The sequence below is a fragment of the Diadema setosum genome, chromosome 4 (genome assembly GCF_964275005.1).
Source record: "Diadema setosum chromosome 4, eeDiaSeto1, whole genome shotgun sequence".
In the NCBI taxonomy this organism is placed as follows: Eukaryota; Metazoa; Echinodermata; class Echinoidea; order Diadematoida; family Diadematidae; genus Diadema; species Diadema setosum.
This window is the reverse complement of record NC_092688.1, coordinates 7,338,535-7,626,892: the sequence shown is the minus strand read 5'-3', so window position 1 is coordinate 7,626,892 and position 288,358 is coordinate 7,338,535. Positions and strand designations below refer to the sequence as shown.

General features: G+C 39.1%; 9 protein-coding genes and 1 pseudogene across 12 annotated transcripts in view; 7 read left to right on the top strand and 3 right to left on the bottom strand.

The window, feature by feature from the left end:
- LOC140227456 (DNA repair and recombination protein RAD54B-like) overlaps positions 1 to 63,907 on the bottom strand; it is a 294,723-nt gene extending 230,816 nt beyond the window's left edge. The window contains exons 1-5 of the mRNA XM_072307860.1: positions 63,867 to 63,907; positions 48,695 to 49,321; positions 47,670 to 47,713; positions 46,391 to 46,445; positions 40,503 to 40,590 (exon numbers count right to left, since the gene is read on the bottom strand). Of these exons, the coding sequence (XP_072163961.1) occupies positions 40,503 to 40,590; positions 46,391 to 46,445; positions 47,670 to 47,713; positions 48,695 to 49,302 (795 nt within the window). The 5' untranslated portion in view covers positions 49,303 to 49,321; positions 63,867 to 63,907. The remainder of the gene's footprint in view (positions 1 to 40,502; positions 40,591 to 46,390; positions 46,446 to 47,669; positions 47,714 to 48,694; positions 49,322 to 63,866) is intronic.
- On the top strand, positions 37,569 to 38,697 carry LOC140226999 (melatonin receptor type 1A-like). The gene has a single exon (XM_072307432.1). It carries the CDS (start codon positions 37,569 to 37,571, stop codon positions 38,658 to 38,660), a length of 1,092 nt encoding a protein of 363 aa, XP_072163533.1. The 3' UTR covers positions 38,661 to 38,697.
- A 6,302-nt stretch (positions 63,908 to 70,209) lies between the features above and the next one.
- LOC140227455 (probable ATP-dependent DNA helicase HFM1) lies at positions 70,210 to 96,335 on the top strand. The gene is made up of 29 exons (XM_072307859.1): positions 70,210 to 70,384; positions 72,347 to 72,403; positions 73,257 to 73,324; positions 74,508 to 74,640; positions 75,196 to 75,347; positions 76,003 to 76,083; positions 76,511 to 76,690; positions 76,953 to 76,999; positions 77,401 to 77,554; positions 78,676 to 78,808; positions 79,442 to 79,543; positions 80,242 to 80,435; positions 81,057 to 81,103; positions 82,312 to 82,493; positions 83,099 to 83,182; positions 83,884 to 83,975; positions 84,306 to 84,460; positions 85,035 to 85,132; positions 86,125 to 86,339; positions 86,670 to 86,753; positions 87,810 to 87,967; positions 88,642 to 88,745; positions 89,740 to 89,919; positions 90,994 to 91,286; positions 92,294 to 92,549; positions 92,899 to 93,577; positions 94,482 to 94,611; positions 95,232 to 95,302; positions 96,124 to 96,335. The coding sequence occupies exons 1-29, from the start codon at positions 70,210 to 70,212 to the stop codon at positions 96,179 to 96,181; spliced, it is 4,362 nt and encodes a 1,453-aa protein (XP_072163960.1). The 3' UTR covers positions 96,182 to 96,335.
- Positions 96,336 to 97,953: 1,618 nt separating this feature from the next.
- LOC140227537 (cell division control protein 45 homolog) lies at positions 97,954 to 121,729 on the bottom strand. Its single transcript, XM_072307942.1, has 18 exons — positions 121,601 to 121,729; positions 119,271 to 119,423; positions 118,124 to 118,261; positions 117,432 to 117,503; positions 116,737 to 116,805; positions 115,412 to 115,519; positions 114,849 to 114,910; positions 112,788 to 112,838; positions 112,285 to 112,404; positions 110,256 to 110,327; positions 108,482 to 108,640; positions 106,502 to 106,556; positions 106,045 to 106,095; positions 105,484 to 105,539; positions 104,105 to 104,327; positions 103,374 to 103,495; positions 101,890 to 101,966; positions 97,954 to 100,748 (listed from the first exon to the last, which is right to left on the bottom strand). The coding sequence occupies exons 1-18, from the start codon at positions 121,649 to 121,651 to the stop codon at positions 100,684 to 100,686; spliced, it is 1,704 nt and encodes a 567-aa protein (XP_072164043.1). The 5' UTR covers positions 121,652 to 121,729; the 3' UTR covers positions 97,954 to 100,683.
- A 2,767-nt stretch (positions 121,730 to 124,496) lies between these two features.
- On the top strand, positions 124,497 to 136,876 carry LOC140227536 (translation initiation factor eIF2B subunit alpha-like). Its single transcript, XM_072307941.1, has 9 exons — positions 124,497 to 124,585; positions 126,937 to 127,038; positions 127,843 to 127,982; positions 128,558 to 128,674; positions 129,794 to 129,906; positions 130,920 to 130,988; positions 131,391 to 131,466; positions 132,927 to 133,055; positions 134,493 to 136,876. Exons 1-9 carry the CDS (start codon positions 124,573 to 124,575, stop codon positions 134,646 to 134,648), a joined length of 915 nt encoding a protein of 304 aa, XP_072164042.1. The 5' UTR covers positions 124,497 to 124,572; the 3' UTR covers positions 134,649 to 136,876.
- A 1,462-nt stretch (positions 136,877 to 138,338) lies between these two features.
- LOC140226820 (large ribosomal subunit protein mL50-like) lies at positions 138,339 to 141,696 on the bottom strand. Of its 4 annotated transcripts, none has more exons than XM_072307248.1 (4): positions 141,578 to 141,696; positions 140,581 to 140,774; positions 139,465 to 139,606; positions 138,339 to 138,821 (listed from the first exon to the last, which is right to left on the bottom strand). In XM_072307248.1, exons 1-4 carry the CDS (start codon positions 141,671 to 141,673, stop codon positions 138,546 to 138,548), a joined length of 708 nt encoding a protein of 235 aa, XP_072163349.1. In that variant the 5' UTR covers positions 141,674 to 141,696; the 3' UTR covers positions 138,339 to 138,545. The 4 variants fall into 4 exon arrangements, with proteins under 4 accessions (XP_072163349.1, XP_072163345.1, XP_072163346.1 ...); XM_072307244.1 differs by having other exon boundaries at positions 140,581 to 140,777; positions 141,569 to 141,693; XM_072307245.1 differs by having other exon boundaries at positions 141,569 to 141,693.
- A 181-nt stretch (positions 141,697 to 141,877) lies between these two features.
- Positions 141,878 to 146,043, top strand: LOC140226819 (uncharacterized). Its single transcript, XM_072307243.1, has 4 exons — positions 141,878 to 142,005; positions 142,764 to 142,899; positions 143,372 to 143,499; positions 144,191 to 146,043. The coding sequence occupies exons 1-4, from the start codon at positions 141,889 to 141,891 to the stop codon at positions 145,331 to 145,333; spliced, it is 1,524 nt and encodes a 507-aa protein (XP_072163344.1). The 5' UTR covers positions 141,878 to 141,888; the 3' UTR covers positions 145,334 to 146,043.
- A 4,989-nt stretch (positions 146,044 to 151,032) lies between these two features.
- Positions 151,033 to 156,427, top strand: LOC140227454 (somatostatin receptor type 5-like; annotated as a pseudogene).
- Positions 156,428 to 165,829: 9,402 nt separating this feature from the next.
- Positions 165,830 to 230,485, top strand: LOC140226817 (dynein axonemal heavy chain 10-like). The gene is made up of 72 exons (XM_072307242.1): positions 165,830 to 166,163; positions 167,985 to 168,122; positions 169,456 to 169,625; positions 170,124 to 170,348; positions 170,700 to 171,538; positions 172,008 to 172,206; positions 172,494 to 172,610; positions 172,959 to 173,207; positions 173,708 to 173,884; positions 174,226 to 174,430; positions 174,877 to 175,004; positions 175,578 to 175,664; positions 176,317 to 176,430; positions 176,877 to 177,020; positions 177,716 to 177,904; positions 178,534 to 178,694; positions 179,615 to 179,809; positions 180,357 to 180,483; positions 180,769 to 180,933; positions 181,537 to 181,812; positions 182,388 to 182,490; positions 182,965 to 183,143; positions 183,556 to 183,767; positions 184,187 to 184,343; positions 184,735 to 184,968; positions 185,523 to 185,645; positions 186,245 to 186,478; positions 187,014 to 187,237; positions 187,696 to 187,864; positions 188,277 to 188,377; positions 189,017 to 189,200; positions 190,058 to 190,192; positions 190,828 to 190,980; positions 191,456 to 191,644; positions 192,158 to 192,304; positions 192,720 to 192,911; positions 193,364 to 193,482; positions 193,735 to 194,029; positions 194,477 to 194,734; positions 196,241 to 196,507; positions 197,201 to 197,416; positions 200,662 to 200,949; positions 201,393 to 201,584; positions 202,152 to 202,358; positions 202,876 to 203,040; positions 203,784 to 203,913; positions 205,114 to 205,305; positions 206,062 to 206,150; positions 206,608 to 206,850; positions 207,931 to 208,128; positions 208,623 to 208,856; positions 209,571 to 209,668; positions 210,335 to 210,500; positions 211,258 to 211,410; positions 212,029 to 212,246; positions 212,801 to 213,022; positions 213,865 to 214,012; positions 214,801 to 214,936; positions 215,276 to 215,430; positions 216,812 to 217,030; positions 217,578 to 217,851; positions 218,280 to 218,536; positions 219,084 to 219,422; positions 220,094 to 220,294; positions 221,964 to 222,269; positions 222,565 to 222,736; positions 224,355 to 224,486; positions 225,089 to 225,300; positions 225,879 to 226,046; positions 226,658 to 226,838; positions 227,447 to 227,592; positions 228,789 to 230,485. The coding sequence occupies exons 1-72, from the start codon at positions 165,947 to 165,949 to the stop codon at positions 228,933 to 228,935; spliced, it is 14,001 nt and encodes a 4,666-aa protein (XP_072163343.1). The 5' UTR covers positions 165,830 to 165,946; the 3' UTR covers positions 228,936 to 230,485.
- A 26,609-nt stretch (positions 230,486 to 257,094) lies between these two features.
- LOC140227453 (allatostatin-A receptor-like) lies at positions 257,095 to 264,295 on the top strand. The gene is made up of 3 exons (XM_072307858.1): positions 257,095 to 257,697; positions 261,218 to 261,344; positions 263,856 to 264,295. Exons 1-3 carry the CDS (start codon positions 257,095 to 257,097, stop codon positions 264,293 to 264,295), a joined length of 1,170 nt encoding a protein of 389 aa, XP_072163959.1.
- Positions 264,296 to 288,358: the final 24,063 nt, after the last annotated feature.

The window sequence follows — 288,358 nt, the reverse complement described above, 5'->3', positions numbered from 1 at the left end:
CAGCATATTGTACAGATCTCAATGGAAACAAAATTTCTATGTCCTATCATAGACCAAAAAAAAAAAAAAAAAAAAGAAGAAGAAATGAATCTGATCTGATACGATCCTAAGAGGAATTACAAGTTTATGCAATAAAAATCGGTTTTGAAATGGCTGGGATATTAAAAAAAAAAAAGGAAAACAAAATGGTCTTGATAAAAAGTGGGACCCACATTTTATCAAGACCTCTTTGTATTGGATATTTCAGCCATTTCCTCACCTTTCAATCATTTCCTATCTCCCTTGTACCCCTCCCCCCTTGACTCAACAGAATGGGGTCATTACCTTAACATACAAATGTTATGTCCTGGTTTATAAACCATCAGTCAGACATTTAAATTGCTTTCACTTTCAGCCATACACCTATCCATCTCACCAGAGATAGTTACTTTCACATAGGAAATTTTAGATGCTGACCTGCAAATAACAGGTCAGTAACCATGGATATAGAGAAGGGGATCACAGGATCAGGGCAAAATGCCAAGTCATCTTTTCATAAATAAGGTGGGATTATTGATGCATTATCAGTTTCTAGTAAAACAACTGCTCTCTTACTGATTTGCATTTAAATGAGGTATAGGAGGATGATGGGATAGTGGTTCTGACCTTTTCTCTCTACTCTTCCATTCGGGGTCTCTGTAATCAAAGTTGGTCTAAAAAGAAAAAAAAAAATGCATTGCAATGCAGATTACAACAGTTTAAAGGAATTATAGTTTTGGTTGACATGGGGATTCACGTTGTAACTTTTTGCAAGATAATGAGAAATCATTTATACGAAATATTAACGAGCATAATTATATTTGAAGAAGAGGAATTAAAAGTATAATTGATGAAAATCAATTTTGAAATGGCTGACATTTTCAAGTGTTCCTAATAAAAGGTGGATCCCATCTTTTGTTAATAGGAACTCTTTGTTTTTTGATATCTCAGCTATTTCAAATCCAAGAATTTATCAAATAAACTTTTAATTCCTCTTAGAATTGACTGCTCGTCAATATTTTATGAGTATTTTCTAACTATCGCAGAAAACGTTAAAACCTGAATCCCCGTCTCAACCAAAACTATACCATCCCTTTAACACAACATTCTAAGTTTTAACGTTCGCAAAACTTTACCTTACCATTTCCTCTGCTACATGAAGTTACAATTAGTTAGCCTGGCAAGCTAGCTGCTGTATGTGGCAGTGGGAAGTGATTCCAATGTTCAGGGGACATCATGGTACCAGGTAAAATTGGTAATTTTTAAAAAAAAAAATGTGAGTTGTCTGTGGTAAGAACAAAATGGAGGAAAACACAGGAGGCTACCATCATAACCAAGCTTGACTAGTAAGGCGGCCTTAAAATAAATCAAACCATGTCAAGAAAATCATATACTTGAAAAGAACAAATGGAGAGTGTGCATGTGATAGTCTCTACGACTGCGTGCCATGTAATGCTGTGTGTGGTATTTGTGTCAGTAGTGTGTCGGTAGTGCATGTATTTCTGGTATTGTTTGAATGGAAGTGAAAAAAAAAAATTAAAAAAAAAAGTATGTCTGGTTTTCACTACAGTCATGACAGTCAACCTAAACTAATCACATCACTAAGTATGTACCCTTCCTAGTGGTGTTTTGGAAGGGTCTTGGCAGTTGATTAGCCACTTCCAATTTATAGGTGTTGAGAGTTTTCCTGCTAATATAAATTGCCCTGTTATGGGTGTACAAACATACCAAAATGTATCAGACAACTGAATATAACAAATGCAATTCTCTTTTTACAGAAGCAACCCTCATCTTCATTTTTCAATGTTTTAAAATAAAATTCAGTTGTAAGTACAAGTTTGAATAGAGGCTTTCACTACATACCATTAGAAATGCACAGAAAGTTGAAGTCTAGCACAAGCTTTCTAGTACATTATCAAAGAGTGCATAGTATAAACATTTTGTGAAAATCGCAAGGTGTTACAAAATAAGGCTTTCACAGCATACACCTATGCCAAAAGCCGAATGGAACCTAGTGCAGTAAGTATACTGAAAGTCTTTGGGGGTTCTAATGCCTCCGAGAGAATGAGTCTATCTAGTCAATATGTGTATGAGAAAGGATATGTGTTTACTGAGATCTACATACATTCTTGGTAACAAAAATTCATAGAAAAAGAAGCTGGCGACATTGTCAAGGTACAAGTGTAGTAAAATGTGACACTCATGTACAATAGAATAATGCCTCCGGCGACACTTTGTGGCGGAGGCATAAAAAGTGCCAACATGGCTTTGAATCTGTTTTCAATTTTTTTTTTTTTTTTTTTTTTTTAACAGAAATGGAATAATGATGAGCTCAGTCAAAACTGGGTAGCGTTCTCATCCATTTTTACTTGCAAAGATGTCCCACATACAACTCTATGTCTTCTTCAGTATGAAGAAGGTGGAATTCTGCAACCAGCTTTTTTTTTTTCTCTCCCATTTTCAAGAACTTGAGTTAGTTGAATTTAAAGTGACAAACTGGTAGGATAACCATTTTGATCAAAATAACAGAGATTTTTTTTTTTTTTTTTTTTGCGTCTGCTCAGATGGACAGAAATATCCCGCTGATTTGCTGATCACGATAATTTGTCAAGCAACCAAACTGGGCATGCCCAAAATCTACTGAAATTTCTGGGATTTGCAATGCTGATTATGCTACTTAGTGGAATTTTCATGTCCACACAGGCAAAAATTTTGAGATTGCGATGCAAATCTCAAGATTTGTATCCCACTAATTTGCATTGGTCTGAATCCCACTTTTGTGCCATGTAGTCGACAGCATTGGACATTGGGAATGCTAGGACGAGAATGGCAAAGTTGAACAAACAGCAAAATATGCTACCGTACAAGACAACATGATGACCAATACCAGCACAAGTGTTTTGCAATATGATCCGGCATGTACATCATAAACAAGGTGTCCTTCTAATTAAGGGTTCGAGTTGTCTTTAAAGGTGAGGCATTACATCACATTTCTTTCTGGTTTCATGCAGTCTGACCTCAGTTAAATCGTGGAATTAAATTGCAGAGTCCTTGCCATTAGAATCATATCATGCCCTATGATGAACATCCACGGGATATGCATATTGTGCTGCAAGGTACACACATGACATTCCCTGCAGAAATTCTAGAATGAAAATAAAGACATGGGGGCGGGGTTTTTTCCTGGAGTCAGTGGTGGTAGATGTGTTTCAGAGGAGCCCTGCAGAATTTTCACATTCTTTTAATATCAATTTCAACTAGGGATGTAGATCAGCAGAATTATAATGGGAACATCTTCCTGCCTAGCAAGCTGTGTGTTTAGTCTTTTGCCATGGTTAGAAATCAAAAGGTGCTAGCGGAAGTCACATGACCAACATCTTTGTTTCCTTTAAGATAGGTGTTCTCATTGCATGTCATCCCAGTAAACTGCACATGATACTCCCATTTGTGATATTAATGCAATGTTTTGCGTGGCTTTCAATCGGCACAGTGGCCTCACAACTTTCACCATATATGTTGATTTTTTTTTTTCACTGCTGGTGTGAAAGGCCTGTATCTACACGAGGTTCACTAATTTAAGTCCAGAAAAAAAAAAAAAAAAAAAGATGACTATCACAGTTAAAAAGTAGTACATCATACACGATTACAGGTTCTTGTCTGAATAATATGCGTTTTCTCAATTAAGCCTCCTCTTAGACAATCTGTAAATGGGTGGATATTTTTTTTACTCCACCTTACGATCTAACTGTCTCCACAATTTCTATTATTCTACATCACATTACAAAAAAAAAAAAGGTAAATGGGTGGACAGAGTTCAAGTTTTCTTAGAGATTGAAACATATGTCCAAATAGATTAATAAGAATACAGTGTCTTTTTAATAAATACAAGATGAATGAAGGAGATGAAAGTACTCTCACCTCACTTTCCCTGCATCTTTCCCTCAAACAGTCCCAGCAAGCTACTAGACCTTACATCACCATTCACTACCACAAAATACATGATGTAGTGATTTCCTTAAAGGTAGGGTATACCTTATACAGAACTCCCAAAATGCAGCAAAACATTAAATATGAACCTCAGGGGACTTGTTTAGGCCACTGCTTAGAAATTTGGAAGTCAACAGTTATCTACAATTTGAATAATACACAAAACTCAACTACTCAGTAGTTCTGTGTGTCAGCCACACTTAAGCCTTTTTGTTGCAGTCTTCTGTATTTTTTATCTATAAACACAAATCTAAAAGTATAAGAGCTGATGTAATAACATATAGAGTGTGTGGCAAGAATGTATATAGAAATGTTTGTAAGTTTTGATGAACTTTATTCACAAAATATACATGATGGACAGACATGCAATGCATGGGTCTGCAAAGGTACTAGTAATGTACTGGAATTTACGGTGAGCCCCGAAAAAAATTCAATTCAAAATGTAACGGTCAATAAAAATGTACTAAATGTTACCTTCCACTTTCAATACTTTATGGGAGTTTCTAAAATGATACTCTCTTCAACATACCACTGTGTTTACACAACTCTTCATTTAAGGCATGCAAATGGGATTCCCTACCTTTAACTAGTAAAATCATATAATGAGAAAACTACTTATAAATATGTCAAAATGAGGTTCTACAGATTCTACACACAATGGCAGAACGGCATAGTCTGACCTCTCTTATCCAGACATGTCGGACTGCCAATCATCAGATAAAGGAGACTAAACTAGACTCAACATTTAATACACGTGCAGCTGCATGGCCCGTGGTAGCTACATAATGTAATTGTACACATGTACATGTATCACTTTTTGCATGATCATGTCACATCCTCGTCAGCTGGTTTTCATTCAAAATTCTCTGATGATTTGCTCAGTGAACGATCACCTGTACCATGCCCTGATTTAATAAAGAGTTTTCTCTCCATGTTTTTGTGATGATTTGGGGGTAATGTTTATGGGGAATGTCTGAATGCATGTTAAATTAGATAAAAAATCTGATACGAATGTATATTAATCATGTTCAGAATGATAAGTAATTCATGTGAGTTTGTGTAGGAATTTTGTTTGAGTTTGAAATCCTTACTTTTCCCATTATAAGATTGAAAAAAAAAAAAAAATCCCACCGAGATCACATCCAGAGAATAGAGAGATCCAGATAAAGGGAGGCCAGTTAAAAGAAGTCGGACTGTATTTATAAACCTCTTTATTACCCCTTTCATAAACTCAATAATGCGGATAATATCCGCAACATTTGGTCGTAAAATCGGAGAGGGGAAAGAATAATGCGCATTATTTCGACCCTTCTATTATCCGCATAATAGCAGCGTCGGGACGAGATTTTGAGTTTATGAACGCAAACCCAAATAATGCGGATAATTGCCGGGGTGCGGTCAAACGTCACCTGTCTTTCCCGCAGAAGGGGGGTGTGCAGTCACCATGACGATTATCCGCCTTTTTCAGGACGGGCGCTCGTAAAAATAATGCGGATTATTTTCAGAGTTTGTGAACGCATTTTTTATTGAATTGTCCGCATTATTCTTATGCGGATAATAGGAGGATGAGTTTATGAAAGGGGTATATGACACTGACATTCACAGGTTCTATTGAATTGCTTATGTTGGCACGGGACTGTGGGAAACTTTCAGTGCAAGATATATGATACTAGTGATACATAAAAAATTTTGGCAGGATGATCAAACTTCAAGTTTATGTAAAATTAGTAATGTTTGCGTGCATTTTGATTGCATGAGAGCCAAGATTCATAAAAATCAAGATGCATTTGAAAGTTCTTCTAAACTATTGAATGCCAGTGGTAATTCACAAAATTGCATGCCATGAAAAGCCCATCAGCTCCAATTTGTAAAAAGTTCATGTCACAAAATATCTTGCTTAACAGTAATCCACAAGGGGAGACCCACAAACCCTGTCTATCTACAAGGGATGGAAGTTGCTGTTTTGAGTATGGAAGACCATCAACTGCCCACAGGAAATGTTTTCAGTTAGATCATCTGGCATTTGAGTCTTCAAAATTGAAATGAACAAAGAAGACAAGAGAAAAATAGTTCTTGGGCAATAAGCATGCAAACTTGTGCTTGAATTCATGCTGTCCATAGCATGCAACATGCAGCTTTTACGGCTACAAAGCAGAGATTCCCAAGTGAGTCTGACACAGAGGTGATCTCATTCCCCTTCTCCCCCCCCCCCTCTCTCTCTCTCTCTCCCTCTTCCCCTCTTGTTCTCTTCCTTAAAAAAAACGAGAAGAACAAGACATGAGGAAATGAAGAACATGTCTCTGATTTTGTCAATGTTACATTACACGCTCTACTGCAAGCAATAGTAAAGTTTAAATACATAGTGTATGGGTATACACCGTGTTCGTTGCTCTACTGTTATTGTGTAAGTGACATAGTGTACGGGTATTACATCTCGTTATTTTACTAAACCAGGGCCATCTTAGCCTGCTGGCCCTCGGTCATTACCTCCATGGTGTGCACCCAAAAAATCTAAGTCTTAGACAGAGTGCAGTTCACAATTTTGTGATTTACACTCCAGATGGCCTCCCATTTTAATGCATGTCAGGTATAGTGTGATATGCAAAATATATATGCATGGTTATGCTCACGTGATAATTTGAAGGTGCTTTAAACATTGTAATGTAATGAAAACCTTAACTGTCATTTGAAGGATAAGAATCTTAAAAGTAATGCAATATTATGATTCCCAATTTGCATACACTGACAATGACATTGAGAAAAAACAAACTAAACAAAGTGGAAGCACCAGGCACAGAGAACGGGCACATATCTTGTTGACATGTATTTCAATTTAAAGCATTTCTTTTTTTAAACAAGGAAAGGCAAGGCTACATCTGAACAAAGGGCCAAGCTAACTCCCACTCCAGCATCCTCTGAAGCCATTGTGATTGAATCCAGTTCTGTGTCATCCCATCCTCCGCTCAGGCATCACCAGCACAAGATGATGGGACGGGATATGACTTATGACTTGGAGGCAGGCCCACCGGCTCCCGGCGGCCATCCCGCACTGGAGAGCAGCTGGGAGGAAGGGACCCAGATGCCGCAAAGCTCACCTCCCACACTGGAGGGGACAGAAATAGCACTGGACGAGTAGGCACGGAGAAGGAAGGCAGCAGGCCAAGAGAGGGCTGAGAAAGGTGAATGAAAGGACAGGGCACAGAGAGGTTCATCCAGACACAGAGAGGAAGACAGCGGTAGATACTCATCATCCAACAGACGTCCCTATACCTCAGGCCTCCTTGAGTACACTCTAGTGGGGCTATACAGGACCTTTAAGTCTTCCTGAACAGCCAGCTCCTGTTTGACTTTGGTGGACTGCAGCAATGTTTGCAGTTCATCACTAACTTTAAGGAGTCATATCATTGGTTGTATAATGAATAATTTCAGCACCCACAGCACTTAAAAGTAGTCACAAACAGAAATATATACTGTAAATCGACGAATGTTCTCATGCATTTTAATTTTCGTGAATTTCGCAAGCGCAAAGATTCAAAAAATTACAATGCACGCGAAAGTTCTTGTCTACACTATAAGCATTGAATGCCACTGGCAGTTCGCGAAAATTTCATGCCGCAAAAAAGGCCGTCGGCTCCAATTCGCGAAAACTTCATGCTACAAAATATCTTGCTTTACAGTAATCCACAAGGGGAGACCCACAAACTCTATCTACAAGGGATGAAAGTTGCTGTTTTGAGTATGAAAGACCATCAACTGCCCAAGGAAAATGTTTTCAGTTAGATCTTCTGGCATTTGAGACTTCAAAATTGAAATGAACAAAGAAGAAAAGAGCAAAAAAGAAAAATTCATGCCGCGAATATCGTGTTTTACAGCACATATAAAGGGGGACCTAATGATAACAAGAACCTAAGAGCCATTACAATCACCTTTATATATCAGGTTAGTTACTCTACCATGGTACAAAAACAAAGAAATATATAAAATTAGGGATTGCAATATCAACATGTTACATCATAAAGGTTTTGTTATCAAACCTCTTTTAAAAAGGCTCTATTGCACTGCACATCATCCTCTTCAAAGTAAAAGTTTCCACTTCTTTAAAACATACTGTTGCAAAATATATGACAAATCCACTTTGTAGGGATCAAATTCAAATGAAAATTCAAATATTTTATGCTAGATCTTTAAAAACCTTACAGAAAATGCTTAATATTCACAGTGTAAGTTTCTGCCAAACACTGAGATGGTACATTTATGTCTTGTTTGTCTCTCTTTTTTTTTTTTTTTTTTCAATTTCTTTCAAAAGGTTCAATGTGCTGGGAAAGTCCAGGATGCAGACATTCAAGAAGTGTTTTCAAACTCTTGGCACCTGAAATTCCGCACTATGGCTGCAAACTGACAGAAACAAAAATATTAGAGGTGTCAGGTGAACTTTAAAGACTGATATCGGTCAATCAGCACACTTTTGCGAGAGTGAGAAACAGGAAATGATGAAGGGAGCTGACATGCTAATCAAGAAAAACCACAATGATTGGCTTGGGATAGATTGAGAGGGAGAGGGAGAGAGAGAGAGAGAGGCAGACTGGCAGTGCCTGGATTAATCAGTGTTTTTCACTCCTGATACCCCTTTCAGGTAATCGTGGATGCGGATAATAGGAGGACAAGTCGTAAAATTTCGATTACATGAACGGGAGAGGACTAGAAAAGTGCGCATTATTTTTATGCTGCTATTATGCGCATAATTGCAGCATGAGGATCAGATCGAGAATACATGAACGCGTTTTACGACTTATCCGCACTAACATTCCACAGTTCGGTCAAAGGTCACTCGATTTCCCGCACAACCGCTGATTGCTGAGCTTGAGCGCGCGAGAGGTGTGCATACACGTGAGGATATTCACCGGAAACATTACGTCATTATAGAGGCGTGCGCAGTAACCATGACAAATAACTCGCACAAATAACTCGCACCATTATATGAACGGGTGCTCGTAAAAGTAGTGCGCACTTCATGGGATATATGAACGCGATTTTGACTACTTCATCCGCATTATTTGGATGCGGATAATTGAACCGCGATTACCTGAAAGGGGTATTAGTTGGTGGTGTGCACATAACCAGCAACTGAGTCACTGTTATTGAAATATACCATGTACAGTAGATTTCACCCGATGGCTGAGTGTCATAGTCTTAAAAAAAAATGATTACTGTAAAAGTGGATACTTTCGCCCGACTAATTTTTCGCGCCTAGCCGGGTAAGAAGAGTTTCACATGTTTTTAATGCCATGGAATCAAGACATCACACACAGGCACATATAGCAAGTAAAAATATTCGCGTGCTTTTATTTTCGCGCTAGTTTCTGGTTGCGCGAAATGTGCGAAAATTTCAACACTACGAAAATTTCCACTTTTACAGTAATGGATGCAGATGTAGTAGGAGTACATGGAGTAGTAGCAGTGGTAGTTGTAGTAGTACAGTAGTAGAAATATTGATAACACCAATAATAACAAAAATAGCAAAAAATACTATCTCTATCATGATAACCATCAATACTACTACCATTATCTATCATTATCTATTATTATTATTATTATCATCATCATCATCATAATCATCATCATCATTATTATTATCATTATTATCATCATCATCATCATCATCATCACCATCACCATCATCATTTCATATTTCATTTGTACTTATTTCTGCAATTTCTTGACAAATGTAATAGACAAGTACATTTTTCTTTTGTACAAATCATAAGATTATTATTACTATTTAGTACTAGTTGTAGTATAGTAGTAGTAGTAGTAGTAGTAGTAGTAGTAGTAGTAATATTCTATTATTGGTCTTAGTATAAATATCAGCATTAGTATTCAATAGTATTGGATCATCATCATCATCATCATCATCATCATCATCATTATGCTGAAGAAGTCTGAATACCTGTTTGCCCAGTCAGGTAAGTGAAACTTGTTAAGTGCATCTGTAACACTATCTGACGATAAACAAAACATTAATTGTTCTCTGTCACAAGGGTTAATGGGATTTATGTCTAAAGCTTGTTCAAAGGAAACCCAAACCCAAAGAGAAATGTGCATGGAGTGAAAGCAGCAACATTACTGTAAAAGTGGAAATTTTCGCGGTGTTGAAATTTTCGCGCATTTCGCGCAACCAGAAACTAGCGCGAAAATAAAAACACGCGAATATTTTTGCTTGCCATACGTTCCTGTGCGTGATGTCTTGATTCCGCGGAATTAAAAACACGCGAAACTCTTCTGATCCCGCCTAGCGCGAAAAATTAGTCGCGCGAAAATATCCACTTTTACAGTAGTAGAACACATCAGTGAAAGCTTGAGGAAAATTGGACAATCGATGCAAAAGTTATGAATTTTTACAGTTTTGGTGTTAGAACCGCTGGATGAGGAGACTACTATACAATGTGGGTTATGACATGTATGAGTGAACAACAATTTAAAGAAAATGTAAAGAAAATTCCAGAAAAGAATTCACTTTTCTACCCTAATGAAAAAGCACTTGACTAACCACTTTCAGAAAGCAGAGGGAATAATTGCTACCCTTAACATATGTCAGTATCAAGTTGATGGAATTTGTAATTTTCAGGAAAAATGAATTTTTGAGGACTTCCCTAGATGTTTTCTTTATATTGTTGTCCACACATGATGCCATGTGCTAGTAGCCTCCTCATCCAGCGGTTCCAACACCAAAACTTTAAAAATTCATAACTTTTGCATTGATTGTCTGATTTTCCTCAAGCTTTCACTGATGTGTTCTACTAATGTTGCTTCTTTCACTCAATCCACATTTCTCTTTGGGTTTGGGTTTCCTTTCAGTCATAGCTACACTCTGTACCTAATTTGCAGTATTTTACATAGTAAGCACACTAAAATCTATTTCTAACAGAGATACAGGGAAGAGATGGCCCTGCTTCACAAGCTAGGAATTTCCATTTGTTATTTACAATAGTTGCAATCATCATGGTTACAATACTGAAATACTCACAACTGGTTTAAAGTTATTACCCAGTGGCTGAAAAGGAAACTGCAATTATTGGGAGTTGCAATTGTTATCAAGTATCTTATGAAACTGGACCCTGATGTCATCCGCTATTTCCTGCCATTTATCTTTAATCATCCCTGACAGGAGAATGACAGCAAAATCAGCATTTTTGTAAAACAACCTGGAAAGTAATAAAAAAACAAGCAAACACTTGATTAATTATCAATCATGTATCCCACTGGAATTCAAAATGACATCTCAGCAAGGTAATGATCAAAGGCTACTCACGACAGACACGCAAAATATGTTTACTAGTACTTATATATTTCCTCTGGAAGAAAAACCCCCCAACTGATTAATTACATCCAGCTTCGAAATTTACAGACACAAGCACAGAAGGTGTGCAACACAAGGCACAGAAGGTGTGCAACCGATGAAGTACAAATGATGTACCGTATGTCATGAATCATCACTATGGCAACGACTAGTGATGTGATGAATATTCTTCACACACTGTCACATTGCATTACATCAAAGTCTCTGATCAGTGACTCATAGCAAACTAAGCCACTCTCTCAACCCTATGCTGTTTTCTCTGTGATTTAAAGGAAATTATGATCTCGACCAGCAATGCAATTAACTGCAGGAGGCAGAATCCCACCTTCACACTGATTCCTTGGTGAATATGGCATGGAAAGCAGCAGGAAAAGCAGAGCAGGTTAATATCCACACTGATCTTGCAATCATTCTCCTGAAGTCACATGAGGATGACCCACAGGTCCTGACCACTTAAAGGGGATGGCTAGTAACTGACCAGTGGGAATCAGTGGGAATGCTGGGGGACGATTGTTCCAATCCTTCTGGGATTCATTTAAGAGTACATTATACATCTATTGTTGTGTGAAAATTATTTGCTTCAGAATGGTCTCATATTCAAGTAATGAGCAATTTGATGTTTCCAGGCCGTTAACGAACGCCATGTCACTGTACAGGCATGCTAATCTGGAAACATTAAACTGCACATCACTTGAATATGACACCATTCTGAAGCAAACAATTTTCACACAACAATAGATATTTAATGTACTCTTAAATGACTCCCACAAGACTTGGAACAATCATCCCCCAGCATTTCCACTGATTCCCACTGATCAGTTACTAGCCATCCCCTTTAAACAGGACACCGGATGCTTTGATGGACACTTATGAGCACAAGCATCTCAGCCTATCAAGTATCTCACCTTTTACGTAGTTAATCATATCAGCTGCTCCTATAAATGACATCTACAGTTGAACCTCTATTATCTGGCCTCCCTTTATCCGGATCTCTCTATTATCCGGACGCAATCTCGCCGTGACTTTTTTTAATAATTACGGGAAGAAAGGGGGACTCCCAACTCCTTGAGAACTCCTACCCAAACACACATGAATTACATATTACTTCCAATATGATTAAAATACATTGCATCAAATTTCCTTCCAAATTGCTTACCTTCAGACATTTCAACATCCCGAAACATACCCAAATGTAACAATGAAAAGGTTGCAGTATACACATTACTACATGTGATACTACAATGGGCTACATCAGTACATGTGTATGTATATGTACATGTATAAAGCATTGAGTCTCCCGTATCCGGCCAAATCCCTTATCCGGACGAGCCCCGGTCCCGACTTGTCCGGATACGAGAGGTTCAACTGTATAAGATATTTGCCAACTGAGTGCAACATTTGGCAATATCCTTCTTATTGCAACAGTAATGATTTAAATTATGATCATCATGGTTATCTAAATTGCATCATGTAAAACAGGTGATATCATCTGGTCAATAGAGAAATGAGCTAGTCTTTTGGCCCAGGAGCTGCAAAATTTCAACATGAGAATATTGAGAAGAACTAGTAAAAGAACGTCTGCACTTATTCTGAGGGCTACCAATTATATGCATCACACAAGTTAAGCAACTTGCAATGCTTGTCATTATGTAATTAACACTTTATAAGCGTTTTATTACAACAGTAATGATTTAAATAAAATTATTTTATTGCAACAGTAATGATTTAAATTATGATCATCATGGTTATCTAAATTGCATCATGTAAAACAGGTGATATCATCTGGTCAATAGAGAAATAAGCTAGTCTTTTGGCCCAGGAGCTGCAAAATTTCAACATGAGAATATTGAGAAGAACTAGTAAAAGAACGTCTGCACTTATTCTGAGGGCTACCAATTATATGCGTCACACAAGTTAAGCAACTTGCAATGCTTGTCATTATGTAATTAACACTTTATAAGCGTTTTCACATCAGCCCGATAAAAATCAAAGCTCGAAATATTTTCGCGATTGCGAACTAGCATGCTATTTCATTTCTTACTCACATCAGCCCGAAGAGACTTAGACCGAATTTTTTTCAAGCTAATTCGACAGCTGAGCATGTGCAAACAGCATAAGTAATGTGTGTGCCCTCTCAAAAATTCCTCATGATTTGTGTGCAGTTTGCCTCAATCGATCGGGTCACACACGCTAGGCATATAATGGGATGCATCGCGCTAATTTCTCGAGTCGTTTTCACATTATCAAATAGCGCGCTACTATCCCGCTATTTCAGAAATTTCCTGAGTTGGACTCAAGAAATTTTCTCAATCAGAGCGATACAATTAGCACGTTAATTTGTGTTCACATTATCAAATAGCGCGCTATTTCGCTATCGGGGAAATTTCCCAAGTCAGAAAATAGCGCGCTATTTCGAAACATCGGGCTGATGTGAAAACGCCTAATGTGGAAGGTGACCATAATTTACATCAGGAATGCAAGACAATGCCTTTACTAAAGATTATAATTACTAAATCCCCCAAACCATTCCTCATAGAGCATAGAGCAGAACCAGACAAAACCACTAGCAGACAGCAAAATGTGTCATATCACCTACTGTGGATACTATTACACAATACTGAAGATTCTTTTAATATGTTTGATGACTATTAAATGTGCTTTGATTGTGTTTTCCTGAGTGACTACATACAGAGTGTACCACAATTCAGTATTATGCTAACATATATTTTGATACCATTGCACTATGATTGTCAGGCACACTGTAAAGATAATCATTGTTGTTGGGTTTTCTTGTTGATCTTGTGCAGTGCTACAAAAATCGCCTTGCATTTAGAGCACTTTGTAAGAATTTACTAATGACAACTAATGCATAATTAAGACTGTTCTTGACTGAATGCTGAGTACATATGTGCAAATGCACCAAGTGCACCATAAAAAAGTATTTTTCTATGTAAATACCCTGTAGTGCATTATTGAATTTGTGTTAAAAGATGGGTCCAAGTCATGGAAGATTTCCTTTACACTGTGGTCACTTACAATGTTGGTCACATGACATTTAAAAAAAAAAAATGGTTGGTCACATGACATTTAAAAAAAAAAATGTATGTGCATGCTCCTGGTATAATGACAGCAAATTTTCACACAGTTCTGAAATGTGGGTATAACATGCATGTTTCTGTGATCAAATTTGAACGCAAGTATTATGGGTTTAAGGGTATCACATGACAATACACCAAGTGCAGTAGAAGAAATTAATGCACAGTCACATGACCAGCTAAATATGTATTTGACTTTGCTTCATTCTGAACCTGTCTCTACAGTGTCATTATTTCATATTGCATTGCTCAGTTATTGATGGTGGTAGTACAATGGTATTTTACATATTTATAGAGTTTCTAGATTTTCTTGTTTTTCAAGTAGGTGACACTTGAGTTCAAGCAATGATACCCACTTGTTGTCAGAGGTGGTGAATCATTTCTCATCAGCGTAGAACACGTCCTATACTTGCAAAACTCATATCCCCAATTTTTTAACAGCAATATATTGAACACACTATTACCAGCAAATTCATATATGATTGTGTTTTTATTTGTGTGATGGACATCAAAATGTGCAAGTAAGCAGAACTATGCACTTATACAGGGTTCTCTTGAACATTTTTTTTTGCAACCAATTACCATACCAAAGATGTTGCAGTGGAAACTGATCAGATGCTATCTTATAAGGCAGTTTTTCCTCACATTCTCACTTGCCAGCCCCTATCTTCTTATTGGACAGTTTTCCTGATATCAGCCTGTCACTCCACAAAGTGCAACATTTGACACTGGAAGAAGCCAGTAAATAACCTTCCATGACTAATCATTATACCATTTATTTGACTATGTCATCTGGATACCTCAAATGATTCTTAGGTTACAACCTCCACAAAATCTATTCCGACCAGACAGAAGGACAGACAGACTGAAGGACGAACAACCCCAAAACATGACTCCCTGACATTTTGTGGAGGAGGCATTTAGAGATAAGACAAGTAACATGACAGTCTTTCATTCACTCTCTTACTTTCTCTTACATGGATTCAATTCTCTGTGACTTCATAGCCCTTTCATACTAGGAAGATACATTTGCTGGGTTTCTTCTGTCTGAATTCTGACCCCAATTAACTTGAAAACACTAATGATAAAACTTTCAGAAGAGACTACCCTTCTCAGTAACTGGCAACTTATAGTTCTTGTAACGGTGATTCAATGTAAAACTCACACTTGAAAAACGGCATGCACTCTGGTGAGGCTTTGTGCACACAAAGCTGCCAGGCCTGATGTTCAAGATCTGCACTATGATGTCTTTTCTTTCTAAGCTTGGTTGCCAATTTTGGGCTCTATAGGAGAGCAATGAAATTCATCACTGAGGGAGAGTAGAGTTCTTCCCCATTGCATCACCCTGTGTTCACTATAGGTGAGCGCGTAAGCTTACCACTGAAAAGTCCTGGCACATATTTTCTGTTATGAACAACTGGTGTATTCTGAACTATCCCACAATCCTTTGCAAACAAAAAGGTTCACCACCCTGTACAAGGTGCCAGATATCAAATCACAATGAAGGCCATGTACTTTACCACAGGAAAAGACTGATTTAAGTGGAACAGATGCATGTCATATGTATACTGGATAATTTCTTTAAATGTGAAATCAGTTTCTTAAACATTCAGGGAATATATTGTCCGCTCTGAAGTTCTTTCCTGAAATTGTTGCTACGGTCACTCGTAATTGACAGCACAGTGGAATCACGTCAAAAGAACAAGCTGCCATTTGTTAAATCTTTATAAATAACATGAGGAGCAAATGTACACATGTAGAGTTAAAAAAGCTGAACATTATGACACAGCAACTCAGTAATTTCTATCACTGAGCTACATACCACCATATCATTTGGGAAGGGAAATATAATAGAAAACTTTCAGATTCTCATCAAGGCAGTGGTGAAATAGGGTTCCTCATTATGAGTGACTTTTTAGGAGTTTCAAACCTCGGCAGGTTTCAATATCAAGTCGTAGTTGCTTCAGAAATCTCAACATACTGTTACTGCTGCCATAATTACTGTGCATATAATACCATGTGTGACCGTGCATCACAAAACCAACAAAAAGTCGCCAGACATGGATTTTTAGTTAAGAGCAGATTCTGAAAGAGCAGACTCTAAGCTTTAAAATGATTCATAACTCAATTCAAATGGACTTCCCTAACCTATCTAAATACTAGAAAGAAAGCACACACTCTGGAAAAGTGTGAACTGAGAAAAGAGGCTCTGAAGTACAGGGTCTATTCACCAAGCCGTGCTAGCTGTGTGATGAGAGAGACAAAACACAGGATGTAAACAACTGGAGTAACAACAATGAAAAGATTATCAGATTAAGCTTAAATTAAGCATGTTCTATTAACACATTTTGTCCATAATTATTGCCAACTTTCAAAGCAGTAGCATTATCCTTTTAAAAGTTATTAGACTTGAAAGTGTAGAGTATACAGTGTACAAAGGATTTCAAGAAATGAAAGGGGGCCTCGTAGACATACTGTACGAGCTGAAATTTTCGCGGTGGTTTTATTTTCGCGAATTTCGCGAATTGCCTTTGAACCGCGAAAATAACAACACGCGAAAATAACAACGTGCCAACAGATAAGCACAGTTAGACCTCGCAACCGCGAAATTAACAACACATGAAAATGTTCTCCTAGTAGCAATTCGCGAAAATATCTGTACGCGAAAATTTTAGCTCGTACAGTAACTGATCATTCCACTCCCCCCCCCCAAAAAAAAGGGGTTGTACAAAAACTGCTCAAAACACACTTTCCCATTCATGTTATCCCAAACTTACGAATAACGTAGAAGGATAGCTCTTTCAGAAAATATGAAAAACTCAAGATTGACTCGGTTGACCCATTCCACCTTTTTTGAGTCCTCATGTAAAATCAAGGGGTGCGACTTTTTGTTCGTTTTGTGATGCACGGTCACATATGACTATTGAGCATTCAGACTTGTACTTACTGAGTCAACAGTATTGACTCTTGCAAACTGGTAGATCTATAATTTTATGTGATCACTTGATATTTCTTTCATTGTTAACAATATTTTCCAGAAATAAAGTACTGTAGATGTTTCAAAGCAATGTGAAGTTGACTACCTGGTTCACTTATAAATGGGGGAAAATGTTGGGAAAATAAGTAGAGTTTATTCCTATTAAAACATTGATAGTGAATCATAGCAAATGTATTCTGACATGTTGAAGAATACATCATGTTTACTTAACCCGTTGAGGACGGGCTGATTTTGCTACAACACGCATTTCCCATAGACACTTGCCCGAGTATACTCGGGACCCGTCCTTGGCTTAAAAAAGAAATCCAGTTAAAAACAAACAAACAAACAAACAAACCATCTAGTTTCTCCAAAAAAAAATCTATGTCCTTCGATCTGTCCATGAGTTTCTTAGTATCCAAACTTTTGTTACTTGTTTTAACTCACCAGATCTTGACACGTGCTTACACTGAAAACGCATGGTCAATACACACATGCTGGTGCATGTGTTTGTGCATGTGTTTGTGCATGTTGGGAAAAGAAGTAGAGTTTATTCCTATTAAAACATTGATAGTGAATCATAGCAAATGTATTCTGACATGCTGAAGAATACATCATGTTTACTTAACCCGTTGAGGACGGGCTGATTTTGCTACAACACGCATTTCCCATAGACACTTGCCCGAGTATACTCGGGACCCGTCCTTGGCTTAAAAAAGAATTCCAGTTAAAAACAAACAAACAAACAAACAAACCATCTAGTTTCTCCAAAAAAAAATCTATGTCCTTCGATCTGTCCATGAGTTTCTTAGTATCCAAACTTTTGTTACTTGTTTTAACTCACCAGATCTTGACACGTGCTTACACTGAAAACGCATGGTCAATACACACATGCTGGTGCATGTGTTTGTGCATGTGTTTGTGCATGTTGGGAAAAGAAGTAGAGTTTATTCCTATTAAAACATTGATAGTGAATCATAGCAAATGTATTCTGACATGCTGAAGAATACATCATGTTTACTTAACCCGTTGAGGACGGGCTGATTTTGCTACAACACGCATTTCCCATAGACACTTGCCCGAGTATACTCGGGACCCGTCCTTGGCTTAAAAAAGAATTCCAGTTAAAAAAAAAACAGACAAAAAAACCATCTAGTTTCTCAAAAAAAATCTGTGTCCTTCAATCTGTCCATGAGTTTCTTAGTATCCAAACTTTTGTTACTTGTTTTAACTCACCAGATCTTGACACGTGCTTACACTGAAAACGCATGGTCAATACACACATGCTGGTGCATGTGCTTGTGCATGTGTTTGTGCATGTTGGGAAAAGAAGTAGAGTTTATTCCTATTAAAACATTGATAGTGAATCATAGCAAATGTATTCTGACATGCTGAAGAATACATCATGTTTACTTAACCCGTTGAGGACGGGCTGATTTTGCTACAACACGCATTTCCCATAGACACTTGCCCGAGTATACTCGGGACCCGTCCTTGGCTTAAAAAAGAATTCCAGTTTAAAAAAAACAGACAAACAAACCATCTAGTTTCTCAAAAAAAATCTGTGTCCTTCAATCTGTCCATGAGTTTCTTAGTATCCAAACTTTTGTTACTTGTTTTAACTCACCAGATCTTGACACGTGCTTACACTGAAAACGCATGGTCAATACACACATGCTGGTGCATGTGTTTGTGCATGCACGTGTTTGTCTGCTTGTTCATGTGTAGGCCTATATGATAATAATACAGTGTTGGTACCATTTGTATGTAAATGAGTGTGTGTCCACACACATGCTTATAATGCCCTCACATAATAATATGGGCCTTGGTAAGGTAATATTTTTGATAACCATAATGAATTACAAAGGACATATCCACAGTTACTGAGCATAAATCGAGAGGATAAAAATAGCCAATCATGTGTGTGTGTGTGTGTGTGTGTGTGTGTGTGTGTGTTCACTATCATCATACTCTCCTTATATTCAACATTATATAAAACATGAGACAAACTTTTGATGCTTAAATGGGCACACTGAATGAATAAAGACAGAACAGCCATGTATTACCACTGTTATAGAAACACACAGTTAAGCCATAATCATTTTATACATTACATCTCATTTTCCAGGAGATTGATACTTTGCAAGTCTAATACTGATGGCATACATTCAGGTTTTAAGTATGTTTGGAATTTCCAACTTTAATGGTAAAATATCAAGCTACACATACACTAGTACTTCATAACCTCTTTCTAGCTCACTACACTTTGACCTGATGCTCTTGACACACTTCTCCAAAAAGTCTAAAAGACTCCATTCTCAGATTTACTATTGACAGTGAACAGAGTTAGATAAAACAGAAATAATAGCAATTTCACTGAGTTCAGATATCAGACACAAAAGATGGGATTCTATGGCTTCAAGTGCTTTTCACAAATCAAAGATATCAGTCTAAAATTGGCTTTATGTAATGCAGATGAAGTGATGATGTCATTACCCCCCCCCAAAAAAAAAAAAAAACAAAACAAAACAAAACAAGCAAACAAACAAACAAACTCTGATAGACTGTATCTTCACTTAATTTCTGGTTTTGTTTTGTTTTTTTCCAAAACTGAAATTAAAATGACTACATATAAATTACAGCCATCACATCATACGGTTGTAATGATGAATTAAACAAATGATGACTTTCATTTCATCTTTGTACAATGTGCATGTACCTCCTGGGACAATGACATTACTTCCTCATTTAATGTGCATACATGCTTGATATTGCTACTTTGTGAAAACAAGTCACATTTTGAAATTCTGTAACATTCTTATCTTATATCTAATTCTCATTAAAATCACTGTTCAGTATTTTTGTATTTATACAATTTTAACATCAAACTGAGCACATAGTAGTCTTTCACACACCCATTTAATAGTAGGCCTATAACAGCCATTTGCCCAAATGTGATGGTGCTATGCCTTGGGCCGGAAGTCGAGGGACATAGCACTGTTGAGAAATCAGAGGGCAAATAGTATTAACCATGACACCCCCCCCCCCCTCGAAAAAAAAATTAAAAAAAATTAAAAATCATTGGATATTTGTTTTACCTATATGCCACATCCAACTTATTTTTAAGGTACTTATGCTAAATTAACGCATTGCACTGAAGTTGTCACGCTACCGGTCAGAGAAAGCAGAATTACATGTTTTATCTTCTCACAAAGAGCAAGAATGCAATGCACAAATACTTTAATACGTGCCAGATACATACAATGCATGCAAGATACATACAATGCATGCAAGATACATGTACGTTTAAATGCAGGTAGCCTGGCTTATGCCCATCTTTAAAAACTACTGTATGACTGCTGGGCAGTACAGCAAAAGCTATTTATTGCACTTTGAACCAATCAGAATCAAGGTTTCGTCAAATAAGGTATATGATAGAGGTCAATTCTATCCCCCTTGCCTCCTGGGAAACTACATTTGTATAGAGATTGAGAACTGCCCTTAGCTCCATCTTAATAGCATCAGATAATTCATACTTAACAACTAGATCCTACAGACAGAGAAAAATATGGGATCCACAGTGTGGCCTAAGGTAATAAAATTTCACTGCAGCTGACACTTCAGACATAAGCCAACTAAAAAAATATTTGTGTATCCAAGTGATTGATTTACACAAAACCTTTAGTTTTCACTATTCATTAATATCTATGGCTTCCAAAGGAATTTTATCACCACTTCCAATCATGATGTGAACCTCAGACATATGCCAGCTGGAATTCCAGTACATTTCAATTGCTTGTCTGAACAAGTTATCATGGCAAGAGCACTGCTGATTGAAGAACCTTGTATAACCTCTCAAGCATTAAATCACATGGTATGATTTTTATGCAGGTACAAGTGGACAGCAAACTTTTTGAAGTGGACACTAGATGAGGATGCACACTTTCATTGAATGTTGCTCTGCACCATACAAAGTTTAATACTTAGTGACTGTTCTTGAACATATCACCCATGCCATATCCAACATGAAAAAAAAATGCAAGTTTTTAAAGAGAAAGGGCATTTTTCATATTTCTCAACTAAAGAAACTTGAATAACAAATCCAATACAGTTGAATAATCTCACTGTACATACACACAAATTTATGAAAATGATGAAAGACAACTATAATGGTGGGGTACCAGAGGGAATAAGAAATAACTTTCGATAGAGCCTCAAATATATAAAAAAAAGCGTGTTTGATTATAGCTCCCAGTCATTGGTGTTTTGAATTATCAATATTTGATAGACAAATAATTTGTTTTAATATCTTTATTCAAAGTCTATTTACTGTCATCATCATTTTCACAATGAAATATGAACTTTCACCTTGATTAACATGATTAGATTGAAAAACTTTTGCTTAATTATAAAAGATAAATGACCAAAACACACATACACACACACACACACAAACACACACACACACGCACACACACATAAATACATATACTTTATATAAATGGCAACTGTAATAGTCGCCACTGATAGCCTACATATTTTGTCAGCACGTACAATGTATCACGTGACTGATCACAGTTCTTTACCCATCGTATTCTTTGAATTGATACTGCACACGAAGGCACATTGTACATGTATGTACCAATTCCTTTAACAATTGCTGCAAATATGTTTGACTGATTACAGTATATGTATCATTGTAACACACACCACTACAGCATTTTGTTGTTGTTGTTGTTGTTTTTTTTTTTTTTTGCACCAAACTGGGTATCAAAGCACAAAGTGGATTACACTTATCCTCTAGGGCATCACACATTTCGATAAAGCTTCAAGGCATGCTGTAGCTGATAGCTACCTGCTTTTGGGCAAGTTGTTCATAATCTTACAATAATGTAAGCAAATAATGTTTTGGTCATTGGTTTGTTTCAATTGCATTATTTGTCATAATTATGTTAAATGCATAGTACAATGTCATTGGCTGAAAGGTTGAAATGATGTAGCAGCACTCTATGGACATGGGGGGGGGGGGGAGGGAGGTTGGATCATCATTGAAAATCCTAAGCAGTAACACTCTGTGAAAATTTCTCATCCATTAGGTCACATTTCAGTTGAGCATGCAACGACATTTTTTTTTTTCAACTGACGCTGGTGATAATGATGTCCAAAGATAAACAGTATAGTTTTGTTTCCGTTTTCTTTTTCTTTTTTTCTTTTCCTGGGGTAGCCTCTTTTCCTGGGGAAGCCTCATCAGAGTCAGGACTGGTCTTCCCGAGGGCGATGGCATTATACTTGTATCCAGGGAGGGGAGACACCTCCCTGCTTGTATCCCAGTATTTCCTGACAACAATTGTACACCTGGGCTATGAGGGATGAGAGAAAAAGTACATTAAAAACCTTGTCCAAGGATGTATACACAAAGAGGAGAAACAAACCTCAGGACCTCCTTCTACTTGATATCAACCTTTAAGCCTAGATTATTCTCTGCTACACTACACAGATCCCACATGTTGTAAAGATGGCGCCATTATTGTGTTTATAATATAGCTGTCATGAAGGTGCATGCTTGTTAATCACTCTGGGCTCTTTACCATTTTGTACACATATTGTCTAAAAAGCATGTCGATCAGAGTACACAACGAAAATTCTTAACACATGACATATTCTGATACTATTTTCTAAAACAGAAATTGTGTTCTGTACCCCATGCAAATGCAGGAAGCTATACATTAGGTGAAACACAGAGATCACTAGAAACCAGACAACAAGAACACAAAACATGCTACAGACATTCGAGGTGGGAAAATTCAGCCATCGTGAAACAAGCTCAACAATCAGAACATACAGTGTAGCATCAACTAGGAAAGCAGCAAACTCATCACATCCATCAAAAACTGGCACACAGGACACATCAGAGAAGCCATAGAAATTTGGACACACAACACTGTTGCGCAAGATACTGAAATCCGCATTAACAACATCTGGCTTCCTCTCATCAACAAACCATCTAACCACAACTACAAACACTTTCTCCAATAAACACTTGTCCTCATTATCCGCTTCTCATACCCCTACCCCCATTTCCCAACAACAGCAACCTGCACATCAACCACACCACCCACTCTCTACTGCACCCATTGGATCTAGAAGGCACCCTCACTGACGCAAGTCATCAACAACACCCACTTCTACCCATCTAATCCTAGTTCCACTCTAGCTCATGACCTACCAACAACCAAGTTAACTCACAGATGTACTCAACAATCAACACACTCCAACAACAATAGAACATCTGGATCTCCTCAACAATTGCAATAAATGCAACATCTAGCATGCCACCAGTTAATGCCCTGCCCCCTTGGGCCGGCATCTCCACCTAAGTCCGCATCCCACATAATGTAGCTCACCTTCTCTCAGATTACGCACGGCCTAACTTCTGACAATGGACTGTCAATCTGATATTTATGTGCCGATCACATGCATGGATTGCAATTAACACTGATCTCTACTTAGTTAAGATCAGATGCACAATCTAGAACAACGGGTGGCGCTAGCCGGTAGGCGTGGTACAGTCCCATCTGTGGACACACCCCTTTTGTGGAAACTAACCCAGGTAAGATTTTCAGTGTGTGTCATTTCATCAGCCATTTCAAAACCGATTTTCATCAAATTAACTTTTGATACGCCTTAGAATTGCATGCTCTTTGACATCTCATAGAGTGGTTTCTGAATATCTCGCAAAACGTTAAAAGCTAAATCCTCACCTCGACCAGAACTGTACACACCCTTTAAAACAGTACCCCTTGTTCTCTCCTGCATGTTTTGTGCTGTCACTTGACCTATTTAACTCAATTCATAGTGCCAAGGTAAACAGAATAATAATAACAGATATAATTGAGTTACTTCTGATATAGTAGTGAAACTGAAATGTAGCCTTGATGTACTCTGGTACTAAACTCTGGGAAAATCCCAAATTTGTGGATACAAGATACAACATTGTAAATTCTACATTGAGCTGATAAAGAAAAAGAGGAAGATATATTAACAATTTATATAATTATTCTTGCAACCTTTATGTCAGCCATTAAAACCCCAACAGACAACAAATATGGCCTGTTAAGCACTACTGTAAAACGAGGAATGTTCGCGTGCATTTTAATTTCGCGAATTTCGCGAGCGCCAAGATTCGCGAAATTAAAATGCACGCGAAATTTTTTATCTACACTATATGCATTGAACGCAAGGGGCAATTCACGAAAATTTCTTGCCACGAAAAAGGCTGTCGGCTCCAATTCGCGAAAATTTCGTGCCGCGAATATATCATGTTTTACAGTATACCGTATGTCCCAAAAAAATTACAATGGGACCCTCCGCAATGATATCTTTAAAAATAGTGAATCAATCCAAATACAAATTCAGGGTATGAAACTATAACTCATTCCCCACATCTTACAGAAAACCCCATTCAATTTGCTTCAGTGGTCAAAGAGAAATGAGGAATTTTGTAGAGGATGTCAAGAATCTTTTCCCTCCAAGTTCTGTCTATTGCATTCACACACAAAAGCATCGAAGTGCTACACTTGGAAGAATCAGACTGATGACGTGGTTTCCAACATTCCACATTTCTCTGTGGCCGCTTAACCAAATTGAATAGGGTTTTCTGCAAAATAGAGCTAAGATGTTATATTTTAAGACCCTGAAGTAGCATTTGGACAGTTTAATCATTTTGGGTGTTATCAATGCGAAAATTTGATTGTAATGTTTTTTTGGGACATACTGTAGAGCCTCTACTGATGAATTAACAGACTTACAGTGGTTATCAACCATGAAAATAACAGTAAAAATTGCGATAATGCAATCACCCTTTAAAAGTATACCTTTGGCAAGGTGTCTGTGTGGTTGGAATGAGAAAATAGCAAAGCAGTATGCACAAGTGAAAAAAAGTTGAACAATGTATGTACTGCACTAAAAGAGTGATACAATTCCAGCTATACATTCTTTCTCCTTGATCAACTCTTTACCAAGGCTAATCAGCCTCATCTTCTCACATGTGGATATCACAAAAATGGTTGTTGTTGTTGTTGTTGTTGTTGTTGCAATATTTCATTTTTGGTTCAAATTATAAGTATGCTGCACACAGATATCACTCATAAGCAATAAGCAATAGCATGTGTCATCTGTCTTGCAGCCCTTGCAAAGTTACCTTAGATTTTTTTTTTTTTTTGTGTGTGTTTTTTTTTGTGTATGTGTTTCTTTTTTACAGAAGATAATTACTCTGACATTTAATTTGATGGTACCTGGCGTGAGAATGTCAATGATGACCCCAGGTTATGGCTATCAGTTGTTAATGTGTCTTCAAGTGACCTTCACATAAAATGTTCGATTTCCTGTTTATGCTCAATACAATTATGACTGAAGTTACATGTACTAAAATGTGTCTACAATTTTAAAGGTACGCATTTAGCTGAGGCAAATAAATTCATTCATCGCAACCACCAGCTTTTACCTTCAAACTGTTGTCACGTATAGCCTTTTCTTCTTTTTATCTTATTTTTTTTTTCATCCTGCTGTTCCAAAGAATCAACTCAGATAAGAATAAGAAAATACAGTCAACTCTGTGCAAGTCAATGGCGCATATGTTGAATATTCAGCTAAGTCAACCTCGCAAAGCAGAAAAATGGAAAACATTCTGATGATCTAACCTAAGGTAACAGACATGATGTAAATCAACCTTTTGGCCTAAATTGTGCAGTGTCCAGAATATCTATGCAAATTACTTTATCATCGAGATTAGAACTTCTTGTTTTATATCTACCTCTGCCAAGGATGTTATACATAATTGTGCACCCATTTGTTTGTTTGTCTGTTTGCAAAATAACTTAAAAAGTTATGAAGGGATTTAAGTTGACAATGACACAAGGAACAGATAGTGAAATTTTGCTAGTGATCTGGTTAAACGCGTGGATCAAGGATACTTTTCAAGATTTATTTCTAAAGGATTATATTGACAAATAGGACCAACAAACAAGCTGCGCATATTTGAGGTGTGCATACACATATACTGAGTGTGCCTTCATCAAGGTGCAGCGTGCAGCAAGCTGCTGAGTGCTTTTCTAGTTATGTAAGCTTTCGGGTCAATATTTTGACATGAAAAGTAAATGCAAGAACAAAAAGAAGGAAAAAAAAACAAGAGATGATACATAGCATACGATAGGTGTAGGTTTCCTTTTCATTAGTTGGTCTCAATTTTGCTTTTCAATTGCTTTTTATTCATTAAAACAATCTCATTGTATAGATTACAGTGATATCACAGCTTATAATACTGTGGTGAGCATCATGATCATGGATAGTTTCACAATACTGTAATTCTTCAGTGTAAATCTATGGGATGATCAGAATTAGCGCTTGGCCATGAACGTTTTACGTGAACACTGCTTCCCATGGCTACAAAATAAAAAAAGGAGTTTCAGAAGAAAACCAGGAAATGCGTTGTGAAGTATTATATAATCCCCAGGATGAGCTCGTTGCTAGCAAAGTCTCACAAGCAAGGGTGAGGGATATGGCCACTTTACATGGTACACAGTACATGATTATAAATACTTTCAAAAATGATGGGGATAATCAGTGATTTCTTGTGGATGATATTTCCATTTCCTCTTAGCTTAGCTTAAAGAATGGTAGAAGTCTCCACAAACTGAGAACAATGCAGAGTCACAACTGAAAGACACAGGAATAGAAGCTGTGTGTATAGACTGCTATTGAAACATCAATACACTAAAAAAAAATAAAAGAAGAAAAAAATCTGCATAACACCCTTGATACCTATCATAGCATCTATTCCTCCACCCCCCCCCCCCCATCTTATTTCACATAATTCTGTGCTTGTTATATTGGAGTACCTTATACACTTTACAATTCAGTCCTACTTGTTGAAAAGAAGTCCTATCTTGAACAAATCACATGTTGTCAACCGGTACGTGCATAACCTTCACTAATGACAATTGTTCTCATCCTCTTCAGTGCACCGACAGTAACTTGGCAAGATAAAAACAAAGGGAGTACAAAGGACAACCTGCCTGAGCCTATCACAGAGCTGATTACGTGTGCAGACTGTAAAAAATACGTAATCACTCACAATCTGAGTGCCACACTTTCCTTACTGGGTTTTCAAACAGTAAGAACAACAGCAACTTGATCCACACCCTCTGCTTTGTATTCTTTGCCACATGATAATTCCAACTACTTTGGTCAATCAGGACTCTGGAACTGCAAACTGTGTACAAGCATAAGCTGAATGTTTCAAGTACTGTATGCGACATGAGCATGTTTTCCTGTGACAAGTTATGTTGGAGAAGCAGTCACTTTCAGCACTGATAGCCCATGGAACTGTTTTAAGCAGCTCACGGTGAGAGTGCTCTCATAGGAGTATGTCGTAACATGACATCTGACAGGATAACATCACAGACGGGACCAGTTACTGGCTGAGACTCTTACAGGAAACAACAGCCTCCTCTTCTCCCTCTATTTATCTCTTGGTGCATCACATGTTCGATGTTGCAACAATCCTGGCATAAACCACTGTAACCACTACACAATGCACAGGATTTTCATCTTGGAAAGGAGTTACAACCATGTACAAGCAGTTTGTTGGTAAGTTTTATCAGAAGTTACTTTTACTCTTCAAAATTATTCCGATATTGGCATTGGAAGTGTCTTAGGGTACATCGTGTTGTACGCATCTACTTTTGAATCATAGACTGACGACTTATTTTGTGAGGCCTCAACCTCTTGAAATGGCAACTTTATCAAATTATAAAGTCTTGCTTTTTTTCACAATGCAGTTCTTGAGAAGTCAATATGATATATATGCAAATTATGAGTGAGCTGATGTCATCGCCTCACAACTTGCCATAAAATAGTTTGCACATAAAATCTTAAAATTTCTAGTTTTCTGTTTGAACATAATTACATTCCAGTCTCAAATCCTGATATACACAGTTTGTTTTTGACTCATTATTTTGAAGTTATTCAGCCACACACACACACACACACACACACACACACACACACACACACACAATGTTTTATACTCATAGAAGAGAAAATTAAATTTTCATCAGTTTTTTTTTATCAACAAAAAAATTGTGAGGTGATGAAATCATGAGCTCACTCATTTGCATATTCATATCACTTGTTTGAGAACTGTTTTGGAAATATAGGCAAAGCTTAAAAATTTCCGAACTTCCCGATTCTTATCTGATTTTGATCAAATTTTTACTCTTGTGCTTATGAAATGTTACTGAACTCTTTATTTTCAGACTAACCAGTGGTGCCCTTTGATAAGTGGGATGAAGATTAGAGCAGTCTAGTTATCAGGTAGTTTCACATTAAGAGCTTTGATTAGTGGCTGGCATTAAACATTTACCACATGAGATGTGGTTTCACACTGTTGTGTGGTTTAATACAAACCGGTGTCACTTCTCTCACTGACTCAGTAACCAGAGCGGCTCCAGCTTTCATGTATACACTATAAGGTAAATCATAAGCCAAACTTTGCTGTCACTAGTGCCAGGAATTGCTTGGAAAGAGGCTTGTGCCAAGTCCTACATATATCATCCCACTTTGATATTCATACAGCCACAAGTCCAATGGAGGAAGTTGCAGCTACAACAACAAGAACATGCATGTCCACATCCTGAAAAACAGCCGCAAACAAAGGCCTTATATTACACACATTCATGCCAACTGAATTTAGTCAGACTGCTCCTGTATTGCTAGATGATTCCTGGTTTTGTTTTATTTGTTTCCTCCTGAACTAAGACCCAATATTATTTTGTGGCATCTTTTTTGTTTCCCTTCCTTTTGAACTAGTCTCAATTTCCAGTGAAAACAATTTAAAATACAAAAGATTTGCAACATACAGAGTACATTGTAGGTAATTGGTTCATAAGGGATAAAAATACCCCATAATCAAAACTCTTATAATCAACAGGACTGGTGCACATCTCACCTCTGCTGGACTTGGTCAGTGTTTAGCCACACACCAAAGCTATTTATTATGCATGTGTATATCACATGCACTTTCAAATTGTAATTTGCATTGTGCCTGGCCCTAGATATAGGCTAACAATACACTAGATATTTGGGGGATACAAGGAACAGAAAAGAATAACACTTGGTACTCACATTTCTATACTTTCTTGTGTTTTGAAGAGCATTTTATGTGATGAGTTTAGTAGACTCAAAACAGAACCCTAAAAGAGGGATGGTAGAATTTATAGTAAATTCCTGGATTTAAGAAAGAGTTGGAAAGACAGAATCATAGTGCACTGTAAAAGTTGATTAACGTTATATGATACACATGCATTTTAAAGAAATAGGTGAAGTAGATGACAGCCATTATAGTCACTGATAATGAGGGCACACAGAATTTGTACAATAATGTTTTCACTGCGGCTACTAAAATCAGTAAACCATAATGTACTGCTGCTTCCCTCTGAACTCTGTTCATAATCAAAACTTTGATCTGCAGGTAAACTTCTTATATCAAGCTTCCTGTAAATTGATACCATTAGGGTTTTCATCAAAGACTTTAATACCTAAGGATCAGTCTGTAATCATTAAATTCTTGAACTGCATAATCTGCCTGATTCATATGGTCTTACATTAACAATGTACCTAGGCTAAATATATCATGTGAACATAAAACTGTTGACACTACCGGATATTAAGTTGACTTCATTTTAAAGTCATGCAAAGAAACACCTGTCTCTCTCACAGGAACATGTCCCTGGTTAGGAATTTCCCTCCCCTTCCTGTTCTCCACCATTACCCAATCCCTTTCTATGTGATATCACATTATTTTTTATCTACCTGAATTTCAAAATACTTTGCGATGACTTAATTCTTCTCCAATAATTTTCCCATTATGCATTGCTTAAATGAATTTGCTTGGTATTTTTTTATACTATTTACCATTTTTCAAAATACCAGTGAAAATGTCAAAAGTTGTGTGTCACATCCCCGTCCACATCCTTTTGAGTGGCTACATTTATAATCCCGAGTTACATCTTCATTTTACTAGTTACACATGTGAGTGTGTGTGTGTGTTGTTTGTATGTGTTAGTTTGTGCATCAGTAAATTAAACTTTACATTAATCATTCTTGCGTCGAGTTATTTTGATTGCAGCTGATTGACAAATTGCCCTTCATCCAATTGACTCTTTTGATATTACTACATTTGGACAGCAAAAAACAAAATAAAATAAAATAAATAAATAAAATATAAAAAATTAACCTACATGTACCAATTACGATGTCATGCATGCTTTGCATTAACATTTCTGAGAGTACATAGCATGGATACGCTAGTGTACAAGATAAGAATGATCTACAAACTAGCAACTGTCAGTAACAGTGCACAACTGTGTGCTTGAACGGGGCACTCTGCTGAGAACATCAGCACGTACTCAGTTCATCATGAATAGTGGACAAGTTGTCTCCGCACGCTCATGTACATTGAATGCATATTATGAGCCTAGCCGGCTGCCTGGGTTGGTTTCAAAGGATATAATATTGATGCCTACTGTACACAGTAGCGCAGACATTGGTTTGAAATGTATAATGTACAATGCAGCATTGTATTTAAAAGTCATTCTGAAATGAGTAAAAGAGTTACAAGTAACAGCAATTGTTCAACTGTTACCTGATATTGGAGACTCAGATGCAAGTATTTATAGGTTGTGAATGTTTAAGGTTTTTGCATGACTGAAATTCATTATATACTTGTTCAAGGCAGTGCAAAAATAAGCCAGCACCTTGTGCTAGATACTTACAATGGCACATGTGTGCAACAGCTTCAAATCAGAATAAGATATCAAATAGTCTTGGATCTCCCGCATCACTTCTCTCTAAAGATCCAGATGAGAAATTACCTTCATTTTTTTACTTGACCTATTACATTTGTGAAAAAAGTTGGAATGTTCCTTGTCAATATCAAAGGTGTACAAGTTTTCAAAGTATAATATGATAGGATAGAGCGAAAAGTGAAACCATTGATAAGTTACTGGTACAAGACTTCAGCCCACGGTTTCAAATATCTCAAATGCCTAGGGGTTGAACTACAATCGTTTAACTGTCTTGACAGCTATACACCAGGAAGGGTTCAGCACAAAATCAAGTTGTTGCAAGATGGCATTACATCATATCATATTCAACATACTGGTAGCATCCAAAGGGCAGCTAATTGCTATCCCTTGTGCTACTTCACGAGGGCCATAAACACTATACCGGTTAATGGTGCTTAAGTACTTGAGCACCAACTCAAACACAAGAATGAAACTGAACCAAATCTAAAGACGTCATAATAACATGACAGCAGAAAAAACAACGACAACAAACAAAAACTTTCTTGAAATGAACACTATTGCAATGAGCAGAAACACACTCAAAAATACATTGAAGACAGTAAGAAAAACAAGATGAAATACACGAAATCAGGCACTTTTTCTTTCTACATGCAATCTACAGGCAGCATTTTGACATGAGAAACTGATCCAAAGTTCTCTGCATGATAGAGAAAGTCTTTTGATTACATATCTTCAAACGATTTTCTGATTATGGTTATCATCTCACTGCAGACAAAGGATGTGACCATACACACTTGTTACTTTAATGGTTAACTGCCAGGAGTGAAGTGAATGACCATAAAATGCACTCATCTATGGGCAGACATGAAAACCTTTGATGAAATATCACATTGATGAATGTTATGCAACCATACTACCATGATTTATACAGTACTACCACACTAAATATTATGTGACATCATTTAAACTTTATGAACCTACGGTACATTTAATTTCATACTGGAAAATTGAAGGATGCAATCTTTTAACTCTTAATGTGCCATCATGTAAACCCCCTGTGTGCCACATTTTTCTGAGACAGCAAAACAGACCTGCTTTTGGAAAACATTCTGTTTTTCAAATCCATGTAACTTCTCTATAGATTTTTGTTACCTTGGACATGTTATTTAATAAGCAAAGTTGTCAAGAAAATGCCAAGCTTTGCTTTTGATGTAAGACAAGTTTGATTGTTTTCCTTTCAAATGACCAGGAGGTACATTATTGTAAAGGCATGACTTTTGCACACAAAACAGTGACAGAAACTTGAATTATTATTATCATTTTTTTTTTTTTGAACTTAGAATCTAGTAGGGAACACTGCCCGATGGTCAATCACCACATAAAAGGCAAGCCACATGTGACAGGAATGGAATCGCGAGAAACGCTTTCATTGTACTGCAGCATTTGGCGATTTGTCAATCAGATTGGGCAGGTGTGAATGTATGAGCAGAATATGCGAACTTATGGCACGCCATCAACTGAGTAGGCGTGCAAATGTGGAATTAAAGACTTAAAAGGTAGGAGATAGCTTTAGAAGTCAAGAAAGTTTCAGCTAAAAAGAATTTTTACAATGATCTGAATTCCTCACTGTCAACTAAGAAGGCAGGGGAGTTGTAACATAAATTCAGCAATACCAAACTGATTCCTCAGTATCTACATGAAAGTTTGGGAATACTGCCGGAAAAAGGGAAAAATAAGAGACTTTTTTACACAAATGATCAAATAGAAATGATATGTGATCTGTGTGTTCAGATAACCCCTATCAAAAGATACTAGCTTTATAGACAGACAGGATATTAAATGAAAAATTCTCCCCTACCATTAGCACAAAATTCATCTTACCATGATCATTTTGAAATTAATGGCTAACCACTTTTCTAATTTGCATAATGGAGAGTAGAAACTTCCCCATTCAGGATAATGTATGGATTATTTAATCTAAAAGCGTAACTAAGTTTAACATTGTCTACTGGCGTTTCTGTTTTAGTTTCTGCAGCGACATGTTCATGATCTTGTCAAATGATTTCCCTTCCCTCAATGATCTGTTCTATAAGTTGAGTCAGCAAATAAAATGTGACCTCTCTCTTCTAACACTTGATGTCCTAGGGATCACTTCTGTTCATCAATAGCCTATTACAGCTCCGCATCATCATTGATATTTCATATGCCTTTCCTCTTCTGCAGTTCACACCCACCTACATTTTGACCTAATCCTTAAGAGACTAAATATAATGTTATTAACATCCAGGGTCCTTTCTAAGAACTATCCCTAAATGATTTAGTGGTTGGGCATCTTTGATAGCTTGCTTATTGATGTGATTGGCCATCTGACACTTTCATCGACAGAGAAAAACAAAAAGACCAAGTGCATTTAAGATAAGTCACCCGTAGGCACAAAGTACTTCACATGATTTTCTTATCAATTGTATGTGAAGTGTTTATACTGACGAGGCTATTTTACCTCTGTAAATATGAGTAACTTTTAATGAGCCTATCAACATCTTTGTTATTGTTGAGGAAGAGAGGTTTGAGTTAACACCATGTGTGTGCAGTCTTTTCAGGGACCATTGTTTAGTGGAAGAAAAGCCCAAAAAGAGGACAGTGGAGTGAAGCGACATAGGGAGAGTGCATGCAGGGAAGTGGGAAGAGACCTCCCTGGTGAGTGCAAGGAAGGCAAATAGTGACAGTCGAGGGGCAGCGGTGAGTTGAAAGTTGATGTTGCAGTACTTGGAGGAAATGGAGAATAGGAGACAGGGAGCGTAATGTTAGGAAGATTAGAGTGAAAAATTAGGTAAAGGGTTTGGAAATTGTTGGGAGGAGAAAGATGAAACAGAAGGGAAGGAGGAGAATGGGAAATTGAAGGTTTGAAAACCATGGAGATAAGAGAGAAAAGTGAATGTATTTGGAGATAAACAAAGTCAGTGAGCAATGCTGACTATAAAAGAAACACAGAAACAAAACTAAAAAGTAGGACCTTATAAATGGGATTGAAAGAGGTAAGTCTTAGAGAAATTAGACTAAAGTATATATGAAAAAAGTATGAATAAAAAACTGAGAAGGGGGATTAAGTGGATCCTAGGAAGTACTGCTGTTGGAAAAACCGGCAGGAGAGAAAGAGTTGTAATCAATTTGACTGAAAAGCTGAGTACTGAAAAGTACTCCTGTTGAAGACTGTTGAAGAAGGAAAGTGGGGGAGAGAATAAAGTGTTGTAGTCTTCTCATCTAACAATGGTGGCATGTAAAATTGAAAAATTCATAAATTTTCAACCGATGGTCTGATTATCCTCAAACTTTGTTTGTGCATTCTACTGATAATGCTGTGCACATTAACTCAATCCGTGTGTATTTTTTTTTCTTCTTTTTTTTTTTTTTTGGGGGGGGGGGTTCATTTCCACTCATGGGCTCTACTTGCCAACTAGATCAAGGTAAACTGCAATCATATTCCTCTCAATTTCTATTCTCTGAACTTGGTGTTTGAATATAGATGTCATTTTTTTTTTTTTTTTTTTTTTTTGGGAGGGGGGGTTGGTTACTTGAGTGGGTTTGATTGTTGATTTGTTATAATAAGGGAAAAGTTTGGAGAATTACCTAGAGCTGAATTTCAGTACAGTCATGCAAATTAAAGACAAGTACCTGGGGGATATGAAGGGTTAATTTGTTAACCCTACAGTATTCCCACCGAGGGGGGGGGGGGCATTTTGGCCGCAACGCGTGATGCTCTCACTGCGACATTTTATGACTTTTTTCGCGCAAGTATCGCGCAACTTTTGAGACCAAATTTGTCACTCCCGGGCATACTGTTATGAAGCCAAGCCCCTTTGAAAAAAATTCGCTGACCCAAAAATTCCTCAAAAACATGATTTTGTGCACAAATCCAATGTACATTGTGTTTTTGCAATTAATTCATATAAAAATAAATATTTTTACTTTCAATGGCTGACAATGATTTATTTTAGCATGATTATGCTTTAAAAAATTTTCTGTGACAAATTTTGAAAAAAAAAAGTAAAAAACAAGAAAATATATAAGAAATTCAATAAACAATAAAATACATAAGAAATAATTATGAAGCCAAATTTTTACTTCAATACTATTGTTGAGGATATTGAAAAATTGAAAAGAATATGTTCACCAAAAATTAAAAGTCTTGGAGCTTTATATTTTTATTTATAGGCAAAAAAGTATTTTTGCATAAATTAGCATAGATTAATTAATTAATATAAAAATACATAAATTAAAATTTGACAAATCAAAATATACAGTCTTGTAGATCACATTGGCCTCTACCTTAGAGCAAATTTTCGCCAGGATCACGCTATCCAAGACCGAGATCTGAAAGGGGGGCCGTGGTTAGGGTTAAAGCTATTTTCAACTCGTGAGAGCTACACTGTACATGTATCTTTCCTCCTCAAGAAAATGACTGCTTTGATGACTGCCCTGATGTAGAAGAGTGATCATTTTAGCTACAAGAACCTTTTTTCTTAAAACTCTACATGAATCATTGTTCCCACTATAGAGATTTCTTGCAACATTTGCCAATGATGCAGCTGCTACTTTCCAAATTAAACCATCCAAACTCAAATGATTTTTTACCTCATAGGTTGATGGATGTTTAAATTTAATAGATTAATCAACATCTAGCTGCAATCACTAAATTTCTACACAATGTTATGTGCAGATCAGGGTCAATTCACTAAAACCCACTGCAGAGTAAAAGCTTGAAGAGCTTCCCAATTACAGTTACCCAACAACTGCAATAATGCTCTAATGCTGATAAGCTCTAGTTATCAGTAATTTGCTGGTACAGATGTTGTGGCACCTGGCTTGATCAAAGGCAAACCCAAGCAGCACACGTGTGTCAACGCATGTGGAAGTAATGCTCGTGTCCAACCAGGAATATGAACAGATGCTCTTCCACGACCTGCTTATTGACCCAGTCCCTGGGACAGCACATTCACACTTTAAATTCCTGAATGTTGAATTGGACTCTGAATTTGATACAGAATTATGTAAATACACACTATCACAGTTTTCTTGTTGGTATCATGATTAAATTCAACCCACTGAAGGACTGAAGCAACAACTGCAAGGTTACAAGGATCTTAATTGAAAGCTAGAAGAAGTGCATCTTCTAGATGACACCATATCATAATTTTTTCATCATTAAAGGCCAAAAAAAGTATCTAGAGTCAATGTCTATGTTCAGTGCTGACTAGGCATGCGCACATCAAGTACTAAGTTGAGTTCATATCACATAGTTTCATTCCACTCTGAGACATGATTTTTTAAAGAGCTGACATCATGCCGATTGAGAACACTCCAATCAAGGCAGTAAGATCACACATGCCCCACAATAACAAAACCCGATATGAACATGATTAATAAATGGCATCAGACCTGCTGGTACCATCCAAAGCACTGTGAAACCACTAGCATGCTGACTCCTCCTACTGAAATTTGGTCTGCGCATACCCACTTCTTTCACTGTTTTGTCAGCACCGCATCCTCGCAGGCGCCTGAGCTTGCTCCCTCCTGAAACACCAACAGTCCAGTCATCACATTGCGTGGCATGAGGAGAGAGGCAATTTTAATCACTACACTGGCATTCAGTCTCAAGTACTGTTGATAGCCATGAGGGAAGACCATGCAGTATTGGTGCTGTGGTTTGTTCTTCATGCTTTAGCAGTTGGAGCCAGGGATGATACACAGTTAATCTAGTTTTTGAATGTGATATTTACCACCTAACACCTCTATCATCTGCCATTATGAGTTCTAACGGTAAGTTCACAAGGTGTAATTCATAACTTTATTCTTCCGTTTGATCTGACATAGTCACTGGAGTACAAGGGTTGTGTAGAAAAAAAAAGAGAAAATAATTGAAATGTTTATTGAAGCATAAGAAACTCCTTGGATGAATTATATTTTAACGAAATTTCCAAGATGTATCAATCTTTTTGATGTCAGACTGACAAGTTTTTGTTTGAGAAATACAACAGTCTGGCATAATCTTGACAAATGTTCAATCATTCTTCTCCTCTCTATCTCACAGACTGCTGAAAAACATCATCCACTCCTTCACAAAGCTGGAGGCTTAGTTTAATGACAGGATAGTTTTCAAAAATCAGTTCAGGAACCTGTAATGTATGTGTGTAACTGTAGTCTGTACTAATTGAAGAAAGTCACCTGGTTTTCCTTTTTGTTTTTGTCTTCCAGATATGAATCTTACCAATATGAACAACTTCAGCAACGACAGCCACTCAGATTTGGTTCCCTACACAGAACGAACTGTTGTGGCCTTCCTGTACATTCTTGTGGGAACATTTGGGACCTTTGGGAACTTGCTTGTCATATTAGCCATCTGTCTGTCGTACAAGCTACAAACACCCACCAACGTCTTCGTCTTGAGTCTTGGTGTCGCAGACCTGCTGGTGTCCACTATGCAACCCCTTCAAGTGGTAGGTCTTCTGGCAAAAGATGGCTGGCCACTGCCCGAGAGAGTGTGTGAATTTGCTGGATCCGTCATAGTGGTTTCAGTGACGAGCAGTGTCCTGACACTGGCGATGATTGCTGTGAACAGGCACTGCCTCATAACAAAGTCTCGGCGGTTCTACATGTGGGTCTACCGCGGGAGGAACATGTTCGGAATGGTCTTCTTCTCCTGGGTTCTACCCATCAGTGTCCTGATATTACCACAGGCAGTTGGATTCGGAAAATTGGGCTACGACGAATTCACACATCTCTGTGCCTGGGATTTCTCTCATCCACTGGCCAAATTCTACCAGAGCATCGCTGCTGCAGTTGGGGTAGCTGCATACTCTATTGTGCTGATCTGCTACTCTCTGATCTACCTGCACCTCAGAAACCACTCCAAAGCTCTGCACCAGCACTTCAAACATCTCCCACAGAATCGCATTGACAAAAAAGTCCAGGTAAATGTCAAGATAACCATGAATCTCTTCTACGTTGTGTGCGTCTACATGGTGTGCGTCGTGCCTTACAGTCTGTGTCTTTTGGCCATCAGTCAATCAAATGCGTCAGCGCGGCATGCCTCACTGTATCTTGCCCTTATCCTGGTGGTGAACAGCTGTGCCAATGTGGTCATTTATGGACTGAAGCATCCCCATTTTCGGGCAGTCTTCAAATGCATCATCACTTGCCGTTTTGCAGAAATTCCTCAACCATCCAAGTTCCTTCAGTTGCTGCTGCAAAAGAGTACTGACAACTCCACCAGTGCAATACCTTCAGACAAACCGGTGAATCTGACCAGCGATGCTTGGCCATCACATAATTTCAGCTCCATAAAGAAAAATACACCTTTCTAGCAGATGAACTAGAAAATCCTTCATAGATGATGATTGGTTACACACCAAACTACTTCCCATTTTCTATAAGATTCCCTAAATTTTTTTCCAACGTGTATAATTGTGATTCTGCACTCAGTCTTTTTTTTTTCAGTAAAATAATAGTAATATAAATGACTTAAATCATGCCATATCGACTCTGTACGGTGCTCAAGGTGTATACATGCTCTCAGTCATTTCACATCACATATTGAATATCATTATGATTATAATGGCAAACAAAAGACTCAATGCTGAAGAGCAAGAACATGTAACAAAAATCTATTTCTATATAGAGATAAAGGTATCAAACAACAAGAAGAACAGAACTAGTTACATTTATTATGTTTTACTGTACGAGCCAAAATTTTTGCGTACAGATATTTTCGCGAATTGGTCCTTCGAGGACATTTTCGCGTGTTGTTAATTTCGCGGTTGCGAGGGTCTAATTGAACTTAGTTATTTGCGCGTTGTTATTTTCGCGATTCAAAGGCGATTCACGAAATTCGCGAAAATAAAACCACCGCGAAAATTTCAGCTCATACAGTAACTGTCAAGATTTGTATTTTCCAATTCATACATTATAGTAGCATATTTGACTGGAAAAGAACAGATGTACAATGTACATGTACTCCACTGCACTGCACAATGTAAATGAAAGGTGGTATTTGAGAGAGAAAGAAAATGAAGAAACATAGCTATGGCAGAAAAGAAAAGATTTTATATACCACATTACTTTAAAATTTTAAGTTAACGATGACCAAAAATATACATCAAATGTGGATGCTTAGGTTTTGTTTCTAAACCAGGAAATAGTTGGGGCTGTATGTCATTCTGTCTGTTTGCTTGTTTGTTTGTTCGTTCCATATTAGTAGCACCTAATTACATATCTACTTTAGATTCATTACAGTATTCAGTTGATATTCTGTTGCAAATTCCTGTGTTTAAATAATATGTTTTGTGATTTCATTGCTTATGTCTCTTCTTTTCTTTCTATTGGTGACCCACAATTTCCTCGATGGAGTAAGTCACACAAGTGATTTATGGTTGCTGACAAAATCCCCCCCCCCCAAAAAAAAAAGAAAGAAATGAAATGAGTGTTAAACATAACATGAAACCAGTTTTTGCCAATTTGATTCTTTTCTGCTTTGTACAGTTGTCGGTGTTGTTCTTCAAAGCCTCCTCTGTACTACAGACCAATGGCGTTTCTACAACCATCACTTGTAGAGTAACTCAGCAGGGGAAACTATTTTCTTTAAATAATGCAACTACCCACTGTATCACTTATGATGCACATGTACAGCCTCCTTGCATATCTACTAAGAACGCTGGATTCCTTAATACTCTGATCCTCTTTCTACTTTCCTCTATGAATCAACCAAAGACAGCATATATCACATATATCTAAGGTCATATAAGTGAAGTTTAGCTGTATATACAAATAGCCAGCAGGAGTGGTACATACTGTAAGATTGTTGTACAATTAATGTCGTATCATATGTCATGTACTCATATTTTTTCAAAATGTGTCACTCATTTGTTTGTACCATCTAGAATTTGTACAGTTCACTTATGTTGAATATTCAAAGACAAAGGCCGTTGCAGCTCTAAATCATAACATTAGTGTTAAGTCATTGACAGAAGTGGTCTTACTCTTCAAAATGCATCTATACATGAACAATTAAGTGTATCTTCCAACAAAATGTATAAGCCTACATTGCGAATTCACAAAAGTTGGAAATGATGTATTGTGTGCTCAAAAGGTAGAAGAAATGATATCTTAGAAGCACGATGGAAGTTGTTAAAAGGTGAACATTTTCTTACCTCTATTTCTTTTCCTCCAATACACAGAGTGTGCCCTTCCACCATGCTTTCCAATTCAGAGGGTCTGTATCCACTTCCTTTTCCAATTCTAAAGCACAAAGAAAAAAACAAGGAGAAAATTATAAACACAAAGGTAAAAAAAAAAAATCAATAATTGTAAACAAATCAAGGGTGTAGCAATAATTTCTTTTTGATTATTTTGTATAATGCTCCTCATGGTTTGTCCTATTTTGATCTTGCTCAGTGTTAGCCTTGTATCCGTTTTGTTTTTCCTTTTGGTAGTACTTTCTTTTTTGTGTGTGTGTGACTTTAGTTATGTCACTTGCTTTATTACTGTGTGCAGGTTGTATGTATTTTTGTTCTTTCTACGTTGTTCATGTATTTGCAGAAGAACAGCTTTACTTATGCAAATGCTGTGATATACTGAACTGAACTGAGCTGAACTGAATATATTTAGTACATCTTCAGCCTTGAGAAGATGTGCCATTAAAGGAAATAATTTTCTTCTGGTTCAATAAGTTGATAGACTGCTGGTCTTTTGCAAATTTCATTGCACAGAAACTTTGTATTAAGTGTGGTAAGAATGTGAATTATTATTATCATTATGTCATTGTCATCTACACCGGATGAAGCATGAACTACCAATGTATATATACGCAATGTAAGACAATTGTGTCAAAAATGTATTTCAAGTTTTACTTAAATATAAATTATTACATCAGTACATTATCCAGTATACATTTCTCAGCTTTTGGTAAAGCCAGTTGCAGTATGTGAATAGATGATGAACGAATATGTCTCATTTTTAATACAAATTTGTATTTTGACTTTTTGCGGATACAAAATCCACAAAATGAAGGAAGGTCATCTGCCTCATTAAAAGGTTCACTTCACCTCAATTTTGATGGTTCTGATTATCCTGTCAAAAATGCATTTTCTGAGGAATAAATGGAATGGTGAATGAATGTCTTCATCTTGAAACAATGGAAATTTACTCCTTAACTTTTAACATTTCCTTTGTAATCATTAAATCATTATGGTGGCATTCACATCAAGTCAGTGGCGTAGTCACCCCCCTACCCTCATTGAAAGCATATCAACCAGTACAAGTCTGGTATTGTTCTATCACTTGTAATATCTACAACCACACCCATGTCATCAAACTGATGTGAGAAATGAGTACGAATCAGTGTGAAAGTAGCCTTTTGTGACAACCCCTCCCATCTACACAAAAATATAATGATGGCATAAGAAAACATTTCATACACCTACAATGGACAATTTCATTTCATCATAATGCACATTCTCAACCTAAAGACCACAGTCATATCACCTGTATACCCAAGGTTTACCTTACAAAGATCAACACATCCTGTTTTCCGATTTACCAGTGAGATTACAATATGTCAAACTTAGTTTTTGTTCTATTCCTGTCCTGTTTTTCTGATCACATTTTTAACTCTCAACAGTCTCGGGCCAATTAAATGTCATTCTCTTGCTAAATATACATGTGCACCATAACAACTCAAGCATGTTTTGATTTTGACTGATAATTCTATTGATAACATGGTGCTCGCAATGAACATTAATTTTTATCGATAGTGTCATATGCTATCACTTCATTTATCATTAAAAACAAAAGAAATCATCACTGCATGCAGTCATTAGAATTTTTCATCCCTCACCCCTCCAATCCTGGGCAGTATGCATGAGAAACAGAATGAGAGTTGGCTCAGTGTCCAAAATAAACCATACCAAAATTGTAACATGCTGTTCTTAAATTCCCTCTTCTTTTTTTTCCTCTCTCTCTCTCACCCCCTCTCTCTCTTTCTCTTCTTTCTATTTCTCTTTCTTCTTCTATGAATCCCTCTTACCCAAATACCTAACAAATCTTCTACTTTTAATAGAGGCGTTACACTACATTTTTATTTTTACTTATTTCGGGAGGACTACCAGTGTGCAGCTAGTTTAAGATCTACAAGTTTAGGTACAGCTAAATAAGAGAAATTGATGGCTGCCAATATCTGTAGATCAAACAGAAAAAAAAAAATGCATAGTAAAACATAACTTTGAAAACAAAATCCTGTAAAAATTGAAAAATTGCTCATTCTTAGCATGGTAAATCCAATTTCACAGAGGGGGAAAATCTTGCCACGAAACATGATTTACAGACTGAACCACATGCAGTCAGCAGCTGTTTATTAAGCAATGTCACAAATCTGTGCAATATTGTTTTGTCCTCCTTCTGTGTTTATTTGTGTATTTCCAAAAAGAAAAGATGATCAGTCATTTGATACATGTATTCAATGCTTACATATCAATGAAAAATATCATAAAACATATGAGTGTGGAATTCCAACTAATGTAAATTCATCAAAATCCATTCTAATTTCAAATCTTATTATATATATACTGAAATGTCTCTAATACAAGGTCTTTCATGCATATATATATATATATATATATATATATACATATATATATATATATATATATATATATATATATATATATATATATATCCATATATATATATATATATATATGCTTTTCCACCTCTTATTAGGCATAGATTTTAACCACTTCTTTTCTTTAATCAAAAGCAATACCATAACAAGAAATTGGTGAAAGCATAACATCTGATTACATCTTACCCCTGTCACAAAAAAAAAGTAACTATAAATATACTGCACATTTTTATTAAGAACACCGACATCACAATGCATAACTATGTAGAACGCAGCTAAAACTCCTATGAAAAAGAACTGAACCAGGGATTGTGGGGTATAAACACAAAGGGCATTTTGCACAAGCACCTATAGGTCTTCATATTGTACACACCAAATTAGACCTTATAGCTTAAATGCTTTTGTTTGATTAAAAAATGTGTGGTTACCATGGAAATGCTTTTTTTTTCTGATACTAACACAATGGTATCTTGAATATCCACACCTATAGATCATACATACTAAATTTGACCTTAGTTGTTTAAATGCTATGGAAGTAATACAATTCACACGGTTTTGGTAAAATTGTGGTTACCATGGCAATACTTTGTCTGGCAAACACAATAATCAGGTCTTCTACATCTATACCTCAATGGCATAGTGTTCATCAAATTTGATTTCAACTGCTTCAAAATTGTGGAAGTAATCCACTCTACAAGATTTTCAAGAAAATATGCAGTTACCATGGAAATGCATTGCTGGGTATAAACACAAAGTGTCTTGCATATCAAATTCAAAATAAATTGCTGAAATACTATGGAAGTAGTTTGCTCCACAAGGTTTTGGCAAAAGTGAGGTTACCATGGCAATGCTTTCTCCAACAAACACAAAAACATGTCTTGCACATCTACACCTAAATGTCATCTTGTACCCTAAGTTTCATCTTAACTGCTTCAAAACTGTAGGAGTTCACGACGCAAGATTTGCAATGGACTGCCTGACCATCCGCCCGACTGCCCGACAGCCGAACTACACGCTGATTCCTATATAACGCCTTATATACTTCGTGTACGTAGGGGTATAAAAATGTAGGGATGTAAAATTGTCCCATCATGAAATGTTCCAGGTTTGAAAAATATCATTCAATTGTTGTCTTTATGAAATGTGAGCGTAACAAACATTAAAAAAGGAATACTATATTTCTTTTTAATTAAAAAAAACAAAAACAAAAACAAAAAACCTAGGGGTACATCCGTGCATAACAATCCTCTTCAATCTGCCCAGCACTATCACTTCATCAAACACACTGTGTTACATGTGACATTGATCAATCACAAGGCATAACATAAAATTGGTTATTAAACGGTGGACAAACAATTTGTCCTCGCAGCACAGTAAACACACTTGAATAAATATTGACTTTCCATAATAAATTCTGGTCACAGTCCCCTTGGCATATCCAGATCAGACAGTAGCTTCACTACAGTTTGACATCTTTCAATAGTACCAGCTTTAAATACAGAGCAGTAAAGAGCTGATCACTTTAATGTTAGGTTACATTGTGTACCTGCAACTGTTGTTAAACACATTTTGCTTCACGGAACATGCACATTCATCAGGATGAGATTGTCGACAGCTGTCATCTCTATACAAAACTTCAGCTAGACTACTTCGGCTCATTATATCTTATTCTAACTGCAGGAGCAGCTAGACTTGTAAAGAAGTCTTTATACTTTTTATTTTGTTGCAGTTTGATATTAAAATGGTCTTTCATTTAAACATTCGCATGATCTGCAGTCAAAAGACACATAAAGCATAAATAAATTGCATCAATAAATACATTGATAAATAAATTGCTGCAAACTCAAATGATGATGATGAAGGGAATAATGTGCACAGACAAACAAATATTGAACAAAACGTAATACCTGCAATTAATTTTTGAATAAAAAAGCAGTGCTCTTCCTCTCTTTTTATCTCTGACTAAATTGTGTAGCCAACAAACTTTGTTCACAGTATATTAATTTCTACATCTCACAGTTCAAATGCAACACTGAAGTATGCTATAGACATGTCAAGATACAGATGATTTAATGATGTACACTTGCACTGGCATTTAACATCCAGAAGGATGCACAAACCACAAGGTGTAACTGAATTGAACACTGAACACTGGCAGCTTGTAGACAACATGTACCTGTCTCATACATGTATATCACAAATCTCTTAAAGGAACATGAAAGCACAGATGTGTACTTCAAAAATCAGAGTTAACAACAAGAATGACCTGACAAGGCCTTCTTACATCATTGACCTGAAGATATCCTGTGAAAAGATCTTGAATCTTGATCCCCATTTCATTCTACACTTTGAATTACAGCTAGTCCTTCCTACTTTTTTTCCATTTGATGTGATGCTAGAGTTGCACTAGTATTAGAAATATTCAGGAGAAGAAATCAAACACAAAAATAAAATTCTTTTGAAAAAGGAAAATATAATACACTGCTCAAAATGCATCTAGCATTAATATTGCAATGTAGCATGTACTGTGCATGGCAAATTTATTGAAAAAGTGATGGCATTACACATGGCACTAGACAGCTATACTGCCCTCTATTGTTTATGATAAGCTAATCTAATGATCCACAATATGTTTTAAAAGCAAATACTACTAGCTTGGCACACCATCAAAATGCGGAATTAAAAATTTGTTGTATAGGACAAGAGGACATAATAATGTTCATGGTCTGATGAAAAACTAAACCAAATAGTGAGATGAAATATAGAACTGCACTGAAAGCAATAATCATTCCACATGGGTTTAATTCATAACTTATAATTTAGTTACCTATTTCTTCCGATATTCTACAACCAAGTTGACACAATTTTTTTTTTTTTCTTTAATCTAGATCTCTTTCTTTGAATACAAGTAGATCCTTACAAGTCATGCTCTATTTGATTTTCCATCTGGTCAGAGTGTTTCTAATTCTCGTTGACATATTCAGCTAGCAGAGGCTGAATATTGCAAAAGTCACAACTAATTTCACGTGACAGCAACCCAACTTGCCATTGTAACCTTCCCTTTGAAAAAAAAAAATATGCAAGCAAACAAGCACACACTCTCAAGGGCAAAGTTAAGGTCAAAATGGCGGCAATGAAGTGGGTTTGTTGCATTTCTTCCGGTTTATTTACATGTACGGTAATTCATTTTGTTATTACCCAATAGCCCATCACACACAAGGTCATTGCAAACACAGTCACATTTACTGACACACTGCTAAGATTTCCATTGCCTTGCCCTAGCAGTAAAGTGAATTTGAGACTCGCTACTCTTATTGAGTAACAGTGAAACTTAAAAGCTAAAACCCCTGGCTGCAATTTCTAGATAAAATAAAAAGATAAAAGGTTCTTAGAGCATTCATTATGACATGCAATACTTACTCTTTTCCTTCAGTATCTAGCAGTGTCACTGTTCGTCCCTTGGTAACCAAAATGGCTGGAAGGTAATGACAAAGTATTTCACACTACAGTCATGTCAATACTACACAAATGTATCATAGAAAGACGCACACTTTTCTACATGGCATCATCATCATTGCTCTACAAAATTATTGCCTGAATAGGTTCAATGAACCCTGCTCTGGTATGTTTGTTTGTTGTTTGTTGTTTGTTGTTTGTTGTTTGTTGTTTGTTGTTTGTTGTTTGTTGTTTGTTGTTTGTTGTTTGTTGTTTGTTGTTTGTTGTTTGTTGTTTGTTGTTTGTTGTTTGTTGTTGTTGTTGTTGTTGTTGTTGTTGTTTTGTTGTTTTGTTTTTTGTAAAGGTGGTAGCTCCTCTACATAATTACAATTCCAACAATCAGCATATTAATATGAAATGACACAAAAAAAAAGAATATGTATTACTGCTTTCCATTATTTAGGAATGGGGTTCTAACTGTATGCAGGGGTAGGTATAAAATACATTATCAACAACTTACATGGCCTTCAGGTCACAATAGTGTTATGAATATAATTATCCCCTTTATGGCTTTCTTGTCATAGAAATCTTTAACTTTACAGCTGCTTTAAAAAGAAAGAAATCCACACCAAAACTAGATAAACTTCAAAAGAAAGAGAAAATATTCCTCACAAAATGACACAAAAATGACAAAAATTGGATGAGAAATAAGGAAGATATGACATTTTGACATTTCAATTTTTTCAGAAAACAATTTCTTGAATAGTCCTTATGAATATTCAAATGAGTGAGTTGAAGGTGTCATACCCTCACAATTTTTCATGCATGTTACATATGAAATTCAGAAAGAATTGTTATTTTCAGCTAATACAATAGTATGTTCCCATACCAAGATATATCAGTTAACATCTTTTCTCTTTTATTTTGGGTGGTTTTAAGATGAGTTTTATATTCACACAGCTGAAATATGAGATATTTCTCATTTCTGTACATGAAGAGAATAAGAAATTGTGAGAGCATGACATCATCAACTTGCTATTTGAATATTCATAAGGACTGGTCAAGAAATGTTTTCTGAAAAAATGTGAAATTTCACAATATCATATCTTCCTTATTTCTTATCCAATTTTTGTCATTTTTTAATCATTCTGTAGGGAATATTTTTCTCTTTCTTTTGAAGTTTACTTATTTTGGGGTGGATTTCCTCTTTAAGGACCATTCATGGTAAGAAAGGCATTACAAAAATGGCATAAATTGTACTCACCATCTCCTTCCCATTTCTTGTGTTTCTTCTTAGACATTTTACACCTACACATGTTAGGAATGGGAATGAAAGAAATGTTCAAAGATAGATAAAGAATTGAGGAATGACATTTTATAGTCCCTCCCCTCATATCTGCTGTCTAGCCAATGATGAACTCAACAACATTGTGGAAAGACCATATAGGCCTTTCCCAGAAGATTAATCAGTAATACAACCAACAAAAACAACTCTTTTCAACGGAAATAATTTGATTTCATCTATTTTGTGCTTATCTTTTTTTTTTCTTCTTTTTTCTTTTTTGAGGGAGGACTGAGGGTGATTCCTTGAAATAAAATAATTCAATGTCACTGAAAAAAAGCATTATTTGACTTTTACTCAGATATAAATAAATTCTACATGAACAGCACCCATCAGAACCTAAACTTTTGATTATTCATGTCAATTACATAAAGTCAAGGGCATTAGTCATAATCTCTCCTGACACATATTACATTACACTTGTATGATCTCATATTAAGCCTTAGCAATGGAAAATTGCTTGGCTAAAATTTTGACTCATCACAATTTGGAAAAACTTTTTGCTTGTCAGTAAAGCCTATATAAATGTGCTGCTGTGATCTGCATATTTTTAGTTTACATTAGAAAACACATTTTATCAGATAGAAAAAAAAAAATCTTTGTCATTCCCAAATGCCTTGTACTAGTATGTAAGTGGGTGAAATTAAAGCATTAGTTATCAAAGATAATGCATACAGCCAATTATTGCTTGACTTAAGAAAGTCCTTTTCAGGGCCAATAAGACACTTTGCATCCTCAAGAGTTTAGTACATGGTAAAGTGCATATCATCAGAGTCAGATCATCTTTCCACAGAAACACTAAGAGAATGATGGTGAAGATGATGATGATCATCATCATCAATTTCAATCTACAATGGTGATAATATACTCAAAGTGATATTAATTGTGATTACGAATTATTTTATGTAATGAGTTCCACAAAAGATATGCACAAGTGAATGCCTTACCACATGACACTGTAGAAATGCCTCTTCGGTTCAACATCTCTGTCGCCATCAGCAGCCTGTGCTGGTTTTGCTGCTTGCAGACATACAGCTTGTTTCACCTTGAATGGCCTCTTGTGGAGTCTATTTGATGCCAATTGATTCAGGCCAGAATTAGCATTACTTTGGCAGCCACCATCTACAGTTTCTCCAGACGGGACTTCACACTGAGAATTTGGACCCAATACATCTCCATTCTTCTGACTCTCCGCTTCTTCTACATCAATGGTATGGTTAGGATGGGGGTATGAGGTGACTTCTGTGTGAGTTCTTCTATTGTTGCTTGCTGGTGTAGACTGGCACTCTTCTAACTTGTCACAGAGTTCAGCTTTCTCTTCCACTGATGAATTACAGTCAATGTCTCCTACACCTGTCATCTTCTTTTTGAGGATCTTTGTGCTGGAATCACAAACGTCTGAAATGTTCTGGACCTCGCCATGTGCACAGTGTTTTGAAAAAGAATTGAAAGGGTGATTTGCTACACCACTGGCTGAATTTGCCCGAAATGGGGGATTGAACCGTGGCCTCTTGCAGGCAAGGCCCTGCTGGGAAGGTGCAGCTGACCGTCTCATTTTCCCCTCCGGCTCAGCTCTTTTGAAAAGAGAAAAAAAAAAATAGAAATACATCAATCATAATCACAAATCATGCAACCATAGCATTCATAGGACACTTGGCCATGCATTGTCACCATACTTACCAGGTAGTTTGTCACGACTGCAAGTTTAATCCCCATTAACTCTTTGTGTGCCACTTTCGCAGGCCTGACTCAGTCGATGGCGTCTGTTGCAAAGTCTTGGAACATATTATTTTTCGCCACAATATGAGCCATCTGGAGGATAATGTTACATACCCTACATTAACTGTATCTAATCTGCATACATCACAGATAACAACATCCTCAGTAACACACAACATGGATTCAGATCCAGATGGTCGTGTGAGTCCCAACTGATTACAACAATTCATCATATTTTCACCTCTGTCGAAACCACTAAACAAGTTGACGCTGTTGTGTTAGACTTTGCGAAAGCATTTGATACTGTACTGCATCAAAGGCTCCTTCATCGTCTCAAGTACCTTGGAATCCAGGGCTCACTGCTTTTATGGATTTCACACTTTTTCACAGAAAGGGAACAAACAGTTGTAGTCCAAGGATCATCCTCTAGACCTGTTCATGTTTCTTCAGGACTGCTCCTAGGCACGGTTCTGGGCCCATTGCTTTTCTTAACATTTATCAATAATCTCCCTAATAAGCTTTTATCCAATGTCTGCCTATTCGCAGATGACTGTGTAGTTTACCGTCCCATTAACCCGTTGAGGACGGACTGATTTTGCTACAACACGCATTTCCCATAGACACCTGCCCGAGTATACTCGGGACTCGTCCTCAACGGGTTAAGACACACAAAGATTGTGTCATACTTCAACAAGATCTACGCACCCTAGAAAGAGGAAAAGAGATGGCAAATGAAATACAAGCCTGACAAATGCAATGTTATGTGCTTCACAAGGAAGTCTTGACCCATCCATCACACGTACATCTTCTCCGGTCATCAATTAGAGTCAGTGTCCAGTCATATATACAGTATTGTACCTAGGAGTTGTTTTATCAGACAACTTGAAATGGAATAGACATATATTGATACAACCACAGCCAGAGCCGAGCCAGCAGTATGATTGGCTTCTTCCGTCGTAATCTACATAATGCACCAAGAAATGTTAAACTCCAAGCATACAAGAGCCTAGTGCATCCTAACTATACACAGTCCAGTCGCTGTATGTACGTAGCGCGACAGGGCTGTACCAGTGGACCTCCAAACACGAAGAGAGTTCAACGATTGCATGCGATCGCTTTGAATTTTGATTTAGATCATTTTTTGTCACCTCAAACTCATCTGACAAACAAAATAATAATGAGACTTCATATCTACGCTATCAATATTGAAATTTGAATTTAACAACTTACCTAAAATGATGGTCATATGCAGCATGTGTGAACGGCTCGCCAACAGTATCACAGTACATCGTATTTCATGCCAGGCCATTTCGATGCACATGATCTGCTGAATGCAGGTCGCGCTGTCGACCGTGCTGCTACCATAGTATATATCTCTATGGCTGCTACATACACTCAAGCAGCGCACGCACGCAAGTACATATAGGTTCTGTAATACGTTCTCAAGCGCATATGCACATAATTTGCAGAAGCCAGGGCACCGTTTTGAATTCTGCAACGATGAACCACGACGGTCACCGAATCCGCCAGAAAGTGTCATGTTTTTGTTCCACGGACTTATCACGAGGGCTCTCAATGGACTTATGAATCTTCTGTAATACAAACTTGCACTTAATGTTTAAGGTGAGTAACGTTTGGTAACATGTACATTTTTTTATAAAATAACATTTTCATAAGTTTTGTAGTTGTGCTGTGGTTCCTCACTTTGAAGGTGCCTGCTGGCTGGTCAGACGCTATATTCGCACAGCGTATGAACAGCGTCTGGTTGGGCTAAGTGCGTCCCCACTTTGGAGTATTGCTGTACAGGGACCCTTTCACTCAACGTAACATCAAGAAGATTCAAGCAGTACAAAATAGAGCAGCCAGATTCATCTGTAATGACTACAAATGGCAGTCTTCCGCCTCCAGAACAGAAAGGATCTTAAACTTCATCCACTCCCAGAACGACGTAAGCTTTTAAGACTAGATCTATCAACATTTCATGAAATAAAGCATGGTAATATTGACTTGTGAAGCTAGAGCCAGTAGAGGATTATATCACTCAGGGCTCAGCCCTACTCGAGCACCGAGAGGTATGGCAACCCATGCCATGATTGAAAGCCCAAAGTTATCACCCTGATCATTATTCCATTTCACACGGTTCTTCAACTGCTCTCGCCAACTCCTTCTTCCATAGTCAAGAACTGCGAAGGATTGGAATAACCTGCCGAGCAATATTAAACAGATTCTAAAAGAAGCGCTCCAGCGTCACCTCCATTGTGATTAGCTGCACATCACACCACAGTGCTGAGTGATAGGCCTACTCTATTCAGAGTTTTTCTGCGTCTTTATCCAGATCCAGAACAGAATTGGGGTGGCAAGCTCTCCGTTTTGGTTCATGGCATGCATAGATTTTTTAGAAACATACGACCGCGAATAGCACTAGCACGTAGCAGGGCACGAGTTAGCCTGACCAGACCGCTGTGCACAGCACAGCAGTCTGACATGTACTAGTGTTTAAACGTACGTAAACGACTGTCGCTTTTGACGGCAAGACCACAAAAATGTCTTTTATTTTGTTTGATTTTAACAGTAATACCACCCACCTATATCGTATATTGCTGATGGTTGAGTTGAATTTGGTGTTTTGTTGGTATCCAAACCTTATTGTTGAATTTTTCGGAGTAGATTGTGCGATGATTCACAAAATAAACGAACAGCCACGAACGCTCAACCCTAGGTACGGTGTTAGCATTTTACGTACGCCCGTGCGTTTCGTGTGTTACGTATATAAAGCTTGTCGTCTTCTACCATGTATTTCCGCGCGTGCTGCTCTCATGATATGACGTCACTCCGACTACCTCCGACTACCTACGTTGTAGCATAGGAGAGTGATTGCCATTCAATAACACGCAGAAGATGAGGAGTGAAGCAATACGGACGCTCACAGACCTGATTTTAAGGACTGTTGTGCGGCGCGCTGCCACCAAAACGCTGCTGTGATGCGCCGTATAAATTATTTGGTCGCGACGCCTCGCACAACATGGTAACTTAGATAAATGTACTTACCTTGCTTGGTAATCCAGGACCACCGGAGAGACAGGTAGGCGCGGATGCCAGGTAGTAGTCCCTGGCTGGCATACGCTGGTATACGCTGTCGCTGGTCGCTGGTCGCTGTGTCGCTAGATCGCTGGTTCCTTGGTTTCTTGTTCCGTTCCTTTACTTGTTCCTTGTCTCTCTCGTCTTCAGACCTTGGTCTCCCTTATATAGGGAGGCACAGGTTGAAGTAGCCCGCGCCGACAGCCGCCCTCAACGGGGGACAGGCCGCCCGCGCCGGGCCCGTGCGGGGACCGGCACGCGCCGCACGCCCCAGGTGTGTGTGTGGGCGCGCGCACGCGGCGTGCGTGCCACGCACCGGCGCACCGGTCATCTCGGCGCCCCGATTATCGCCCTGCATATAGCACAATTGCCGGTTTTAAGCCAGGCACTCTGCGCTGCACGGGCGAACATAACATAAACCTGTATATCCCTATGTTGCCTTATGCAACACTCCCCCCGGCCCTATAGATTGGCGACTATACTTGAATTATTATTTCAGGCCAGTTGCCAATCTCAAAACAAAACAAAATAAAACAAAATGTGCTTACTACCCGGACTTTCGGGAAAACAACAAACTTACTCAACTACCTCACCTTACAGTGAGTGACACATCTGGCACATTTCTTCTGTCAGGCCGGGGAGACAGATCACGATAAGATCGAAAAGTGGATGGCCCGTCTTATTCCCTTCTCTTGCAGAAGGGGCAAAAGTATTTATCTATGCTCACTGCCTCACCCGGAGTAATGCCTACACAGCGACCGTGGAACCACTGGTCGCAGCTATCGCATTGAATCATGAGTGTACCATCATCGGGTTCTCTACAGAAACAATACAGAACTTCATTGTGGCTCCTTGGGTGAGTCTGGGAGACTGGGCTGTCATCCTTGCATTTCTTTAGTCTATCGTGATTCACTACAAACAGGGAGTTCCGGTATGATATCCGATAGAGATATGGGGATAGTCTCTTTACAATGACCGCAGGCCCCTTCCAGGGAGGACACAATTTCTTGGTCTTCCCCTTTGGTGTGGCCGTGTCAAGTAAATAGACTCGATCCCCCTCCTGGAACTCTCGGCGATGAATTCTGACATCGTAGTCTCTTTTCATGCGCTCTTGTGTTGCACGGAGCTTAGTCCTCGCAGTTTCATGGGCCTGAAGGAGAGTCTGTGTGAGGCTTGCTACATACTCATCCTTTGAGCCTGATTTTGCAGAGGACGGAAGAGGGAAGATCAGGTCGGCTGGCTGATTGGTTTCACGGCCAAGCATCAGCATGTTTGGAGTGAAACCTGTGCTCCTATTTACGGTGGATCGAATTGCCCCTGCTATTTGAAATAAGAACTTATCCCAATGGCTCTGTGACTTACCTAAATAACACCTAACAGCCTCCATAAGGGTTCGGTTAAACCGTTCGACTTGTCCATTGGCAGATGGCCGATATGGCGTAGTCTTAGTCTTATGGATCTGAAAAGCGTCACATAGGCTAGTAAAAAGCCGGCTTTCAAAGTTCCTACCTTGATCTGTGAAGATCTGCAGTGGGTACCCAAAACGACAAAAGAACTCCCGTACTGCTGCCTGGGCAGTAACTTCTGCCGTCTGGGATGGCAAAGGGACACATTCGACCCATTTAGTAAATTGGTCTACCATTACGAGGATGTGCTCATTACCTTGTGAAGTTTTGGGCAGTGGCCCGATGAAATCGAGATGAACGCGTTCCATTGGGGCCCCGGCATGATAGTTTTTCATAGGATGTTTCCCATACCTCACGGGTTTCTTGTTTTTGTTACAAACTGCACATGCCGTAATGTAGTTCTGAATGTCACGGGACATACCATACCAGAAATACCTGGACCGAATTTTAGTGTAAGTCCGGTTTATCCCAGCATGACCCGCAGATGGAGGATCATGGTTGAGTCTGATCACCTCATTTCGCAGAGAATTCGGTACCACTAGCAGCTCCTTGTCTTCATCCTTCCGCCAGACAAGGCCATCTTTCATTTGAAAGAGATCCCGGTTCACCCAGAGGAACTTGCCACCCGGATCCAATAACATGATGGTACCATCACCTGGCTCCTCCTCCGATACAAGCCACTTGCGCAAGTATTTAAGCTGATCGTCAGCTTCTTGCTCTTGCTTGACATACTCGTTGGATGTTATATCCTTTTCCGTGGCTGTATGTGCTGAAGAGGCAGGTGTGTCATTTCCAGGGTCGGCAAGAGTTACCCCATTTATGGATATAATGGGTTCTTCCGAAGTGGGAAGGATATCCATGTGGGTAACATTGTAACTCTCTTGGTTACTTACGGTGATTTCGGAGATCTGCTTTGGTTTGACTGCTAGAGGGAGCACGTCATCAACCGTCTCTGTGAAATGTGACCAGTTTCGATGGGCTTTCTGACAGTAGGAGCATCCTCCACATGGCAGGGATTCAGGATATGCACCGAGATAGTAATTTTCGCAAAGAAACTCACCTTCGGGCACCCGTGAGAGAGCATCGGCATTCTGATGCTTCCTGCCTGGTCTGTGCTCCACTTTCATGTCATACTGGCCCAGTTCCTCGAGCCACCGTGCTAGTTGGCCCTGAGGTTCTCTGAAGTTCATCAACCAGGTTAAACTTCCATGGTCGGTCCTTACCGTAAACGGTTTCCCAAGAAGGTAGTGCCTGTACTGACGTGTGAACCTAACCACCGCGAGCAGCTCCCGACGAGTAACGCAATATCTCCGCTGTTCTGGAGCTAGAGATAGACTACCATATGCTATTACCCGTTCCTGTCCGTTTTGGACTTGGAGGAGCTCAGCTCCAATGGCTGTGCCCGATGCGTCAGTATCCAGGATGAAATGGTCAACCGAATTAGGCAGAGCAAGAACTGGAGCAGATGTCATCAGTTGCCGAATGTTATCAAAGGCTTCCTGATGTTCTGCTTCTCAATGAAAAGACTTCTTACCAGTAAGACTGTAGAGAGGACTTACGGTTTTGGCAAAGTCCTTCAGGAAGATTCTGTGGTAATTGACTAACCCCAGAAATCGCTCAACATCTTTTGAGCTGGTCGGTACAGGCCAATTTACCACTGCCTGGACATGTTCATCTTTTAAGCAAAGTCCATGCCTATCCACTTCTCTGCCCAAGAATTCGACACGTTTTTGGAAGAAGGAGCACTTCCTGGGTTTAAGCTTCAGCTTGTAATCCCGGAAACGCTCCAAAACCTGCCTGAGGTTTTTTACATGGTCGTCAAAAGAGGTACCAAGCACCACCACGTCATCTAGGAAAGCCAGGGCAATGTCCCAGTTTAAACCTCTGAGGACTAAGTTCATTACCCTGGAGAAGGTAGCCGGGGCATTGCAGAGACCGAAGCCCATGCGTACGAATTCAAACAGGCCGTGTTTGGTAATGAAGGCCGTTTTCTCCCGGTCCTCTTTCCTAAGTCTTATCTGCCAGTATGCAGAGTTTGCGTCTAACTTAGAAAACCATGTGTTTCCTGAAAGAGTATCCAAACATTCCTCAATGCAGGGGAGAGGATAAACATCCTTCTTGGTAACATTGTTCAACCGACGGTAATCAACACACCATCTCACTCCTCCGTCTCTTTTCCGGATTAGAACAGGAGGGGATGCCCATGGTGATACCGAAGGTTGAATAACCCCAGCAGTGAGCATTTTGTTGAGGTGGGCTCGTTCCTCTTGCACAAAGTTCATGGGGACGCGCCTCATTCTTTGTTTGATTGGCGCAGCATCCCCCGTGTTGATTTCATGGTCTATTTCTGTGAAGTTCCCAAGATCAAACTCATCCCGGCCAAAAACTCCCTCAAATTCTAAAAGTAACCCCTTTAGAATTTCTTGTTGATCCGGATCTAAATGTTTCCTGGATTCTTCCCACAGGTCTTGTAGGTGTGCTGGGATTTCTGTGGATGTAGCGACACCCACCCCCCGCACCCCTTTACTCGGTAGGGAGTCTGAGGCCGGTTCTATGGTGGTAGCTTCGAGAGCTGCCCCAATGACCAGGCCTCGTTTCCAACTGAGATTTTGACCGGTTGGATTTAACACAAATATTTCAATGGCTGCTCCCGCCTCATGATGTGAGCGAGGGATCAGTCCTGGGAGGTCTAAACGGGGTTCAATTATGAATTGATCCATGGACTGATCTAGCATACAGGTGACCCTTTTCACGGACAAAGGGGGAATGGCCACACTGTTTTGCACGAGAACTTGAGCCGTTGAAATATGGTGGTTTCCTTCACAGGTCATGGGAATGTCTTGGCCCTGAAACGATAAATTTGCCCTCGGAATATCAATTGTGGCCTGGTACTTACGAAGGAGGTCTACTCCGAGTAACATGTCATCGGCAATTGGGGCGATATACATTACCTCTTGGAGTGTCATATTCCCTAATGTAATATCCACTGGGCCAACAATTAACCCTGTCATCTTCATGTCCCGGCCCGCCGTATTTAAAACAACCTGTTTGATAACTGGTGGTCTGGGATGAAGAGACTGGTAAATCCGATCTGACAAAATAGTGACTTCAGCGGCTGTATCAACAACTGCTTTTATTGGCTTACCTCTTATCTGGATTTGAATGCCAAGCATTGAAGAAGTTTTCAGCTGACAAACAATGACATCATCAGGGTAGTTGTCCCCAACGGACGCTTCTCTGGCATCCCCATGGGAACTAGTCCTTATGGAGTCTGTGGAAGGCGGAGGCCATGGAGGGAGCAGCCATGGATGCGTGACAATGGCAGGCTGCTCACCTGTACCTACCTGGGACTGTGGGCTAGGGGACTGTGAAGAGTCAGCGCCACCAACACTCCTTGACTCTGCATTTTCCTTTGACAAGGAGGCAAGGAGAGATGGAGTGAAAGTGGACCGAGAATCTAAAACAGTCTCACTGGCCCCTGCTCCCGGTTTTGATACTGTATCAGCATTGCCCTCCATGTTATTGCAAGATGTCCCCACCGTCAGGGTTTGAGGGCTCTTATCCCCGACTGGAGGGGAGACAACAATTTTGCCCGGAGCTAGGTGGATCGGGGTCGGGCTAGCTCCTCCGATCCCTGCCCGTTTTCCTGGTCATCGCCACATACGAAGGAGACGGTTTTTCCCTGTCCACCTTCGGGGCAGTCCCGCCTAAAGTGGCCGGGCTTGCCACACTTAAAGCAGTGGTTATCCTGGCCTGGTGACCGGAAACCGGCTCTGGCCGGAGATAACCTACCTGGGGATGACCTAGGCATTGGAGCATCTCGTCTGAATTGAAGGGTCGCAACCAGTCCCTGTACTGTTGCGTTAAGGGTACGTACTTGCGCCTCCAGCGAGTCTAATCTGTCATTAACGGAAAACTGAAAGGAATCAAACCTTTTTTCAAGTTTGGTTATTCGCGTTTCCGGTTCGTCCTCTGAATGGTTGGAAGGGACTGTATGTGGAATAGGCAGGTTTACCTTTCTCACATCTCTTTCCAGGAAACTATCTGCGACAACCAACTGCTTTATTTCCTTCCGCGGTTTTCCGTAGATGGCTTGCCTGGCATGTTGAAACATGCGTGTCACACGTAGGGCATCATCAAGGTTTGGTGGTTGATGATTTAGTGTGTGTTGCCCTGCTTCGCGATCAGTAGATCCCTGGCAGAAACGCAACACCAGCTGTTTCTGCACAAAGTCATCAGGCAAATTGGGGAAAGCCTGAGAAGCTAGAGTTTGAAGCCGCTCCGCCCATTCAATGCAAGACTCATCTGGGCCTTGTCTCGCACAGTTGAACTGGCCTTGAGCAACTTCAGGTAGCTCCTGAGGGGCAAACCGTTTCTCCAACTTGGGAATGATATTGAAATAATCTATGGCTGGCTCCCGTTGGATCAGTGAGGCATAGTATTCGCTTGCCTTCCCATCCAACGACCAGCACAATTGATTCTGCCGTTGTTGGGGACTCCATTTACTCTCATTGGCAAATGAGGTGAACTTGGCAAAAAATGCATGCCAGCTCCCTGTACCATTGAAAGTAATCGTTCTCGGTAAATGTGTCCTGGGAGCGGGCTGAGGAGGTATCACTGGAGTATCGGAAGGAGAGAAACGAGAGCTAGGCTTGGGCCTACTTGACCTAGTACCCGGCTCGGATAGGTTAGAACTAGCGGCCGGTGATGTCTGACCTGGCCGAGGCACGTTAAACCTAGGGGCCGGCCTAGGAGCCGGCTTAGGAGCTACAGGCTGTGGCGGGGTCAGCCGTCGCACGAGTGGTGGGGAGGCCCGCAGAGGCTGCTCACCTCTCCTCCTTTCCCCATAACTCGGCTGAAATACATCCTCGCGTAAACGATAGGAAGGAGATCGATAATACTCATGATCGCTGTCCCGATAGCCAATGAAGCGATCAGGATGTCGATCACAAGTGTCAGTATGTCGATCATAACATTCATATTGATCATGCGCACATTGAATTCGATTGTGGTCATCCTGATACCGATCATGATCATGCTGCCATCGATCCTGCTGGAATCGCTCATGATCATATCGGTATTGATCAATGTAATAATCGACGCTATCGTAACGGTGTCGATCGCTACCCTGTCGAAAACGATCATGATCTCGGTAGCAATCGTTACCCCGATACCTTTCATAATCGCAATATCGATCACGGTTGTCAAAATGTAGGGGTGGACCCGTTGGCCTATATGGAGACGGGTTACGTCGAGGCTCGCGAAATGTCTCGTAACGAGGTTCATAATTTCCCTCGTACCGAGAACCATAAGTGACCTCGTGATGTTTGTCATAATATGGGCGCCTGTCCCCTAACTGACCATACGTCGGGTCCCCTTCATTAATTGTCTCTACTCGGGATTGTACAGCGGTATAGCTTGTACCACCCTGAGGTTCGTCATGATCGTGATCAGGACCCTGATCACGTTCACGGAGCTCCCCTCCCGGTGGCCGCTGTGCGCACTGAGGCTCGCCAGTGTGACTAACACTAGCAGGAGCAGTATCGCGCCTGTCATTCGGCTCCGGTTGGGCTTGCTCTAATTCCCCCTCCCCTTGCTGGGTCTCAGAAACACTCTGTGCGTTTTTAGCGGTTTGGTCGGTAAGGTTAGCAGCACCATTTTACTGTTGCCCGCGGCATCGCTATGGGCCTAGTTACTTGCCACCTACCGACGTCAGGAGGTAGGGATTGTCTCCCTTTTTCGTAAGGCACAGTAGAGTTTTCTGATCCCCTTGGCGGAAGGGATGCAGCCCTCGGATACCCTGGTGCCGGGAAACGATCATACGGATACGGAGCAATCGGCGGAGAGCCAGATCTGCCCAGCGCACGAGGCCTAGGGGATGGGACTGGAGCTGGCGTAAAATCCAACATTTGAATTATATCCGCTAAATTTCGAATATGCGGAATCGAACAAATAGAATCGGGAGTTATATTTCCCGTTGCCTCGCGTAAGGCGAGGATCCGTGCTGCTGTTGCATCGCCAATGCCTGGTACTTGTAACAGGTCACTTTTGTTGCAACAATTAATACGGATTCGCTCCATCGTCAATAACGCACACAGAGATAACTTATACTATATACAAAATACTAATTCTATCAAATTAATAATTCCGGATCTCTTTCGTGCAAACGCAACCATATACTTCCGGGTCGCTAATGCTAAAGCTATCCGGGCTCATATAACGTAACGTATACACAAAATATTGCCGATAGTGAAATATATAATTCTGGTACGATACGAATAACGTAGCGTACGGCTACCCAATATAAATACCGCAATCTCTTCTATAACATGAATAATCACGGATTGTTTACGTACAAACGCAACGACAACGTTACACTTCCCGGTTCGCTAATGCTAAAGCTATCCAGGCTTATATAGCGTAGCGCATACTCAATAAAACCGATACTGACATCATGTAAGTATGCTATGAAGCGAATAAACGTAGCGTAAGGCTGCAAAATACAAATATATCACAATCTCTTTCCGCTATTCTATACGCTTCTCTGCTTACCGGTATATAACTCGGCGTAAATTAAGAACTACGTATCGCCGGTAACGCACACTCGGTATATGTATCGGTATAAAATACGAATTCACGAAACAATACAGTATACAAATTCACTCATTCACCTTTTCTAACTTACCTGGAGGCGTTCACTTCGTAAAGACCGAAAGAAACTCCGGAAACAAACACTTCACGAAATACAAACACAACTCTTTCGGAAAATAACACAGCAACAAAGTTTCTTAAGGAATTCGAGCGATTTTTCACTCGTCTCTCCCAATAACTTCTGCTTATTAATTTCCAAATCACAAAAATAAGCAATTTATTGCTTCTTCTCTGGCTTAAGCCAAGATTGAAGCAAATTATCGCTCTTTTCTCTTCTTTAAGCAGAGACTGAAATAATTATTTTCGCCTTTTCCCTTGCTAAATATACAACGGGTTAAAGCAATCCTTCGCTCTTTTCCCTTGCTAAATATACAAAGGGTTAAAGCAATCCTTCGCTCTTTTCCCTTGCGTATATTTGCAAAAGTCTAAAGACTCCCGGCAATATAAGAAAACATGTATTTACAAATCCAATCCAAGTAATATAAACATCCAAATTGTATCATTGCGTCAATACTTGCACAACATACAAGACATACACTGATGCACACAAATCGACATGAATATACTTTTCACATCAATATTCACTGTTCAACATCAGTATTCACTATTAACATCAAACTTCACTGCAATGTATATGTAGCGTAAATATAATCACAAAATACATCATCACAAAATACATAATCACAAAAACAGCAATCTTACACCACATTTTATATAATCAATAAATGCAGCAAATATATAAATGTGCGGCCAATAAATGCATCAAGCAGCGCGGCGTAGCCGAGACAAATTTATTCAAACACGCCGGCTGAAAATTCTCCGCAAGCGAGGGAAGAAAATGCAAACACGGACAAAAGAAAAGAACGTCCAATGTGCACCAGGAGTAGCTTCCCGGAGACCACTCAATGATGCACCAATTTCCGCGGCAAAAGACGAAAAAAGCTATAGAATTTGAAGCGCGCCAATTACTGCGTACTAGCTAAAGTTGCAGTGGTTCATTAATAATAAGCAACACCTGCGATGAACACTTCACGAGAAGCGGAAAAAAAATGTCTAAAACACGTTGCACAAACTTATTCGCAAAATAAACGGCAATTGCTCAACACTCGCTTGTACAGAAAATCTTCAAACGAAGGTTGCTATACCTGCGAGGGAAAAAATACATAAGGTGCATAAACGCAGGTCCGTTCAACGAATGAATTCGGACCGCGGTCAAAAACATGAACTATATACCGACTGCCTCACACATAATCTAAGGAAACTATATACGGGCAGTCTAATATGGCACAGTAATTCCCGATATACGGAATACATCGAGTTGCAATACCAAAATACAACTAACGAGCACGATAACGAACAACTTCCAAAAAGACAATTTACAGAAGTACTGGCGTCATCGAATATGTACGAGAAGACCTTGGCCGGAGTTTCTCGACTCATACAAAAGCTTAATATAACGGATACGTTAACATGCACGTTTCATAATGCAATAACCTACGCAAACATAATTCAACTTGACGAAACGTCCACTAAATTGTAGACCAAAATCAAACTCATGTTCTGTAAGGACACGAGTTTCAACAACGCTAACAATTTTATTACAAACGCAAAAAAATATTACGAATACCGCAAATAATAGGCCAAACTAAAGCTAAGCTGTGTGTAACATCCGGGTTATGTCCCAAGGACGTTACACATGCTTACCTAAAGTGATATGGAAAAACCTAGAAAATAGAAATTGGGCAAGCGACTAAAAAATAGCTCGCCCGTATACAAATATAACTACTTTCCAAAATTACAGTTTGGCCACTACAAAAGTTAATTGAAATTGTGAAATGGGCACCGCTTTGCTATGCCGTTTCACGGAAAAACGGCGCGAAATTTAATAATAGGATTCACGCCACGGCATTGTTGGAATCTTTTGGAACGCCACACCCAACCAAATAGCGTCTGCTACGGTAAACTCCGCTCACCTCTAAAGGTGAAACAATACCAAATATACGTTAAAACAAAGCAAATAAACACATATTAACGAAAATTAAGTGACGTAAATCAATACTTACTTATACCTTTGCCGTTTCCGAGCAGAATAATTGTTCAAAAACGGAGACCCTGCTCGCAGCGCCATTTGTTGTGCGGCGCGCTGCCACCAAAACGCTGCTGTGATGCGCCGTATAAATTATTTGGTCGCGACGCCTCGCACAACATGGTAACTTAGATAAATGTACTTACCTTGCTTGGTAATCCAGGACCACCGGAGAGACAGGTAGGCGTGGATGCCAGGTAGTAGTCCCTGGCTGGCATACGCTGGTATACGCTGTCGCTGGTCGCTGGTCGCTGTGTCGCTAGATCGCTGGTTCCTTGGTTTCTTGTTCCGTTCCTTTACTTGTTCCTTGTCTCTCTCGTCTTCAGACCTTGGTCTCCCTTATATAGGGAGGCACAGGTTGAAGTAGCCCGCGCCGACAGCCGCCCTCAACGGGGGACAGGCCGCCCGCGCCGGGCCCGTGCGGGGACCGGCACGCGCCGCACGCCCCAGGTGTGTGTGTGGGCGCGCGCACGCGGCGTGCGTGCCACGCACCGGCGCACCGGTCATCTCGGCGCCCCGATTATCGCCCTGCATATAGCACAATTGCCGGTTTTAAGCCAGGCACTCTGCGCTGCACGGGCGAACATAACATAAACCTGTATATCCCTATGTTGCCTTATGCAACAGGACTTATTTCGGTAGGTTTTTGACGTAATTAAAAAAAAATACGCATACCGATTATTGGATGATTATCATAGATTACGGGGATTCCTTATATTTTAGTTTTCCACGATTAAAAAAGATATTCATGAAGGAGTCGCACAACCACCACTGAAAAATGACAACGTCTGCGAAGGAGTAGCCGTGCAGCCCTGTCGCTTCGCGACAGCGGCTGCGTGTAGCTAGGCACGAGTCAATGCAGCCAACACAAATGGTGATTAGTATAACTTAAATTCATTCAACTGTGTATCGAGTAGTGTACTGTGTAGATCTACTAACTCGAGCTCGTTGTAGCGCTGTAAAGTTAAAGCGTTCTAACGTTAAATTACATAGACCTAGAATAATAGATCTACAAAATAAGTTTACGTACGGGCACGCACGGTTAAGAGCATAACTAACATCAATATGAATACATGGGAATGTACAGAATTCCGTGCCAGTGTAGATGAGATTCGACCTGCTAGGGTAATAATACCGTCGGCTCACATCTTGTTGGCACAAAATGTTAATGTGACCTACCTGTTAATAGTCTTGATATGCAAGACAATTCCACATAAGATTTATTCTTCGCACGATTTACACGTTTTGTAGCTCACGTTTTGACTTGAGTTTCCCACAAAAAGTCGATGGTGAAGTACGTGCCTGTATATCGAGTCGTTCGATTCTGAAGTAGGGGTGTCATTATGATTGTTTGCTACAAACAACAAATTTCTAAAATCAATAATGGGTGAATTATTCTTCTTGTAAGTTATTTCATAGCGTTACACTAATCTGTTGCATTTTTTCTTCTAACTCCACTCATTAATCGGTAATTATAATCATAAAGTGTACCATATTGTGTCACCCTCATTATAATAGTGTCTTAATAAAAATGTACTCTTCCCGAACTTTGAACGAATCGTCTGCATGCTGCGTACTTAGCTGAGTGCGATCGATTATGTAAAATGATCGATCAGCTCATATCACACCACGATTGAAGTCATGTATGGGCTTTGTGATCCCGTACCGTAGTAGGATAGGCGCGGCGTTTCCTCAGCTCCCAACAAATCCCCCGTGTTTCCCCGGACTTTCGAGTTTCGACTTTCGGCCAGGGTGGAGAGTCAAGGCCGATAAACGACGAAGGTTAGGTTTTATTAACGTTTCATTTAACTGTTAGTGTTCTATGTTCAAGAATGAAGGCAATTAGCAGCACTGAAATGACAAATGAGTCGGGTGTGTGCTTTATTTTCGTATTAATATCGACAGCCATGCTAGAAATAAAACGAAAAAGTTCAACAGTCACTTAAACGACTGTTACAGTACAGACACAGTGAGTGTGTTATCCTATGGCTATGGCACTTTACCAAAAAGGCATAGATCTAGAGTCTATTAAACGGTTAGAGGTCTAGGAGATGTCATAATGCATGGACACACTTCAGCAGTGCGCACTCAATCAGTTGTTACAAACACATCACATGCTCTCAATCACTTATTTCTGTTATCAACTTCGAAGTTCTAGCATGTTATTGTTAGACTAGTCTGCTCTCTCTACTCTAACAAAGAATCTCTTAATAGTCTAACACGTTGTCGTTAGATCTAACTTAGTTCATACCTAACTAACGTTAGATCTATAGACCGATTCGGGTTCGTTGAGGGCAGCAGACAATTTGTGGCACTGGGCGCAGCCATAAGCTCGTTTTGAGGTGCCTTAGCCGACCCCCCTCCTCTCCCCCACCCCACGGGCGACATGTTTATCGCGCACTTGCAACAAAGGTTCGCGCACTAAGCAAGCATTCGCGCACTCAGTACGAGACGCCCATTGGCTAAAACAACCATGCATCAGTTTTTCATTCCGTGCGCGTGAGAGGGGTGGGGAGGGGGGGGGGGGGTAGGCTGAGACACCGCAGTAATGGCGCTGCCCATGCCAAAAATACACATAGCACGTCACAGAATCGGTCTATACACAGCCCTGTCGCTGTACACTAGCGCACGGCGTCTGGTCGGGCTAGTTCGTACCTTGTGCATGTGTGTAGTTAGACAGAAAGATCTGTCTGTCCGGAGAAGTCTTATATTTTTAGACATTATCGATCCATGAAGCCAGACGCAGTCTCGGCGGAACATATCCCGATGACCAGATACAGACCGATCTTTCGGTCAAGTGTGTAGTAGACTTCTAACGTTAGTGTTTGTTAAGTGTTTGAACAAACATCTTCAGAGTCAGACATCTTGACTTTTGTAGTTTTTATTAAGTTCTGTAACATGTTATACTTAATTACATGTAATGTCATACCAGTGATGTAGCTGAATGGTATTCACCATTATACAACACCTATTTAGAATGTAGCTATCCGATTTGTCGATTGCCCATTACGTGACATTTAGTGAAAGGTTCTATTACACACTCTGGCTGTCTCAGCGTGCAATTTTGGTTCGATCAAAATGTTCTGTTGCACGCGCTCTGATGTCACAATAAAAAAACATGTGCCGCGTGCACTCAACAACTACAAGCGCGCTTACAATCGCGTACTTTTGTCACTATTTTTTGTAAACAACTTCGTTTCGCATACGTACGTACACGTTAACATGTGTACATACACGGTGACTGCGACTGTCAGGCTACTCATTCGTCTTTCACGGAAAATGGTTGCCATTTCTGTGCTAAATTCAAGAATCTGTGAGTACCAAATTCGTTGACGTTCGAGGTATTGTATAAAACAAATAGACCGTCTAGTGTATGGTCTTTACTCATGCAATGGTACGAGATTTCGCACGAGGTGAAAGATGAGGCGCACTATTCAACTCGGCTTCGCCTCGTTGAATAGAGTGCCTCTATCTTTCACCTCGTGCGAAATCTCGTACCATTGCACTCGTGACCATTCACTATTTGTATAATAACCAAGGACTAATAATAGATCTATATAAGGTACCAGTATAGAACACCTATACAGACGTGGTATTACCCGACACCATGGTAATTCCGAATGCATAGGGCCTATATCTCTATACCTCTGCATTATAATGACATGGGACTTCAAAGAATTGTCTCACTGACATTGTATCAGTTTAAATTAGCGAAATGCTGCACAAGAATGTAGAAATTCTATAAAAAGTAATTCACATTTTACCTTGGATTAAGAAGAGTTACATTCATCACAAGATTTTACCACATAAATTTTTCAAAATTTCCATGTTTGCCCTTTTCCTGTAGGCCTAGAATATGAAATTTGAGCCTCAGTTGTTTTCCTCTTTGTCGTCTGCTTGGTATGAATGTGTACAGTGTAGGCCCTTCAGTGAATTGTGGATATTCTGATGCATGAAAAAGATGTGACGGACGTCAGTTATTCGATTCCCAGAAATCATGTTTGGAACTATAGATTCTAATGCAATTATGCCCTGCACGAAAAGATAACTTTTTGGGGAAGGGTTAATTTGACATAAAAAATTTTTCAAAAATCAGGAGATATTTAACATAATTTTGCAAAATTTGTGATTTTCAGGTCTTTGTGTATAACTAGTGCTATGTTTGCTCAAAGTATATTTGTTAATACATTAAGCTCTCTTACAAATGTACATTAAAAAAAAAATGTTTTTCATTTCTTTATCCATTCTATAAACCAAACAGGTTTAAAGTTGTGACATTAGTGGCTATGCAGCTCACTCTCATGTTGTGCATGTTTTACCATTGTAAATATCCTTGAGTGTGCTGCATCTCCACTAACACACTCTCACCTGTGCATTATTTGTATACTAATAAGCTGTCATTGTGTCAGGAGGAACCTACCCCACAGTCAGGCAATGTCATCAGCACAGTGTAGGTCTCCACTTGCCTGCCTAGGCCAGCAACACCCTGCACCCTGGGCCCTGGTCTAGTGTCACATTCCACTCACACTCGTACTTGTCACATATTCACGCAGTCTGTGCTGGGTCCAGGCTGATACAATGTGGTAAGAGCACTATGTTTTCTAAAAGATTTTGCCAACATAGAATGCTTGTTGTAGGTCAAATGTACCTGTAGAACCAGGGATTGTCTAGTTTGTTTCGTCCTCGTTACCCTGGGGTTCTATTTTGTTTTGTTTTTAATAATGTTGCACTGTCATGGCACCACCACAACAACAAAAACAACAACAAAAAAGTCTATTGATTTGTGGTGTTCGGACTACATTCTAGATCTTCTATTCTTTACCATAAAAGGCCCCAAGCTGTATAATTATTGGTGTTTAATTCTATTATTCACGTAATCTTCAGTTCAGTTCAGTTCAGTTCAGTTTTTATTTCTGCATTTCAAAATCAATACAAATCAACAAGTCAACAAAATACTTATATGGTCATTTACACAGCTAATATTCATAACGTTTGGATCTTACATACATTTTCTTTTTTTTTTCAAGAACGAATATCATATATGAAAGGAAGCAATAGGAAATGATAAAAATGAAATGCAGGGGACCATCATCATAAGCTAAGCTTGACGAGGAAGATGGCCCCAGGTAAAGAGATACATCTTCATGTTTTGAATTCATGAAATGCACTTACATTTTTTTTTCCAGCAATCATACTGGGGTAGGGGTCCACTAGAAATTAATCATTTGCATCTAGATCATCTCAGTGTTTGTGTTGGATGTTTCAACCATAATGAGTCATGGACCTCATGTTCAAAGTCATGAGGAAGGGGCCTTGAACAAATACAGTAAATCTGTATAGATTAGTTGGTAGCACAAATGATTTCTTAGTGGTTAAATACACTTGTATGTCATAATGGTTTTACAAATGAACATTGTGGTTTTGATGAGAAAGTTCCTCAGATATTTAGAAGCATGTTATAGCTGGTAAAAAAAAAACAACAAAAACATAGACTGTCTAGTCTAGAATAGTTTTAAAGTATTAAAAAATCAGAGATGGCCTGATTTACTCTGACTGGTCTCATGTTTCATTGAGCATTGCTAAAAGGAGGAATAGTGACTACAAGCAGTATAACATTATAGTGATTAATGAATGTTCATTTCAAATCTTTAATACCTTTGACAAAAATTTAGCCGGTACAATTTTTTCCTTAACCCGTTGAGGACAGGCTGATTTTGCTAAAACATGCATTTCCCATAGACACTTGCTCGAGTATACTCGGGACTCATCCTAAACGGGTTAACTTTGGAACAGTGAAAGATGTGTGCTTTATTTTCAGGAAGCATTTTTCAGACTTGGCGGATATCCCAGCCCCTCCTTTACTTGAGGACATCCTCCTCTCCCAGGATGACTTGGACTCATTTTCTGCCTCACAGGTCCTCAGGAATTCACCAAGCAAAAGTAATTTTGAGATAACACATTAACTGGCTTTACTGTGCCCCAATGGCTCAATATGCTTTGATGCATCATTCTAGGAAATATTCTTTGTTTTTACTTCAAGCAGTCTCTATGGTTACCCCTCTTTCTCTTTTTCCCATGTTCCGATATCCCTTTCTTTAAAGCTGTAGTGATTCCAGATATAAATCAATGATGATGATAACAATTAAAGAATAACATTTATGAGTTTGCATAGGTCGTCACTATAATTTCCTTTGATATACTTCGGTACTGTACATGACATACATTTTGCAGAATTTTTTTTTTAGCAAACCAAACACATGACAATATCAATTCTGATCCCCAACGTGAATGCAATGTACATATTGTGTACATACTGTACATTTCTCTGTTCAATGCTGTAGGCCTACTCCATGGGTGCAGATTTAACCACTCAGAAAAAATTTTGGCAAGTCCTGTTTTGCCTCCCCCCCCCCAAAAAAAAAAAACAAACAAACAAACAAACAAACAAACAATGATAATAAAAATAATAAATTAGACTAGCTTAATGTATGGCTCATGCAGTATTCAAATGTCTGTACTAGTCTGTGATGATATTATGTACAAATATTCCTGTTGAACAGGGGCCTATATCGTGAAAATTGTTTCCAGAGTAAATTTGCAGTAATAGTTGTCACAGTGGTAACAACTGAAAGAATGAAAGCAGATAGATGTGTTTTGTTTTTGTTTTGTTTTATTTTGGGTTTTTTTTTTTTTTTTTTTTTTTTTTTTTGGGGGGGGGGGGAGGGGTGGTTGCTGTCCCAGAAATTGCCAATGTAGAAACTTTCTCAATAATTTTGACTTGCATCATCCCCTACACGTAATTTCCAGAACGTTTATCTTGATCATTACCCATTATCGGCAATTTCAATTGATCCTGATATCATGCTGTAATTCTGCCTTTAAGGAGATATTCATTACCATCTCAATTGATATTCATTTATTCACAGACCATGGTATTCTTAGGGGAAGATCAAACAGCTCTCAGCCAAGGTAAAAGCACAAGCATCAGTTGGAAACTCATTCAGTTGTCTATTGAGTCATGAGGGATTTTCAGGTTATCTCCTGCAGAAGGTTCAGAAAACACTTTGGAAGGAAATGCTAAAAGGATTCCTTTCTTTGGATTCACAAACTGAGTCCTCTTTCATATGCTATATTAATTTGTTACCTGCATAGTACACCCTTATACAATATGCAAATGATTTGATAATGTCTTAAAACCTTATTTCTGCCATAGGCCCCAAGAACAATTATGGATACAGTATCATTCATGCTGCCATCACACAAAAATTTCTCTTGTATCAGAATAAGTGATAACTTTGGATAACAAACCAAGCACATCTACTTCAGATATTCCTCTTTTTTTTTGTTGTTCTTATCTGCAATGTCATCCAAAGTTTACCTTGTTCCAAATGACATGCAAAATGTGTGTGTGTGTGTGTGTGTGTGTGTGTGTTTTTCATCTGATACTAGCAGATGCTGATGAATCACCAGCTTTGATGAACTTGTGTTTTTTGGCAGGCAAAGGGTACGCTTTGTGCCTCCGATGCAACACATACCCTCAAGCCAGAGCTTGAACTTTGACAAAAATCAAGAGGAGATCCCCCAGCCTGATGGTTTTCCTGGAAGCCAGTCTGCAGCTCAATCTGCCTCTCAGAGACAGATGCATCTTGACCATCAACGCTTTGATATCCCAATCCAGCCTCCTAGTCATCTTCAAAGTATGACAAAACAAGAATTTGATGTAGATATATATATATATATATATATATAAATATATATATATATATATATATATATATATATATATATATATATATATATATATATACATATATATATATATATATATATATATATATATATATATATATATATATATATATATATATATATATATATAAACCCTTCAAAAAAGTTTGGAAATCGGAGTTTGATCAATCATTTCTCATATTTATGTTTACTTTGTCTTTATATTGTCAATGAACATGATCGGGGCTCAGCATCTGGTGGACGAGCCAAGTGCTTGCACCACCGCCTGGCACCGTGTCCTCATGCTGTTGATTGGCGTCAACCAGTATCTGACGGAGTCCTGCCTATATGTTGTTGCATTTGTGACCCTCTTCCCCACAGCTTGACCAAGTTGATCCCAAAAATGTTCTATGGGGTTGAGGTCGGGGCTGCATGAAGGCCAGTCCATTTCTAATAATGCCCTCTCTCTCTCGAGAAAGTTGCGCACAGGTCTCGCTCTATTTGGTTTTGCGTTGTCATCTTTTTGAAGCATCTCAGCTTAAATTTGCCCTATGGCGCGGGGTTTTTGAACATTGCTTACAAGTGGCATGATGTACAACCATAAAACTTTATGAGCTATCAAAATTGCCTGGCATGCCACCACTGAAAACTTGAATGTGAAGTTAAGATGTCCATTGAAATTTGCCTTCATGGCTGACCAGTTGAGAACAAAAGATAACACAAAAGAACATTTTCTTTATGTACTCTTCACGACCATTCTCATTCATAAGGACAGTTCTTGTTCGTTTTGCAACTTTTCAATGCAGACCTTATCAGACACTTTTGAGTATAGTTCTTTACTTGACAGTATAATCATAATGAGTAGGATATCATTTTAAAGAAAATTTAATACTCTTTTCATTGATATCAAGCATGTATTGAATAGTGCTTACAAACTGGAGAAATTTACAACTGAAGTCAGATTTCCAAACTTTTTTTGAAGGGTTTATATATATATATTTTTTGTTGTTGTTGTTGTGATAGATTCTGAGTGTGTTGGCATGTGTAGTGTCCAACAATAAAACAATATTACTTATGAGACTCTTGGTAAATTTTATCTAAATTATTTCTATTGCAGATTATTTGAATGTAGGAGAGAACTAAATGTTGTCATGTTTCTTTGTTATAGCAATTCCTTGTGTATCATTAAGTTGTCTTTAAGAATGACTGAGAAGTAAAGAAGGATATTTTAAGGATTTTATGTGAGTTGGGGGTTATCAATCAATACATTCGGCTGGAATTCACAAAGGTAGTTTAGATTTAGTGCATGGATTGAGCAAATTTTGACTGCATCATGAATGCACGTTGTCATATGTGCACAAGCTGGGTAAGCCTTTCAGAGCTTGTTTTATACCCCTTTCATAAACTCATCCTCCTATTATCCGCATAAGAATAATGCGGACAATTCAATAAAAAATGCGTTCACAAACTCTGAAAATAATCCGCATTATTTTTACGAGCGCCCGTCCTGAAAAAGGCGGATAATCGTCATGGTGACTGCACACGTCCCTCCTGCGGGAAAGACAGGTGACGTTTGACCGCACCCCGGCAATTATCCGCATTATTTGGGTTTGCGTTCATAAACTCAAAATCTGGTCCCGACGCTGCTATTATGCGGATAATAGAAGGGTCGAAATAATGCGCATTATTCTATCCCCGCTCCGATTTTACGACCAAATGTTGCGGATATTATCCGCATTATTGAGTTTATGAAAGGGGTATTGGTCTGTTAACTGAACCTAAGCCATGGATTTGATTTGAACTACCTGTGAATATGAGTATCTAAATTTCTTTTAATTATTTCTTTCATAATGCATATCATCAAATTCAGTGCTTATCTAGAGGTCGTAAAGTACCAACTGCAGTAATTCTGTGAATATCTCATCATGTAGGTGTTCCAGTAACTAGAAGCAGGGGAGTGAAATGCCTTCGTTCAGTTGAAGAGATCCGTATCCTTTGAGCTGAAAAGTTTATTAATTTAAACTGGATCATAACAGTTTCAGATATCTGTAGAATATTTTAGCTGATATACCCATATGCATTTGTTAAACACTGCTAATGACTGCAAAACATTGGTTGTGATGAATGTGTATGTCAGTGAAGAGGATCCAACAAAGCATATCCCTGCATAGACAGAGCTTCACAGAGGCAATTGTGAGGTAAGTTATTATCAGTTGTCATGCTCAGGATTGACCTGATTGCTATCATCTTTACATAAGACATTGAACTCAACACTTCCAGGGGAACCATAACACCTTCACATAATATGAAAGAATTATCATGTTAATTGACATAAAAGCCCTTGTCTTGGAAGATGTATTAAGTAAGAATACAGTTTAGGTTTGTTTTGATCAATTTGATCAAGTTTGTGTATTCGTAAGTCACAGCCATTTTTGACATGATACCACATTTGGATAGTCTATCAAGAGTGCGCAAATTGCAGTGATTTGATGCTGAAATAAAATTCTGATCACCATGAAATTTGCTGATAAGGAGAGTGCATAAATACATGGTTTATGATTGATAGTGTATTGTGCTTGTACAAAAGCATTTGTTGCAACTCTAGCAAGCTGATTTGCTGAAGTCTACTGAGTTGGATTTTCATACTGTAATCCTGTTTAAATGTCATTGACTTTCCAGGGTCGTGCTTACATGGAATATTACGTTTGTCATAAGTATGCAAAGTTCATGCAGTAAAATAATTACCACTTCTTTTCCCTTGTGTGTTTGTCACTGCTAATGAATGCATTATGATGCGTATTTTTTTCAGCAGTCACTTTTCCTTGACTCCACAATCATCAGCTGAGAAATACAGGGGAATATTTCCCTTCCCATACTTCAATTTTGTCCAGTCACAGTTCCTCGATGACGTAAGTGGGAGTTGGAGCGTTAACCCTTGTGCCAGAAAATCGCATTTCACTGTTTGCATGAATCACTCTGAGAGCTCTCCTATCCATGTCTGATTTGATCAAGCTTCACCATCTGCAAAGCAATGTCATTATTTCGTGATTCATTAAATTTCAGATGCTCAGTTTACTCGTGTACATGCTGGGTGAAAGTGTCAAGCATTTTCCCTATAGACACAAAGTACTGAGTAATTTCACTCACATTTGCATTCATTTGCAGATCACATCTCAAAAGTAAGCTCTTATGTTGACATACTATGCTCCATCAACATTATGGACAAGGTAACAAGAGGCTTTGAATATATGAATGCAAATATATATGTGTGTGCGTCTCTGCCTCTGTGTCTGTCTGTCTCTCTGTCTGTCTGTCTTTCTATGTCTCTGTTCGTCCACCATATCTTGACATCTTGGTAATTCAGGATCAATAAGAAAGAGCTTGACATATCATACCGACAATTTTCACATGAGATCACTTTTTTTTCTGTTAGTGCCAGGGGCATTAGGTAATATGCCAGAGGTCATGGTGTTGAGGTCAAGGCCAGCATCAACAATTCATGTAACAATGTAAAGAAATATTGAGTTAAATCCAGGTCCAACTTTTGGCATATGAATTTTATATGTAGATAATTATGAGCTTGCTATCTCTGACATCGGGGTCAAAAGTCAACATCAGCATGTCTACCTCTAGCTCTTCCCCTATCAGTCCATCTATTTACGGTCTATCTATCTATCTACCTACCTATCTATCTATCTATCTCTTTATCTATCTATCTATCTATCTATCTATCTATCTATCTATCTACCTATCTATCTATCTATCTATCTATCTATCTACCTACCTACCTATCTATCTATCTATCTACCTACCTATCTATCTATCTATCTATCTATCTATCTATCTATCTACCTACCTATCTATCTATCTATCTATCTATCTATCTATCTATCTATCTACCTACCTACCTACCTACCTACCTATCTATCTATCTATCTATCTATCTATCTATCTACGGTAACTATCTATCTATCTATATATATATATATATATATATATATATATATATATATATATATATATATATATATATATATATTCCCACTCTCTTTTATTCTCTTCTTGTGACATCATTTGTCTGATGTTTTCTAGATTCTCTATACTGACAAGCCCCTAGTGATCAGTGCCCCAACTGGGTCTGGTAAGACAGTACTGTTTGAGCTGGCCATTCTTAGACTCTTGGTTTCTCAGGGAGGCTATGACAACAGGACCAAAGTGGTGTACAGTAAGTCTGTATCATCTTGGTCTTTATATTTGTAATCTGTGCACAATTGAATGGCTTTGAAAGATGTCTAATGCACGTAATTGTCTGATGATGTAAGAATCATGTTTTATTGTGACATATCAGTATTGTTTGTGATTACTGATTGTCAGGATTGTTTGTAACTGAGAAATCACAAGTATGAGTAACAAAGGTCTGATGCATAATTATACAGTCATAACTAGAGATTGTACAGAAACATCGGTCAACTGAAATTCAGTATGTGCTTGTGAGGAATGCATTTTCCTAACTTGCTTCAAATGCACCGACGTCTTGATCTCGTCTCAATTTATTTCCCAAAGTATCTTTTCTGGTTTTTGACCAAAGAGGAAATATTAAATTCATAGTTGATAGCTTCTTCTTCTTCGTCTTCTTTTGACAAAGATTACATGTATTTAACCCTTTCTGTGCGAGGGACTTTGGAGTGTGTGTATAATGCTATGTGTATAGGGTTTTCTGCGTCAGTTGGTACTCAAAACACATAACTTAGCATTATAATGACTGGATGCCTTTGTACAGTGGCGCCTATTAAGGTTCTGTGCAGTCAGCGATGTATAGAGTGGAAAGAGAAGTTTGAACCACTGGGTTTGATATGCCAGGAACTTACTGGAGATTCAGACATTGATGACTTCTACCAACTCCAAGCTGTCAACATCATCTTTACCACCCCTGTAAGTGACTATTGTTCAGCAAATCTCAAAACACGCATACAAACATTTCCAATAGGCATACATTGTAATTTGATTTGTTGCTGTGATTCAGCTCTGGTCATTTCCATATGTCATGATTTGTCATCATATTGTCATGTATCCTTTAACATGTGAGCATTAGTGCATCCCCACCGTTACCAAAATAGCTTGTACTCTTCACTACAGCAGACTATATTGGGCTTATGAATACTAAAAACAGTATTGCTCTTTGTTGGGAGAAGTTTTTGGAGATTTTGGGTGGTGTGTCCTACCTCCAAGGGTGAGAGATTTTTTTTTTTTTTTTCTGGGGGAGGGGGACAATATCTGAAAATAAAGCTGTAATTGTATTTTAAGTACCTTGTAAAATTATGCATTCCAAACTGTGTTCCCAACTTCCCAAGCAAACTGTAGGGGGAGAGGTATGAAACACACATCACAGTTACAGGCCTGATTTGATAATGCACTTAGATAAACATTTGAGATGGGAATGAGGTTTGAAACTAATACGACAGTGAAAATCAAACCCAGTTAATGATCACATGGTAAAGAAATTTTTCGGAGAAGAAAAAGTGTCTTTGAATGAAATAAAGAAAAATGCAAAAAGATAAAAGAAAACTGTGTTTTCTGCCAATTGCAGGAAAAGTGGGACAGCATGACAAGAAGATGGCGAGATAACCAGTCTCTGGTACAGCTGGTCAAGCTTTTCCTTGTAGATGAGGTGGGAAATGTTCACTACTGATATTCAGCAGCATATTCTCTCTTGAAAAAAAAAAAAAAAAACCTGTCAGGATGATTACTACCCACGTAATTCATGTGTGGATAATACTTATTTAATTGATGTACAGGTTTTATGTGCAGTGTGCTTTAACTATCTTCCAAGTAGCTTCCTGCACATAGGACCCTATGGTCATAGAGTGTAATTCTGATGACAGTTGGTAAAGCAAGAAGTATATGTAATGGCATGAGTAGTAGCAGATACAAAAATGTTTGTCGGTCTCAGGCCAGATATTTCCTAAACTATTAATCCCTTGATTATGAAAATTTGTGTCATCATCTATTGTTAATGTACACATTAGAAGTACTGTCAATTCATAAATGGTGATCATGATACTGACTTCTGTTTCTAACACTCTTCTTCCTAATAGGTCCACTCACTGAATGAAGAGACACGTGGTGCCACTGTAGAGGCTGTTATCAGCAGAATGAAGACGGTGCGGGCGGCCCAGCCCGAGCATGAAACAAATTCCAGTCATGCTACGGAAGAAAACAGAGCTGCTCGCCTCCGCTTTGTGGCAGTATCGGCAACCATACCCAACATCAAAGATGTATGTCTCAGTCCTTGACGTGATACCCATTTCCTACCACAACATTCAACGCCAGCACCAGGAAATCTACATATTATCTTTCATTGCTCACCAAGTTATTATCTCTCATTAGTACATGTATATCATGTGCCAATTTCTGCAGTGCACAATACTTGTAGTATGACTTTCTACAGGAATGTTGTAACTTCATGAAGATTGTAGTTTTATGGTCAGATGCTGCTGTGATGATTGATGTTTTCATTTTTCTGTTTATAACATGTAGATAGCAGAGTGGCTAGGGTCAGCTGGACAAGCTGCAATATTCCATAGGTAGGTTGACCTCCATGAATGCCTATTCAAACAAACAAACAAAAAACAAATGTCACTACTTAATTCAAACATACAATTCTAGAGTTATGAAGAATTTGAAACTTTATAGTTAAGTCATCTTATGCTATCTATGAAATAGATTATTTCTAAATCTCCTGATAAAAGACAATAGTGATGATTAAAACAGTACAGATCATTCCATAATACATTATTCTGACATACGTGCAGCAAGCACCATTACAGGCTAGAATCTTCACAGGCACATTGTCATTGCATGTCTTGTGGGTCAGATATATTGGTCTGCTTTAATTTCAAATAAACCTCACTATACCAACAACCAGTGATTAATTGACAGTAAGTCATTCTTTATACTGTGGGTTCATTTTCCTGGATTTTTCCAGATTTGACGACAGTCACAGACCAGTGAAACTACGCAAGGTGGTTCTTGGCTATCCCTGCTCAGAAAACTTCTCTGATTTCAAGTTTGATCTGTCACTGAACTACAAGCTGAGTGGAGTCATCCAGACCTACTCTGAGAACAAGCCTACTCTTGTGGTAGGGGAATGATATCTGTTTAATCTCTGCATGCCACATTAAATTCTTGTTCATAGCCATGTGGGTGAGTTTTATGAAAATTTTACTCATTGGCACAAAAAGTGTTAATAAGCATAATGCAGAGCACACCTTAAAACAATATCTACACTGTTGGATAAGTGTTTGTTTTTTTTGTGCTGTTGAAGTGTATTGAACTTGTACAATTTGTAATCAATGTTAAATATGGTGAGACATCCATGTAATGTTTGGATATCTGTTACTCCGCATTATGTTTTTTAACGATAAACTTCATTCCCAATAGACTAGTTATCAACCTATTATACATTTAAGAATCTAGAGGCTTTCTTAAATATCTTCTTTTTTTTTTGACTTGCCAGCAGAAGTGTGGTTTTATTTATAATATGTATCATTACTATTTCTGCTACAAAATCCTGCTGCATCATAAACCCTGAAGGAGGTACAAAGAGGTGCTATCTACAGTTTGACCTCAATTATCCGGCCTCCTTTTATCCGGAAATCTCTATTATCCGGACGCGTTCACGCAGTGAAGGACTTTTTTTTTTTTCATTCAAAAATTGAGAAAAAACAGTGACTTTCATGGATCTATTTTGCTAATTTCATAAGATGTGCATGATAAATCATAGGTTTCTCAATATCTAATGAGGTAAAACATGTATGATTTTCACATGAAGATATACTTTATTTTTGTGAAGAAGGGACTACAATTTTGCGCAGGCTAGCGTAGATTACACCACCGTTGCGGGGTACGCTACCTGCCGAGCTGCCAGTGCACTGGGACGGCAGCTTGGACGGCAGCTATATACACTGTACATTAATATTGTGTCTCCCATATCCGGCCAATTCGCTTATCCAGATGAGCGCTGGTCCCAACATGACCAGATAATCGAGGTCGAACTGTACTTGATTGATTTTGCTGCTAGATGGTACATATCTATATTTCCCTTTAATCTCTGATCCATCAAAGTGCCTACAATCCTTCTTAATTTCCTGAACAGTTATTTAAACTGAGCATGTATATCATCTATTTCCAGATGCAAACATTAGCTTCAAAGAGATTTAGTGTCTCCCTGTATTTTCTCCTTGTAATGTCCCTATGTTAGTTCTGTGCCACAAGGAAGGCAGTAGAGCAAGCTGCTGCAATACTCGTCAAGGAGGCAAGATTCATCATGAACTCCATTTACCGTCAGAGACTTCAGATATACAACAATCGCATCAGAGACTCCAAGCTGAGAGGTATTATTGCAAAGGCACATGAGCAAGTTGTGATACTTTGATGGTGATGATGAACATAGGTTTAAGTGATAAATGCTACAATTCACACACTAAAATTTGACTTGATGAAATAAATTTTTCCTTGTGCTGACATTGGCATATGGCCTAACCCTATTCATTTTTCATACTGCCTAAAGGAGGCCGAATGGCAAATCTTAATGGTCAAACATTTGAATTGTGAACATACATGTAGAATGAATTCAAATTGTGTAAGTGTATAATAACTTATGTATATAACAGATATGTGTATTCTCTTTAACCCGTTGAGGACGAGTCGCGAGTATACTCGGGCAGGTGTCTATGGGAAATGCGTGTTGTAGCAAAATCAAACCGTCCTCAACGGGTTAAAGGACTCGGGTTACCAATGAAAAAAAAAAAAACAAAACAAAACAAACAATTCATGCTGAAGAGGACAAGGGTCGGATCCAAACCTTGATCTCGTTACAGACCGCAATGAACAGAATTGGATAACAAAGATTAGGAGAGGAAGCAGGAAGGCAAAGGTGAAGCTTAAACAGATACATTAGCCAATCACATGCAGAAACAACAACTAACATCACATTTCTGTCACTATACTTTGTGCCAAATCTGCAGACCTTGTGATGAATGGTGTTGGCTTCCACCACGCTGGCCTGGATCTCCAGGATAGGAAGGCAGTGGAAGAGATGTTCCTGCAGGGGGATCTACCAGTCCTCAGTAAGAACAGAGCAAGAGATTTCTCAAACAACCTAGCATGTTTTCCCCCTCTAGACATCAAAACTGAAAGTGCAACCACTCAATGCAGTAATAGACAAGAAAAAGAATCAGACTAAGATGCAGATTTCTTGGTATTGCTTGTCACTTGTAATGTTTATACAAACTTGGGTCAGGTTACCAGCTACTTGGCACTGTAGAAAATATCTTTCACATCAATGTGAAGTGACTGTAACTGTCCTCCTTTCATTTTTTCTGTGAATAAAATCAATTTTTTGCTGCATACCACCTTTTCTTCATATCAGCACTGCCACAAATTAATGTAATGTACCATGTTTATAGCGGTGACATCAGATTATACCATAAAGTATGTGCTGTATGATATCTGTTCATGTCAAAGTTACCATGTGCCAGTTGAGTTCTATATCATTTGGTGGTGATCCTGATAAACTCTTTGGAGCTTAGGCCTCTTGACAATAAGGTAGGCTTACCGTTCATGTTTGGTACATAAGATACTCCTACTACACTGTAGATTATAATGAAAGTGTTCGCATTGTGATGTACTGTATATCATCTAGACCCAGGACAGGTGATTGATAACCTTGTAGAAGTGCTAAGTAAACCCTGTATAATGACACATGGCAAATTCATTCATCTTCATCATTCAAACCTCCCTCCCCTTTCCTACGTCTCTGCATCAGTGTCAACCAGTACCCTAGCGATGGGGGTCAACTTGCCGGCACACCTTGTGGTGGTAAAGTCCACACAGCACTACGTTGCTGGGATGTACCGCGAGTACAGCGAGACCCAGATCCTGCAGATGATTGGCAGGGCAGGCAGGCCACAGTTTGACACCACGGCAACAGCTGTCATCATGACCAAGCAAAAGACAAAGGTTTGGATTTTCCAGTCAATTTGCAGCAGTATGGATTTCAGTAATAATGCATTAATGGAAGTGAGAGTCACATTAAAGCCTGTAGTACATGGTTCAAATGAAAGAGTACAGTAAAAGTGGAAATTTTCGCGGTGTTGAAAGTTTCGCACATTTCGCGCAACCAGAAACCAGCGCAAAAATAAAAGCATGCAAATATTTATACTTGCCGTATGTTCTTGTACTTGGTGTTTTGATTCCATGGAATGAAAAACATGTGAAACTCTTCTTACCTGGCCAAGCACGAAAAATTAGTTGCATGAAAATATCCACTTTCACAGTTTACAGGAGGTGGATGTTTACAGCATGTCTAAAGTATCATAAAGTCTCATTTATGTATAATACGAACCTGTCATGATTAAAAGAATGTTTTGTAGAAAGGGTAAATTTATACTAGCTCATTGTGTTTGTTCACGGTTGTCTATTGAATTTTGAAATTTAATCATGTGTTGCTTCATGATGAGCAGTGTTCACAAATTTTTAAGTCTGCACACATTGTGTCAGAGTCCTATAAAAAAAGTATTATTGAAAAAGGAGTAGCACATGCACTTTCCAAAGGAGTAAATCTCTCTTTCATCTGTACAGTTCAAGTATGAAAATCTCCTAAATGGGACAGAAGAGATCGAAAGCAGGTATGCTGTTCAAGATAAGTCTTCTAGTATGATATCTGTTATTAACACTAATCAAACCTACATTGTGAACCAATTTGACTGACAAAAATATTTCAAAAATCAGGTAATAGGATACAGATATGGTTTTGATTTCTGCATGTGTGTGCAGTTTTTGTGTGAATAGAATTAGCTGATCATTCCATGAAGAGTGGTTGTACCAGTTTATATAGTCATGAGATATCTAAGAGAGTTTGATTGTGAATAAAGCTTGGCTTTATGACAAGAGAAAATACTGTAACATGTTCATTGTATATTTGTCTATTTGCAGTAACTAATTTGATAATGAAAAAACTAAAACAATTATGAATAATTACATCCAAGCACTAATATCAGTGACTTTGGGCACCCATGACTTTTGGTCTGTCAAAGTTGATTCCACCAACAGAGCAAATAAATGCTTGTAAGAAGCCAAACAGTAAAAATCAGGAAGTTTTTTTTTTTTGTTTTTTTTTTTTGAGTTGACATTTCATTCTTCATGTACATATATTCATCTGTCTGTTGATTGGTGTAACAAGAAGCTGCTTAAAGGACAAGTTCACCTTCATTAACATAAGGATTGAGAGAATGTAGCAATATTAGTAGAACACATCATTGAAAGTTTGAGGAAAATTGGACAATCTGTTCAAAAGTTATGAATTTTTGAAGTTTTTGTGCAGTCACCACTGGATGAGAAGACTACTGCAGTGTATGATGTCTCATGCGTACAACAATATAAGGAAAATATAAAGAGAATTTCACAGAATTTTATCTTTTGAAAAAAGTACACTATTCCCTCGACTCGTTACTGACATATGTTACGGGTAATATTGTTCCCATTGCCTTTAGAAAGAGGCAAGTCAAGTGCTCTTTTATTATGCAAAAAAAAAGTGAACATATGTTGAATTTTCTTTACATTTTCTTTATACTGTTGTACTCATATGACATCACAAGCCTTAGTAGTCTCCTAATCCAGCGGTTCCAGCACAAAAATTTTAAAAATTCATAACTTTTGCCTCGATTGTCCAATTTTCCTCAAAATTTCACTAATGTGTTCTACTAATATTGCTGCATTCTCTCAATCCTTATGTTTATGAAGGTGAACTTGTCCTTTAAAGATCATCATGTAGCAGTAGACCTGGAAATCATTCAAAATATGATGCATCCTACATTATTCCACCCATGTGCGGCAGTCTTCACAACCACTTGGTGGAACACCTGAATGCTGAGATAGTCCTCCATACCATAGACAAGATGAAGATAGCCCTGGAGTGGCTCAAATCTACCTTCCTCTACATCCGCCTCCAGAAGAACCCCACCCACTATGGGCTGCCTGTGGGACTCACTCAGACACAGCTTGAGCAGAAATTACAAGGTTTCTCATGTACCTCCTCTCAATTCAAACTGGTCTTCAAGATATCAATATGTCTGAATGATACTAATTCAGTAGATTCCTGTGAAGGCCCAAGCAGAAATATCCCATAAAACTTGATTTCTAAATGTACTGTTGTACAAACCAGTCTGTGTGGCTGATGTAACATGTGTGATGCGTTTTGGCATGTGCCTTTTGGGTTGAAATGTATGTGTCAACTTTATTCATACTGAGTCAAGTATACAAATAAATGATATGTTTAGCATTAGTATTTGAAACTCAGAATCAATGTATCAAGACAAATGCTTACATTCAGTATACGTGCTGAGATTGTTATTGTTTTTGTTTATTTTTTTAGTGTTATTCATTACGACAGCGTTTATTGCTGTGTTGTTCGACATATGAGCCTATATTCTTCATGGGGAAAAAAAATAGTGTTTTGTATGCTCATAATAGTTTTTCTACACATGAAATATGAGATATCATATACTGTTTCTATCACACCCAAATGAGTCTTCAAATTTGAAAGTCTTTTTTTCAAATTTGATGCATTTAAGATATTTGGGGATTATTTTCACCTATTCTTTCATGTTTTATTTATTTAACAGAAATGTGTACCAAAGATCTGAAATCCTTGGCCAGCATTAACCTTATCAGCATGGACATGGGGAGTGGCGTTCTCAAACCTCTTGGTAAGTTTGATTTAATGTGCACTGACTTTCCTCAGATACATTCCACTTCTTCAGCATGGAGTATGTTCATAGAGAATTTGAGACGGTGAGAAGTCATATCAGTTGATTTAAAAAAACAAAGCAAGTATTCTTTGTTGGAACTTCCATCTGTGCCTCTGAAGGAAATGTTTTATGGTTATCCATATCGCTTTGTTTCAATGTCATTCACCATCAGAGAGAGAGAGGGAGAGAATTACCAGCCACATTTTACACTACACACTTTCATGCAAGTACTCCAAGGAGGTAGTTCTCTAGAGCCTACAATTGAAAAATGAATTTTTATCTAACGGATGACTGTTAAAGAGAGAATGGGGGGAAAGCTCAGAAAATGTAAGATAAGGTCGATATACAATCTTGATTGGACTGGGAAAATGCATGGCTTTAATTGATATTTGAACTTCTGCATAAATAGAAAAATACACACATATGCCTTTGAAAATAGATTGAGATCTTTCTTTTTTTCATTGGCCTAGCTGAATATCTGACATATGCGGTGTAGGCTTACGTAGAGTTGCCTGTATCTAGCATTCAAAACATGGCTGTCTTTTATCTGTCCATGCTTGAAAAGGAAAGGATTCCAATCTGCCAAACGTGTTAGGCAATCAATTGTACTGTTTAGGCATTAAAGGTCATCTCTCTCTCTCTTCAAATGTCATACACAGAGACGGGGAGGCTCATGGCAAGGTATTGCGTGGCCTTTGAGACGATGAAGCAGTTCACAAAGATTGCTGGCACGGAGAACCTCTCTGACATGGTAAATGGCTTCTGAATATCGATACTTCTCAAAATGTTTATCATTTTGTTGATGTTTTCTGATAAATATTACACTTCTGTCATGTAACTGATTTCTGATTCAGATCAATGTTTCTGTCATCACAGTAAGAAAATTAGGCTGTTGGTAAACGTATAGACTACTATGTAATGCTTTGATGACAAGATAATACTAGGTATTACGCTAGATCCTAAATGGTGAGATGGTTTGATGCTCTAGAGCTCCAGAGTAAGTCCAGTCTGAGTAAATTCAGATATTGCCATGTAATGTCATTACTTCCACTATATATCATTTGATGTCACACCCACAAAGATTGTACTGCTGTCCCAGTGCAAGGAGTTTGCTGACATCCAGCTCAGGGTGAATGAGAGGAAGGTCCTGAACAAGATGAACAAGGACAAGAACCACATCACCATTCGCTTCCCCATGAACGGCAAGATAAAGACTACCGACATGAAAGTCAACTGGTGAGCATCATAGGGCTGGTAATCACATTCTTTAAAAAATACCCTAATTTTTCACCTGGAAATTACCAACTGTGTATTGGTTTCCCAATTATTTTCTTAATAGTGCACCAACTATGTGGTGTTTATTCAAATTCATGAAATTATTCTGTTGGGACTTATTTACGTCAATGTAGGGCAGTTTGTCAATCAGTTGCTATGTGGTGTTTAGTTTTAATCTTGTGGATTACCACAAATATTCCAATCATTGCAGACAATCATGTGTTTGCTAGTTACTGAAAAGAAAATCTCATCCAAAGTGTCATATTCTTTAATCAGTGTTAATCACCTTGCTATATCACTTTATCATTTCTTGCAGAAGTACACAAAACTGACCCAAGGATGTGCTGTACTTCCAAGTTTGACCTGCATAAATTTGTTGTAAACCATCTTTGGTTTTGAATTCAGCTACAGAGACTTCTTCAAAGGAGATGTTCAATAAAAATATCAAATTGACATCCACCAGATCTAAAACACAAAATTGATACAATCCTACAGTTTGTCAGCTCACTTTTCTACATGTGATTTGCCCCTCAAGTCTACTGCAGGCCACACTGGGCTCTATCCCCATTCAGGAGTTTGCTCTGAATCAGGACTGCTTCAAGATCTTTAGGGCATGCCAGAGACTCACTCGATGTAAGTATAGCGTAGGGTGCTTGGGAAATGTGTTTGTTACAGGGAGGGGCAGTGTAACTTTTCATAAATAGCAATGTATCACAGACCTGTGTGAATGTAATTTCCTAAAATCATTCCCTAGAGTAAAGAGGATCTTAATACAATGAGATGAGCTGTAACAAGACTCTTCATAATTACAAGATGGTAGTTGTGGTCAGAAATATTCATCCACAGGCTTCTATAGATGAATCACTCATATAATGAGTGAAAATTTTGAAAGATATAAATGTAATGTAGTGCATTATGTAGGACCCATTCCTTACAGAGAAACATTCCTTGAGCCTGAAATATCACAAACCTTCCTCATTATCAACGTTGCTGCTTTCCTGTATGCAGTATCATCAATTTGGTTTGAAAAAATCAGTGACTTTTATTATACCACATGGGAGATTGGTATATTTAATATATATATATCATGTATTTGTGTACAGTGCTAAAAAAAAAAAATAAAAAAAATATGGGTGTGTGAGTGCTGTAAAGTGAGTATGGATTGTGGCATTACACAGGGTGAGAGAACATGAATGTTTGAAGAGCTTGTTTGAAAAAACCGATAAGTCCATTTTTGAAGATTTTGAAGTACAGTCTCTGTCATAAAGTACAAAATAATACCTTTTAAATGATATATTGGTCACTACATATAAAGATATATTTTTGAAGTTATGGTCAAAAGAAGCAAAACTTTTCTTATTATTCTCTCTATTTTTCTTGACCTTTAATCGCTAATACCTCAATTTGGCAAATATGGACTTATCGTTTTTTGCGAACAAACTCTTCAAATACTAAAATGGGGTTTTATACAATCAGCATTGTGACAACTACATAGTTTTGGATCAGTTACAACCCAGATGTGTCATGTTAACAATGCCTAGGTCTAGCTATTTGCAGTATTATTGGCAGTGTTGATATTAGTTTGTGCGCTCCCCTTTGCCTTTGCTGATATATTTGATAACCAGGCTTGACAGAATACCTGATGACCAGAACAGAGTTTCATTCCCTACTGAGTGCAGTCATTGCAGCCAAGTGCACCCAGGCCAGGCTGTGGGAGAACTCAAAGCATGTGGCCCGCCAGCTGGACAAGATTGGCCCCGCCATGTCCAGTGCCTTGGTCAATGCAGGACTGGTCAGCTTCCAGGCATTAGAGAAGAAGAACCCACGAGAGATTGAACTGGTGAGTCTTTTGTACAATTTAGCCTGGCTTTAAGACCTAGAAGGGGCATATTCCCCAGGAACAAAGTATCTATTTTAACAAGTAAAAAGCTAATTTTGTCATACATTCGTTGCTTTATTTCTACCAGTCAATAGTTTTGTTCATACACAGCATACATGCAGCATTTCAGAGCAAGAAAGGTTGAAATATGTTTAAAAATGAGGGGTGAATATCCTCTTAATTCTGTTGTATACTAACCTAAATTTTATCCTCATGATTTGCATTTATTCATGATGTCAGCCCATGGTTATTTAAGCTTAGGGTGTTGTATTTCTTTTTGTTGTAAATTAGATTTTGAACAGACATCCTCCTTTTGGCAACCAGATCATCGAAGCCATTCAGCATCTCCCAAAGTATGATGTTTCAATTGAGCAGGTAACAACATAGCAACAGCACAAAGAAATATCTCATGCATTTCCACATGAATAATATTTCCTAGGATATTCATAATGCGGACTGCTCATAGCAAAATTCTTTTTTTTTTAAGGGTAAAAATAGCCTGTTGAGCAGGTAACAACATAGAAATATCTTGAGTCTACATCCCCTGGTATGATTTGTTATTCATCCATCTTTGACATTAAAGAAAAAATCAACCTAAAATATCAAAATAGTCAGATATAACATGTGCTTACAGTGGGTGCTTGCATCCACAGCAATTCGGCCATCTAAGGAAGATGTAAACACATTTTCCAGATGTTGCAGTCGGCTATTATCCAGGACCCCAAAACTTTATTTTATTGGCAGAGAGGTCTCCAATTTCTTTTATTTGGTCAATAATATAACAATATCTCTAATTCCAGTCAGACACACACATACACATACACAGACAGTTGTAGATGATTTGATAGTAGTAGGTAGTTGTACATGTAGGTAGAATGATAAATAGATAGATAGATAGATGGATGGATGAATACCTTAATGGATAGAGAGACCAAGGCTAGATATAAATACATATATATGAAAAGAAATGGATAAACAGAGATGCAGATAAATAAATAAAAGATAGAAAAGAGATATGTTGGTAGATGTAGGTGTACTGTGGGATGTTTCATAAAGCTGTTCTTAAAGTTACGAGCGACTTAAGAACGGCTGGTGATCAATTCTTGTGCTGAATTATTGAAATTCTGATAAGTATAGCACATCAGGGGGCCCGTTTCATAAAACTTGTTATCAGTGACAACTGCCACATTTTTATGACAAATTTGCTCTCAGCCAATCAGATGCAAGGATTTCAGTAGCTTGTCACAACTATGACAACTTGTCACTTATAACAAGTTTTATGAAACGGGGCCCAGATCTGATCACCAGTCTTTCATAGGTCGTTCGTTACTTCAAGAACAGCTTTATGAAACACCCCCTGGTCGAAAAATGAAATAAACTTGGAAATTAAATTGAAACTGAAATTATATCAATCTGTGGCTGTCATTCCAGACTCCGAGGTACAGCCCCATGAGAGCAGAACTGAGCATCACTGTAAGTCTCCTCAATTGGGAGCAGCTGTCTGAGAAGCAGACTACCAAACGGAACCATTCCTGCCTCCTCCTCTTGGGTGATGCAGATAACAAGGTGGTCTACAAGCAGAGAATCATGTAAGCTGTCTGCAACAATACTAACACTTTAAAAAATGTAGAAAGTCTGTGTGATGTAAAGTGCTTAAGAATAGGAAGAATACCAGTTAAATTGACAGGTGAGTAAATTGATGAGGTTGATATGAAACAAGCAATATACAGCCATGTTTGTTCTGTATCAGATGAGTTCTTTGTACTAAGAGTCAGGAAAGATTACAACAATTTAAGTGTACAGTCAAACTTTCTAAAGTCCACCTCGCATAAATCAAATAATCACGTAAGTCTAAGGTCTTTTCAAGTCCTCTTCTCTCAATATTCTATTCATTTAAATCTCTCATAAGTCGAATTTTCTGTAAAGTTGAAGCTATTTCTTCAGTCCAAATAGATTCGACCTAGGCAAGGTTAACTGTATTAGTTTTGTATGGGTGGAAATAAGCATCTGTTGTTAGAACTTTTGGGACATATGCTGTTTTTCTATTCACTGAATATTATTGTCAACAATTACAGTCATCTTTCTATCAGGGCAAGGGCAATGTAGTTATGGGTGGCACATTATCAGTACATTGATTTCACTATAAGGTAGTTTGTTAACATATCCAGGTAAAGTGAGAGCTTACAATTAGTTCATAGTGGGAAAGTAAAGTACCCATGGATTTGCTAACAAGAAAAACTTCCTTACCCACAACTTGACACAGGGATAACCAGCTGCTCCAGTCTGGTGTCTGGACACGCCGAGTGGAGGTGAAGAGAGCACTCGAGGGAGAGGACATAAGCATTAATCTCATCAGCCAGGACTACGGTATGCCATAAAACAGATATATGATGCTCATCATCCGATTAAAACTAGAAAGATGTTGACTTTGTACACTCTGCACAGCAATAATGCCTTGTCAGTTTTCTACCAACACCTCTATTTAATATATTATTAGTTCCACACTCACATCTACGGATTTGGATTTGAGTCTAACATGTTGTTGCTGCACTGTAAATATACTTTGTTCCATTAAGCCTTCAGCATTTGAACCACCCACAGCTTCTCGTTTCGAAAATCACTGAACTGCCCTCTGCCACCTTCATGTATGTCATGTCTGTTTGTTTGTGTGTATGTGTGTCTGTCTGTATGTGTTTCTGTGTGTATGTGCGTGTGCGTGTCTGTGTTTGGGGTGTAAAAATGTGCAGGTGTCTCTGCCACATTCATATACCATCCTTGTACCTCTGTGATTCAACCTGCAATAATGCTGTGAAATATATCGCATCTTTCCGTGGGTAGGGGCTGACACTGCAAGAAAGGCCTTGATGCTTGAGGGTCACTGCCCATCAACACTTTCGTCTATCAGCTCAGGTTACATGGCAGTGTTGAGTGATATATATTACTGTTCTCGTGCATAGTGTTGATAAAACTTTATCACTTTTGCCTAGTATGCAATTACATATTGAAGCAGCTTGTTATCCCTAAACAAAGTGCAGTTCTCCACATTTTTGTAGACCTGCAAAAAGTTCCACTGCCTTTGCTTCTCAGAAATATCAGGAATAATTTGTGTGACCTGCAGATGTCACATACACACTTAAGAAAAAGGCAGAAACACTTCTGCCCTAACAACCTGTATCTGTTATTGTCATTACTGAACATACAACTTTAATTACACTCTCTCACAGGAAGAGCTTCCTGTTTTGTAATTCACATGGCACAGAGAGAAGTTCAATGTGTGTGTGTGTGTGTGTGTGTGTGTGTGTGTGTGTGTGTGTGTGTGTGTGTGTATCATTTGTAATTTTTCTATTATACTGCTTTGCAGTTGGTTTGGACGTGCAGAATGTGTACACCCCATTCTACTCTGGGCCGAAACACCTCAGGGCTGTTACCGAGGCGTCTGTTCCGAACTCTGAAACAAAGCCGGCCCTTGTTAAGCTGGTCCCAAGCTCATCCTCCAGAAGAATTTGCAGCAAGCCCCAAATGCCTGCATTGTCAGAAGAGAGTATGTGAATGTAATTCTCAAGCATTGATGCTGATTTGAATACCATCAGTATGTGAGATCAGTTTTTGTATCAGTGTTCAGAACACTCATATCATCAGTGTTATGGTATTCAGCTTCTTCTGTTAGAGCAACTTGAACTTTTACTTTGCTGCCTCATAACAGGAATATGGTTTAGAGACCTGCAAGTATTTCAAGTCAAAACAGTTTAAAGGACAAGTTCACCTTCATTAACATAAGGATTGAGAGAATGTAGCAATATTAGTAGAACACAGCATTGAAAGTTTGAGGAAAATCGGACAATCCGTTCAAAAGTTATGAATTTTTGAAGATTTTGTGCAGTCACCGCTGAATGAGAAGACTACTGCAGTGTATGATGTCACATGCGTACAACAATCTAAGGAACATATAAAGAGAATTTCACAGAATTTCATCTTTTGAAAGAGGTTCACATTCCCTGGACTCGTTACTGACATATGTTATGGGTAATATTATTCCTATTGCCTTTAGAAAGAGGCAAGTCAAGTGCTCCTTTATTATGTGAAAAAAAGTGAAAATATGTTGAATTTTCTTTACATTTTCTTTATACTGTTGTACTCATATGACATCACGAGCCTTAGTAGTCTCCTCATCCAGCGGTTCCAACACAAAAATTTTAGAAATTCATAACTTTTGCATCGATTGTCCAATTTTCCTCAAACTTTCACTGATGTGTTCTACTAATATTGCTGCATTCTCTCAATCCTTATGTTTATGAAGGTGAACTTGTCCTTTAAGGGTAATCAAAATCTTGTACACACTAATCTACTTTGCCTTTTAAACTTTTATAAGGAAATATGTTTTACTGGAGCATCATCTGGAAAGAAAAAATTTGAGTCATAATTCTCACTCTGCACAGCCGATATTCTGATCGTGTGAATTAAATAGATATTATGTGTTGTGTCATTTAACAAATATATTGATCAGTTGAAAGGTATAGATAAACCATTTAGTATGTGCTACCACCCTTGTCAAGTATTCTTTCATAGAATCATTAGTTTGTTTAAAGTTTTCAATCATCAATTGAATTTGGTTAAGGCACAGATCCTGGATGTTATGGGGACTGGAAACCATGCTGCCACCGCTGTCTGGACAAGGACACATGTGGTCACAGCTGCTGCAAGTTTGGAATCCCTGTCAAGCCGGCACCCAAGTCTAGGGCGTCGGCCACCAAGAGGCCCCCTCCAGGGGAATGCACCAGTCACAGTGAAGCCCCCGTCCCCGCCACACCCCAGAGGCCCAAAGTTCAGCGTGGACTTGACGGCTTCCTATCTCAGCTGCACCACAGGGCTCAGGCTATGAATGTCACACCTGATGTCAAACGGCTCAAGGTACAGATATGATGGGTAAACATTTCTTGAAGATCGTACAAGAAACCCACTTTGTATTAAAGATCATAGTTCCAGAATAGAGAGAGAAGACTTCAGAGGGAAAATATGTCTGGAAGCATAAGGAAAGATACAAAGTGGAGTTCTAACAAGAGATCAATAATATGTTCATCAACAGCTGATAGTGAAGTTGATTTCTTGAGTATGAGGATCAACTACTAAAGAGCTAACACAGCAAAAATAACATCTTATACATGGGCTGGATGTTTTTGGACTGTTAGCAATTGTCATGCTTAGATCTAAAAGGACATGCAACCACAACTAGATCATGAGCTGCCATTTCTCCACAAGAATGGGAATTTTTAGCATCAGAGCAGGTAGAAGTATTACTAGAAAATAGTTTGTGCAAGTCATAGTTATCATCAAGCATACTGAAATTTGATTTAAGACAACAAAACCACTTCACAGTACACTTTTGGTAATACACACAGAAATCACAATGTACTGTTGTAATATTCTTCATTAAACTGGGAACGCTATACTGTATTTTAGCCAACCTCATTCAGAGTAAAGAAGAACAGAGAGGTAGAAGTTTTATCAAAATCAGACTTATAATTAGGAAGTGATGAGAAAGTTATGGAAATTTCACATGTTGTGACCTAATTGGTCACCATCTGACATTGAAAAACAATAGAGGTGATGATGTCATCACCTCACAACTGTCCATTTGGTTTGTACATAAAAAAGATGTAATGAAAATAATGTTTTTGATTACTAATTTAATGTCCAAGTAACTTTACTTTTGGTGAGCAGATGCTCCTTTCATTTTTCCAGCTTGGAGGAATGCCAAGAAGAGAGTGACAAATAGATCCTGCAAGCTTTGAAAGCAAAGCTGCAATGATTTCTCTCATGGAATCATTTTGGACCTCCAAAGCATTTCATTCATCTCAAAGAATACTTTTTGGACCTCTAAACATGTCACTCATCTCTTGGGCTTCAAACAACCACAGTTCAGTGATTCAACGCTGATGGCCCCTCTGCCAGGCCTGGACAGGTTTGCGTTCAAGCCAAGCCAGAACGTCCTGCCACCGCCGAAAACAGGGAACACGCCCGCAACACCCTGTCCCACCAGAACTCCGGACCTTACACCATTCCAGAAGACCCCTGTGGGTTCTGGCTGGGAGCACCTGGACTTTTACTGTGATCAGAGGGGGAGGAGGACACCTGACAAAAAGCCTGAGTGGAATGATGGAGATGAAAGTGAAGGTGACTTATATTTTAACACCCTCCTGTGACTTGTTATCAAGCCTTTGATGACCTGGATCCCATTTCATAAAACTTGTTATCAGTGACAACTGCCACATTTCTTTGACAAATTTGCTCTTAGCCAATCAGATGCAAGGATTTCAGTAGCTTATAACAACTATGACAACTTGTCACTGATAACAAGTTTTGTGAAATGGGGCCCCAATATCACTATGTCACATAAAGCATGATCTTTACAGGCATTCATTTCTAGATTCAATTGCATTCTACAAATCCAGTTTTGCAAGGCCTACAATACATTAATCATTGCTCTATCACATCTGTTTTGTTAATCTCTTCATGTGAGCAGAGCTTCCTGATGTGTCTCTCAGCTTTGATGCAACTGGTGAGGACCTGCCATGCTTTGACCTTGGTGCAGAGGATGATATCATCTGCCTTGAAGATCAGGATGAATACCTTCACCCACCTACTCCATCTGGCTATCTCTGGAAAGACATGGCTACTACAGCTGACCACCCCCTTTCTCAACCTAGCTCCCAACAGAACCGTTCCAGTTCATACTTCCAAATGAACCATTGTGATCAAGCTAACCATTCATCAGGTGGCAGGCTGCCATCGAAGATTTCCTACCATCAGTCTATGAAGAGGCGCAAGAATCCTTCCAGCGATCAGTTTGTTCCTCCTCTTGATTGTTTGTCTCAAGATAAAACATCTGAAGCAATCAGTACTGGACCATGTCCATTGTCATCCATCAAGCATACCTTTGCATCATCACTTGAAGAGTCCAGTCAGGGACGAGCCATTCAGGAAGACCAGTATGTGCCCCTGCCTTCAATTCCGAGGAGATTTGCCCAGAATGTCACATCAGTTGCAACAGGTAGGGCAAAGCATTCACCCTTGCAAAATGCAGGATTCTACAGGCAGGAGACCTCCACTAATCGACTGCATCTTGAGAGGCCTCCACTGGGCAGTATGTGGACCAAACCACTTGCACAACTCTCCCTAAACAAGCCAAATCCTGGAAATAGGTAAACCATACAGTTGTATATTGCATCTGTTAAATTCTTCAGTGCTCTCTTTACTCTTTTGATAGATTGCAAATACAGTACATTTTTTTTTTTTTCAGTATCATGGAATTTCTAAATATGTGGTGCACACTGACAATGTGAAAATCAGATAGTGAAAGCTGCAAAGACACAATTTAAAGATGGCAATTTTAATCTTCTTTTCATATTTGGTTTTTCATGTTAAAGATCTATTTAACAAATCTATCTTTTTCATGGTCTCTGTTGTATCGTAATATTTTGTTTCCACAGTGCCATGACTATCTTTTTAGATATAGGATGAGTGTTTTATGGGAGTATCTCTATTAATTCAAATTCTGTTTGATATGAAAAACTTATTTACAATGACACAAATGAATTTGGAATGAAACAGTTACACAACTAGAATAAGTATTAGTTTCTTTGTCTTGTTGAGAAATTGAAAGACACCAGATGTGAATATCGAATGTGACATATTTTAAAGCTGCCTTTGCTGCACATGTTTGTAGCCTACACAAGTAGGAATTCCTGCCCCCTGCATGACCTCAGGAAACCTCTCATTCTGATTGTTATGTTCACATTGTCAAGGGCTAACATGTTGGCAGACACATATGTGAATAAAGTTTATGGATACCTGATAACTAAAATATGAGTCATGATTTCCATTCAGTATACTTTTTTAAAAAGGGAATACCCTTGTCAGTGAAATACGTATATGACCTGTAAAGCTTTGCAACATCCGAGCGAAATGTTGTGACTCCAGTTCTAAATAGAAAATTAGAAAATTGTACAACAGATTAACATAAATCCTTTTCTATCATCTCTCATATTGCCACTCGGCCTGAGCACTTCTCTTTCACACATATGCACACATTCTTACACTTTCCAGGTGCCAAGGCTCCCATCCAGTTGCTTCAACATCATTTCCTAAGTCTGGAGAGCAAGTCAATGAAAGCAGCCCTGATGACAAGACACTCATAACCTGCCTGGAGTCTGCAGAGAGAGACTACATGGCACAGGTAATTCCAAGATTATTGGAACACATTTTTTTACACACATTGATTTAGTACTGCACTTTGCTTTGTATTGGAAAAGTGGATATACCAACTTCTTGGCAAGCATTCTCTTGCTTTTGACATAAATCTGCTTAGGAATAATACAATGAAGAAGTTAGAGAGCAGCACTCTGTACAATCTTGATTCATTATCAAAGTACATGTACTTGTAAATGGCTGGATAAGTAAAATCCATTGGCAATTGAGAAACAGGAGTATGAAAGGCTCTGAGTATACTATGGTAGACTTGATACCCATCTACATGGATAAAATACTCAGTGGTAATCTATAGACCAGAAGACCCACTGATGAAAAGTTTAACTACTGCCGTAGTGCCAGGAGTTAGTTTAAACTTTCTTCACACAAGTACACAGGGTGGATTCATGTAATTTACATCTATTCTGTTGCTTCAAAATTCTCTCCTTTGAAGAGTGTGTGCCAATGTTTCAGAATGTATGTTGCAATATGGGTTTTATTCAGGCAATCTGTGTTAACTTCGATCTGCACTACCGACAGAGTGAAACATTATGCATATATGGATGATCAATGAAACTTGTAATCTCACTCTGGTATCTTTCTCAGCAGAAGCAACAAAGTAACAGCCGGGCAATGCAGAGAGCTGCAATAGGCAATTTCTTTGTTGACAAATCTCCATCGTAAGTACCATCAAAAGTATTCAATTAAAGGCACAAGTGTTTGTCACTACCATACTATTTTTATCACTCACTATGTCTCTGAACCTCTCAGTTGTCAAAGTACAGTGTTACAGTGCTTTGATGTGACATGACCTTGGCATAGAATGATTCATAACCAAAAGAGAAATATTCCCATTAAATCGTTTTTACGAGATCAAAAGTTGAATATAAGGTCAAGAGTAAATATGATTTGTCAGAAATATTGACGTTCCAATCTCTGGAAATGGACTAAGTGTTGTAGTTATATTTCATACTGTTCTACTTGTATTTCTGCGATTGTTTCATGCGTTATTTTTAGCTGGGAGAAAACTTATTCTGGAAAATTTGTATAGTTTTTGTTGATTGAGGACTGCAATCATTTAATTTCCTCCACACTTCCATGTAAACAATCATTTAGCATTTGAAATGTATCCTCATTATTGCTGTCGGACATGATCTGGACAAATTTGTTGTCAAATAATTCCCAAGACTTGAGAGGATCGGGAAGGGAAAATGTGAAATCCTACATGAATGGTAAATATGGCATCTGTACATGCCAACCATGCATATACCAGGTAGTCCCAATTATCCTACTCGTGATAAGCGTGGCTGAACTGTTGAATTGTGTCCTTCAAAAGCAATTGTATGTCTTTTTCGCCATTTCACCTTAATTTAGATGACCTCAGCCATAAAAATCCTGTGTTCAATATCAAGCTGATTTATATTATGCTGCTTTCATCTGTGATATAGTATCTGTGTTAACATTTGATTTTGTGTTTGTGGCTACTTTTGCATCATTGCAGGGCAAACAGCAGTGAAAACAAGGACTCATTTGACAGCATTTTCAAGGACATCTTCTAGCTGATGCATAAAGTCCTCAGTGGGAAAACTCTGCATGAAGAGGCTGAAGTTTTGTCATCAGATTTGTGCACAATGTCCTTGAGTGATGTGAGAAGTGAAATTCTGTTGCACTATGTACAGATTGTAGATTGTACAGTATGTGAGCTTACTCAAGTTCCACCTTAACCCTAAAAAGACTGGGGGGGGGCCTAAAAGGCCCCCCCCTCGACATTTCGCGCGATTACTCAGCAACACACAATGCTCTCGCCGCGATGCTCTATGACTTTTTTCTTTCGAGTTTCCCGCACATTTTGACACCAAATTTGTGACGCCCGGGGGTACGGTTCTGAAGTTACATAACTTTTTGTACATGCACGCGAGACCGAAAATGGCTCAAAAATGTGATTTTGTGTACAAAGTCAATACAAATTGAGTTTTATCACATGGTTCATATAAATATGCTTATTTTTACTCTCAATGGCTAAAATCAATTTGTTTTAGTAGTGTTATGCTTCAAATAGGGTCTGCCACAAATTTTGCTAAAAAAACAAAAAAAACAAAAGGTCGAAAAAACAAAGAAATACATAAGAAATTCATAAAACAATAAAATAAATAAGAAATTAATTTTGATACCGAATTTTTTTTCAAGTACATTTGCTAAGAATGCTACAAAGAATATCTAGACCAAAAATGAGCACTTTTGGAGCTTTATTTACTGATTTAGATAAAAAAGGTCTGATTTCTCGCATAAATTAGCATAATTAATCAAAATAAAATAAAAGAAGACTATTTTGGAAAATTTAAATATACGATCTTGTAGATTACATCTCACACTACCATTGTGCAAATTTCCGCGGCGATCGCGCGATCCATGGCCGAGATCTTAAGGGGGGGCCCTTTAGGCCCCCCCCCAGTCTTTCGAGCTACCAAAATAGCCCAGTCTTTTTAGGGTTAACATTATCTTCTGGCATATACAGCCTCATGAGTAAGTGCAGGAGACCTCTGTTTTTGCTGATCAATGTTTAAATGCCTATTTGTATGTAATGTATGAACAATATCAACACTTCCACTACATGGTCAATCAACCATAGGAGTGGAGACTTTGTGTTTCAGTTAGAAATGAACATTGTTTTTCTCTACTGAAAGCCAAATGGTCTAAGTGTATGTACAACCTTATATTTTGTATACATGTTGCAAGAACTGCAGTAATCACAAATCATATATAGTGAGTTTATCTCACTTTGCCAGTTGACGGATGCATATTCATCTTTTGTCTGTTTTGACATATTGCACAACATATTCACCGACTGATAACCATTAATACGGCTTATGAAATGACTGGTCAATACCCGTTTTACATAAATCTTCTAAGTTTTAGATTGTGGATTATGAAACTGACCATGTGAAGCAATGAGCATAACACCAATCTAGAACAGTGAAAGCGTGCATCAAAGCCAGAGGTTCTCATTTATTTGCAAGTAAGTGACAATTCTCAGTATGTTTTTGCACCCCCCCCCCCATACCACCATGCAGCAGCCATGTGTGTCAAGCAAACCCAAGTACACAAATAGGGTTATAACAAATGCCAAATGCCTAAATCACGGTTTTCAAATGTGCTGAGGAAAAGTGATGACAGAAAAAGTTCTGCTGTAAAAACTAATCGCAAAATATTGTTTTTTTCATTGTACTGTAGGTAAGTAGGTTATAACGTCAAAGGGCTCCATTTGTAGTCACATGTGTAAATGTTCATTCAAGGAAGCCACTTAACATTGTAAGCTGGAGACTATGTAAGGTATATTTATAGACACATTTTAATATGAAAATATATACACATGTACAGAGTAGTCTGAAATACATGACAAGTACCGGTATAAAAATTACAAAGATATAGCATTTAAAGCCTCACTTCTTGAGCAAGTTTCCAGTCCAATATCAGAGAATAGTGTTGGCGCAATTGCCATCTGAAAGTACCATGAAGATCTGTTTCTTCACCTATATGTTCACTGCAACAGAATGCAAATTGTGTTTAAATGAGCGTAAACAAGACTTTTTGTGTTCAGAATTTGCCAATAAAATTGTCACCAATTTTTTTAGAAATTATATATTGAATACACATAACTAAGACTTTATTATTCACTGGCTTAAACTTCATTATCTACCATAGCAGTGATCAAGAACATTTCTTCAAAAGATAAGGCAATGAAAATGACACAGATCATTAGAATAACCAAATGGCTCAATACATTGAAAAACCTGGAAGAGAAGTACAACGAAAAAAGACACCAATTCTGATTATCAGAGGTGCAGGGAATGGGCAAAATGATAAAAGGCTCATGTACTCTTGAAAGTCCACACAGCTGCTTCCTTTTAAACAGAGCACAAACACAATAATTATCAATCTGTGTGCAGGGTACCACTAACAATTTTTTTTTTTCTCTCTCTCTCTCCTGGCTTGTTTGGTCCACTTGAGAATTGTGAATTTTGGTGGCCTGACAAAACTGTAGTGACAAAAACAAGGAAGCACTGAAATGCATTTTGTTTCTTTATTTTGACTGTAGGCCTATAGTACAAGTATAGTTTTTATAAACAGTGTGATCTAAATGTTTTCTGTCTTCATACAATGTGTATTATATCTAGAGTCATCATAAAAAAGTGCCATATTGCACTCCCCTCGTTTAAATTTTCATTAATTTTGGGATTCAAAGAACAAATACACTGATTGCTGATACATTTGTTGATTTTAAGGACCCTTAAATGATTATTATTTGTAGTTATGTTCACTAGAATCTTAGTTTTCCCATCAAGCCATCAAGAGTTAGATGATTTCGGCAGTTTGGGGGCCCAACATCAATTTCTAGTGGCCTTGGCCACCAAAATGTCTAGCCCTGCTACATGTACACTAAATCCGAAAAGACAATGATCGTTTGCAAAGGTTACTCTGTGTAGCACATCACATCCACAGTGACAGTGAATACTGATTCAAAGGTACTGGTGACTGGTAGTCTATCTGATTGCCATCTCGGATTACAATATTCCAGGAGAAATATTGATATACATCTTCAAGATAAGCTATCACGGATGTGCATAATATGCAATGCTTGCTGAACAGTACCCTGATGCCTGTTTTTGATAATGACAGTCTTGTATATATCTATGTATAGAGATACATTTGGAATGTTATAGAAGATATTTATGAAGATATATATTTCAAGAATTATATTCTTATTTATCTCCTCTTTATGTTGAAAAAAATAAAGCTTACCAAGAAAAAGGATTCTCAGTTGCTTTTATCATTATTTTCTAATTCGTTTTATTGAACAATGATTAGTTTTAGTATTTTTCAAGTGAGCTGAGAAAATACTTGCAGGAGATGACTGGTGCTTCAGAATTGTAACACTACCCTCAAATTGTTTACTTAGGATATATATATAGTTGATAAATACCTTCAAACACTATGATCAACAACATATAAATTTTTCTTGTATTTTTGCAGGTAAGAACCTGCATATTCATAAATACAATGGCTAATCTTTTTGTGGTAGGTATGGACAGCAAATATAAGCACACAACTTGTTCTCGCAAATTTGCTGACAGACTATAAGAGAAAAAAGCCGGGGCATATTCAAAATGGGTGATGGCCAAAGCAGATTCCAACAATACAAAGGCTTATTGTAGCTTTTTACAAGACTGCAAATGCAACACATCACAGGAGGTATACTAATATCATAGATTCACATAGACTCTGATTATTATTGTTTCATATGATGTAAGTGTCATATTCGAGGGATTATATGCAAGGACTATTCAGATATTAAATAAACCAGTGAACACATATATCACTATAAAGGTTGCAAAACATTTCTAGCTTGACCAATTTCTATTTACATTAAATAGATATGTACAATATACGAAATTTTACAAAAGAGTTTACACAAAACTTCATAAATTTCATAACAAATTCTGTTGACCTGTTCTAGTCATTGGTTGTGAAAATTACTCACGACAATAATTCAATACACATAACAGGTATTAGTTCATCACATAAGCCAATTTTATGACATATGCCCAGCAAATGAAATCTTTACCCTGCTTCCCATGAAGCTTGTCGCTTGGTATATGATTTGATATTTTTTTTTTTACCATTTTCAGTTGAGTCTGTATCTCCAGTACTATAAGCCAAACCTTGGGGGAAAGCAACTTCAGCAAACTCATTCTCTCAGAAATGCATGCAGTCACATATACCCGAGACTCTATAATACTGAAAACGGAAAAAGATAAATTTGATGTGTTGTTAGATTTATCACAATATTCACTCGTATGCATAGGAAGGTCTATTCTATGCTATTTTGCACTTTGAAGTTTTTGTCAAACTCCTTTCGCATCGGCGGCATATGGTCAGTTTATGATAATGTTGTACAAGATGAATGTCTTTAACTCCAGAACAGGTTAAGCTGCAATTTGCAGAAAGTTGTGTGCAATATCCACTACACGAAAGGTAACTGAAGCTAGCAACTCAGCATCACTCATGACAGCAGCGAGATGAGGGCATCAAAGAACTTGCTTCTGTCTTCCGTCTTCAGTTCCATGACTGTACCAAATGAAACAAACCAAAATGCACTTGATTTTAGTGAGATTGTGCAATATTACTTATCATAGACACATGCAACAAAATGGTGAATTTATATATCTGTACCACACTATTGCTTGTCGTTATATTTTTCACAAGTTGAATATAAGAATGCTTTCTCCAACATGCAGAAAGGGAATTTAGAGGAACCTGCACAATAGTGTTCTCTACCACCATTTCACCAAACACACAATTTGTGAGAGGTTAGAAGTCAAATGATGAACTTAAAGAAATAATAGTTTGGCACAATACTACTGAATGTGTTCAATAACTTATTGCAATCGTTAACGATCGCCCGACACTGTAAAGGCATGCTAACCTGGAAACATTGAACTGCACATTACTTGAATATAAGACCATTCTGAAGCAAATAATTTTCACACAATAGATATATAATGTACTCTTAATGAATCCCACAAGGATTGGAACAATCATCCCCAGCATTCCCACTGATTCCCACTGATTACTTACTAGCCATCCCCTTTCAGAACTATCTTATTACACATCGGCTTAGAAAAGGGAAAATTAATTTGTAAATTAAAAGCAAATTTAGTGTTTCCTTGCCATTTCATGTTCAGGGCATAAGAGCAGTACCGCAAAAAAAGTCATATTCACTGAACCACAACTATTTTGTTTGTTTGTTTGTTTGTTTTTTGACATGACATAGCATCAGACACCATTCTGGCATCGAGTAGTTTAAAATTGTTTAAAAAAACTCATTCACATTTCTCAAATAAATCCAAATACAGTCATTATTCTGAGCTCCATATTTGGTAGTAGTTGGGCAATAACTTATCATTTGCAAGAATGCAAACTACTGCTGTGGTAACTGCAGTTACTGCAATTAAAAATTACAATGTGCTTTGTGAAAATTAGTCCTATCTCCCTTAATATGAAAACTCCTTTCCAAAGAGCAATTTGTATCAAAATCTCTATTAAAAAAAAAAAAAAAAAAAAAAACACCTGCAAGAGTTCACAGATATTTTGAAATACAACTACTCATTTAAGAACACAATTTACTTTATTCTCAGTTCAAAGTTACTACTAGTTTGCATGGCTAACATCTCAAGGGTGTAGTTTCTGTGACAGCAGCAAGACTTACTCGAGGGGTCAAAGTGATTGTGGAGTGTCCTCGATCCAGTCTTGTCTCCGGCTTGCTCAAAGGCTCTCCCAAAGAAACTGAAGAATGAAAAAAGTTACAGCCCAAGACTCATTCTTGCAAGAAATTTCTATAAATGAAGTCTTATGGAACAGAAAGCAGTCGATCTCAGCCCATTTAAATCCCCATGTCTGACAAAAATGGGTTTTGTCTGGAACAGTTAGCAAACTTGTGAGAAAATTAAAGTCGATTCCAGGCGGGATTCTTATCAATTGAGCCTGGATTTCTCCAGTACAGTGGACTCCCGTTATAACGAAGTCCACAGGACCGGCAGTTTTCTTTTCTTATATCAAAATTTTGTTATAAACGAACAAACAAACAATAAAAAGACATTAGAGAGGATATCGTTGCGGCCGTAATTTTTATTTCTTTATAAGCGGAGTTTTGTCATAACCGTGTTCATTATAACGGGAGTGCACTGTATTTGAGGATCTAAACGCAGATGTCTGAGACCAGGTGGGCTGATAAATTTCCCCTTAATACTAACCCAATACCTGCAATGGCATTTACACTCACGGATGAAGTGACCACTCTGTCCCTGGACGCTAATTGGCTCAAGGCAATTACTTTGATTCAATCCCTACATTTCTTAAAACTATGGACAATACCACACAAGGCAAGCAACACAAGAGAATTCAACTATGCAACAGATGCAATTGTCCTCTTCATTGTCACAGAATGTGATCAACATTGTTGTTACTGCAGACTTATCATAAATAGCGCCACCTTGCGGTCTGATTTAGAAACACATAGAGCACCGGTATACGTATGCGGTACAAGGTTCGTACGTATGAAAGACGAGAGGACATGGCTGAAAGAAATGGAGAAGGGATGCTGTGACTCAGAGGAGGTGCACAATTTTTCAACCGACTACATCTACTCTACTACTATTATGTTCTACTTCTACTCCTGAGTACCTTTAATTACAACCATTTAAAACTTGAACATCAGTTGTGATGAGGTGAAAAAGTCCCACAGTGTAATTTGGTGATGGAAATGATTCAGCACTTGTGGAAGTGTTACACAGTCTTTGCAACGTTGAGTCAATAAAGAAAGGTCATCAATCCAAATGGATGGTAGTGATTCACTGCAAGTTTGTGAGTACCAGAGCAGAGTATGTGTGAATGGAAGTGGAAAACCATGATTGGAAAATAGCCCAAAAAGCCCAGGTATCAAAGCAGCATACAGTACCCACTAACCAGCAGCTACAATTGTTGTGCCTTTCAATATTGTATGAAATTCTTTCCATAGAAATTCCCAGCATAAAGCAGTTGTCTGAAAAGTAATTACTGTCAGACAAACAATTACTATCTGACAAATGATAACATATCAAGGACATCATCAAATTATTCATAAAATTTTTTGATAATCCCTCAGTGGGGTAGACATACAAAGCTGTAGTCACTTCTAATCCAAGTCAGACTTACTTCCTTGCCGACTGCTCCAGCTCCGGCAGTGGAGGCACGCCTACTACCAGTGACGTACCAGTCTCGGTGTCAAGGGGCGCGGTCATCACCAAGGGGAGGTTCTTTGCTCTCTTGCTCTTTGACTGCAATCAGACGAGAGAAAGAAATCACCAGTCATGCATGAACTGCTCCATGTATTGCTTTCTGTGTCTATATTTGTTCCTCTTTTCTTTACTTTGCTTTTTCGCCATGACACAAAATTTGGTCCTTCCTTGGAATGGTGAAAACAAGATGCTTAATAAGTCCTAAATGAATTTAAGACAATGTCAGTACAACAGTCTGGGAGTTTACTAAAAACATATACTATTGTTATGTTTTCTTTGGAATATCAAGTTGTTATTCAATGGTAATGAAGTGAGTCATACCTGATAAGAAACAAAATATGGATTACAGGGCAGAAAGAATAAGTGGGTCTTAACTCTCATTATGCCATTGACACATAGTGAAATGATAAGGGTGATCACAGAAACTAAGCAATCTATTCTCTGTCTTAAGCAACTCCTCATAAACCTTGGAATACCATTAAGGCAAACTCGTAGTAATTGAAGTCAGCAACAGATACACAGTCACTTAAACAGACAAATTTAGCACAACAAATAAAAATCTAGAGCACATTTCAGGAACATCTTACATTATAATGTAATCACAGTTCCATTTTGACATATTTGAAGAAAGGTTGGAAATGTACTCACCATTTTGACATATGCTTCCAGAGTGAATCGAGCCAGCATTGATAGGCAGTTGGGGTGGGCAAAGAACTTCGTCTCTGGTGTGCCCTCAGGGATGAAGGCATAGAGGAAGGGTCCAGCACTGACCACTTGACCCATGTCCAGTAGGCTCTGTACCTCTGTGACCATTGCCTGCAGCTGGAGCTTGGCCGACTCCAGACCCTTGTGAAGACGGTCAATGTACGATCTGCAATGTGAGGGACATTCAACACTAATGATCACTTCAGTTCTTTATGGACCAATCAATCTTGCCATGACTTACCAATTCTTCCTTCCCACGGGGGGGGGGGGGGGGGGGGGGGGGGGGGGGGGGAATATACACATGCACATACACATGGCTATCAATGTAGATCAAACTAAGCCTGAACTCCCAAGTTCATTGACCCTACCTGCCAAAATATCAAAAATCCTTCATAAATTCCCCCAAAATTCTTGGATCACTACCAAAAATTAATCGTTTCTTACTTGTATCATTCTAAACCTTTCCTGCAAGTTTCATCCAAATCCAACAACCACTTTTTGAGTTATTTTGCACACGGACAAACAAACAAACAAACAAACATACAAACGAACGAACGAACAAACCAACGGTAACGAAAACATAACCTCCTCCCTAGGTGGAGGTAATAAATGTGACACCTCCTTGATCAAACTCTATCAACACATGTTTACAAACTAGTCCCAAGTGTAATGACTTATATGAGGTTTACTGGACAAGAGGAATTAATTCTGGTCCTATTCTCAACAGTTTTCTTCAAGACATTTGTGCAGATAAGTGAAGAGAGGAGGCCAGCGTTTAGCAAAATATTTTTGGGTTAAAAGCAGAAGCCTTCTTTTAGCAACAATCTCCAGCTTCCAAAACATGTCACCTTGTCAATGCCACCATCAAGGGGGCACTGCAGTATGGTGGCTTTTAATTGGACGTCCCAAGTCCAAATCCCATCAAGTGCCTACATCCTTGGACAAGATGTTTTTACCCGCCATGTCCCTCTCAACCTCGGTGTATGAATGGGTACCTAGCAACTCTGGGGTAATAATAATGGCAGGGTCCTTTGGTAGAGCAGTAGCAGCGCTGAAGAGGCTACCCTGGATAAATAAGACCTTATTATTATTATCATTATGATTATTTTTACTACTATGCAGCCCATGTCAAATATCAGACGAGAGTTCTTTTGCTTTGCAGATGAAAAAATAGAGACGATCCTTTTATTCCTCCAAGATACGATAATGACAATATCACTGATTAGAATCATGATACCGCAGTAGACACATCACTTAATTTACCACATCCATCTTCAGGCATGCCAAAGCTTGCATCAAAGAGAAGTGTGGTTTCTTCATACCTTGACAAGCAGTCCAGAGCATCCAGAAATCTCTCCTCCGATGACTTGTCTTTGTCCTGTCAAATCACCATAGGAAAGGCCAAACAATCATCACAATTTCATTGGAATTAAAATAATGAACCAAGTCTTTGAATATTCAAAATCATCATAGGAGCAAGAATACAATTATTACATTCTCACTGAATTGATGAAGTAATGAACAGATATTGCATATGTTACAAGAAAAATGATGTCAACATGGTTGAAGCTTTGTATCACAACACAATCACAACACATAAACTTGGATGATGCTATGACACATGATAGGCACTTTTTCATAGAACAATAATTTTGAATACAGCTTGAACCCTTCTCACCGATTATAACATTACTTCAGAGTAAAAGCATGTATTACTTCCTCGGAGTTGATGCCTTTCTCCTACGTGAAATCACATTGTTATTTCAACTAACAGATTCCAAGATGGCCTCAACAGCATATGTACCTTCATCCTATGTAATTTCTTGTCAGTTTTCTTACTAAAATTTATAAGTCAATTATAGGGGGAAAAAAGTGATACTTACAATGGATTCCAGGACAGCCTCAACAGCATACGCAATGTCAAAGGCACAAAACTGTGAAGAAAACAGAAAAAAGGAACTATATCATAGAAAACGAGTCATATCAGAACAGGCAACGATAACAGCACATCATATTCCATATTCCTTACTGATCTGGCCGTGTACTAAACAAAGCATGACACGAATAAGAATACTGGCTATCAAACATCCAACATGCTCCAATTACTGGTATCTGTCCATTCACCAGGCAGTATAAGTTCTCATACTTTATGAAGGCTGTCAAATGTTAATCAACATTACAAATCAAAGACTTCATGTTGACCCAAATTCTCTCAACCTAACTAAACATAAAAAGAAGATGTTGATACCAATGCCAACACACATTGCTGATTTTTATTTTTTTAGTTTGCTTGTTTAGTGTTTGTTTATATAAATTGCAGAACGATGAGTGAGTACATACCTTGTTCTTGAAGCCATATTGGGCATGGAATGACGGCAAGGTAATGTTGTCCAATCTATGAAGCAAAACACACAAATTTTTGAAATTGTATTATATATAATAACGTGTTAGACTTTAACAGTAATTAGTAGGGCTACCAACCTCTGGAGATACCATTGTTTGGTCTGCATACTGACGATATAATCACATTGGTATATTCTTAATACAACAAAACAAGAATCAAATTCAAAACTAGAAATGTCGCTTTGGCGACTGGTATGCCTCCGCCATAATGCATGATTTTCCCAATAGGTCTAGATAGTACATGTGGACACTGTGTGATTACATTTTCACAAAATTGGCAAAATATTGGAATGACACGTTTGTCACAAATGTGTTGAATGTTCACCTTCCTTGACGTAGGTTTAATTGGATGAATAAGAGAGCATGTATCTAGGGATTTAAGGACTTTAACTTGACTTTGACCCATTCATACATTTAGGCATTGAGTAATTTTCAAGGTACAGGTGTGGAGAAAAAGTGAAATTTCTGAATTGAATAGTAAATTGTTACCATTTTCATCTGGCCCTTGACCCTAAACTTCATAAGATAATTACTTTCAGGTAGAACATGCATAATATGTACTAAGTTTCAAGATAACTTGAGCCACTTCCGAGATATGGAGGAAAAAGTTAGTTCAGCACTTTCACTTGATCTTTGACCTTTTGACCTTTGAGGCAAAAAGAGAAAAAAAAAAAAACTCTCCAGAGAATTTCTATTAGGTTACACACGCATACACCAAGTGTAAAAAAATAACCCTGCTGGCATTGCATAAATATGAGGGTAATAGTAAAATTTTGAAGTCTTGAACTTGACCTTTGACCCCATGAACCCTACATTCTCTAGATAATCACTTCCAGTCAGTACATGTATATACTATGTTCCATGAAGATATGTACCTTGAACAATTTTCCAAGGTACGGAGAAAAAAAAGAAGTTTTAATATTTTTACTTGACCTTTTGACCTTTGACCTTTGACCTCATGACCCAAACTTTCACCAGAGAGTCTTAATTGGGTAATACATGTATACACTAAGTTTCAAGAAAATATCTTCAGGCATTCAATAGATATGGTGGAAATAGTGAAATTTTATGTATTTGACCCTGACCTTTTGACCTTTGACCTTTGACCTCATGACCCAAACTTTCACCAGAGAATCTTAATTCGGTAATACATGTATACACTAAGTTTCAAAAGAAAATCTCTTCAGGCATTCAATAGATATGGTGCAAATAGTGAAATTTTATGTATTTGAGCCTGACCTTTTGACCTTTGACCTTTGACCTCATGACCCAAACTTTCACCAGAGAATCTTAATTGGGTAATACATGTATACACTAAGTTTCAAGAAAATATCTTCAGGCATTCAATAGATATGGTGGAAATAGTGAAATTTTATGTGTTTGACCTTGACCTTTTGACCTTTGACCTTGAGCATGTGCACCCAAAAGTTGATAGGCACAACTTCACCCCCTAATACACATACATGCCAAGTTTCATTAGGATACCTCAACAGGTTTCGATAGTTACCTTGTCCACAAAATTCATTACGGACGGACGGAAGGACGCTACGACGGAAGGACGGACGGACGGACGGACGGACGGACGGACGGACAACCCGAAAACATAATGCCTCCGGCACCATTTCGTGGCAGAGGCATAAAAATGCTATGAGTTTTATTTTTAAAAAATGCCCCGAGCACTCTGAATGAAATTTCAGAAAAGCCCCATATTTCATTTCAAATGCACATCTTTATTAGCACCATTGTCTTGACCACTGGAGGGGGGGGGGGAGGCTTCAAGCTGTTGCTCCCATAGTACAAATTGTAGCTTGCTCTAAAAGCATTTCAGTGCTTCCCTAGGGGCCTTACAAAACACACAGACAAGTGAACAATGAAACATCTGGTTCAGTCACCACCGAGGATCTCTTCGGGACTCACCCAAACTTCTTGGCGGAGCTCTCCAGCAGGTCGCGGATGTTGTTCTTGAAGGTGATGTCCATGGCGGAGAACTTCTGCTGGCACTGGGCGAGGGGCAGCCCCATGTCTGCCAGAAACTCATTCAGCTTCTTCTTACCCTTCAGTGTCCACAGCTTTAGCCTGTGATGTCACCACGGGTGAGTCAGAGAGACATATTGAGAGTTTAATAGTCTGAGGGGTCATATAGGCTGAATATTCTGCGAGGTTTTTATTTTCAAGAATTTCGCGAGTAGGGAGCTACTAGCGATTTTTCAAAACATGAAAATATTAATTCTGATTTCAACATGAATGTGACATGCATGCATATATTTCTCCATTCAGTAATGGACTCCCCGTCTGCAAATTTAACCATTGCAAAACTGCCAGGAAGTCCAGATTCGCAAAAAAAAAAAAAAATTAGACTCGCTAAATGTATTTCATATCATGTTCAAGTTGGCTTTTGTACATAGACTAAAATCAAACAAACAAAATAGAAGATGTGTATTGTTTTGTCACAATTGGACCCTATTTAAAAAAAATAAATGAAAAAAAAAATGGTATAGAAATTGAAAATTGAATATGATTTCATGAAATAGATATTGCTAATCACATTCTTTTTTTTAATCTAATATTATTCTGGAAAGAGCAGCAAGCACACCGAGTAGTTTGTAACTAGATATAGCGCTATATAAAAAATTAAATCATGGGCTCAAAAGTCTTCCACTGACCTAGAAATAAACCTACACTAAATATAAGGGGGAGGGGGTAGATTGTGAGGAAATCAATCAAATGTTTTCAGTGGAATACCATGGCAGTTTCACTCCCGTGTCCTCACTGGAAAATGACTGAATTCTCAAATAAATGTCACTCTGCCACTACAACATCATGGTGCTGATACTTTAACCCTAAAAGGGCCCCGCCCCCCCCCCTCGACGTTTCGCGCTATAATTCTGTAACGCGAGAAGGCCTCATCGCGAGGCTTCCTGACTTTCTTCGTTCAAGTCTTGCGCAACTTTTGAGACCAAACTTGCAACGTCCGCGCATACTTTTGCGAAGCCACGCCCATTTTTGTAACGGAATGTTACATTTCCTATGGAAAACAGTGCTCTGTCATGAAAGTCATAAAAACCTGATTATTTTTACAATTAATCACTTTTATTGATTAATTTTGTGCTAATTATGGTAGAAAAGTGGTCAGTGACAATTTCCAATAAAAAAAACAAAGAAAAAACAAAAGTTGAAAAACAAAGAAATAAATAAGAAATTCTGAAAACAATAAAATACATAAGAATTGAAATGAGTTTTGGAAGTTTTTGTGATGTACAATTGTTGAATATGCTAAAACAGATTTACAGATCAAAAATTAGACTAAAATATCATCTTGAGCTTAATTTGCATAATTAATTAATTAAAATTAGAAATTGATAGTTTCAAAAAATCTTATGACACAGTCTTGTAGATTATGACGCGGGTCTCACGCATGCAAAATGTCATCGCAATCGCACTACCGATGGCCGAGATCTCGGGGGGGGGGGGGGGGGGGGCGGAATCCATCCCCCCCCCCCCCCCCTCGGTCTGAGCATAGCCAAAAAAGCCCCTTTGAGGACAATCTGACTTTGCTATAACATACGTTTTCCCATAGATACCTGCCCATATATTCATAAGACTAGTCCTCAATGGGTTAATAGACAGAAAGTTACTGACATAAAGTAGCATGAGTCTGTTTCTGTGGACATTAAAGTTCGTACAAACTTACGTGCATGCTGTGTAGGAGGAGTGTTTCAGACTCTCATACACTGACCAGTGTCTGTAGAGCACAAGTTGAAGACTGGCACACACAATTTATCAAGGATCACAATATTGATAGGTTGTTGTTGTTGTTTTTTTGTAATCATTATACAGCCTTCCCTTTCATTATCTAGTGGTGATCACAAAGCTTTGTAAGTTATCCTTACCCAAGTCACAGGAATCAAATGTGCACATACAGTAAGTTCTCTCCGTTCCCTGAAAGACCTTCAGTCATGATTGATTGATTGATAATGGTTTATTGAAACAAACATGCAAAGTAGTAGCCCGAAGGCTAAATTATAATGCATCACATGAAAAACGTATGAATTACATCAAACAACAGACATTATATAAACATTTTAACAATAGCAAATACACCACATTTCCTTATGATTGATTCAATGCAATATAAAAATTCGATAAATATATTTTGCATATCATCTGTTAAAAAAAAAAAAAACCTCATTAACCATTAACACTTTGATACTCAAATAACTGTGTTTGCATTCATTTTTAACTGAACTTAACGTCAATTCCCCAAATCCAATTACTCATATCAATTATTACAGAAAACACAAAACAAAGAATACTTTACAATACAAATACACAAACTAATAAATTATTTCTTATTGCACAAGCACCGTATGATATAAATTCATGAGGGTGAGTATACTACTCATAAGATACCTGTACATTTAATGGCAAAATGCGATCTCTATCTTACACTATAGAGGGTGATCACTGGTGGGTAACAAAAGTGGGAAATCAGTAGGACTAATAATGCACCAGTATGTTGTATTGGCGTAATGGTGTGTATGAGAAAGAAAAAAAAAAATAACAGAAAAAGCAAGTGATAATGCCAAAAAGGGAAAGAGGGGGAGGGAGTGCAAGTGAGGTATTGAAAGAGAGAGTGTGAATACCAAACTCTGATCACCTGTGTTTTTGTTATGATGTAATGTTTACAGCATACCCAATCTGTAAATCTACATATCATACCACAAAACCTCATCTCACAATAACCATATGTCACCTATTTCCCCCATATAAACACCTATTTCATAATCCCTACTATCTCCTCCACAGTACAACTCCACAGATGTAACTTTATAACGCATACATACACTGTACGTTAGATCCGACCACATTCATATTACTGTACGAGCTGAAATTTTCGCAGTGGTTTTATTTTCGCGAATTTCGCGAATCGCCTTTGATCCGCAAAAATAACAACACGCGAAAATAACAACGCGCGAATAACTAAGTTCAGTTAGACCCTCGCAACCACGAAATTAAGAACACACGAAAATGTCCTCCAAGTAGCAATTCGCGAAAATATCCGTACGCGAAAATTTCAGCTCATACAGTATTCAGTTTTCTACCATGTACAAATCTTTGTGGAGAGGAGCACTCCTTGTCTTGTTAAAGAATTCAGTCCTCATATTTCAATTTTTTGGATGAATTTTGAAGTACATAAGAGGTTCATTTGTATTGCCTCTGGGTGAGGTATAAACTAGATGGAAAAAACAGGCAAATTCATTAAAAAAAAAAAAATCTATGTGTTGCTTGAAGGTTTGCATGGTGAAGTAAATGAGGGAGAAAGATTTGCGGTGACACCATGTGTATAGGTAGTCCTTAACCGGGTCGTTGTTTGGCAGAAGAAGAGCCTAAAAAGAGGAGAAATGAAGAGGGAAGCCACATATGGGGGGGCGGTAAGGAGGGCAAAAAGTGAAGAGTGGGGAACGGTAATGGGCTGGAAGTTGAAGAAAAAAAATCTAGTTGTCAGGAAACAGATGCTGCCTCTATATTACACTTTTGTTTTATCAATATCTACTGAAATTTCTTGCAAATAGTCAATTTCTGCAGTCTTCTGTTCATTGCATTCAAACATTTAGAGGAAGATTTGTCGCTCATAAAATCTTTCCAAGAACAAGCTAAAATGAAAATTGAATATTTCCCAGCAAAACCCAAATGCAGGGCAAGAATTCATCAAAGGATACTCTGGCATGAAGGAGATCTTCATGGAGTTGACGGAGACAACGTTCTCATCATCCTCTCCCCGATGGTTGTGTCGAGCCACGTGGCGATTCAACTCTGTCACGTCAGACACGTACTTTTCCCTAAAGGACAAGAAAACAAGTCAGTCAGCCTTCTAATGAACACTTGACCATATCCCCTAACACTGTCATGAGATATTTCAGCAGAAGAGCAGAATGTTATCCATGACTTGCTTATCACTTGACATGGCTTACAGATCAATCATGATCATGCAAAATGAGCACAGAGATTGATAGGCAATGTGACATTTCTATTATGTGTCTTGAACTCAAAGTGACACCACTTTTCATTTCCGACAAAGATTGAAACTTTTGATCATTATTCGTCCGCTCTACACACATACACATGCTTACATACATGATATAAATATACTAAACCAAAACACAATGTAATGACATGATCGTTTACAGAAGTAGCACACTTTGATCACGATGATCAAGATTACCTGTCAATCTTCTTGTGCAGGAGTTGATCTGTCAACCCAACAATAGCCCACCTTTGGGAGAAAGATAAAAAAGGTAAAAAAATCAGAGAACATACACAGTACATGTACAATGAACCTGGACCATGCAAAGGCATGCAGACCTTACACACATGATAAAAAAACACACACACAACACACACACAGTGGCACTCTGAAATACATACTCTGCAGGGAAAATATCATATATTATCTTAGTTTTAAGTGGAAATGATATGAAAAGAAGCGTGCAAAATAAACTTTCAGGGGGAAAAAAATTTAATGTTGAAACTATAACTTATCGCTTTGAATGAAGAGTAGACACATACAAAGTGGCATCTTTGAAATTCAAGACATAGAAGCTCAACTGAAGATATCCAAACAAATACTATAGTTACGTTCAGACGGCAGGCCCTAACCTCGAGGTTTAGCTCTTGCCCCCTAACTACGACGTGTGTCCACACGACGAATCTTAACCTCGAGGTTACGAAACCTCAAGGTTAAGCTCCTGCCCCCCGTAACTACGAGTGGGTCCCACTCGATGTTAAAACCACAAAACCGGAAGTTTCAGCCCACACTGCCAACAAGGCGTCTGTCTATTCTTTAGTCCAACCCTGTCGGACTCGCTTACAGGTACTCTTTTTCTCTGTCATGGTATGCAGAGATAGCACTGCACTGATGACTTTATGCCTTTATGAAGATATTCGTCAAAAAACATTTTTTTAGCGTCGGAGAAGAATATAGAATACAGTAGCGAGTTCGACGTGTTCAGTTTCAGAGATCAAGCGCATGGGAAGAAAAGATGATGTTGTTGTGTCGTGCGTCATAGGTTTTTCACGTGTAGTGTATTTGTGGTGTACGTTGGGAGGGACCTGGAAGCAGAGGGAAATTGTGGGGGCTCGAGTTTACGGCGAGGTCACTCTTAACTTCGAGTTCGTTGTTTTTGTGTCCACATGGTGCTTAACTACGAGTGGGGACCCCCCGCGGCTCGTGGTTAGAGTGCTAACCATAAGATTTCTCGTGGCTCGAAACATCGAGCAAACCTCGAGGTTTGCTAACTACGAGTGCGTCTTCACGGTCCCTAACTACAAGCTCTAACCTCGAAGTTTCCTAACTTCGAGGTTAAGGGCTCCCGTCTGAACGTAACTTCTGACTTCAGTCAGTCCAGTCACTGTTTGCATCACATACAGTTTGACCTCGATTATCCGGCCTCCTTTTATCCGGAAATCTCTATTATCCAGACGCGTTCACGCAGTGAAGGACTTTTTTTTTTTCATCCAAAAATTTAGAAAAAACAGTGACTTTCATGGATCTATTTCACTAATTTCATGAGATGTGCATGATAGGTTTCTCAATATCTAACGAGGTAAAACATGTATGATTTTCACATAAAGATTTACTTTATTTTTGTGAAGAAGGGACTACAATTTTGCGCAGGCTAGCATAGATTACACCACCGTTGCGGGGTACGCTACCTGCCTAGCTGCCAGTGCACTGGGACGGCAGCTTGGACGGCAGCTATATACATTAACATTGTGTCTCCCATATCCGGCCAATTCGCTTATCCGGATGAGCGCTGGTCCCAACATGGCCGGATAATTGAGGTCGAACTGTAGTGATGACAAGGACTTACTTGCCTAGATTGCATTTAAAATGATTTCTGCATAGCTGAGCTTTTTCCAGCAATTTTCTTCGTCAAATTTTCACTCCTCAGACGTAATGCACTGTGGTGCGGAGAACACTAATGCCCAATGAAATCTTCATGCATCTGCATAACCCACAGTTTGAGCTATATCTTGATTAAGCAAAATATATAAATCAATTCCACAGGGCTCTCGCAAATCTATGATAAATTTGAGCAACTTTGAGCACGAGTGTGCCCCGCTGTTAAACATCAAAGCACAATATAATTGGAATGATTTCAGTATACTTTTTTCATTGTTGGTGGCGAGTTTTTTCTTTCCAGAATTATCAACATACCTAAATTAGTCAATCATTCCTGGCCTTACCAATTGGTCAAGTATATAAAAAAAATGAAATGCATACCACAATAGGTCATTTGTGTCCTTTGACCGCTTCCATGCAAGGTTGTACATCACAACAGCAGCCTTCAAGACAAAGAGAACAAAGTGGATTTAGCTGAATCACATCAGGAATTAACGCTTGAACTTGATTCAATCTGGTAGAAGAGATTGGTCAGTTGAAACTGAGTGATCGGTTAAAGCAGCAAAGAGGCATGGACAACAAACTTCCAGTTAATAGCTTCATTAAATACATTGATGCTTGGTAGTTTGAGGGAGGTCAAATTTACTTTTTATATGACGAAGGTCAGAAAATATCCTTGAACGTTGCTCACATGTATGCAGAAACAATCAAGTTTGAAAAGCAAACTTTTTGCAAGTCTTTGAAACAAGTTTTCATCTACCCTGTCAAACTCCCATTGTTTACCTTTTCTCCTTCATAAGTTGTAAGAAGGACTGACTTGTCCACTATTCATATGAACTAATAAATGTTTCATCCTGTACTTTATTGTGTTTTCTAGAGACAATGCCTTCTTCACAGATTACTGTAGATGATGGAATAATAGGAAACCTGATAGGCGTACTCACAGATGAGCCAAAGTAGGAAAATTCCTCATAGTCAAAGAGGATCTTGGCCCTCCTCTCTTCCCAGTTTCTTCTCTCTTGACGCCTGTCTAGCCTCCTCTCAAGAGCCTCCTGCCGTATAAAAATTATGAAACATGTACACCAATCTCACTCAGGAGCAAGAGTTTAATATTAGTGCTGGCACAAGTGATTTCCTTTTTAAATGTTATAGTAGAATACATGCAGTTAAATGAAAGTAGAAACATGATTACATTTGTTGTAAAGAAATTGACTTTTGGCAAATGCAAGACCATGTGATATCAGAAAAAATCTGAAACAGGGAAACAGTATTACTTCACACAGTACAGAAAGACATGCAAATGTATCGCTGAGATTGGAGAGATCTCTGGAAAAAAATGCATGCTTTCAATTAAGGTTCACTAGCCTTGGGGGTATTTGAAAAAATCTGATATGCTTCTTAAAAAGTGACAAGAAAAAACAAACTCGTTCCTCCGGAAATTTTCGATTAGATTTGAAGTGTAATGTACATTTGTGACCCGCTACAACAAAAAGGTCCTAAAGTCGCGCACGGTCGAAGCCGTGAAAATCGAGTTTGAAGTCAGAGCATCATAATTGGTCAGAATGTACAATTTTCTGATTTTGACATATTATTGGAGTCTGACATGTCTTCTGTCATCTGTCGAAATTTTGAAGCAAAATGATGAAAGGAAAGACCAAAAAAATAGCGTTTTTCAGGGCCATGTTTTTGGCGTTTCAACCAAGCAGAAACCGGTTCGAAAATTTGGATTGAGCGCCACATACAGGCTCCGCCCCTAACAACGACCGGAGTGATCTCATTGGTCAGTTTGCTGCTTGCCGCTAACCGAAGCGTGAAGCTCGCACACTGCTAAGTCGACTGGTGCGTGCGGGCGGGGTGCGCTATGCCCAGCCGCTTCTCCTGGCATCCTGGTCACTGATTGGTCGGTGAGGAGACCGCCGACGCTGTGCTTGAATGAGCATTTCGGGGGTTGCTAGGGTTTACCTTCCGGAGGTGAAAACTGACTACGTGCCCCTTGATCGCGATTGCGTCGCAAGGAAAACTTTTAGGGCGCTTTTCTCGAAACAGTGATTTCCCATACGTCTCGACATGCTCTCTTTTAAACATCGATATCTCCGCACCTGATTATTTTCATAAGATGTGTTATATATCAATTTAAAGCAGAAAGATTAGGGAATTTTGTCATGCAATTTTCAAATAATCGACCTCACCAGACTTTAGGATCATTTTGTTGTAGCGGGTCACATTTATATTTACTACCAGTAATTTAAGGCCCTGTCTGCTGATTCACCTCATCATAACGCTGTCTTTTTCCACTTGGCTCTGACGAGTCACTCTCAGCACCAGAATCCTCATCAGACTAGGGCACAAATGGGGGAAGAACGTGACAAGCTTGATCATTAGTTTTTACTCCTCATGTTCCATAAAGTAATTCTTATTATGATAAGATCCGAGTCTTAAAGATACATCTACCTCTCATCTCATCACAACAGTTTTTAATCTTTGTCTGTCTTTGTTATAGTCGTTGTCATTGTTTCTTTTGGCTCTTCTTTTCCATGGAAAAATATGGATAGTCTGTAAATCCATTTCTCTATGTTAGCGCTTACAGAATCTCAGTTCCCTGGCATTTGAGGAGTTTATCAAGCAGATGTGTTGTAGATGTGAAGACATTACATGACAAGAGTTGATCACGATTGTTATCGTGTGACAGGTCTTTCCCCCCCTACCAAAGACATAACAATGTCACATATATCTAGTTTGAAATATGTCCTCATGCTCTTGATGGTACATTTGTCCTTGAAAGTAGGAAACAGAGCATGGGGAAAGTCACACTGTAAATTTTACTTTGAATTAGCAGAGCTAATAGAATTCACAAACATTTCATATCAAAACATTATATTTAAAGAGTTGAAAAGAAAACACAAAGTTAGGTGTCTGGAATAATCACCAAAAACATTAAAAATATATATTGTGTCAAAAACCAACCTCGTCATCTCTGAACACATCATCATACGAAGGGATCTCAAAGTCATCATCAGGACTCATCAACAGCTTGATCTACGAAGAAACAAGTTCAATGAGAACAGCTTATTTTTATGAAGTTGGGATATTGGTGTGAGCTAAAATTCCATTTGTCAATTCAGAAAAGATTCATGGCGAGTCACAGAGGCAAAACTACTTCATTGCAAATTATATCTCCACCAAGGTTAGCCTAAACTCTTCCACTTCAAACTTAATCTTTAAACACATCTAAATCTTAATTAGGCACATCTTAATTAAGCAACTCATCTATCATGTAAATGAAGATTCTGTCAGGATAGATAAGTAAATAGAGTTGATCGTGGCCATGAATCTAAGAATATCCTGTCAAAGATGCTATTTCATTCAATAAGATATTACTCTGGGAATGGTTTCTGATTTAACAAAAGCAACTCACTCTGTCAGTGTCTCTACAGTGATTACATTCATTTAACACAGCATGAAAGCTACAACACAAGATGCAATTTGGTATATTTAGTAGAATCTTCCATAACTTTGCATCCAAACCAAATCTGAGTAACTGAATGTACCTACACAAGACAAAAGAATGATAAAAGAATCATCTTGTTGCACTGCAGTCATATTGTTGGCACTAAGAGCCCACAAACAAAAAACAAACAAACAAAATCAACACTTGCTTGAGTTTCATTGTAAACATTCCAGAGGTCAAGAGGTCGATGATTGTCACAGATGAAGAAGACTACATTCTTGTCTGGCTGCAGTGTCTCCAGGAGGTTGATGCTGCCCCCACAGTTGATCAGGATGACATACTTCACCTGTTGACAGGATGGTGGGGTTGGGATGGAAGGTCAGTGTGCAAGTCTAAGAGTTAATCTTGAGAAGTTCTTCATTCCCCACACATACTTCTTTGACATCAATAGCAAAGTCCATCAATTACTCACAAGGCTTGCCAAACACAATGGCTTGCCTACTAGATATAAAATTATTACTTTCTGCAGTGTCAGGACTGCTAGATTCTACAGATCGATATAACATAGTAACTCACAGACAAAAAAAAGATATGAGGGCAAAAAAAAAAAAAAAAATCATTTTTTGGTACAAAACTTGAGAAGCTAGCTATTTAATAGTATATTTTCAAAATCATATAAGCATCACTTTAAAATATACTTTATCCTTTTGGCTGAAGAAAAAAAATCATGGCAAATATAAAAACCATTTCAGTTGGCTGACTCTGTATATCTAAAATAATAAAACAAATGACAATGAATTCAAAGTCAGATGATTAAGAGGAGTGTTTGACATGGAAAACACATATTTGGCTTTTGATGTGGCAATCTTTCTCTCTTTCTTCTTCTTCTTTTTCTTCTTCTTTGCACTTCTTCCTGACACAAAAAACACATTACTTCTAACTGACTGTATATATATCTGTGACGTAACCATCAAAAGTATACTCAGGATTAGTCCCAAGCAGGTAAAGGAAAAGTCATTTTAACTGTACTTGTGAATTGCTTCCTTTCTATCCAAGAATCACGCAGCAAATCATAACAGACAAAGACATACAGATTCTAAAGATCTCCAATTTCATAACAAAGACAGAATCAAAATTGAAATCCCACACCTTCCAGAACTGTTTTTTTTTTACAAAGAGTCCCATACAGCATTACTATGAAGTAGGATCTATAAACAGGAGTGAGTTCGTGCAGCTGACTTGCCTATACAGACATGTGATGCTTATCTAGATCTACACCCTGGCAAGCAAGTACAGTATGTAGGATAGTAGGACCCCTATGATCGATGACCATGATGATGACCTGTGATTCATACCTGCTCAGAGTGTTCGAAGTACGTCCTCTCCACATCATGCTTGCCAGCAACAGGAACTAGTGTGTACTGGATATGATCCCATTGAAAGAGAGTCTGGAGAATCTTGCACGCACACAAGGCATCCACGTCATTGGCCACAAGCACCAGAACCCTCTGCATGTGAATGAATGTGATTTATTAACATTAGAGTTTAGACTCTAATTGTCTCCAGATACATAAAATTGTCTCTAGATACATAAAACTTAAAAGATCAACATCTAAATAAAAGGGAAGTATAAACTGTTAAAATGTCAGACTCTCAGAGGTTCTTTTTTTATAGTTCTTAGCACTGATCAAGTATCGGCACCTGCATCAAGGTCTAAGCTCCTGTGCCAAGGTTTGACTTTGACTGTACGCAACAGGTTTCTACACGTAGCAGGCAGTCAAGTTTTGGCGTTGTGGTCAAATTTATGGGCGGCTTGCATTCGTTATTTAGATGGAGTGACACAGTAAAGTGTCTAGAGGGCTAGAATCTAATGTTAAATTTGATCACACTAATATTTTTATTTGCGGCGCCCGTTGGTGACCGAATACTGGGGACTCAGCACTTGCATTCAACCCTTGTACATTGAGACACTGTATCGGCACATACAAAAATTTTGTTTTTCTTTTGCATTTTTGAGGATACCATCACACTCCAAGCTTGCGATAAGCAAAGAATCCCGCGAGAGAACGGCCTATTTCTCGATTTTTAGCACTTTTTCGGCGACCCGTAATCTTAAAACTGGGCCTTATCTGCGCGTGCTTTTGGAAAGTAGCGCTGATTCTGCACTTTTGACGGTAAAATTTGGGATTTTGGATGGATTTTTGGAGGGGGCTAAGGGTGTTTCCTGTTGTGAATGAGTGTGAAAGTATGTGAATTGATGTGATTTGCGTGTGTTGTGACAGTTGAACTTACTAGCTGGTGACTAGTGATAAGTGACTGAATACCTGTAGCTGACCGAATACTGGTGCTCTTACCCAAGTATTGATCTGGGAATTTTTATGGATTTTTGAAGGATTTTTTATCTTTTTGCAGATGGGGTCACTGAACTTACGAGTTCAAGTTGCGCGTATTTGAGGTTTGCATACGCACTCTGCTCAGGCGAAGCGCCACGTAGTTGAAAGCTGATCACATCACATAGGACCTAAAGAAAAAGCTCCTAGTATAAATGTATAGGTCTACTGCATTCCCATTGGGAAACTGAGCGATTTTCAGCAAGCGTGTATAGAGTAAAAGCCCCAATTTTTGGACACTTAAGCTTTTTTGCAATATTTATTCAACTCATAATACTCCACAAAATTATATCTATAATAATGTAGAGGTCTATGTTAAATATATCAACCTAATTTTTCCCAATATTGATTTTGTTAAACAGATCATAAAATTTCACAAAATCCCCAAATATTATGACCTTGTCAATTCCCCAAAATTCGGACAGCGCCTCCAAAATTCGGACACGCGCGCAATGTCAATACGCATACAAGGCTGCTTAAAAAATCCACGCGCACCATACCTTGTTGGCGCAAGGTTGCATCGGGGATGTTGCGGCACCCGTTCGTGTCCAAATTCTGGGGACTCTGCACTTGCATTCAGCCCCTGTACATTTACTCATTGCATCGGCACATACAGAGATTTTGTTTTTCTTTTGTGTTTTTGAGGATACCATCACACTCTGAGCTTGCGATAAATGAAAAATCTCGCAACAGAACGGCGTAATTTTTCAATTTTTAGCGCTTTTTCGGCGACCCTGATTCTTAACACGGGACCTAATTCGCGCCCGCTTTGGAAAAATTGCAGCGATTCCACGTTTTTGACGGCAAAATTTGGGATTTTAGATGGATTTTTGGAGGTGACTCAGGCACTTTCCTGTGGTGAACAAGTGTGCTAGTACATGTAGGATCCTATGTGAAACGATGTGATATGCTTGTGTTGTGACAGTCCACTTTGCTGCCTTGTGATAAGTGGTAAGTGTCCGGATGTTAGAATTCTATTATCACGTTAGGAGGCCGCAGTAATACACAATTACAATCGCCAGGCCAAGATTACAAAAAAGCCCTAGGGCCATAATATGGCCTATCTGCTACTGCTAGGCCCTACCCTATATGGCCCTACGTACATAACTGCATGCTGCAGCTGCATGCAGCAGCGCAGCGCGCCCAACTGCCTGCAGAATCAATAACAAACATTATTTTCAGTATGTGGGACTGTTCTCGTATCGCAATTGTACAATAATAGGGGTACGATAATTGTCGGGGCAAATGAGCCCTATTGACCACAAATAAATGTCAATATCCACAAAACTACTTACATGATGCAGTATGACATCGTAGAACTGCGTTCGTATGTCTGTAACGAACATTATTTTCGGGCAAGGACTAAAAAATGTCTACTATTTGGGCGAGTTGAACAGAAGTGCGAATAAAGTTTGATCGTTTTTCCCGCGACAAACTCTCGGCGACGTGATTCGGCGGAGAGAGTCGATGGAGGATTGATGCATATTCATAATATGAATATTCATGATAGGGGCGGTATCCAAGTTCAAGAAAAATTCTGAGAAAGGTACGATTTCCTCCTTACTGGATTGGCCTACAATGGCTTCATTAAATTGCGTTATTATAAAAAGCGCTTTGATATGACTTCACTTTGTTTGTTTTATAGTACCAATTGCTGATAGGAAGAATGAGTAAACTCGTTTTCACAGAAAATGCCCCAAATAACTTGAACGTGGTTTATAGCAATGTTTTTATAGCTTGTACGCATTGCATATGAATGATCAAAATATCAAAGGCCGACTTTTGATTTCTAAGAAGCACTGAAGGTTTTCAGTAGACAGAAAACTCAACTCTAATAGTACAAATTAGAATTTTTAAAAAAAAGAGGCCCTGACCAGTGACACATAGGCCTACTGAGACGTATCTCAAATATTAAAGGACAAGTCCACCTTCATATACATAAGAATTGAGAGAATGCAGCAATATTAATAGAACACATCAGTGAGAGTTTGAGGAAAATCGGACAATCCGTTCAAAAGTTATGAATATTTTAAGTATCTGCGCAGTCACTGCTGGAAGAGAAGACTACTACAGTGTATGATGTCACATCCGTACAACTATATAATGAAAATAAAAAGAGAATTTCACAAAACTTTACTTTTTGAATAAAGTGCACATTTCTTCGACTTGCTACTGACGTAAATCGCTGTTAAGGGTAATATTATTCCCCCTGCCTTCTGAAAGAGAGAAGTCGAGTGTTCTTTTGTTATGCGAGAAAAATGGAAATATGTTGAATTTTCTTTATACTTTCTTTATATCGTTGTACTCATGTGACATCACAAGCTATAGTAGTCTTTTCATATAGCCGTGACTGAGCAGAAACTTCAAAAATTCATAACTTTTGAAGCTATAGTAGTCTTTTCATATAGCCGTGACTGAGCAGAAACTTCAAAAATTCATAACTTTTGAACGGATTGTCCGATTTTGCTCAAACTCTCACTGACGTGTTCTGCTAATATTGTTGCATTCACTCAACCCACATGTCTATGAAGGTGAACTTGTCCTTTAAGGTCAAAAGCCTAGAGCGTAGACCAAAAACCACGTACACTGCAGGGGCCGCGGAACGTTTTTCAGTGTGGGGGGGCTGCGGGACCGGGGGAGGGGGTGGCAAGGTCAAGACCCCCCCCCCCCCCCCCCCCCCCCCCCCGCTTAGACGGGAAGAATCTAAGGGCGGAATCTTTGGGAATTGAAATTCATGAGTGTTGTGATTTTTTTTTTTTTTTATGAACCAAAAGTGTGGGGGGGCTGTAGCCCCCCCCCCCCCTGCTTCCGCGGCCCCTGCACTGTATGTCTTTATCGAGGTGGGGATCCCCTTATGCAAGATTATTTGATAAGCACATCGAATGAAGTAATCCATTTCCAACAAATTGTGTTCAATTTGCTTCAGACTATATATACTTAACTGATCCAGTTTTAATATTTTCTGCTGGAAATGGAAAAGAATATAAATGAACAAATTGATGAATGAATAAACCGAGAGTCTAAAATATAGGCCTACAGTCCATAAGAAACAAAATTGATAAGCTTTCTATTCTGGTTGATATACGTTTTAGCAAACGAGAAAAATGGGAAAAAGAACTGATTCTTTTTTATACGCTTATATCTTACCATGGTAGCTCGACCAAAAGAAAGCATAACACCTTAATTGCGTTTGTTGGTGTTTCTAAAGTATAGCAAACATCGTTTGATAGAAAATAAATATCACTTGAGTTGAAATAAAAGAAATAGCTAGGCCCTACTATTTTGAGACTGCATGGGGGAGATATTGAAATGTGATCATGATTGTAAACATCCGATAGTTAGTTAGTTGGTTAGTTAGTTAGTTAGTTAGTTAGTTAGTTAGTTAGTTAGTTAGTTAGTTAGTTAGTTAGTTAGTTAGTTCGTTAGTTGGTTGGTTGGTTGTTTAACGATTCATTTTTGGGGTTGGTTGGTTGGTTGGTGGGTTGGTGGGTTGGTTGGTTGACTGGTTGGTTAGTTGGTTGGTGGGTTGGTTGGTTGATTGGTTGGTTAGTTGGTTGCTTGATTGCTTGCTTGGTTGGTTAGTTAGTTAAATTAGTTAATCCTCTTATGGACCAATCGTGTTCTAGGATTAGTATGTAATGAGTCGAGATGTATGTTTTTTCAGGAGATGAGACACATGCTGCAAGCCGATGCTATAATTTCCATATTCCGATCATCTTCACTTTGACAACCCAAACTTGTTCTCACTTTGGTTATTGATTTCATATTTCTTGCCGTTGTTTTTCTGTCGGGTTGTGTGTTTGGCTCCATCGGTCGTGTTTCAGCAAAAAATGTGTATGTCTGCCGTTTTACAGCGACTACAAAGCAGAGAAAATCGGCAGTTTCCTTGACCGCAGAAGTCATCTAAACTGTGCAACGCTCAGGGATTTAATTCCAGGATTTAGTATACACTTCAAATTTTATTTCCTGATATTTTTCTTGCATCAAACTTTAAAAAAAGAAATACTTCAGAATTAGCACTTTTAGAGACATACACCCAAAGAGGTTCTATATATAGAACCTCTTTGCATACACCCTTTTGCCAAAACACGTTTACAGGGATTGCTGCTGAGGGTTGAGTGCAGAATATCTGAATATTTATTGTATTAGATTACACCTCATGAATATGAAATAACCTACTAGGAGCTAGCTGTCGGCGCTCACTCGTTTTAGTACACATATGTGCTCTTGTTTTACATTAATTTAACGCTATCACTCACACCAAGCCATGAATAAAGAAGGTAGGTATGACGTTTATATTGTGGTCGATAACGCTAAAATTCAATATTCTCCGGCAAAATGTGTAAAAACTCGATGACAGATAAAAATTTGTGTGAAGACTGATACTGATAGCTGTAGACGGTCCCACATACTGCTTATTATGTTAGCAAAGTTGTGCGGTCATACTGCATTTTGCCCATTTTGCATACAGATTGCATCATCTCTGCCTCTACTGGCCTGGCTGGCTGGCCTGGCGCTGCAGCTTTGAGTTTGAGAAAAAAAAAATGATAATTGTAAATTAATAATAATAAAATGCACAAGATTTGAGATGTTGGCAAACAAACAGTGAAATGTTATAAGGCTATCTCAGTAACACTAACACTAGTGACTAGTGTAGTGTCAATGCACATCATCATGATCATCTTTGTCAGTGTTTGTGCATATTCTAATGTTAGTGATTAGTGTGATGGTTTAACTGAACTAGACCTAGTGTTCTATGTCTTATGAATATGATCGTAGTAAAGTTTAGTTGACTCGATGTATAAATGTTCGATGTTCTGTGTTGCTCTTGCAGTTGCACTTTGTTGTTTGTAATTAAAATAAAATTCAATACTTGACCGAGTATAAAGTTTACAGCTCTAAACGTTAGATGCTCAGCTGCAGCGACCCATAGGTTGGTGATGAAAGACTAGGAATGTAGTAGGACTAGAGTTGTCCATGCATAGTATGACTTTGCAATGCACTTCTTGATAATAGACCTGCAAACTGTTCATCCAGTTATGTACGTAGGTGTGGATGTGGGATATTCACTCAGTCCACACCAGGGACACTTACAACCTTGCTACCGGTACCTTGATTAAAATACAATCAAATTTGAACTAAGACCTATCTTTTTCAGCAACTTTATGAATGATATGTGACATATTAATGTGAGAGCTTGGTAACTTCGAATGTTTTATTATTATTATCGTTATTATTGTTATTGTTATATTATTATTATTATTATTATTATTATTATTATTATCATTATCATTATTATTATTATTATTATTATTATTATTATTATTATTATTATTATTATTATTATTATTATCATTATTATTATTTTTATTATTATCATTATTATTATCATTACCTCCGCCAAGGTAGGAGGAGGTTAAGTGATCATTGGCATTGGTTTATCTGTTTGCAAAATAACTCAAAAAGATCTATGCAAACAAATTTGAATGAAACTTGCAGGAAAAGTCGATAATGATACAAATAAGAGATGATTAATTTTTTTTTTTTTTTTGTAGTATTCTGGGAATTTTTATGGATTTTTGAAGGATTATTAAAAATCTTTTTGCAGATAGGGTCAATGAACTTGGGAGTTCAAGCTGTACATATTTGAGGTTTGCATACACGCTCTAATGCGCGTGCTCTGCTTGGGCGTGGCACGCATGGCTTGAAGCAGATGACGTAAACAAAAGCCTGCTTCTGTTATTGGGAAATGACAGTAGGGCAATTTTCAGCCTGCATACCTGGAGGAAATAAGTGAATGAGCTGCGTGGCAGAGGTCTGCACTCTACAAGTGTTTTCTAGTTATTATTATTATCATTATTATTATTATTATTACTACTACTATTTTAGTAGTAGTAGTAGTATCGTTGATTATTATTGTTTTTGTTTTGTTTTGTTTTGTTTTTTAGAGATGAATGGTGCTGCATTAATGTTGTTAATCATCATCATCACCATCATCATCAACTGTCTATCTGAAGCAATGAATATATGTTGAAATGGCAGTGGAAGTACATGTATCAAAGCATTGGCCCTCAGACTCCTTGGAGGATGTCTATGAGACTATTACTTACATTCATCTACACCTCCAAGACTTGTTCCCTCACATGCACCATTACCACTTTGTCCAAAATTTGCTGCTCACTGGATTTCATTGCTTTACATGGGCCAGTGGTCCATACCCTTTGGTTCTTGTATATATGTCATCAATGACAATTTTAAAACAAAAGAAAATAACTCCCCATTCTATGCAGTTTGATAATGCATATTCTTGGGATTTCACTGTAAATTCTGTGTGTACTTCAATGACTTTTTAGTTCCATGATTATCTGATGATAACTCACTTCTGCCTAATTATGTCATGGGATTCTGAAAAGAACCTATTCCATGATGCCATTCGAACCTACCTTGCTTTTATCGTAGAACCTCCAAGCAACAGCCAGTTGTTCTCATATGGAAGAGAGACACAGCTTACTTGATGACATTGCATTGTGTTTTTCTTTTTGCCTGTATCAAACCTGTAGGCAAATCAATGCATCGCTTTACCACTGTTGTGTCTGTTTTTTGTTTTTTCTGTAATTTATTCATTCTGTAGATGCAGTCAGGTACTTCACAGAGTACATGTCAACCAACCAAGATATCTCACCAGCTGTTGCTGCCATCAACACACTCATAGAGTTTCTCAAGATCAGTCAAGGTTGGTGCTCTTCAATTTTCTGACAGGTTGTTCAGTTGTTTCTTCTTTTTTTTTGGGGGGGGGGGATACAATGTCTCAATTTTTAAAAGAGCAGGTATCTATTAAATTCATTCAATTTGAGAAATATAGGGATATGCACAATCAATTTGTACTTAGAGAAGACTTTAAAAATCTGAAGACAAAATTGTGCAGCAAAAATACCTCCTTGCATATTAACCTCAAAAGCTATGGTGTATTAATAGTACCGTATTGTGTGTGTCAACCCAAAATTGAATGCTTACAGAAATATTACTAAGAGTGCGTAGGTTTGTCAGTGCTTAGATACCGATGAAGTGTCTATGAGAAAATAATGTCTTAGTTTTAGTCATTCCAAGATAACCAGTATAATGTTATTCTCCCTGCTTTCTGAAAGAATTAAGTCAAGTGCTCTTGCAATGTGCTGGAAAAGTGAAATTATGTTGGTATTTATATTTTCTTTGAAATGTTTTCCATATACAACATCATGAATTGTAGTAGTCTTCTTATCCAGCGATGACGGCACCAAAACTTTAAAAATTCATAACTTTTGACTGGATTATCTGATTTTCCTCAAACTTTCACTGATGACGTGTTCTAATGTTATTGCTGCGTTCACTCAACCAACATGTTTATTTGGGTTTCATTCCCTTAAGTCAATTTTTCTTGCCTTTTTGTGCCAGTCATAGTCATTTGCTAGTTGTCTGGTAAGCAAAAAGAAAAACAACAAAGCAAAATCTCCTACCCCTTCTGAGAAAAAATTTCTCTTTCCATCTGCTATTCATTCAGCCGAGACATTGGCAGGACTGAGGGATGGGCTGAAGAACTGTATAACGTGGCTGATGGAGACGGATAGTTCTGTGACGGCGATCTCATCCGGATGCGAGCTGTTCCTTAGATTCATCACGCTAGCTGCCCTGGATCAGCAGGTATGAGCGTCTCTCACTTTCTCCTGTTGCCATGGCGACTTTAGCAAGGCGACCTCCTTTGTGCTGACGTGTTGTAGTTTGTGTAGGGGAGGAGCATTTCAAATTGCTTCCCTGGGGGTGTTCAGATTCAGAGTCAGTCACACTTAGACTCAGGTTATTCATGGAGTTATAGACCTATCCTTTCCATTATGTCAAGTTTATGGGAAATATCCATTGGCTCAGGACTAAGCAGTTAGTTATCAAATGATGCAAACATAGATTTGGGAATGAAAGCTAATCTTCATTCTAATTGAAGCCTGACATCAAACAGTACTACAGAAGGACTTTGTGGTAATTTTCAGTTACACCTGTCCAAGTGATCATTTTAGTAGAGATCTGAGAAAAACAATTTGATATTTAATAAAACGTTCTGCCAAATATCAAATTTAATTTCTATCAGATATGAAGTTGATACCATGTATTATGTTGAATTTTTTTTCTCTCCGTCTTTCCCCTTCTCTAACCATTTTTCCTGCTTTCCTCATGATAATTGTCTTTTCCATGACTTGCATTCATTTCTTTTTCTGCATACTCAGGATTTCACAGAATGCAAGAATATCCTGGTTCAGAGAGGAAACTTATACTTGAAGAAGGTTGCAGGATCCAGAGACAAGATTGCCAAGCTTGGTCATCCATTCATCACAGACGGAGCAGTAAGTAAAGAGGACTCGTACAGATAGGCAGAGATAGACCCCATTTACAGTGAGTGAAAAGGCCGGGCTCAGCCCGGGCTCAGCCCGGCCTTCCTTTCACTGTAATCGCTCAAAAGGCCAAATGCGGTGCCAAAAACAGCCGTGTATTTGGCCAAGCTCTGGAGGTATTCTCGGCTCAGGCTCGGCCTGGGCTTGGTCTGGCTTATTCTCACTGTAAACAGAAACTGGGCCAATTGCGGTACCAAATTGCAACCGGTGCGCTCCCAATAACAATCCTTTGATTACAAGCAGAGAGCCACTACAACAAAATATTGAAAGGTTTGAATTAAAAGCCCGGGCCACGCCCTCCACTGTAAACGGATAGAATTGCGGGGCCAAGTACCGTAATTTAGGCCAGGCTCAGCCTAGGCTCGGCCCAGTCCTGCACTGGAAAAGGGGTCTAAGAGGTAGACATAGAGGTAGATTTCATTTGCTTTATTTGATAATATTGTACATTATTTTCATGATTTCATAACAATATAATGCATTTCATTTCAGTTCATTACAGTATATTTTAATTAATTGCGAAACTAAATGTGATCAAACAGAATGGAATACCGAAAGATTAAGCAGAAAGATGGTGAGGATGAATACAAGGGGGAGCAATAAAGGGAAAATAGTCCCATGTTTCTGCATTAGTTGTCAGGATTTACATGAAATTAGGTCATCAATAGAGATGAACAGAGAGAAGGAACAAAATCACTTTCTTTTAGTGAAAGTGATAAACTAACCAAACTTTGCAAGTGATTAATGTTTACTCTAAGTAAGTAATTGATTTCTATATTCCTTCCCCTACCAGCAAAGTACTACTGATCATAACTTAACCTTTCACGGTTTCTGCCATGTGTTGCAAACCTTCATGGCCTACCATGATTTCTTTGAGCTACAGTCAGTTAGAGCTAGCAGGAGAAACAAAATAAATGTGAAATAAAGAAAGAATTTGTACAGATATAGAAAGTGATCCATGAGAGTACATGGATCTCCTAATGATGATGTACAATTTGTTTTTAATGATACTTCTCACCCATTCGATGTGTTTTTGTTCTGTTCCCCCACCCCCGTTTTATTCTTCCCTTGTAGAATGTTTTAACACATTCTTACTCGAGGGTAGTGTTGAAAGTTTTATCTGAGGCAGCAAAGGCAAAGAAGAGGTTCAATGTTTATGTCACAGAGTCCTGTCCAGACAAATCAGGGTAAGTGCAAATATTCAAATTCATGAAATTCTTCCGTCGAGATGTTTTCATTGCAACTGATTGCCAAATTGGCCTACATCGACTTAAATAAGCACTGAATTGATCAGTGTTTTTATAGTAGTAGCCATGATAAAAAATCATGGGTGTACATACTCAGTTGCAATGAAAACATCTCAATGGAAGAATTTCATGAATTTGAATACTTACGCAGTACTCACTGCATGCTGTAAGGATTAGAACCAACACTTGCTGTCCGGCGAAAGCTCGGTGGTCTAGTGGAGATGACGCCTGTTCGGTGACCAAGAGGTCGTAGGTTCGAATCCTACTCGAGTATGTACGTCCATGATTTTTTTTGTCATGGCTACTACTAAAACGCTGATCAATTCAGTGCTTATTTACGTCGATGTAGGGCAATTTGGCAATCAATTGCAAGTGCGAATATTGTTACACTCCAGGGACTCATGGTTCAAAAGAACCCTGATATAACAAAATCTTGTCAATAGAGTAGTCTCATTGGAACCACAGTATATATTTTTGTTTATTCAGTTGTTTTGCTTCCCTGGTTCTGCGTAATCTTAATGCTACAAACAGAATTCTTTGTAACAAAGAACATATTGTCTTCTCCAGTTCTCTAATAGACCAACTTGCTTGATTGTGTGAAATGTTTGGATTCTTGAGATTTGCTTTCTTTTAAATGCATTCAAAGTTTCTTAGACATGGATCAATACATAGTTTTATCATGAATGGAATCAATGTCATCAAAGACATTCTTGGCCAGGCAGTGTTGGAAGTATTTCCAAGATTTGTGCTGCCAGCATATTTGAGACCAGGATCATAATTTAATTGTAATTCCATCCTCCATACATAATGTAAACTATTATCATAGCTGATTTATCATACTACTGTGGCACAAATACTGTAATGGAAAGTTTGAAGTTTGCAAAAACTCTGAGAGAAATTGTAAATTTGTTTCACGCACACAAAATCAGTCAATTTTTGTTTGACACCCCCAGCCTGAAGATGGCCAAGGAACTCCAGGATCTTGGAATTCCCACAGTGATTATTCTTGATTCAGCAGCAGGGTAAGTGTTTTATACTTTTGAATCTTAGCAATGAATATTGTCTGGTGTTTGTTTTTGTTTTTGTTTTGTTTTGTTTTTTGTAAATTGCAGTCAAATTTTCATTGCATGTTAGGAACATCTCCTCAAACCAATGACAAGAACCACTTCCCACACCTACCCCTGAATGTTATCAGCTTACTGTTCAGGCATACTTAATTCTAGTAGCAAGTTTCATGGAATTCCACCAAATACAGCCTAGGTTCATCACATGAATATCAATGTTTCTGACCATAATGGTTATAAAACTGCTTGCCATCTGTTATTTAGCATGAGAGATGCCCAAGATTGGGTGCGTGAGATAAGTGGTCCTTTTGTGTATCCCCTTCATACCAGATTCACCAGCATAAATTCCTTTCTCTGCAGGTACCTAATGGAAAGGGTAGACCTTGTTATAATGGGAGCTGAAGGGATCGTCGAAAGTGGAGGCATCATCAATAAGGTTTGTCAGACATCAATATTTTTCTCCTCTTTCCATGTTTTCCCCGATTGTTCCAATCATTGCTGTCATCTGAGGTGTTACAATATACTCGTGAAATATTAGTGAGGTTATCACGAACTTCATTTTCATTCTTATATCATGTTTTGTATTTTTCCTGAAAACTGTTTTTTCTGAAGACTGCAGAACAGAGTCCTTATGTTCTGTTTAGTACAACTGAATTTGTCCATTTCTTTCCTACATATTGCCACAACAATCACGAGAAGTTTAAAATCTTTTTTTTAAAACATGATTCCATTCAGATATGATTGAAACACTCATATTGTGTTATGCATATTGTATAATGGCATTCAATTATGTTTCAGTAAATACGGTTTGATGCAAAATTTTTCATGAGAAAATAGAATTTTCAGAACAATTACAGGCTATAAATGTGAATGATAACTCTCTCTCTATCTCTCTCTCTCTCTCTCTCTCTCTCTCTCTTTCTCTATGGAAGTGTAGTTCATGAAATAAGCGACAAAATTATTGCAAAAAAAAGAAGAAAAGAATGCTTTTTGAATTAAGACAAGGACCAACAAGGTACAGGCTTTGGAGAAAGGCAAGTAATGGATACTAGCAACTACACTGTACATGCCAAGATGGTGGCGTTAGTGGAGATGCAGCTCACTCTCGGGTATTTACAATGTAGTGCAACATGCACGAGGCGAATTGTAAATACCCTCGAGTGCGCTACGCCTCCACTAACGCACTCTATCCTGTGCATCATTTGTATACTATTCATTATTCATCACTACTGTTCTAAAATGTTAGAGGCACTCAATGATTATTACCTCCGCGAAGGGAGGAGGTTATGTTTTCGTTGCCGTTGGTTTGTTTGTTTGTTTGTCCGTGTGCAAAATAACTAAAAATATTTAACTGATTTCAATGAAACTTACAGGAAAGGTTGAGAATGACACAAGTAACAGATGATTAAATTTTGGCAGTGATCCGAGAACTTTTTAGGAATTTATGAAGGATTTTTTATATTTTGGCAGGTAGGGTCAATGAACTTGGGAGTTCAAGCTGCACATTTTTGAGGTTTTCATACTCGCATTAAAGTGCGTGCTCCACTTTCTGCTAGGGCAAGGCGCGCCATGCAGCTGAGGGTTTATGACATAAAAAAGGCTTCTATATTGGCAAATCAGGCGATTTTCAGCATGTATACCTATGGATGGAAATCACTGATCTCTATGGAAGAGCCCAAAGAGCTTTTACCCAGTGGTCGAGAGGAGAAAAATCTCTTTGGGAAGAGCAAGATCATCGGTGGAAAGTAGCTGCTAGGCGGAGGTCTGCGCTCTCAGAGTGCTTTTCTAGTTAGATAATATGTTCAGTTGGGGATTTTTTTTCTGTCCTGAAGAACACAAGTTTGCAGTGCTGCCACATTGCAATGTTTATTTTGTTGCTTTGTGCTTCATCAATAGATTGGCACATATCAGATAGCCACCTGCGCCAAAGTTGCAAACAAGCCAGTCTACGTGGTGGCGGAGAGTTTCAAGTTTGTGCGGATGATCTACCCACTGAACCAACAGGATGTACCAGACGAGTACAAGGTACAGTGACCAGGAAAATTGTATTTTAGTGCAGAAGCCGGAGTGATGCGAAGGTGTTGGGGCATAGATGAGTGAAATGTGAAATGAACGGAAGATGTTTGGGCAAAGATGAATGAGGAACGTCACAAGTTTACAACGAAAAAGGGCATGAATTTGAACTATAGATTTTATATCGGTAATGCTGTTCTTCTTCTAAGCTGATGATGTATTCTGTATCAGCTGTCACCAGCAAATCATTGCCTTACCACCCCAAATCTTTGGGTGTAGTAGATGTCCACCGTAATTGTGCATCATCTCCACCTTCAGGAGGATTTTTTTATGCTTGTCCCATCCTCCCACCTAAATGTTTTCATCTCTGTAATTTCATGCTAGACTTTATCGAAGGAATCCATGTAGTTGGATGAGGGCATTCCACTCACATCTAGAGGCAAGGGACCATGCCTTCATGGTACAGTGCACTCCCATTATAACAAACACGATAATAACAAAATTCCAGTCACAATGAAATAAAAATTCAGGCTACAAAATTATTCTCCCTCTCTTCATTATTGTTTATTTGTATGGTCATAACGAAATTTTAAGATAATAAAAGAAGATTGCAGGTCCCAAGGACTCCGTTATAACGGGAGTCCACTGTATTGGATGTTGCAGTCTATTGAAATGAACTCAAAGTAGAGTGGGATGATAATGTATGATGATGTATGTATGATAATGTAATGTATGATTAGGTTAAAGGGCTGGTATGCAAGTGTAGTATTGGTGGAGATAAGAAATAAGGTATCAAGAAACATGTGAAATAGTATAGAGCATACCATTCTAAGAGGAATTCAAAGTTTATTTGATGAAAATCGGTTTTTGAATGGCCAATACATTCAAAGACAAAGTAAAACAAAGATGTCGGAATAAAAGATGGGTCCCACCTATCTTAAGTATTGCTCTGTTTTGGGTATCTCAGTCATTTCAAAACCAATTTTCATCTAATAAATTAATTTCTCTTGGAATTGCATGCTCCTTCATATTTCATAACAGGTTTCTCATTATCTCCCCCAAAAAGGTTTAGAAACGAGTCAGGCCTCAACCAAAACTATACTATCCCTTTAAATAGTTGTTGGTAGAGGAGTGTAAATGTGATCTCATGCTCTTGACCTGCAATCAACGAGTCACAAGTTTATAGAAAATGACTTACGAGATGATTTACATACGTCATACCTCCCATATTGTTTTTGGTTCACTGGGAGTAGACGAGTTGACAGAATTCCTCGATTTACAAATGTATTTGTAACTGAGAGTGTGCTAGCTCAGTTTTATCCTCCTGGTCAGTTACGTGTGTGATAACATGCAATACATGTATCAGTAAGTCTGGTGTTTAAAATCTGTGTTTGTATGTTACCTCTTCTGTTCAGTTTCTCTTTCTTCTTTCTGTCCTTGTCTCTTCAGTATCCAGCATCAAAGATGAAGAACAACGCAGACCTGAACCACGAGCACCCACTCATTGACTACACTCCCCCAGCATTCATCACTCTGCTCTTTACCGACCTCGGTGTCCTAACCCCCTCCGGTATCAGCGACGAACTCATCAAGCTCTACTTATGAAAGTCAAAGGCTGAAGATGGACAGGGACTTCCCAAACCACTATTATGACGACTATCTGTGAGTTTTGGCATCTACCCCAAGGTCGGAGGTTTGGAGGTTCGCGAGCAGAAGTTGATCCATACTTTGGCCTTAGTGAACTATGGAGATGAGAAAAGTACAAACTGCTCAATAATTTTGATCCTTTCGGTTGAAGTCTGCATACCACCAGTAACTGATGGATGGAAAGTCAGCAGTTGAAGACATGGACCGTCATATAACCTCTGCCAAGGGAGGAGGCTGTGTTTTCATTGGTATTGGTTTGTTGGTTTGTTTGTCCGTGTGCAAAGTAACTCAAAAATTTGTGAACGGATTTGGAAGAAACTCACAGGGAAGCTACAAGTTGAAGTAACAATTATCAAATTTTGGTAGTGATCCAGGAATTTTTATGAATTTTATGAAGGATTTTCAATACATATATTGTGGCAGGTAGGGTCAATGAACTTGGGAGTTCAAGCTGCGTGAATTTGAGGTTTGCATATGCACACTAAAGTGAGTGCTCTAGTTTAGCTAGGGCTAGGGTGAGGCACCGCGCAGCTGAACGTTGGTGACATAATAAAAGGCTTCTGTATGGGGAGAGTGGGCTATTTTCAGCATGCATGTGTGAGTGGATATCTCTGGAAGAACAAAATAGTGGTGGAAAAACCTGCTTGGCAGAGGTCTGCGCTCAGAGAGTGCTTTTCTAGTTTTCATAATATGCCTTGTTATGCAGCACTTGGTATGTATCTTCCAAAGACTATTGGAAACTGATATGGCAGTGCCTCTCACAGTAGAATCATTGTGCTAGTCTTATAATAGTCATAGAACAAGCTTTATCACTTGGGAAAGATTTAACTAAATTTGTAAGACAGAACTTTAATTTGTCACAATACCTCCATCAGAGCCATGGAGCTGTGCTTTAATTAGAACCTCCTGGCATACTTACTCATTGTACAGGTGACTGTGTTGCAATGACAAACTGGGAAATGCAAAATATCATTACAATGGATAATCTTCTGCATAAATATACAAGGTATGAATGTGGACTGGGTTAGGTACTGTTGCCTCAAGTAAAGCCCTAACTGTAAATGGAACAATCTTGTTTGTGTATTCATGTGTGAAAGGTAAGATGTATACAGTTGATTCTGTATGAGTCAAATTTGCCTCATTTCCAAGTGCATTTTAAGACCAAACTGTGAAAAATGTGCTCATTACATTGTGTTAAGTGGAAAGATTGGCAAAGTTGAAGCTTATTCTCAAAACCCTTTGGAATCGCATCTGCCTCTGATGAAGTTGACTGTAGTAGATAAATTCACATTTAGATCAACTGACTGCACTACATACAATTGGGAGTGAAACATACACTCTCGTAGAGTACACACCCAGTGTGTGCTGTAAGCATATGAAATATGAAACATTTGTTTGTTTGTTTGTTTGTTTGTTTGTTTGTTTGTTTGTTTGTTTGGGCACAACGTGTATATGCATGTCCATTAGTGCTGAATCCACATTCATGTATCATGAATTGATTAATCCCTCAATGATGAAAATGATAATCAGGTTAACCGTGACTGCTTTGCCATTATATAATCCTCTCTTAACAAGATTGTGAAACACTTATACCCAAATACGATTACCGTACTCTGTATAGAGTTGTGGAGGGCGTGCCATAGACACAGATGTTTAGACATATGCACAAGGAAAGTCTTTACGTAACAATAAAATCCCGAGCTGTATCTGTATTCATTACAATGGGATTTGCCTGCAAGTGCTGCTGCGATGCAAGTTGCATCACTGGCCCAAATCAGCACTAATTCAGTTATCAGAGAGCAAGTAACAGAACTGTGTATGTACACTTCAATGAAAAATTTACCACCATTTGCCACCTGTGACAAGTCACCAGATACAATTGATGAAACCTGACCCAGCGATATTTCCTACATCAAAATGCTTCAACTGATCATCAGTGGAAACTGAATATGAATTGTCCTTCTACAGTATGTGAGATCCCATGGGAGAGATAGTGCAGCACACCTTTTACAGAATTGTGGATAATACTAATTCCCCACTGACTATACTATACTGTAGTCCCAACTCCCAAGTGTAGTTGTTTCTGCTGCATTGATGGAAATCACTTCTTGCATCGTACACCTTACCATGGAAGGTATTTGCAAGTTATCTTGTAAATTGATTGAATAAACTCATGTCTGTTGAGAGTTGCTTGCACCTTGTTCGTTTTTCGTGTACAAACTCACACATAAATTCGTCGGTTGAGAATGATAAGGGCGTTAAAACCCATAGCGTTCACGACCACTTAACGCCCTTCTCATTCTCAACAGACGAATTGTACATGCACTTCCTGCAACATAAGTCAACAAATGTTCACCTGTATGTCTACAATGCTGATATTTGCAATCTGCATCTTAAGATATAACACTTGAAAAAAAAATTATTGCATCACCCATGGAATTCTACTCCTGATTAGTTTATCTCTCTCACAAAGTGTATAGAGTTTGTATATTTTACGTTGAGACTTCATAAACAACACACAATGATCAATCACTCAAATTTATCACGTGTAAATTACCTTCCTGCCAATAAGCATTCTGTGAAAATGTTTATAACTTTAATTGCTGAGCCCTGAAAAAAAGAAAGAGAAAAGGTCAAAGGTCATGCATTATACTGAGCTAAAAGTAATTAATTGGCATAAGCAGCCTCCAAATGTACAAACTTCAACCCACTGTTTTGTGGCATTGATCTGTACGAGAGTGCGCATGGGTCTAGGGCAATTACCCCGGACCTTTCCCCTGACCCTGACCCTAACCCTAATCCTAATCCTGAACCTAATCCTAACCCTAGCCCAAACCCTATACCCTAAACCTATCCCTAATCTTTACTCTAACCTTATCACTAACCAGTATTTAGCTGGGGTAATACGCTGATACGAGTGTGCATGCTTGTTATAATGTGCAGTTCTTGGATCTTGGATGAGTAGACCTCCAAAACATCTCCTGTGGAGTTTTAAGTGGAGGTTGCGTAGTTGAGTTTTGGGGGGTTGAGATGAGGCCAGATACATCATCACACTACATGGTAGGCTCATTTCTTTTGTAAATATATTTTCCACGAAGTGAATTTATTCACAGGATTGAAATAAAAACAGTCAATGAAACGACGTTCAGTCGTTTGAGTATGACTGGCTAGATCTCTTCACTTCCCTCCGCATACATTGTATGTTTATATATAAATGTACATGTACAATGTCAAATCCACACAAACCATTTTCGGTTTTTTAATGCAGCCTTATGTGTAACATACATCATTCGGCTGCCACAGACGGTTCTCAAGTTGCTGTAGTGCTTTCATTACACGGGTGATCTAGCAAGTAAAGTATTTCTGCAATATCACAAGGCATGATCATAGGAAATGCTATTGACCAGAAAAGGAGCAGTAATTAAAACACTTCTTATTTTGAGGGTCAGAAGTGTTTTCACTTACAAATTTAAGCCTACTGTGTATCGCAGGCCAGTGAGATCAGCCCGAAATCAATTACATGAATGAAAGGGCTATATCAATATTTGATTGCTCGGTGAATAACCTAAATGTACTGTAAGTCAATCGCATTATTTCAATTTTCAAATCTCCCCACAGACTATGGAATTGAAGGAAGCGCAACCCCCCCCCCCCAAAAAAAAAAAAAGAGCAAAAAACAACAAACAAATAAGTGATAAGAATGCCAATGATTAAACTGCAGATATTCTTTATGTCTCACAGATGCTGGCCTTTACTCAATACCACAGTCACTTGTCCAGAAAGCACAGAATTGCTGCCATCCAATCTCTCATCGACAAATCTTGGAGAAGTCCATTCACAGTTTGTGATCGCCTATTAATGCGAGGGCCTGAAAGGCCAATCTGGTGGTTTCCTGCTCCTTTTTTTCTTGACGTATTCCAAGTAATCCTCATACACTTCCAGTTTGGAGTCATTGTAGTCCCACTGTATGCGCAGATTTGGGGGCAGGTCCCTGGTGCTGAACTCGTCAAACACCGTCGTGTCTTTGATGGGGGTCTGGTAAAACCGCAGGACATCGCCGACCGTCTTCATTCCCCTCAGGCGGTAGCTCGGGACGGAGTGTTTGAACGCCTGGCTGCAGTTTGACAGGAGCTGCAGAGAAGTTTTGAAGAATCAAAGCAGGAGATGTTTAGACATCTGGTACTGTGCATTCCCATTATAACGAACACAGTTATAACGAAATTGCGGTTACAACGAAGTAAAAATTCAGGCCCCAACATTATCCACTCTATTTATTTTTACTGTTTATATGTTCCGTTATAACGAAATTTTGATATAACAAAAGAAAACTGACAGTACCGAGGACTTCATTATAACGGGAGTCCACTGTATCTTGGGCAGTTTTAAAGCTTCATTTTCATTTTCTTTTCTTTTTTTTGGGGGGGGGGAGGAGAGGAAAGACAGTTTCTCCTTTGCTTGCCCATATCACCCTTGAAGAGTTGTGAAATCAAATGCATTTTGCAGCAATTTATCAGCATAAGTCACATATTTTCATTACTTTTAAACATACATGAAACATTGTTGTACCCCTCTCAAAATTGTTTCTTTCAACAGGATTGCTTGCAACCCCAGTAAACACATGCACTCTTCTTAATGTACATGAATGCATACACATATGCAAACACATGTGCATGTATGCACACTGTACCGAACAAAACTGAAACACCCAACAACATGTCACTATACGCTAATCATAGACAAACTCTTGCAGGGTGCTTTCACTTTGAACTGTCACCTGGTACTTAAGGAGGGCATCGTCCAGAGAGACTTCCTTCCAGTTGACTGGGTCAGTGTCCGTTGTCAACTGAAGGGTCATTTCCTCTAGAGCATCTTCAAGGTCAGCAGGGGGAGAATAGTTCATCCTTCTCGTTTCAGGACTGTTCAAAGAACATGACAAAGATGGTGGCACATAAATCATTGAATGGACAATGGTACAACGCTGGAAATGTGAAATGAAAGATTAGTTACTCCTGAGGTATATGATCATTACTTTAATACAGAAAAAAAAAACATGCACACACACACACATAACAGCTAATCAGGGTAATAATTTCCCAAGAAGCTTACTTCAATGAACTCATCTGAATTTCCTACTGTTTTCATCTCCATTTCTCTCTCTCTCTCTCTCTCTCTCTCTCTCTCTATATATATATATATATATATATATATAATATACATATGAATGTCAACTCTAAGTATAAAGTCGATCCTCATGACACTCTACTTCTGTGCATACATTGGTACGTATAATAAGACACAGGCTATGAATGTAAATTGGGACTTTGTACTTTCATTGACTTAGCGGCTATAGCCGATTATTCAACATATATGCGCTGTCGACATACATGCAGAGTTGACTGCGTATACGTATGTATGTATATTGCGTGTGTGTGTGTGCGTATGTGACATAGACAGCATGACATTTTTGGAATAAGACAGCTTCAAGTTGTGATAGTTTTGTATACTCACTTACAATGGAGTACGCTGGTACCTGGTTGAATTATTTAAACATTTGTCACCAATTAATAAAACTGCCTATCACACCTGGCAGACTATATAGCAGTTAGCACACAAAGGTCTGCATTCATGCATTATTTACCTCACATTTTGTTCATCTACAGAAAAATGTCAGTGCTTGCTACCTTATAAAGTTGATAAAAAACAAACAAACAAACAAACTACATTGTACGTGCTTTGTACTGGGGTAATTATCAACCTCGGGTTAAAACTGACCATGATGAGAGCATGCAAAGAAAAATTGGCACTGTCTGTAAGAACTGGTTAGAAAAACTAAACACTGATGATTTTATTAATTCAAATTGAAACTACGCTTGTGGGAAGTTGTGCATACCAAGTGATAAAGTCCGATGGAGTTTCCTGTAGGATCTCCATGTATCTTGGTTCCACCTCCACCACTTCCTCCTCCAGCCCTGTCTCATCAATGTCTGCACTTGGCCCACTCCCCTGCAGGATCCGGCGCACCCATGACATCTCAGAATCTGTTTTCAGGCCAGTGTCGTCATGCCGTACACAGCTAGTAGATATCTGCTGTATGTCAATGGAGAGGCAATAATACATTGGAAGTTGTTACATCTATGATGCGGGATTTGCAAATTTACACACACACACAAACACACACACACACACATAAAACCATGTACACACGATCAAGTCTGCTTACATTTCAACCTCTAAATTTACATTCCATCGTCACACTCAGGGGTATAACATTACAATGAATTAAATTTACTAGTGTATCGACACCCGCAGCAACATTCTTTAACTGGTACATAAAAGAGAACAAGAATATTGTCCTTTTGAATATAAATGTCGTGTTGTGGCAGTAGAACAAAATAAGAGAAAACAAATTAAAGGAAACTTAAAACCAGGCAGATACAAAGAAAGTTAAACCATAATTTTAATAAACTTTACATTATGGTGTACTGCAGCCACAGCACAGGCCAAGCAGTAACCATTTATATTTGGCAATTGTACACTTAAATGTAAATTTATGGTTAGGTTTGTAGATGTAAATTACAGACAGCCACAGACAGGGCAAGAGAATAATGTGCTCTACCACTATAATTCTCCTGCACCTGTATATACATGCACCGGATCTTACATCATCACCACAGGCACCTGCTACAGCACATTGCACAGCACAGCCGCCTCTCACAGGACCATGACCACTCATTCAAGGTTCAATGTTTACGAAACACAAATATAAGTTTGTGGGACTACGCTAGTTGAAATGCTCATTTCAACCCTTCAGGTTTTTCGAACATGTAATGTGAATATCATTTACCAGTGAATTCTTTCAACAAACAAAAATTACTCACGCTACATACTAATGACGGTTTATTTGCATCATATAGTCTGTAAAGCCTCGGGAATCCTCGAATGCCTCGTAATCTGACACAGAATGTGGCTAGGGTGGACGACATGACGAGTGTGCGCAAGATGTATATACACACCATAGAGCTCTATGACAGCTCTATGATACACACACAGCTAGAAGTTCTTATACACGTAAGAACACGTGTGCACGTGCTTTAGAGTATACGTTGTAGAGTACCGCGCCGCCGGAATGCGCCGCCGCCGGGATCCGGGGACTCGCCAACGGAACTCTGTACGGGGCACGGCCCGATGGGCAGCACACATGACAACCGACATGACCTCTGCGAACTTCATCTCATTTCCATCGTGTTCTTTGAGAACGAAAAAAATAAGATTCCTCAGCCTGGATAATGGAAATCAAACAGTGTCAACGAATGAAGTAAATATTTGTGATATTTTGTTCCTTGTTACATACGTTCTTTCAGAAACTAGATTCTATGCATAGCTTAGACTTAACGTTAGAGTAGTTCAGTACTGAGTACGCAGTAGCAGTAGACAGTACACGCTCAGTCCCACACCATGAATATCTCGTGAGCTCGTTTGGTATGTTTATCTGACATAGGGCCTAGGTCTAGACGAGAGTGAGTGTAGCGTGCGGAGCGTTTGTACGGAAGAAATAGCGCAGTGAGAAGGCAACGGACTAAAACTTGCCTAGAGTATGAGTTCTTATTATCAGTGGGAAGGCATGAAGGCTTTGAGAAGTTTCTAGTCTGGAGACTAAATGTTACTTGTATAATGTGAGTACTGTACTGTAATTTAATATATAAATTTACAGAGACAGAAAGATCCGTCTGTCCAGAGGAGTCTTTTTGACGTTATCGCTCTCCTCCCTACAAGGGGATCCTGAAGCCAGACGCAGTCTCCGCGGAACATATCCCTGCGCTGACGACCAGATACAGACCACGATCTTTCGGTCAATTATATACACAGGGTCACAGCTCTGTTGCTGCACACAGCAAGTTGCTGTACTTGGCACAGCATCTGTGATCTAATTTATTAGGCAAAAATAGCTAGGACTAGGAGGAGATCCATCTAGTCCAGAATATTCAAAGGTAGACTGACGAAAAATGTATTGCGTGCTTTATCTCCTTCACATGCATATTAACTTAGGCCTATGTGAAAATCTTTAATTTCCAGGACCTGCAGAAAGGAACCCCTCTGTTTTTGGCAACTGATGTACTGAATGGAACAGCTATTACTCCAGATAACCAACCAAGAATTCATGCCAGGTACAGCAAACTAGGACTGGCAACTAAGCTTATGTTCCCCTCAGGTGAGTAACTTCACACTGTTTGTTCACTTTATAATCAGTTGGGATGTTAACATTTTACAAGTACGTGGCATCAGACTTTTAGCCTGTATAGTTTTGTTTTTACAAATTCATTTGTGTTGTTAACATCTTTGTTTCCATGCCTCAATACATACATTGTAGTTATTCTTGTATATTTCTGCATGTACACTATTGTAGGAAAACCTGTTCTGATCTAGTAACATACGGGTTTTGCATGTTTCCTGGACAGTAAATGCTGAAATGTTGAAACTTTAGCACACTTGGAAGTCATTTCCATCAGCACCTCCAATGCACCAGATGCTAGTAGGTACATTATATCAAAGTATTATTCCAGAGAGGGTCATGGCAAGATTACATAATCAATGTTTCTGAACTGGTATACCTAACTCACTTAAAATGGAAAGAAAAAACAAGTGACTTCAGGATGACATGATGACATGTATGTTCCTTGCAGGGACCAAAGTCAGCGGACTCCATGGCATAAGTCGGGGTGTGTGGTTCTACAGCATCCAGGGTGTAGTCAAGGTGACCTTTGAATTCCATTCCTCAGACCATCAGATTATGGTCATGGACACTTTACAGGTTTGTCAACAATTCAGACTTCCACCTCAAACCAGAGACTTTCCTGTGTCATTGCACTTGCAGAGTAGGGCTGGTTTTACTAACTGAGTCTGTTTTGCAAATGTTTAATTAATTTAATCAAAAAGAGGTCCATTAAGCAGATGCAAATTCACACTCAATACACAAACAAGTGCGGTTGAACCAGGCAGTTTTCACAGGTGATATGAGAAAGCATTAATGGTGCCTTTTTCTTTATCAGGGGAATTTCCTATTTAAAATCATCCATAATCTGAGACTGAATGAACGAAGTCCCATTTTCTTTTTATCTGAGAATAGTAATCGGACTCTGAGCCATTCCCATTGCCCAAGTGGAATGTTCCAAACCCAAGGAAAAATACCAGTAGTTTTTTATCAACTGCAAGACTTTATCTAAGAAGAATTGGCACCTCAGAACCGAACTGGATTATTAATTCCTTATGCATTAAATTATCCTTTAGCAGTATTCAAGTCTCACTGAATCCCTTTCACTTTGTATGCATTCTTTTATTCTACACGTATGTGGGACATCTTGTTTTCTGCAATAATTGATAGCTTATCACACCATGTAGAATTAGTGATCAAACTACAAGAGAGATCTTCTTAGACTAAGTATAGTGGAAAAGCAGAGTCTTTCTGCAGTGATTATCATATAATCATGCTTACTCCTTCACAGGACGTATGGAGAAAGAGACACAATGCTTCACTTCTGCCTCTGAGCATCACAGTCAAATCCATCCACTCATCGCGCAGCAAATGCACAGCTGAATTATCTACAGAGTGTGGAGGTATGGACAAACAGGCAGAGATGGTGGAGAACACTATTCATTCTCAACTGCATGATGCTGAGGGGCAAAAAGACTTAAGAGATATATCTCTGTCACAGAAGAGGCATTACACAATTGTACTCCGTGACAATGTGCCAAGCAAGAAGAGAACACTAGCAGATTTTGAGAAGGACAATCTAATTGAGAGTAGTGATCCCAAATCAGACTGTGTGGACGATAGGCCATGCCAGCAGCAGATGCAGAGGAAATATGCTTCAGATCTATCCATCCACCACACAGAAGAGGTTTCCACAGATGAGGAACCTTGTACACCTGTCTTTGATAGGACTAAATGCTGGTGTCATTTGCTCAAAAGTAGGCTGCAAGGTTCTGCCACCCAGGTAGGGTGCAGGGAAAGGATAATGTTTGGTCAGGAACTAGTGACTGCACTGGAGAAATTTGGAGAGCGAATGTGTTTGATGACAGACAGGGAATTGACACTGCTGTGTGGGATGATGAATGCAGTGTCTTCGCATCATTGGAACAGGCCAGAAGGCACTGTCGGGGGAAGTCCAGGTGGTGATTGCCATGGTAACAGTGACACTTTCTTATGTGCTGTGGCCAAATGGCTAGGATCCACTTTTCACAGGGAAGTAATGGCCATTAGTGAGCGGGTGGAGGATTTCAAGCTGAGAAACATCGACCACATCAACAGCTTGCCACAGCCAGAGAGACTGGTGCACACCCTCTTTCCAAAGCCGATGGTGGAGTTTGTCATGTGCTGGGTTGGCACATCAAATGATGAAGAAGGGGTCACAAGCAGTGCAGGGGCTGATGCTGCAGATTCTGATTGCTGTAGAACTCAATCCTCCCATGGAGATAAAAGCAAGGATGATGAAGACTCAGTGTTAGAGGAACATGCCCATGAGAATTTGAATCCCAAGGCTTGCTTTCCATTGGTACAATTCATACTAGAGATGGCCAATCAGACCCTTATCTCAGGCATGGCCCATGTGATTTATCCACGACTCATTCAGCATACCAATATTTGAATCAAATGCTTTTTTTTATCTGCCCAACAAGATACGTCACACTCCTCGAATATTTTTGTATCGGCCAGCTATAACATCTTTGTACATTGACTAATGTCTAATGCTCTAAATGATAGAATCATTAAAGCATGTGATTTATACAGGTACTACAGTGCACTCCTGTTATAACGAACACGGTTATACCAAAGTTCTTGTTACAACGAAGTAAAAATTCAGACCGCAATATTATCCACTCTGTGTATTTTTATTGTGTATTTGTTTGGTTACAACGAAATTTCGATATAACAAAAGTAAACTGTCGGTCCCCAGGACTTCATTATAACAAGAGTGCACTGTATACATGTATATGTCACTTTTCTATATACATAAAATTTCAATTGTAATCCAGGGCGTGTTATGCTAGTTTTAGAATTATGTGGTTAAGGTGCAATTGTCCTGTAATATGTTGCTGATGACTTGCCACAGACACAAGAGTGAGATGGTATACTGGCAAATCATTCCAGTGTACAAGCTGTAATGGACTTTTGAGGCTGAGATGACAGATATTGGGGAAGATATGAATACATGTATAAATCATTGTCTGGAGGTGGGAAAAGACCAACCATTGACATTGATATAATAAAATGATAATGGCTATACAGTATACATGTACATACACACATATACTGTACATGTATATATACATGTAGTGCCGTATCAACAGAAGTGCTCAAAGCTATATTTTGTTACGTGTGTTTGTATATGCACTGTGTAATTACATTACCTGTCTATCATTTTGCTCCATGAATGTGTCACTGCAATTGAGCAATCATGCATGTATACTGGCTGTATACAGTGAGCCTGTAGAATTCATAATCAAATTCTCAAATTTTGGAAATGACAGGTCTTTTTCAACATAATTATGTATGTACATATACATATATATGTGTGTGTGTGTGTGTGTGTGTAGAGAGAGAGAGAGATTGGCAGATAGATGGATGCATAATTATGCGTACCTACACACACACACACACACACACACACACACACATTCTGAACCTTTTGTACATTTTCATCCAAACACACAAACACATTTACAGTGTATACATCGTGTATACTGTATATTGCATTTGATGTAGCCATTTCAAAGGAGAAACCATTACAGTGCACTCTCGTTATAACAAATGCAGTTATAACAAAAGTTCGATTACAACAAAATAAAAATTCAGGCCGTAACATTGTCCTCTCTTTTTTTTTTTTTTTATTGTTTATTTGTTTAGTTATATAACAAAATTTCGGTATAATGAAAGAAAATTGCCAGTCCCCAGGACTTTGTTATAATGGGAGTCCACTGTAACACGCTTTGCAGCTGAACTAAATTCTTCAATATGCCAATCGGTAGTTTGCACCTAATGAAAGAAAGCAGAAGAAACGCGTCCTGAGTTTACCTGTTGTCCAACCTCTATACTTGATGTCCATTGGGTGGCTAACGTGGATATGTGTAGAACTAGATTTAAAGTGGTAGGCTTCTGTGACATTGGAATGAAAAAGCAACACATCTACAAAATCTTGAGGCAAGTTGCAGAGGAGCCACAGAACCTGGATTTGAAAGAATTATTTTACATTCTCTCAATATCTTACATGATGCTGTACCATTTACACTGAAAAATTTTCGCGTATGATAATGATGTAAAGTGTACAAAATGTATTTCCGCATCTTTCCCCGAGAGCGTCAATGGGTAAACCATACGAGCTTGCACGCTAATCTGGTGCAGCATTTGGTGAGCATAATTAAATACTTGTGGAATTGTCCTGGTCGGCTGACTGGTGTCACTCGCCTAGTACAATGTACAGTTCAAGTGTACATGAACTACACTCATTTACTTGATGTGCAAAATGGACTACATTTAATTAATGTTATTTCTTTAGCTGTGTCTGTATAGGCCCATGTATGTGTATATATACACTGCATGTACACTGTATACTGTATGTATGTATATACATACATGTATATATATATATATATATATATATATATATATATATATATATATGTATATATACACTGCATGTATACCATATATGTGTGTGTGTGTGTGTGTGTGTATCATGTAAATATAACGGTACACTGCATACATAAATATACATATAGATAGATATTGACCTGTTTATTCTTTAAGAACTTTTGGCTCTCAAGAAAACAAAGGATGTCTAGATGCTATAGATGTTCAATTTTTATTTTGTTATAAAAAAACACAAAATAAAAGTCTGAAGACTAACTGTATTTGATTTACATCAAATTTGACAACAAAATAGATCATTCAAATTTACAGCAGGGAGAAAAAAAAAAATAGACCAAACTCACAATTTACCCAACAAATGATTCATACATTTTATTAACCCCAACCCCCCCCCCCCCCAAAAAAAACAACAACAACAACAACAACAACAACACTATATTACATTATTATAATTATATTACCAATTCTCTCTCAAAAAAAAATGCAGTAACAGAAGGAAAATTGCACATACCCTCATATACATGTGAATTGTATTAACATTCAATGTACAGTGTATATAATTCACACATTGAAACTCTTCAAATAAATAAGCATTGCAGTAAAATATCAGTGAAATGTTAATGCATTATTACACAGGTATTCCAATTAATTTCAACCAACATCCAACTGATTAAAGTCGTGGAAGAGAAAGAAAACCAACAAAATGTATCTTAATACTAGTATGCAAAGATACAAAATCAAGGCTATCAACATTGAAAGGAAAAAAAGAGACAAAACATCGAGGGAGTTGGAAGAGAGAGATGAAAATAAGTGTTCACGAACAGGTGTGAAAGCAGATGAAATAAGGAGAGTAGAACCATAACAGAGGAGAGAGAAGACAGGAAAGGATAGCAGCAACATAGACACAATACTGCAGTATTTCCTTTTTATTCCGTGTTATGTCACCATTTTCATTATACAATTCTTTAATAAATGTTTTCCGGTTATTAGATGACAACAATTGCTGAAAAAAGTTCCTTTTTATCTTCACCTTCCTCATACCAAACCGCTCGTGACCTTATCTTAATTCCCTCAAGAGAAAAATTATGTAACTGCTTTAAACGAACTTTCTTTCTATCTATTTCTTCTGAATACATACCACTTCACGACATTTCCATTTCTTAACGAAAAATTTCATTTTCCAATTTTTCCATTTCATTTTCCTATCCTTTACTTTTCCCTTCGAATATTTTATAATATACTCACACATGCACGTATATACACACACATTCACTAATCAAAACGTCCATATGTGAGTGTCAATTTTGTTGTTATATTGTGCTTTTATGGAAAGAATAATGCAGATACAGTGTATAGAATAGACAGACAAAGAAACAAACGAAACTAATCGCATGCCCATGTGACCACTTCATGCAGTCAGATTCGGTTGTTGATGACCTCTCAGAACCCAGTACTCAGAACCCATATAATAAATTGAAGCTGAAGCTGTACCATTTATGGCGGGGGGGGGGGGGGGAGGTGATCCTCATGTGAGTAATATACCCCCTCGGATAGACTGACTTTTGTATATAAAATAACTGTTCCACAAGATTTGTATTCCTCTTGTCATTCTCGTGCAGGTGGGTTGTCTCAAGGGGACATCAAGTCACAACTGGAAGTGATGATTGTCTACATTATTTATGGTTCATGCTATCTATTCTAGGCAAGTGCCTGTCACTCCTGTAAGTATATTTTATACGGCGGTCTATATCAAGGCACATCTTTTCTTCTGTTGGTGTGACAACGCATTAGTCTCGGCCGGAGGAGCAGGAGAATTACACGTGTTGTCATGGCAACAGTGCGGTAGGCGCCTCACTGGAACCTTCACTCACCACGGGATGTCTGTTGTCGCCCAACACTATACCTGCCTTAGAGGAACTAGGGAAATTATACTATGTAATGAGATGATTACTTAAACGACAGTGCCATCTTTGTAACGACCCCACATAATTACTGTCTTTGAAAATGTGACGAAGCCTTATATATTCAATTTTCCCTCCTCAAATAAAAGTAACCCTTCCCACACAAGCGCACACCACACACACACACACACACACACACACACACACACACACACACACACACACACACGCACACACACACACACACACACACACACGCACGCACTCACATCCGCATAAAGGGCTAAAAGATGCTGAAACTGTAGACGTCGCTGTAGGCCTATCCCACCTGTATCCACGTATAAGCTGGAGTGTAAATATACTGTAATATTATGTAGACCTATACAGTAAATGTAATTGTACAAATGTATTTACACTAAATATTTTCACACCAGTATCTACTACGAGTGCATCTACAATGGCAAGACATCAATTGGTACGGCTGCCAGCGCGTTATCTTCACAATCGCAAAGGAGAAACGCTTAGATATAAACACCAATGCGCCTCATCTATAAATTACAAACAAACAAACAAACAAACAAACAAACAAACAAACAAACACATGAAAAAAAACTGCAAGCACCGAGGAAAGAAAACTTAAAACGAACGAAATGCCAGACATCAAATAAAATCTCATTATAGAGCGAATGCTGTCAAATTCTCTTGAATTCTGTTCGAAAAATTTCAAACAGCTGATTTTAGAGGTAGAGGGCGTGTGTTATTCTCTTATGTACACTTGCGTGTCGTAATGTATTTTTGACATGAATTGCATGAGAGTATCTGCTCTTGACTTTACTTTCAGCTTTCCGCCTATATAGATGCCACAGCGCGAAGTATATGGCATTGACATATATGCTCGAAGTGGTTTTCTTTATTCCTGTTTTGAATGAAACATAGATATTAATTTTTCGATCACATTTCGCCCTCAATGGGAATTGAAACCCCGCGTTGTTTGTCCATATTAACTTTGTTCATATTGGGAATTCTATTCGGTAAGTGTATTTGGCCTTTTAAGATTCAATGTCATCCAAGACAGAAATTAGGTTACAGGAAAGGAATTTAAGGTTATCAGGTCACAAAAGTCGAACAGTTAACAGTCCACGACTGATCGGAATGTTTTCTTTTGGAGATGGTGTCTCGCAAATGTGAACTGTGTTTGGATTATACAAGACCAGATACCGAATGCGCATTACTTTATCAATGGGATTTAAGATTATGCAAGTTTGATTCACGTATATTTTGCAGGCGCTTGTGACGTCAGCGTCATGACGTGAGGCCTGGATTACAAACATGACATGAAAAAGAAGCTCTCAACAGGCCCACGCGATGCGACGCTGCGGTGATGCGTTTTAACCCGACGCTTTATATAGAGCGAGCATATTTCTTCTTCTCCACGACTGGATAAAAGTTTGAGCACGCGGAATACTCACAGGAAAATGTCAGTCAATATTTTACACCCTCCATTGCTTGGGAAAATTGCTTGAGTCAACACTCACCTAAGTAATCATACTGATGGATCATCACGCTCTTATACGAGTTATTGGAATCATACAGTGAACACAGCTCTGATGATAATATCAGTTACTTCAAGAAAGGTGAAAAAGAAATCATATTGATTTTTCCGAGCTTCTTTTCTTTTTCATTAATCGAAAAAGAAATCTAAAGCGTTGTGAATATTCGCTTCTGAATTCAGTTGAGTACTAGTATCCTTCTCCATCGCTTTTCTACACATATCGCTGAAATTTAAATATTGTTAATCATGGGATCGAAGGAAGACTATGACGCCTTTGCTAGCACATTATTGACATCGACGGATAATACCAGTGTGGCGGTCGACGGTGGAGGCGGTAATCGGGGATGGTCAGTGAGCGGCATCGAGAACAGCGTCCTTGTCCGCACCGTCTACGGGCTGATCTCCTTCAGCGGGATGGCGGGAAACGCCCTGGTCTGCATCGTCCTCCTACGGCTACCGGCGCTGCGTACCCGCACCAGCCAGTTCATCATCAACCTTGCCGTGACGGACTTCCTCAACTCATTCTGGCTGATCCCTTTCCATCTCTTCCCCAGCGTTCCCCCCGTGCCTTCCGGATTGTCCGGCGAGCTGATGTGCAGAGTGTACATCTCCAAGTACATCATGTGGTCGTCGTCGATCACGTCCGTCTACTGCCTCGTGTCCATCACGATGGAGCGCTATTTCGCCGTCGTGCACCCTCTCCGATACAAGGTGTTCTTTACCCCCAAGCTGTCCTTCCTTATCGGAGCCGCCTGCTGGGGCATCGGGCTTCTCTCCACGATCTTCTTCTTCTTCATCTACGCCGTGGTTGACGAGAAGTGCACCTTGATCCCGTACCCGAACGTCGCGCATCAAATGGTATGAAGAGCACAAAAAGTTGTTTCCTAGTTTGATACTTCATATTATGCCATATTCGAACACTTTGGTATACTACTCTAGGCATATATAAAATATATAAAGATATATAAAGGCTCTGTTATTGTCACATAAGTGATAGATCCGAGTTTCATCTTGAAGTGCGTGTGTCCTTCAGCGAAATGTTTTACCTCCATGGATTATCCCGCTTGGCTCACAGGCCTACACATTGACATGGGCCTACTGGACAGCAGTGGTTGTCAAGCTAGCCTGGGTAAATGAGACTGTATTCTTTATTATTATTATTATTATTATTATTATTATTATTATTATTATTATTATTATTATTATTATTATCATTATCATTACCATCATCATCATCATCATGAAGCCGTGGAATTATCAACTCACATATATATACATTATATACATTATGCTATAGGTTTTGCAACCATCAATTATTATTATTCTGTTTCGGAAAAAAAGAGGAAAGCTTGGTAATCCCGTAACTGTCCTGTTTTTGGTGGGGTTTTTCTCTCCCAATTTCAAAGAAACTCTTCTAAAACGGGTTAGTGTTTGGTTTTACTTTATACACACAATAGCAATTGTTGAAGTTAACTTGAAGTGGGAGACAAAACGACAAACTGAAAGTCTCAGTAATTGTATATATGTGTCTATGGGGTCATCTGCGAGACCGACACCCACGAGTCATAATGCCCACGAGTTTGATATTGAAAAATAAAAGTCAATAAGTCATACAGCCAATGAGTTCGACACAAAGCAAGTAAGGCACATGAGTCCGACACTGGGCAAACAAGGCCCACACTAAGTAAAAACGACCCACGAGTTCGACATTCCATCACGGGGTTTAATCATCAGTTTCGTGGGTCTTGTTTGCTTAGTGTCGGACTCAGTGGCGTAACTACGGGGGGGGGGGGCATGGGGGGGCACGTGCCCCCCCCCCCCCCCCCAATCCGCTGGTAAAAAAAAAAAAAAAAAAAAAAACTACCAAAATGGTAATTCAAGGGTTAGTAAACTGCTTTTGAAATCGACATGAAAGGATGATCAAGAAAAAAGATATTTTTCTAAGATTTCTTTTAACCATATAATTAAAGAGGTATTATAGTGAAACATTGTTCAAAAAGCCCGGAGACGACAAAAGATTGTGATTCAGTGTGATTCCTGGTTGGCATTTTGAATACAAACAGGATGTGCGCAGTGTACTCAGAACATCGGAATGGCAAAAAGAGTCGCTGCAATGTTGCGCAATGTGATGTTTGATAGGTTGTACACATTTGCTATCAAAGATTGATCATTGATTTTGCAGTGTTGCTTTACATACTTTAATCGTTATGCAATTCTCCTGATGTTGCTGTCAGTAATTGCCAGCAGTTGCGCCCGGTGCGCCCCCTCTCCTTAATTTCCAAAACGACAAAATATAGCTACAAACGGCAGTTTTGGGACTGTAAAATGTCAAAATTTTCAAGCTCGCTCGCTTCGCTCGCTCGCATTTAATCGCTATGCAATTCTCCTGATGTTGCTGTCAGTAATTGCGAGCAGTTGTGCCCGATGCGCCCCCTCCCCTTAATTTTCAAAGCGGAAAAATATACCTAAAAACGGCAGTTTTGGGAACATAAAATGTCAAAATTGTCAAGCTCGCTCGCTTCGCTCGCTCGCATTTACCTGTTATATGCCATTCTCCTGATATTACTGCCAGTAATTGCCAGCAGTTGCACCCGGTGCGCCCCCCCCCCCCCTGAGTTTCCGAAGCGAAAAAATATAGCTACAAACGGCAGTTTGGGGACTGTAAAAATAATGTCAAAATTTTCAAGCTCGCTCGCTTCGCTCGCTCGCATTTATTCGTTATGCCATTCTCGTGATGTTACTGCCAGCAGCTGCCAGCAGTTGCGCCCGGTGCAACCCCCTTAATTTCCAAAGCAAATACATATATATATATATATATATATATATATCACACATACATATATCATTATATATAGCTACAAACGGCAGTTTGGGGACTGTAAAATGTAAAAATTTCAAGCTCGCTCGCATTTAATTGTTACGTTATGCAATTCTGATGTTGCTGCCATGAGGTGCCCCCCAATGTCTTGACCCACGGTACGCCACTGGTCGGACTCGTGGGTTTTTGTTTTGATTTTAAGTCATAAAACATGACCGCGGACTGCTTATACCAATTCGCTGGACAGGTTATTTTCCCTTGCCACTTTGTTGTAGTCACCAATGTTTTAATATAGATATTGATAATATTCTGCACCTTGATTTCATTGTTGAAAGTAAAATCACTTCACTCAAATCCATAAATATACGATAAGGTTAAACGCTATTATGACACAAAAGTGAAATGAAGTAGGACTATTATTGTGTCTTGAATTAGCAATCTAGTTAATTTGGATAATAATGCAGCGGTCGTGGTATATAGTAGACTTTTCAATTCCTGATGTGCAGCTTTTGAAAGTCGTGATAATGTGTGGTGTATCGAATGCATAGTCTTTGATGAAGAGTTTCATTGGTGATCATGTTGGGAACAATAATCAATCGGGCTACATCATATACGTATATAGCTACACATAATCGTCATTTGTCATTGTGGTGCTGGGCAGCAGACATTAACCTGATAGCGCCATGTATATAAGTGCTAAAAGTCCCACCCCCCCCCCCAAAAAAAAAAAAAAAAAAAAAATGACTTCTTCTTTTTTTTTTAAATCATAATCTACTGTCATCCGTTTCGACAGTTCAAGTCTGAAGCTGCCATAGGTATTATTATGTGTGTGTGGTGCAATAATGAACAATTTAAATATGCATTATGTATGCATGTTTCAGTATGCATGTATAATATATATATATATATATAATACATATACATATAAGATAAAAACATGATTATTAAGTTCTGGAAACAATTACCTTAAATGTGGAATAATTTTTCAGCAAAACACAATACATGTTTGCAGTTTTGTTTGCTTTTTTATTTGCTAATTTGTTTTGTTTATATTTTGTTTGTCTGTCTTTCACCGCTGTATTCATCGACGAGCTTAATTTTTTCCCCTTTCTATTTCCAGATAGTCGGAGTGTGGATATTCACGGTCATATACGGTTTCCCCATCGCCATTAATCTGATATGGCAGTCGCATTATTCAGTCACTCAAAAGACAGGCAAAGGCCATCGAAGCTAACGCTCGAAGTGGTAAGAGTTTCTGATCGATAACGCCTATATAAGTTATACACCAAATAAGATAACAAAAATCAGGAAAAAATTATATAAAGCTTTCTTTGGCATTACACCGCGGCCCGATATTCACAGCAGATAATTCAACGCTAGTCGTTTGATATTTCTGTTTGGTCGTCGAAAATACTATAACGACGGATATAATTTTAGGTGAATTATTTCTCTATACAAAAACAATACAAAAACAAAACAGAATAACTGCACTGTTCTGCTTCTTGGTCTTTTATGAATGGACAATATCAATTCATACTGCTCACAATTCTGTACGTCCCAGCCTTCATATCATTTTTTTTTTTGCTTGTTTTTGTATGTTTTGTCGTTGTCGTTTGATTACTTTCACCTTTTATTTCGTCTCCTGAGCCGGGACAAAAAAAAATATGAGCAATTGGGAAAATATACAAAAATGAAAGGCGTTCACAGGAGAGAGAAAAGAAAAGACCCAACCACTCTCTACATTGTACGCCAAGGACAATTCAGTGTAACATTTTTCTGTTTTTACAACGGAAAATCAAATATTGTCAGAAGGCACAGAAAGCCTAATGGTCTATAGACTATACCCACAACGCTCAAGGAGAGCGAGAACAATTCTTTTCAATATTGGTTCGACCTATAGGAAGACCATTATGCTTATTATGATGTCAGCAGCCAATGAATTCGTGTTTTGATGGGAGCGCGATGTACCGAAGACGACACGAAAAAGTCATTATCATTCTTCAATGTCTTCCATCAAATGTTCACGTTATCATCTACTCGTGAATAGCGTCATTATCATAGACAAGGTAACCACGGAGACATGCATGTTTAAGGGTGAAAGGGAAACTCGACAGCATGTATATTTTTTGCGGACTTTTATGGCAAGGGTAGGTAGTCAAAGCAACAACATTATCTGTTCAATCAATATCGAGATATAGAAAATGAATTAAAACTAATATTCTGACTACAAGGTAAATACAAGTTTGTAGGATGACATGATATTTATGATATTCTCAAAACCGTGTCTGTCACTGTACAAAGTCATGTTTTCTTCATTATTGAATGGATTGTATATGAGATTATCACTAAACTTTTCCGATAGCTCAAGTTGATACTTGTTTTACAGTGTATGAAGGAAACACTCTGTGATTTTTTTTTTTCAACACTTTTAGCTAACGTTGCGCAGCATCCACCCATCGGCAAGTCTTAAATAACCATGGCAACATACGCTGGCAGCTGAAGACGGCACAGGATTTGCAGAGAACCTTCTTCTTGGTCATCCTCGTCTTCATGCTGTGCTGGGCGCCGAACCAGTTCCTCTTTCTCGCCTACAACCTCGGTGCCGATGTCGACTTCACCAAGCAGTACTACCATTTCACCGTCATCCTTGCCATGTGCAATTCGTGCGTCAACCCTTTCATCTACGTGTTCAAGCACAAGACGTTTCGTCGGGGGATCGTTCGAGCGCTGAGGTGCACCCGCGTGGCCCGGCCTGTCCACCCATACCCGACTGACCGAGGGCACTCGACTGATGGAGGTGGAACAGCTTCTTCTGTAGCCTAGTTCTGGACTCTTTTTTTTTTTTTTTTTTTTTCCCCCGACTTTACGCGTTCAGTGATGACGCGATCATGAGAACAGCTATTCCCTGTCAGCGTCATAATGATTATTGATGATGTCATTAATGTGCATAAACAAGGACAAATTTCACGTCTGTTGGACGTAATTACATCTGAATATCAATTTAAAACTGAATATTATACGTCAGTCAGCCCGTCAGTGGCCGTAAATCTGCAATGCAAGGTCCACTTTTTCAATGACCCACTACCACAAAGCGAAACTTTATAAAGATTGATGAAATGAAAAGCCCTGAGTATACGGCGATGCACGTGATCAGTCGCGACGAACTATACAAAATTGTGCCCGTCTCTGCACGCATGTATATTTTATACAGTATATAAAAAAAAAATAGGTCCTTTGTTACACGAATTATGAGCCTCGCCCTAGCTCATGCATGCACTCTGATAGGCACTTGAACATATTGGACAATAAGATTGGACATTCATTGTTTTTTCTCTTTCTCAGAAGGTGGAACTTTTTGTGCAGAATACCTCCTTCGTCAGACCTACTACTTCACTTGTAGGCTCTAGGTCAAGATCCGCAATTGCTTTATAACTGTTCACTCTTTTCCATCATTATATAATGTCATTTCGTTGTCATTATTCTTGTTAACAGCGTTTTTCTAAAACTCAGAAAAGCAATGAAGTCAAGTCAGCACACCTACAATAATAGCCCTTGAAGTACACTTGTATAGATTGATCCATTAAAGCCTTCTTATACCTTGCTGTATAAGTAGTGTATTATCTATATGGTATAATACATTTGCAGGGGCGGATCCAGGAATTCCGTAAAGGGGAGGCGCCTTTACCATTGTTTACAAAATTAAAGGGGCCGCAAGTGCCCCTTCCCATTTTTTCTTTCTATTTCTTTTGTTTTAACAAAAAATAAATAGGGGCTCGCGCTCGGTGTACCCCCTCTGGATCCGCCACTGCATTTGCACTATAGATATATTCGCTACATGGCTTCACTTTTATCCGTTCTCATTTATAATGTCGCGTATATAGATTGATCTCGAGCCTATTTATTAGTTATATCCACATTTTGTGAATAATTTTACATTTTTCACAGTAGTTCCAGTTTCTTCAGACTCATGGGCTTTCAGATGAAACGTCCTTGTACTTATTTATTTATTTTTTTTTTTTGGTACGACAGCAGAATTTGAACATTAGGTGCTAGTAAACAATTTTAGGCAGGAGGTGGTGAGATTAAAAAAGCCCAAAAGCAAGCTTCAGATATTGGTAAATGACTATGATTTATTCATATTTTTTCAGCGAAATGGCAGCATCATGCGCTTTTCTCACCTGATATAGTCACAGACAAATTGATGTTAAATATAAAGATTCTAAAACAAATTTTGTAGGCCAAACATCCCCCATAAAAAGTTATACCGGTATATACCCAAAGAGAATACAGATTTCTTTCATTGTTCGAATTTGTTTCATAACCATTTTGAATTATCATATTTTGTAATATTTCGTGATATTACAGGAGTTTCAAATGTTTTTGTACATGGGCGTCACCAGGGGGGGGGGGGGGGGGGGGGGGGTGCGTTGGGTGCGGACGCACCCCCTTCAGACAAAAAAAAAAAAAAAAAAAAAAAAAAATCACCTCTTCAGTCTGCGAGCAACCTAAACGCCGGACGCTAAATAATATTTTTTTTTTTACTTTTTTTTTTTATTTTCCAACAGGGACAACAAAATCGTAGGCAAAAACAATTCTCATCCTGGGCTCTGTCAACACTGATTTTATACATATCTACGAATATTCTACAGTGTTTACTATTTATCGACCGTATACTGTACATCCGCCCGGTACGGAGCACGTACACGTTTGCATGTACGTGTGCTATACTTACAAGTATGTAGGGTCTATGTACAGCACGTTACTTCTGACCAATCCATATTGATAATGCGAGCCTTAGCCTCATTAAAAAAAAAAAAAAAATGTAGGGGCATGTATATCATTTTTCCCACCCCCCCCCCATAATTCCCGAGACGAGAAGATTTTCTTGCTTTTTTGCTAAAAAAAAAAAAACAAGTTTACCCCCATAAAAACATTGGAAGGGCAAGCATATTATCATTTTGTCCCCCCGCCATAATTAATAATTAGTGAGTTGAGAAGTTTTTTTTTTTTTTTGCTTTTTGACAATTTGCTTTTTGACAGAAAAAAAAAGTTGCCTCCATAAAAATAAATGTTCGAGGGGCAAGCCACCATATCTTCCTCACCCCACATATTGTAATTCCCGAGATGAAAAGATTTTCTTGCTTTTTTGTTAGAAATCTGTCCAATTATTTCACCAAAGGTGTGCACCAGATGGCAGGTTGCTGAATTTCAGTTCTAAAAAGGCAAAGTCTCTCTCGTGTGGGAAGGGGATACTTCTTCCCACACTTTCCCCCGTTCGGTCTTTTTTTCCATGGACTTGATACACCTATAGATTGACAGATTTACAAATGTTTAATCGAAAGTATGCACCAAATCTGTCACTTTACTTGAGAAAAAAAAAATGCAAAAGTTCCGTCGTGGGGGAGGGAATATTATCTTCTCTCAATTGAATTATTAACCCTTTCCCAATGGCGTAGCCAGGAAGGGGGGGGGGCGATGGAGCAGTCGCCCCCCCCCCCCCCCCAAGATTTCGAATATGGGAGAGGTATCCTACCACCCTCCCATTGCCTTGACCCTTCTATAGACTTAGTACACTACGGGGAATGACAATTTCCGGATTTTCCACAATAAGTGTGCTTCAGATCGCTTTGTTTCAATTCTAAAAACTCAAAAGCTCCGTCGAGCGGGAGGGGGTATCCCCCTCCCAAATCCTCCCCCTAGCACCTTACTATACGTTGTATAATTCAACTTACACAGAGATGATGCACACTCGGAATAAGAGCCATTAACATTTCAACGAAAAAAAAAACATATTTGTTTAAATTATTATTTTTGGGAGGGGGCTGCAACAAATTCAAGTACAGTTGTATTTGACCAAAAGTTTGCACCAGATCGCTAAATTTCATTTTCCTTTCCTTTCTTCTTCTAGGTCTGCATACCCCCACTTAGCTGCTGAGTCAGGTCCAGGCGAGAAGCCAATTATTAACTCCCGAATGTTTTATTATAACCATGGCTAACATAACAAATTTTGTTTTCAATTCCTTGAATAGTGATGAATTTTATGACACAGTAAGGCATTCTGAATCTGACCATGCAAATATTACTTCCAGTTTGTATGAAGATTATATATCCAATAAATACAATACCTCAGCACAAGAATTTGAATATAATTTCGACTCAAATGATCCAGTTCAGAGTCCATCATGTGTTTATTTGACTGAAAATCAATATAAGAATCGTATTATGAATACAGTCAATGAAACATTGTTGTTAACTCACTTTAACATACGCAGTATCAACAGAAACTTCGACAAGTTGCGTTTACTCCTAGAAAACACAGATCAAAAATCTTGCTCCATCATAGGGCTAACAGAAACATGGTTGAACTCCAATATAAGTCATTTGTTTTCTTTACCCGGATTCGAATTTATATTTAGAAATAGAAACAACAAAGTCGGTGGTGGAGTTGGTTTGTACATCTCGAAAAAAAATTAAATATATTATACATGAGGAGATCAGTGTTATGAACGATAAACTCGAATCCCTTTTTATTGAATAAATCCACATGGAAAAAACATTGTGATTGGCGTAATTTACAGACCCCCTCGGTCGAATTTGAATGATTTTCTGACATATATGCAGGATTTAGTACAAAATCCCATTATACTTAACAAAGATACATTCTTAATGGGCGATTTTAATATTGATCTCATGAAATGTAATTCCCAAAACAACCCACAAGAATTTATAGAAACATTAATGTCTGCTTCGTTTTTACCATTAATTTCCAAGCCTACCCGTGTCGCCAGTCAATCGGCTACCCTCATAGACAACATTTTTTCTAACGTTCTTCCACTTCCTGAGTCTGGTATCGTCCTCTCAGACACCACTGACCATTATCCTATATTTGCCCAGGTTCCAATTAAACTGACTAAACAAAATAACTATCACAAGCGACGTAAGATTACTGCAGATAAGCTTACAAGTCTCCAAAACAGCCTCAAAGAAATCGACTGGTCCTTTGTATACAACACCACCGATGTCAATTTGTCTTATGACTATTTCATATCTACTATTACCTCTGAAATCGATAACCATATTCCGCAGCGTAACATAAAAGATAGATATAAGCAAATTCCAAAACTCCCGTGGATAACCCAGTCCATATTACGATCTATAAATAGAAAAAAATATTTATTTTATAAATACAGATGCAATCCTACTGAAAAAAATAAGAAAAAATATGTTTCATATAAAAACACACTCACCACATTATTACGTACGCGGAAGAAAAACTTTTATGTAAATCAGATAAATAAATATAAAAATGATATTAAAAACACATGGAAAATATTAAAAGATGCTATGAATACACCTAACAATTCATCCAATATTACTGAAGTTCGATGGGGCGATGCCTCTAGCAACACTCCCGCTGGCATGGCTGAAATTTTAATGACTTCTTCTCTTCAATTGGACAAAATCTTTCTCAAAATATTCCTCTTTCTAGTAAAACTTTTACTGATTTTTTAGATACACCTAACTCCAAAACTATATTTTTTGACCCTACATATAAAGAAGAAATAGTAAGGATTGTTGCCAATTTGAAAGAAGGAAAAAGTCCTGGCCACGACGGAATTGATAACCACCTGATAAAAAACATAATTCCTCAAATAGTGGATCCCTTAGTACATATTATCAATTCATCGCTTACAACTTGCCATGTGCCAAATAGCATGAAAATTGCGAAAGTAATTCCTATTTTCAAGAAAGGGGAGAAGGATGATGTCAACAATTATAGACCTATATCTTTATTATCTTCTATCTCCAAGATTCTTGAAAAAATAGTTTACATCCGGACAGTACGTTTTCTTAAAACCTGTGACATATTTTCAAATGTTCAATTTGGATTCAGGGAAAACCACAGCACAACACACGCATTACTCGCCCTCATCGACAAAGTCACACGCGCACTTGACACATTTTCACACACGATAGGTATCTTCTTGGACTTCTCCAAGGCCTCTGACACGATTAACCATGGAATACTTCTCGCAAAATTATCCCATTATGGCATACGTGGAAAGGCCTTGGAGTGGTTCACGAGTTACCTATCAAATAGATCCCAATTTGTACATGTCAATGGCTTTGATTCTCAAAATAAAACGATAACATGTGGTGTCCCACAAGGGAGCTTACTAGGCCCGTTGTTATTCATTATTTATATCAATGATTTTCATAGATCCTCGGAGAAACTATCATTCATATTATTCGCGGATGACTCTAACCTTTTCTTTTCCCATCCCGACCCAAATATCTTAGCAAGAACAGTAAACGAAGAACTGAAAAAGGTTATACAATGGATATACGCAAATAAATTGTCACTTAATATTCAAAAAACAAAATTTATGCTTTTTAGTAACTCTTTAGATAGCCTCCCGGGCAATATATCATTTGATACTACTCCCCTAGAAGAAGTTTCTACTTTTAAATTTCTTGGTGTTTGCGTTGATAACAAGCTTTCATGGAGGAATCATATTGATAGCATATGTAAAACTATTTCACGAAACATTGGCGTAATGAACAGATTAAAATATTATCTTCCTTCATGTGCATTATTAACTCTTTACTCTAGTTTGATACTACCGTATCTAAACTACGGGATTCTTGCTTGGGGTAATACATATCAGATATTACTTGATAAACTTTTTTTATTGCAAAAGAAAGCGCTCAGAACTGTTTTTAACCTAACTACACGAGAACATACAGACCCTTTGTTTTCTTACCATAAAATACTAAAAATAAAAGATTTGTATGTGTTTCAACTTGGTCAGTTCATGTTTAATTATAACAGCAACTTTTTACCCAAAATATTTCACGACTCTTTTCATCGAAACAGTCATGTACATAACTATCCTACGCGACGATCCAACGAATTCCATCTTCCATTCATGAGAACCGTACATGCCCAAAATACATTTCTGTATACCGGACCCAGACTTTGGAATAATCTAGATAATAGCTTAAAAGACTCACCCTCATTCCTCACATTTAAATACAAATTCAGAAAACATTTGTTATCTAATTCTAGATAATCTGAATTAATTGTTTTAATTTATGCTTGAGGTTTCACCTGTCCTGATGTCGCAGCACTTGGCGTGTTCTGTATGCAGACCTCTCTCTCTCTTTATTCTTCTTTCCTCTTCCTTCCTGTCTTTGTTCCTCGTAGACTTGTATTGTCACCGTCTTCTCTCTTCTCGGTACTGTCTCGCGTCGTATATGACATTGTGTGTGGGTAACTGAATGTCTGTACGAGTGTGTCGTCCTTCTTATATTTTCCCGGTACACCAGTTCAATGAACACCGTCTGGGCATTAGCATTGATACTTATTTCCTATTATTGTCGAAGCCAGCGTATAGCTATATTTTTACAAACGACTTAAGTAATCTATATTTAATATAAATGCTGTAAGAAATAATAAAACAAACTTGAATAATATATTGCTTACTCATCAATTATCTAGGGATCCACGTCCTACAAGCTTAGCTTTTTGTGGATCGCTATTTTCCAAATTGAAGTTATTTTCTGAAAGCTCGCGAAGTATACATGTATACGCATCGTTCCTTCTGATTATTGTACATATGTTGATGTATATAATTCATTTCGTATATTACATGAACCTTTGGTAAAAGTGTAGACAATATCATTTTGTGATATGTATACTTTGCATTACGTTTTAATTTTCTTTGATTGGAAATAAACTATGATTGAACTTGAACTTGAACTTGAACCGTGTATACTTTTGACTTTTGTGCTTCTTAAAATTTGTTAAGAACCAAACAGTTTAATTTGTTTTGTCAAATTATGTAACAAATGCAAACAGAAAGAAACTGTCCAGAAATGAGTAGAATTTATTACTGGAAAATGAGCAAAGAAAGCGGGATTCCATCGGGATTCGAACCCGAGAAATTTACAGACCGGTGCTTTATCGACTGAGCTCATAGAAAGCCGCAGTACATGTAGTGTTCGTCCCAGAGACCCTGAATTCTCAATCGACAATGCTCAACTATGGTCAGAAGCTATTACTTTACATTATCTGTCACCTTTGTTGGATGGAAATAAAGTAAATGAATTGCACTGATTTGAACTATAACAAAAATATAAAAAAAAACTTTTGCAGGTACTATACACAATAATACATGTATAAAATTTACTTATGGGAGCGTCTCTATTGCGTTCGAAACGACGAGTTGATAACAACCACAATGTGCATTTATGGTGAGTAACACATCAGAACTCAAGGCTGTCTTTGAAGAAACATTAAAATATAAATTAATGAAGCTTACGTTCAGTGTAATCCCGTTCATTACATTATTGCGAACGAACATCATCTATACATAGGTAATATTGCGCATTTTGAAAAAAAAAATCACTTCCATTGCATGTACTGCTTCTGTGCAGGGGCGGATCCAGAAATTTCGTAAAGAGGAGGTGCCTTTAACGATAGCGTTTTCTATCTTATTATCACGCCAACACGTGGACAACCCACTCAATATATATATATATATATATATATACCATACAAATGTGTGTTATTGACAGTTTTATATTAGTTTATTATGAATTGAATTCATTTCATTTCTATCAGAAAAAAAAATCGCTTTTCCACAAGAGAAGGCATCGTTGATGTGTTGCTGATGCTGGTTGTAGTAAATGGAATAAATTCATTTTATTTTTTTCCATTATGGAAAAATTGAAATAAATTATTCAACTGTATATACTATAGGCCCTTCGTACAGGTTCCCATGCTATCATCTTCCACACGCCGACTGTATTTCGTAATGTCACTGAAACCTTCTGAATTCATGAAACCGTAATAGCTTCATATATTTTTCTTCCCCCCCCCCATCAAACACTCGGTGAGATAAAAGGCTTTTTTTTTTCATTATAGGCCTATGACAAGGGAATATCAAATCAACCCAAGGTTCTTAACTAATATAATATTATCTACGTTTCAGCGCGGAGTAGATTTGCATGCAAAAAAAAAAAAAAGAAAAAAAAGAGAGAACTTCGCGGCGAAGTCAACTGGAGCGTTAATCACCATCCAGGGAAATGATATGATTATTTCATTGTCATTAGAGGTAGAGAAACACACAGAGAGAAATAGTATAGAGAAATAGGAGAGAAAGAGGAAGAGCAGGCAGTGTCTGTGATGTTTTGTGTACTGTGTGCATGCATGTGCGACTTAGTGTATGTGTGTTAGTAGTCTGTGTTAGTTGTCTGACTATGAGAGTTGTTTCGTTGTTTTGCTTTGTTTCTTTCTTAAAACCATAAACTCCATCAAGATGTATGTCGATCCGTTTCATTCAGGGAAGTCTACAAGTAGGTACCCTACAACCCTACAACTGTTGTAGGCTGAAATAATTGTACTTTCTATGACGAGAGCAATACGAATTACTCATACCAGACTTCGATAATTGCACAATTCTTTATGAAACAGGACTCAGCTGAGACGTGATGACACGATACGAAAATATTTCAAGAATCGAAAGAATATTCCTGCGAGGATTTTATTTCATTCTATGTTACACCAGTGACGGGCAACATAGTTCCCCCCCCCCCCCAAAAAAAAAAAAAAAAAAAAAAATCAACGACGACAAAACGCTATTGCTGAATCATGGAGAAAAATCTGTGTCAAAACTGGACCTATTCTAGTCCACTCCTCCTGTATATTCCCATATAGAGTCTGTATATCTCAGCATTTTGATCAAAATAAATGATGTACCGGAAATTAATTCATCAGCAAAGGCACTCATACAAATTCACAATTTGGCCTCTATTTCAAGCTCCTGCTTTTGCATCGTACGTGTTTTACCCACTGCCGAGTTCAGTGGTTTTACCGGTCCCGAGAGCGATCCCTAGCAACCTTGTGCGATAACGTCTATGATCGTATCCAAGTACGCCATTACAGCTGACGAACGTGCGCGGATTGATATCTTTCGGTACATGCTCGCAGTATGATCAACATTTAAACTTTTATTTTCTTTATAACCAACACATACATCTTACAACTTGAGGGGAATATTATATTTACTTATATTTCTGGACAAATTAGTATTCTCTTGGTCTTAAGAGTAATTTAACTTGAGAACTAATTTTCCAATCAATCATGGCGCTTCGCTTGTACACAATTACGTAGGTGAACCGCCCCTCCACTGACACACGCACGTACTGCACAATGTACGAGGTCCGTGTAAATGAATGTTTACGTCGTGAGAAGTCAGAGAATGAGATTCAAGATGTGTCTTTTAAATGTGAAATAAGTCTTCATTATAACAACCCTGGACTTCTCGGGAAATCACGATGGATGATATTCGATTCGAGTGGTTGAGAGACAAGATATACCATGCGCTAGACATTTCTGATCCAGAAGTTTTCGAAGAACTGATAAATCGAGATGATGGAGAACACGAACGGAGCCTTGCTAAATTTCTCAACGAAACACCAGAGGAGGGCAAATCTGCTGCTATATTCTACAAAAGAGTTCGTCAAGAAGAGAGAGAAATTGAGATAGAAGTTGGTAAGTGTAATTTATCTGTCAGCAATATGAGTGGTGCAAGTAACGACACGATGTACGATGGTAATGATCAAAGACTTTGAAGTATGAATATCACTTTTCACACATTCAGTCCAGCGGTTTGGCGCATTGGACTGGCATGAGAAGGGGCGCGGGTCGCGGGTGGCGCCCCCGCCGGGCCCCCGACACCAACGGCAACAGCAGCATTGCTCGCTAGGCTCACACGGCCGTCACGGCGTCAGTTAGACAGTAGCCCTCGCCGCGCGGCGGCGAGCCGAGTTTATGCTGCTTTGCCTGCTTTGCTCCCGTTCTATCAGGAGATTAGATTAGACTGTCTAGTTTACCTTACACTACTCTAGAACCCTAGTTACGAATACAAACGTTAGAACTCTTGGACCTAATGACTAGAATTCCTCTTCTTTTTCCGTGTCTGTACAATCGTCTCTGTAAGAGTAAACTGTGTAGTCTGCTCTGACTGTACAATATTCCTAATAATGGTTGATGGGTTAGTAAATCTAACGTTCGCCTTAAGAGAGACAGTACCGTAGATTTTGGATCCCCTACTCAACTGCACTCCGTCCAAGTAGGAGTCCAAGAACTATTCTAACGTGTTCGATCTTGCCTAGATCTAACTTTGAGTTAGGAGAGTAGGTTATTTTTGTTTGTTTGTTTGTTCATTTTCCATCTGAGAAGATGGCTGGATAGCCTATTCTATATTCAGCTACGTTAAGCTGGTCTTCCATGGTGTCCAGTTGGATGTGAGGTGGGACCACTTCACTGGGTTAAGCACCCTGCTCTTTGCGATGAATGAATGAAGCGGGATCTTTTACGTGCATGAGTTGTTGCTCTCTCACACGGGACCTCCATTTTATGTCCTATCAGAGGGACAGAGTGTTTTGCCTCTTGCTAGATAAGGGACGGTATGGTATGCCTACAGTACACACAACATTGCTCAGTCCAGACTCGGGTTCGAACCCGGGCCGCGTGATCGTGAGGCAGACGCGCTACCGACTGAGCCAACTCACCGCCCATTATCTAGCAAATCAACGTTCTATCATTTGTATGGTTGTATTTGGACATTTGTATGGTTGAGCGTCTAATACTTAACAACAGTTAGGCCTATAGGCCTACCCAGTAGATATGCAGTATTGACACCCTAACGTTTTTCTATAGATCTATGTCAGTAGAAACTTAAAATTATGATATCACAAAATTTTGATGAAATTTTACTCATTAGACTATCATATATGAAGTAAATTCTCCAAATTCACAAACACGTATTGAAAATGTGATTTGAGATAGGGTCTATGTGGTTTAGGTTATAAAACTCAATCATACTGCTTTTGAACGCATGGGGTGTTGTTTTCCCCACACTCAGTGGTGCTATCAAAGATACATGTACTTTGAAATCAACACCCCTACTCTCTTTGCCAATACACCATACATGTGAAGTGCACATAATGCTTTTCCAACGTGTATTCATAATATATGGCATCATTGTTTTGCTGTTGCTATTATATTATTTTGTGTGTTTTTTTTTTCAGTAATATTTGGATATATAGAAGTATAAATTCCCACTGAACTCTGTGCATAGTTTCTTGCATGCATTGTCATTATTTACACGCAGTGCTGTAAAAAGAGGGGTATCGATTTCAATGTACAGTGTTGATGTGTTGGACACACTACCACAGATGTTATGATTGTCCTAAAGGGTTGACATAGAGGCTAGACACTTGGTCTAGCTACTGCCATTAGATACTGGTATTTGTTCTTTACTTTGCCCACTGCACTATGTTTGGTCTGTGTCAAACTTGCATTATCTAGAACCATCAGAAACAGATGGACTGGCTGAGAACTTGGATGCAGAGGGAGCTGACGGAGCGGTAGGAGCGACACCAATCGAAGAGACCCCTCCCACGCCAGCTGAACCAACAGAGACGCCCACTGAAGAGAAAGGAAAAAGTGAGTGTGATCTCTGTCTTACGTGAAAGGCAGTAGCAGCATTCGTCCAAATGTTAATGCTGTCATAGTGACAGCCTGAGGCTGTTTGTCATGAGGATAGTTCGTTGTTGCTGTGGTGTATTCATTGCCTGTTTTGCTGCTTGCTGCCAAAAACGAGTTCTGTAATCTCATATCAACATCTATGCCCACCAAATATCATTCAGCAGATTCCTGACTATCAGTAAAGGGATCATTTTGAGAAATGATGCTTGATACACAGGGTGCACTTGTTATAGAGAATTATTACTCAGCTGTGCATTTTTAATGTGTTAAAGCTATATATGCCTAGATGTTCAAAATTTGGTAGAGTTTTACTATTACCTTTAGAGTACTGTATTGCATGAGACAACTGTATTGGGTAAACTCTTCTTTCATATGATTTAATTTTTTTTTTCTAAAGAATGTGCTATTTGTCTACCCCCAGAAGAGATACTGTACATTCCTTTGATTTGTCAATGCCTGTCAGCATTTCTCCCCCTTTTTGCCACTGACAAAACAACATAATGTCAAGTAACAAAGCCAAAGTATGATTTCTACAGCATACTTACATTTTAAAGTACTTGATACAGTCCTGTTTAGTAGTCAATGTCAGAACCAATGGTCATCTGTATGGTGATATGCAAAAAAAAAAAGAAGAAATGTATGGCAGGATAAGTTTAGTACCTATGTTCAGACACAGCACTTTCTGACAGTTGTATTGTGGTACACACAAGCCATTGCCCATCTACTGTTACTTTGAGTATTTTTACCTTATACTTGCATGCTGCAAAATTTTCATGTTGTACAAATAAGATGAGATTTGTATGAAAATGCTGCTTCTTGTGTGTCTTTGTTTCTTTGAGTTTGCTGATAGGAAAGATGATCACACGTGGGAGGGCTCTCACTCACTCACTCTATCTATCAATTATATCTATCTATCTATCTATTTTTCTATCTATCTATTCATCTCTCACACATCTTCCTGATCAGATCATCAGACAAACACCATGCTTTTCATTCTAGCAACAGTATTGTGGGCAGTGTGAATGTACATCTTATCTTAGTGGGCAGCATTAAATTCCATTCTTTTCTTTTTTATTGACTGGTATTTGCAAGAGAGAGAGAGTTGTTTTGTGTTTCATCTTTGCTCCAAAATGCTTGAAAATTCATGGATATTCATGTACCAGTCCATGTCTGCATGCAGAGAGATCCAGAAAAGTAATGCATGAATAATAAATGGGATCCAACTGTATCTGATGAAGAAACAGAATTGGAGCAAATCCCACAACTCAATGTTGTCTCCATTTTCCTGCAGAGAAAAAGAAGAAGAAAGGCAAGAAAGGTTCTTCGGCCAAGGCGGAGGCTCAGCCGGAACCAGAGCCACCGAAGGAAGAGCCCAAACCTCCCGAGCCAGACCCTGCAGAAGCAGCTGAGGGTGGAGAGGGGGACCCTGATGCTGCAGCCCAGGAGAAAGGCCCCATCACGGTTAGTGACTTGTAATTCATAATTCAACCTAAACCATGCAATGCCAGAAGAGAGAGAGAGATAGAAAAAGAAAGAATTGTTCTACATTTTCTTTAATAACCAAAGACACAACAAACATGAATTTGCAATTACGGCTGAGAAAAAAGCCTTTTCTTAGGACCAATATGTCAACACTGCAGTTAACCATTTTATGCAGAAAATACATGAAAGCAGAATTGCCAGTCTCACTAGGCCATGAATTTGACACTGTTGATACACATTTCAGGTTAGTGTAACTTGTTTTAGCTTTGCATGCCCACATGATTATAATCTAAAACATGATAAGCGTGATAATATACATGTATACACAAGATTTGCATCCCTTAGGACAATTGCTATAGCCTGCAACAAATGCCTCTGTGAAAATTTCATCTCATGGAAATGTAACTCACAACACTGGATTTGTACAATGTAAATCAATTTTGACCATATTTTTCTCCTCTGATCTGTTTCATACAGAAAATTGTTACCGAGACATTTATGCGCACAGTGCTGTATCTGTGCCATGGCCACGTTCCGGAGGAAGTTGCTGAGGAGGACTGTGTGTATTTCATCCGTAACAGCCCAGGCATGGTGGACCTGCCCAACACTATGGATGAGGCCAATGACATGCTCCCAAAGTTCTTTGAGTATGGCATCCTCAATGGCCACTCCCTTGTTATGCTGGAACAGATCATTACTCAAGTAAGTCTGCTACTTCCAGTGACACAAAGTCTCAAACTTTAGAGCAGCATATCAACCCTTCTTGTCGCAAGCAAAGTGTTTCATTTTAGGACTGTGCATAGCTGCATTGTATGTTGAGTAAAGGTGGACTGTACCACATCACAAGCCAATCAGTGTCTGTGCCATTCAGAATTCATAAATTAGATGGGTCAATTTAAGCAGAATGTTTTGAACAAAGACCTTGAATATATCTGCATGGAAAATATGAGAGTAGATTGAGATCAGAAGTTTAAAATTATGTGATTTTTCTTCAGCATTCCGGTGTATATGAGTGATATTCTCTTTCTTTCTCTATTCCTTTTCCGCATGCAGGTCTATATTCCCCTGCTGTCTTTCAGCGCCCATAAAAATGGAGAGGCACCCACAGAATCAGAGCAGAAAGCAGCGTCTCTCTCGTCTCCCTCACATGATGACCTCGTTCCGGGGGATGACTCCGAGGAGGAAACGGAAGAGGTCAACACAGCAGAGCTGCACAAACACGCCCTCTTGAGAGACGAGTTCCTCATCAACATGCAGAAATTTGCCAACCACATCGGCCGCACCATTCAGCAGATTGAAGGAGAGGTGCGTCTAGATGTGCCCAACTTGGACACGGAAGGTGACCCGAACGAACTGGCAAAGGACGATGCCCTCATACACCAGATTGAGAATGCAACCCTTGAGTGGACGAAGCAGATCGCCAATGCTGTTGAGGCACAGCTTAAGAAGATGCCCCAAGGTAACGGCCCCCTTGCAGAGATCGACTTCTGGCGTGAGCGCAACGCGGCGCTGAGTGCACTCAGTGAGCAGCTCAAGCTGCCAAAAGTCAAGCGCATGCTGGAGATCCTAGCCAAGAAGGACGCCATGGGTGATCATGCCATCCTGCAGAGCTTCGACTTGAACCGCGCCGAGCTCAACAAATATTACGTGGAGGCCAAGGACAATGTGCGCTTCCTCAGCACCCTGGAGAGGCACTTTAAGAACTTGACACACGGCGCTGGCTTCCAGATTGTGCTGGACACTATCCCGTCGATGATGAATGCCTTGCGCATGGTGTGGATTATCTCCAGACACTACAACACAGATGAGCGGATGATTCCTCTCATGGAGAGGATCGCATGGGAGCTGGCAGAGAGGGTGGAGAAGGTCATCAACATCCGGACAATCTTCAGGTAAGCGTCCTGTGGAATTCTGATTCATTCTTCTTTGCTTAAAGTATTCATCATGCTTATGAATGAATGATTGGAAGGTGCCGCAAACTTACATGATATATGCACTTTCTGTTCTTGAATATGTCCTATGGATGGTCATGTAATTTTCATGTCACAAAGAATGAAGACAATTCATTCTAATTTAAATCAGATGTTATTTTCTTGAAACCAATCATTTTTTATATATTAGTAACAACGAAATACAATGCATGGTATATAATACCGGTAATAAATAAAAACTGGAACTTAACATTCACTTTAACTGGTAACTTACATCAGATAAAAACTAAGCTTGTGTCAAACACATTTTCAAGAAAATGATGCTGTGTTACTCATATGCATGTAACTAGAAAAAATAGAGAGTTGCCAAAAGCTGGTGAAATAGGAGGCAGATTGTAAATATTCTCATTAATTTGTTTTGTGGCTATAGGGATTCACCTGCCCAAGTCAAAGCCAAGACTGCAGAAGCTAAGAAAACACTGGAGCTGTGGAAGGACTGCTACTTTGAGGTCCGTGCCAAGATCGAGGCCTCGGGTCGAGACGCCCGCTGGGAGTTTGACCGTAAAAAGCTGTTTGAGCGCACGGAGTACATGGCCACCATCTGTCAGAATATCTACGATGTAGCTCAGGTGCGATTAGCCAGTGGGATATGACATATATTGTTTTATCACATAATATCTTAAGAGTTTTAAGCTACAATTGAATACTGTATGTTGGTAACTAACCTAATGAGCTTTCTTCATTTCGTGCTAATTGTGTCTTTGTGCTTGTATTCATAAGTTTTTCCAGATTGTAAACTAATGTGAAGTCAAGTGATGCTTCTTGAAACGACTGCATTGTCCTGTGATTAGATGTACCTTTAAAGCTTTCAATGTAATTGTCCATCGCTTACCTGTGTGTGCTAACTTTTGCGCAGGTGCTGGAGGAGTTCTACAACATCTTTGGCCCCGAGCTAAAATCTGTCACCGGAGACCCACAACGCATCGAAGATGTGCTCAAGCGAGTTGACGGATTGGTGGAACCAATTCAAGAGGTGAGATCTACCATGCTGGATCCACTCCGTATTTTATTGTATGCTATTAAAAGCTGTGCATTACTTTCAGTCTCTTTGTGAATTGTCATGATCAGGCAAACTATATGACCTCATGTATAAAGATGTAAAGTCTAACCATTTCTCAACACAATGCTGGATTTTGTGAAATTCATGTCTATATGCAATTAAACTGAATTTTAACATGCTGTCTTCTTGTTCCAAGTGAATGTTTTTCATAGATATATTTGTGTATATTAAAAAAAAAAGTAATCTACTTCAGATAACAGTATGCAGTTGTCTCAAATGATTGACAAAAGCGCCTGTTGTGTCTGTTTTGCTCTATGCCAGGTGAACTTTGACCCCTTCAGCCTCAAGCATCAGCTGCAGTGGCGCAAGGTCATGGAGTGGTTCAACAAGGAGGTGGCTGCCATCGAGGATGAGGCCAAGCATTTCATTGACGAGTCCTTCAAGACCCTGCGCTCCGCAGAAGGGGCCTTCGACATGCTGCTCAAGTTCCGTCATATCCGGTCACGCGAGGCCATCAATTCGCAGATGATGAAAAAGTTCAATGACATTCTGCTCCAGTATGGCAAAGAGGTAAGAGCAACCATTCACAACACAAATGTACTTATCCTCACTCAGAATGAATATCTGACATGGCAGAGTTTGCAGGATATGAGCTCAAACGGGCAAAAAAAAATATATATGATTGAGTAGAAGTTTTATTGAAAGTTATTCTCCAATGATAAATTTTTTGAAAGATTATTGGACGTGTTTATGAAAATGGTAGCATTGACTCTATAAAAACTGCATGTTCACATATTTTGTAGATTTAGCTAATGACTTCTGGCAGAGGATAATGTGACAATGGTAAATTCTGAAATAGTCATAACTTGGCTATGTCATCTATATATAAATTACTACAATGTAGTTTGTCTTGTTAGATTGGCTTGTACATCTTCCCCAATGCTTTCATAATGAATATTAGTAATTGAATAGTGCCAAGTCCGTATGTTCCAATGTGCAATTACTCAAGCAGTGCAAGTCTGATTGCGTACCTTATCTCCATTTAACATCCATGCCACTTTTCATTCAAGGTTGACACTGTTCAAGCCCTCTTCAAGCAGTACAAACACAGCCCTCCTGTCTCCAAGAACCAGCCCCCAGTGGCCGGGGCCATCGCCTGGGAACGCTCCCTCTTCCACCGCATCAAGCACACCATCATTCGCTTCCAGAGCATGGAGGACATGCTGAGCAGCGAATATGGAAAAGCTGTGAGTAAAGTGTAGGATAACTGTGCTACTTACCTTGATGTGGAGCAAAATGGAAATAGATTTTACTAGTCAGTTTAAACACGAGTGTCAATTGTCATGTCACAAATTTGAGTAAAATGTAGCTTGCAGTGAAACAAAAAGACAAATTCTTTAAAATGTTTTTGCAGTATGTGTGTACCACACATTTAGCACTTGTGAATCACAACACTCCATCCACGTTTTACATTTTCATGTCAAGCAGTTAATGTTAGCTAATCAGCTTATACTTCTCTACAGTTTATATGATGTTGTCAACCGCCATAGCACTGATATCACCGTTTGGCCCCATTTGTTTCATGTAGGCTCGCACCAAGTACCTGGGTGTGGCAAGGCAGATGAAAGAGTATGAGGACAAGAAATATGAGCAGTGGCGAGACCACGTATCCATGATCCTGCCAGGACTCCTGAAGCGGAATCTCCTGACCCGGCCCCAGGACCAGATGCCCACAGGTGCCAAGATTCATGAGACGGCGGCCGAAGATGGTGACGACACCCATCGCTCGCAGGGTGAGATATCCATTTATGCGAACCATTACAACTCCTCACGTTTGCCTCTGAATTCATCTGTTGTAATTTTGCAATTATGTAATAAGGTCTTCCAGGTGGTTTTTAAATCCATTTGTATGATGGACACCCTAAATAGGGCACATCATTTGAGTTCATGTACTAGAAATACTAGTATGATTTTTATTCCCTTGACATATTGGCTGCACATGTCACTACTGAAGTAATTGTGTTACATGATAAAATGCAAATGAGTTTTAATGGTATAAAAGTGGAAACCATGTTCTCTTTATCACAGTATAGAGAATTTGTTTAGTTGTTCACATTATTTCTCCTGTGTAAGTATTATTTCCCATGAGAAAGGGAGTGTGCTAGTGCAGAATTGGGAAAATGACATCATAAAAGTTTGCAGTGAGTTCAGTGTTTGTATTTGTTCATGTCTACGTTAGGTCTGGCAGGTGATGTGAAGTATGTAGTGGACTTTGCATCCGATCTATCAGAAATCATCACAGAGACAAAATACATGGAGCAGCTGGGCTTTTCCATTCCAGAACTGGCTCGCAATGTTGCTCTGCAGGTAAGAATTTTTGATAAGTGAGAGGTATGCGAGTCCTTCAAATGAAGTAATTTTTCTGGAGCAGAAGATTCTTGCACGTATAACGTTTTCTTTCTTCAGAAAAAAAAAAAGAAGGAACTTGGATTAATTTGATGCACTTGAAAGGCATATTATGTGATAAGTGCCCATTTAGGTTTAGATTTCATTTATGCTTAACTTACACATTCACTGCCTCAGACTCGGTGTTTATTATTGAAGTTAAAATGGATTAAACATTTGTTGAAGGTGTGTAAGGCTCATTGCCCAGAAAACTGTCATTTGTGTATCTTTCTAGTCTTTGTAGTCCCTAGTAGTGTTTGCGAAGTTGATTAATAAAAAAAAAATGTCAACAAACACACAAGACATGCATACAAGTGAAATCAAATCAAGCAGACAAAATAAAGTATATTGTCACTAGGGGGAGCCATTAAGAGGCACTGGTATTTTTAGAATGAGTAACTCTTTTTTATATCTGTGTGTGTGGACGAAATGCTGACCTATTGTGTCAATATCTTCTCTCTTTTTTTTTTTTCTCCCCATATTCTGCCCTTGTAGGAGGACAAATATCTGAGATGGAAGGATGGCTTGAACCACATGCTCCAGAGGTACCATGGCGCCATTGCCTCCATTAGCACAGCAGAGGTAAGCATGACTGCTGTATTCTTTGCGACCATAAGTCAAACCTCGCCAAGACCCCCGTGTCCCATAGACCTTTCAGATATGGTTCGATGCAGGAGACTGCTCTGCTGTAAGAAAAAAAGGAAATATATCAAGTATTTTTTAGAGTAAAACTCACAGATCAAATAGTTCTCATGACTGAATAATATATTCCTGTACCTACTTACAATATCTAGAAAACAGGCAGTATCTTTGATCTCATTTCATGAGTGTGTTGCGGGCTAGGAGAGTAAGACCCTTATAGACCGATTCTGTGATGCGCTATGTGTATTTTTGGCATGGGCAGCGCCATTACTGCGGTGTCTCAGCCGACCCCCTCCTCTCTCCCCACCCCTCTCACGCGCACGGAATGAAAAACTGATGCATGGTTGTTTTAGCCAATGGGCGTCTCGTACTGAGTGCGCGAATGCTTGCTTAGTGCGCGAACCTTTGTTACAAGTGCGCGATAAACATGTTGCCCGTGGGGTGGGGAAGAGGAGGGGGGGTCGGCTAAGACACCTCAAAATGAGCTTATGGCTGCGCCCAGTGCCACAAATTGTCTGCTGCCCTCAACAAACCCGAATCGGTCTAAAGGAATGTTTTTCTCATGGATATCTTTTGTCTATGTGTATTTTAGACCCAACTTCTTGATGAGCACCTGAAGGAACTTCGACGAACCCTCAAACCAGGTCACAAGCGTCTCAACTGGAACTCCCTGGGTATCAGTGACTACATCCTGAGGTGTGAGCAGGTATGGAGGAAAAATGACATGTTATCATTTTCATTATGTAGTCATGTAGGTGTGGAAATGCATGTAATTGTCATGTAAAGATGCAGTATGTAATTGATATTATTGTATTTATTATCAAGACAGCTAAAAATTCGTCATGGTTGGTGGGAAATGCAAACATTTATGTACTGGTAGCACCAAGTCTACGCTGAGTATAGCAGGATTTTCATCATAAAGCAAAAAGAAGTCACTCTGTTGAAAGTCATATTTGGAGCATTCTGTTTGCCTATCGATATTGAGTCATCAACATGCATTACAAAACAGAGTGTGGAAATTGCTTGGAGTCAGTTTTTATAGATTTAGTCAAGTCAACAATGTTGCTGTGTACAAAATATACCCAGAAAACGTACTATGGTAACTTTCATGTGTTCAAATACTGGTACCTTATCTTGAATTTGTTATTGTAGGCCATCTCCAAGTTTGAGTCCCTAGTCAACCAGATCCAGAAGAATGCCAAGGACATTGATGCCCGGCTGAGGGCCATGGAGAATGCAGAGCTCTTCAGGGGTCCGCCCCCGCAGGTCAAGGCTGACATCCTGCCCAGCTGCAAGGTATGGATGGGGCTTCTTTGCAGAACTAGAACTTTTAAATAATGACGGGCATTCCATTGCAGAGACAGCAGGTTTCCAATTTGGCAACCATTGGTCATATTTCTATCACTGGCAATTGCTCTATTTGACTTGTGTTTTAGTCATAGAATGGACTTCTTGATTAGGAAGAATGTATAGTTATGACTCTTTGAAACAGTGTAAACCCCTCTTCATTCATTGCTTCCATGAATGTCTGTTCTGCAGGATATGTAAACAGTAAACAAACCAAAAAAAACAACAACATATAAAGCGAAAATAATGTTACAGTCTCTCTTTTTTTTTAATCCATGGGACCCTCTTCAGTGTTGAAACTGCTCTACTGGAGAACCCTGCCATTATGATTGCTATAGGAGCGCCAGGTACCCATTTACACACCTGGGTCAAGAAAAACATTGTGGTAAAACTTTTTGGCCAGAGATGGCTGCACAGGGTGGGATTTGAACCTAAGACCTTCTGCATAAGATCCAGAGCTTTATCTACTACACTGCAAGGTGAAACAAACAATTATGTATAAACGCTGTTGAAATGCAAATTGATGCTTCTGTAATAACTATATAATTAAGATCGGGGGGGGGGGGGGGGAGTGATCATCTATGATATCTGCACTGAACATCTTCTGTCACCTGATTTCCTCTTTTGATACACATTATTTTTAGGAGTACTTTGAGTACATTGAGCGTGAGAGATTGCACACCTACGAGACACTGGCCAGGAAGTACCGGGCCATAGGACCCCTGCTGACCAAGATGGAAGGTCTGGTGGTCCACACCAACACTGGCAGGTCCCCCCGCCTCCATGCTTACTATGCCTTCTGGGAGAGAAGAGTCTATGAAACACTCACAAAGGTAAACACCACAATGTTTTCTTTCCCTCCAAAATATATTTGTCAAGATTATTCATTGTATACAAGGAATTGAAAGGATAGATTTGATTTGTTATTGTTTTCAAGCACTTCGATATTGTATGATACCTATACTTCAGTACTCTCAAAGCTTGTATCATACATCATTGAATTCACTTTCTTTCAGGTGATGATTTTTATTCTTTAAGATAGTAACTTATTAACAAAATATGTATTTACTTGTGATTCAAGCTAAAAGTTGATAAGCGGTTCCCAGGTATGTATTATGCTTTCATAAAATGCGATTAGTATAAAGTTTCAAAGTCATCAGTCAGTGAGTATATATGGTAAAGGAATATCAAATCATAAAGTAGACAGGCATAGCAAGGAAATATGCAGAAGACATCTCCGGGATTCTATGTATTTAATCTTCATCATGAATTTATGTCTGCAGGGGCGCTGATATGACAGAAATTCTTGTAATCAACATCTCTTTGCAACTGATTGACAAACTGCCCTACATCGACGTAAATAAGCAGAGTAGGGCAATTTGTCAATCAGTTGCAATGAAAACATCTCGACGGAAGAATTTCATGAGTTTGAATAACATCTCTTTGTCTGTCACAAACATAGATGGTGTTGAAGAACCTAACAGAGTTCAGTGCAGCCCTGGTGGCCGACAAGCCCTTGTTCCAGATAGAGGCCATGCTGTCGGCTCCTGAAATCATCCTAGCTCCGGCTGCCAACGAGATCTACAAGCTCAGCATGCAGTGTGTCCGGGACTGTGTGGAAGGGTGTGTCCACTTTTCTTATCCTTTGTTGTTTATTTGTTTGTGTGTATGTATGTGCTTGTTTTCTTCTTCATTTTTCATTGTGGTAAATTAGGTTATCATGCTACCGTCTATCACCCTGTCATCTGTTTGTAGAATTAGCCTGCTGCCAACAATCATGCTCTCTCTGTAACTAAACTCCTGGAGCTTCGGTATTTGTGAGAGTTGTCAGACTCACAATATGGCAGTACTAAATTTGCAGGTATATGGGTCATGTTCAAATTACCTTTGATAACATTGTAGCAATACATCATACAGGGCTTGACACTAATAACTTTTTCCTCTAGTGGCTCGTTCCAAGTTTTGTAGTTAACCCGAAAATAGTAGTAAAACGCAAGTGTAACAATCCATTTTCAGTCTCATAGTTGCCTGATGGGGCCACCAAAATATAACTTTTTTTTTTAATTTGATGGCCTTACTACAGCAAGATGACAGGGTGACATACTTGCCAACTAATAAGATTTTATCAGATTCAGTAAGATTTTTTTTACATTAAAAATAGCAAAATAAGATTTTCTGTCAGAGAAATAAGATTTAAAACAGATATTTAGATACCTTTATGTGTATTTTCTGAAGATTTGACTGAAAGTAAGATTTTTAACTTCAGTGTGCATATAAAATAAGATTTTTGCAATCCACGAGTAAGATATTTTATCTTGAAATGTTGGCAGGTATAGGATGATTGTAGCATGATGACCAGATTCATCACAAAGAGAAATGAATAAGAAAACAAACACACACTGATAACCCTGTTGATGAAAGCAAGAAGGAAACTAAATAGAGCAAGCTATAGAAGTGATGGACTTCCCACAGGATATCAGTAGTCCGAAAGAAAGTTTCGTGTATGCAGTTTACTTCTGCATTTTTGTTGTTGTTTTCTGCAGAACCAAGAACTTTGTCCGCTGGATGCATGGTACCTGCATCGAGACCCCGCCCCAGAACGTGGAGGGTGAAGATGAGCCGTACATATTCAGCTTCTTCTCCGACATCTCAGCTGATCCATCCGTGGTGGAGCTGGTGGTTGCAGTCTCCAACAGCATGCAGAAGATGCTCACCAACCTGACCAAGTACCTTAGCAGGTGGATGGGACAAACTTTATCTCTATCATCTTACTTTTGTTGTTTGGTTTTATATGTCGTATGACATGTAACCTGCCTGTGTGTGTGTTGGGAGGGGGGGGGGATTGGGGGAGAGACAGTTCCGCGGGTGTGAACAATACATTGAGAAATGTTTGTTAACATTTTTGTATTGATAGTTAGTGCATATATTTCAGTGGTATAGGGATGTAAAACTGACATGTTTTTGAGTGAATAATTATCTCAGCATCTTGATAATTTGCAAAAAAAAAAGTCTTATGATAAAGATTTTTATAATAAATTATTATGTGGCATGACACTGTAGCAAACAGCAGTTACATTAAGACTTGGGGGTTATAATCAGCTCTGAAATTTCAGCCCCCCCCCCCCAAAAAAAAAAAGAAGAAATGTATAATGCAATCATGCTAAACAATTTGTACAGTAAGAGCTATATCTTGCCTTGGATTTAGCATCTCATTGGCAACCCACCAACATTACATATTGTCGTGAATAACTCACACCATTGTGTCTTTGTTGTTGATAATGGCAGGTGGAAGCGTTACAGACCCCTGTGGAAGCTGGACAAGACCATCATGCTAGAGAAGTTTGCTGCCAAGAAGCCAACCTGTGTTGCTTATGATGACAAGCTCCAGTTCTACTCCAACCTCACCACAGAGGTCAGCGCTAATTCAATATCTTGAGTAGACGTCGTAACAGAAGTCAGTTTTCTTTTGGTGATTTAGATTTACTCCTTGTTGCCTCAATCTGTAAGTAAAGATTAACAGTAAGAATAAGATATCATTGAAGGTACTCATGAAATTTCTGTGGCTAGAAATAATGTCTTCCTCCCTCTTTCTGTGTCTTTAGACTAATCTTACAGCAAGAATAACCAAAATTTGTTATATGCACAGATATTGATAAGGATGATTTCATTCATCCGTCATCTCATTTTTGTTACACAGGTGGAGAACCAGCCCAAAATCAAGGATGAGGACTGCATCCGGCTACACATGAAGCTCCTGGCAGACACCGTCAAGGACCACGCCCGCAAGTGGGTGGAGTCACTGGGTCAGCTCCTCCAGGATGCAGCGAAGGAGGATCTCTTTGGTCTCAGGACAGAACTCACTGTAAGTACATCTTTAGTTCACTGACAAAACACAAAAAGACTCTACTGACTATCCCTGCAGAGACATGACTATGTCAACAACAAGAACAAAAACAAAATCACTATTTTTTAAGGGGGAAAGAGGTTTGTAGCATTAATATTTTTTTTTGCAAAAAGCCTGCCCTTTTTCCTATGTTCCATGCTCTCTAATTGAATCCTCTTGACTTCTCTGCATAGTTTTATCAGAACATTCTGGTCTAAACTGTTTGTCACTCTTCAGTTTACAAGAAACTACAATGGGACAGTGTTGCACATGTTGCAAAAGTAATGTCCTTATCTGAAAAGTAGACAAAGCCTTCAGAGCATTAGACTGTTTCAAATGTGGATGCATGGATAGACATTGCTTGGGATGGAAGGAAGTTATTCAGAATGTAACCTGTATGTGAGAAATTGGAGCAGTGGAGCAGTTTCTTGGCTGAAATTCATATTTACATGTCAAACATTTTCACAGGTTCCAGGCCACAGAAGATGCTGTTAAAGTAATAGTATCAATGGCAGATACAACAAATGACATGGTTTGTGCATGCATGATTATCATATGATCCATACCCTGTCAATCACACAGACCATGGCTGCGGACCTGAAGAGGGCACCAGACACACTGGAAGATCTGAAATTTGTGCTTCGCGTGATCTCTGACATACGCGACATGTCGCTGACCGTCGAGCTGCGCATTGCGGACATCGTGGAGCGCTACCGCACGCTGGCCATGTACGGGCTGCCCATATCGGAGGAGGAGACGGACCTGTGTGCCAACATCAAGCAGACGTGGGATGACCTCTTCCTGGAGTCCAAGCACGTCGATGCCAGCCTCGTGGTTGTCAAGAAGAAGTTCACAGAGGTGAGATGGAGCTGTGTGTGTTTTGTGTAGGAGGCTCATTTATGACCTTTCATGGGGAGACATATGCCCGAGACTGCAGATGTTGCTCACAAGTGACTTACTCTTATTGTAGACTTTTCAGAGATTAAGCTCAAAGAAATAGAGGGTGGATGTGGATTACAAGTTTATGAATTTACCTACATGTACATCCCAAAATTTATGGGGGAAAAAATAATTCTTAAGTGATGACAGAGATTTTTTTTTATTCCAAGTGTTCTGGTGCATAGTGTGATTGTTAAGACTCTGTCCTAAAATCTTGGTTATGGGTCACCTGAAAAAGAGACCTAGATTGTTAAAGCTTCTTATGTTTTGATAATTATACTAATCAATAAAGTTGTTAAACCATTAGTAGGTATGTATTTAAACAGGAATGATGAAAACTATCTCTGAATAAAAGGTTATTTTGGTAGACATGCAAACAATTCGAGCCAAATTGTTGTTTCTTATTCGGAAAGGGAAAAAAATCTTGATGTCTGTCATACTGAGATGAAATTTGTCCTGAAGCAGTACTGTGTTCTTTCTGTGTCCTGTATTAGATCACCCAAGTCCAGATCGGTGGCTTCAGTACTGAGTTGAATGATTTCCAAGATCGGTTCAAGATGGAAGGACCAGGAGCAGTAGGCAATGACCTGGACAAAGGTAGAGGAAACAACCTTTCTCTATCTTGTAGCATGATGAGAACAGCACATTGTCATGCCCTCATGTATAATATATATCATGCCTTATGATCTCTGCATAGTAACAGAGTTTGGGTCTGTCATTTTTTAGAGGTTCATGATGCCAAGAGAATAGATGACACAAGGAAAAATGTTTATTCTTATTATAGGATCACTATGAAAATAAACTTCTATAGTCTTCCTTTTGTTTAATGGACCTACATAGCAGGAATGTCAGAAATTGCACCAAATGATTATAAGTTAACAAATCTATAGCAGTGAATGGATAGAGTGTGGACATAGACATTGTTCATAAACAAGTTGGAGGTAATGCAATGTCATCACTGACATGTACATCAAGTCTAATCATGCACAAGATGACCTCTTCATCTGTTCACAAAGGCCCCGAGTATTGTCCAAGCGATATGGTTACACAAGTGTTCGATGTGCTGCACAGGTCTGGAGTTGCTGGAGTCATACAAGAAGGAGCTAGCCCATTACGAGAGGGACCGTCAGGAGCTTGCCAATGCCGAGAAACTCTTTGACCTGCCCATCACCATGTACCCAGAGCTCCTACAAGTTCAGAAGGAGATGTCGGGACTTGAGAAGGTCTATGAGATCTACAAACAGCAAAAGGTAACCATAACTAATCCGTAGAATCCATAACCTTTTGAGTCAAGGTTCAGACTGTCATTAAGGGACTCTAAAAGGATCATTATATATTGCTGAATATGGCTATAATGCCCAAGTTGTGTTATGAATTTGCTTTCTCTTTTTAATTTTCCAAGAATTACCTGCAGTTTCTTTCATTTCTTTCATTGCTCTCATATGAGTAAGTTTAGTTGCAACTTCTGAGTGCTTGTTTAATTTGGTCTTCATTCATGGCTGGCTATCATTAATTTCTCCAGCTGCCCACTGCTGAAAGAGAATCATAGGGTTCAGGTGCTGCAAAAAAGAAGACATTTCTCTGTACAGTTGCTTTCTGGAGAGTGATTAGATATCAGGCTTGTAGTAATAAAGTCCTTGTCTTGCTTGTGCGTCACCCCAGGCTGCTCGCGAAGAGTGGGCGCAGACGCTGTGGGCCAACTTGAACGTCAACCACCTGGTGGATGGCATCGAGAACTACATCAAGACGCTGAAGAAGCTGCCCCGAGACGTCAAGAGCTCACGCACCGCCCAGATGGTGGAGGGGCGCATGAAGGAGTTCAGAGACTCCATCCCCCTCTTTGTGGACTTGAAGAATGAAGCACTGCGAGAACGGTGAGAGATGGGGCTTCACTGGGCTAATCCTTGGGTTTCTCATTTTGTATTTGTTGAATTTGTGCCAGACTCAGATTGCCAGATTTCTTTGCTAGAAATGAGGTTGTATTGAATGACAATTATTGCAGTGCAGTCCTCACTTAAAATCAGAAAGACAACATTATCATTGTCAAACATTTTGTAGTATGCTCTGGTTGCCACATATGTAACCGCCCTAAACCACCATGGGTAGATGAAGCAAATGCTTTTAAGTCAGATTGGACTTTCAAACAGAGACAAATGATGTTGTTTCTAGTGTGCTCTCAAATGAACATGTGTATAAGCTTGTGGTTTCCCTTCAAGGTAGGTGTAATCCATCTACACCTAAAGCATTGCTTTCCTCCACCAAAAAATTTTCTCTTGATTTGTTTTCTTTTCAGCCACTGGAAGGAACTGATGGTCAAGACTGGCAAGTCCTTTGACATGAACCCAGACACATTCACCCTAGACAACCTCTTTGCCATGGAGCTCCATAACTTCAAGGAGGTCATTGGGGATATTGTCACCAGCGCCTCTAAGGAGTTGAGCATTGAGAAGGTACAAGACAACTAACAAGTTAAACTCCGCTGATGTATAATTCATGTATTTCTTACACTATTCCAGTTTGCTGGTGGACCTTCCACATGTAATGATTTTGAATAAAGTTTGATGTGCCGATCATATCTTTGCATCATTTGACAATCTTACTTCACATTGACTACATCAGCAGATACTAACAGATAGAACCAAGTCATCTCATATGAAACTAATGTGAGTCAACTGACAGTGATTGATGAAATTTATGGAAATGAATCAAAAGGTGAAAAGTGCAATTCTAATGTACAACTGCTTCCTCAAAATATGTCACTGGATGCTCCTGTGTTGTTCACAAACTAACTTAAAGGATTTGATATATTTGACCTCTTAATCCAACCTGTTCACCATGCAGGGTATCAAAGAAGTGACTGAGGTGTGGGAGAGCATGAAGTTTACGGTCATCAAGTACATGAAGGGTACTCAGGAGCGCGGCCACATCGTCGGGGCCGTGGACGAGGTCATGCAGATCCTGGACGACAACTCCATGAACCTGCAGAGCATGTCAGCGTCCCGCTTCATCGGACCTTTCCTGAACCAGGTCCAGACCTGGGAGAAGAGCTTGTCTCTCATCGGTGAAGTTCTGGAGGTATGTGCTGGACAGAACTATTTCCAGGCTCTCTGTCTGTCTTTCTCTCTGTTAGAGTGTACTGCTGTACGAGACAGGATATGTTGATATCATTTGTCGTGCACTGGAAACATTGGGCATCTGTGATTCATGATGAATTGAATTGGGGTACTGTTTAGAGGAACAGTACAGTTCACTAATAGACCATTCATACATGTTTGAAGGTAAATCGGCCCTAAACTGGCATGTGTCAATGTTTTGTGATATCTTGTGAGAAAAGTTTTGTGAGAAAGATGAGTATGTTATAATGCTTTACCAAGCAGAAAATAAGCAAATGACTTGACCAGAACCAGTGTTAACCAACATGAGGTTGTGTTGACAGATTTATTCAATAAATTGATCAATCTCATCTTGTGCTGTGCTTGAATGTGCCTGACAATGCAAAACTAATTGACTCCAGCTCTAATCTTTGACAAACACCAACACATATCTTCAAGCAATGAGGGAAATAAGAAGAAGATCGTCGATTGCAGTCTTTTAGAACAGCTATGCTCTTGCCTTGCTCCTTTGATTAGGTCTGGATGGTGGTGCAGCGCAAATGGATGTACCTGGAGAGCATCTTCATCGGTGGTGACATCCGGTCACAGCTACCGGAGGAGGCCAAGAAGTTTGATGCCATTGATAAGACCTTCAAGAAGGTAAGAAGTAGTATCAAGTCGTCTATGTGAAAGACTGGAAAGCATGGTAGAATACCACTTCTTGAATCCATTATTTATTCCCCATTGATTGTCGAGTGCAATCTTTTAAAAGACAAATGTGAAGGTCTCCAAGAAAAGAAATAAGTTAAAATGGAGCTACAGTCATTGCACCAGCACACACAATCTATCATATAAGGAATTGTGCCCTGCAGTTTGATCAGTGAAAGAGGAAAAAAGTGTGGTATGCCATTCAAGTAGATGTCTTTTTCTGCCTTAAAGTAAAAAAAAAAAAATACAAAGTATCAACCAGGATATGATTTTTGTGTTGAGCACATCATACAAATTCCTCCATGATAGCTTTAAAGTTCATTTGAATCTGCACCTCTACTGCTTGTGGGTGATGCATGATGCAGCAGCCAAAAAGATGAAAGACTGCAGCCACCTTACCCCCCCCCCCCCCACCCCACCCCATTGCTTCTCTGAGCCATGATTCATGAAATGATAGTTCCATGGTCTATACATATCATGTTTCCATCAGAAAGATTTGCCTCTCCTCTGGCTGTAAGTAGCATGAGCTGTACCTCTTGCCTCCACCACAGATCATGCACGACACGGTCGCCAACCCGAAGATCAAGGAATGCTGCCACGCCCCCAACAGGCTCCAGGACCTGGAGATGATCAGCACAGGGCTGGAGAAGTGCCAGAAGAGTCTCAACGACTACCTGGATTCCAAGAGGAACGCCTTCCCTCGCTTCTTCTTCATCTCGGACGATGAGCTGCTCTCCATCCTCGGCAGCAGTGAGCCAAGCTGTGTGCAGGAACACATGATCAAGGTATGGAAGTGCAATTTGATTGGGTGGAGGGGAGCAAATTAAGTAGCACTGGCAATTAATGATAACTTGGTCATGATTATCAGCCCTTGTATTGTATGTGTTGTCTCTTCTTACTCTGTGTTGTTTGAAAATTCACACAAATTCTTTATCTAAATTCCCAACCCTTGCATAGATATCTCTATTATTTTCACTCAAAAGCATTTCTCCCTTGTTTCATATTACAAGTGCAAGTAGTACTAGTCTTAGTACGCACCAGTGTGAGAGCATCCCCGGTTCAACCCTAATAAGATGTACATAACACTATTGCCCAGTATGAATGTACCTCCCATGCTCACCATGCTAGATGGTAGATCTTTCGTAGGACGAAGCTGTGGCTTTGATAAGGACCTGAAGTTGACTCTTCATGTCTTGCAAGCTCGGCATGGGACGTTTACTTATGTTGCCTAGACCTTTAGTCATAGTGGTTACCTTCATGCGTCAAGTTATGACATATTTTTTATAGAGTTTATGGTGCATTTACTTTTTCTTCCTGCAGATGTTCGACAACATCGCGTCGCTGAAGTTCCAGGAGGGTAACAACAAGGAGACAATGGCCCAAGCCATGGTGTCGGCAGAGGGAGAAGTAATGAACTACCGGCAGCATGTGACGGCCGAGGGTCGGGTGGAGGACTGGATGACCTGTGTGCTGGAGGAGATGAGGAGGACCAACCGCCTCATCACCAAGGAGGCCATCTTCAAGTACTGTGAGGGCATGACCAGGTGGGTTCAAAGGTCGTGAGGCTTCTTTGCCCCCATGTTGCATATGCTGCTTCCTGATGCACAGCAGTGATTAACAAAGTTCAGATCATGTGTATACCTTTAGACTGTGGATTTTTCTCACATACTGATTAATGCCATTGTCATTGAGTGAAGTGTGGTAGAAATTTTTTGTACTAAAAAGTTGGAGGTAGCATGAAAAGTCTGTTCCCTCATCAGACCATCATGAATTAGCGTTTGTTTTTTGAAAAAGTCCTGTCAAGAATATTGAGAGTAATCAAAGACACAAGTTTATTCATCACTGTGCATATACATGTAGATCACAAAGATTACTTTGCTCTAGATCTCTTTGAATGCAGCATTGTCCAACACGGTGGAAATTGATGGGTTGTCGATAGGTATGTGGATAACTAGAAGTGAAAGGGGGGTTGATTCATTCTTGATGCCTGCATATTTTCCAGGGTGGAGTGGATGTTCCTGTACCAAGGTATGATCGTCCTGGCAACCAACCAGGTCTGGTGGACCTGGGAGGTGGAGGATGTGTTCAGGAAGGTGCGCCAGGGAGACAAGGTCGCCATGAAGAACTACGCCAAGAGGATGCATCAGCAAATTGACAACCTTGTCGTGCAGGTAATGATGGGTTTGAGCGAAGGTTTGGGTACCTGTGAGAGCTGCTGTAGTGGAATTTTGAGAGTGACAACTGCATGGTTCATTGGTGATGTGTTTGCTGAATTTGATATCACATTCTTTTCATTTCGTTAAAATCTGTTTTTGATGCACATAATCTGAGGTAACGCGGAGTGCAGTATGCATTACAGAGACCATCTGTAGCCATTACTTATAATATGAGTGATTTTCAGGAAAATTGTGTGGCATGTGGTTTTGTGCGAAAGCATAGGAGTAAGAAGGCATTCACAGGAAATTTCAGTAGAACAACTATTGAATGTTGTGTTAGCCAATGAAGAGTATTGTTCTTCTCTCTCCAAGAACAGAGTAGTCTCTTCTACATATTCAGATAATTCTGTTCCTCTTTCTTTGATAGGTGCGATCACCTCTGTCCAAGAACGACCGAAAGAAGTTCAACACCGTTCTCATCATTGATGTGCATGCCAGGGACATCATCGACGGCTTTGTTAGGGACAGGTAGGACCATTGCCAGTTCTTGCTATGCTTGTTGTAGCTGCCGTCTTGCTAGACTTGACTAAACCTATCACATGAGCAGCATCTAGGACTGGTGCCATAAACGTGACTGTGATAACAAATGTATGTGACAGCTTCTTGTATATGAAGAGGAAGAATTGAAGTCAGAGGGTATGAAAGTGATAGCCTTGACAGACCATGATGAAAGTAACAGTTTCAAGGGACAAGGATTCAGAAATGTGGGGTCCTTGCCTGTGTTTAAGATTCCTCATTTTGATATGCATATCAAACAGCAGAGCCGTATTTCCTATGATTTTTTTTTTTTTTTCATGTAACAATATGTGTTTTAGATAAGTTTTCACTGCATATAGAACTACCAAACATAATTCAGAGTTCGTCAAAATGTGTATTGGAATGGCGAAACAAGTAAAGGAATTCATATTTGGGCTTGAATGTGTGGGTCATGTGCAGGTTTTGTTAAAAGAACACTTGTCGTATTTTAAACACATGAAAGCTCCCCTAATGGCTTAAAAATGCACAGGCATGAAGTCATATATACAACTTCATTTTTTTCTTAATGTTTCTTGTCAGACAGTAATTGAATTTAATCATTTTCATCAAATTTATTTGTCATCCTTCCAGTATCCTGGATGCCAGGGAGTTTGAGTGGGAGAGCCAGCTAAGGTTCTACTGGGACAGGGAGCCTGATGAGCTCAATGTACGCCAGTGCACAGGTACCTTTGGCTACGGTTACGAGTACATGGGACTGAACGGCAGGCTGGTCATCACTCCACTGACAGACAGAATCTACCTGACCCTGACACAGGTTAGTGCATGGTACTGTGTGCTGTGCAAAGAGCAGTGTGTCCTTCACGGATATCCATACCAGTTAAAGGTCCAGTTTACCTTCTGGGGCAGTGATTAAAAATTTTCAAGATATCACATTTGATGCATATGTGTAGGTCTGTTGTATCACAAAACATCCTACCATATGAAATTTTTGCAATATAGCTTAAGATATAAGGAGATATCGGTATTTTTCTTAATAAGCCATAACTGTAGACGGTTTAGTCTTTAAACATTTTTTTTTTATAACTATTCTTCACATTTTGTGTATTTAACAATACCTAACATCGATAACATAGATTCAAATTTTTACAGTGGTTGTTTCTATCCCTAACACACATTTAAGATCTATTTTAAAGCACTAATGGTGGGTTTTTGTTTCATCTGCAAATGGTAAATTATGCCTCGAAGAGATGTGATTGTCCAGTAGATCCTTTTCTGCGGCCATATGCTCCCATGAATAAAGAAATATAGGAATAGAGTAAATGATGCAAGTCATATGAAGAATCATAAATCACTGGTTTATTGATACAAGTCTTTCTCCACATGATAAAGTGTCAATCAGTCACATGCCCTTCTAATGAGGAAGAAACACTGGCGAGTTAGCCACTGAGATGGCTCTAATGTGGTTCACCTTCCGCATCAATTCATACTTGTATAAGAGTATGGGAGGTATTAAAGTTACCATCACAACTTTACTACGCCATCAAATAATTTTGCTTGGTACTTAAGTCACTGTAGTCTTTTCAGTATTGACAGCATGCTTTGATCAACATTGTTTGGGATGCTTATTTTTATACTTGTGGTTCACATGCTATGATGTGTGGTTCTCCTCAGGCTTTGTCCATGCAACTTGGTGGTGCCCCAGCAGGACCAGCAGGTACCGGCAAGACAGAAACCACAAAGGACTTGGCCAAGGCTCTGGGTCTGCTCTGTGTGGTCACAAACTGTGGAGAAGGCATGGACTACAAGGTAAGGAAGCAAGAACAACAACAACAGTGTGTTTTTGTTTTAATTCAAGATCTGTAATGCAGGATGTATGCAAATGTCGCTTAATATATTAGGATGTCAAATATGAATTAGCTTCCTTTTAGTTGCTGACATTTCTGTTGATTGTAATTTTTGTTTTGCCTGTGTCATGATTTTCAACCCACATCACTTTCATGACTTGTTTCAAAGACAAAAGGTGCTGGAACCTGTAGAGTAAGTATGCAAATCTGTAGTGATACAGGTCTTTATACACACTTCTTAGATAATTTCCCGTAAGAATGCAGTGGAATATGTTATATAATATAAGCCTTAACTACAGTATTGATATGTGGTGAGCAAAGTTAGTGGGATGGATGGACATTCAGAACACCCAAGAAGGGAAATATCTGGGGCCCGTCTCATAAAACTTGTCATCAGTGACAAGTTGTCATAGATGTGACATGCTACTGAAATCCGTGCATCTGATTGGCTGAGAGCAAATTTGTCATAGAAATGTGGCAGTTGTTGCTGAAGTTATATGAAACGGGCCCCAGGTCAGATGCAACAGAATCCCATGCATCACACAGTTTGCGTATTTGTCACTTTAACATGCATTTCTTTTCTGCATTGCATTTCAGGCCGTAGGCAAGATCTTCTCCGGGCTGGCGCAGTGTGGTGCGTGGGGCTGCTTCGATGAGTTCAACAGGATTGATGTCTCCGTGCTCTCTGTCATCTCATCCCAGATCCAAACCATCAGGAATGCCCTCATCCATAACTTAAAGAGATTCCAGGTAAAATTTTCAATTTATCCACACAAACAGGTACTATTTAATGGGTCTGCCAAAGTCACTACGTCATGCCTTTTTACTGTCAATATGACCTACCTTGTTTGTGCTAGCGCACATATAAACAGCTCACCATATCACTTACATGACAACATAGTACCTGCATTAATCTGTTGTAATTAATTGGTAACATTTTCCCACCATCGTTAAGATAAAGGAGTGTTAATTCATGTACTGCTCACAGTTCTGAAATATGATGATAAGGAATTCACAAGATTTTGCATCTTAAATCTGTGTTAGTACATACATCGTATCTATGACAACTTTGATCACCATGCAGCGTTGGTCAATATGCTTTCAATGTATCGCATTGTGTAGAACCTCAATTTTCCCTTACAAATGCTTTATATAACTGAGAACATGATGCTCTTACATTAACCACTTCATACTGAAAACTGTTTCCTTTAATTGTGTCTGACAGTTTGAGGGCATGGAGATCGCCATGGACAACCGCATGGGAATCTTCATCACCATGAACCCTGGCTACGCCGGCCGCACAGAGCTGCCCGAGAGTGTGAAGGCCCTCTTCAGGCCAGTGGTGGTCATCGTGCCTGACCTGCAGCAAATCTGTGAGATCATGCTGTTCTCTGAGGGTTTCCTGCTGGCCAAGGTGAGATTATGGATCTTGTCACTCGGTGACGAGGCATGTCACTGTGTTCACCACACTAATTGCATTTCAAATTCTCTGTATTTTAATGTGTAAGTGCTTTTAGATCATGAGATATTTGATACTGACTTGTGCTCACTGCTGCTAACTGGTCCTTCGACGCAAAGTTCACAAATAAGTCAGTGTGTAAACTGCACTGAAGTGATAGACAAATATGTTGCACTTGTGCAATTTGTACTTGTGATAACCCGTAAAAAAAAAAAGAAAAAAAATCCCAGAACAAATGAGGTAGACAAAGATATCCAAAATACAGATGATAATCATGTAATTTTTAGAACCAGTATCGTAATTGCAATCAAGGATAGTTAAATCATGAACAAAGTCATGTTTTGTCTTTTTGAATACAGGCAAACTAAACTGTAAAGAAAATATCCGATATAAATATATCAAAAGAAAGAAAATATCCATATCAAAATGTGTCATGATCATCATTCTATATGTGTGTATGTAATACAGGTCCTTGCCAAGAAGATGACTGTGCTGTACAAGCTGGCCAAGGAGCAGCTGTCCAAACAGTATCACTACGACTTTGGTCTGCGTGCCCTCAAGTCTGTGCTGGTCATGGCAGGAGAGCTCAAGAGAGGATCCGCTGAGCTTGCTGAAGTGTGTGCAATTTCTTTTCTCATTTCTCTTTAGATAAAAGGATGTGTGCTTCAAGTGAAATGTTTGAATGACATGTAGGTGTGGATCTTGGATCCCAGTTGGTTGAAAGCCAAAATTATGTTTGATTTCTTTGTTTGATTTAAGCATAATTCTTACTGTATAGAAATTTAGCACTTTAACTTGCATCTAATGCTAACATTTGCCTTGTACAGATGTGTGTATTTTCAAAATTTGTCTTATCATGTTTAGATTTTGGTTTTCTTTGGTAACACAACTGTCTTATGCATGTCAAGTGACATAATGTGTGAAGATTGCTGTAAATTGAGAAGTGTATAGGAATGGCCCTTCGTATGTGTTTTTATAATGCTTGACCCACATTAACCTAATTTGACTCTGCTTGATCTCTGCCTTCCAGGATGTGGTATTGATGAGAGCCCTGCGTGACATGAACCTCCCCAAGTTTGTCTTTGAGGATGTGCCCCTCTTCCTGGGCCTCATCTCCGATCTGTTCCCAGGCCTGGACTGCCCTCGTGTCCGCTACCCCAACTTCAACGACGCCGTGGAACAGGTCCTGCAGGACAATAGCTACATTTTGCTGGACCACCAGGTATGGTTCAATATTCCTTGATGTTTCAGGATTCATATTTATATTCATATTTAGGATATTCTAGTTTTTCCTCTAAGGATCTGTATGTAGGTGGTCGATGTATTGGGCCAGACTTTGTGCCTACCAAGAGTAGAACTTCTGTCCACAAACATGATGTCACGTTTTGTCAGTGCTATTAAAAACATCTCAAGACATACTTATGCTCTCTCTCTTTCTGTCTGTCTAAACATAAGCCTGATAAGTGCTTTAGGGTCACTACCAGCATTATGGAAAGATACAAACCTCACTTTAAAATGCAGAAAAAAGAGGCCAAAGGGAATTTGTAAAGATGATACAAATTATGACATCATCTGGGTCAATGCTGTACTGCATAAGTCAAAATAAGAAAGAATCTACCAGTATGTCTTTCTTACTCTTTATTTGTAATTTGTGTTCTCTCTCATCAAATCAAGGTTGATAAAGTCGTCCAGATGTATGAGACCATGCTGACCCGCCACACCACCATGGTAGTCGGACCGACCGGCGGAGGCAAAAGTGTGGTCATCAACACTCTCTGTCAAGCACAGACCAAGTGAGTTTTGTCTCAATAACCTTGTGTTCTAACGAAAATGAAACTGTCTGAAAAGAATGTTCTAGAGACTATTGTCTCATCTGTGATTGAAGAAGTATGTTCCTGACTGGCATTGTTCCAGTGGACTCAGTCTTTCAGAGCTCAATCTCACGTTATGCTGGAATATCTATGACCATGTAATCTGATACCATTTAAAGTATTATACATCAAAAGAAAGACTTGCTTACTCAAACCTTCCTACTTTTCCCATAGGCTTGGGATCCAAACCAAGTTGTATGTGATGAACCCAAAGGCCATGAGCGTCATCGAGCTCTACGGGATCCTCGACCCGGTCACGCGTGACTGGACCGACGGCCTGCTCTCCAACATCTTCCGTGAGATCAACAAGCCCACGGACAAGAACGAGCGCAAATACATCCTGTTTGACGGGGACGTGGACGCCCTCTGGGTGGAGAACATGAACTCTGTGATGGACGACAACCGACTGCTTACCCTGGCCAACGGAGAGAGGATCCGACTGCAAAAACACTGCGCCCTGCTCTTTGAGGTCAGTTGGCTTTCACTGAAGAGAAACTGGAAACTTTGGTGTAGACAGACACCTTGACAGCCATGCCTAATCACTTTTGTTTGATTTCATGTGTTCAAACAATATGACAGAGGGAAAGAAGGGTAATTGTGCATACAAAGGTGAAGCTTTTTACAAGGAGTGTTGTCCATTGAGTGATTTGATTATAAACTTTGAAGTGGTCAAGATGTTTGCTAGTTGATCATGGAATATTGTGTGCTGTAAACTTGGCACATATGGTATTTTCAAAAATAACTTAGAAGCTCCGAGTCACAAAGTGAAGTGAATAATTATGCATTAAGAGCCAAATTATCCATAAAGAGTTAAAGGGTTAGGAAAGACGAGCAATGTGTTGAATCCATTATTTCTACTGTCTGTTCTGTCTTTTGCCTTTTACCACTTCTCATTCCCTACATCATGATTTCACAGGTGTCTGATCTCCAGTATGCCTCGCCCGCCACCGTCTCCCGCTGCGGCATGGTCTTCGTGGACCCCAAGAACCTGGGTTACCGCCCCTACTGGGAGAAGTGGGTCAACGCCCGCCCCAACAAGATGGAGCAGCAGGACCTGATGCGCCTCTTTGACAAGTACGTGCCCGCCACCCTGGAGATGATTCTGGAGGGTATCGTGGATGGCAAACAGGGGGAGAAACTCAAGATGATTGTACCTCTCACTGCCCTCAACTTGGTAAGTCTTTGCAAAGCAAAAGAGTAAAGCCTTTTTCTTTGTGCTTTTTCAATGCTATTGTTTTTGTTGCTTGCGAGAGACCCAAATGGAAGAAAAAAAAAAAGTGTTGCGTTATGGACACTTGCAACTAATACTTATATTGTATTGGATGGCTATGAATGGGATACCAGGGAATATTGCACGAGATAGGGCCAGTATTGCACGAATCGAAGATGAGTGCAATATTGACCCTTTCGAGTGCAATATTCCATGGTATTCCATGAATTAATGCCACCCAATATAATTATTATCATCTACAATCAAGTAGAGCAAGCATAAACTGCACAAAAATACCGGGCTTCTTGTCTTTGAAGTTGACTCGGCGGTCACATCTCAGCGCTGAAGAAGGGGAAGCCCCTAAAACTGCATATGAAACGAGCACCTAGCAAGATGTTTGCGCGCTTGTGAATTGTAACAATACGACGTGCACTAGTAGCAAGCGTTTGCGCACTCAGCAAGCGCTCGCCCAACAAACGAGAATATCGTGCGATCTTGAACGGCCAGCAACAACGGTAGCCTATGGGAAATTAATATGTTGGTCTATGCATTTCGTTCAATATGCTCTGGTATTGAACGGGAAAAATTGAGTGGACAACAATATATGTTTTTAATGCACCGCTAAAACGTCCTATGGAGATGATAATTGTGAATATTCTCCTTGTGATGCAGGAGGAGGGAGGACATGAGAAAATTGAGCTTGTTTTGGCTGATTAAGGGAGAAAGAATACAACAATACAAGGTCCTTATTTTTTTTCCTCTCATTTAAATGCTCAAGGCATGGGAACATTTTGTGACTGTAACATTTACACATGTGTGAAACACTTTATTAATAAATGACAAGTTTACCCAGATATACATGTGAATTCACTAATGCAGCAATGTTTGTAGAACACATAGTGAAATTTTGAGGGAAATTGGACTACTGAGTATCTGTTAAAAAGTTATGAATTCTTAAGGTTTCAGTGCCACAGTAGCTGGATAAAAAGACTACAGCAGTTTGTGACATCACTGTAAACAGAATTCAATATATTTTCATATTTCTAGCAAAATAAAAGAGCATGTGACTTGCTTCTTTCAGAAAGTGGGGGGAACAACATTTCCCTTAATATGTGTCAGTAACAAGTTGAGGGAATTTGTGTTTTTCTTAAAAAAAAGAAATTTTGAGGAATTCTCTTTATAATTTTCTTCATATCATTGTTGTGCAGTGATGTCTCAAACTGTTGTAGTCTTTTCATCCAGCAATGGCAAAAGTGAAACTTTAAAAATTCATAATTTTTGAACAGTAAGACGAGTTAGTCTGATTTTCCTCAAACTGTCCCTGATATGTTCTATGTATATTGCTGTTTTCACTCAATCCATGCATATATCTGAGTGAACTTGTCCCTTAACTCTTACTGTGAAATTATAGAAGCATCTTGATGGTGATTAATTGCTGATGCTCCGTCACGACCTCCTCTCCATCCTCAGGTGACCCAGCTGAGTCGGCTGCTGGACTCACTCCTGGTGAAGGAGCTCTCCGAGTCTGACGTGCTTGAGTGCTACTTCCTGGAGGCCCTCTACTGGTCCGTGGGTGCGGCCCTGCTGGAGGACGGGCGGGTCAAGTTTGACAGCTTCATGAAGTACCTGGCCTCCATGCCCACCAACCAGGAGGAAGGTGTGGATCCAGGACCGGGCGAGATCCCAGGGGTGCTTGAGACGGTCTACGAATACTTCTTTGACAAGCAGAAGAACAAGGTGAGAGATACTAGATACTACCCATCTTACCTCAGGTCTAGAACAGTTGTGAGGAGATCTGCAAGACTTCACAATTTTTTTTTTTTCATCTGAGTAATTTCGCAAATTCTTGGACATTCGTAGAAAGACAAAAAATGATGAAATTGTAAGAATTTGATAATGACCACATACTCCTCAATGTAACGCTAAGGGGGTCATACATTTTTCCAAGAAAACAAGTAATAAATGTCAGTCAGCCAAGAGACTTTTGGTCAGAAATCTGTACATCTCAATGACATCTGCATATGTGTTATCTGATGCATTTCTTCATAGGGCTCTGAAAGACATGTGATAGTTTCACAATGTTGTGTGTTCTTCAAGAATTATTATTCAGTTCAAAATACTTCATCAATCTATGTAGATGAAATGGATCGTGTTGCATATTTTGGGGTTCACAGAACTTAAAAAACAGCTCACTTTCTTTTCTCATCTTTGCAAACAGTTAGAATTTGAAGAAGCAAACTGAATGAAACAAAACAAAACAAAACATGATGAATGGCTAATAGAGAGAGATGTATTAATTGGTTTGGATAGATACCATTTGGTATCAAAGACCATCATAATGCGATTATATCTGTTTTTGTTGCATGTAAACTATGGAACATAAGAAGTGATTCTTATAATTGGATGTTACAAAACTTGTCCATTGTGCAGTGGATTCCATGGTCCAGAGTGGTCCCACAGTATGTCCACGATCCAGAGAAGCGCTTCAATGAGATCCTGGTCCCAACTGTGGACACAGTCAAGAACACATGGATCCTGGAACAGATGCTCTCCATCAAACAGCCGGTCCTGTTTGTAGGCGACTCGGGAACGTCAAAGACCGCCACCATCCAGGACTTCTTGCGCAACTTGGACCAAGACAGCCATGTAAGAACAAATGGTCCCAAGACCAAGCTTTCCTTGCATTTTTACTTTGTTGCTTTTTTTTTTTTTTGGGGGGGGGGTCGCTTTTCATAATCAGAACTAGATAGTGAGAATGATTATTGTGATAAAGTTATTTTTTGTTGTGAATATAGAGTAACTTTCTCCGACTAATGTCTTTTTTGTAATACGGAATTATCTGTAGTTGTTTCCCATAAGACAACAGTTAATATCAGTGATCTGATTAATCTTGGTCTTCCTCTAGTGATATAGCGCAGAGAGTCTGTTGCAAGTTTGACAAGTTATTATGTATTTGAATATTGACATCTGCAAGAATTTGTGTAAGCTATGAGTAACTCAAATGGATCCTAAAAAAAAAGAAAAAGAAAGACTGTTTTCATTATTTTTTTGTATGGATCTTGAATGATATGTCATATTTTAAAGAGATTTTAAAAAATATTTCTGTCCTTGTCTCAGTCACAGAAGATTTGTTTGATTAAATGAGCTTCTGATTGTAAAGGTTTGTAATGTACAGTATTTAATGATGACTTGCCCTGTCTGTAGCCCAAAACAGAGACCTACGGTCGTCTTAAGTTAAAAACAGTGAGTACCCAATAAACAAAAAGAACGTAGAAGATCTCAGCCATCAATAGCAGCACTATATCTCATTACCATAGCCCCATATTCATGTTAGCACAATGTACAGTGTATCAGTTTATATCCACGGGCAACCTTTTATCCTGTCCTCAATGTTCATGCATAAGATATTCTCCAAGTTACACAATGTAGTCATTGGTGTCGTTACGTTGATTATTAGTGCATTTTACAGCACTTGTTGTATTCATGGTGGGTAAAAGCACTTTTTTACAGCACACACAAATGATCAACCCCCTCTCGTTGAGATCAATGACTCAGGAATATTACGGCATAGTCAAGCTGTATTGTGGATTATCTTTTAGTTGTGCTGTGTGACATGTTCATGCCTCTTTTAATGAGGGCTTATTTTTAGCCTTCCAATGTCACTTTGCAACTATGCACTGTAGCTGAGAAAATCTCATCACAGTCTGACAATGTCTGTCATGTGTATTGATATCTGCAATGCCTTATTGTCAGGAGAAAATTGATTTGTAGATATTTCTTGAAATATCAATCTGATTTGTCAAATGTTATGCACCATCAAAGAACACATAAGTAGATGTGCATTTTATATTCACATGTAGATATAAATATATCTTCACCTATTGATATGAATATGTACTCATCTGCTGATTAATATATGTAAGCCTGTAGTACTCGTGTATATAGTCTTTAGAATTCATGGCTTTAGTCTTTCAAAGTCAAATTAGTGTAGAATGTCTACCACACTCTCCCTTGTAGCTCATTATTATGTTATTAGCTTTCTTTCCTTGTCAGTCATTTTGTCGATATGAAAATTCACATTCCTTGTGGGAATTCTCTGAGGCCTTTTTTCGATTTTGTGTGTATATGTGGGTGTTTTTTTTTTCTTATTTTCTCTTTTCAAGGCTTGACTTGTGATACCATCACAAATATAGCCTTTGATGTGCACTTTTACCATGCAACACAGAAAGAAGAATATGAATGACTGGAGTGTTTAAACAGGTTCTGACATCTTAATTGTCTCATCTGCTCTTTGACTTCAAAGTATTAGCTAGACACTTCATTTGAATATAACTATTTTCTTAGAATTACATCCGAAGAACGATTAATGTTAGTAGTATTTTGCATCTAAGAACTCTGCTTGCAGCATCTCAAATAGAACACTATAGTTACACTTGTCCGACACCCAGCAAACATTCTATGTAAATGATGCAGAAGACTTAACTGTTTATTGACAGTTAAAGAATTTGGCTCCAACTACTTTCCATATCGCGTGAATTTGGTCAGAGCTCTGTTCTTCATTCTACTAATATGATGACATCCATACCTCAATTACACAGTAGCTCATGGCAACACACAGCATAACCTGTGTATCATGTAGGATCAAGCTTATAATTGTAGTTCACACATAATGATTCAACCACTCTGTAAACTGCATGGATCCATTTCTGTAGTGTAGACTTAGTGAGTGAAATGGTAGTACCCTCTGCTGCTTACATTTCTGTGACTACTCCTGGTGCTACGCCTCCTGATACCACCAGTAGAATTGTCCACACGCTCAACTCTTGGCGACTTTTCATGTGAGATGTATAATACAATGTCACGGCACATTGCTGTTGCATTATGTTTTGGGAACTGGCCCATTTTGGGGGGACATAATTTTGTCATATTGTGGACTAAATTCTGACTTCACCTCAGAGATAAAACAATAGAAACACAGATTTGGCACTGCGAGCACATGAAATGCATCATTAGTCTGTATGGTATTTGTTTTTATGTAAGTACTGATATCTGCTGCCTTTTTCCTGTTGCCTTCAGACTCTGTCCAGAGCTATTCATAAACTAGTTTTAGTCACCATTGCTGGATTAAATTTCTTTGTATCAGATTGTGTTTATTCACCTGCAATTCTCGTCTCAAGAAATCTTTTTCATTGTAATTTACAAGAGTTATGTGTCTTGTATGTTTGCATTTAATTGCTGTTTGCTATCAGTGTATTTTTTTGTAATATGGTAGTCAGTGACAATTACTACTTTTCACTTCTCTAGCATAACTACTGTTGCTCATTAGGTTTTTTTTTTTCGTTTTTTTTTTTCGTCATTAAGATTTATCCTCAGGATTTTCATCAAGATATCACTTCTGGGGGGTGTTTCATCAACGCTTGTCAGCGCCGACAACTGTCGCCGCTGACCAATTTCAGCAAAATCCTTGGTTTTGATTGGCTGAGATGCTCTGGTCACTGACTGTTACTATGGTGATTCAAGTTGTCAGCGCCGACAAACGTTGATGAAACACCCCCCTGTACTTGTTGGTGAATTTTTCTTTGCTCTGCTTTTTTTCTTCTTTTTTTTTCAACACTGTTTCCTTACCAGGTTTATTTGACTAATGGGCTTTCCTTTCTTAATTCATCCTAGTATCTTTCTAACACTAATGATAATGTAGGTTTTATTATTCTGTCTGTCATAGGAAAGAATCTTGTGCTTATGCACCCAGTCCTCGTATGATTCTCCTCCCTTTTCAGTCTATTGTAGCCTCAAAATACTAAATTCCAATTGATGTAGTGCATTTTTAGAAACCAAGGCTTTAACTGACGCCTGTTTCTTCCCCATTCTCCCCACCCCCTTCCCCTCAACAGCTCATCCTGTCCATCAACTTCTCGTCGCGGACCACCTCCATGGACGTGCAGCGCAACCTGGAGGCCAACGTCGAGAAGAGGACCAAGGACACGTACGGCCCGCCACCGGGCCGACGCCTCCTGGTCTTCATGGACGACATGAACATGCCCCAGGTGGACGAGTACGGCACCCAGCAGCCCATCGCCCTGCTCAAGCTGCTGCTGGAGAAGGGGGGCATGTATGACCGCGGGAAGGACCTGATCCTCAAGTACATCAGAGACATCGGCTTCCTAGCTGCTATGGGCAAGGTAGAAAACAACCTCTTAACTTGATTCTTACACTGTGGAGACTTTGGAGTGTTTCTTGTGATCAAAACCAAAATTTCTTTTCGAAATTTTCAATTTCTTGTCCGAATTGTTGTCAGTATTACCAAATGTTTAACTTCATTTTCTTTTTTATGTATGATTTTTTTGTTGTTGATGAATTGATTTTTATAAATTGTTATGAAGAAACTGGAGAAATCTGATGTAACACACTCCTTAACATGACGCCCGGAAATTGTCTAAAGATAGAGTTCCTTTCAAAATTCTTTAAATGACATGACATGATAGTGTATTGTTAATGTCCCTAATTCTTAATATGAACGAGAATCCAATGAAACAGATGCCGAAAAAGAAAGAGACAGAGAGAGAAAAAAAAGCTGTTCATCATGATTGCAATCTTGGCAATTTGTGTCAAATTTTCCTCCCAGGCTGGTGGAGGCAGGAACGAGGTGGACCCACGCTTCATCTCCCTCTTCAGCACCTTCAACATCACCTTCCCATCGGAGGACACCCTCAATCACATCTACTCCTCCATCCTGAAGGGCCACCTCCAACCTTTCGATGAGAGCATCCAAAAACTGGCACCCAAGATCACCCAGGCAACGCTGGACATCTATAAGGTCAGCACTGCTGGGGGGAAATATCACTTGAATTGGTGTCTCTTGTTGTCATCAAACAGTATGGTTACATTTCAGCATTAGTTTAAAATGCAGGTCAGAAATAATTGAAAAGGTATGTACACCATGTATTTGAAATTGGTTTCACCTAGTTTGACTCTAAATCTCAGTCTTAATGTGATTTGAAATATACAGAACTTGTGTGTCCAACTGAATTGTGTAGATATCACATCTTAGTAACCGAAATTAGGTGACTCAAAAATGTGTGAAATGCATACTATGTCAACCAGGATACAGATTCAGGAATAAGCTATGACCTGTCATGGTATCAGTCATCATATCAATATCTGTCAATTAAAGTTTGTATCACTTGTGGTTTGAATCTTCTAATTGTATTTTCAATTTTGTAATCAGTAAATCATCTCTTTCAAATATGTCCTCCCAGAAATACCATCATTGTGGAAGTTAGCAGTGTACCAGTTGACATAATGGTTTTGTTTAATCCATTTAGCAGAGATTCTGTTAAGTTTTTGTGCCTTATGCAGAACCCTCTCCCCCTCCTTCCCGTAGGTTATCATTGTGGATCTGCCGCCGACGCCATCCAAGTTCCACTACATCTTCAACCTGCGCGACCTGTCCAGGGTCAGCCAGGGCCTGCTCCTGACCACCCCCGACCGCTTCACCGATGCCAAGGGCTTCGTCCGGGTGTGGCGCAACGAGTGTCTGCGTGTCTTCTACGACAGGCTCATCAACCAGCATGATAAGGACTTGGTGCAGGTGGGTGTAGCAGTCAGAAACTAAGTGAAAGGGTTTGGCTCACTCTTACCTATAGCATACCTCCAAACTAATACAAGATATGTTATTACAATATGTAGATTGTCTTCATACATGTAAGAAAATGATATTTTGAGTAAAAATGCATTATTCTGAAATTTGATTAAGATGCCTAATATGTTAATTTTCCTGCTGTTGATCCACAGTGTGTGCTTTTTTCTTTTAAATCTATGTATTTTTTTTTCTCTGCATCAGTATTTTCATTTTTATTTTCAGAGGTTGGCACCCCTGCATTCAAATAATATATGATTGTATTGTGATTGAGCTATGAATTACATATCTGAAACATTTAGTTCAGTTCAATCAGGATATAGTGGAAGCGAAAAAAAAACCCAACAATTAACATGTAAGAAGTCACGTTGGATGATGATTAAAAGAGAAAAAGTTGTTGTAGAAGTTTTTAATTCATGTTTGCTAATTGTATGTTCTTTTTTTTTTCTTTTTTTTTTTTTGGAAACAGGGCATCATGAAAACTGTGCTGGAAGAGCACTTCCGAGAGCACACAGAGAACGCCATGCGTGATCCTCTCCTCTTTGGTGATTTCCGTACCGCCCTGGATGAGGGTGAGCCCAGGATGTATGAAGACATTCAAGACTATGATGCAGCCAAGGCCATCTTCCAAGAGGTGGGTTTATATCACAGGCAATTTTTCCTCCCGTAGTTCATCTTGGACTTCTTTTTGGTTGATGATTGCACATACTTGCCATTTTTGCGTATTTTTTGTGTTAACTGGGCCTATCTCTGTTGATGATTGTACACACTCACCCATTTTATTGTGTGTGTGTGTATGAAAGGGTTGCGGTTTCATTGAATTGTAAATTTGACAAGTCACGGCAACACATGTTCAGATAGATTCATGCAATAGATATTTCTCTGTTTTGCATGTATTACGGTATTTATTGTTTTGCTTTTTTTTTTTGGGGGGGGGGACTGAAGGGAGAAATATCCTCACATTAATCCAGATATGATATGATGGTTATATATGTGATATATCTTATAGACAGATTTCCATATGTGTTTATTCCTCTTTCTGTTTGTTTGTTTGTTTGTTTTTTCTTGTGTGGCTTGTACAGAAGATCTGGGCTTCTGTTTATGAAAGTGTGTAGGAAAAAATCTCAAAGTTGTGATTGTCAACCTTTCAAAAACAACTAAACCTTGGTTGACAGTAAGTGTACTGCAGACTTACCATGGATGGGACATGACATCAGTAGTATCCCCCAGGGTTTTTCCATCTCATACAAGCTGATATGTCATGGAAAAATCTAGCTTTTAGCTCTATTTGTGGTGTTACCTGCAACACTCAGGTTACAGGTGTACACAATGTTCATTCAGCCATACCTCGATCATGTTCCTCCTTGTCTCCCACAGATTCTAGAAGAGTACAACGACACGCACACCCCGATGAACCTGGTCCTCTTTGAGGATGCCCTGGACCACTTGACCCGGGTCCACAGGGTCATCCGCATGGACCAGGGCCACGCCCTGCTGGTTGGTGTGGGTAAGTCTTTGCTCTCTGTCACAATGTGTTTGCATTAGCGTACGATGTGGAGGGGATGTAGAGACCCCCTGGTTGCACACGTGTCGATTGTAAAGTCTTTCTACTGTAATGCTTGGGAGAAAATACGATTTGCAATTCCAGAAGTTGGCTTATCACTTTAAAGGGAAGATAAACCCCAAGAACAATGTGGATTGAGTGAAAGCAGCAACATTAGTAGAACACATCAGTGAAAGTTTGAAGAAAATCGGACAATCGATGCAAAAGTTATGAATTTTTAAAGTTTTGGTGTTGGAACCGCTGGATGAGGAGACTACTAGAGGTTATGACGTATGAGTGGACTACAATATCAAGAAAATATAAAGAAAATACTACAAAAATCCATTTTTCATGAAAATTACAAATTCCATCAACTTGATATTGACATATGTTAAGGGTAGCAATTATTCCCCGTGCTTTCTGAAAGCGGTTGGTCCACTGCTCTTTCATAATTCTAGAAAAGTGAATTTTTGTTGAATATCCTTTATATTTTCTTTGTATTGTTGTCCACTCATACGTCATATCCTCTAGTAGTCTCCTCATCCAGCGGTTCCAACACCAAAACTTTAAAAATTCATAACTTTTGCATCGATTGTCCGATTTTTCTCAAACTTTCACTGATGTGTTCTACTAATGTTGCTGCTTTCACTCAATCCACATTGCTCTTTGGGTTTACCTTCCCTTTAAGAAATGGAGAGAAATTTTTTTTTTAGGTAAATATATTTGTGTTCCACTCTGTGATAGGGTAAGTCTACACAATCTCCTGCTGTATTTTGCATCTGATCAATACAGTCTTTCTGTTGATACATCTCATTCTTGGCTTTGGCTTTGTTTGTTTGGATACTTGTTTGTGAATACAGACCATTTAAAATCTGAATTGTCTGCTATTATTTGTCTTCTTGAGAAAGTGTGTCATCAAAAGCACACTGGTTTTCAATATCTGTAGTTAACCAACATTTTTGTTGTATGCTACAATTGTATGTGTGATATGATGTACTATAAATTGCATGATATGTCAATCTAGCTTTCACTGTCATGGCATGTCATTTCATGGGTCTGGGTGGGGCAGGGGTGGATCTGTATCAATAAAAGGTTATTGACATTATCACCTCTGCACCTTCTGGTATGCAACGCTCTGTTCTGACACTTGACCCCTGGTCACAGGTGGAAGCGGCAAGCAGAGTTTGACCCGCCTGGCTGCCTTCACTGCCGGCTGTGAGGTCTTTGAGATCACCCTGAGCAGGGGCTACGACGAGAGCAACTTCCGGGAGGACCTCAAGATCCTGTACAACAAGCTTGGCATTGAGAACAAGAAGGTCACCTTCCTCTTCACTGATGCCCATGTGGCACAGGAAGGTCGGTAGTAGCAGTCAAGCTAAGTCAAGCAGTGTCAAGCATGATAGCATACGTTACTGTAAATGTGGAAATCTTGGTGGTACTCATACATGAATTTTTCATGTATTTCACTCTACTTTTGGCTAGAATGAATTCTAAAACCCACAAAAATATCTTCACAATTTTCTCTGTATTTTAAGAATGGGTTGACAGTTGCACAGCATGAATTGAAGAACCAGCAAATATGTTATTGAGTCACTCAACATGAAAAATTAAATGCGCGAATGTATTCAATATTTACAGTATGTCCCACTCCATGTCTATGTAATGTATTTCTATTGGTTAATGCTTAGGTATGACTTGTATGGACTTGCTGAAAACCAGCTTTTTAGCTGAAAGCAAGTTGTTCACTTCCGTGCTTAGATAAATAATTACAATACAATACAATATGTACCAAAAGCCAATAGTACTTGTAGTTCAATATGGAATTTCCTGTTTAATTCCTTTAGCCCAGCATAGTCAACTAATGAATATGAGTCAAGCAGTTACATAAGAAAAAGTATGATTGTGGTCGTTGTGGCAGAAAGATCCAGCTCTATCCATGTAAACTGTACACATATTCTCTCACACCTTTGATTATGTGCCACCTAATCCTGTGTATATGAGTCCTGCATGTCCTTTCTGTCATATCATGTAGATTTGGTGATATGATGTGTCCTGTTGTGTGTTATTAGATTGTGGTTAAGGTCATGCAGACATTTGATTGTATATTTACAGGTTTCCTGGAGTTGATCAACAACATGCTGACTGCAGGCATGGTTCCAGCACTCTTTGCAGATGATGAAAAGGAAGCCATTGTTGGGCAGGTAAGGGACTTGAGCATCAAACCTGATGCTAGAGTTTTTCTGGAAGCAGAATTCTCTTACCAATGTATCAGAGTGTGTATCAGCCCTCCACTAGGAGTTTGGTGTAGTAGCAACATGCATGGGTTCACCCCTAGCAGAATTCTCACTCCCTGGCCAGACTGTGTGACAGCACTCCACAAACGTGCTATCTACTGTTTGCTTTTCTAACAACACAATCGTGGGTTCCCTTGAGGCAGAATTCATGCTTTTGGACACCATATCTGCATTTTTGTTTGGTATTAAACAAGAGTCATGTTACATCTTGTGGTTTTGCTTTACCTTCACTATAACTGAGTTGGTGTTTTCGTTTTTTGCTTTGAGAGAGAGAGTGAAGTAAATGCTAGTAATGTAGCTTAGCAGGCTACTTCTTTCAATCTGGGGTTAAAATGAGTTGCCTTTCTCTGTTCCCCATGCCTAGATGCGTGATGAGGCCACCAAGCAGGGTATCCCGCCAATTCGCGAGGCCATCTGGCAGTACTTCATCACCAAGAGCATCAACAACCTCCACGTGGTGCTGGCCATGTCCCCCGTGGGCGACACGCTGCGCACCCGCTGCCGCAACTTCCCCGGCATGGTCAACAACTGCAGCATCGACTGGTTCATGGCCTGGCCCAAACAGGCCCTGGAGGCTGTCGCCACCGTCTTCCTGGGCAATGAAGAGGTCAGTCCCTGCATCCTTAACTGACCTTGTCCATCTTCTCCTTTTCCACATCTATTGTCCTTAGATTCTACATCACAGTAAAAATGCACAGACAGACAGACAGAACACCCCTCCTTCAATGGTTTTTAGTACAGTTGAACCTCTCGTATCCGGACAAGTCGGGACCGGGGCTCATCCGGATAAGGGATTTGGCCGGATACGGGAGACTCAATGCTTTATACATGTACATATACATACACATGTACTGATGTAGTCCATGTAGTACCACATGTAGTAATGTGTGTACTGCAACCTTTTCATTGTTACACTCAGTAACAGACCCCAAAATAGAGGTGTATGTTAATGTTGGAAGTAATATGTAATTCATGTGTGTTTGTGTAGGAGTTCTCAAGGAGTTGGGAATCCCCCTTTCCTCCCGTAATTATTAAAAAAAAACAAAAAAAATCACGGCGAGATTGCGTCCGTATAATAGAGAGATACGGATAAAGGGAGGCCGGATAAGAGAGGTTCAACTGTAGTTGAAACAGCTGACACTACCTACGCAATTATATCCACTCTCAAAGATAACATCAACAGCAGGCCCTGTTGCATAAAAAGATGCAATCAAACGTAAGTCAGAAAATCAAATATAAGTCAGTCATCAGCCAATCAGAATTGAGCATGCAGAGACTTATCTTTGATTTTATGACTCATTTTTGATCTCAGCTTTTTTTGCAACAGGGGCCAAAATGAGTAAATCCAGAGGGGCACTATTGATTTCACAGTTGGGTGCTTTTGTAAGTAAGGATGGATGTTTGACTTATTTAGTGATTGTAGACATTTCGGTAGAAGGTTGTTCACATTTCTTGTCATGTAGTGTTTTGAGCAGTAAGGTATACAATGCACGTAAAAGTTTATCTCTGGATGGCTATGAGTTTGCATTTGCGTGCTTCAGTGATGGATACAAAATACTTGACATCTCTTGCAGTGCATGTATATAGTAACTGTGTCTTCAGCTTATGGCATGATGCTTCTTAATGGCAAACTAACTTGGAGTTTCACCTACCTGATTCCCAAACCAATGATCTCCTGAAAACGCAGGTGAAGAGCATTCCAGATGACAAGCGGACCAATGTCGTGGGCCACGTCGTGTTTGTGCACCAGTCTGTCAGCGACTACAGCAAGCAGTTTGCCCTCAAGCTCCGCAGGAATAACTATGTGACACCCAAGAACTACCTGGACTTCATCAATACCTACCTGAAGCTGCTGGACGAGAAGGACGAATACATCCTGGCGCAGGTATATAGTTTTCAAACCTGTCACCAGTCTCTAGCCACGAAAAGCTTGGTCGGATTTGCGTGCAATTCACTTGCAAAAGGGAGTAAATGACATTTATCACATCTGTTGCTTCAGAGGAAAGGAAGTGATCTATCTCTTTAATCTATAACCAAAAAAAAAAAAAGTCTTTTCATCTGGTCACTTAGCTGTCATTTTCAACCATTAAAAGACAAAATAAGTGCAATGCTACTGTTCCTGCAGTGCCTAAACTCTAGTGATGAATTGATAATTTGTGACTTATGCCATTTAATATCTTAGCAGTACATTTGTTGTATTAGATGGTTGGTGACTATCAACAAGTGCCTTGAAGCATAAAATCATGATTAAAAGAAATAAAAAACAATGTCAATGGAAATGTCATCCTTGAGCTGGTGAAACATGCTATGCTATCATCTGCTTCTGTCACAGTCTTTGTCAGTAACGCACAATCCTCCTTGCTTCTCCCCCTAAAACAGTGCAAGCGTCTTGAGGGCGGCATGGCCAAGTTGGCCGAGGCCAGCGTGCAGCTGAACGAGCTCAACGAGAAGCTGGCCGTGCAGAAGGTGGCGCTGGCTGAGAAAAACGCGGCCTGCGAGAAGCTGCTGGCCGAGATCACGTCCCGCACCTCCCAGGCCACCGAGAAGAAGGAGTTTGCCGTGGCCAAGGGCAAGGACATCGAAGAGCAGAGTGTGGTCATCAAGGCAGAGAAGGTGGGTGGGGCAGTGTGGGAATTCCCCTTGTTTTTGATAAGTGACATCTTGCATGGACAATAGTGACATTGTCATCCAGATGAGATGTGAAGGTCTTTCATAGATGTAACCTGTAGGTACGAGACTTATCAATATGTGCAATGTAACAAAGGCTGTATGGGAATATTGTAACAGATCACATTCATCAATTTATCAAAAGAGTCCTTTTACTGGTTTATCGTCATATGAAAACCAAATGGGCACTAATTCCACAGACTAATGGAAAGCATTCATGAACTTCTCTCCCACAGCTGATGTTGAATATGAATATGTGTGCTTTCCATTCGTTCTTCTATAATCCCTTTCCACACTCGAGTTTATTCATCAGTCAATAATTCTAGAGGCAAACTAAGCCATTGAAAAATTCAAACATAAATTATGTTTGTCAAATAACTGTGAGATGGCCAATGCTGAGCCTCTGTTCAGTTAGATAACACTGATATCAAATAGGGCAAGCTGCCTTTAGAATAAGATGTATTGACTCAACCTGACATTTAGGCTGACATTGCAATGTCACAAAAGCCCAGGACTCCAATGTCCAAGTTTTAACCCTTTGTATACTTTGAGTGCTGATTGTTACAGAAAACCCCATAGCTCTGTACACACTGTCCAAAGTCCTGGCACAGAGAGAGTTAATGACTGTCCTAATGATGTCACTTTGCACCTTACAAACAGGCCGAGGCTGAGGAGGCTCTAGCTGAAGCCATGCCTGCTCTGGAGGCAGCCAGGGAAGCGCTGTCAGACCTCGACAAGTCCTCTGTCACTGAGATCAGGTAAACAGGACACTCATATTCATCTGGGCCCCATTTCATAAAAAGCTGATATGATAACAACTCTTGCTGGAATGACTATTGTCATGGTAATGACAAGAATGCAGCTTTCTGATTGGCTGTTGCTATTGGAAGTTGTCATAGTAATCGTGGATTTGCAGTCACGCCGTCTCATCGAGATGATAGAATCTGGTTTAGAAAAAAACAAACATTAGGACAGTCCAAGTAATCATTTATATAACTTCATTGCCATTACTTTAAATGGAATGAAGTTGTCTACTGTATTTAAAGTTATGCGTTTTGTGTGTGTAATTTTTGGGATATCTTTGGAATATTTTGTGGATATACAAATTGTACTTGTGATTAATATGTAACATGTCAATTGTGGTGTATTTGTCTGATATAGCTGTATGATACTGTAAAGCAAGATATTTTTTGCAGAATTAATTTTCTGCATATTGCCACTGGCGTTCAATACATACAGTGTTGATAAGAACTTTCGCATGCATTTTAATTTTGCCAATCATGATTCTTGCAGAATTTGCAAAATTTAAATGTGTGCAAACATTTCTGGTTTTATAGTAATTGAGATTAACTAGTACTTCTCAATACCTCCTCGTATGGGGTATGTCACTGATTCTCCATCCCAAACCCTTGTTCTTTTTGCAGGGCCTTTGCCAAGCCCCCCAAAGCCGTCCAGATGGTGTGTGAGTGCATCGTGGTGCTGCGTGGTATCCGCGAGGTGTCGTGGAAGTCAGCCAAGGGAATGATGGCTGAGGCCAACTTCCTCAAGTCACTGCAGGAGATGGATGTGGATGGGATCTCACAGACCCAGGTATGGCTCCAACTTGACTGTTCTTTCTCTCTTGCTTTCTATCTCTCTTGATATTTTTTCTATCTATCTATCAATCTATCTGTCTACTAGTATCTGTCTATCTTCCTGACTATCTATCTATCTATCTCTATCTATCTATCTCTATCTATCTATCTATCTATCTATCTATCTGTCTATCTATCTATCTATCTATCTATCTATCTATCTATATATTTGTCTGTCTGTCTAGCTGTTTAATCTATCAATATCAGTCTCTCAATGTATCAACTTGCAGTTTATCTACCTACATGTATCTACCCATGTATCTATCTACTATCTATGTACCTCCCTTCCTATTTACTTATAACTATCTGTCTGTTTGTCTGTCTGTTTGTCTGTCCAGTCAGCTTTTCTAATCAGGTTTTCCTTCATCTCTTTTCTGCACCCTTTCATTCATCCTTCCCACATCTTTGTAGAGGAACCATCTTTTGACTACTGATATATCTTTTCAAAATAAAGTGTATATTTTGAGAATATGAAGACGGTCATCACTTGACTACTTTTTTCGTGGCTTATGGTTTTGTTTTTTTCTTGTCCCAGCTGTCTGAACTTATATCATTGTAAATGAAGTTTGTTGCAGGTATTCACATTATAGAAAATAAGCAACAACTATGTTAGTGAGCTCATTATCAAGAGCTCATTTGCATTTGAGCTGCGGCATCGTTTCTCACCACTACAGGAGTGTCTGTAAAACATTTCTGTTCCCTTTCGTCAACAGGTGAAGACAGTCAGGAACTTCTTGAAGGATCTGGACACAACCTACGAGGACATGAAGACCATCTCATTTGCTGGTGCGGGTCTCTTCAAATTTGTGACCGCAGTCCTTGGTTACTGCTCTGTGGCTAGAGAAATCAAGCCCAAGAGAGAAAAGGTACACTTAGCTAAAAATATTTCACCAAATAAGTTTGTCTGTGATGGTACACCATGTTACTCAACAAGGGAGAAGGAGACCACATTATGCTCATCATATCACAGTTTTTCTCATGGTGCTGGCTTTCTTTGTACTTTCTTGCACATTTTGAGCAAATAAAATCACAAAGCAGCATTTTCAGAAACTGTGAAATGAGAGCTGTCCTGTCTAGGCATGATTAACCTACATCGGTGCATTTGAAGAATGACTTGTGAATGGTATATGTTATGCATACTTACAATGCAGAACAGTATGGGCAAGGTATAGATAATGAAAATGTCAGTCATCATTTGCGTGATTGTCAAGAAGAAACTAAAGGAAAGGAGAAATCTAGATTTATAGAAACAGTGTCGAACTTGAAAAGTTAAACTTGCCATCAACATATCATATGCAGAAACAAGACATGGTAACTCACAGCAATGCAGCAGTCTTGAAAGTGTCATGTGGAGCAAAAGCAGTGTTTGGATATTATCTTCTTTATGTGGAAGTGTTTTGCTTTGACTTTAGGGTTAATCTCTATGACAGACACTGAGAGCCCGAGTTTGCTAACATGTCGTCACTCTCCCAATTCCCACGTAGGTGGCCAAACTGGAGAAGACCTTCTTCCAGGCCAAGCGGGACCTGGACCGCATCAACAATGAGGTGGCCTCGCTGGAGAAGGAACTTGCCGAGCTGGGCCAGAAGTATGAGGATGCCATGTCTGAGAAGCGCACCCTGCAGGAGGAGGCTGAGATCATGGAGCGTCGTCTCATCGCCGCTGACAAGCTCATCTCGGGTCTGGGCTCGGAGAATGTCAGGTGGGTTTCACCCCTGGGGGACATATCTATATCATTTATCTAGCTGGCAACTGTCCCTCCAGTATGGAATATCCATGACTACACTGCCATGTGCTAGGGGGAGGGGATGTAATGTTGGTGCTGAGTCTTGTAGTCCAAAGAAAGTCCAGTCGCATAGCCATGAGGACCTGAGCTGTCATATGAGAAATGGAAAGGAGATTATATGAGTAAGAAGAGGCATGCAATTTGTGTGGACAAAAGTATTGAGAGCATTCTGAAGGCATGAAAAGTGTGTAGCAGAGTTTAAATTTCCAGCTAATTCGTAGGATATGAAACTTAGCAAAGTTACAAAGAGATGTCATTTAGGCTTGGAAGTTACAATAATGATGCAGGGTTGGGTCTTTCTGAGCTGTTACTATGTATTTCATAAGTTTTTGGCTGATAAATTAATTGGAATAGATTTTGGCTGAAGGTACACGATGTAAGTTTCTCCTTGAAAGTTGCTAATTTGACATGGGTTAACAGATTGTGTAAAAAAAAAGAAATAAGAAAATAATCCTTTTCTGAAACCTCAGATGGACCAAAGATCTGGAGGAGCTGCGCCAGCGCCGCATCCGTCTCCTTGGCGACTGCCTGGTGTCCTCCGCCTTCCTGAGCTACGTGGGGGCCTTCACCTGGGACTTCCGCAACAAAATGGTTTACAACGACTGGCAGATTGACATCAAGGAGCGGGAAATTCCCATCAGTGACCCCTACAAGGTGGAGAACCTGCTCACTGATGATGTGGAAATCAGCAAGTGAGTCATTGTCTCATCATAGAGTTGTGCAGTCATATGTGTGCTTGGATTTCACTTCTTGTTTTTTATAAGGTGCACTGTATACAGCAAATAGAAATCGTATGTGGTAGTTGAATGTCATGGAGTTGTGGTGCATTGCACTTGAATGCATATGACACTGTCTTTGCAAAATAGGATGTCATTGGTACTTGCGTGCAGGAGCTTGTTGATGCTTTTCCAGATGCACAGGCCATGTACAATGTCATATCGTCGCTGGGGTGACAAGACCTTGTATCTGAAATTTTGGTCAAAATGACTTTTTTGGATTAATGGTCATATAATGGGTTAAGTGATGTTCTGGCCAAATCCCAACTGTCTTACTCCAAAAATGAAGCCACCACGGCATGTCAAAGGAAAGGCTATCCCATTCGCCACAGTGCTTTGGCCACCATGTTTTTTGGCTCTCCTGAACATTTGACATTTTGTAGATACGAGGTCTAGGCGCCCCAACGACAATATGTATCTAGTTGGGTTTTATCATTGTGCTTGTACTGCATCCCCATATTGCACTGTCAAAGAGAGTACATTGTAATTTCTGTTGAAATTCTAGTTTGCAGAGATGCACTGCCTGCATGCCTACATACTGATATTGCAGTCCGTGCTGCAATCAAGTCAAGGTGCCATCTATGCTTTGTGATAATGGTATAAATAACTATGAATGGTTTAGTAGAGATTCCTTTAGCTATTGCTAAGCAGACAGTATATTACTTAGAATTTTGTATACAACCACTAACCTATCTTCTCTTCTTTTCTCTTCTTCTTCTATTCTGTCTATATTTCTCCCTTCTTGTCTGCCTGTGAAGGTGGGGTTCAGAGGGACTGCCTCCAGATGAGCTGTCCATCCAGAACGGTATCCTGACCACCAGGGCCAGCCGTTTCCCACTCTGCATCGACCCCCAGCAGCAGGCTCTCAACTGGATCAAGAAGAAGGAGGAGCCCAATAATCTCAAGGTGGGCACCTGCCTGGCAAGGTCTCCTCCCATCACACCCAGTTTGCTCATCTGGGGCCCCGTTTCATAAAACTTGTCATCAGTGACAACTGCCACATTTCTATGACAAAATTGCTCTCAGCCAATCAGATGTAAGGATTTTAGTAGCTAGTCACATCTATGACAACTTGTCACTGATGACAAGATTTATGAAATGGGCCCCTGATGATGCTTTGTGCCCAATGTATACATAAAATTTACCAGTTTGTATAGTCCTCCATACACCAAATTTACAATGTGTCTATTCTCTGCCTGCACGTGTAGATTGGCAGAGAAACATTGTGCGATGTGGTGAAAGTCTCGGGGGACTGAAAAGAAATGACCCTCTGTGGTGCTTAATAGACAAGTCCGCCTCCTTCCATGCTCCTTGTCTGGACATCTACTGACTGATACTAGGATCTGTAGACTAAAGATGTTGGAAATGCTCCTAAACCTGTGATAGAATATAAATCCTGGTCATTGTGACAGTGCTATGCTGGCAACTTTGAAATCTTTGATGAGCCTTAAGATATGTGTGTATTTCATTTACCAAAATTAATCTGTTTGAGGTGTATACAATTGCTCATCGTTTGCTCTTTTTAGGTCCCACATTCAACCTCTTCTTCTGGACACATGGGATGCAGACAACCTTGATAGTGCCTTAGTTCTTTCTTGATTTTTACCACTCAAATTTGTTTGCATTCAGGCTTTCAACATGTAATGTCTCAGGGTAATGAGAATATTTTGGTTTGCGTGTTTGTCTGATTACAGGTGTGCACCTTTAACGACCCAGACTTCTTGAAGCAGCTGGAATTGGCCATCAAATACGGCTTTCCATTCCTCTTCCAAGATGTTGATGAGTACATTGACCCTGTCATTGACAATGTCCTGGAAAAGAACATCAAAGGTATTGTAAATAATGAATAACAATAAATAATTATAGCTTTCATTATTTTAAGTAATTTCTCTCTGTAACTCTGTAAAGTTGCTCAAGCCAAACATGATTGAAGAAAACTGGATTAGGTCTTGACATGTTGCTTAACTCTGATGAGTTTGACAAATAAATTGTTTGTGTGCAAGTGATGTACCGTAAATCTGTGCCAACACAAATATGTTCCTCTATATTCAGTACCAGGAAATGTTTCATTAATTCAAGAGGACTGTGATTGGCATACTGGTAAACATGACAGTGATCCTGTTATGATCGCATGTGTTAATCCAAATATCTCCCATGCTGTTTCTCTAGGTGCTGCTGGTAGGGAGTTCATAATGCTTGGTGATAAAGAGGTGGACTACGACCCCAACTTCCGCCTCTACCTGGACACCAAGCTGGCCAATCCCAAGTATACTCCAGCTGTGTTTGGCAAGGCCATGGTCATCAACTACACTGTCACCCTCAAGGTGGGCTGAAATTTTGTCTTTGTCTTTTTAGGATATTATGATGGAGTCATTATGATGGAGTCATTGGCTCGCCACTATTGGATAAGCAGTTCTCAGCAGCTTTTTTTTTTGCTACTCTTTGGATATTATGATTCGAAATTATCCAAATCCAAATCTGAATCTAATTTAGATTATGCCCCGAAAGTTCATTATCATATGATGACTTTTCAAAGTGATGTAGAAATATACATGATTTACTGCACAAACATATCATACTTGGTAATTACATTTAATGGAAGTGGTATTCATTTGCAATCATTTGCCCATTGTAAGCACTTGATCAATAAGAAAAATGATTGCAACTGATTGACAAATTGCCCTACATCGACGTAAATAAGCACTGAATTGATCAGTGTTTTAGTAGTAGCCATGATAAAAAATCATGGGCGTACATACTCGAGCAGGATTCGAACCCACGACCTCCTGATCACCGGACAGGCGTCATCTCCACTAGACCACCGAGCTTTCGCCCGACAGCAAGTGTTGGTTCTAATCCTTATAGCATGCAGCGGGTACTGCTTTTGTTATTCAAATTTATGAAGTTCTTCCGTCATGATGTTTACATTGCAACTGATTGACAAATTGCCCTGGCCAATCCCAAGTATACTCCAGCTGTGTTTGGCAAGGCCATGGTCATCAACTACACTGTCACCCTCAAGGTGGGCTGAAATTTTGTCTTTGTCTTTTTAGGATATTATGACAAATTGCAGCAGTACCCGCTGCATGCTATAAGGATTAGAACCAACACTTGCTGTCGGGCGAAAGCTCGGTGGTCTAGTGGAGATGATGCCTGTCCGGTGATCAGGAGGTCGTGGGTTCGAATCCTGCTCGAGTATGTACGCCCATGATTTTTTATCATGGCTACTACTAAAACACTGATCAATTCAGTGCTTATTTACGTCGATGTAGGGCAATTTGTCAATCAGTTGCAATGTAAACATCACGACGGAAGAACTTCATAAATTTGAATAACAAAAGCAGTACCCGCTGCATGCTATAAGGATTAGAACCAACACTTGCTGTCGGGCGAAAGCTCGGTGGTCTAGTGGAGATGACGCCTGTCCGGTGATCAGGAGGTCGTGGGTTCGAATCCTGCTCGAGTATGTACGCCCATGATTTTTTATCATGGCTACTACTAAAACACTGATCAATTCAGTGCTTATTTACGTCGATGTAGGGCAATTTGTCAATCAGTTGCAATGTAAACATCACGACGGAAGAACTTCATAAATTTGAATAAAGAAAAATGATGTTTGAGAAACTTCATGCTACCATGATCAAACTATGAATATCTTGCAAGCATCTAAATTGCATTTCACCTCAATCATCAATGCCTCGTCAGGGTCTCGAGGACCAGCTACTGAGCGTCATCGTCGGATTCGAGCGCAAGGAGCTGGAGGAGCAGAGAGAGCGGCTGATCCAGGAGACGAGTGACAACAAACGTCTCCTCAAGGACCTGGAGGATTCCCTCCTGAGGGAGCTGGCCACCTCCACCGGTAACATGCTGGACAATGTGGAGCTTGTCTCCACCCTGGAAGAGACCAAGTCAAAAGCTTCCGAGGTCAGTAAGCAACAAGATTCAATCCAGTGAAGTTAATGTGGACTGGTTGTGCATAAACTGAAATCTGCATACTATATACATTGAATTTTGCCAGACATGAGATCTAATCCACATTTACATTTTTACAATCGTATACTTGCTTTAAAGAAATTGTTATGACCTGATTGCTGAAGACACATATTTAAATGCTTTTTAGCTGTTGCATCGTTGCTCACAAATGTCATGTATACAAAACACAAAAAGTAATCAAGATTTTTGTATGGACTACTTGCAGCACTCATTGCTTTACATAATAGAAATATTTATTTAAGCATAATGACCGAGTTTATTCACTAACTGGCTTTTCAGAAAAATTAGTAACACTCTTGGCATTACGTGGTGAAAAACAACAAGATATATTCAATGGATGGAACATCCATGCTTCAAGTTGTGATAGCTGACATTCAGAGTTGTAGCAAGTACTTGTCTGCTATAACAACTAAATGTCTGGAGAATTATATACATCTAAATATCTGTTTAATGATCTTCTTCACCCTAATCCTTGCAGGTCACAGAAAAGTTGAAACTGGCTGCCACCACGGCTGTGGACATCGACAAGCTGCGCGACGGCTACCGACCGGCGGCCAAGCGCGGTGCCATCCTCTTCTTTGTGCTGTCTGAGATGGCGCTCATCAACAGCATGTACCAGTACTCCCTGGCCGCCTTCCTCGGTGTCTTTGAGCTCTCCCTCAAGAAGAGTCTGCCGGACTCCATCCTCATCAAGCGGCTGCGCAACATCATGGACACACTGACCCACAACATCTACAACTATGCCTGCACTGGTGAGTTTTCCCCTCATCCCTAAACCTTATTGCACATTATTTTGGGATAAAAGAACAAAACATTTGTAATATATGTCTGCAGAGGCTCATCCCCTTTCCAAGGGAGAACATGCAAAAGAAGGCTATGGTTATGAACACTTGAACACAATTGAACAAGACCCTACAGTGTTACCAATCCTACAACGAACTGCAATTAACGCCACTGTTATTGCAGTTGAAAGTCTCAAGAGCTGATGGCCTAACACTGTTAGAGTTTGCAATGCAGAAAGTCACTATTAGAGCTAGTTTTTACCTAAAGGGGGTTTATGTCATTTGTATACCAATAATCTCCCAGTATGCTATATTACTAACTCTTGTGAAGTAACTTTGGCTCATATAACTTGACCACCTGTCCATCTCCCTGTCTACCCCACCCCCATCCCCTCCAGGTCTCTTTGAGAAGCACAAGCTTCTCTTCTCCTTCCAGATGACCATCAAGCTGGAGCAGTCGGAGGACAACCTGCCGGAGGACGAACTGGACTTCTTCATCAAGGGCAACCTGTCGCTGGAGAAGAGCCGGCGGGGCCGCCCCCACAAGTGGATCCCCGAGCAGGGCTGGGAGGACATCATGAAGCTGACGGAGATCAGCGACATCTTCAACAGCCTGCCCGACGACATCGAGCGCAACGAGAAGATCTGGAAGGAGGTGAGCCATGCCCTTAGCAACACGTCTGGATCGGGCTAAATCACTTACAGTTCTTGTCAGGTGGTTTCCTTGTTTCCATGCCAAGTACCCTTGGAAAGCCACATGTTCAATACAGAAACTGAATTCTGCTGGAACTCTTTATGAGGGGGCAAAAAAAAAATCACTGTAGAAATCTTATGTAAAGAATGAATATGTGTTTGTTCTTTTTTCTGAGGATACACAATTTTTGTCTTCTTTCTGTTACCTTCTTGTGAAACTCATCATATTCAAGCCCATTTTCTGTTGTGATTTTTTTTTTCTCCCTCTTTATCTGGATTACATAATGTCTGTTTCTCGATATCTTGGTGTGTATACATCTTTATGCCAATCAAAGGACTGCATGTATCATAACAGACAGATATCAACTACTCTGCAAGCAATGATGATGAAGAATGTTAAGTACCGATACTGGTAATTGTGCTATTTATTGAAGCCATGTCTCTTTTGATACCTGTGTCGTAGTCATGCATTCATCATTTCCTTTACACGCTTCTACATGATATCATAGTGGTATGACCAAGACGCCCCAGAACAGATGCCCTTCCCCATGAAGTACAAAGATGGCCTCAATGAATTCCAGCGCCTACTCCTCCTGCGCTGCTTCCGGGTGGACCGTTGCTACCGCGCCATCACGGACTACGTCACCTCGCGGATGGGCGAGAAGTACGTCACTCCGCCGGTCATCAGCTTTGAGGCCATCTTTGACCAGAGCTCGCCATTCTCCCCGATCGTCTTCATCCTCAGCCCTGGCTCTGACCCAGCCAGCGACCTCACCAAGTTGGCGGAGAGATCAGGGTTTGGTGGAAACAAGCTCAAGTTCCTGTCTATGGGACAGGGCCAAGAGAAGGTGAGCTCAATTGCTGCTTTAGCAAGATCTCCAGCAAAAGCAAAAACAGAGACCCTTTCTTTGTAAGCTTTCACAACATTAAACAATGATACCCAGCTCTGTTTATTTGCAAGTCATTTATTTACATCTAGACATTTGATGTATGGCACAACTGAGGCAATGACATGAATTAAAGCATCATTAAATGAATGTTTACAGATGGGAGGTCATTTTGTTCCTGTTTCTTAATAACAACTACATTATGCAGCAAATCCTACAGATGTTAGTTTCCAGTGTAGCCAAAACCACAGCAAGGCCATAAAAATAAGTGCAGCCAGCCAGAGGAAACAATTTTTTTTATAATCATACATCAGTATTCTGCAAAAACATCTTTTCAAATGTTGATATCCACATTACTTCTGTGAAATCTATCATACTTGAACATGCTTCAGATATCTATGATTTTCCAACTGATTTGTCATAACCCTAAACAAAGCACACAGATACAGTTAACTGTTGCTATTGTGCAGACACATTCACACTCAATTTACTTTGAACGGAGTTAGTGCATCGTTTTCTTTCCAATAAAATATATGATTGTGTCTGCCAAGATTCATATAGGACTGTGATTCAAGGTCTATGACATATTTCTCTTATGCCACTCTCTCTGTCTTTGTCATTGTCTTCTCCAGGTTGCCCTGCAACTGCTGGAGACAGCCATAGCCCGTGGCCAGTGGCTCATGCTGCAGAACTGCCATCTGCTGGCCAAGTGGCTGCGTGACCTAGAGAAGGCCCTGGAGAAGATCACCAAGCCCCACCCTGACTTCAGGCTCTGGCTGACCACTGACCCCACCCCGGCCTTCCCCATCGGTATTCTCCAGCGGTCATTCAAGGTACAGCGGAGTACTCAAAGGCATGATCACATTGATATCAATGTGATATACATTGTCTTTATTTGTCCGTGAATATTCTGTTTCAAGGTATTTTCCATCTGATTTTCATTATCCCTCCGCCAACGAAGTGGCCGGAGGCATTATGTTTTCGGGTCGTCCGTCCGTACGTCCCGTTTTGTTTTTGTCGATATCTCAAGAACCGTGTGGTGGTTTTGCATCAAACTTGGTATGAGGGTATATCCTTGGGGGATGATACTTTGTGTGGATTTTAGGGTCACAGGGTCAAAGGTCAAAGGTCACAGGTTATTTTGGGAAAAAAAATGAAATTTCATGTTTTTCTCCATATCTCGCAAATGGTTCATGGTATCTTCATGGAACTTAGTATAGGTGATGCTTGTACCGATGGGCAGTGATTATCTAGGGAAGTTGGGGGTCATGGGTCAAAGGTCAGGGGTCAAAGGTCAAGGTCAACTCCTCAAAATATAACTACTTTCCTTATATTTATGCAATGCCTGAAGGATTTTTTTAAAACTTGATGTATGCATGTATAACCCAATATATATTCTGTGGGAAGTTTCTTGCCAAAAGGTCAAAGGCCAAAAGGTCAAAGGTCAAGTGAAAGTGCTAAATTGCACTTTTTCCTCCATATCTCAAAAAATAACTCAAGGTATTGTCATGAAACTTACATATTTATGCATGTTCTACCTAACAGTGATTCTCTTTGGAACTGTGGGGTCAAAGGTCAAAGGCCAGGTTTCGATAATACTATTTTACCATTTGATACTGAAATTATACTTTTTCTCAATACCTTGAAAATTACTCAATGCATAAACTTGTAAAAGGGTCAAAAGTCAAGTGAAAATCATCAGTTCCCCCAAATACCTGCACTCTGACGTTTTAATCATTCATCCAATTGAACCTAGTTCTAGGAAAGTGAACATTCAGCACATTTGTGGCAAACCTGTCATTTTGATATTTTGCCAGTTGTGTGAAACTGTCATCACACATTGTCAAGACATTGTACTATAGACCTTTTAGGAGAACCATGTATTATGGCGGAGGCATACACCAGTCGCCGTAGCGACATTTCTAGTTTGGTTTTCACTTTTTTTTTTGGGGGGGGGGAGAGGTTACTTCACTGTACTAGGTTTTATGAGTGTCACACATTTACATTTAAAGCTTAAACATAAGAATGATATGATACACAACTTTTCTATCACAGACTGATATACTTGTACACTAAATAGGTACATGATTGATTGCTTTACAGTCTGTAGTAAGATTATACTGTACAGATAATGCACAGGTAAGATTGTGTTAGTGGAGATGCAGCACACTTGAGAATATTTTTATGGGTGCCTGTTGCACAACTTTGTGAATATGCCAGAGTATGCTGCATCTCCACCAACATCATAAACTTAAAGATGTGCATTATGTGTTTTATGAAATTGGTGTATGAGCCTCGCGATCCAATGAAACTACTCTGTGATCAGTTGAGCAGATGTCAGTGTGAATCAAATCAGTCATTTGAGTTTGTGCTGCATGCCTAGAGCAGTCAATAGTGTGCAACAGGATGTGATGCATTGCCATTCATTTCAGTGCATCTGATTGGCATCATTTACACAACTCATTGTGAGTTCAAATGAATTTGATGCTTACTTCCCCTCAGGTTGTGACGGAGCCTCCCAACGGCCTGAAGCTCAACCTGCGTAGCACCTACCACAAGATTCCCGCCCAGGTGCTGGAGGACTGCCCCCATGAGGCCTTCAAGCCCCTCATCTTCGTCCTGGCCTTCTTCCATGCTGTGGTGCAGGAGCGGCGCAAGTACGGCAAGATCGGCTGGAACGTGCCGTACGACTTCAATGAGTCCGATTTCCGCGTCTGCCAGGAGATCCTCAACACCTACCTGACCAAGGCCTTTGAGCAGGGTGACACCAAGATCCCATGGAACAGCTTGAAGTACCTCATTGGAGAGGTGAGTTTGTTCAGCTAAACCAAATTTTCTTTTAACTTTGTCACCTATGCCTAGTAATGTTAGTGGTGCTCGAGTAGCTGTTTTTCTGTGGAATTACTTTGTGAAGAAAGGTTTTCAAATAATTTTAAGAGCTTTAAGATAAAGGTCACAGTTGCAGATCTGTTATATTAGCTCTTTTTATTTGAAGTATCCCCCTGTGCCTCATAGTATTTATTGCAGAAATATCTGAAGGTTGTTACTTTGAAATCTCTTAGTAAATGAATACTCTTGTCTTTGGTGAATTGTTCTCCTTAAGGTGATGTATGGAGGCCGAGCCATTGACAACTTTGACCGGCGCATTCTCAACACCTACATGGATGAGTACATGGGAGACTTCATCTTTGACACCTTCCAGCCCTTCCATTTCTACGTCAATGACACCGTGGATTACTGCATCCCAGAACCAGGCCCCAAGGACAACTACACACGTAAGCTTTTGCTTCATCTTATTACTGGAAGTGACGTTTGAATAAACAACTCACAAGCATACATGGGTTTGGAAATCATGTTGTCATCATTAATGTCTATTTGAATAGATATCACCATCCTCACAGACTTTTCTGAAAGGGTTTATTCTAATTATTACTGTCTATGGGACAAATTTGATATGGTATATCGCTGGTCACTTGTTGATATTTCCTTCATCTGAAGCATTTCAGTTCACTTTCAATTTTTGTCCCCGCCGAACGAGTTCGAGCAGGGGACTATGAAACGGGCTCCGTACGTGTGTGTGTCCGTCCGTGTGTCCGTCCGTCCGTCCGTCCGTGTGTCCGTCCGTGTGTGATCAAAATCTTCAATTTGCTACTTCTCTGTCATTTATGAGCCAATTTTGATTCTGTTTGCTTTATATGATAGCACTACATGGGAGCTTTGAAACTTCTACACAGAATTTCAGTCGTGACCTTTGACCTTGACCTTTGACCTATATTGTACATTTTGCTACAAAATGCTACTCCTTCGCCATTTCTAACCCGATTTCGATTCCGTTTGCTTTATATGATGGCACTAGGTGAGGGCTTCAAAACTTCTACACAGAATTTTGAACTTTGACTTCTTTGACCTTTGACCTTGATTTTTTGACCTATATTGTACATTTTGCTACAAAATGCTACTCCTTCGCCATTTCTAACCTGATTTCGATTCCGTTTGCTTTATGTGATGGCACTAGGTGAGGGCTTCAACACTTCTACACAGAATTTTGACCTTTGACTTCTTTGACCTTTGACCTTGATTTTTTGACCTGTATTGTACATTTTGCTACAAAATGTTACTCCTTCGCCATTTCTAACCCAATTTCGATTCCGTTTGCTTTATGTGACGGCACTAGGTGAGGGCTTCAACACTTCTACACAGAATTTTGACCTTTGACTTCTTTGACCTTTGACCTTGATTTTTTGACCCGTATTGTACACTTTCCTACAAAATGCTACTCCTTCACCATTTCTAACCCGATTTCGATTCCGTTTGCTTTATGTGATGGCACTAGGTGAGGGCTTCAAAACTTCTACACAGAATTTTGACCTTTGACCTTTGACCTTAATTTTTGACCTACATTTTGTTGTACATTTTGCTACAAAATGCTACTCCTTCACCATTTCTAACCCGATTTCGATTCCGTTTGCTTTATGTGATGGCACTAGGTGAGCGCTTCAAAACTTCTACACAGAATTTTGACCTTTGACTTCTTTGACCTTTGACCTTGATTTTTGACCTTTATTGTACATTTTGCTACAAAATGCTACTTCCGGCGGGGACATATATTACGCACCGTGTAATTTCTACTTTTCCTTGTTTTTTAGGTTTCATTTGTGCATGAATGTCAAAAAAAAAAAAAAGATATTAATAAGACATGAATATATACACACACATTTACAATCTGCACTCTGCATACATATGCACATACACTCACACACAGAGAGACTTGAGGAGGGCACAGATGGTTCAGCTAGTGATTTTCAAGGGGGAGGCTGGGGTGATTCAGGGGGTGAAGGATTAAACATATCTCTTTATTGCCTCTTTTCCCCCTTTCCTATTTTCTAACTGCAGAGTTGATTGAAGACCTCCCACTGGCCAACACACCTGAAGTGTTTGGACTGCATCCTAATGCTGAAATCAACTACTACACCCAGGCAGCCAGAGACATGTGGTCTCAGCTAGTGGAGCTCCAACCACAAACAGGTTAGTCTAGTCCACACACAAGTCATCCAGCATTTCTCTCAAAAATTTTGCTGTGAGGTGTTATTGAACGTCAAATAATAGATTCACTTAAAGAGACCGGTCCTGTAAGTCCATGGCTACAGTGTATGTCATCTATTTTGCTCTATGTGGCTTTAGTGCATTTTGACCTTAAAAAACATTGAACTGTAGTTAGTAAGCTTTTCATGGAAATTTGAAACAGTGTTCTCAGATATTTTATTTGATATGCGAGTGTGTGTCATGGTGTCTCTTTCTAATGAAGATGGTACGTTACCCAGCATGATTGTGAATGCACTTCAGAACGCGAGAATTCTAGAGTTGGAAAATTGTATAATGGATCCTTCCTTCTGAAATCTGATTGTAGCAAGCTAGTCAGCTAGTGACCTGTAATTTGCTTCACGATGGAAAAGAATTTGTGTCACATCAACTTACTTTCTTGGCTCGTGAAGCTGAGAAAAAAAAACAACAAACAAACAAAAAGTGGAACTAAAACAAACCCATGTACTCACACCAACACTCACATGACCTCATACGTGACCATTTCTTCTTGAATTCTTTTCTGATCAATCCTTCTTGATGGGTAGGTGAGTCTAGTTCCGGCATCAGCCGTGACGACTTCATCGCTGGCATCGCCTCCGACATCCAGGCCAAACTGCCACAGCAGTTCGATCTGGACAAGATCCGCAAGAAGTATGGCCTGGATGTCAGCCCGACCACAGTGGTTCTACTCCAAGAGCTGGAGCGCTTCAACCGCCTCATTGCAAGAATGGCTCGTTCCCTGGCTGAGCTGCAGAGGGTAAGCCTTCTCCCTTTATTCGCTTATTTATTGGCATTTCTTTTCATTCTTTGGGTTTTTATTGTGGGGGTGCTTATTTTCAGTGTACTTTTGAACTTATTTTCTAATGTGGAAGAGAGCAATACATGAGTTTGATTGCAAAACAGTTTAAATGCCATTTGTAAACATTTTAAAGTAAGTCGATCATTAGATAGAGCAAGCTAGCATCTTTGCAGTGATACCTCACTTGTTGCATATCAAGGACTATTCTTGAAGCTATGATAAAAGAAATATCCCATATTTTCTTACCGCTTTCATTGTTTCTTAGCACGTTTAATCCCAAATATCTCAAGTTCTCAGGAATGGAGTTAACTCATTTTTGCAATCAAACTCTTCTTGTCATTATTTCACAACATATGGAGGAATGTGTCTCAGATAAGACAACCATATTGCACAATGTTTATTTTGCCAATCCTTTGTTAGCCATGCCAAGAAATTAGAATACTCTGCATAAAGTCTCACAATATTATGTCGCCAAGACCACTTGAGTCTGTCACTACTGACTGTGTCCTTACTTTTTGACATCTTTCCCTCTCCAGGCCTTGAAGGGAGAAGTGGGTATGAGCAACGAGCTGGACAACGTAGCGAGGGCGCTGTTCAATGGCCAGCTCCCGCAGATCTGGAGGAAGCTGGCCCCGGACACCCTCAAGTCCCTCGGCAACTGGATGCTGCACTTCCAGAGGCGCTTCAACCAGTATACCACCTGGGTGAGCCATAGCGTCTTCTTTATGTGTCTTCGTATCTATCCGTAGGCCCTTCCTATCTACATCTATCAATTTTCATCTATCTACCTAGGTGCTCATCTATCTGTCTATATCAATCTATTTTCATCTTACAATCCATTAATATATTTCCATCTGTCTGTCTATATCTATCTGTTTCAATTTTTTTATATATTATTTGTCCATCTACTTTTTTATGTCTATATCTATCCACTTCTACATACTGTATATATCTGTCTTTATCCTGTCTCTGTCTATCTATCAATGTATTGATCTATCTATCCATGTGCACACACACTTATGTATAGATGTATTATGTACTATACAGTATTTATCCACCCATTTATGCACATATTGGTGAATCTATCTTTCCGCCAGTCTGCAAGTAAAGCAAACTGCTAGAAATATTTGATTGAACATATTTCTGAGTGGAGTTGGATTGAATTAGTGAGCTTCACAGTGCAGTTTCATCATACCACATATTTCAATGCAATCCATCTGCTATTACCAGCGACATAATTATCACTGTCGTCGTCATTTTTGTGATCACCATGATTATCGTAATCATTCTCCCTACTTTCTGACTTCTTCTATAGGTGAATGAGGCGGAGCCTCCAGTCATGTGGCTCAGTGGTCTCCACATCCCAGAATCCTACCTCACAGCGTTGGTCCAGGCCACGTGCCGCAAGAACGGCTGGCCCCTGGACAAGTCCACGCTCTACACGTCGGTGACCCACTACGTCACGCCGGATGAGGTCACTGAACGTGCCCATTCAGGTAATGAAGGCAGTTTTCTATCATGCACAGTTGAAGACAGCAATATCATTTTTGATAGCAGTGTGTAATTTCAGCAACCATCTTTTGCTCATGCAAGTTATCATTAGTACAATTTGGCATTATTAATGCACTGACTCTCTTAAAACAAAGTACCTCTATGTTAATCCGCATGCAAAAACAATGCAGAAATAGACATTTAAAATATTTTATGAAATGTATTGCTTACTTGGACTATTTTTTTTTTTTTTTTTTTTTGCGGGGGGGGGGGCAAAGCAGAGCATCAGAGGCATACTGGCATTACTAACAGGATGGTAACTAAGTAGGAAATGAACATTTCATCATGCTAACTTTCTTCCATCTACCTTTATTTTTTCCTACTTCCATCTCAGTTTAGTGACTGAATTTTGACAATAACATTAGATTTCTAGAATGATTACACAATTTATCAAGCCCATCCCCTCAAACTGTTGCTGTGGACAAGGGCAACATAAATCCCAAATTTGCAGAGTACCATCCAAAATGATTCATATCAACCCTGGAACTCACAAAACGAAAAAAAGAAGAAGAAAAGAAACAAGAGAATAAGCCAAAATCGTCTTCCTCCTTAGGTTGCTTTGTGACTGGTCTGTACCTGGAGGGTGCTGCATGGGATCGGGAGGGGGCCTGCCTCATGAGACCCAAGCCTAAGGTCCTCATCCAAGAACTGCCCATCCTCAAGGTTATCCCCATTGAGGCTCACAGACTCAAGCTCCAGGTAAGCACAGCTGTGTCTTTCTGTCTTTCCAAAAACTCTGTGAATGTATCTAATATTTTCTGTCAAAATTATCCCCCCCCCCAAGAAAGAGAGAGAGAGAGAGCGAGAGGGAGAGAGAGAAACATCCAAAAGATTGACATGGAAGAAACATTTTGTCTATGACTGTGAGAATTACTATGTTTACAAAAATGGAGGCATCCTTTCTTCCGATGGAGGCATCCTTTCTTCTGTGTGAATAATGTTTTTTTTTTTAATAATGTAATGCATATTATATTGTAATATATTGTGTGTATTTCTAAGCATATTGCATAGATTGTACAAATATTTTTTCTATCTCTTTCTTATTCCTTTTACGTGTGTTTCAATGTTTGTACACTTTAATGATTGTGTGTTTGTTTGTTTGTTTGTTTTTTGTTTTTTTTTGTAATATATGGTCGGACCCCTGTGAAAAACAGCTCTTAGCTGACCAGGGCTATCCGTCCCATGAGTGGAGGATAAATAAATAAAAAAATGAATAAAAATAATAAAATAAAAAAAATCCAAAATGTGTATCTTGAATATTGACAAATATGAAATTCAACTTCTGGATTCAAAACATTTTTTTTTTTCATTCGTTTTATGATCTCTCTTTCATGTTGACAGTTTCTTTTTTTTTTTTTTTGAGATATGCAAAATCAAATATCCAAAGATTAACTTATTGAGTACATTAAAAGTAAAGAAAAATCTTGAGAAACAGCAACAAAGTGGTCATCAAGTTTATTACATTCCTTCAAAACAACATGAGTCCTGTGAATGGTTCACCATGTAATCATAGACCTTTAAAGGGCAAAGTTTCTGTTTGCGAAGTGATGAGGATGTGTAAATGTGACAGTTTCCAGTAAGTCACATGGATGTAGGACAAGTGTGAGTATAAGTCAGCAAACCATTTTAACTTTGTAGATTAGAAACTCAATGATTGAAAGGGGAAAAAACAACATCAAACATAGGCAGCATTTAATTGTGAAATTTGTCTTTATATGTGTGTGTGTGTGTGTGTGTTTGCATATATTTGGATGTGTGCAAACCCAGTCCATTCATGTGTAATACTTTTGTATGTTTTTGATGACTTACCTCATTTGTGTTTAGAATGTGTATGCTGTACCACAGGAGACATTTTTGACCCCCATCCACTGTCCATTCTCACTTCATCATTGCAGAACACGTTCCGGACTCCCGTATACACCACCTCCCAGCGCCGTAATGCCATGGGGGTGGGGCTGGTGTTTGAGGCCGACCTGGCCACAACGGAGCACATCTCTCACTGGGTCCTACAAGGGGTGTGTCTCCTCCTCAACACAGACTAGAGACCACGCCCCCATCATCCACCCCTCCTGGGCGTGGCAGTGTTACTGTGAGAACCGGAGCCTCAATGCTCAACCACGATACTCTAACTATTTTGCTCTGATGATGCACCATCTACACAGTGTGACTCAATATAGTACTTACATCAAGAAAAGTATACAGCTACAGAAACTCTGCGAAGGCAGCATGTCTGTGAATGAAATTTAATGTCATGGAAAGTTATACAGGTACAGAAACTCTGCGAGGGAAATTTATCATTATCCTAAGTGGTATGGTGGAATAGAGTGACAGCAGAATGGAAGTAGAATATGATTGTTGGGTAGAAAGTGACCTCCTGTTCTCTTGAGGTGCATTTTCAAAGATATCGACAAATCAAAAATATGGATTGCATTTCTTTCTTTTTTTTTCAGTGTCACTATTCAAGTGGTGTTCATATGACATCATTTCTGTAACAGCCATTGGGTCAGAGGAAGTGTGTTTCATTTAAATGACGAGCTTTAAATATGGCATTCTCTAAACAAGGAAAATCAAAACTTTTGTTAATAAAGGATGAATTATGCAAAGGGAAGTTTAAACGTGAGACTAAACTGTCCTACTTCTAAATAAAAAGATTTCAAAAAGTAGGTGACATCAAATATTGTGCTGAACGTTATTACCATAAAATTATACAAGTAACTTCCAGAAACAACTTTACTTCAGATTAAGATATTGAAAATGACCCTTTTCTGAATGTCGAAATTATCTTTGTGTGGAGGATGGAAATATGCACACTTCATTCAAACAAAGTTGAAATATTTTGTGTGTGTCTGTGTGTGTGTGTTTCTTTGTCAATGTTTTGTTTTGTATGTGAATGTGTGTGTCACCCATTTTCTTCTCTATAAGCAGATTAGTTCTCAGAGCGAATGAGAATTACTTCACCGGGTCATGATTTTTTTCGTCTATAATGCGCAGAGACGAGTGCAGAGGTAATCCCTTAATCATTTGAAAGCGGCACACGACGTGAGGCTAAATCTTTTAAGAGGCAAGAAAGAATCATAAGCCAAGAGATTTTTACTTGACTGCATAGCACTTCCTGGAAAGAGAACAAAAATAAAATTTAGAGACATGTCATATATCTAATCCATCTCTTATTTCTGGTGCACCAATTCTTCGGATTAGGGGATATATCTCCTGTGATTGTATTGTATTGTAATATTGACTTTCAATTGAAGAAGTTTTTTATGTCATGACCAGAAATTCAATCTCCTGAAGCGACATGATTACAGAATGGCTCTGGGAGAAGCGGTAGATTGCAAACAGTGCAGTGTTGTGATGCTGGCAGAAATTCAGGGGCGAAAGTTCCTTTCCTATCCAGGGCTCTTCATTATCATTTGACCGATAGCTGTAGGCAAAGGAGGATTCTATGGATTATTGAGAAAGAGAGAGACGTGACCAAGGAAAAAAACTTTGAAAAAAAAAAAAACCAAAAAAACCCAACAACTTTAATCAAGAAGAAGCAGAATTTTCAGCTTCAGGGGTAGCACCCCCACCCCCTTTAATAAAAAGCAGTTAAACACGGAAGTTGCAAAGAAAGAAACTTGACACCAAGCAAACATTTGTCAGACCTAGCCAGGCGCGGCGCTAGGGTGCAATGAACTCGCCAAAAGCTTATGACCTCGAAGCCTCAGTTGCAAAAAGTAGACAGCTTGTGTGCGTAAAACCGCTGGGGAAGTGTTGCAGGACAATCGCAATATCTCACCTCAAAGCCATCAAATGATTAAATCTATACAGCAAACTGAAGAAGAAACTATTCTCTAACTCGTAATGTTAGTTATTTGGGGTTTTATTGAGGATAGACGTGTGAAAATAATGTCGAAACTTAGCTTCCAAAACAGAAAATTTGGTCTCAAAACAAGTGTTATTTTCTCACATTTTCCTTCATTGCACAAAAATGAAACTTCGGTATATGACTTATGGTAGTATATCCATGCTGCTCTCCAAATATCTTTTCTGTATCATTTGGCGCACAGCTATGTCTGGAAAAAATCGAGATCACTGTCACTTGTGACCCACGTAAAATCCATGGCGTAAGGAATACGCAGTCCGATGTATTGGTTTTTGTGCTGCTTGAAACAGTTGAAGCACAAAGCAGGGTTCCTCTCTTGCCCACTCACCACCCTGCTGACCGAAAATCGACCTCTGTCGCATTGCGCCGAGCCTGACACCGCTGATTGGCTAAGCGTGCACTCACCAGTAGAAAACGCATGCGCAGGAGGATGATCTAGTTGTGCATGTCCAGTATCTTCTCTTAAAGTTGGTTGTCTTTTTGCTCTTATTTTTACCTAACTACTAATTGCACAAACACGAGACTTCGCAGGTAGTGAGTCTGGTGTATACAGACTAGTAATATGTTGATCAAATGCATATTCATGCAGGCGCAGACTTGTGTCGGGAAAAAATCGTAACCCTTTCCCACAGTCGACTCAAGCAGAAAAATACACATATCTCGAAAGATACATCAGCGTTTTCGCCCAAAAATCATATGAAGGATGATATATTCATATTTGATATATGTGTGAAGTTTCAAGGGATTTGGTGGTAAAATAAGGGAGATACGAGGAGGTGAACTTTCGAGATTTTTTGTCCTTCCCTCCGCACAGCGCTTCGATGACCGTTAAGAATTCAAAAGCTTTGGCCTCTTATCAGTGAGTTAATTGCACCGTAGCACCGGGGCTGTAGCTCCGAAAGATCTGTGGTCTACTTCTTGCTTAATGTTATTCACTACAAGAATTTGCATATGCATATGCATTGGTCTGTAATAAGGGTGGCTCAGATGGGAACATACTTTCTAAAACAACTGTGTAAACATGATTGTTACATGAATTGTGTGTATTCATAAGGCTATCAAATCTTATTTAGTCAAATAAATTCTATATGTTGTGTTTTGTATTTATGAGATGTGTCTGTGGATCACTTGTTCACCTTGATTGAATACATAGTGCCTACTACTGTGTACCTCACTAAATTTCTTGTATTCACCTTAGTAATATGTGTTGCCCATATACTCCCATTTATAAAGCAGGCAAATATAATTGCTTTAATTAAGAGTACTTTGTCTGATATGTTTGATATGAGATTTATGTGCGTCTACATCACTTTCTTACCTTGATGGTATAATCCGTGCCTTCTGCTGCCTTCTGTACTCTATCTTTACCAGCCTTTTGTGTCAATAGTGGCATCAATTAGTTCATGACCTTTTTTGTATCATATTATGACAACTGGCTTGCCTCATGGAATGCACCCAGGGTAGCAGCGGTGAATGTGCAGCTTAAATCAGGACATATTCAAGGAAAGAAGAGTAAAAGGTCTTTAGCTGCTTTTAGGATGTCACTTTCTGTCCATGAGAGAACATCAGGGTCCCATTTCATAAAAGAGGTTAAAGATAGCAACTCTTGCTGGAATGGCAACTTCCCATAGCAACAGCCAATCAGGAAGCTGGATTTTTGTCGTTACTGTGACAAAGCCATTCCAGCAACAGTTGCTATCATATCAATTTTTTTTTTTTTATGAAATGGGGCCTAGATATATCATTATCACTGCTCTGAGGGCAAGACAGTAAGTACTATAGAGGTTACCCGTCGTGATTACAAATGAAATGTACTTTCATCAGATTGTAACCTAGCATTGAATGAAAATGGAAGAAGGTAGAGTCGTAAGGACTTTGTGACTTCAAAGAAAATGTTTTAGCACAATGAAAATGAGTGTTTTTTACTTTTGGGTGCTTTTCTTGATTGAAGTTAATTTGATTGAAAAGCCTTGACTGATGTGATAGCTTTTGTGCTTGGGTCATATTTGGAGCCAGCATAGCATACCTTTTGCTCAGCCCTTCGTTTTGTTAATTTCCTAAGAATATTGTTAGTGGTGCTTAACATCTTTCAAATTCTTATCTACCTATTTGAAAACAGCTATGTCTTCTTTTTTTTTTCCCTAGTGTGTTGAAATTTGTTGAAAATGTTACATTTTTGAGAGTAAGACAAATTTGTTGTAAATTCTTCATATATTTTTTGGGCTATCTTGTATGTTCATCTTCATGTTCTAAACTTCTTGTACAGTGAATATGATTTGCTGTGCACTGCCTTACTGTTGGTTACATGAAATGCCTGCATTTGTTTGTGTAAATATCTAAGATATGAAATGAGGCATACTCCTCAAAAAAATTAACCAAAAAGCAGATACTGATATCCGTCCACATTTTTTCCATTGTGATTATGATTCTTACTCTATGCAACATTTGGGAGTCAAGTTTGCTTTAATATGAAGCTACCAGATTACATAACCAGTCAATGATTGTAGGTACACAGTGTATATACATGATGTGTGTCATTAGAATGACAAGGCAGCAATAGTCAAATTTATCTATTCTGTTGTATTCAGTTAATTGGCAACACAAATTAGCAGCATGTCAGAATATGGGACTAGTTCTGTATGCGGTGTGTGTACATGTATTTGAGTGTGTTTGATTGTGTGCGTGTGTGTGTGTGTTTGTGTGTGGAACAGAAAAGCATATTTGCAAACATTGGTGAATGATGTTCAAAACAATTACCTTGACGTATGAATTTCAGTGCCTAAAGTACAATTGTTCATGTACATTTTACATGTATGCTGTTTCATTGTTGTTGCATAAAGTTTACATTTTTATCACTTACAACAGGTTGAGTGAATTGCTGAAACCTAAGTTGATGGCATTTTTCCATTTTCTTCATTTGAAGAATGTAATTCTTTAGTACATTGTATATATTTCAGAGTTTTATGATTCCTTCTATTTATGACTCATACCTTCCTTGAATAAAATGATGTGTGTGAAATGAAAAGTATATTGTGTTGTTTAAGAGTCTTCAGCTGTGCAGTTTGAAATGAAATGAAATGAAATTTATTCATATTCCACATAGTGGACATTATATCATAAATATACAGGGTATAACACATAGTGGACATTAAATCATAACTATACAGAGTATAATATATGCAACATATCATGATATTTTTAGATAAAATTACAACATGTACAAATGTGGAGGGGACTACTTAGAAGCACTGCTTGTTAAATGTAGTCCCCCTACAGAATATAGACAAAATATATCAAGGATAAGGTGAAGTGGTATAACAAAAACACCATATATACATTATTTACAAGGGCACAATTATAAACCCTGATATGGATATACAATGTCATGTAATGTTACACAGTACAGGTATACGTACAAAGTGTTTACAGTGTGCATTATATACCATTAGAATAATGAATGAAACAGAAGATAACCTTCAGAGTATACTTAATGAAAGTACTTCTAGAAAACATTGGTCGAAATATACAAACAGTTAATTACCATGAAACCGATTATAAGCACTTATCAAGAAACATGTTTTTGAGCTTATACTTAAAGCTATTTAAGTTCTGAGCTTGTTTCAGTGAATGATCGAAGGAATTCCAAAGCTTAGGACCAGTAAACATAACATTTCTGTTGCCAAAACTAGTTCTGTTTTTAGGAAGATGATAATCATTTGCATCCCTTGTTGAGTAATTATGTATAATTATGCATAGTTTCTGTGATATTTATTATAGCATGTACATCTGTCCGATATAATGGTGATTTTTTTTTTTTTTTTGTAACTGCTGATTTTGTCATGATAAATGTGCCAAAGGGGAGGTAGCGTTGATGCATTTGTCGTATAGTGTTTGAATGTGCGTGTTCACGTGTGCATTATATTCACAAGTTGAAGGAATGGATTTGCATGTATGGTGTGGACATGGAGGTGCTAGAGAAGGAGAGGCAACTAAAGCTCTCCTTTGAAGTCATGCGCGGCACCGCCGAGAAGTTATGCGTTCAACTACAGGTGTTACCCATGTGCTTTGACAAAAGAGAGCATCAATAATCGGGACTACCGCTCTCACATCTAGAAATATTTGCTCCTACTGCAATTCGCTCTCTCTCTCTTTCAATGTGATGGCAACAATGAATTTGTGTACCTTGAATTGGAGCAGCGAATCAAAATGCAGTGTAAAACTCACAATTTTAACAGCAAATAGTTTAAAAACACGCTGGAACACGCTTTAACGGAGTACTTTATTTGAAAGATCAAAATATCCCCTTATTAACAGATAGAAAATTAACATGCGGAAATGTGCGCATTATGGAAAAATTAGGTATTTAAGAGGGCCTAATTTTCATTTCCTTTCGATTTGCGAATTAGGAAGAAACTAGAAATACATGTTAATAATATTGAATTCTTTCCTAAACTATTCTAAATCAATTTGAGTATTACATTTAAAATTTTGCGGTGAAATAAAGCTTGTAATTCAACGAAAGGTGAAATGCGTTCTTCGTCTCCGAACTTCGTCTTGCAACTAGAGCGGTGCCGAGCATGACTTCAAAGCGTAATGGAATGCTAGACATCCCATTGTAACGCTATGAACCCAAACATGTGTTTGCATGAATTACGAAGAGTTGCCACTCCATCTCTGTAACACCTCCCTGGTGTGGATGTGTTTGTGTGTTGGTATTGTGTATGTATGTGTGTGTGTGTGTGTGTGTGTGTGTGTGTGCGCGCCCGCGCGCGCGCGTGTGTGTGATATGATGTGCATCAAAGATAGTAGAGATACTTGAGCCATTGAAAAAAATACACTGTTTGATGGTAAGAAGCGAGGGGTGGGGGTCTCCAGCACTTGCGACATTCACTACAGTCATGTTTTACTGTGCAGGGGGAACATCAGCTCACACATGATGATGACAAGAAATTTGAATTGATTGAATTCTTCCGTCAATATGTATTTATTGCCACAGATTGGCTGGTCTAGTGGATAAGACGCCTGTCCGGTGGTTAGAAGGTCGTAGGTTCGACTCCCGCTCGCATATGTATGCCCATGATTTCTTTTGTCGTGGCTACTACTAAAACGCAGAGCAATTAAGTGCTTATTTATGTCGATGTATAGGGTAATGGGTCAACCAGTAGCAAGAAATTTGAAGATTCTCAGCTCTTTGCACAACGTTCAGACGCACTCTATCCGCTGAACCCTGTCGCTTGAACACATTTACGAGTCGTCCCTCCTACATACGTGCCTGGGAACAGAAACAATCATTACCATCATCATCATCATCATCATCATCATCATCATCATTATCGTCATCATTATTATTGTCATGACATCCATGGCCGGCGCCCCCCCCCCCACTTTTAGGAATACATAGGGTGTCACACCACTTTGCCCCCCCCCCCCTTTTTTTTCACCCCGGAAGTGAAGTGGCAGTAGAAAAAAAAATACATGAAACCTGGAAGTGCCCCCCCCCCCCCACTTTTTTGTTCCCGTACATAGGAATACGTAGAGTGTCACCACTTTTGCCCCCCCCCCTTTTTCACCCAGGAAGTGGCAGTAGAAAAAAAAAATAGAATAAAATCGCTGAAGAAACCCGAAAATGGAATGAGAAAGAGGAGCTGAAGACCTTTTTTTTTTTTTTTTTTTTTTTTTTTTTGCTTGTCAGCTGAAGAAAGTCTGTTTGTTTTGCTTTCTTTGTTTATTTATTTATTCATTCATTGCTTGTAAGCTCATGAAACCCGGGAGGGCGCCCCCACCCCACCCCCCCCCCCCTTCCCACTTTTGAAAACGTGGCGCCGCTGGTGATTAGTCATCATCGTCATTACCGTCAACAACACTGTAACCATAACCACTACCATCACCGCCACCACCACAACCACCTCTGCGAGTATCAGCAATGTGTGTTTGTGTATCGGTAATTGAGGAGGGGGGTTATGTCAATAACCCTTGCCAATTCCGATGATCATTTTGAACATCTCTTTTCCCTGTATTTTAAAAGGGGATGGCTAGTAACTGATTAGTGGGAATCAGTGGGAATATTCAAGTCATGTGCAGTTCAATGTTTCCAGGTTAGCATGCTTATACATTGCTGCGGCGATCGTGGGCGATCGTTTAACGGCGTTAACGATCGCCCACGATCTCCCCGACACTGTATAAGCATGCCAACCTGGAAACATTGAACTGCACTTTACTTGAATATGAAACCATTCTGACGCAAATAATTTTCACACAACAATAGATATATAATGTACTCTCTTAAACGAATCACACAAAGATTGGAGTAATCGTCCCCCAGAATTCCCACTGATTCCCACTGATCAGTTGCTATCCATCCCCTTTAAAAGGAAGACATCAGCTTAAGGTTGAGTATGATGTGTACGCCTCCAGAAGGCGACATTTCCAAACTTAAAAAAAAAATGCAAATGAACGAATTGCTTTGGTAAGAAATGTGCGCTGAACAGACAAAAAAAAAATAAATAAATAAATAAATAGGGGGGGGGGGGGTGGGGAGTTTTATTTCCTAGAGTTTAATTTAGGTGGCAGCATTGATATGCGAGTAAAACATAATGGGCTTTAACATCATGAGCTCAATATCCAGCTTCTTTGTCCTGCTTTTCCCCAGCTTTCGACTATCGTTTATTGGGCTCTCAAAAAAAAGCACGTTTACTTAATTTTTATCTATTACTTAGCTATCATTTCATACACAAAGTCAACGCACCTTTTCATCAGTAGTCTTTACTTATATTTTCTTTTTTAATGAATAGCGGACTGAGCACAACCTCACGTTTTAGGCTGTAAGAAAAATAAAATGATAGTGTATTAAATCAGTGGTCTTTTAAGGAGGGTATTATCCTCATGGCTTTCACTTACTAATGATATAAGAGAGTATAAATTATCGGTAACATGTACAATCTATTGTGGACCTGTGAGCATGCAGTAGTAAAGTCTGAAAAGAGAGGGAGGGGGTCGATAAGGGGACCGAAATTGATTTTAAATATTTTAAAATCCCAGACACCACAATAAAGCAAGAAGCGTTTGGCTTTGTTTTCCCTGTTAGAGATGAATAAATGTATGTAATTTGGAATTTTCAAGCTATATTGACTGCTGTCGAGCGAGACGGCATGTACTTGAGGACTGAACGTATTAACGCTTTGCAAGTAAAATGTCGATGCATGGGCGTCTCCCCTATTATGTACTTTGTCAAGATATTGGCGCCGCCGCACATCACTTGCATTGTGCGCGCGTCTCTATGGAGTTCACTAGCTCGGCAGGTGTGCGACCGGATCATATCGCACTGCGACTTTCCTCCGGACAGGAACGCTGCTGGCGTATGACCGCATCACGCTGAGAGTCTTTGTGTGCTCGCACCCGGGAAGCGGGAGCAGGCAGGGACCTCCTCGCAGGTGAGAAAGTGAGTTTCGAAGAGATAATTATCAGAGTATTGCTGATAATTCAGGCTCTTTTAGCTTTAAAGGTACCTATCACAATTAGATTGCAGAGAAGACGTGTATACGAGGGCCTAAAAAGTTATGGGGTGTTCGTCACAATGAGTGTGAGTGTGTGTGTGTTCCGGATGTATAGTTTCTTCTTATCTCTCCCTAGCTGTAACATGTCGCTGTAATGATCGCGTCAAGAAATTCATCATAAGTTGTTGTTGTTTTTTCTGTTGTTATTATGGTCTTTGCGCCATTTGCGCCATTAACTTTTAGCAGTTCGTTGGCCATCCAGTCGCACATCACTCTATATAAATTATAGAACCTCTCGGCGCAACCAATTTCCACGCCACGGACGGCTCTTTTCTCGCTGTGTCAAGTAAATCTTTAGTCACCAACTGACCTTTCTAATTTGGGTTATATTATAGGCTCTATATACTCTCTCATCGGTAAGTTCATCCCTAAGTGCCATATGACGGCATTGCCCTAAATTTGACGTGTGTTTTGTAATGGTTTGTTGTTACCGTTAGTACAGTCAGGCCTATGACATAAGTTATTCTCAATATTAATAGCATCAGTAGTAGAAGCAAGAATAAAAGTGGCAGTATAAAAGGAAATAACAGCAACAGTAGCAGTAGCAGCAGTAAGAGTATGATATCGAGGACTAAAAGTAGTTGTAATAGTAGAAGTAACAGTAGAAGTAGTAGTAATAGTATTAGAAGTAGAAATAGAAGGAGTAGAAGTAATAGCAGTAAAAGTATTTAAGAGTAGTAGCAGTAGTAAAAGTAGAGATAGTAATAGTAAAAATAATAGTAGTAGTACCCAGAAGTAGTAGTAGTAGTAGTAGTAGTAGTAGTAGTAGTAGTAGTAGTACTAGTAGTAGTAGTAGTATTAGCAGTAGTAGTAGAAGTAGTAGTAAGTAGGTGTGGTAGAAGAATTGGGAGTATTACCTAAAGTGGTTAGTGTTTTGGTTCTTATCATTGTGCACACATCGCGGGAAAGCTGTGGTAAAATAGGTGTTTGGACAGGATATTAGTAGCAACTGAAAGCTCTTGTGAAGAAGTAGGTATAAAGAGGTAGTGAATTCTGAAATACATCGTTTGATAACTAACATGTGGTCATAATTAAAAGATAATTTAAAAAAAGACGACTCGTGTGGAGCGGATGAATGAGTGTCTGTCCTAGCGTCTTTCCGTTAGGAGTTGTCATTTTGTGAGCTTAGTTGTTTTATATTACATGTACGTCTGTTTCGATAAATAGCTGTGATTTAATATAGCGTCTACAAAGCTACGAAACAATACTGGATTAAGATGGGAGTACTCTAGTAATCATGGCGCAAAATTACTTTTCAGGTGTAGCGTTGCGTAATGAACTTGCTGACAAAAGTGCCAAAAAGTGCCAAAGGCATATTTTTGCCCTGACCTTATTTTGACTGCCGCCCGGCATTTTTTTTTTCTGACATCATTCTATTTCATTGGTGCTAAATCCAAATGTGGAAGATGCAACTCTTCCATCCTTGAAGGTTACGAGATATTCGAAGCATAGCCGCCAGGAACTAAAGTTCCCATGTATTTCCATACAAATTATAGTGGAAAATAGAAAAGCATTTGATGGTTATATATTTTGATGGTGCTGAATCCGAATCTGAATGACACAACTCTTCATTGCATCCTTAGAGGCTTGTGAGAACGTCTTTTCAGACATACATTTGTATATTAGCTTTCTCAGATTACCACTGTGGATACATTTTTTTACATCATTTTTGCTAATTTTGACAAATTTGCTCAACCGAAATGTGAATAGAAATACATGTACCAATTATTCGTTTTCATCCTGTAGAGTTCGATTCCCCGAATTTAGAGCACAATTCTTACAATATTGTATAGGAAATACAACGGAATTTCATATTTTGGCTACCATTTCGACGGCCATTTTGTAAATCATCCTGATACTCGAAAACTTTCAGGGATGCAAAAGTTGCATCATCCAGATTTGGATTTAGCACCCTCGTAATAGTGCAAAGCCATTGAAAAAGATCAACAAACAAACAAAACGGTGAACGAATGGTATATATAGCATAAGGTTCAGTCTCGTGCTTCCAAACTGTAAATCAACCGTTCAGCTTTACCACGAGGATTTTTAGTATAAAGCTTGAGCTTAGTATAAAGCTTAGTATAAAGTTAGAAACAAAGATGGCGTGTGATTGCTTGAAACTTCCAGCAAGAACGCCAGACATTATTGCCAGAAGGAAACTGCTTGAATGGTGGAAAATTCAACCCTCTTGTTATAGAAGACAGGTGGAGAAAATAAGAGAATAATAATAATAATAAAAATAACAATCCACATTTAGAAAGCGCATAATAATTAGCAAAATTCTGTATGTTTTTTGACATAACATAAACACATTATTATGATACGCAGCTTAGATTCCCTTGCGTGAGAGTAGGGACGTTACCCGGAGCTTTCCTCGTTAATTTGCATCTACGTATAGGCAGGTGGGGCCCCGGGCTAATTGTTTATCACTGCAGAGACGACGGAAGTCGCTGGTTTGGCAACCATTCCAACTTGCCTTCACTAATTCTAGCGGTCTAGGTGTGGTCATAGCTGGAGGGGGAGGGGGAGGACTACACTCTTGGTGTCAGTGAAGCATGATAAACAAGCAGTTACCTTTCTGGAAGTCGAAATATACCTATTTGAATATTAGTTTTCTGTTTTGTTTTGTTTTGTTTCGCTTTCTTTGTCTTGTCTTGTTTTGTTTTGTCTTGTTTAGTAAGTGGCTGTTTTTGTTTTGGTTTGTTTGTTTTTTGTTTTTGTTTTTGGGGGTCTGTGTTAGTCTGTTGCAGGAAGCTTAGGGCCTTCGGATAAAGTGTTTGCTTGCTTATAAGCATTGGATGCTTTCTTAGCAGTCACTCGAAAAACGATTAACAAAACTAACAAATGTTTGACACTGCCTTTAAGAATTATTCTTTGTGGGGTTTGAAAGTGGGCTTTCGTCAAGTGTTTGTACGCATTATTTATGATATCATGCTTGGCATGTTTGACGGCGGCTCGACGGTGGATCGTACTGATACAGCGGTCTCTGTGGTCTACTTTTTGTAAGGGCGTTGGTCCGACCATTACAAATAATTAGCTCTGTTTTCCAAGGATTCCTTCTTTGAAATTTCATAATTCTGTCTCCATATACAATAAATGCAATCAGAAAGCGATCAAATTCATGTACATGTCTCATAAAACAGTCAATATTTGCACAACTTACGATCAAAAATTTAATTGATAACCAGTTATGACTACAGCTTGGGGGTATTGTATCATTAAAGGAAGAGCGAGAGTCATTGGTTGTTTCCTCGATGGTAACGTCCGTCTCTTGGAGCTCTTACGAGATCATTAGCTCAAAAATATTGTGATTTGTAGTCAACTGAAAGAAAGAAATCGACATGTACCTTTGTTTCACTGTACAAAATCTGACGTGAAGTGATCATCCGCCCTTTTTTATAATGTGTTTACACACCCGAACAATGAGATATAACTTAATTCATTGCATTATAATTGTTCTTGGAAAACTTACAATTTAAGAATAAACGTATTCTTATTCCCTAAATGAATCCTCTCGATTTTGAAAGATGTCGAATCAAATCAAAACAGTACTTCCGCAAAAGTATGAGTTAAACTAAACACGTATAGGCGGCAGGATGAATGCCAGAAAGGGTGTCTTAGGTAGCTAGGACCGCAGAGACATTGCTTCGGTCGTCGTTCGTTGAATAAACAGATAGCAAATTGATGTAAACAGACATCAACAAGATTTCTTTTCCTTGTGTATGTGACAAAACACTCTTTGTGCATTTTGTATGGCATCATGAAGTAGAGTCAGGAGGAAAATGTCGACCATCCTTGTGCGACGGAGGAGCATAGACGTGTTCACACGTAAAGCAGATGTGACATGCCAGTATTATGCAAGCAAACTTAACGTGACTAAGTCGATTTAGGTTCTGTCTGATTTCGCGGAAAGTTTTGATTGAATTAATGCCCGGATGCTCAGATACGTTCATGTAAAATTACATTTTCCTCGAAAGATGCATTCTTCTTTGAAAACAACCACTGAAGAATGTTGGTTGCAATATTCTAATGTTGACGTCATCATACTCAACGTTCACTCTTGTTTCTACAGAACTTGTCAGTTTTTTCTAGATCGTAACCCTGGTCGTAACAGTCATCATCACATATGTAAAGAGATGACGATAACAGAGCTATAAGAATTATTATAACTGTAGTATGTATACATATCTAAAATGGCAATTCAAACTGCTATGTTCGTCGTTGGTAGTCGCTGAAGCAATTACTTCATTATACCAATTCGCTGGTGTTTTCACGAACCGGCACAGCCGGCCCCGGAGCCGCGAAAGTAAGTTTCGAGATAATCGCGTTTGAAGTTTTTGCCTTTGCAAATTCCATGATTGCGCCTATATTTCACGTCCAGTTACCTAAATATCACACTGCACGACAGATTAGGAGTTGTTTGTGTGTTTCATGTTCTTGGTTCATCGTGAAAAACAAAAGTTTCGTTGAAATATCGGGCAAAGTCCGTCGTGCCGGTTCGTGAAAACACAAAAACACGTAAACAACGCTTCCAATATTTTCACGAACTGGCACCGTCGGCCGTGCCGCTTCGATTCTTCGCGCATGGTGCGGATTTCATTTTTCACGAAGTGACACCATCGGCGCGCACGCGCTGCGCGTTAGGTTATCTTCATCATTTCTCATAGCCGCGCGCGCACATAATCGAGCGCGCGCATTAGCGATGCTCCTTTGTATACTAGTGATATGAATTGGGTATCAAGATTTTGTTTGATACTTTTTTTTTTCTTACCCCCTTCTAAATCTCTCATCCATTCGCAGAAAGGCATTATTATTTAGTTGTTCTTCATTATATTACACATTGATCATTGCTCTCAGCTCATTGCATCGGTCTTTCTGCACATTATTTCGAATCATAATTTTCAAGATTCACTCTCTTCCTCGGAGCATTACTGTATCTCGTGCTATAACCACGAAGCATGTTGTTTTCGAATATGAAATGTAATCAGTTTGCTCTATTGCTTTGTGAATGTGTCATTCTTGTAAAGAAAATAATTCTGTGCTGGTAATACTCTCTTTCACTCTCTTTTCCACCCTTTCTTTCGCTTTCTTTCTCTCTCTCCCTCACACACACGCAAACACACACATACACACAAACAAACACACAATCCCTCTCTCTATTTATTTCCTACACGTGACACCTTACAAAACTTTTTAAATCACATAAAAACTAAATGAGCTTTACTTGGGTATCTTTTCTCATTCACAGATTTATTACCACGTGTGTACACGAGTTTTAAATATGGCTTTTCAATAAACTATACGTGGATCATACTACTCATATAATGCAGATTCCAACTTGAATGAAGTTAAGGTACAGTACATTACCTTTCATTTATTTTTCAGGTGTAACGAAGGTTTCTGTTATGTTCTAACATTTATACCAAGCTCTGTATGTATCATCCACCTTGATGATATCTATATTTCATGGCATTCAGGGTACTACAATATTTCATTTTTTTTTTTTGTAGATTCAAAAATGTTATTCAGACGTATGAGACTAGACTGACTCTTGCCTTTAAAGCCCCAAAATCTTACAAAATAATGACCAAAATGTTCCACCTCCTTCCATATCCCATCACCTAACTTCAACCTGGTCAAATGCTGTTTACCAAACATTAACTTTATAATCAAACTAGAATTTGATGATATGAATACAAGTACATAATTACAAAGATTGGTATGGATAACCTTCTTCATATTAAAGGCAATATAATCTCGTAGACAGTGACTGAACTAATTGATGTTTAAATTGCTGTGACAGTTCACAAAGTGTATTATAAATCTTCCGCAAACAGTCTTGATCTTCCCTAGTTTTGTAAAAGTTTGTAAGCACTCATATTTTAATATGCACAGTATGTGCCTAAAATTCTATTCATTACCATACCATGTTATTTTGCAAGATATAAAAATCCTCATGTTTCCCTTTCTTTTCTCTCACTGCTAGAGGATACCATATACAAAGTTCCTTATCTAAGCTCAGTAAGAAGTGGCTATCAGATCTGCATTTACTCATTATTGTTTCAAAAGTAAAATCCACAAAAATATACAATATAAAAAGACATAGATAATGATGTCTAGGTCATAATTTCTGATGTGGACACAGACTGCAATAATATGGCTATGTATTGCAGTACATCTATCATCCAAGAAAACATTTTCTGTCAAAGTTTATTAGGCATTTATTAGTTGCAGAGAGAGAGCAAGCAGAGGAAATGTAAGCATCCAATTGTTTATATCCCTCTTGCAGTCTACTAATACCTTTCTAACTTGCACAACTTGACTTGACTTGGTCCTGACTTTAGTTTATGTCTGCTGTGGGTGTCACAGGTGCTGGGGTAGGCATAATTCAAAAATACTGAAAATTGTTTATGGGTTTGGCCTAATGGTGGCTGGGCTAAGGGAGACAAAATGAATAGTGTGATGGGAGAGCTGGTTCATAAACAAAGTAAAAGAAGAGACATCTATATGGTATTTGACATTGCTATGGTTTTGTTGTGAAAAGCACTGTTTAAAGTCAGAGAGGGGAAGCATAATACAGTGGAAATTGAGGATGGCATCATTGTGACAGAGCAGTATAGAGAGACCCGTGGATTGATGGTTATCAAGAGTAATGTCAGTGAATAACACAAGGTGACAGTGAGAGATACAGTATGTAGGATTAATGTCCCTTAATGTCTCCTTGATTCTTTCACATACAATATTTTGAAAATTTGAGACTTTACTTATAAACGCACAACAGTACTTCATGGTTTCTTAATGTGACATGTTGATCTTGTCATTAATTACTTTGTGGATTGTCAGTCAAACAGATACAGAGATTACAAGCTATTCCAAACTCTGCTGCAAGAGTAGTGTCCAAATTAAAAAAAAAATGAACAAAAATTTCACCAGTGCTAAGAAGCTTGCACTAGCTTCCAGTCAAAATTCATATACAGATCAAAATGATATTAACTTTTGAATCCACACTATTTGAAAGAACTACTTTAAATAGGAAACACACCAGAGAGAAACCTTCGTTCAAAAGGTAGTGACTTATTTGTTATCCTGAATAAAAAAGCAATGGCATACATTTGCTTGTAATGTCTCTACCATTACAGTCTAAACGTGAAAAAAGGTATCATTGTAATTGCAATTGTATGTTTCTGTTCAATCATTTCTATCCTTGAGCACAAAAGCCATAATACAGAATGTTTCCATATGCTATATATTAAAGCACTGTTGATTATTATAATTATTACTATTTTTATTGTTATGATTATGATGATGATGATGATGATGATTATTATTATTATCATTATTAAAAATGATGTCCTACTTTATGACACCACTACCCCCCCCCCCCCCCCATTTCTGCACACATACAAACCCAAAGTCATTAAATAGGAAATCACAAAGAACATCGAAATAATGTTCTGCTAGAACCTGCCTGTCCATTCATAGAGCACACACTCTTGTGAAAAGTTTGATGCTGCTGTGTGGAGCAACTCTGTGATTGTGGTGAAATATTGCTATGGTCTCCTTCCACAATGATCTCATGGCTTGGATTTTAGTGCAGATGTTCAGCTCAGCCACCCTAGTCATTTGTAGCTGTTTCAGGTTTCTCTTGGCTTTCTCCAGTAGACAGTTGTTATCTGCTTCTCTCCCTATGCAAAGAGGAACAATTGTTTTTCACAGACAATGTTACTTCTCCATTGCAGAGGAGAATGATGACATTTGATACAACAGTCATAACATACTTCTTAATTAATTTTACACATTTCTAAAACTACACCGATTTCCCTAAGAAAATAATTATATGATAATGTTCCTTTCATATCAACACTTTGGTAATGTTTTACTCAAAAGTGCTAATACATCTTTTTTTTTATCATAAAGTTTAAATCAATGTCATAATGTGCATAACAAGACTGTAGTAGGATTACACCTAATTGTCCATTGACACTGGATTTTCTTAGTAATTGTCTATGACAAAATAAAACCAAATACTACATGAAAAGGTGTTGCATGGATTGCTGTTTATTGATCTTGCTCACCTTTAGCATGGTGCACAATGTAACCTTTGAGTGCAGTAAGAAGAGGATGCTACGCCAGACGAAATGGTGAATGAATGTTGACTAGAATCAGGAGCAGAACTAAAGTAAAGAATAAAGAAAGCAGGACATCACAAGTGAAAATCAGTGACACAGTCAATTCCATGTAAGTAATGTCTCAGACATTTGACATCTGAGTGAACAAAGAAAAAAACACATTGACATGAGTAAAACTATAAATGTATATTGAGACAGTTCATTTTCATCGTCTCTGCCAAGAATTTGTCATACAGTATGTGCCATTGACTTTTGCAAAGTTGATGGTATCTCATATCAGTACAGAGTGTATAACTGTTCTTCCTCATCTCCCTTGCCCCCCCCCCCCCCCCCAATAAAAAAATAAAAACACAACAATAATCAAACTAACAATAAAAAACTACAGTTACAACAGTCCTGAAAGATACATGACACTGAAGAAATGCATACTGCTACCACATCAAAATCAGACTGAGGGACAGCATTGCCTTTATACCAAAATGCAACATGACTACAGATAATTAGATGTCAAAATGTTGGATTCCATGTTATGTCAGTGCTTCACATTCATAAAACTACAAATACAGTTGTAATTAAAGAAAGAGTAAGACAAAACAATTATTTCAGTATGTGGCAAATCATATTAGGAATATTATTATTACTAGTAGTGTGCCTGCACTGTCTATTACACACTGGTCTGTCTAATTTACTCTAAATCCTCGACAGATAGCAATGTAACTTACGGTTCTTGTTCAAGCTTGAGATGATAGGAGAAATCTGCAGGAATGTGGTATGGAGTACAATACTGTAAAGTAGCCCATCATTGAAGGACAGCACTCATTTCATTCCAGTCTGCAAGTTGTTGGGTTGTCCACACAAATGCCTCAATATCTGTTTGTAATGGAAGATGAATGAAAGATGTCAGTCACATGAAACTCCATCACTACCAGTTCTGTAAGATCATAAAATTGATGCACAGATTTGCAAAACATCACACTGCCCCCCCCCCCCCCCCATCCCTTTCAGGTCTATATTCTACAGCTTACCAGAATCTGAAGTTTATGAACGTCTCTCTGGTTTAATTTTACAATTTGCCCAGCTCTGAATCCCTAGCCTCCATCCCCGCCCCCCCCCCCCAAAAAAAACCCTCTGTGTTTCAAAGAACCATAGATTGTAGAAAATCAAAACAAACAAAATGAAAAATCACAAACTAAGGCAAAAGTACTTGCCACGTATAGGCCAATTACGTCTACATTGAGGCTTTTAGGCTCATAATATAGCATGATAGAACAATTATGAATTCATGTGCTGAGCATAAACGTTGCACAGGAGTTTTTTTTTTTTGTGTTGCTTGTTGTCTATCCATTATTCCAAATCAAATTTGCTGGTACGGTATTCTTGACAACATTATCAAACTCTTCATTGTTGTTGGTAACGCCTCAATTAGACAGGGAGGTGGGAAGAGGACCTCCCTGATTTAACATTAGACTTTAAGCAGAAGTAACTCTAAAATCATTTTTTTTTTCATTGAGAATTCAAAGGTAATCAAAACAATTATTTTAGTATGTGGCAAATCATATTAGTAATACAGTATTATTATTACTAGTAGTGTGCCTGCACTGTCTATTACACACTGGTCTGTCTAATTTACTCTAAATCCTTGACAGATGCTCAATGTAACTTACGGGTCTTGTTCAAGCTTGAGATGATAGGAGAAATCTGCAGGAATGCGGTATGGAGTACAATACTGTAAAGTAGCCCATCATTGAAGGACAGCACTCATTTCATTCCAGTCTGCAAGTTGTTGGGTTGTCCACACAAATGCCTCAATATCTGTTTGTAATGGAAGATGAATGAAAGATGTCAGTCACATGAAACTCCATCACTACCAGTTCTGTAAGATCATAAAATTGATGCACAGATTTGCAAAACATCACACTGCCCCCCCCCCCCCCAATCCCTTTCAGGTCTATATTCTACGGCTTACCAGAATCTGAAGTTTATGAACAATGAACATCTCTTTGGTTTAATTTTACAATTTGCCCAGCTCCGAATCCCCAACCTCCACCGCCCCCCCCCCCCCCCCGAAAAAAAAAACCCCTAGTGTTTCAAAGAACCATAGATTGTAGAAAATCAAAACAAACAAAACGAAAAATTGCAAACTAAGGCAAAAGTACTTGCCACGTATAGGCCAATTACGACCACATTGAGGCTTTTAGGCTCATAATATAGCATGATAGAACAATTTATGAATTCAGGTGCTGAGCATAAACGTTGCATTTTGCTTGTTGTCTATCCAAATCAAATTTGCTGTTACGGTATTCTCGACAACATTATCAAAGTCTTCATTGTTGTTGGTAACGCCTGGATTTAGACAGGGAGGTGGGAAGAGGACCTCCCTGATTTAACGTTAGACTTTTAGCAGAAGTAACTCTAAAATCATTTTTTTTTTTCCATTGAGAATTCAAAGGTAGTCAGTGAAATAACATCACTTTTAGAGTAACCTGGACAGGTCAAGAACACTATTAACACTGTAACACTGTTAACTATCTTAATTAGATCTTGAAGTTGTAGGCCTAGAAATAGACTCCCTTAAATGGATCTAAGTTCCTGGAAGATTCAGACATAATCAAGTAAGATAAGAGAGTTAAATCAGTCTACCTGCCACCTGGGAAGTAGGTCGTTGCATTACATATTTGAGCTCGTAATACAGGAAACAATAAAACTTCACAATATATCACCAGTTAGTGCGTTTAAGATTCGATGCAAATGTGAGACGTGTTCATTTGACTTTAGTTCGAATCACTTTCCCTGCCTATTCTCCACTTACACCGAACAATAGATGTGGGACTGCACACGTGGATAACGAACCTAGGACAGCGCCAAACGAAGTCAATGTGATCTGCAAGAATACATATTTACGCTGTTTAATTCCTCATTCATAAATCTACATTCAAGAATGTGAAAAATGAACAATTAAAGTGTCAATACAGAGCGAAATGTAACGTTACCGATTTCATCTGTCTAGCTTCCGTTGCTCTGGGCGCAGCCATTTTAGACGCGCACGTACGAGGACGTTTGGCCGATGAATGATTTATGATGACGTCCGGCGTATACGCACCGTCAACCCGCGATCGTGCCACTTCGTGAAAATCGTAGACCGCCCAGTCGAAGTTTTCACGAAGTGACACGGTCGTTATTATTACGTAATTATTTGAGATTGAGGTTCAAAAATTTGTCAGGTTGTAGATCTCGGTATTTACTATCATAATATGCAAAAATCTTAAAATCGAAAATTTACTCGATTTTGGCCGGTCGTGCCACTTCGTGAAAACACCGACGAATTGACTACCACGATGCATAAAACATGCTTTAAAAAGAATACCATTTTGATAGTTTTACGAAATACAGATAGTGCCTAAGTATAGTTGTCACATATTGGTTATGCGCACAAGATGGTCATTAATTTGATTATAAGACCGGGCTTCATACATGAAAAAAGAAAAACATTTCAATGACTGCTCTAGTTTCATCCTTGTAATTTCAATAGAACTGATCGAGAGGAGGAAAAATTCATCACAATATGACGATCACGTGATATAGCAGAAAGGGCAGACCAGTTTTAAGTGATGATACGAGTACTCACAATAGGAGATGTCTCCGACTAATTGAATAACAACTGAAAGTTGTAATTCAACGTCCACATAATTATCTTCTCAGTTAATAGGTTTTTCAAATTGATGAACAAATGCTTGTTTGTGCGCGCGTGTGTGTGTGTGTGTGTGTGTGTGTGTGTGTGTGTTTGTTTTACTAATTTGTCTCACTCTTTCCTTCTCTCTCTCTCTCGGCGTCTCTCCCTCATCCTTTGTTACCGTTCTCAGTGAACGTGCATTCTTCGGAGCAGGAGGCTGTTGTACAGAATATCACGCTCGGTATAGAAGAGGCTTGCAGCTGTAGTAATCTCGTGCATCTCTCGTGCACGTGTTTAGTCAGGTGTACACGATGATAACAACAAAATGAAATATCTCCTGTAGAGCAGAAGAAGAAACAAACAAATACACAAAACAACAAACAAATAGCCCGCTTTAATAGTCTTTCAGTTTTTCACGCGCCAACATTCCCGGTACTCGTCATACATGTTGCCGCAAAACGTGACGGATCGGTTCAACAAAAATAAGGCAAGTAGATAGATATTCACTCGATGGCGGCACGAGACCCGAAACTTATTTCCCTTGCGATCAAACCCCCATCTCTGTTTTACTGTCTTCTTCTTATATTCCCTAGGGGATTTATATCGTGATAACCATCAGGATTGAAATGGTGAACCGGTCCCTTTTTTGCGCGTGCGTGAGCACAGCTCGCCGTGGCTCATTCGGATATCTCGACCCGAGCAATGTATTGTGATCAGCTAGCTGCACATGAATGCGAGAAATCTTACCGATCGTGACCTTGATAAGAAATAAAGGCCCTACACATTCCCGAAAGCCGGACTGATCTTATCTCCGTGAATGGCGATGGGGCATGCATGAAAGAAAAAAGAAAAAAGAAAAAAACGAGATCAGAGAATAAAATAAACTAATACTGACGTTAATCCTCTCAGGTAAGTCAGAAGCCTCACTCCAAATAGCCATTGACTTTAGAAGTGAGCAATTTACTTTTGGTTAATACTGATAGGGTCAAAGAAAATGGAGAGAAAAAGAGCATGTACATTATTTTAAAGACTGGTCGCTGAATGCTGAAACCGGGTGCTTTGAGTAAATCCTTTCTGTCTTTGCAATGTGAAGTCTTTCGGAGTGATGATCGAGTTTAAAGGAAAAATCCAGTCCAAATATAAGGTAGTCTGATAAAAAAGTAAAATCTTCAGAGTTCAACAGTAAAAATTTGACTGAAATCGGATGAAAAATAAGGAAATTATGACATTTTGAATTTTGCTAATTTCTGCAAAAGAGTTCTTGCACAGTGGATATGAATATTCAAATAAGTGAGCTAATCATGTCATAACTTCGCAATTTTCCACTGATCGCGTACAAAAAAAAAAAAAAAAATGACGAAAATTCAATGTTTCTGTCATCGCAGTCTGAAACATGACGTCATTCCTGGGTGATTAACTTCAGAATAGTGATCAGTTAGATGTACGAAGATTTGAGCCTCGGGCGTAATTGCGTTTGAATGAAAAACTGGAAATTTCAAAATTTATGTACAAATCATATGGCAAGTTGTGAGGGGATGACAATAGGATGCTCTCTTTGCCATTTGCATATTCATATTGACCGTTCAAGAACTGTTTTTCGAAAAAAATAGCGAAACTTCAAAATGTCATAACTTCCTTATTTTTCGTCCGATTTCAATTGAAATTATACCGTTGAACTCGTAATATTTTACTCTTTCTTATCAGACTAACTTATATATGGACTGGATTGCCCCTTTAAATCATCTCATAGCGTGTCATCTGTGTTTGTAGAAATGCTTTCCGAGAAACGACACTATGGGTGACATTAAGTTCGTGTATTTGGAGAAAAAAAAAAAACGGCAAACAAACAAAAACCCATGAGTTTCCAACTTCAAGGGTATGGGTCCCTCGACATAATTATAACGCCTGTCATAAAATAGTGATATAGATTCTAATCATAGGATTCACTGAAAGCTGTATTACATGACCGTCTTATATTTTGCGTGAAAGCCAAAATCACATTTACTGCCACTTAGAGAATAAAGCATACTCAACTAAAACCTTATGCAGAGTCAACACTTGAGACATTCTAATAAATTTTAGAAGAACACATTCTTTGCATGTGAAATGACATTGAGTAAGAACTCAAAGTAAAGCATGAATCGTTCCATAACAGACTTCAGATTTCTTTTCACCATCCATTTTCTTCATGTCGAATATTGTGTACAGTCTTGCTTGCTATAATTGAAATGTGATGGTCAATAAAAAAGACATTTCTTTCAGGATTTTCATGAAGTGGGGAGGTTGACGCATAGCGTGGATAAAGAAAAAACAAACAAACAAACAGACAACACATCAGTTTCTGAATATCCGTTACATTGAAACAACTGAAATGCAGCGTTTGATAACAGTTGATGCATAGCCGTGACTGAACAATAGCGTCATTAATCACCTTGGTAACCAATCAAATGCGACCTGATTTTTTTTTCTTCAAGAAATCAAGTAAATGACAGTTGTCTGTGAATGTACAAGCGAAACTGTTCACTTTAGAAATAAACCGGAGACATCGTGGGGTGGCTATTCAATACTGTTGAAGGCACAGTAAAGGACAAAACTAGGAGGGAAAAAGGAGAGAAAACGACACATGATAAAGACTTGACAATTTCCAGTCTTCTTCACGCTTCCCGCCCTTTCCCCACTTTTTGTCTGTTGATGAGCATCGACTGAAATAGTGCGGACGTCTGCGCCAAGATGATCATAAAATATTTTCATCAATTTATTTAAAACAAAATCAAATACAGAGAATGAGAGTGATACGTACATCAATTGAAAACCAAATACAGCAACCCCCCTCTTTCTCTCTCTCTCTCTCTCTCTCTCTCGCTAATTTTCATTCTTTATTTCTCATATTAAATTGGGCATATAGACAGAACTTATCCGCTGAGGACATAAGCACCGGGACATGCAAAAACATTTTACTCTTATCTACCAAGAACAGGTTTGAAGACACATTTTAGAAGAATAAAGGGCAATGATTGAATCATGTCCAACACTATAGTGAGGTGCGGGATGAAATAAGAGGGACAGCTGTATCAGTTCTCATTGGGGATTTCGATGACTGAAACCTGTGCACGTGTTAACCTTTAACTTTTCAAAACGCGGTGAGAGAGCCTGGTGAAACCCCATTCTCGGCGCCTTGTTCCGGACGAGAAGGCGGTAAAGGGGGCTTCTGAGTAAATGCCTAGTTTAGAACATGAAAGCGTCTTATCTTGTGCTTTTGCGAGCTGATCAGAGATCCTCGCAGAGATCACTTTCTTACCTTCTCGTCGTGACCAGTTATAGAGCCTTTGCCAGATTCAACAAGTCGCCGATCGCATTTAAGCCTCGCACTTAAAGGGGCATTCCGGACGATTTTCATAATTTCACATCATGTAGTACATAAATCAACAGCTTCATGTATAGATTTGTAGAATTTATTGTGGTTCTTGAGCAGAGACACAGTACTTTCAAAAACCTTAAACAAATTACACTGAACAAAGATGATGACATAGGAGCCTCACATATCTCAGAAATGTAGCAGTGTCATTCCATTACAATACCGCATGCTTGCAAGCTCACCTGTGTGTAATCTATGCATACCTTCTTCTTTTGTGCTGCTTCCTTGAGCCACATCTCATGCATTCTTATGGTGAGGCTGCCATGTCATCATCCTTGTTCATTGCAATTTGTTATAAACTTCGAAAACATTCTTATTTTTCATCCCAATCATTATAAATCCTAAAACTCTGTACCCAGTATAACTAATTTATATATGTTCAAATGTAAAAATTTGAAAATCATCCGGAGGTCTCCTTTAAGTCTGTCCCTCTCTCACCCCCCCCCCCCCACCCTCTCTGTCAATTCGTCACGACCTTGATGTGTACACGTACTATACCATTAAAAAATGCGTTTCTCCTTTTTTCTTGTCCCCTTTTCTCTCTCTCTCTCTCTCTCTCCCTCTCTCTCTCTCTCTGTTACGACCCAAAATGTGTCCACCATTCATTTCTGGAATTGCTCGTTACCAGTGGCAACTAAGACGTCGACCCAACATTTGCTCCATTGACCCGAACTCTTCGAGTGCAAGCTTACCAGTATGATTGCGAGTGTTTGATTGCGTCAAGATCTTTCGTTGAATAATGATATTTTTCCAGGAGATAATCTACTTTTAGAATTTCATTGTTATTTGGTTTCATAACTCACATTTTTAAATATTTTTATATTTCCTTTGACGGTCTGTCTATGATATATGTGGGATGGGGGAGGGGCATGATCAACCACCTCTCTCATCCAGTAAGCGAACATTGGAGACCCCCCCCCCCCCCCCCCACCATATGACTGTTTCAAAGTTCACACAGAGTTTAAGAAAAATAAAGTTTATCATTTAGGGGAGTAAGAATAGGGAAATGAGGTGAAATGGCTTGGGTGGAATGATTGTAAGAGACGGGTAAATAATAAAATATTGAGTAGTTTGATTTAGAAATCTATAGATTGATTGTATGAAGAAGTGAATAGGGGGAGGGGTGAACTGTCTTCAATAACTGATCTCACCATACATCCTGTAATTTTGTTAGTTTGCATTATCTTCCTGCTTATTTTTTTCTCTCTTTTTTTAACAATCTATAACGTTGTGCGATATGTAGGAATTCAGTATTGTGCATGTATTGTTTTATTTGTATTTTAGTTATGTAATTGTATTGTATTCTATACATGTGTCTTCAGTTCACGGACCGACCGAAAGACCGTATTTGGCTGAGCCCAGTACCGTGATGAAATTAATGAAAATAATAATGAAATGAAAATGTTTGTACAATTTAGATTTCACATCAATTCAAATGAAAAGAGCATGACCGTCCCTACATTGTCAGGCTTACGATTGGGTCTAGTGTTTTGAGGAGCTTCAGGAATGATTACACTTGTTTGGATCAGTCATTATGTTAAAAATTTCCGGTTTGTTTGGTTCAGATTTTTTTTATATGATTGTAAAATTTCTATTATTGAATTTGAGGAAGGGGTGGGATTTCTGTTTTTTCACCATTGCGTTCATGCAGACCGAGTAGAGTTACTCCATCCCTTATGATGATTATTAGATTATCGTGATGAATCTGCTGATCTATTGAGAGCTCGATGATGTCCATTCCAATCATGAGCTTTTAATCAGTCGCGTGTATTGACATCTGCGCAGCAAGAAACAACAACAAAAGGAAACAGACTAACTCAAGTCGTCTTCCCTCTAATTTCTGATAGAAGCCGCGATACAAGATCAGCGCATTGTTCATTTCTTAGCCTTGTCTATAGCTCTTTTGTTCGCCGTTTGTCCTTCAATACGACACTGACCTCTACCGGGCAGCACTTTGTGTCGCGCTCGTTGACAGATTTTCCCCTTCGCTAGCTGTAAGCACATTGGTAAGGAAATGGTTAGCTTGTTGGTAGTGTACCTCCATGGTATTATCAACCTTTCCTTCTCCTGCTCACCCCCAGCTGTTCCCCCATCCCCTCTCTCCCCCTTCTCACTCCATCATCATTATTCTCCTTCGTCATTATTCTCCTTCTTCTCTCACCATCTCCCTCTCTCCCTCAATCTCTCCCTCTCCCTCTCTTATCTTTGTTTTTTTTTTTCTCTCCATCTCTATCTCCCTCTACTCCCGACAAAGGTTTCGATGGCTTTCATGAATTCCTGAAGATGTATCACTGAGTATCCACGTAAATATTTGCAACTGCTTCATCTTGAGGAACACGTATTCAATCACGATGGTCACTGTTGTATGTTCATGTACCAACACCTTACCTCGATAGGAGAATTACATTAAAAAAACCGCATAGAAGTCAAAATTAACATACTTGTCCTTTGTCTACATGTGTTGAACTTCCCATGATCAAAGAGAACAATATGAATATCTTGTTTTTGTATCTGTGCTTTCCTGCTTAATAATGAAAATACTGAAATTTATACTTTGTTTAAATTCATTCTTAGATAGTCGATCTCCATGTAAACAAATTCAAATTCAACTCCGCAACTGAACATTCCGAAACAGATGTCAGCTTGTCCAAGATCTAAAGTTTTATATGAAAAAATCGGACGTTATGTTTGTATTTTGCCGAACGCTAATTTTCATTGACCTGGTCCCCCCCCCCCCCGCAGCTTGGAAATGCCAAGAAGATCACGTCAAAATCTGCAAAGAGAGAAATATCACCTTAACCGCGCGTCAACAATCTTCATGCAAACTGCAATATAAGGCGTGTGCTCTGAAGGTAAAGTGGTGCCATAGGAAAGTGATAGGATTCGATTTCTTTTCAACCCCTCGTTTATCTTCCTGACCGACATGTACTATTCATAATGGAAAGAAAAACGTGAAGGAAAGGAGAATGACGGCACTGAATTTAACTAACCTGTTGGAAAAAAGAAAGATATGACCTTTGTGATTTGTTCCCTGAAAGTGTATTGTAGTCACTGGAGGGCTTTTTAGATTGAACTAACCAGCAAATGTAGAGCAAGTAAAAAGAACGCGCATATAAGAAAATAAAATGATGAAAAAGAAGTAGATAAAGGAAGGAAGATCAGAATAAGTCAAGAAAGAAGAGAGGGAGAGAAGATGTAGAAAGATATTGGGAATACATGACTTCATTATGATGATTATATTAGGAAATGAAACAAAATATTTGAACAGAAAAGTTTATTAGTCAAAGAAAGCCGTCTTGATCAGAATCGAGAAGTGCCCTCTTGATACCTTTGGACGTGTCTCAAATTCTGCAAAAATGGGAGGAAAAAAACGTGGACAATGACGATTGCGACTGATTAAATCAAAGCCATCACGTGTCTAGTCATACTTTCGATTTTTTTTTTCTGTTCTGATACCTATTTGAATCGTAGTACAAGTTCACTCTCATCTGCACGTGTTGGCATCGGGAAGACCGATTAGTTATAGGCCCGTCTACTGGCGTCATCCAAGGAGAACCTCAATCCTAACAATGATGGGATCTTTGGGGCCTGCGATTGACACTTTCAAAAATGCAACACCGACAAGGACGGACACTGGAAGCGATGACGATCTCGCCGGCTGGGCCGTGAACCGCATCGACAACAGTGCCATCGTCCGCACTATCTATGGTTTGATTTCATTCACTGGAATGACGGGCAACGCGCTCGTATGCCTGGTGCTCTTACGCGTACCCTCTCTGCGCACGCGCACAAGCCAGTTCATCATCCACCTTGCAGTGACGGACTTTATGACGTCATTTTGGGTGATCCCATTCCACCTGTTTCCCTCCACCCCTCCAATCCCTGGCGGGTTCGCCGGCGAACTCATGTGTCGCTTCTACGTCTCCAAGTACATGCTGTGGGTGACCGTGTTCGCGTCCGTCTACAGCCTCGTCTCCGTCACCATGGAGCGCTTCTTCGCCATCGTCTACCCGATCAAATACAAGGTTACCTTCTCACTCAGATACTCCCTTGTCATCATGGTCGGTTGCTGGCTCGTGGGCGCCATTTCGAACTCGTTTTTCTTCTACGTCTACGACTACGACGGGGAGGGCTGCCAGTTTGTGCCATACCCGACTCAATACTTACAAAAGGTAAGAATAGAATCCATGATTGAGTGCGGTGATACCTCGCCTATTAAGGCATTTCAGCGCTTACAACTTATTTGCATGTAACTTTGAACACACTACCCGGTTTTTTGTTGTTGTTTGTTTGAGTGTTTGCTTGTTTGTGTGTTTCTTTTTTTTTTTTTTGGGGGGGGGGGGTTGAGATGATATAATACGTTCATGGCCTCTTCTGTTTCCTCTTTAAAGTTTCATTGAAATTCATCAAGCATTTTTCACATATTTTCGTTATCTTACCATCACCCTCTTGTTATTCATTATATTCGTAAAATGTTTATTTTCGTGCTCATGATAGAATGGGAAAATTCAGCTCATTTTTATATAATATTCCAAACATCTCTTGTCGTTTAAGATTGATGACATAACGAGTTATGAAATCACCACTTTGATCTATTAATATAAAATTAGCTGTACGAGAGATCGGCAAAGTGAACAATAAATAAAAAGACAGAGACACAAACATCGCAACGTATTACATTGAAAATAAAATGTACAGAATATATATAGAAAGCTGAAATGAAACACACAAAAAGATATCTTCTAAAGACAGATCTACTAGTATCAGGATCGTTACGCGCGTAATTGATCGCCTCGATTGATGACGCGAGAAGGCTTTATGAATGGAGTTGCGTAACAACAAAAACGAATATACAACGCTGTAAAGATTGCTGTACATCACGAACCATCTTGGAATATACAAATATAGATCCGGAGCTGCTTTGATCACACATCAGCCGCTCCCGACGTCTTTTAATTCCCCAACAGTTCGGATATCTTAAAGATGATCTTTGTCAGGCATTGTTATTCCTTCCATATACCCTAATGTCATGCCCACAACGAGTGATATAACATGTGTGTTTTGAATTTTCTTTTGTGTTTGTTTTTGTTACATGCTTTTTCGTCAAAATTATTTCACGTATGTGAGGTTATCAAATGAGAGCGGTATTGTATAGATGCAGGTTAAAAAAAAAAGACTGAGGTAATTCACAACTAATGGAGACATCTTTGCAACCACTTCGTGTATACGATCCAGAGGGAGTATACATTTTCTTGGCAAACATGAAAAGGAGAAACAAAATTGCTTATTAGTGATGATGTGTAGGCCAAAGCCATCAATGCAAGCGCTGGAATCACAGTAATCACATCAATATCCGTGGAAGGGAGAAAGTAAAATGCTTCACTGACCTGAAAATCTAAGAAAGAGACTTAATAATCAGTGGGGCAGTGAAAATAAATGCCATGACAGGTCGACGCATGCTGTTAATGTAGGCCGTACTATGTTTGAAGAGTCGTCATAGTCTTCTCGTTGAAAAAAAAATGGTTTTAATCCCCCCCCCCTTCCCCCACACATACACAAGCATGATACACACTGTGTTCATGAGAGGTGGCATTTCCTCACAACACTCCCTGTTGATTTTTAGTTGAATCTTGTATTTTGTGTACATTAAATTTATCATAAAGCTACCAGAAATTTCCCTTTAAAACTAAATATCCCTAGAACAACATTTGTATAATTCAAAGTGAAGGGTAGGCCTACTAATTTCATTCACTATTTTTTTTTAACCTCATGATAGATATATTTATTAAGCCAAGACTCTTGTTTTCATTATTGTCATTATTATTATTACCTCTTTTTTTTTGGGGGGGGGGGGTTCGGCTTTTATTCAACTCTCCTCTGTTTTGATGATTTCATTTTTATTCATTTCTTATCTCGGCAATCTTTAGTACTGCATATCTTCACATTTACACATACAACATGACCTTGGATCTTTACGTCCTGATCAAAAACTCGGAGAAAATATGACAATATAATTATCACATGGTTGAGCCTCTCGCAAGGAATTCAGGATTTTTCAGGCTGTGAAAATCCAATTAATTTGAAGTTTCATTTCATCTCCTGGCTGAACATCAGTGATATGCAGGGCTCAAACGTGCACTGCCACGACTACGCTATGACGACACAATGCAAGGGCATATCGGTGAATTGAATTTTATAGGATTCTTCATGTCATTCTCAATATTTGTCACAACATTCTGTCAAAAATAAAGAAGAGACCCAACAACTGATACTTTCATACATATAACAGTCAATGTTATCCCACATGGTGTGTGTGTATTTGTGTGTGTGTGTGTGTGTGTTTTAATGCCTGCCCCATTTTTAGCCACAGAGAATATCTCGCACACTAGGTTCTTCGACAGTTTGACAAGTCTGCAAGACATTTCTGGCATCCAAAGGAAAAGACGAGGATGATAGTCCTCTCTGTGACTGTTCAATATAGAAAGCCTTCATTATCTGAAGGTCGCTGTCAAATCAAAGTTTGTGAAATCTAAGGACATTAAAGCAAATGATATCAAGTTTAAAGATTTAATTAATAGAACTCATGATTTCAGTCCAGAGCATCTCCCCCTGTAACCCAGTATCGTATCGTATCCTATCTTGTATAGATCACTGATTGGTGTGTGTCTGTGTGTGTGTGTGTGTGTGTGTTTTAATTGCATCGAAATTGAAAAAAAAAAAATGTATTATAATGCCCATGTAGCGTTAGTGACACACGTGGCAAAGATGAAGTGGTTGACTAAATGATTTATGCCCCGTCCAACCATTTGTTACTAGGGAGCTTTACATTTTAGACGCGCGGACGTTGAAAGAGAAAAAAACATGATCTGAGCGTGCGCAGTAACTTGACGTGCGCTACTGCGCACGCTCAGATCATGTTTTTCCCCCTTTGAACGTCCGCGCGTCTAAAATCTAAAGCTCCCTACTGTTGCAGTTGACGGAACCTCTCCATATGATGGCATATTAAAGGGATCGTATAGTTTTGGTTGAGACCTAATTTCAGGTTTCTAAATTTTTTTTTTTTGTGTGTGTGAGATACTGAGAAACCTCTTATGAAATATGAAAGAGCGTGTAATTCTATGAGGAATTCAACGTTTATTTGATGACAATTGGTTTTGAAATGGCAGAGATATCTAAAAAAGAAAGAGCGATTCTAATAAAGTGTGGGACCCATCCTTTATTACGATAGCTTTGTTTTACTTTGTTTTTGGATGTTTCAGTCATTCCAAACCCGATTTTCATCAAATAAACTTGGAATTCCTCTTAAAAATGGTATGCTCTGTACTGTAAATAAGTGTTTTCTTAGTATCTCGCAAAAAGTTAAAAGCCCAATTTTCATCTCCACCAATACCTGTACTATCCCTGTAACATGACCTCCATCTTCATAGCATGAAATGAACACCGAAAAAAAGTATTAAATAAAATAGTTGAAAAGAGATTTTACTACGCTGCTCACTGGATATATGAATGCAGCAAACACTTTCAATCCATCGACTGTGCTCTGAACGTGACTAAACAAAGGCTCAATCCATGTTATAAAATTGATGACAAAAAGGCTCGTTTATTTTTGTATTCCTCTCTCCTTGTCTCCCATCCCTCCGTCTCCCTCCTTACCCCATCTCTCTCTTCTCTCTTTCCCTTTCATACTCGCAGGTTATTGGCGTGTACATCTTCATGCTCATCTACTTTATTCCCATCACGTTGAATCTGGTGTGCCACGCTAAAATGATCAAGACGCTGAGGGCGCAGGCCAACTCTCTCGATGGTCACATGGAGACTGGTAATACATTGTTATAATTTCATGTAGCTTTTTTTAGGATCGTAGACAATATATGCCTACAGCACTGTTCATATTATTGCACACTGAAGTGGGTACGTTTCTCTTTGGCTTCTAGATTAGGTGGTGACCTGGTGGCGAATCGAGTCCCGCTGGTCGCAGAGTCGCGGACGCTGGTCGCTGAGATGTCTCTGCGACGTCACCATAATGTTGGAGGAGTAACAAGAGAATCAAAAACGTTCGATATTTTTCGTAGACTTTTTCCAGTCTCTAGTTGGTCTCGAAGACGTCTCCGCGACGTCCCCATAGTCGCGGCAAAGTTGCGGAGACTAATTTAGTCGGCGAGGTCTCCGAGACGTCTCTGCAACCTTGTGGAGACTTATTAGTGTACGTCGCGGAGACGTCTCCGCAACTGAGGAGACGTCTCGAAGACGCATTTGCGACTGAAAAGAGTCTTGGAGACGTCACAGCGACGTCGTGACAATGTAAACGCGAATAAAATGTCACTTTGATTCGGAGACGTCTCAGACGATATCCTGGCGTCGCTTCTTTTTTTTTTTTTTTCGTGAGAGAGCAAGACATTTCTTAATCTGTCGAGTCGCACGAGTCACGACGACGTCTTCTCCAACAAGATAGACTCTTTCCTTTAGGATTCTGATGTACTATTGCCACTTTACGCTGTGGTTTCTCCGCTGATAGTGATGGGATACTTGTCTTGGGATCGTTCAAATGCGCAATCGTTTCATACAACTCCTCTCCATTACCACCATCAGCAACTTAGCAGCACCGGCTCTTAATAATTGGTCACGTCTAATCCACTTTCGCACGATAACAATAAATTCGGGATATTAAAATGCGTATTTGACTGTCACAAACAGCTCTCAAGTTCCAGTCGATTCTTTATCGCGTCGTAAAATCTAGCGAGAGACAATCTGGCCTCTGCAGTGGACTCTCATACTTCTCAATGCCTCTTCGACGAAGAGATTATGAACTATTTTTTTATCATTATGCTCAACTATTAAGTATGCCAATTTTGTTACGATTATCTTTTTAATAGACATTTCAAAAGACAACAAACTCAAGCACGAAAACTTTAAAATCGTTCAACCCACAAATAAAGTATAATACTTTGTCATTTATTGATTGGATTTCTGCTCTCCTTCATTTTGTATCTGAAATGTAAATCAGGGCTGGCTGATATTTTTCTACGTCATTGCCGAGACGATTTCAATGCCTTGGATTGCAGCTGGCTATCTTCCCAATCTCTTTTTACAAATTGCCTGTATGGATCTTGCCGCTGTTTGACGTTAGAGGAGTTATACGGAAATCTGATTTGAGTGCAATTAGCTCTCATTGAGAGAAAATTCCGATTTACTTCCGATTTACCTTCAGGTTGGAAAAATTAAAAGTAATTTTCGTCTTCGCTTCTCCACTTAAGAGCAATAATTATCTAGAATAAATTGCAGTAATTACAACAGAATAGTATGTGGCAAATAGAAAAATGCTTTGTGGGAGCACGATAGCGAAAGTAAAAAAATGATCTCTTTAAAGAGAAATACATGTGTATCATGTAAAACTTGCAATCATGATGTGACGCATAAAATTCATAAAGAGGACCAGCCTAACCCCGATCACTTAAAAAAAAAGCACTATAATAGCTCCAGAAAATGTAACAAATAGGCCAATCGAGCCTGTTGAATGCTATATAGGTGTGGTTTATGAGAGTGAACCCCTCTACAAAATCAGGGGTGGATCCAGGGAGGACCGCAACCAGCGCACGCCCCCCCCCCTTTATTTTTTTGTTGAAACAAAAGAAATAAAAAGAAAAAAATGGGGGGAGGGGTGCGTGCGCCCCCCTTTAATTTTGTAAACACGCCCCCTCTTTACGGAATTCCTGGATCCGCCCCTGAAAATGCACCTCTGTAGAAGGCTGAATGTATTTTTTTAATCTTTTTTTTTTTTTTTTTGTAGGAGATCAAGAAAGCATGTATTGTTTAAGCGATAAAAGTGTTGTCAAAGGACCTCCAAGAAAGTTTGAAAAAAAAAAAACAATCTGCGAATTTTAGGACTGGAGAGAAATAAGTTGGTCAATAGGACGATGTAAAACACGAAAGACATTGAATCTTTTGTGTATTAATAGTACATAGATCGTTACATTCTTTTGATTTCGACACGTGTGTCTTAGGATAATCATTCACAGGTGAGGAACCAATAAAACACACAGGTTAAGATTCAGACTACAGAATGATACAGTCTTTTTGAAAATCAGAGAGTTTTTTGTTTGTTTGTTTTGAATTTGGTTTTCACGGGTTGTGAACTAGTATCCTCATTTTAATGAACATAGTCACGTAGAATCATATCAAAATGATCAATAAGCAATTTGATAAAAGCAGTCATATTTACAAAGTCATTCGTACGAAGAAGGAACAACTTGTTCTTTGATATGCCTATTATTTTTCTGATGCAAATATATTGACGCTATATTTCATTCCTTATTTTTTCCTTAACCAACAGGTCGAGGCAATATGCAGTCGGAGAAATGGCAGCTTAAAGTGGTGCAGGACGTTCAGCGAATGTTGTTTATCGTAGTAGTCACGTTCATGTTATGCTGGGCTCCGAATCAGATCATGTTTCTTGCCTTCAACCTCGGAGCCAACGTCGACTTCACCAAGCCGCCGTACCACATCTCCGTCATCCTCGCCCTCTGCAACTCGTGCATGAACCCTTTCATCTACGTCTTCAAGAACCGGGATTTCCGCAAGGGCGTCCTCAAGGCGTTGGGATGCGCCAAGGTCGGACGGTCGTCTGCGCGCTGGATGGCGAATCGCGTAGCGCCCGCGGTCGAACGAAGAAAAGCGGACGCGAGGGAGACCCGCGCCGAGGTTGCCGTCTCGGCGAATGGTCACACATCGGCTCCAACATGTGATCCAACTGCAACCACTTATGTGACGTAAACTTCGCATGGGATCATGGATGCGCTCGGCCTTGGCCTCCAGACGTTTGCTAGAGGAAACCTATCAAAATCACACGAGATTATGCTGTGTAATTTCAAAGTTGTAAGATACAATCACTTTAAGAAATTCGACATCAAACAATAAAGACCACTAACATAGGGTAGTACAGGAAGTCGTTTTGTTGCTGAAGAATGCAGTCTCAAAGTATTATTCTTCAATGAAATAGTGTTTTTCATGCTAATTCTAAGAGCGTCATTCCGGAAATTATCGTCATGATAACTCAAACTTTTATGAAAAATTCTTGTTGATTTGAGATATTTGCGATTAAAGCTGGTTAAAAAAGAAAAACTCAAAGAGAATGGTAAGAAAATATGGGATTTTTTTTGTCATAACTTTCAGAATAGGCTTATTCCTTGCTATGTTGGGAAGTGAGGTACCATTATTGCTCTATCTGACAATTGACTTAATTTAAAATGTTTAAAATGGCGCATAAACCGTTTTTCGATGAAACTCTGCATAGTAGGCACTATAGCCGCACCTTCATCATAATGCATATCAACATGTGATGCGATACAGTCAAAGATGTTGTAATGTTGAAAGATATCACCGTTTAGATTTTTTTTTTTGAAAACCAAAGGGATTTCTTAAAATCGTTTACAAGCTGAATGGGAATACATTCTTCAAACTGTGAGATGAATTATCTATTTTCCTTAAAATAAGAGGCAATCTCGTATATTTTCCTTATTTATAGAAAATTTGAATTATTTTTTTTTTTTTTGGACTTTAGGCAACTTGTGAAATATATTTGGTTTTGATAAATGTTCCCTGAATTTCAATCGGTTAAAGCGCCGAGAAATTCCGTATGTATAGTGCTGTATGAATTTTGCACTATATCATTTTCTCTACTATCATTGTGTTGAGGATTATTCTATGTTCATTCTTCCGGGTATGCCGATTTTTTTTTTTTTTTTTTTTTTTTTTTTTTTTTTTACCTTTTTCTTCTTTTCCCCCGGGCCCCCCGGAATTGATTTCTGTGAAGCCAAGGCATGATTAACTTAACTCTCATTTACGGCAAGCTATCGTGGATTTAAAGTTTTCAATGCTATAGCTCTGAGGGCATTTCAAGAAAAATCGCACAATTTGTCACCTTATTGTAGTATTGATCTATTTTCGTGCACAGTATTTTACTGTACTAAATTTTAGCAGAAAACGTTTAGTCCTTCCATCACAATGTAACTAAACGCAACGACGGCTATCAATGTCACTATACTTATCTTTGAAGGCATAAAGTTTGGTACGCTGTTGACGTATTAGCTAAATACATTTAGGACAAGTCCACCTTCATATACATGTGGATTGAGTGAATGCAGCAATATTTAATAGTAGAACACATCAGTGAAAGTTTGAAGAAAATCGGGCAATTCGTTCAAAAGTTATGATTTTTTACCTGCACAGACATTGCTGGATGAGAAGACTACTGCAGTGTATGATGTCACATAGTACAACACTATAAGGAAAATATAATGAGAATTTCACAAAATTTTACTTTTTGAAAAAAGTGTACATTTCCTTGACCAGTCATTGATATAATTATGTTAAAGGTAATATTATCCCCCTTGCCTTCTGAAAGAGGCTAGTCCACTGTTCTTCTATTATGCGAGAAAAGTGAAAATATGTTGAATTTTCTTTATTCTTTATATCGTTGTACACATGTGACATCACAAGCTGTAGTAGTCTTCTCATCTAGCAGTGACTAAGCAGAAATTTCAAAAAGTCATAACTTTTAAACGGATTGTCCGACTTTTCTCAAACTTTGCTGATGTGTTCTATTAATATGGAACTATACTGCATTCATTCAATCCACATGTCTATGAAGGTGAACTTTTCCTTTAAGAAGTTCTACATTATCTAATAGTCAAATTATTTTGGTACATTACATCATTATTTTCATGAAAATGCTTACAAAGATTATATTGTACATAATAATGGTAAGATTTAAGAGAATTTATGATGCACACTTTTCGTACGTCAAGTTCTGCATAATGTCGATTAATGTTACATACAATGTACGCGCTGAGACACTTAGAAGTGGAAGTAAGTCGCAGGCATGCATGACACACTATACATGGCTCGGGCCCCCACACTTTTTGTTCACATTAGTACGTAAGTAGGGAAGTACGTATAATTGGCACTAAATAGAAATAGATTGAGATCTTGAAGTGTGAGTGCAGTAAGTTACATTTTTGCACTGAAGACCTTTTTTTTTTTTTTTTTTTCTTGTTAGCTCAATCATGAAACACGGAAGTGGGCCCCCACACTTCAAAAAACGCTCCGCCGGCCCTGCTATAATATGTGCTGTGTTGAGACATTCTAGTTGTGGTTATTGTGTAAACGTATGTCATTAGAGATATCAAAACTTATATGAATATTAATGTTTATGTAAATACAATCATTTAAACGTTATAGTCCGGGAGCCAGCGGGGGTCAGCCTAGCTGAAAAGGTTACCAATTTTTATGTATATAGCAATTTAGTACATATGCCCCTAAGTATGGAAATGCACGTCTGGCTGGTCATCGGTGGTGGGTGTGGCCAGGAGGGCCAAAAAAAGGACCCCTCAAAATTAGGCTAGCCTAGCTGGAAAAGTAACCCCATGAAAACCACGGGAACTTGTTCGTTACACTTACGGGATAAATGAATGACCATTGCCAGACGTTTTAAGTGGTGGGGGGTAGCCGCCAGACGCTCTTAAAGGCCCAACTCCAGCTAGGCTAGCCTAGCTGAAAAAGTAACCTCATGAAAACCACTGGAACTTGTTCGTTACACTTACAGGATAAATGAATGACCATTGCCAGACGTTTTAAGTGGTGGGGGGTAGCCGCCAGACGCCCTTAAAGACCCAAATTTTTCCAGCTAGGCTAGCCTAGCTGAAAAAGTAACCTCATGAAACCCACTGGAACTTGTTCGTTACACTTACAGGATAAATGAATGACCATTGCCAGACGTTTTAAGTGGTGGGGGGTAGCCGCCAGACGCCCTTAAAGACCCAAATTTTTCCAGCTAGGCTAGCCTAGCTGAAAAAGTAACCTCATGAAACCCACTGGAACTTGTTCGTTGCACTTACAGGATAAATGAATGACCATTGCCAGACGTTTTAAGTGGTGGGGGGTAGCCGCCAGACGCCCTTAAAGACCCAAAATTTTCCAGCTAGGCTAGCCTAGCTGAAAAAGTAACCTAATGAAACCCACTGGAACTTGTTCGTTACACTTACAGGATAAATGCATGACCATTGCCAGACGTTTTAAGTGGTGGGGGGTAGCCGCCAGACGCCCTTAAAGATCAAACTTTTTCCAGCTATATAGGCTAGCCTATAGCTGAAAATATAACCTAATGAAACCCACTGGAACGTGTTATTTACACTTACAGGATATATGCATGGCCGTTGCCAGACGTTTTAAGAAGTGGGGGAGGGGGGGGGGGGTGTAGCCGCCAGATGCCCTCAAAGACCCAATTTTACCAGCTAGACTATAACCCTGGCTGGAAAAGTAACCTCCTGAAACCCACTGGAACTTGTTCTATGTTTGTATCTCACCTGATAAACACTGTCGACATAGTATTCCGGTGTTCTTTCAATAACTTTCCACACTTTTGAGCTATATGATCACCAAATTCACTCCTCAGATCATCTAATGATTGCTGTCAAGTGTTAATATTGGTGACGTCCGACTACGTCAACAGTCAAAAAGTCAATGAACTAGGCCTATGCCATTTGAAAATCTCTGTAATCACAAAGTCGATATGTGGACGAGACATCACTTCGCTTTTGCCTTGTTAAATGGTGAATATTAAATTAATTTGTAAGCTTCCGTTTCTAATTCATACAGCACCAGCATACATGTCTGAGAATAGCGGTAAAGAAGATTAGAGTCTTTGGCAACAAGTGCAAAATTAAATTCTGTGCCTTATTTGCTAAACAAACGTGGTAGGAGGACAACGACCTGTTAGGCAATATGGCGGACCAATAGCTCTATATTATTAGTGTTATAGAATAAATGACAATGATGTAGTTCTGAAGCATACTTTTCATTAGATGCTTCTGCAATGACTCAATGTATACTTTTAATCGAACTAAGTATAATTATATCCATGACTTGCTCATGAATTACGGCAGAACGATTCCGTGAGGAAAGTTTTCTGTCATGTCATTACGGAAGAAGTGAACGTGTCAATATTTTGCTATTTGTTCCATAATTATTTCTGAAGTGGTTAAATGTATTTTCCTAAAACATTTTTTCTTTTATATAATACCTACGTTGCATCCAAATGCCGGGCCATGTATTCAAAGGTCAAAGATCATAGGTTAATGGAAGTAGGGCATACATTGTACAACATTTCACTAAGTTGTTTTTTTTTTTTTTTTTTTTTTTTTTTTGGGGGGGGGGGATGATTCAAAGTGTCCTAAAACCTTGTATTTTAATACATGTATTTAGTTTTGTAGTCACGACTCTTGCTATGAATGATGCCAAACTCTTCCCGCTCATACAAATGCAGCCGTTTCAGGGAAATAATTATGATAATGATTGGTAATCCTGAAGTGGTTCATAACATTCCATTGATACTATGTATAGAACAGAAAGTGAATTTGACAATGGTAGATATCCGCAATTTACTCTTTGACAGGTTCTATCATCCGATTAATAATGTATAAATTGAATATACAGTAGTCCCCTATTCAGTAACTACAGGTTAAGTTAGATAAGCTGCATTCATTTTGCACGCGACCATGGCGTTATAGCCAAAGATGATTGAATTCTGTAAATCTCTGTGTGCCTGCACAGGATTGGAAAACGAAACAACTTTCTGTGTATAGAACAACGAAACAGAAACTGGTGCATGCATTATCTCAGTCACTTTGTTATGCATCATGATGATTTGCTCATTGCAGTTCCGGAATCTCAGCTCGAGGGACTCGAATTGATCCTAAATCAGTCGGCATGCGTGTATCACCCAAAACAATATCTGAACACAATTATAACTGCAGTCCTCCATAGTCTGTATTGGTTGTCGATAAGGGCTGGTATCAAGTTTGATTTTCATATTATTTACAGTACCGAAGTTGTATTTAATTGTTTTCATCGAAATGCCCGTATACGGTATGCGTATCTCGCAGTTAACTCTTTAAACCATAGTTGTAATCTACGTGCCAAGAATCTCATGTTTTCAATAAGCGTGAACTCCAAGACATGTCGTGATAAGGACTTTAAGACAATTGGCATCGTCATTATAAAACGAATTCCCCTTTTACAAGACACGTTTTAGATTTTAGATAGAAATATGGATTCGTTTGAATGCATACAAACAGCTTCTTAAATCCTCTTACATTTTGTTTTTAAGACATGGTGTATACTTTAGTGTAAGAAGTGTAAGAAGCATGCTCTTGTTTTAGAGGCTTTGAGTACTGGTAAGAAGCATATGTTATTCTTATAGATTATGTGAATAAGTACGCATTCAAGAACGTTTTGAATAAAACGTATCCAGACAACTGCATATCATATTTTCACCTCTTCCTTATACATGCAGATGTATACTCTTGCCGAGAAGGTTAACTGTTTGATAGATATAGTGCTCACCTTATTGAAAAGGTAATTCGGTAAATTTTTGGTTTCAGTATATTATTCAAACACAACTAAGTTAACTTTTACATTAACATTTTCACAACTCACAAATTCTCCACGCGCACACATTTCATGATTCACAAGATCCAAGTTACACTAATCCTATTTACTTTGCAGAGTGCAACAACAACATAAGTTATATGCTGAGCAAATAGGCTTACATCAGTTCGCACTATTCAAGGTGTAGAGTAGTTAAGGAACTAAATCGTACCCGATTTTGTGAAGCTAAGTTGCACCTTGAGATGATGGGCAATATTGCCCCTGTAAAGGAGCAGGCAGTGACACTGACTTGCTCCTTTGAAGGAGCAATTTTGCAGCAGTCATGGAGCAAATAAGCACCACATAGGTGCAACATCATACCAATAAGGCACAAGGTTGCACCCTCAAGAGAGGGTACATTCTTGCATCCTTCGGGCATAGAGTTGCACCTAAAGGTACGAGGTTGCGCCTTTTTCAAGGGGGCAAAGTTGCTCCCGAGGGTGTAACTTTCACCCTTTCTTGCGGGTACAAAGTAGCATCCAAAGTTCCAAGATTGCACCCTCAAAACAAGGCACAATCTTGGAACTTTGGGTGTTTCTTTGCACCCTCACGAAAGGATGTAAAGTTGCACCAAGATGTAAAGGCTACACGGGGTGCAAAGGTGCGCCGAAAGGTAAAGGGTGCAAGAAAGCACCCTCAAGAAAGGTGCAACTTAGCACCACTTAATGTGGGTGGAAAGATGCACCCTCACGAAGAGGTGCAATCTAGCACCACTTTGTGTGGGTGGAAAGATGTACCCAAGGGAACATTTTCGCACCCTCAATAAAGGGTTCAACTTTGCACCCTCTCTGCAGTATTATTTTATACACACGTGAATTCCTTGTTCCTGTGAGCTACGTTTAATATGAGCGTGACCCAGTATTAGACACGTGTCAAGTCTTTGCAGACACAGAATTTTTTTTCATATTTTTTAAAGGTCATTTAAAACAAATTTAAATATATATTTATTTCTTTTAAGTTAAGAGGAGGAAATGTGGAGATCATGACCTGTGATACATGTTACGGGAAGTCTATATTTTTATGTCTACTCGGTTTTTTTTCAACTACAAGGAATTACCTATATATGAGCTAATTGGATAAAGAAGCTGAGCATTCCTTTTTTTTCATCAGTTAATGTCAGTGCTGGTGTATTATTCTTGAAAAGTTGGCATCTAAATGTCCTCCAAACCAAGTACTTACTGTATAAAATTATATTTCTGTGAGTTACGTTTCTTATGAGCATGACAGATCTGTAGACACGTGTCATTATAGTGGTTACAAACACTAAGTTTCTTTTGCTTTCATCGTTATCAAGAAGCGATTTTGAACAATTTCAGATGTTCAGGTTTTTTTTTTCAATTTCGTTACGAGAAGGCAATAATGATTTCATGTAAAATATGTTAAGGAAAGTTGATAGTTTGGTTATTTTATCATTACTCATCTTCGTCTTCTCAACAAGAAGATGATACACATGAGCTCATTTGCTAAAGAAGTTGAAGGATGTTTAATTGCTGGTAGCCACGTAGGGGCTTTTGTCATAACATTTTGCATCTTAATCCCTCGAAACTATTAAAGTACATGCAGTATTAGTTTATAGAAAACATAATATTTTTGTTGTTGCTGTGACTGAGCTTATTCTTATGAATTTTAGACATGTTTCTCATATGTTTCTGTCATATGCTTTACTGAAGAACAGCAAATGTTGAGTTTATTGGCAAGAGAGGTTGATCATTACTTTACATTTAAGCTCATTGAAGTGCCGGAGCATAAACTTGTCTTGAAATATTAGCATCCAAAACCCTCCAAACCAAAAACGTGCAATACTAGACACGACAGGAATTCCTTGTTGTTGTGAGTTATGTTTCTTAAAAACACTGATTTTTTCTGCTTTTGCAGTGTACTATGTTCAAAAACACTCTTGAACAATTATCAGATTTCGTTTCTTTCTTAAGAGAAGAACACGGTGAGGTAATGTGAAGCATGTTCCTATAAGTTTTATTTCGTTAATAATTTTTCTTTACCCATCTCCTCAACCGTAAGGTGATATGGTACCTAGAAAGTCATAGGCCAAAGGTGTTGAGCTTTACTTCCCCTTTTCAAAGTAAATTTAAGAGCTGGGGCATTATTTTTTTAAAAGTTGGCATTTTAAGCTATGTACACCGAGGACGAGTCTTACTGAATGGATTTCTTGTTGCAGTAGAATTGTATTTTTTTTTTTTATGAGCTTGATGGAGTATTAGACAATTATTGTATAAAGTGTTTGCAAAAACTGTTAATGTATTCCCTTTTGCTAATGTCCAAAGAGTTCATTTGCCAAGTTTTGATTGTCTTTTGTTTTAATCATCAGGGGTCTGTTTTATCATGGTCATAGAGGAAAGAAACTTAATTATAAAAAAAGCCTTCATATAAGAAGAGATACTGTAGGACACAATTTCATCAAAAGTTGTGATTTTCAACATTTCCAAAATGCAATTGATGAATATTTCTCCCCAGGGCACAGAAAGAAAGTAGTTTTTGGTCTTGTTTTTTTTTTTTTTCACGTCAGTATGTTATAATACCCGCGGGTTTACGCCCATCCCACCAATTTCCATCCGGATACTGTACCCGGCCCTGTTTTTTTGTTTTTTTTTTTGTTTTTTTTTTTTTACACTGCAAAGAAAATGAGAACACTGATGTTTGAGAAAAATCCCGACATGTTTGATTGGGTAATTCTTTTTTGATGTCTATTATTCTTTCCAAATAAGTTTTTTGGTTATCACTGAGGACAAATACAGATACCCTATTTCTTCTACCAAAACCACAGCACTGTATATTCTCATATTTCTACAGTATTTTGTCTCAACACTTGCCCTATTAATATTTCAAAGCATGTTTCCATGTGCGCTCAAGAAACTCCCCCATTAAAGGAGACCTCCGGGTGATTCTCAGATGTTTACATTTGTACAACTATGAATTAGTTATACTGAGGACAGAGTTTCAGAATTTGTGATAATTGGGATGAGGAATAAGAATATTTTCAAAAAATAGAGCAAATTGCAATGAACAAGGATGATGACATGGGAGAGTCACCATAAGAATGCATGAGTTGGGGCTCAAGGAAGCAGAACAAAAGAATAAGGCATGCATAGATTATAGACAGGTGAACTCGCAAGCTAGCGGTATTGTTATGGAATTACACTGCTATCATTTCTGAAATATGTGAACCTTATAGCTGGTAAAATTGTGTCTTTGAGAGCGTCTGGGGGCTACGCCCCACCACTTAAAGCGTCTGGCAACGGTCATGCATTTATTCTGTAAGTTTAAGAACAAGTTCCAGTGGGTTTCATGGGGTTACTTTCCTAATTTTCAGCTAGGCTAGCCTAGCTGGTAAGAGTTTGGTCTTTGGGGCGTCTGGCGGCTATTGTCTAGCAACGATCATTCAATTATCCTTTGAGTTTATCACAAGAACAAGTTCCAGTGGGTTTCAGGAGGTTATTTTTCCAGCTATATATAGGCTATAGCTTAGTCTAGCTGGAAAAATTGGGTCTTTAAGGGCGTCTGGCGGCTTCCCCCCCCCCCCCCCACAACCACCATTTAAAACGTCTGGCAACGGTCATGCATATCCTGTAAGTATAAAGAACAAGTTCCAGTGGGTTTCACAAGGTTACTTGTTCAGCAAGGCAAGCCTAGCTGGAAAAAGTTTGGTCTTTAAGGGCGTCTGGCGGCTACCCCCCACCACTTAAAACGTCTGGCAATGGTCATTCATTTATCCTGTAAGTGTAACAAATAAGTTCCAGTGGGTTACATTAGGTTACTTTTTCAGCTAGGCTAGCCTAGCTGGAAAAATTTGGGTCTTTAAGGGCGTCTGGCGGCTACCCCCACCACTTAAAACGTCTGGCAATGGTCATTCATTTATCCTGTAAGTGTAACGAACAAGTTCCAGTGGGTTTCATGAGGTTACTTTTTCAGCTAGGCTAGCCTAGCTGGAAAAATTTGGGTCTTTAAGGGCGTCTGGCGGCTACCCCCCACCACTTAAAACGTCTGGCAATGGTCATTCATTTATCCTGTAAGTGTAACGAACAAGTTCCAGTGGTTTTCATGAGGTTACTTTTTCAGCTAGGCTAGCCTAGCTGGAGTTGGGCCTTTAAGATCGTCTGGCGGCTACCCCCCACCACTTAAAACGTCTGGCAATGGTCATTCATTTATCCTGTAAGTGTAACGAACAAGTTCCAGTGGTTTTCATGGGGTTACTTTTCCAGCTAGGCTAGCCTAATTTTAGGGGGTCCTTTTTGTGGCCCTCCTGGCCACACCCACCACCGATGACCAGCCAGACGTGCATTTCCATACTCAGGGGCATATGTACTAAATTGCTATACACATAAAAATTGGTAACCTTTTCAGCTAGGCTGACCCCCGCTGGCTCCCGGACTATTAGTACCATCACTGCGAATATTGATAGTAATAATCTCGTATACGTTCTTTTTAAACAGGCTGTTTTTGTGCGTACGTGTGCAGGCCTATACATCTATCTGTACATTCGATGCAAAATGCCTTAATCTTTTTGATAAAGGATTTGCCGACAGAAACAACCATAATATCTGTAGCCAAATCTTTTGAATCCATCAACCCGGTTATGACAATCCAGTAAATACAATAGTCCTGTTACAGTTAATCTTTAAAGGGATTGTATAATTTTGGTTGAGATGGAGCTTCATATTTTAGTTGATTTTATTTTATCTTATCTTTGTTATAAATAGATTATGTAATAAGAAACTACTTTGATTATGACAAAACGTATAGAAGGAAATCAAAGTTTGATGAAATCGTTTTTGATATGGCTGAGATATCCAAAAACAAAGTGGTCCTAATTAAAGTTGGGGCCCAATAATCGTTTCACAATCACAATCAAAGGAAAGCAAAGCCAAAAATATCTGCAGATGTATCTCTTGTGAACCGGATTGACGACAACGTGACATTTGAGATTAAACTGTTTGTGAGATTGGTCGTGACGTAGAGAGAGGGTTAGATGGATTTTTCTATGGTCCGTTCTTGTATTAACGGCTTCTACAGTGAACTCCCGTTTTAACGGTGTCCTCTGGACTGTACGTGTTTCTTTCGTTATTTCGAAATTTCGTCATAACCGAACGAATAAACAACAACAACAACAACAACAACAACAACAACAACAACAACAACAACAACAACAACAACAACAACAACGACAACAACAACAAAGATATAGAGCGGGCAATTTTGCTGCCTGAATTTTTACTTCGTTGTAACCGGAATTTTGTTATAACCGTGTTTGTTTTAATGGGAGTGCACTGTACTATTACAAGTATTTTCATTTTAACATCAATGTTCGCGTAGCAGTGTTGTTGATTGATACATTATTTTCTCTGTTTCGGGGTATCACAAGTCATCAGCAATTAGTTTCATCTGTGTCTCTACGATGAAATTCTGTATCCATTAGCATTGAAAATTCACGAATAAAATGTTAATTGTTCAAAATAATGTGTTTCTGTCTGAGTAATGATATCGTTTATGTTGGACAATCACCTGGAGGCAGTGGCGTACCGTGGGTCAAGACATTGGGGGGGGGGCCACCTCGTGGCAGCAACATCAGAATTGCATAACGGTATAAATAAATGCGAGCGAGCGGAGCGAGCGAGCTTGAAAATTTTGACATTTTACAGTCCCCAAACTGCCGTTTGTAGCTATATATAATAATATATTTGCTTTTGAAATTAAGGGCGTTGCACTGGGTGCAACTGCTGGCAGTTGTTGGCAGTAACATGAATGGCATAACGATTAAATGCGAGCGAGCGAAGCGAGCAAGCTTGAAAATTTTGTCATTTTACAGTCCCAAAACTGCCGTTTGTAGCTATATATTTTCGCTTTGGAAATTATTGGGAGGGGGCGCACCGGGCGCAACTGCTGGCAATTACTGGTACTGACAACAACATCAAGAGAATTGCATAGCGATTAAATGCGAGCGAGCGAAGCGAGCGAGCTTGAAATTTTTGACATTATTTTTACAATGCCGTTTGTAGCTATATATTTTTGCTTTGGAAATTATGGGGAGGGGGCGCACCGGGCGCGACTGCTGGCAATTACTGACAGCAACATCAGGAGAATTGCATAATTATTAGATGCGAGCGAGCGAAGCGAGCGAGCTTGAAAATTTTGACATTTTATACAGTCCCAAAACTGCCGTTTGTATCTATATTTTTTCGCTTTGGAAATTCGGGGGGGGGGGGCGCACCGGGCGCAACTGCTGGCAATTACTGGCAGTAACATCAGGAGAATGGCATATAACGGTTGAATGCGAGCGAGCGAAGCGAGCGAGCTTGAAATTTTTGACATTTTACAGTCCCAAAAATGCCGTTTGTAGCTATATTTTTCGCTTTTGAAATTAAGGGGAGGGGGTGCACCGGGAGCAACTGCTGGCAATTACTGACAGCTACATCAGGAGAATTGCATAACGATTAAATACGAGCGAGCGAAGCGAGCGAGCTTGAAGATTTTGACATTTTACAGTCCCAAAACTGCCGTTTGTAGCTATATTTTTTCGCTTTGGAAATTAGGGAGAAGGGGCGCACCGGGCGCAACTGCTGGCAATTGCTGGCAGTATAACATCAGGAGAATGGCATAACGATTAAATGCGAGCGAGCTTGAAAATGTTGACATTTTACAGTCCCCAAACTGCCGTTTGTAGCTATATTTTTCGCTTTGGAAACTCAGGAGGGGGGGGGGGGGGCGCACCGGGCGCAACTGCCGGCCATTATTGGTAGTAACATTAGGAGAATGGCATACAACGGTTAAATGCGAGCGAGCGAAGCGAGCGACCTTGAAAATGTTGACATTTTACAGTCCAAAAACTGTCGTTTGTAGCTACATGTATTTTTTTTTCGCTTTGGAGGGAGGGGGCGCCCGGTGCGCCCCCTGGATCCGCCACTGGTAGTCAAGGGTGTCGGTTTATGTTCATGATAATTTGGGGGAGTATGACCAGCGAGGAGGCGTCGAAGCAGGGCCAAGCGGAAGACGGATGTCCAAAATCTGCACTTATAGAGCATCCCCTAATTTGTTTGCGTTTGTGAGTGTGTGTGTTTCATATAGATGGAAAAGTTAGGAAATAGCCAAGGTCAAGTCTTATTATTGGCAATGCAAGGCATTTTAATGTAGACTAGTATGTAAAGCAACACTGCAAAATCAATGATCAAGCTTTGATAGCAAATGCGCACAACCTATCAAACATCACATTGCGTAACATTGCAGCGACTCTTTTTGCCATTCCGATGTTCTGAGTACACTGCGCACATCCTGCTTATATTCAAAATGCCAACCAGGAATCAGGCTGAATCACAATCTTTTGTCGTCTCCGGGCTTTTTGAACAATGTTTCACTACAATACCTCTTTAGTTATATGGTTAAAAGAAATCTTAGAGAAATATCTTTTTTCTTGATCATCCTTTCATGTCGATTTCAAAATCAGTTTACTAACCCTTGAATTACCATTTTGGTAGGTTTTTTTTTATTTTTTTCTTTTTTTTTAATTTTTTTTTTTACTAGCGGATTGGGGGGGGGGGGCACGTGCCCCCATGCCCCCCCCTCCCCCGTAGTTACGCCACTGCCTGGAGGAGAGAAGATAATTATAATGAATAAATTATTATCACCATATTCAGAAATGACGGAAACGAAATCTAAGAGCTTTCATTGAACTTATTTTCTTTTGGAGAAATTCTTTTTCTTTCATTATTTTGCTATATCAAACTGAAATAGAAAAAAAAAAGTCAGAAAGATGCCTTATCGTATTTAGAGTCAGCTCTTTTTAATCAGTCAGATGAATTTTTAATGACAAATCCACATGAAAAAAAAAATAGAAAGAACGCTTATGTCTCCTTTCTCCGATGAGGTCACCCCGGCGCGGCGTAGCAAATCAATGGCTGCTATTACATGTGTTACTTTAAGGCCAATTTATGTTCAGAATGCTTTGATATGTCAGAGAGACCCTATATTGTAAAATATTTATTTTATTAAAATACACATCCTTACAGACCAACGGCGTAAATCCGTACTGAGGAGTGGGGGGGATGGTCACCATCACCACGATTACAAGCCCATAACCGGACCGGGGGGGGGGGGAAGAAGCTTGGTGCCCCCCCCCCCCCCCACACACACACACACTTTACAGAGACCGGATGTCCCACTCTTTTGCATGAAAATATAAAGTGGGAGGAAAGTGGCAGCGAAAATATGAAGACTTTTTGTTCTTGTTGCTTTTTTTGTGCTTGTCAGATGACTTTCGGCGGAAAATCAGACCTTAAAAGTATGAAGACACTTTTTTATTTTTTAAATATCTGTGAGAGGGAGCGGAGCGATCGAACGGGGGGAGGGTGTGTAGGGGGGGGGGGTATCCCTCTCCCACACGAGGAAGATTTTGCATTTTCAGACCTGAAATTCAGCGATCTGGTGCACACTTTTGGTGAAAATTTTCTTTTCTTTTCTTAAAAGAAAAATAAGAAAATGAAATATTCACAATATATTATTGAAAGACTAAATCGTGGTATTTCAGCTCTTGCTCCGCCTGTGCGACATCACTGTGAAGGCCTACTAAATAATGGGGCCTATTACCGGCGTAGACAGGATTTGACCTATAGGAGGAGCGGTTATGTGAGGGAGCGAAGCAAACGGGGGGGGGGGGGTATAAATCTTTTTGTTTTGAAAATTTTGACATTTTACAGTCCAAAAACTGCCGTTTATAGCTATATTTTCGCTTTGGAAATTAAGGGGGGCACACCGGGTGCAACTGCTGTCAACCACTGGCAGCAACATCAGGAGAATGGCCGCTATTTGATAGCGATTAAATGCGAGCGAGCTTGAAAATTTTGACATTCTACAGTCTAAAAACTGCCGTTTGTCGCTATCCTTTTTCGCTTTGGAAATTATGGGGGGCCGCGCCGGGCGCAACTGCTGTCAATCACTGGCAGCAACATCAGGAGAATGGCCTAGCGGAGCGAGCGAGCGGAGCGAGCGAGCTTGAAAGTTTTCACATTTTACAGTCCAAAGATTGCCGTTTGTGGCTGTATTTTTTCGCTTTGGAAATTAAGGGGGACACACCGGGCAAAACTGCCGGCAATTACTGGCAGCAACATCAGGAGAATAGCATAACGAATAAATGCGAGCGAGCGAAGCGAGTGAGCTTGAAAATTTTGATATTTTACAGTCCCCGAAACTGTCCTTTGTGGCTGTATTTTTTCGCTTGGGAAATAAAGGGGAGCACCGGGTGAAAACTGCTGGCAATTACTGGCAGCAACATCAGGAGAATGGCATAATGATTAAATGCGAGCGAGCGAAGCGAGCGAGCTTCAAAATTTTCACATTTTACAGTCCCAAAATTACCGTTCGTAGCTATATTTTTCGCTTTGGAAATTAAGGGGGGCGCACCGGGCGCAACTGCTGTCAATCACTGGCAGCAACATCAGGAGAATGGCATAGCGATTAATTGCGAGCGAGCGGAGCGAGCGAGCTTGAAAATTCTGACATTTTAGAGTCTAAAAACTGCCGTTTGTAGCTATACTTTTTCGCTTTGAAAATTAAGGGGAGCCGCACCGGGCGCAACTGCTGGCAATCACTGGCAGCAACATTAGGAGAATGGCATAGCGGTTAAATGCGAGCGAGCGAGCTTTAAACTTTTGACATTTTACAGTCCAAAGACTGCCGTTTGTGGCTGTATTATTTCACTTTGGAAATAAAGGGGAGCGCACCGGGGGAAAACTGCTGGCAATTACTGGCAGCAACATCAGGAGAATGGCATAATGATTAAATGCCAGCGAGCGAAGCGAGCGAGCTTCAAATTTTTCACATTTTACAGTCCCAAAACTACCGTTCGTAGTTATATTTTTCGCTTTGGAAATTAAAGGGGACCGCACCGGGCGCAACTGCTGTCAATCACTGGCAGCAACATCAGGAGAATGGCATAGCGATTAAATGCGAGCGAGCGGAGCGAGCGAGCTTGAAAATTCTGACATTTTAGAGTCTAAAAACTGCCGTTTGTAGCTATACTTTTTCGCTTTGAAAATTAAGGGGAGCCGCACCCGGCGCAACTGCTGGCAATCACCGGCAGCAACATCAGGAGAATGGCATAGCGGTTAAATGCGAGCGAGCGGAGCGAGCGAGCTTGAAAATTTTGACATTTTGCAGTCCAAAGACTGCCGTTTGTGGCTGTATTATTTCACTTTGGAAATAAAGGGGAGCGCACCGGGGGAAAACTGCTGGCAATTACTGGCAGCAACATCAGGAAAATGGCATAATGATTAAATGCGAGCGAGCGAAGAGAGCGAGCTTCAAAATTTTCACATTTTACAGTCCCAAAACTACCGTTCGTAGCTATATTTTTCGCTTTGGAAATTAAGGGGGGCGCACCGGGTGCAACTGCTGTCAATCACTGGCAGCAACATAGGAGAATGGCATAATGACTGAATGCGAGCGAGCTTCAAAATTTTCACATTTTACAGTCCCAAAACTGCCGTTCGTAGCTATATTTTTCGCTTTGGAAATTGAGGGGGCGCACCGGCCGAAAACTGCTGTCAGTCACTGGCAGCAACATCAGGAGAATGGCATTATGGTTGAATGCGAGCGAACGGAGCGAGCGAGCTTTAAAATTTTGATATTTTACACTCCAAAAACTGCCGTTTGTAGCTATATTTTTCGCTTTTGTTTGTCCCACTTTTATGGGAGAACCATCCCCTCCCCCTCCGATCGACGACTCTGCATATGAGGGTGCTTTTGTTAAGTGAAAGATCTGCTGCACACTCTTTGATGAATTAGGGATATATAGCGTCAATGTCAAAAGTGTACAAAGTTTATCGAAAGGGATCCTGTATAGCGGAGCTTTTGCATGCTTATGATTGCAATACAACGATCTGGTGCATAGTTCTGGGGATATTTGGACAATTTTCCATTAAGAAAGTTCGAGATTTGTCCTCATCTCGGGAATTGCTTAGGGAATAAATGATTTGTCTGCCTAAACACTTCCAAAGGGGCGGGGCAAATGCTCTTTGCCCCCCGAGATAGATTTGACGCCCCTGATCTTCCCTGGGAATGCCCATAGATGTATCCTGACTGAGTAATCAGTCACTGTCGTTTCTCAGGAATGATTCAGGAAATGGAGGGGGTTCAATTATGACGATATAGTTTTTGTTATTGTTTGTTTGTTTGTTTTCGTACATATTTTGCAGATGGTCCCCAGTTACTCGCGTCATAGCATGTTTACATGTAGGCCTATACTATTTGACGTTGTCAACGTCTGAGCCATACCTTACAGTGACTGTATGTCGATGTTACTTTCTTCGCGAGCGAGCGAAGCGAGCGAGCGCTTGAGAAAATTGTGTATACATTTTCCTACAAGATAGAATACTGTTCAGCTATATACCTGTCTGAAGGCCGGCGTACAAACGTCATGCAATAATTATGTCAAAATTGTTACAATCACATTTCTGCTTCCTCCATTTTTTTCCTCAAATTCAGGGGGGGGGGATGATTGTACAGGCCATCCCCCCCTCCTCCATTTCAGGGGGGGGGGATATATCCCCCCCATCCCCCCCGGGATTTACGCCCATGGTGTAACACAGACATGATAGTGAGACACCATAGTATAGTGAGTAGCTCAAGCAGCCATTGGGTAGGCACTTAAGAGGCGAGAATGCTCTGCGGGAAGTAGTTTCACCAAAGGTCACAGATATTAATTATTCATGAGCTGGCGCGGAGACTGCCGAAGCCTTATTGAATATGTATGAGGTGGGAGATTCCCTTTCCCCTGCGTTGTAAACGTACACCACCGAGTGAACGTCATGTAAACACATATCGCTTTCACAGTTGCAGCAGTGTGTGTGTGTGTGTGTGTGTGTGTGTGTGTGTGTGTGTGTGTGTCCGTCTGTCTGTCACTCACTCGAGAAATGTCCATCGACGACTCACCCTTGTTGACATCCCACAGACTCTGTACAAACATGGTTTGACGATGAGTTTGATCGTCATTGTGGTAAGGGGTGTCAAGATTTCTTCAAATAAATACTTTTAGTAACGTTAGGGCCTAACGTTAGTTGTTATTCCTTTTTTTTTTTGGGGGGGGGTGGGTAAAATGGGCTAGATCAGAAAACACAGAAAAGTACACTCAATGTAATCAGTCATTCTTGGAAGTTCTAATTGATTCGAAGTTCATGTCAATCAACCGTTAAAAATGACAAAAAGTGCACTTCTAATGCCTATGCGAATATTACGTAAAACGAGGCGACAGTAGAGTGTGGTGAGGCGACAGTAGAGTGCGGTTTGGTCATATTGGTGAATTCACCGATGAAATTCAATTTTTAACATTAATTATTTTTAGTAGAGTGACAAGCAAAGCCCCTGGAACCGAAACTCATGTCTTTTGATGTGATTCGATCGTTAAAAATGACAACATCTTAGTATTAAGTGCTTTTCTAATGCCTATGCGTTATACACATAAAACGAGGCGACAGTAGAGTGTGGTGAGGCGACAGTAGAGTGCGGTTCGGTCATATTGGTGAATTTACCGATGAAATTGAATTTTTAACATTCATTATTTTTAGTAGAGTGACAAACAAGGCACCTGGAGCCGAAAATCATGTCTTTTGATGTGTTTCCACCGTTAAAAATGACAACATCTTAGTATTGAGTGCTCTTCTAATGCCTATGCGTTATACACATAAAACGAGGCGACAGTAGAGTGTGGTGAGGCGACAGTAGAGTGCGGTTTGGTCATATTGGTGAATTTACCGATGAACTTGAATGTTTAGCATTAATTATTTTTAGTAGAGTGACAAACAAAGCCCCTGGAGCCAAAATTCATGTCTTTTGATGTGATTCGATTGTTAAAAATGAGTATTGAGTGCTCTTCTAATGCCTATGCGTTACACACAAAACGAGGCGACAGTAGAGTGTGGTGAGGCGACAGTAGAGTGCGGTTTGGTCATATTGGTGAATTTACCAATGAAATTCAATTTTTAACATTAATTATTTCTAGTAGAGTGACAAGCAAAGCCCCTGGAGCCGAAACTCATGCCTTTTGATGTGATTCGACCGTTAAAAATGACAACATCTTAGTATTGAGTGCTCTTCTAATGCCTATGCGTTATACACATAAAACGAGGCGACAGTAGAGTGTGGTGAGGCGACAGTAGAGTGCGGTTTGATCATATTGGTGAATTTACCGATGAACTTGAATTTTTAACATTAATTATGTAAAGAGAGTGACAATCAAAGCCCCTGGAGCCGAAACTCATGTCTTTTGATGTGATTCGATCGTTAAAAATGACAACATCTTAGTATTACGAGCTCTTCTAATGCCTATGCGTTATACACATAAAACGAGGCGACAGTAGAGTGTGGTGAGGCGACAGTAGAGTGCGGTTTGGTCATATTGGTCAATTTACCGATGAACTTGAATTTCTAACATTAATTATTTTTAGTAGAGTGACAAGCAAAGCCCCTGGAGCCGAAACTCATGCCTTTTGATGTGATTCGACCGTTAAAAATGACAACATCTTAGTATTGAGTGCTCTTCTAATGCCTATGCGTTATACACATAAAACGAGGCGACAGTAGAGTGTGGTGAGGCGACAGTAGAGTGCGGTTTGATCATATTGGTGAATTTACCGATGAATTTGAATTTTTAACATTAATTATTTTTAGTAGAGTGACAAGCAAAGCCCCTGGAGCCGAAACTCATGTCTTTTGATGTAATTCGATCGTTAAAAATGACAACATCTTAGTATTAAGTGCTCTTCTAATGCCTATGCGTTATATACACATAAAACGAGGCGACAGTAGAGTGTGGTGAGGCGACAGTAGAGTGCGGTTTGGTCATATTGGTCAATTTACCAATGAAATTCAATTTTTAACATTAATTATTTCTAGTAGAGTGACAAACAAAGCCCCTGGAGCCAAAACTCATGTCTTTTGATGTGATTCGATCGTTAAAAATGACAACATCTTAGTATTAAGTGCTCATCTAATGCCTATGCGTTATACACATAAAACGAGGCGACAGTAGAGTGTGGTGAGGCGACAGTAGAGTGCGGTTTGATCATATTGGTGAATTTACCGATGAACTTGAATTTTTAACATTAATTATGTAAAGAGAGTGACAATCAAAGCCCCTGGAGCCGAAACTCATGTCTTTTGATGTGATTCGATCGTTAAAAATGACAACATCTTAGTATTACGAGCTCTTCTAATGCCTATGCGTTATACACATAAAACGAGGCGACAGTAGAGTGTGGTGAGGCGACAGTAGAGTGCGGTTTGGTCATATTGGTCAATTTACCATGAACTTGAATTTCTAACATTAATTATTTTTAGTAGAGTGACAAGCAAAGCCCCTGGAGCCGAAACTCATGTCTTTTGATGTAATTCGATCGTTAAAAATGACAACATCTTAGTATTAAGTGCTCTTCTAATGCCTATGCGTTATACCCATAAAACGAGGCGACAGTAGAGTGTGGTGAGGCGACAGTAGAGTGCGGTTTGATCATATTGGTGAATTTACCGATGAACTTGAATTTTTAACATTAATTATTTTTAGTAGAGTGACAAGCAAAGCACCTGGAGCCGAAACTCATGTCTTTTGATGTGATTCGATCGTTAAAAATGACAACATCTTAGTATTACGTGCTCTTCTAATGCCTATGCGTTATACACATAAAACGAGGCGACAGTAGAGTGTGGTGAGGCGACAGTAGAGTGCGGTTTGGTCATATTGGTGAATTTACCAATGAAATTCAATTTTTAACATTAATTATTTCTAGTAGAGTGACAAGCAAAGCCCCTGGAACCGAAACTCATGCCTTTTGATGTGATTCGACCGTTAAAAATGACAACATCTTAGTATTGAGTGCTCTTCTAATGCCTATGCGTTATACACATAAAACGAGGCGATAGTAGAGTGTGGTGAGGCGACAGTAGAGTGCGGTTTGATCATATTGGTGAATTTACCGATGAATTTGAATTTTTAACATTAATTATTTTTAGTAGAGTGACAAGCAAAGCCCCTGGAGCCGAAACTCATGTCTTTTGATGTAATTCGATCGTTAAAAATGACAACATCTTAGTATTAAGTGCTCTTCTAATGCCTATGCGTTATACACATAAAACGAGGCGACAGTAGAGTGTGGTGAGGCGACAGTAGAGTGCGGTTTGGTCATATTGGTGAATTTACCGATGAACTTGAATGTTTAGCATTAATTATTTTTAGTAGAGTGACAAACAAAGCCCCTGGAGCCAAAATTCATGTCTTTTGATGTGATTCGATCGTTAAAAATGACAACATCTTAGTATTGAGTGCTCTTCTAATGCCTATGCGTTACACACAAAACGAGGCGACAGTAGAGTGTGGTGAGGCGACAGTAGAGTGCGGTTTGGTCATATTGGTGAATTTACCAATGAAATTCAATTTTTAACATTAATTATTTCTAGTAGAGTGACAAGCAAAGCCCCTGGAGCCGAAACTCATGCCTTTTGATGTGATTCGACCGTTAAAAATGACAACATCTTAGTATTGAGTGCTCTTCTAATGCCTATGCGTTATACACATAAAACGAGGCGACAGTAGAGTGTGGTGAGGCGACAGTAGAGTGCGGTTTGATCATATTGGTGAATTTACCGATAAACTTGAATTTTTAACATTAATTATTTTTAGTAGAGTGACAAGCAAAGCACCTGGAGCCGAAACTCATGTCTTTTGATGTGATTCGATCGTTAAAAATGACAACATCTTAGTATTACGTGCTCTTCTAATGCCTATGCGTTATACACATAAAACGAGGCGACAGTAGAGTGTGGTGAGGCGACAGTAGAATGCGGTTTGGTCATATTGGTCAATTTACCAATGAAATTCAATTTTTAACATTAATTATTTCTAGTAGAGTGACAAGCAAAGCCCCTGGAGCCGAAACTCATGTCTTTTGATGTGATTCGATCGTTAAAAATGACAACATCTTAGTATTACGTGCTCTTCTAATGCCTATGCGTTACACACATAAAACGAGGCGACAGTAGAGTGCGGTTTGGTCATATTAATCACTACCGATGAACTTGAATGTTTAGCATTAATTATTTGAGTAGAGTGACAAACAAAGCCCCTTGAGCCGAAACTTATGTCTTTTGACATGATTAAGCTTATGTTAGTATAGAGCTCTGCAATAACATCTATGTTAACTTGTACATCTCCATCCAATCATGCAACTTTTTTTAAACTAAACAATATTTTAAGACCTCTGCAGTAATTTCTGTATGTAAACTTCTGAGAGGGAAAGGACAAGATGCGCTCACAAGAAATTTCACCGACAGTGTAAATTTGTTGGTTCACAGCTCTGCTGGGTATATAGGCAAGGTTTATTTTTATTCCCAACAGAAGAGGGCAGATCAAGACCTGTTATAGTGTCAAAGACAAATGAAAATTATACATTGTTGTATAATGGTTTTAAATACACCACCATTATAAGAAAGATATTTTCTACTTAACCTAGTATACCATTTTGCATTACACAGTATGTACTAATTTAATCATGTAAAGCACATATAGATTCCAGGAATAGTATGCGCTATATAAGCAGCTATCATTATTATTAGTAGTAGTAGCAGCATGGCTTGTTTCTTACTTTCATAGTATTACTATATACAGGTTTCTTTTCTTCATCTTTATATTACATTCTAAAAGTACAGTGTGCAGAGACACGCAGAGGAAAAGTTAGAAAGAGAAGAAGAAGAAGAAGAAGAAGAAGAAGAAGAAGAAGAAGAAGAAGGGGGGGGGGATAGAATGCACATTAGCATCCTACTAACAAGTCAGCTCCCACGTACTATAGATAAACGATTAGACTACTATCCAAAACCTTGTTGCTTATTGTGTATCATAGTAGCTCAATTCCTTGGTCACTCACTATCCTATACCGATGCAAGGAAACAGAGGGAGAGAGATGGGAGATAGGAAGAGGAAGACAGAGAGAGAGAGAGGGAGAGAGAGAGAGAGAGAGAGAGAGAGGAAGAGCAGCAAATCAAGGGCTATTAAAGTCTGAATACATTAAGACTACTACTTTAAACTGCTGCTGCTGCTGAAGCCGGATAGTACAAGCAGAGGAGTGCCTTATCTGAGGATCTGTTCCCCCTTTCCCTCTTTCTGGAGTGGGGGACACAGTGATTTCCTGCAATATCGACTCCAGACGCAGGTCGGCAACACGGGAGATATTGTGTGTTATACTATAGAATCAACGAATGGTGAGTAGAAGGATATATTATTCTCTACTCTCTATTAACTATCATCCTGCTCCGAAATCCCTTCAAGTTAGTGATTTGGATAGTTGCTAAAATTGCTCAGACACAACATCTCAGCATTACTGCTCTCAATGAAGTTGTAAAGGCAAATTGCAGAGGGGCATTCTTGCCCTCTTGACCACACAACTTACTGAAGTGGTAGAGAAGTTAAGACGAGAGACAAAAGCAGACAAAAGAGGGGGAACAAGGGTGGGGGTAGAGAGAAGGAAAGAAAAGGAGAGACAGTGAGAGAGAAGCAGGAAACCGAGGATGCCTTGTAAATGAGGCAACACATATAATATTAAGTCAAACAGTAACTTCCCATGTGTAAATACTCTTAAGTTTGATGTTCCCACCAGTCTACATACACAGCCCAATCTTGTCGATTGTATAATGCATGCACTCAATAAGCCCATACTTGACAAATGTTACAGCATGCACCATACCCTCACGCTTTCACCAACTCCATCCAGCCCAAGGAGGTACTAGGCGAGCCTAGTACCTCCTTGTCCAGCCTAGCACCTCTGCATCTAGCCTTGCAACCTTTTTTCCCTTTCCTAAACCCATACCAGCATTAGAGCTCTGCAGTCACATCTCTGCATCAACTCCATCCAGTCTTGCACTTTTAGTATTTGCGCTCCACAGAAATGTCTCTTTGTTAGCTTGCTCCAACTTCGAGGTTTGTACCTCTTTTTTATATTAATCGAAATATATATCAACACATACATTCATACAAACATATACACACACACACATACACATATTTGCGTATATTTCGTGCTAACCTGGGACTTACACACTGAAATGAAATTTGTGTGTGTGTGTGAACGCGTTTGATAATCAACCGTGGACGTTACAAGGAGGGGTGTATGCTAAATTTTGTGATATCTGAATGTGCTTTGTATGCAAAGATATTGCAATTTGAAACCATTTGTGCATGTCCAAGAATTGGGGAGTGTCCCCGGTTGTGGTGCGCATCTGTAATGTGAATGTAGGATGTCAAGTTTACATTCCCTCTGAAGGGGAAATGTATGCCCACACACATATACACACACACATTATATTTAC

What these genes read in the sequence shown, in the direction of transcription:
- LOC140226999 (XM_072307432.1), top strand. Translation starts at nt 37,569, where the DNA reads ATGAACAACTTCAGCAACGACAGCCACTCAGATTTGGTTCCCTACACA.
- LOC140227455 (XM_072307859.1), top strand. Translation starts at nt 70,210, where the DNA reads ATGCAACACATACCCTCAAGCCAGAGCTTGAACTTTGACAAAAATCAA. An exon ending in CGGAGAACCTCTCTGACATG is followed by an intron (nt 83,976 to 84,305) that starts GTAAATGGCTTC and finishes ACACCCACAAAG; the next exon opens with ATTGTACTGCTGTCCCAGTG. An exon ending in TGATGGAGATGAAAGTGAAG is followed by an intron (nt 92,550 to 92,898) that starts GTGACTTATATT and finishes TCATGTGAGCAG; the next exon opens with AGCTTCCTGATGTGTCTCTC.
- LOC140227537 (XM_072307942.1), bottom strand. Translation starts at nt 121,651, where the DNA reads ATGTTCGTTACAGACATACGAACGCAGTTCTACGATGTCATACTGCAT. An exon ending in AAAGACAGCGTTATGATGAG is followed by an intron (nt 115,520 to 116,736) that starts GTGAATCAGCAG and finishes TTTATACGGCAG; the next exon opens with GAGGCTCTTGAGAGGAGGCT. An exon ending in AGGCTGTCCTGGAATCCATT is followed by an intron (nt 105,540 to 106,044) that starts GTAAGTATCACT and finishes GTGATTTGACAG; the next exon opens with GACAAAGACAAGTCATCGGA.
- LOC140227536 (XM_072307941.1), top strand. An exon ending in TAGCTGCCCTGGATCAGCAG is followed by an intron (nt 127,983 to 128,557) that starts GTATGAGCGTCT and finishes CTGCATACTCAG; the next exon opens with GATTTCACAGAATGCAAGAA. An exon ending in CATTCATCACAGACGGAGCA is followed by an intron (nt 128,675 to 129,793) that starts GTAAGTAAAGAG and finishes CTTCCCTTGTAG; the next exon opens with AATGTTTTAACACATTCTTA.
- LOC140226820 (XM_072307244.1), bottom strand. Translation starts at nt 141,673, where the DNA reads ATGTCGTCCACCCTAGCCACATTCTGTGTCAGATTACGAGGCATTCGA. An exon ending in CCATCGGACTTTATCACTTG is followed by an intron (nt 139,607 to 140,580) that starts GTATGCACAACT and finishes TTCTTTGAACAG; the next exon opens with TCCTGAAACGAGAAGGATGA. An exon ending in ATGCCCTCCTTAAGTACCAG is followed by an intron (nt 138,822 to 139,464) that starts GTGACAGTTCAA and finishes ACTTCTCTGCAG; the next exon opens with CTCCTGTCAAACTGCAGCCA.
- LOC140226819 (XM_072307243.1), top strand. Translation starts at nt 141,889, where the DNA reads ATGACAACCGACATGACCTCTGCGAACTTCATCTCATTTCCATCGTGT. An exon ending in AAACAGTGTCAACGAATGAA is followed by an intron (nt 142,006 to 142,763) that starts GTAAATATTTGT and finishes TTTAATTTCCAG; the next exon opens with GACCTGCAGAAAGGAACCCC. An exon ending in TGGTCATGGACACTTTACAG is followed by an intron (nt 143,500 to 144,190) that starts GTTTGTCAACAA and finishes ACTCCTTCACAG; the next exon opens with GACGTATGGAGAAAGAGACA.
- LOC140226817 (XM_072307242.1), top strand. Translation starts at nt 165,947, where the DNA reads ATGGATGATATTCGATTCGAGTGGTTGAGAGACAAGATATACCATGCG. An exon ending in TGGAACAGATCATTACTCAA is followed by an intron (nt 170,349 to 170,699) that starts GTAAGTCTGCTA and finishes TTCCGCATGCAG; the next exon opens with GTCTATATTCCCCTGCTGTC. An exon ending in AATGAAGCACTGCGAGAACG is followed by an intron (nt 183,768 to 184,186) that starts GTGAGAGATGGG and finishes TTTTCTTTTCAG; the next exon opens with CCACTGGAAGGAACTGATGG.
- LOC140227453 (XM_072307858.1), top strand. Translation starts at nt 257,095, where the DNA reads ATGATGGGATCTTTGGGGCCTGCGATTGACACTTTCAAAAATGCAACA. An exon ending in CGACTCAATACTTACAAAAG is followed by an intron (nt 257,698 to 261,217) that starts GTAAGAATAGAA and finishes TCATACTCGCAG; the next exon opens with GTTATTGGCGTGTACATCTT. An exon ending in CGATGGTCACATGGAGACTG is followed by an intron (nt 261,345 to 263,855) that starts GTAATACATTGT and finishes CTTAACCAACAG; the next exon opens with GTCGAGGCAATATGCAGTCG.